This window comes from Scyliorhinus canicula, chromosome 4 (assembly GCF_902713615.1).
Source record: "Scyliorhinus canicula chromosome 4, sScyCan1.1, whole genome shotgun sequence".
NCBI lineage: Eukaryota > Metazoa > Chordata > Chondrichthyes > Carcharhiniformes > Scyliorhinidae > Scyliorhinus > Scyliorhinus canicula.
In genome coordinates, this window is record NC_052149.1 from 163,976,643 (window position 1) to 164,265,000 (window position 288,358).

The 288,358-nt window shown below is 44.9% G+C and overlaps 1 protein-coding gene across 2 annotated transcripts; it reads right to left on the bottom strand.

Annotated features, from left to right (window-relative positions):
* Positions 1 to 24,601: 24,601 nt before the first annotated feature.
* cpeb4b (cytoplasmic polyadenylation element binding protein 4b) lies at positions 24,602 to 171,970 on the bottom strand. 2 transcript variants are annotated; one of them, XM_038795472.1, is made up of 10 exons: positions 170,786 to 171,970; positions 126,098 to 126,188; positions 110,816 to 110,866; positions 97,129 to 97,152; positions 62,670 to 62,843; positions 55,523 to 55,612; positions 43,628 to 43,746; positions 42,921 to 43,035; positions 31,995 to 32,176; positions 24,602 to 28,887 (listed from the first exon to the last, which is right to left on the bottom strand). In XM_038795472.1, exons 1-10 carry the CDS (start codon positions 171,929 to 171,931, stop codon positions 28,660 to 28,662), a joined length of 2,220 nt encoding a protein of 739 aa, XP_038651400.1. In that variant the 5' UTR covers positions 171,932 to 171,970; the 3' UTR covers positions 24,602 to 28,659. The 2 variants fall into 2 exon arrangements, with proteins under 2 accessions (XP_038651400.1, XP_038651401.1); XM_038795473.1 differs by lacking the exon at positions 97,129 to 97,152.
* Between the last annotated feature and the right edge of the window lie 116,388 nt (positions 171,971 to 288,358).

The window sequence follows — 288,358 nt, forward strand, 5'->3', positions numbered from 1 at the left end:
AGGATACCCAGGAGGGCAAAGCCTCCAAACAAAGTACATTTTTCCCCAGCCCCCCAGTCCTCAGTTCGAGTCCAAGTTCTCTGCCTGGACAAAAGCCCAGGCCTCCACCGGAGAGTCAAAATAGAGCTGACGGTCCTTGTAAGTGACCCAGAGGCGAGCAGGCTGTAGAAGGCCAAACTTCACCCCCTTCCTATGAAGCACTCCCTTCGCTCGATTGAAGCCAGCCCTTCTCTTCGGCACCTCCGCGCTCCAGTCCTGATAAATCCTAACGTCCCTGTTCTCCCACCTGCTGCTCCTCTCCTTCTTTGCCCATCTCAACACGCACTCCTGGTCGACCAAGCGGTGAAAACAGACCAGTACCGCCCTGTGCGGCTCGTTCGGCCTCGGCTTCCGCTGCAGCACTCGATGGGCGCCCTCCAGCTCCAGGGGACCACAAAACGACCCCGCACCCATCAACGAGTTCAACATTAGGACCACATAGGCCCCCAAATCCGAGCCTTCCAGCCCCTCCAAGAGACCCAAGATCCGTAGATTATTCCGGCGGGAGCGGTTCTCCATCTCCTCCATCCTCGCCAGCCATTTCTTGTGCAATGCCTCGTGCGACTCCACTTTCACTGCCAGGCCCAAAAGCTCATCCTCGTTGTCCGAAGCCTTTTGCCGCAGCTCCCGAATCTCCACGGCCTGGGCCGTCTGAGTCGCCACTAGCTTGTCCAGCGAGGCCTTAAACGGCTCCAAGATCTCAGCTTTGAGCTCCTTGAAGGAGTGCTGAAGCAGCTCCTGCTGCTCCCGCGCCCATTGCTGCCACGCTGCTGCTGCTTCCCCGCCCGCCGCCATCTTGCTTTTTCTGCCTCTCGCCTTCTTCTGTTGTAAAGCCGACTTTTGGACCGCACCACTGCGAGTCCAGTTCATCCACCAGCCACTGGGCACACTGGCTGTGTTTCCCCCCTGGGGAAAAGTTAAAACAGTGCCATTGCGGGCTCTTAATAGTCCGAAAGTCCGAAAAAAGCGGGAGCTGCCGAACGTGCGGCTTAGCTCCGCATCGCCGCCACCGGAAGTCTCCTTTGTAAATATTAAAGCAAAGTAATTAAATGTCCTTGCCAATCACCGCTATCCAATAATAAACCACTCATATCCCCTCCTCTCAGAGGTCTCACCTCACATTTGACGATTCTCTTTTAAATTTGTGGAATCCTTTACTCTTAATTTCAATAATATTCTATCTGCATAAACAGATCAGCACAGCTGAAACTATGTAATCAGAAATGGGGACAGCAATGACGTGACTAAGGGTTTTTGCATTTTTCTTTTTAGATGCTGCCTATTGCCTTTATTTTTCTGTGTGGTGTGGGAGGCTCCAGGAAAACTAATCGAGTGGTGTTTCATTACCCATGACACACACCGTAGTGTGTAAGATACTCTCAAGGGCCCTAACTATGTGAAAAAGCATTTGGCAAAGCTTATTTTTTTAAATTAGGAAGTCAGAAGAGCTATACATCATTTCAATTAGTGAAGGATCATGCACAAACGCTAAGTTTCAAAGACAATTCATGCCAACATGATGCATGTTTGTAAACTCGTGAAACAAGGTCTGCCGAATATTTTTGTTTCAAACCTTGTGACAGTCCTTTCAGTTAATAACTGGGAACTCAATTTTCTTTTTGAAAGTTGCTGGTCTCCCCCGAGTTTGTGACAAAACGCTTTGCAGTATTTTGAATCCATAGACTGAAGCGGTTATGCCAAATTTGCTGAAATTTCAGAGAACAAGATTTCACGGTTACTTAAAAGATTTCTGGTGGCGCGATTTGAGGGGAAGATACGCAAGAGGTGCAAACCAAACTTTTTTCCCGACGCCGCAAGTCTTTAACTTCTCGGAAAAATCCTGAAATTTGGTTGTGTCGATTTCACTCTTCCCTGAGATGCCCAAGGGAGGCAGAGCCAATAAAGAACTGGATTGAAACTCGATGACTGACTCTGAAACCACTCAGAGATCTCCTGGAGGTAAGATGGCAGTATCAGCGACTTCTCCAACCACTCCACTAACCGCCAAAACTCTCACCAAAATTTTGGCGATCGAGCTTGATGATCATCGACAAAACTTGTTGGTGAATCTTAAAAGATCAATTGAAGTGGCTTAGGCCCCTATTCGTTTCATTCTTGAAATCACCAGCAAGTCTCGCAAAGCTCATGGAGCCACAATTGAAGACATGGAAATGGCTTTGTCGGACCATCGTGATGGCCTCATCTCTCTGAAATCTGACCATGCTTCTGTGGTCAAAGTTAGCAAAACATTAAGAACTAAGTTGAATGACATTAACACTTAGTCTCAGAAACAAAGAATTCTGCCCCACGGGCGGCACAGTAGCACAGTGGTTAACTCTGTTGCTTTGCAGCTCCAGGGTCCTCGGTTCGATTCCCTGCTTGTATCACTGTCTGTGCGGAGTCTGCACGTTCTCCCTGTGCCTGGGTGGTTTTACTCCGGATTCCTCCCATAATCCAAAAATGTGCAGGTTAGGTGGATTGGCTAAATTGCCCTTAGTGTCCAAAAAGGTTTTGTGGGGTTGCTGGGTTGCAGGGATGGGGTGGAGGTGTGGGCTTAGGTAGGGTCCTCTCCCCAAGGACCGGTGCAGACTCGATGGGCAGAATGGCCTACTTCTGCTGTCATGTGAATGTCACTTTAAGAATGGTTTGGTCTCTTATCATGTGACTTGTAGCTAGAAAATCTCAGCAGGTCTGGCAGCATCGTAGGGAGAGAAAAGAACTAACGTTACGAGTCCAGATGACCCTTTGTCAAAGCTGTCATTTTGTGGGTGGAGCTGGGCTGTGGCTGTCAAGTGAGAGGGCTTTTGTTTGGTTGCTTTGGACTGCAGAAGGAAGAGGAAGTGTTTTCCTTGTTTTTCTCAGTTTAGATTTATAAAAGCTGTTCTGGTGAAAAAGCAAATTGGGTGTGGCAAACTGCCTTGGTAATTTTAAAGATCAGAGTTATTTTCCGGAAGGAGTTTGAAACTGGATCAGAATCTCAGGGAAAGGACCAGTCCCATTCCACTGACAATACAGTGTGCTGGGCCATGCCCTTGAAACGGGTTTTGGTTTATTGGATTTTGTTATTGAATTGGAACAGCTAAAGGGGAAATTCATTAAGTGTTATATACGTAGATTACTGTAGCTGTTGTGTTGTCTTTATGTTCGTAATTTTTTTTCTTTAAATTTAGAACATCCAATTAATTTTTTCCAATTGAGGGGCAATTTAGCGTAGCCAATCCATCTGGGACCTCAGCGCCATATGGCAACAGTGCGGACCACTGTGCTGATCATTAATTTTCTTTTTTTATATATATATAAATTTAGAGTACCCAATTATATATATATTTTTCCAATTAAAGGGCAATTTAGCATGGCCAATCCACCTAACCTGCACATCTTTGGGTTGTGGGGGTGAAACCCACGCAAACGTGGGGAGAATGTGCAAACTCCACACGGACATTAATCCAGAGCCGGGATCGAACCTGGGACCTCGGTGCTGTGAGGGAGCAGAGCTAACCATTGTGCTGCCCTTTATGTTCGTAATTGATTAAAAAAAACCTTGCTGTGTTTTTATATATAATATATTTATATTTGTTAACTACATTCTTAGAATAAACCTTATTTTGATTAAAGCACCTAGAAAGTCTGATGAATCACATCTGAAACAAAGGCTTTTAGTAGAACAGAACAGCACAGAACAGGCCCTTCGGCCCTCGATGTTGTGCCGAGCCATGATCACCCTACTCAAACCCACGTATCCACCCTATACCCGTAACCCAACAACCCCCCCCTTAACCTTACTTTTTAGGACACTACGGGCAATTTAGCATGGCCAATCCACCTAACTCGCACATCTTTGGACTGTGGGAGGAAACCGGAGCACCCGGAGGAAACCCACGCACACACGGGGAGGACGTGCAGACTCCGCACAGACAGTGACCCAGCCGGGAATCGAACCTGGGACCCTGGAGCTGTGAAGCATTTATGCTAACCACCATGCTACCCTGCTGCCCCTGCTACCGTGCTTCCCCATCCTATTTGTGCTCATCCTAGCCGAATTCAACATAATTCAACATAAAGGTAACAGGTCAGGTGAACTTCATAATACACTTTGGAATTTCTAAGCCCTGGCCCATAACAAATTGGGGGCTCGTCAGATAAAAGTCTATATTTAGTCATTGGGTTGACTAAGTGAACTTATTGACAGTGAGGGGTGAGCATCTTTGTGTTTGCTTTTCAGGTGTTGTATCCCAGCAGTTTAAATAGAGAGTGTGTTGTGGAACATGGCTTTTCAGTGGCTTAGTCGTTTTTGGGGGTGGAGAAGGTCAGGCCCAGTACCTTACAAATGGTGAATAAAACACAGCTTTTAGAATTGGCAAAAACATTGCAGTTAACATTGCCTGGCAAAGTACGTAAAGAAAAGGTAATTGCCAGGTAACTGAGCATTTAAAATTGCCTGAGACACAATCAGAATCATTAGAACTGGCAATAATTCATTTTAAAATGAAACAGTTTGAATATGAAAAAGAATTAAAGCTGCTTGAATTGCAGATCAGGACAGAGGAAAAGGAGAGATAGGAGAAGGAAAGAATAGCCTTAGCAGAACAAAAAGAGAGAGAAAGGGAGGTACAGATCATGGAAAAAGAAAAGGAGAGAGAGGAAAGGGAAAAAGAAAAGGAGCGAGAGAGGAAAGGGAAAAAGACAAAGAGAGAGACTAAGAACTTCGGAAACTGGACATGATAAATGAACGCCAGTTAAAATGGTCGGAGGTAAAGAGAAAAGTACAGTCTGAGGATAGTGATGAGGATAGTGAGAAAGAGCAAGAGCTTTCTAATTGAAGGCTTGGTGGGGATCTATTTAAATATGTCCAAGCATTGCCACGGTTTGATGAGAAGGGGATAGAAGTCTTTTTCATTTCATTTGAGAAGATGGCTAAACAAATGAAATGGCCACAGGACATGTGGGTATTACGGATTCAAACAAAGTTGGTAGGTAGAGCTAGTGAAGTTTTTGCATCACTATCAGAGGTTGTATCTGGGACATTTGAGGAGGTGAAAAAAATCCATCTTAGGTGCATATGAACTAGTGCCTGAAGCCTACAGACAAAGGTTCAGAAATTTAAGGAAAGAACCTGGTCAAACATACATGGAGTTTGAAAGGATCAAACATAGTAATTTTGATAGATGGATAAGGGCTTTGAAAATAGACCAAACCTATGAAGCTCTCAGATGAATGATAATTTTGGAGGAGTTTAAAAATTCAATTCCTGATGTAGTGAGAACTCATGTGGAAGAGCAGAGGGTTAAAACAGCAAGATTAGCAGCAGAAATGGCAGATGGTTATGAATTAGTTCATAAATCATAGTTTGGTTTCCGACATCAGTTTCAGCCTGAGGGATTGAAACTGGGAAAAGAGAAATACTCAGGTGGCAAAGGTAAAGGAGATCTGGTGGGAGATAAGAAAGATAGTATACCTCAGATTAAAATGGAAATCCAGGAGGCTGGAAGAGAAATGAAAAGTTTCAGATGTTTCACTGTGATAAACTAGGCAAAGTAATGTCACAGTGTTGGAGGTTTAAGAAAAGCACTGGAAGGCTGATGTGGCAAAACATGATAAGCCAGTGAGGTTTGTTAATGTGGTAAAGGAAAGCCCAATTGAAGCAAAAGAGATGCAAAATAATGTACAGCCTGATCAAGAGGTGATTGATAAGAAGGTGCCAGTTCTCTTGAAAGAATTTACTTGTGTGGATAAAGTTTAGTCATGTGTACCAGGATAAGTAGGTAAAACAGTCAAAATTTTAAGAGATACAGGAGCTAATCAATATTTGATGGTAAGAGATGAGGAGTTATGTAGTTTAGGTGATAAGGTGATAATATGTTGAATTCTGGGTGGGAAGATGAGTGTTCCATTATATAAGGTAAAGGTTGGAGAGTCCAATGAAGAGTGGTGAAGTGGTAGTAGGAGTAATAGAGAAACTATCTTGTCCAGGAAGACAGTTTATTTTGGGTAATGATAGAGCTGGATCGCAGGTGGGAATGATGCCTACTGTGGTTGATAAGCCAGTGAATAATCAAACAACTAAATTTTTGAGGGACAAATATCCGGGGGGGGGGGGGGGGGGGTGTTTCTGATTGTATAGTAACAAGGTCACGAAGTCACAGGTTAAGACAAGAGGAGAAATCAACGAGTAAAGATGAAGTCAAAGTTCAATGATCAGAAACGATTTTTGATCAGATGGTTGGAAAAGAACAAGAACAGGTGGAGGATGAGGTGGATATTTTTCATTCATTAAAGTTAGCAGTGTTACAACAAAGATATAGAAATAAAACAGATGTATATGAAAGCATACACGGAAGAGGAATCTGAGTGTATACCAAAATGTAAATATGATATCTTAATGAGAAAAATGAGATCTTTACGTATGCAGGCGGATGAAAAGTGGTCAGAAGTTCATCAAGTGGTATTGTCGGTACGGGATAGTAAGTTGTTGTGAGTACTACATGAGGTACCAGTAGGAGGTCATTTGGGAGGAAGGAAAGCTCAAGCTAAAATACAAAAACATTTTTATTGACATGGACGACAAAAAGATGTAGTTAAATTTTGTCGATCATGCCACACACATCATAGAATCATAGACTTTACAGTGCAGAAGGCCATTCAGCCCATCTAGTCTGCTCAGGCCCTTGGAAAGAGTACGCTATTTAAGCCCACGCCTTCACCCCATCATGTAACCCAGTAACCACACCTAACCTTTTTGGACACCAAGGGCAATTTATCATGGCCGGTCCACCTAACCTGCACATCTTTGGAATGTGGGAGGGAACTGGAGCACCTGGAGGAAACACACACTGGGAGAACGTGCAGACTCCGCACAGACAGCGACGCAAGCTGGGAATCGAACATGGGACCCAGGAGCTGTGAAGCAACTGTGCTAACCACTCTGCTACCATGCTGCCCTAAAAATCTCAAGTGATAGGGAAACCTCAAGCAGTGATAAAGCCATCCCCCTTAATACCCATTCCAGCATTTGAGGAACCTTTTCCAAGGGTCTTAATTGATTGCGTAGGACCACTTCCTGAAACAAAAAGTGGGAATCCATATCTTTTGACCATATTAGATGTGTTTACTAGGTTTCCAGAGGCCATTCTATCGTGCAATATTACAGCTGAAAAGATTGTGGAGGAGTTACTTACATTTTTTACTAGATATGGACTACTGTAGCCACCGAGGTTGGCCATTCCCTAAATACAAAATGGAGGAATGCAAAGCATACAGGTTCAAATGGACAATGTTTGCAGCACCAGCAGGCTGCACCAAGCAAATGTGGATTCTGTCTGCTAAGAGAGCAGACAGCACCGAAACGAACATTCCGCATACTACTGAGGCAATCTCCAGGATAGTTAGCATATTAATGGAACGATCCTAGAGACAATTGACACAAATGGGGAAGTAACTGCAACATTGTATAGGATACCAGACACCCCGGCACCAGCGGGGTTCGAAGACAAAGAACCTGAAAGCCCACCCAGTAGCCAAGGAACAGCCTCAGTATTGGGGGGATTCAAACATATCGATTGGGAAGAGACTCAATCGATTTCGAGCAGGTAAAGGAGTCCGCCCAAAGGGGCGCGGATCCCTGGGACCTATAAAAAACAGGTCCCACACTTAGTTTGTTCTTCTTGTCCAGCCCTCCTTTCTCCTTGACCAGGTCTCCTCTGTGGACCAGCACCTCGACCAGCTTTTGCCAAGAAGACCTTGAAGGAGAGAGAGAAAGGTTTGGGACAGCAGCCGCCAGCAAATAAGTGTCTCACAACGATCGCTACCAGAGATAGACACTCCTGACCCCTTTTAACCTATACCAACCTGAAGAGACCTGAAGAGGCCTTGTTCCCTGATCCGGCAGTTCCTTCGAGATAAGTATTAGTTTATTTAGCGGTAGGAATAGTTTAACCACTTAAATTGATTAAGGAGAAATTGGTGAGTGAGCATTCAGAAACTACATTATTGGATTATGTGTCAAATTTTAGGGAATGATTAAATAGAGCAGGTGAATTGGCTGGACAACATTTAAAAGTTGCAGAGCATATGATGAAACAGGAAGTGGACAAGAAAGCCAAAGTTTGTAGTTTTGCTAGTGGAGATAAAGTTTTAATGTTGTGATCAGTGGTAAGTGAACCTATAAAAGCAAGATTTTGTGGAACGTATCAGATTGAAAGGAAATTGGGTGAGGTGAATTATTTGGTAAGAACGCCAGATAGAAGTAAAACTCATTGAGTGTGTCATGTGAATATGCTTAAAAGGTATTTTGAAAGGAAGAAGAGCAACAAGAGGAGGTTTTAGTGATTATAACTCAAAGTGAAGAACCAAATCCAAATGACTCTGAATTTGACATTCCTCAAATTGAATTGAATAACGAGGATGTTCTTAAAAATTGGGATAAATTATTGAGTTACCTTCCAGAGGAAAAGCGAACTGACCCGAAAGAGTTATTAATATCACATGGGTAAGTTTGTGAAAATAAGTTGGAAAGTACTAAAATGGTTATACATGATGTAGATGGGGGAAATGCTGTTCCAAATAAACAACATCCATATAAATCTAACCCTCTAAAATTGGTTCAGGTTCAAAATGAAATTGAAAGTATGCTTGAATATGGCATTATTGAAGTGGGTTGCAGCGAGTGGAACTCACCCATAGTGATGATATCGAAATCAGATGGTGCCCAACGATTGTGTGTGGACTACAGAAAGTTTAATGCAGTTACAAAAACAAACTCTTATCCTATCCCATGGCTGGAGGACTGCATTGGGAAGGTGGGACAATCAGCTGTTATCTCCAAACTGGATTTACTCAAAGGTTAGTGGCAGGTACCTTTATCCGAAAGGGTGGATTTCAGCTTTTGTGACTCCAAATGGTATATACCAATTCAAAGTTATGCCATTTGGCGTGAAAAACACCCCAGCCACATTTCAACGTTTAACTAACAGTCATTTCAGAATTGCCCAATTGTGTTGTGTACATAGACGATCTGGTGATTTTTAGCCAGATGGAGTTATTTGATCGACTTCAGGAGGCAGGTTTCATGGTAAAACTAGCCCAAGTGAATTTGGAAAAGCCCAAGTCACATTCCTTGGCCATGCAATTGGACATGGACAAATGGTCCCACAAGATGTGAAAACAGAAGTTATTGGGGAGTTCCCAATACCTTCAATGTGAAGGGAAACAATGCGATTTCTTGACCCGAGTGGTTTTTACCGTAAATTTGTACCTAATTTTAGCAATATGGTTGCTCCCTTGACGGACTTGCTGAAGAAGTGTAGCATATATAAATGGACGGCGGAGTATCAACAGGCATTTGACGGCCTGAAGGGTGTGGTAACCACTGGTGTTGCCCACCCCAAATTACACAAAACTATTCAAGGTGGCTATCGGTGCGAGTGATGTGGGCGTAGGTGCTGTGCTCTTGCAAGGAGGCAACAAAGGAATAGAATGGCCTATTGGGTATTTTTCCAAAAAATTAAATGATCACCAGAGGAAGTATTTAACAATTGAAAAGGAGACTTTGAGCTTGGTGCTGACTTTTCAACATTTTAACATTGATTTCTTCTGAAACAATTGTATATACTGATCATAATCTGTTGATGTTTTTGGAGAAATTCAGGAATAAAAATGCCAGACTGTTTTGATGGAGTTTATTATTACAGCCATTCAATTTAAAACTTATCCATGTGGCAGGACGTGAAATCGTGATCGCCGATGATTTGTCGCAAATGTGATGGAAGAGAAGCAGGTTCAATGGTGAAAGCAAAGAATGGACAGTATTATTGTAAATGTTCCCCTGTTTTGATGTTTTAAAATGTATGTATGATTATTGTCAAGTGTTAGTAATGGGGAAGCGAAAAGGTGAAAAATGAAATGGCAGAAGGCACTGGACACAGCAAAGACTACGAGCCCTGACAACATCCCGACAATAATACTAAAGACTTCTGCCAGAACAACAATGACACTGGCAATGTAGAAAATTACCCAGGTATGTCATCTCCACAAAAAGCAGGACAAATCTAACCCCACCAATTATGTGCCCCATCAGTCTACTCTTGATCATCAAAAAGGTGATGGAAATGGGAATCAACAGTGCTATAAAACAACACCTATTTAGCAATAACCTGCTCACTTACTCAGTTTTGCATTCTGCCAGGGTGATTCAGTACCTGACCTCATTATAGCCTTCGTCCAAACATGGACAAAAAAGCTGAACTCGAGGGGTCAGGTGAGAGTAACTGCCCTTGTGCAGCAAGCAGTTGGGAAGGCAAATTGTATGTTGTTGGCCTTCATTTCAAGTGGACTGGAGTACAGGAGCAAGGGGGCCTTATGGAAGTTGTGCAGGGCCTTGGTGCAACCACACTTGGAATATTGTGTGCAGTTTTGGCCTCCTTATCTAAGAAAGGATATACTCGTCATAGAGGGAGTTCAGCGAAGGCTCACCGGTCTAAATCCAGGGCTGGTTGGATTGTCGTCTTAGGAGAGATCGTGTCGACTGGGTTAGTATTCACTGAAATTTAGAAGAATGAGAGGGGATCTAATTGGGAAGTATAAAATTCTGACAGGCTGGACACAGGGATGTTGATTCATCTGGCTGGAGGTTCTAGAACAAGGAGTCAGAGTCTCAGAGTGTGAGGTAGGCCATTTTGGACTGAGATGAAGACAAACCTTTTCACTCAGAGGGGGTGAACCTGTGGAATTCTCTACTACAAGAAGGCTGAGACACCAAATCATTGAATATATTTGAGAAGGAAATAGATAAGGTTTCTACTCAAAAGATGTCAAAGGGTATGGGGAGAGCATGGAACTTTGGCGTTGAGATAGAGGATCAGCCATGAGCATGTTGAATGACAGAGCAGGCTCAAAGGGCCAAATGCCTACTCCTACTTTCTAAGCACCAAGGCAGCTTTGGCTGAGTGTGGCAACAAAGAGCCTCAAATTTCTCCACTGGTTGAAGTCATACTTAGCACAAAGATATATATATATATATATAGTCATGGTGGTTGGAGGTCAATCATCTCAATCCCAGGTAGCAGTGGTTAGTACAGTTGCTTTACAGCTCCAGCGTCCTAGGTTTGATTCCCGGCTTGGGTCACTGTCTGTGCGGAGTCTGCACGTTCTCCCCATGCCTGCGTGGGTTTCCTCTGGGTGCTCCAGTTTCCTCCCACTGTCTAAAGATGTGCAGGTTGGCCATGCTAAATTGTCCTTAAGTGTCCAAAAAATGTTGGGTGGGGTTACTGGGTTGTGGGGATAGGGTGGAGATGTGGTTTGGGTCGGGTGCTCTTTCCAAGGGTGGGTGCAGACTGGCTGGGCCAAATGGCCTACTTCTGCACTGTAAATTCTATGATTCTATGATCCCAGGACACTGCTGCAGGAAGGCAGGCTGACTATGGTGAACCTAAATGAAGATACTGCACAAGAGCAGGATGGGATTCCATCCACTTATGTTACCAAGAAAATTCTGTATGATGAAAATCTCCTTCCATCGAAGTAAGAGAGCCCTATACTATACACTCACCAAGGCTTCTTCGGCAGCACCTTCTAAACTCATGAACTCTACTACCTAGGACAAAGGTGGCAGATATATGAGAACACCATCACTTGCAAGCTTCCCTTCAAGCCACACACTTTCCTGACTTGGAACTATATCGTTATAGTGAGAATCAGCTACTTACGGAGAAAGAAAGGAGAATTTACAAAATTGCCATTCATGTACTTGAAAACAATCAATGTGTTTTCTATAGGAGCTTTTACTGGCCTTGTTGCCTGTATTATAGATAGTGTTGTGAAAAATTACATGAAAAGTACAAAGAAATTAAAGAAAGATTTTTCATCAGTGACCTTCTCCCTATCATGGTCAGAAGTGGGATGTTTGTTGGTGATTGTGGGGTGTTTAGTACCATTTACAACTCCTCAGATCCTGAAGCAGTCCATGTGCAGCAAACCTGGATAACATTGCAGCTTGGGCTGATAAGTGGCAAATAACATTTGCATCACAGCAGCGTCGGGGAATGGCCACCTCCAAGATAGAAACAGCAGGAGGGCGGCATTCGGCCCTTCGAGTCTGCTCCACCATTCACTATGATTATTGCTGATTGACAAGTTCAATACCCTGATGCTGCCCCCCCCCCCCCAATCCCTTGTTCTCTTTAGTCCCAAGAGCTATGTTTTCACCTCAACTACTTTTTGTGGTCATGAATTTCACAGATTCACCACTCTTTGGGTGAAGAATTGCTTCTCCCCTCAGCCCTAAAAGATTTACCCCTTATCCCCAAACTATGACCCCTAGTTCTGGACTCCATCAGGAACATTCTTTCTGAATCTACCTTGTCTAATCCTGTTAGAAGTTTATAAGTTTCTTTGAGATCCCCTCTCACTCTTCTGAACTCCAATGAATATAATCCTTACCGATTTAGTCTCTCCTCATTATGACAGTACCGCTATCCCAGGAATCAGCCTGGTAAACCTTAGCTGCACTCCCTCCATAGCAAGAAAATCCTTCCTCAGATAAAGACACCAAAACTGCACACAATACTCCAAGTGTAGCCTCACCAATGCCCGATACAATTATATTAAAACATCCGTATTCCCATACTCAAGTCGTCTTGCTATGAAGGCCAACATACCATTGCCTTCTTTACTGCCTGCTGTACCTGAGCACTAACTTTCAGCGACTGATGCACGGTGAGAGAATCTAACCATCTCCCATTCATATTCAATAGCTTTAGCACCGGAATCCCTACCTTTGACCAGAAACTAAACCAGCCATACTACCCAAAGACTTTTCAGGATTGACAAGGCACAAGATGGACGTGTGAGGGAACACTTCCCACTTGCCTGGCTGAGTGGAGCTTCAACACACTCAGAGGCTCGACCCCATCCAGGACAAAGCACCCCACTTGATTGGCATCCCTTAAACCACATTAAACAGTCACTCCCTCGACCATGACACTGCTGCCACAGTGCATAGAATCATAGAATTTACAGAGCAGGAGACGGCTATTTGGCCCATCGCGTCTGCACCGGCTCTTGGAAAGAGCACCCTACGTCAGCCCACGCTTCCACCCTATACCCGTAACCCCACCTAACCTTTTTGGACACCAAGGGCAATTTATCATGGCCAATCCACCTAACCTGCACATCTTTGGACTGTGGGGGGAAATCGGAGCACCTGGAGGAAACCCACGCAGACATGGTGAGAACGTGCAGACTCCGCACAGTGAGCCAAGCCGGGAATCGAACCTGGGACCCTCTAGCTGTGAAGCACCAGTGTTAACCACTGTGCTGCTCCCAATAGCTGCACGTATGCAGCTACTCACCAAGACTTCTTCGACAGCACCTTCTAAACTTGTGAACTCTCTTATTTAGCAGTAGATGCATGGGAACACCATCACTTCCAAAAGCTCCCCTTCATGCCACACACCTTCCTGACTTGGAACGATAGCCATTCCTTCACTGTTGCCAGATCAAAATCCTAGAATTTGCTTCAAAATAGCACCATGGGTGTACCTACATCACATGGCTTGCAGGGGTTAAGAAGATAACACATCACAACCTTTGAGGGAAATTAGGGATGGAAACAAACTGCCAAGGGCACCCACATCACATGAAATAATTTGAAAAAGGTTTTGCTTGAAACTTCACGTGCAGATCATAATATTGAGTTTCCTTTTACTAACAGTGGACCTTCATGATGTTGAGATGCCGACGTTGGACTGGGGCGAGCACAGTAAGAAGTCTTACAACACCAGGTTAAAGTCCAACAGGTTTGTTTCAAACACTAGCTTTCGGAGCGCAGCCCCCTCCTCAGGTGAATCATCACTTACTGACTTCCCAACATCAGATGTGCGGGGTACTCAAAAGATACGCTGGGGAATCCCTCTCAAAAGTTCCCAGGTAAGGGCTTACATGGCAATTATCCAGAAGGGTTAACTTTGCGCTGTGCTGTGAACCATCCCACAAAGCAATTTAAATTTCTAACTTCAGATTGTTCTGCCAGTGATACGTTAATAGTTACTCTGAAAGAGTGAAATAAAAATACTTCGAACTTCAGCTTCGCCATTTTAAAGGCCTAGAACAGCCCCACACAGGATAGTCTCCACACTCCCGAATCCCAGCGGGGTCCCCCACCCCACAGTACTCCCCAGCCCCACAGATTTCTCCAGTCTCGCACTCCTCCACCCGACCCAGCTACCCTCACACACCCCCCCCCCCCCCCTCCCAAATTCCATCCACTTACCTTCTCCCATGCTACAAATTTGACAACTATCCTAGTGGAAATTTTGCACCAATTAGAGTTGGATTACCACTCCATATCCACTTGCATGCGCTAAAATTCTTAAGTGCCTGTTATTTTTAGACAAGACCATTACTCAAGAATTTTAGCCCATGTAAGTGGATATGGAGATATGGAGTGGTATCCAATGCTAATTGCGGCCACAAGCATGTACAAAGGCAATGTCCAGCATTCGGGAAAGTGTGTTCTAAATGCAAAGGCAAAAATCACTTTGCAAAAACAATGTTTTTTGAATTTAAAAAAATCAGAAATGCAAAAATCAATCAATGTGATTGAAGAGATTAACCTGGAAGACACATTTTATATTGATGCGATATCTAGTGAAAATAAGCATTACAACAGGATGCAAGCCAAAATGTCTTTGAAGCAAATTTGCAGATATAACAATGCAAATACAATTGTTCAAAGAGATAACTGGCCAGTTCCTCTGATGATTAACAAAACATTAGCCAATGTTAAACTCGATACGGGAACGAGGGCCATTCTGATAAGTTTTTTTTTAAATTTAGATTAGCCAATTATTTTTTCTAATTAAGGGGCAATTTAGTGTGGCCAATCCACCTACTCTGCACATTTTTGGGTTGTGGGGGCGAAACCCACGCAGACACGGGGAGAATGTGCAAACTCCACACAGACAGTGACCCAGAGCCGGGATCGAACCTGGGACCTCAGGGCCGTGAGGTGGTTGTGCTAACCACTAGGCCACCGTGCTGCCCCCATTCTGATAAGTTTATCGGATATGCAAGAAATGAAAATTAAACTGCACGTTTTGAATAAAACGGTTCTTTTGAAGGATTGTAAGAATTGTCAAAAGAATTCACACTCCAGGGGCGAAATTCTCCAACCCCACACAGGGTCGGAGAATCGCCTGGGGGCGCCTAAAATCCCGCCCCCGCCGTGGCAGAGATTCTCCGCCACCCGGGAAGTGGCGGGGGCAGGAATCTCACCCCGCCAATCGGAGAGGCCCCTGCGGCGATTCTCCGGCCCGGATGGGCCGAAGTCCCGCCGCTGGGAGGCCTCTCCCGCCGCCAAGGTTTAAACCACCTCTGGAACGGCGGGCTCAGCGGCGCGAGCAGGCCCCCGGGGTCCTGGGGGGGGGCGGGGGGGCGATCGAACCCCGGGGGGTGCCCCCACAGTGGCCTGGCCCACGATCGGGGCCCCCCGCTCAGACTGCGGGCCAATGCCCTGGCTGCGCGCTTTCTCCTTCCGCGCCGCCAAGGCCTCCGCCATGGCGGAAGCGTAAGAGAACCCCACATCACGCATGCGCCGGCAGTGACGTCAGCGGCCAGCTGCCGCTGACGTCACTGCCGGCGCATGCGCGGACCGGCGAAAGCCTTTCGGCCAGCCCCGCACCGGGGCCGCCGGTTTTTTGCGCCAGTCTTCTGGTGCTAACCGCTCCGGCGCGGGGCTGGCCCCCAAAGGTGGGGAGAATTCCCCACCTTTGGGGAGGTGCGACCCCTGAGTGGTTGGCGCCACTCCCCTACTCCAGGACCCCCCGTCACGCCGGGTAGGGGAGAATGCCGCCCCAGTAGTGTGAGAACTAGAGGTCAGTGTATTGAATAAAATGCATAAAGTGAAGTTTTCCATTGTAGAGGCTGCGCATGAATTACTACTGGGAGTGGAAGCCTGTGAAGCACCCAAATTGGAAAAAAGAGTACACAGTGCCGATTGTGCTGTAACCATGCAAAGTACATCAGTGGATTCAATCCTTAAAGCGTGTCCAGAAATATTTCAAGGATTCAGAGTTTTGCCATTCACGTATCGGATCCAATTGAAAGAGAATGCGCAACCAGTCATACATGCACCAAGGCGAGTACCAGCTCCATTAAAGGACTGACTAAAAAATGAACTGGACAGGATTACAAATCTGAGGGTGATTAAACAAATTGAAGAACCAACGGATTGGGTGAACTCCACAGTCAGCGTGAAGAAACAAAATAATGACCTGAGAATCTGCATGGATCCCAAGGATCTCAATTTAAATATAAAGCGAGAACATTGTACAATTCTGAAAAGAGAAATGTCAGGAGTGACATGCTTTAGCAAGCTAGATGCATCGCAGGGTTTTTAGCAACTAAAGTTGGATGAGGAAAGCACAAAGCTGTGCACCATTAATAGTCTGTTCGGGAATTGGGGGGGGGGGGGGGGGGGGGGGTTCCGTAGGTACATTTCTAGTTTGGTGGGGAGGGTGAAAGCTGATCTGTCAAGATGGGATGGTCTCCCTCTGTCACTGGCGGGTCGGGTACAGGAAGGTAAAATGAATGTGCTGCCGCGATTCCAGTTTATTTTTCAATGCCTGCCGATTTTCCTGCCAAAGGCATTTTTTTTTTTTTAAAGAGAGATTGAAGGGGTGATTACCTCGTTCATATGGGGAGAGAAGGTGGCCAGAATTAAAAAGGTGCTATTACAGAGAAGGCAGGCAGGCAGGGGGTTTGGGTCTTCCGAACCTGATGTATTATTACTGGGCGGCGAATGTTGAGAAGGTAGAGAGCTGGGTCAGAGGGGTTGACTCCCAATGGGTCAGAATGGAGGAGAGTTTGGGTAGGGGATCGGGATTGAAAGCGCTAGTGACAGCGCCGCTCCCGACGGTCCCGGGGAGATACTCAGGGAGTCCGGTAGTAATAGCTTCATTGAGAATTTGGAGGCAGTCTCAACAGCACTTCAGGTTAGGGGCAGGGTCAAGGGAAATGCCGACTCAGGGAAACCATAGATTTGAGTCAGGGAAGTGGGATGGAAAACTTCAGAGATGGGAGGAGATAGGAATGAGGACACTAAAAGATTTTTCTTGGGGGTCGTTTTGTGGGATTGAAGGAGCTGGAAGCGAAGTATGGGCTGGAGCAGGGGGAAATATTTAGATACATGCAAGTTTGAGACTTTGCCAGAAAGGAGATACAGAGCTTCCCAGTAGAGCCGGCTTCCACATTGCTGAAGGAAGTGCTGACGACAGGGAAACTGGAGAAAGGAGTAGTATCGGTGGTTTACAGGGCTATTTTGGAGGAGGAGAAGGAGCCACTCGAAGGGATCAAGGCAAAGTGGGAGGAAGAGTTGGGAGAGGGTACGGAGGAGGGGTTCTGGTGTGAGGTGCTCCGGAGGGTGAACGCCTCCACCTTGTGTGAGGTTGGGGATGATACAGCTGAAGGTGCTGTATAGAACGTACCTTACAAGGGCGAGGATGAGCTAGTTGAGGGGGTAGATGTATGTGAATGTTGCGGGGGGTGGGGATCTGCCTTCAGGCGATCAACGAGGCGAAGACTACATCATCTGCCTCCCTGCCTGTTTCCAACCCCGGCTGGTCTGACACCCCGAATATGGCCTCCCAAGGGCCTGGGTGCAGTTTGACGTGCACCACTTTAGAGATTACCCTAAACACCTCCTTCCAGTAATCCTCCAGTTTTGGAGGCCCTTAAGTGGCCAGCTAAGAACCTCAACATGTCTGAAGGCCATTCTCGACTCTTCCAGGAAGGCCAAAATAAGTAGAAAAAATACTTGGAGCCCTTTAATACTGGACCTAATTTTATTTAAAATGAATAGTGTGGTAGATAAATATAATTTTCAATTGAGTAAAGAAATTAACTATGACGGAAACAAATTCTAACAGATGAAAAATATAAATTTTGTAGAAAACGGGTTATGTAGTTGGCAGCATTGGGCGCGATTCTCCGTAAAGATTTCTAAGTGTTGTAGTGAGTGGGAATTGCCGCGAGCTTCCCAGTGAGGCTGGTAATACAATTCAACGTTAATTGGTCCACTTAACGAGGCCTCACTGGCTTCTCGCCGCAAATGTAGGTTCGCCAGCTGATTTGACGGGACTGCGCTCGCCACCCCCCCCTCCGCTAACAAGGCTGAGCAGCACTTATGCTCAGCCAACTCGCAACGATGGTGCCGAGGTGACCAGCCCCAAGATTCAGGGATGCAGATCTGGGGGGGCTGCTAGACACCGTGGAGGCCAAGCGGGATGTCTTGTTCCCCAAGGGTCTGCCATAGGGAAGTCTGTGCTGCCTGGGATGAGGTGGCGGCAGCTGAGAGCTTGGGGAGTGTTACCAATACTGAAAAAAGTTGAAGGACCTACACCGGGCAGCATGGGTGAGTAGCCATCAACGCCGCTCCCCCTCCCCCAAGAGAGCATCCATCCCTACTTCCCATGCGATCCTGAACCCTCCCTCCACCCCCTTCCCCTTCAGCCCTCCCACCATTGTGAACTACGCCAATGGCTAACGATGCCCTCTGTGCCTCCTCAGGAAAAGCTCTACAATAATCGTTGGGAGAGGACCCAGACTGGCAGAGAGGTGCCGGACTTAAGAATCCTATCTCCTTTGAGGAGCGTGCCCTGGAGGTTACCGGGGTGGCTGAGGACAGATTAGTAACCCATGGGAGGTTGGCGGTCACCGCACCACCCGTCTCCACCCAGAGGACCTGCCAAATGTGAGTTTGTTATTGCCTTACTGACTGACCCATCTCTCCCACTGACTACACGTCCATTCTCCTGCACGTCGTCCAGCCAGCGGCGCTGGCCTATCTTGGGCGGCACCCTCTCCAGCCTCCCACAAGACCACTTCAGAGGAGAGCTCCGAGGATGCAACCGTTGTAGTCGAGACACAGCTGTCATCCCCACCCTCCACCAGCGCAGATACACACACCTTAGTGGGACATGTTAATGGACAGGCTTTGGAAGCACAATCTGGTGACCAGCACACTGCTGATGATGCACATCAGTTGGAAGCAGGAACTCCCAGGCATGATAGCAGTCGGAGGGCTGCTGGAGCCCAGGACCCTGCTGGGTCGCAGCCTGATGTTGAGCCTGTGGCACAGAGGTACACGCAGCTGATTGAGACAATAGGGTGCAGTCGGGATATTCAGCGGCACACTAGCAGGTCAATAGCTGGTTGGAGGAGTCCCAGAGGCTATGGGCATGGGAGTATCACCAGCAATGCTTGGCACCGAGGCCAACACTCCTAGGGCCGTGGCCATAGTAGAAAGCCTGATGCACAACTTCAGCACCATTAACGAAGGTGTCCATGTCGGGCAGTCGGTGACAGCATGGCTGTGGGTCTCGGCAGAATGTCTGACTCGCTGGGGGATGTGACCCGGTACAAGGCTGACCTTGATGAGGTTCTGCGGGACATGTCCCGCTCTCAGATGGGCAAGGCCGAGGCACTGCAAAGCATGGCCCAGTCACTCAGGAGCATAGCGAGGGCGTCGACACAATGGTGTTGACCATGGGGAACCGCCAGGGCTGGCAGAGCCAGATGATGAAGGGGCAGCCAGGGCTCAAACCATAGTACGAGGTAGGCAGCTGGCTGCCTACACCTCTGATGTGTATCCTGGGGAGACACCTAGACATAGTGGTAAAGCTAGGAGGGCTAAACACGTTGAGGATCACGGAGGGCAGTGGGGGAGCGGCGGCACCATCAGGAGAGTGGGGTATTGTAAAACATATTAAACACCTTTTTGCATAACCATTATGACACCTATGTCACTTTCTTCTGCAATGCGGGCTGACCTCGGACTCCATGGCCCCTTTCTCCAGGTATCTCCCCCTCCCGGTGGCACCCACCCACTCTCTGGCAGTGAACATGTCCCTGGAGCTGTGTCCCATCCCCTTGGTGCTCGGATTTTGGCTGCTGTTTGTGGTGTTTCCTTCCAGAGTGCTCAAGCAGTGTCCAGGTATCAAGGGATTGATGATTGGGATGCTAGGCAATGACACCCACATGCTACATGACCGGCCAACCCACAGGAATCCACGTGGAATGCTCACATAACCAGGATTAACCATGATTGTCAATTCCCCATTAGCAATAGCCTTCAGCTGCATGGCCAGAAACCTCGGCTGTTGGTGGGGCAGATGGGCAGGAGCAAGGGATGTCCTGGAACAGGGATAGGATTCTGAGGTTGGCATGGTGGTGCTGTAAGCGGTTGCCCTCCCCAGCACCACCACCTGCCCATCTATGGCGGCCCACCTCTGCAGAGGGTTCCCACAACCCCCACCGAGCACTGGGGTGGCAGGCCCAGCACCCCCGGGCTCTTGTGAGCACCGACCTCAGCTCCCCACACAAGCCCCTCAGTCAGGTTCACGTTTTTCAAAAGGATTACTAATCGGCGCCAGCGTGAGCACTTGCTGGGCAGGCCGCTAAACCCCAGGAGGCCATTGGATATGGGGTGGCTCTTGTTAATTGTATGGAAATTGGGCTTAAGTGGTGATAATTAGTTTTTCGCCACGGTATGGCGAGATCCCGATTTCGCCTACATGAGCGGGTCGGTTGCATTGTAACTTTTTTGAGCGTGGCGCGGTTCTCGTTCTTGGCCTCTCTTGCAATTTGCTAGCTTTTTCATAAATTTTACAGTGCAGAAGGAGGCCATTAGGCCCATCGAGTCCGCACCGGCTCTTGGAAAGAGCACCCTACCCAATTCCACACTTCCACCCTATCCCCTTAACCCCACCCAACAGGAAGGGCAATTTTGGACACTAAGGGCAATTTAGCATGGCCAATCCACCTAACCTGCACGTCTTTGGACTGTGGGAGGAAACCGGAGCACCCCGAGGAAACCCACGCAGACACGTGGGGGGAACGTGGAGACTCCGCACAGAGAGTGACCCAAGCCGGAATCGAACCTGGGACCCTGGAGCTGTGAAGCAATTGTGCTAACCACTATGCTACCGTGCTACCCCTGCTTCGTTTTGCTTGAAGCCTGAGAATCGCCGCCATTCTCATCCCGATGTACCAACTCAACATCTCTTATTGAGCATGTTCCCACTTCTTGAAGTTGTTTTGCTAATGAGGCTTAGTTTAAACATAAACAAGAAATAGGTTTAGTTTCCAGCCTGCAATTGAACAATTAGAAAAAAGTCATTTCTACAGTTTAAAATCCTATTCAATAATTTATTAAAATTAAAAAGTTAAGACAGGAGCCACAAATGCAAAGGAGAAACAGATGAACAAATACCAAGGTATGGTGCTATGGGAGGGAGGGATTTGGGTTTACTGTCATGTTTCTTGAGTTTCAGATTTCAGTTGGATTGGAGAAATGTTGACCAAGGAAAAAAAAACTCAAAGTAAAAAAATACAGTGAGCAAAATCAGTTTTCCCTTACTCTTTTGTACTTCTAATTTGTTGGCTGCAGTACCAGGTATCTTCCTGCTGTGGATGCGTTTATCGGAATGAGGCTAAAAGTAATTAATATGTATTATGTATCTTAAAACTGTTCTTTTCCAATTTCATCCATGAAAAAAATAACTATGGTAAATCAAAACTTCTCACATGAAGCTGACATCTCCAATCTATATGAAGTTATATTTTGTAATTTCTGAAAAAAGATCAATTTACAATTGACCTATTAACAGTTCTCTTACCATCTGGGGCATTCCTTGTTTTATAATCAAGTATAAAACATGCCATGTCTAAGTAATTTAGGGTCTACAGATTGCCTAAAAACAATCACTCTTGAAAGCTGGGGTCATTACATTTCACCATTTTCTTTTAATGAACAAACATATGTTTGCCACTAATGTCTCCTTCAGAGCCTGAACCAGCACAGAACACTTCATTCATCATTTTACTATAAGTTAACTTAAATGAGATCAATTACCTCTGTAAATAACCAATTTACACAGCATATTCAGTTACTTTGAAAGACTGGAAGCATTTTCGTCAATAGTTGAACTGACAGTACCTACTACCCTGGTGACATCTGTATTGACAGAAAGCAAAGTGCAGAGTATGGTCTTCAAATACTCCTAAATTTAATTATCTTAGATATGAAAGAACTACGTGAATCATTTAAAAGTCAAATGAATTGGGAAACAGCTCTGTGCTATAATACAATTGCCATGTATTTAAATGAACGTTTCATCTTGTCTTCTCTGATGTGCTGCAAATTTGAACATTTAGCGATGACAAGAAGTGATAAAAGGTTCTTGGCCTACATGCTTATCTACCACCCTGCAAAAGTGATTAATTAATATTAAAACCTACAAGAACTCAATAAACCACAATCAAGATGAACTTGAAGTTCCAGATTTATGAAAGATCTTGGAGGAAGAGTTGAATAGCAATTAAAAGAATTTTATTTAGCCTTAAGGTAGTATGTGCACACCAGTTTACAAATAGAATGACAATGTTCTCATTTACAGAGAACTAGCATAATTTAAATTATAAACTTTACTACTGCATGTACTTTTACATAAATATATTTGGATCAGGTTTTATATAATTGCTTTATTTAAAAAGTAATGCCAAAAAGAATTAATGAGTAGATGAGAAAAATAAATTCACCACTACAGGGCATGGTTTAAAAGTGGAAGTCTGCGACAAATTATTCTCGTAATTTAAGGGAATGGATAATTAAATGAGAAATCAAATAATATGGGAACAGCAAGAGAGTGGATAGGACTAGGTTGTCATATGGAAAACAACTACTGAGTGCTGATGTGGCAAATGTTTTATTGCTGTAACACTCCACAGGGAAGCAATGGCATAGTGGTATTGTCACTGGAGTGACCCGGGTAATACACTTATGGTGAAATTCAAATTAAATAAAAATTGGGGTTAAATGTTTAATGATGATTAGGAAACCATTGTTAAAAAAACCTCACCTGGTTCATTAATATTCCTTTCTTAGGGAAGGAAATCTGTAGTCCTTACCTGGTCAGGCATAAATGTGACTAGATCCACAGCAATATGTGGCGGCACGGTAGCAGTTGTTTCACAGCTCCATGGTCCCAGGTTCGATTCCCGGCTTGGGTCACCGTTTATGCAGAGTCTGCACATTCTCCCCGTGCCTGCGTGGGTTTCCTCAGTGTGCTCTGGTTTCCTCCCACCGTCCAAATATGTGCAGGTTAGGTGGATTGGCCATGCTAAATTGCCCTTAGGTGTCCAAAAAGGTTGGGTGGGGTTACTGGATTACGGGGATAGGGTGGCGGTGTGGACTTGGGTAGGGTGCTCTTTACAAGGGCTGGTGCAGACTCGATGGACCAAATGGCTTCCTTCTGCACTGTAAATTCTATGAATATGGTTGACTCTTAAGTGCCCTCAGGGATAGACAATAAATGCTGGCCCACATCTCATGAATGAGAAAAATATTCATTCAACCTGAACAGTATTAATAGATTCCAAATGTAATTTTGTGAAATGGACCTAATGCAGACAGTTTTAGTTCTTGAAATTGGTGTCCAACATATATCTTGTGTATTTTCAAAAGCTCTTCATTACTACAAAAAAAAGAGTTGATTTTAAAAGAACATTACAACCAAGATTTATTCTACATTGAACGCCACGCAAAGTACTAGCCCAAATCTTCCGGTTGTCAGATCGGCACGACCCTCTGCAAATGCCTCCGACTCGGGTAGGAGTCGGAGACTTCAGACAGTTGCTATGTGCTTACCTGAATAGTTACCCAGCAAATTGTAAGACTGATTAAAACCTAGCCTTACCTCTGGGTCACGACACACTGGACTTGACAACCGCCCCCTCCCACCCGATGACGCCCTCAACCACCCACCCAAACCAAGTAATCCCGACCAGACCACCCGCCCCACCGACCCGACCAGCTGCCACAATACCCACCTGCCACCTTAACCCGCTACCCCCAACCCACCTCCCCATTTACCCCATCACCCTACCCATTTAGTTCACCCACTCAATCAAACTGGGCATTTCAATTTGCCATATGGCAGCCAGTGATGTAAAAAGGCGATATGCTCTTATTGGTCCTCCCCCCACCCCATGATTCTACTCTGCCTCAACAGAGCTCTCAAGAGGGACACTGCTCTGCATTTCTGGAAAAGTTGGGCTCGGAAGTCCCAGAAGAAATGTGGAGCAACGTAGAGTTTTCAAGCCGAGCAGCAATCCAATGATGAATCCTGCACCTCAGAAAATCCAGGCCATTATTTGGTGCTAAGACACTACATACATCTCCATTTGGCAGTTCTCGAATTCTACTTTTATACTTGGGCTGAAACCTAGTTATTTTTGAAGTGCAAAGAAATGTGCTACAATTAAGGGCTTGTCAAGCCCCTTCTGTTGCAATAATTCATATTAAACTTGTCGCTAAGACCAATCTTAAAGATAAGAGAGTCAGGCAGGAACACTAAGACGACCTTCAATAAAAACAAGAATACTGTATTGGGTACATTTCAAGATGCAGTACACAGGAGCAGTATAGGCAATGGTTAGCTATCTATTCAAAGCAAATAAATAAGTGAGTGAAAAATAAGTTGCAGACCAATGTTAGTATAAAGCTCAGGCATTTACAGTACATTGAAACACTTTAATCATTCAACATTTCACATTACAAATATTTTAAAATTATTGAGCGTTATAAATAGTTGGCATAAAACGTTAACAACATTATGTTTTACTACCACTTCAACAAACAAGCTGTAGAAAGGGGCATTTTTGTATCAAATAATTTAATAGAGGGGTACATAAAATATCAACTCAAAAAAGTGAACAAATGTTAATAAAAATGAGTATCCTTTATTTAAAATTGTTAATCATCACTACAACCTCCCCAAACACAGTGAAAAGCACAAAGAATTCAGCCACAGAGACACACCACTGATGGCTGACTTCCACAAATAACTATTTTTTCTTTATGAATATTTGCCATACAGTGTTGAATACATAAGCTTTCAATAAAAACTAGACATTTTAAAATATTAAAAAAGCTGCACATTCAAAAAATATTACAACATAAAAAATCTGAATGGTCAAAATGATAAAAAACTAATTATACATTTCAATTTAAAATACCAAAAAATAAAATGCTGGACAGGATATTGACCCAATTATTATAATGCTGCTGAGAAAAGTAGTCTATGCTACTTTTTAAAGTAAGGTAACAAAAATAAGCAAACAAGCACATTTTTCCTTTAGTCCATATCTAAAAATAACTTCAATTATTTATATTAGTACAAAGATCATATTCTGAATTTACAAATATCAGTAAGATAAAAGGGAATATAATAACAGTAGAAAATGACATTGTGGACAACATATTAATCTGAATGTTTGCAATTAAAAAAAAAATCGCATTAAAGGTTTACACTGTAAAGTTTTTTCAGAAGTTAGAAAAAAAGTATTGCACATAACAATATGACATTAACTTTCCACAATTTACCACATTCAAGTCTTCTGTAACTTTGTAAGAAATTCTTAAAATCCAGACACAAAGAATAAATTATCAAGTCCTTCCAATGGCATTCATAAAATCCTTTCCTTCTTGAACCACAAGATCAGATTTAAAATCATGCATTCTGCAGAGGTCTGTGTATGAGGATATATCTGCCATGCTATGGGCAAGTGAGAAATGAAATTTAACCTTTGTAAACAACTTTACAACACACAATAAACAAGTAAGTTTTGAAGTTTACATATTTTGTTTTTTTTTTTGTTTACATGCATGCTTTTATTTTCTTAATCATTTCAACCTTGCACACTGTTATTATCTAGAATTGAGGTAACTCGATGGCAGTTCAACCTGGTTTTGTCCATTAAAAACAGGTAAACCTTTTTTAAAAACCATCAAACACCTAAGAATCCATATGTCAAAGTTTACTGCTAATTGTTCTGTGTGCGTTTTGTATTGTAATTGTGCCAGGTCAGCTACTGTACCATAGATACAGGAACTGCGAGAAAAAGTCTATGAATATTTTCAAAGAATATTCGCTGAAAATACAGTGCACTATTGGAAGAAACTAGAATCCACATTGAAACAATGAGGATTGGGCTGAGATTGCAACCAGGTTCTAATATCTACTGTATCATTACTTCAGACTTATGAACATCAACAACACCTGGAGCTGGGAGGGTTAGACTTTCTATGACTATAGGTTTTTCTGACTCTGCAGTTTTAACAGCATTGCTGATCCCTAACATTCATGATATTCAAAGTTCTCTTTGCCTTCAAATGTTAAAGGAAAAAACAGAAAAGAAAATGAAAACAAAACTGATTGCTTCAACTCATTTCTTTGCACAATTAAGTTAACTATATGTGCAAATCTTTGAACAAACATAGAAAAACTATTCATCTCTCTTTAGATTATGAAAAATCGAGGTATTGCAAAAGAGATGTCATCAGTGAAAAAGTGATCTTAAAAACATTAACTGTTGGAAAAAACAAGATATACAAAAGTAGTGCATAACAAATGTTGATATATGTATATAAAAAGAAAAGGGGAACTAAAAAGCCAGCTAGAGAAACAACATACCAAAAAGTTCAAAGGCAGATTATGCTATGTAAAAAGGGAGTTAACTAGTAGAAAAGTTATCTTTCAGTGTCAAATTTCAAAAATGTTAATTCACTACACCTACAAACATTAGAATTGGGCAGGAATGGCACAACAGCACACCAGTACACCAAGAAAGGATGATAACCAACACTTTCTATAGCTTAAAGATTGCCACTAAGAATTACATATTCTTTACTTAACAGTAAATCCCTGACGAGCTAAAAGGTAAGCACCCTCACAACTCTCTGCTGCTGTTAGTTTGTCACCACTGTGGTCAAAACATAGATCAAATTTAAACTCTTTAAACTTGATCATTTAACAGCAAATGTCTCCATTTTGACTAGGGTTAATTCTTTAAACCCTCTTACTTCAAAGGAATAGTTACACTGCTATTATCAGTGTGTTACTTGTGGGTCACAAGTCAGCAGTTAGCAGTGAATAATCCAGTCTTTGGTTTGCAGGAGTTTGAAGATGCTATGCACGGTATCAGAAAAAAATAGCAAGAGTAAGAAGCAATAACCTTTCACATATATAATTTTTTAAAAACGCACACGAATGCATAACCACCTTTGGCTGAATCACGCAATAATCACAAGGAGAAAATTCCTTCAATGCAGTCCAGCACCTACATCGCCATTGCAAGGGCAGTACCACTTAAAGCCAACCTGCATAGTATACACTTATAGTGTTGTGACACCACATGCTAACCTACTGTAACACAGAAACATGCACCTTGGCACTCTCAAAAACACATTTCAGTGTTTTGTTTGTTCCATGCCATTTACATTTTCAAAATGTAACTTTTCAAGAAATCTATAGGCAGAATACAAGTACTGCAGATAATGGAAAAATGTATGAATATATAGTGCATGCAAAACAGGTGTACAAGTAAACATTCAATCATTCATACTATTCCACATAAAAAATAAAATAAAAAAATCTTAGGCAGCTGAAGCCATAGCCTGTGCTACATCTAGTTGTGTTGCATTGTAGCCTTTTTCTTTGTTATTTTTAATTCCCATTTTACTGGAAAAGAAATGGCATTTTATCATACCATCTAAACAGCAGCAAGGCTCCTATTGTCTCTTGCAATTAAATAGCATCACTAAAAATAAAAAAATATAAATCAAGGCTACAATTGAGGTATTACTTTTTGTGTGTCAAAATGGAGAGCAAAAGCTGACACATGACAATATATTAGTAGATCAAGTCGACTTTGTAAATAGCAACATCAAAAAAATAAAGGTATAAAATCTCTTCCAGCAAGGAAAATGCCTCTCTACAATTAGATTTGTGTCAATCTCAACAACTTTGGTAAACTTTTAGGGGCAGTAGATCTTCGAATTGTGGTTTTTCCATTTCTGAAATAAGTGCACACTTCAACCATAGCAGCAATCTAAACCCCCACTATCTTATATTGTTTATTTTGGGGTGGTGGTAAACAAATGGGGAAGCACCAAAAGCATTTACCCCCACATACTTGTTAGTAAAGCCTGTAGTGTGTTAGAAACTACTTTTTAAAACCACACTGACACAGTTTTGAAACAAAAAACATTTGGGTTTCATATTGTTTGAGGGCAAATCCAAGTTTTCTTACTTCATACAGTGCTATTCCCCTACTTTAGATATAATTTAATTGAAAACCCAAACACAGAAGGGCTTGCAGTATAACTTCACATTAATTTTAGATTCTGTCTATACAACTACTAATGGTGCTTAAACTGGTTCCCTATCACACAATTTCCTCAACATGACATTTTTCATCAAGTACGGCACCAAGCTGTGCAAGTACATGACCCAGAAATATCAATCATGTACACTGACTGAATCTGTATTATTCCATTAAGATAAGGATCAAATATCCAGTGTTATCACAAGTCAGCCGATGTTTACAGAAAACATTGAAACTAGAATTTAGCTCAACCAAATTGTTTTGAAGTGAAGTTTTGAGACATACATTTTGAAATCTGGGATGAGGCAGTAGAAGAATGCACTTATTTATTTTTCTTAGCTAGTCTGGTGTCTGCAGCCCTAGAACACTCATCATGCCACTAGAATTATGTTTAATTATCTCTTAGTTCCAGCGAAAGGGAACCTGGCGTGGACGGTCTCCTCCTTCTTTCACGAGTGGCTTGTGGAACTCTCTCCCAGCACGAGAATGTATGGCAGCCCAGCAGTATTCACAGTAATACTGCAAACATGTGACATTGGCACAGAAGAATGGTGCAAATTTCCCACCACAACGGGTACCCTGGCATTCATCACACAACTGATCATCAAGGACATATGGCTTCACTTCCACCTAAAAATTAACACAAGACTTCCATTATTCATTGGAGATAAATGGTACACAAGCAAAAACATAACAAGCTTTCTAGGCTGTTACATGTAATCTTTGAAACTGTTTCCAGATCTGCACAACATTCTGCTGACAAGAAATAAAAGGTTGCATCATATCCTGTTGTTTTCATCAATTAAAATGAGGAAGGAAAATAACTAAAAGTTCTTATATTTACATAATCAGAAAGTGCAGGTCTCAAAAGTGATTTATAAGCAACATTATTTTTCTGAATAAAAACAGAAAATGCTGTAAACACTCGGCAGGTTGGGCAGCCATTGGTGGAGAGGGAAATAGAATTAATGGGCTGGATTTTCAGACTCAGCCTAGACACAGGATCAGAGGAGGGTGGGGGTTGAAAATAAAGTCACTGGCCACGAGCTGGTTTCCCATTGCTGTTCCTACCATTTAGAAGTGGTGGGATCAGGTTCAGCATGGCCGTCTGCCTCCATGTAGCAGATAGCCGATTAGGCTCCTTAAGGGTCTTGCTGTCCAACTAAAGCAGGTCAATTGAAAATTTCTGGATAGCCTTTAGAATCCTGCACTAGTGGGGGCACTTTAACTGCTCGGAGGGCATCTGGCAGGCACCAGAGCCAGCATTCTGGGCAGGTATGTGAACCCCCTGTCCTTCTGTGTGTGACAGCAGCCACATGTCTCCCCAAACAAGGCTTCTTCCCATACATCACCAGCCCCAAACCACTGCACAGCAGTAGCCTTGCAGAAAGAACCATTTTTAAAATTAAGGTGTGAAACAAAAGGTGCTTCCAACCATGGTTATTCAGCTACCATCACAGCCAATTCCTCTCGAGCTGTAAGGCTTGTCCTTCCAGCTCTGTCAGCCTGCCTAATGCCTTTAATTGTCTCCATGGAAATGGGGAAAACAAAACAATGAGTGACTGGTTCATTCAGATTGCTGCTTCAGGCCCTGACTTCTGTTTTCTACTTCCAGTGAAAATACAACCCAATGATTCAGGTCGATGGCGTTTTACCAGGGGTAGTACTGATGCAAGGTCATTGACCTGAAACGATGGAAATAATTTAGCCACCTCGCTGGGTGTGATCCGGATGACATTTAAATGAGCCATTATGCTCATTTAAATACCCAGATATACGCATCCAGGAGTTAACAGTCGTGCCTGCGAGATCTCAGCCAGTCGCAGTTTAGCACGGGTTTCCATCAACAGGGACCAGGCATGACGTCACCTCGGGGTGTGTGTGTGTGTGTGTGTGTGTGTGTGTGTGTATATATATATATAAAATCGCAGACCATTGGAGCTCCCCCTCGTCTTAAGTGGTCAGGGACGTGTCAGGTCGGCACCGCCAGGGGTCAGGCCTGGGGGGCCTTGTCCATGAGGAGGGGGGTGGGTTGAGGGGACAAAAACAAAAGGATGGGGATGTGAAGTCCTGAAAGCAGGTGGGTGGTCTTGTATTATGTTTATTTATGTAGACAAATATTACTGCAGATGTTCAGAGCAAAATCACAGAAACAGAAAGGAAATGACCAACAATCTGTTTTCGGTTGTCTTGATTAAGGGAAGAATAACACCTATGAGCACTTGGAACAAAAGGTAGAAATTGAAACAGATGAAATTTCAGCAATTATTCAAGTTCCACTATTATATTTCAATATTTACTGTAATCTTAATGGTGTGAAGTGTGAAAGTTTCAAAATATTTTCAAAGACAAATAATGACAGTCTAGGACCAAAATATAGGTAGCAACACCAACATTTTTCCCACAGCTAAAAAACGGACTAAGAATTTTCTAGCAGAAATAACAGATCAAATTTTAGATTTTTATTTAAAAGCATAAAAGCAAGCAAATCCTAAATTTTGTGTGACAGCATAAACAAGGCAATAACAAGCCAGCAGCCCATTTTATAATCCATTTCCATTGTAGCACAATGGCGAGCCCGGGTGGTGGACGTTGAGTACCTGCCAATAATGGTGTTGGATCATGCTCCGCACTGGGTGGACATATGGGTGAGTAAGGAGGGGGGGCCAGCGCCTGCACTGGAGGTTAGACGTAGGAGGAGGTGTGCGTGCGGGTGAGGGAGGCCGTTCGTAGGTATGTGGAGATAAATGATATAGGGGAGGTCTCGGCAGCCACAGTATGGGAGGCGTTGAAGGCAGTGGTGAGAGGGGAGTTTATCTCGATACAGGCACACAGGGAGCGGGCGGAGATGGATAGATTAGTGAGGGAGATCCTCCAGATAGACAGGAGGTACTCAAGAGGGTGGGGTTGGGGTTTGTTGAAGGAGCGGCAGAAGCTGCAGATGGAATTTGGGTTGCTATCTACAGGGAAGGCGGTGGGGCAGTTGAGAAAGGCGAGGGTGTATGAATACGGGGAGAAGGCTAGCAGGATGCTAGCACACCAGCTAAGGAAACGGGAAGCAGTGAGGGAGATTGGGAAAGTGAAGGAAAGAGGGAGGAATACAATCTTGGACCCAGTGGGGGTTAACAGTGTGTTTAGGGACTTTTACAGCAGGTTATACAAGTCGGAACCCCAGCCGGGATGGAGGGGATGAGGCGGTTTTTGGAGGGACTGGAGTTTCCGAGGGTGGAGGAAGAGTTGGTGGAGGGCAAAGGGGCCCCAATTGGGCTGTTTGAAGTGGTGGAAGGGCTCGAGGTGATGCAGCCGGGCAAGTGGAGTTTTATAAAACGTTTTAAGGAGTGCTGGGGCCCCTGCTGGTGAGGGCATTCAATAATGCTATGGAGCAAGGGGTGCTCCCCCCAACGATGTCACAGGCCTCAATTTCACTCAGCCTGAAGCGGGATAAGGACCCTGAACAATGCAGGTTGTACAGGCCAATCTCTCTTCTAAATGTGGACCCGTGGGGAACCGTGTACATAAGCCACGATGGCTGGGTTTGGTTGTTGATTGGGTGGGTGTTATTTGTTCTGTTGTTTTTTTCCCCCTCTTGAAAATTGTTGTTAAAAACTATATACGCCTTAATAAATATTTTTTCAAAATAAAATAAATAATAATAATAATCTTTATTGTGACACTAATAAAGGTCATTAATTATTCTTCGAACGTGTATATAAAAATATGCATTGATCAACACTTACCCGTTTATCAATGTCTCCATGTTGTAACTGGACAAAGCGAGCACTGATAGCAGCAATATAGCTTTGTTGGTTTGAAAAAGCCACACGCCCTGCACCTTTTGGGTACTTCAGCTCAGGATCTGTGTCAATGCCAGCATAGCATACTCCACCATACAGCCTATCCATGATCATCGCCAGCTCCACTGCATACAAAATTTGTGATAAGTAAGCTAAACAGTTACAAATGTTAGTGTACCAGTGCTTCCCACTAGTTACAAGGATAATATTGAGATCCTGGAACTGGCTTAGTGACAGCTAAGAGGTTGTTTATATTGTGTACAAGAGAATGAATTTAAAATTAAAATTATTATGCCAATCTTAATTTGTGACCTGAATTTTTTACGAGGGGTATCTTTTAAGCCAATATCAGCTATGGATCAATTTAGTGAAATCGGTCTTTGGGGGTGGGGGAGAAATAGGATTCTTCATGTAGGGCCCTGTATGGTAAGTGTACCTAGGGTATTCAACTCTGAACATTTATCACAACGCAACCTGATTTTATCCTCCTTAGACACCCACACAGGCATGCTTTTGTGTACAAGTTAACTGATATCAAACAGACACAAGAATTCTTGCATATTTTTCCCCAGCCTCAGGTCACTCAGGGTAATCACAGCATCTTGCCTGATAAATTAACATAACAGTAATACTGACAGCAATATAAAGAGCATCCTATCCCGGTTAGTGAACACAAAACTAGATCTATGAATTACAACTTACCAGTACTGCAGTGTTGAATACAGAAACAGATTTTGTAGTTAATTGACAGATGTGGAATTCTGTAAAGTGAGATTCTGCAGAAACTTAGCATTTGCAACACAGAAGGAAACATCCAGTCCCATCTTTACAGTGGTGGTCCTTTCCCCAAAATAATGGCAGCTTGTTTTTTTTCTCCCCATATCTTTCGCTCCTTCAAATATTTATCCACTTCTTGTATTCTAAAGAAAAGCACTCCTTGCTTTAATTTAATAAATCTGTGCAAATAAATTTCTTCTAAACTCTTTTCTCAATCCAGTCGTGGATATTTTAAATTGCCGAATACTCATACTGACTCCCCTCCTCACCAGAAGGAACAACCTTTCCCTGTTCGCTTAACCTGACCAAAATCCTTCATAATAATCTAAAAAACACAACATAAACAACCTCTTAGCTGTCTCTAAGCCAGTTCCAGGATCTCAATATTATCCTTGTAACTAGTGGGAAGCAGCCCAGAGAGGGTTTACTGAACTACGCCTGGAATGGGCAGGTTGACTTGAGGAAAGATTGGGCAGACTATGCTTGTATCTGCTGGTGTTTAGAAAAGTAGGCAGGCAACCTGATTGAAACATACAAGATCCTGAGGGGTGTTGACAGGGAGAACGTGGAAAGGATGCTTCCCCTTGTGGAGAATCTAGAACCAGGCGTCACTGTTTAAAAATAAGGAGCCACCTATTTAGGACAGATCAAAAAACAGTGGGAACAGAGTTGTCAAATATTATTAAAGCAGAGTGAGATAGATTCTTGATAAGGAAGGTGGCGAAGGACTATCAGGGATGGAAAGGAATGTGAAGTTGAGGTGATAAGCAGATCATCCATGATCTTACTGAATGGTGGAGCAGGCGCGAGGGGCCTACTCTTGTTCCTAGATTGTATGTCAGTACCCCACCTCTGGCACCATCCAAGGAAGATGATGGAAGGCTAGACTTGGGAGTCCAAGGGGAGGGCAGGATGGATTTGCAGGTGGGAGATGCTCTCTGTTGAACGCAGGGGGCCCCCACCCTGTTCTCCAACAGATCCCTCAGGGTAACTTGCTGGACTGCAGACTCTTGGGTTGGGCCTCTCCTGCTGCTGGTTAATTTCCAACATCGGCAGGAGGCCTCAAGTGGGCATTAATTGCTTTCTCAAGAATCTCAATTGGACCACTTGAGGGAGGGCAAGCCACCAACACCACCTCCATTGTTGATATTACTGTGCAGGGGCAGAAGTGGATGGGAAGGCAGCAGATAAGCCTCCTGGTGAATTTACAACCCCCTGCACTACCTTAAGCGTCAAGTCCAGCCCCATGTGTGGCCTAACTATCGACTTGCACAAATCTCATTTGACCCAACTTGTTTATAATCTACGAGTTCCCTACAACTCCATCCATCTCATTCAACCTTTCAGAAATCTTTTCTATTCCTATTTCCCTTTTGTGCGCATCTAGGTTCCTTTGAAAGCTGCTGGGCTATTAGTAGTTAGAATGTGGAACTTGCTACTATAGGAAGTGGTTGAGACAGAGTAAAGAAATTTCTTCTCATTTCTGTATTAGATTTATTACAAGCTACTTTGTATTTATGGCCATTGAGTTGTGCTTCTTCACTGCTAGCCACACTTTGTTGCCCAGGCCCCAAGCACTGGAATATCCTCCCCACACCTCTGCAACTCGCTTTCCTCTTTTAAGATAGTCCTTAAAATGTACTACTTTGATCAAGTTTGTGGTCATCTGACCAAATGTCTCATATGGCTTAATAAATATACATTTTTGTGTATGTTAAAAATCTATTAGATCTCCTTCAAGACTTTGCTAAAAAATGTTCCGAGCTGTTCAACGTTAGCTGTAATTTCTCCGTCCTAGGACCATCCTTGCAAATCTTTTTAGCATTTTCTCAATTGCTCCTCTGCATTATTTCTAGTGTGGAAACTAAAATTGTGCTCAATACTCTTAAGTGAGGCCTGGCCAAGCTCTTAAATACCTTTAATATCACTCCACTACTTGTAAATTCTATACCCCTAGAAATGAATTTGTGTTTTGTTAGCATTTTTGATTTCTTTGTTGACCTATGGCACAGTTTTTTATTATTTGTTTAGCCGAACCCCTAGATCCCTTTGCTCTCGAACCTGTATAGCCTGGTGTAGGAGAGGTTTGTTTTTCTTACCAAGTCCGTCACTTCACCTTAAACTATTTTAATGTTCAGTTGCCACTTAACTGCTCAGCCTGTAAATGTTCTCATGTTGTGACTGTAACTTTTCAAGGAGCTATGTATTTGAATACTTTCACCTCTATATTTATCCATAAATAGTTTTCTATGAAACTACACACATTCTTTGTTTTCCTGTGGGAATGCCATATTATTGGGAATATGGCATCCTTAAAAAGTACAGCCCCTCTGACATTTATGCATCAAAAAGCCAAGGTGCATCCCGGCTTTGGGTCACTGTCCGTGTGGAGTTTGTACATTTTCCCAATGTTTACGTGGGTTTCGCCCCCACAACTCAAAGATGTGCAGGCTAGGTGGATTGGCCACGCTAAATTGCCCCTTAATTGGAAAAAATGAATTGGGTACTCTAAAATATTTTTTAAAAGATGAAATTGGAATTATTTCACTGTGTTTGGTAGTCAAGTACATTAAATGGTGATGATAAATATAATGCACAAAAATTGTAATCAGTTAAACAATGTGCCTTTTATTATAATAATAAACAAGGGACATAAAGGATTCTCCAGCCACGTTGTCATTATATTGCTCTGCACAGACAGCTGCATAATTATTTGATACAGGATAGAAGAGTTATGGGTGTCGCTTTGATGTCAGGTGTAACATTAGAGCACCAAGTGTTCTTGTGACCTCTTGGTTATCATTTTAATTACTTCTGGTTACTTTCGAGTGGAGGAAACTGAATGAGAACAAAGTGTGCAGGCAACAATTTGGTTTATACAGAACCTTTAACACAAAAAATGAGCCAAGATACTTCACTGAGAAATCAGACAAAATTGGATGCTGACCAAAGTAAAGATTAAGGGTTTATAAAAAACATGCTTTTTTCCCCAAAGGGCAAAGTAACACCCTGAAGTGGGAGATGGAGAGGAAGACAGGTGGAAGTAGTTTTGAAGGAGAATTGCAGTTTAGGGTTAGTACACACCAGCCAATGGTGGGCAGAGGGATAGGAGATGGTCTTCCCTCTCAATCCGTTTGCTGCTAAAATCCTTATCCAACATTTGTCACCTACATATTCGAAAATTCAAATGCTTATTAGCCAATCTCCCGTCCTCTTTTTACAGAAAGTGCTGACGATGCACTATCACACGTTACATTCTACGTCCTTACTGACCAACATTGGCCTCAAATTGAACATTTTGATTCTCATGTTTAAATCTAGTCATGTCCTTCAGGCCTCCCAGACATCATCTTCAGACTCTGGCCTCTCACTTTCCTCTCAGCATGGGTGGTTATGCTTGGATCTTCTAAGCCCTCTGTTCTGGAATTCTCTCTCTAAACCTCTCCACTTCTCTCAATTGAAACCCTCCTTAAAATTCATCTTATTGATCAAGCTTTTAATCATTTCTTCTCATTTCTCCTTTGGTCAGATATTTTTTCAGTAATCATCATCTGCGAAGCATCTTGATAGGTTTCTGTATTTCAAATATTGTGTACAAGTGTAAGTTGTTGCTCAAAGCTCTTATCTGTCATTACCATTTAATTTTTGTTTTCCAAATTAAGGGGCAATTTAGTGTGGGCAATCCACCTACCCTGCACATCTTTGGGCTGTAGGGGCTGAGACCCACAGGAGAGAATGTGCAAACTCCACATGGACAGTGACCTGCCAGGATCGAATCAGGGTCCTTGGTGCCATGAGGCATCTTCTACGATTCATATCACATATTGCTATAGCAGTAATTATGTAGCAGAAACTGGTTTTAAACCTTTGACTCCAGGTTCAATTTTCTTATCATCTGCTGTCACCTGAGCTGTGTGACAGGAGCTCACAATTTTCCATTTATTTACATTAATGAACGGACGATGTGGTGGAACACCCAACAATTGCTAAATGTGTACTTGACAGACAGTTCCACAGAAATCAGCATTTACCAACTATGTTTTCGCATTTGATAATTTTAATAAAAGTAAAAGATGTGATCAAGAACACTGCAAAACACTTTGTGGCATTCAAGAATCCTTAAGCTCAAAAATCAATTAAATAAAAGTAACAGAATCCAATAGGGACAGATGCTTTTTAATGATTAAGATCTTGCTTATCAGTAATTATAAACTCAAACAACATTCGATAGCCCCAATCAAATTGAAAGGTAATTATTTTACTTCAGAATAGTAAGTCTGATATCAGTTAATTTAACTGAGCAGCATATATGGTTTTCTTCTGATAAGATACCACAGGGTCACAGGCAAAAGAGAACAGCAAGTGGAAGGAGGAGAGAATAAGATCAGTTACTTGGGCATTGTTTGGGGGAGGGGACACTACAAGAGAAAGCTCCGGGTCACCAGGGAGGCTATGGCCGAGTTCTGCAATTTTTGGTCTGCAGGAATAACAGGCATTCAGCATCTGCAATGCATTACCAGGAGTATTGAAGGTCACGACTACTCGCAGCTTTTCCACCACTGAGCCCATATAGGAATGCACAGCGGACGTCTCTCCAAACACTTCATTTTTCATTTGAAGGATAAAAAGACAAAGAACAAAGAAAAGTACAGCACAGGAACAGGCCCTTCGGCCCTCCAAGCCTGTGCCGACCATGCTGCCCGTCTAAACTAAAATCTTCTACACTTCCTGGGTCCGTATCCCTCTATTACCATCCTATTCATGTATTTGTCAAGGTGCCCCTTAAATGTCATTATCGTCCCTGCTTCCACCACCTCCTCCAGCAACAAGTTCCAGGCACCCACTACCCTCCGTGTAAAAAAACTTGCCTCGTACATCTCCTCTAAACCTTGCCCCTCGCACGTTAAACCTATGCCCCCTAGTAATTGACCCCTCTACCCTGGGAAAAAGCCTCTGACGATAAGGTTTTCTTTTCTGCACAATTAAATAACCACAAACTGCAAGTTATAGCAAAAGTGAATATGTTTTATTCAAGTAGGTCACGTGTTTTGCAGGTCCATTTGCCTTGATTGTATCACAAGCATCTCTGTATTGTTTGTGCAACAGCCTTACAAAGCAGTCTCCTACTTCAAGGAGGTATTACTGGTGAGCTACACACCTCTAACATTACACAATGACAGAATTTCACAGAATAGTTAATAGTTAGTGTCAACCAAACTCTTCTGTATCACTCAAGAAACTTCACTGCTGACAGCCAACTTCCAATAACGCATAGAACAGTGGGTATCAATGATTCCTGAAATCTAGTCTTGTGGTTGCCTGTATCCATTCCTTAATAATGGAGCTGAAGTGAATGCAACTCAGTACGTGCGGCATAGGACTTTCAGTTTCAGTGGGAACATTCATATTAGGAACCTCGCTGGGCTATGTGGATGACTTCACTATAATTGCTACTGCTGTGGTCGACAGTAGTAAAGACAAATACCGGTGATATGTATCTGGGGCAAGCCAGGGCATATCTGGGTGTTGGTTACAATCATCTCCAACAAGGGAGTCCAAACCCATGACATTCAATGGCATCACCATCACTAAATGATCATTTTATCAATATCTTGGTGTTGCCATTGACCTGAAATTCAATCAGGCCAGACACATGAATGCACCGCTTACTAGAACATGTCAGAGATAGGACATTATGTGGGAAATGTCTCACCTCCTGATCTAACCAAATCAGCTCTGCCACCTACAAAGTACAAGCCAGAAGTGTGATGAAATATTTTCCACTTGCCTGGAAGAGAACAAATACAACAACTCTCAAGAATCTTGACACGTCAGGACAAAGCAGTCCACTTGGTCAGTGGCCCAACCAGCATCTCAAACATCTATTTCCTCCACCATTGTCATATTGAGGCTTTGTAGGGTGCAGTGCAGCAACTAGCCAAAGCTTGTTTGATAACTGCTCTCAACTCACAAGCTCTGCCCTCATGAAAGAAAAGACGGTAAGCTCATGGGAACACCATCACTTCAGGTTCTTCTCCAAGTCTCCTAGGGGCTGATTTAGCAGTGGGCTAAGACAGCTGTCTTGTAATGCAGAACAAAACCAGCAGTGCGGGTTCAATTCCCGTTCCAGCATCCCCGAACAGGTGCCAGAATGGGGCGACTAGGGGCTTTCACAGTAACTTCATTGAAGCCTACTTGTGACATTAAGTGATTATTATTATTAGAAGTCTTGGCATGGATATATATTGCCATTCCTTCATCCCACCAGGGCAAAGTCTTTGAACTCCCTACACAATAGCATTGTGGGAATAACTTCATACGGACTGCAGCTGTTCAATAAAAAGGCTCAGCACTACCTTTTCAAGGACAACTAGGGATGAATAATAAGCCGCTGGCCTCATCAGGGATACTCATCCTGGGAATGAATTATTAAAAAACACCCCAGCACAACCATACAATATAATCGGCCAGAATTTCGCAAAGTGGCAATCATCATCTGGGGTGGGGAAGAAAGAGAAAACATGCCCCTTTTTACAATACTATCTTCTCTATGGCAAGTTTTAATGTCCAGTGTCAATATTAGTAAATGGATGAATGTTGTGGATGGATGGGGCAGAGACAGGTTGGGTCAGGAGGGGTAGTCAGGGTAGGGGCTAGTCAAATCATGTCAGGCAGGAATAGACAGGTGGTTAAGGCTGGTTTAGCTCACTGGGCTAAATCACTGGCTTTTAAAGCAGACCAAGCAGGCCAGCAGCACGGTTCGATTCCCGTACCAGCCTCCCCAGACAGGCGCCAGAATGTGGCGACTAGGGGCTTTTCATAGTAACTTCATTGAAGCCTACTTGTGACAATAAGCGATTTTCATTTCATTAATTTTTTTTTTTTTATAAATTTAGATTACCCAATTATTTTTTCCAATTAAGGGGCAATTTAGCGTGGCCAATCCACCTATTCTGCTCATTTTTGGGTTGTGGGGGAGAAACCCACGCAGACACGGGGAGAATGTGCAAACTCCACACGGACAGTGACCCAGAGCCGGGATCGAACCTGGGACCTCAGCGCCGTGAGGCGGTTGTGCTAACCACTAGGCCACCGTGCTGCCCCTTTTCATTTAATTAATGACGTAGTTGGATCAGGAGAGGTGGAGTCAACATGAGTGATCAGAGGTCAACTCCATACTTAACCAGGATTTAGACAAGGATTTTTCAGTCTTACATTTTGAGTAAATATTCAGCTAAGTCCCGCTGAACTGTCTAAAATCTCTGACTCAGAGACATTCGTGAATGGTCAAGGGAGCAGGGGAATTTCCCGTTGGAAATTCAAACTTCTTGGGCACCTTGAATGAAAATCGCTTATTGTCACAAGTAGGCTTCAGTGAAGTTACTGTGAAAAATCCCTAGTCACTACATTCTGGCGCCTGTTCGGGGAGGCTGGTACAGGAATTGAACCGTGCTGCTGGCCTGCCTTGGTCTGTTTTAAAAGCCAGCTATTTAGCCCAGTGTGCTAAACCAGCCCCAACTTCAATGGAAGTCAGCACATTAGGACTTCTGCAAGGACTAGGTGCGTATCTTGGGTCATATTTTTTTTTTTTTTTATAAATTTAGATTACCCAATTATTTTTTCCAATTAAGGGGCAATTTAGCGTGGCCAATCCACCTACCCTGCACATTTTTGGGTTGTGGGGGCGAAACCCATGCAGACACGGGGAGAATGTGCAAACTCCACACGGACAGTGACCCAGAGCCGGGATCGAACCTGGGACCTCAGCGCCGTGAGGCGGTTGTGCTAACCACTAGGCCACCATGCTGCCCTATCTTGGGTCATATGACAGTCTGCAACGATCCAGAGCCCCGAAGGTCTGAGCTAATATGCAAGGGGGTAGATAAGCAATTGCTCAATAGTCCCAACCAGCCAAGCATGGAAAGCAAAGCTAAAATTGCACCCCTGCAAAAGTCTGGACAACCAGTCAGTAAAAAGTCAGGATTTCTGCTCTGTACCTGTTGGTTCATCTTTGACCACTAAATAGGACTTCCTCATCAACCTCAGAATGGATTTTCCTTGCCATATGTTTATTTGTGCTTCAAATTGGGCTAAAGTTTGCATCACTGGTGAACTGAAGTATAAATGTCCCCATCTGAGAACTTTCATCCTCTCCCTCATGGCCTCCAGCATGACCCTCCCGTGTGCATCTGAAAATCAAGGGTCACCATCCCGGATCAAGCAGGGGTGGATGGACATCGTTGACACTGTCAGCGAAGTATGGCCAGAAGCCCAATCCAGTATAAGGAAAGGTTCCAAGACCAGATACATTTTGGCCAAGTGAGTGCTACCTCCAACCTCAGGCCAGGTCTCTGGGTGTTCACCCTCCAGCAGACACACATGAGGATGAGCATCAAGGCACTCGCTTCTCCTGAACATGAGAGAAATGTGTGCACCGACATTTCTGGTTCATCCCGTGGCCGGTTTCATTCGGGTGCTCCGGTTTCCTCCCATATGCGGGTTACGTAGATTGGCTATGCTAAATTGCCCCTTAGTATCCAAAAAGTTAGGTGGGATTACAGGGATAGGGTGGAGGCATGGGCTTAAGTAGGGTGCTCTTTTCAACAGCCGGTGCAGACTCCATAGGCCTAATAGCCTCCTTCTGCATTGTAGGGATTCTATGACTGGCCTCGCCCCGTCAACATGACGGAGTGAGATATGCCTCCAGCATTTTTATTTAAACTATGTGTTGCAAAGTATGGAGAGAAAAGATGGCTATGTAGATGCTGAGCTGCACAGTAGTTTTCTCACTTCGTCCAGTACTTAAGAAGAAAAGGAATATTTCATCCATAGTAACTTGCTTATAAGGGATGAGCTGTATAATATCTAGGTGAAATCCATCCCCTATTCTAGGCTGCCATCTCAGATTATATGCAAATGCTTAAACATAAGCGAACAGTAGAGATTGTGGCAATGTGATTGGGTCTGTAGAAATTTCTTCCTGCAATACATTCATGTTCCCATGATGGTATTATTTGCATAACTTTAATTTCTCACTTCTGTTTCCTTAGTTTGTATATCCTTGCTATAATGTCCCTGTTAATGCAGTATTAATTTTACATAGAAATTGAATTAACAACTTCCTTTATGATCAGTACAGTTAATTTACATTAATATTTAGGCCTTACTTTTGTGCCCATCACAACTTCTTGAGGACATTCTATGAGGTGTTCAGAGTTGTTGACTCAACATCAAAATTCAGTCATATACTGATATGTTTATTGCACCATTTACATATCTGGGGAGTGTTCTATCTCATTAGAATGTGCTCAAGTTTATCCAGAACAAAATTTAATACTCAAGGTTTTAGCTGTTAAATTGGGCTTTTTCTAGAATCCATTGAGCCATTTTAATTTCAAATTGCACATTCCACAGTTAAATTAACAAACATTTCTAAATGTATAACAATTAAATATCTCATTAGTTCCTTGAAAATATTAAAGCATTATTAAAGCAAATGGCTGTTATTTTTCTAATGAAATTACATTCTCAGGAAAGGCCCATTCTGTCGTTCAAGTACAAAGAAAGTGGACACTTGTTATTTTATGAACACAGGGAAATGCTACCCTCAGTTTTTGTATATTGCATTCACATCCAACATGCCAACCTCATCCTTCAAAGTAGCCCCGTGACAAATTCCAAAAATATATCTTTGGAGCGGAGAGTATGATAGTTGTGGGAATGAGGGAATAGCATAATCCCATTTTGGTCCTCAGAACTAAACTACACAAGTGGGGTTGAACAAAATTATTTTACATCTTCTATGTAGCCATGTTTATATCTGTAATACATTAAAGTCTGAAATTTTTTTGCACTTTCTCTCATTTTCATTACAAATTCTGGCCACATTAATAACAAACTGTCCATATCATGTTGTAATAAGACCCTTCACTTTAAAATACAAATGAAATAGATCTGTACACCATGGTCCAATTGTCCTCAATTCTCTAATTCAATTCCACATGCAGAATGCTATGGGAGATTGACAAGTTCTAAATAATAATGCAGAACACATTTTATAAAATGGGGGTATTCTATGATCTTTTGACTTACCGGCTCTCAGAGGCCTGGGGACACCACCTACAAAAATAGTCTTCCTTGGATCGAGTGGCTGAGAACCATCCATTACAAAATCACTATCATTGAGATTCCATGGTCGTATTTGAACCTGTGTTTAAAAATACGTAAATTTAGAATTCCTGAATGATAAAGCTGATTCAATGGTTTATTCATTAATTTCAGATGACATGAAATATACTTTTGTTCTCATTAATGGGGTTTTCACTGCTACTGGATTTTTGACCTGAATGCCGCTCTGTTGAAAAATCCAAATAATCCACTGAAGTGCTGGAGTTTGAGCAAAATCTTCAAATGGCAGTCCAATACTATAGCTGAAGTTCAGCCATTTCATATTTTTAATGAAATGATTGCATTAACTACAGCTTGTAATTTTGCTTTGTTTACACTCCTCTGTACTTAACAATTTTTATGCAATGCTATTATTAAAGAACTAAAACAAATAGGTGGTTGAGTTTTATGGTTCAGGAATACCAGTTTCTAACCAAGGAAAAAGAAAATTCACCCAAAAGTTCAATTGAAAAAATAAGGTGTTATCCAAGAGGCTCAAATCTGCATTTGTACAGCAATAAAGCCACAGTTCCTGGCATACCAGAACCACCAAAAAATGCCATCTGAGTTTCTGCATAATTGCTATCAACTATATTACACTTTGACTTATTAGGAAATGTGTATCTACTCACTGGTTTATCCTTGATGGTTGGACTTGACACACAGAGGTAAAGCTTTCCATCCTCTTCAATGCAAGCATCAATTAAAGCTTGCACAGAACCTTCCTCCTGAAACAGCAGAAATGCATAGCCTACAAAATAAGGCACAAAAGTTAATTAAGTCAACTAGTTTTGTCCATCTCTCTAGCGTCTTATCTTTACAATTATTGGAACAAGTTACTGTACAAATAAAGCTATAAATTTAGAATTTGGAGCACTGCTGCATTAATACTAAACTAATAAAATATACTACAGCATGAATTTCATTATCTTTCCCAATACATTTCCCACAGTAATTTGCTTTTATCCTCTGCTGTTCTCTCTTCCTTATTATATTTTTTTCATACTTCAGCTTTAATTTTATTCCAGCCTTTTACCAACGTATAATCCTATCCTATCTTTTTCCTGCACCTTGTTTAAAAATTTGAATTTATCTTGTTCCTCATGCCTCCTTAATGTCATTGTCATAAATTGGATTCAAAGACCAGCAAAATGATCATGGCACTATAAATATGTGAAAACAGAAATTCTGAAAGAAAGTTTTGATAAAATCTTCAACGTACATCTTTTAAATATCATGGTAGATGATAGTTAAATTAAAATGTTACTTGCGATATGAAATTCTGGAACTATTAACTGGAAATAAAACTGCAATATATTTCCAAGTCAGGATGGTACGTGACTTGGAGGAGAACGCGAAGTGGTGGTGGTCCTAAACCATGGCTTCTCTTGTCTTTATATGTGGCAGAGGTTACAGGTTTGGGAGGTGCCATCAAAGAAGTCTTGGCAAGCTGCTGCAGTGCATTTTGTTGATGGTATACACCCCAGCGACGGAAGGAATGAATTAATGTTTAAGTTGGTGAATAGGGTCCGAATCATGTGGGTTTCTTTGTCCTGGATGGTGAACTCCTTCAATGTTGTTGGAGTTGCACTCAACCAGGCAAGTGGAGAGCATTCTATTACATTTGTGACTTATACCTTCCAGATGGTGGAAGGCTTTCTGGAATCAGGGGGAACGTTACTCACTGCAGAATATCATATCTCTGACCTGCTCTTGTAGCCACAGCATTTGTCTAGTTCAGTCAAGTTTTCGAACAATGGTGACCCCAGAATTCTGATTTTGGAGGATTTAGTGGGATAACTAAACTATTGAACATCAAAGGAAGGTTGATTAGACTCTCTCTGCTTGCAACAGTTCATTGCCTGACCATTGGATAGTGCAAATTAATGACAAATATATGAGCTTGTGGCAGTGAATGAAAGTGATAGCTTTAGTCTTCGTGAAATTTAACTGTAGATTATGGCTTATCCAGGATGAGAGTTGGACAACGATAGAGTCATAGATATTTACAGCAAGGAAACAGGCCCTTCAGCCCAGCTTGTCCATGCCGCCCAGTTTCTATCACTAAGCTAGTCCCACTTGCCCGCATTTGGCCCATATCCCTCTATACCCACCCTGTCAAACTGCTTTTTAAAGGATAAAATTGTACCCGCCTCTACCACTGCCTCTGGCAGTCCGTTCCAGATGCTCATCATCCTGAGTGTGAAGAAACTTCCCCTCTGGTCTCTTTCGTATCTCTCTCCTCTCACCTTAAACCGATGTCCTCTAGTTCTAGACTCCTCTATCCTTGGCAAAAGATGTTGACTTATCTATGCTCCTCATTATTTTATGGACCTCGCTCCAGGGAAAAATAGTTCCAGCTTATCCAGCCTCTCCTTATAACACAGACCATCAAGTCCTGGTAGCATCCTCGTAAATCTCTTCTGCACTCTTTCTAGTTTAACAATATCCTTCCTATAATAGGGTGACCAGAACTGAACACAGTATTCCATGTGTGGTCTTACCAATGTCTTGCATAACTTCAACGAGATGTCCTAACTCCTGCATTCAATATTCTGACCAATAAAACCTAGCATGCTGAATGCCTTCTTCACCACACTGTCCACCTACAACTCCACCTTCAAGGAGCTATGAACCTGTACTTCTAGATCTCTGTTCTGTAACTCTCCCCAACTCCCTATCATTAACTGAGTAGTTTGATCAACCAAAATACATCACCCCACATTTACCAAATTAAACCCCATCTGCCCACTGGCCCAATTGGTCAAGACTCTGTTGCAATCTTATATAACCTTCTTCACTATCCACTATGCCACCAATCTTGGTGTGTATACCCCAAGGTACACCGCTGGTTATATGCCTCCAGTTTGAAAAACAACCCTCCACAACCACCCTTTGGCTTCGGTCGTCAAGCCAAATTTGTATCCAATTGGCTACCTCGTCCTGGATTCTGTGAGATTTAACCTTTTGCAACAACCTACCATGTGTTATGTTGTCAAAGGCCTTGCTAAAGTCCATGTTGACAACGTCGACCACAATGCCTTCATCTACCTTCTTAGTTACCCCATCAAAAAACTCAATCAAATTTGAGAGACATGACTTTTTCCTTACAAGCCATGCTAACTTTCGCTGATTAACCCTTGCCTATCTAAATGCCTGTAGATCCTGTCCCTCAGAATACCTTCTAACAACTTACCCACTACAGATGTAGTGTTCACTGGTCTGTAGTTCCCAGGCTTATCCCTACAGCCCCTCTTAAACAAGGGCACAGCATTTGCTACCCTCCAAACTTCAGGCACCTCTCCTGTGGTTGTCAATGATTCAAGTATCTCAGCCAAGGGTCTGGCAATTTCCCCCTAGCCTCCCACAACGTCCTGGGATACATTTAATCAGATCCCGGGGATTTATCTATCTTGATGCGCTTTAATACCTCCGGCACCTCCTTCTCTTTAATATGTGCATTCCTCAAGACATCACTTTTTATTTCCCCAATTTCCCTAACATTCGTGTCTTTCTCAACAGTAAACACAGACTAGAAATATTCATTAAATACCTCTCCGCACATAGATGACCTTGTTTATCCTTAAGAGGCCCTACCCTCTCCCGAGTCACTCTTTTGCCCTTTATGTATCTAAAAGCTCTTTGGATTTTAATTAGTTTAAACCTTCCCTTTCAGAGGGCAGCATGGTGGCGCAGTGGGTTAGCCCTGCTGCCTCATGGCGCCGAGGTCCCAGGTTCGATCTCGGCTCTGGGTCACTGTCCTTGTGGAGTTTGCACATTCTCCCTGTGTTTGCGTCGGTTTCGCCCCCACAACCCAAAAGATGTGCAGGCTAGGTGGGTTGGCCACGCTAAATTGCCCCTTAATTGGAAAAAAGAATTGGATACTCTAAATTTATAAAAGAATTAAAAAAAACCTTCCCTTACAGCGCTGGCAAACAACCCCCTGGGACATTGGTTCCAGTCCTTCCCAGGTGTAGACCGTCCGATTGTGAGGGTCCCACCTCTTCCAGAACTGGTTCCAATGTCTCAAAAATCGGAATCCCGCACTCCTGCACCATCTCTCAAGCCACGCATTCATCCTGTCTATCCGGTCATTCCTACTCTGACTAGCACATGGCATTGGTAGCAATCCCGAGATTACTACCTTTGAGGTCCTACTTTTTAGATTAGCTCCTAACTCCCTAAATTCAGCATGTAGGGGCACATCCCATTTTTTACCTAGATCGTTGGTGCCAAAATGCACCACGACAGCTGGCTGTTCACCCTCCCCCTTTAGAATGTCCTGCTGCTGCTCTGAGACCTCCAGGACGCTTGCATCCGGGAGGCAATATTCCAACCTGGAGTCTCGTTTGCGTCAGCAGAATTGCCTGTCTACTCCCCTTACAATCGAATCCCCTATCACTACAGATAGACCACTCTTTTTCCTGCCCTCCTGCGCAGCAGAGCCAGCCTTGGTACCATGAAGCTGGCTAATGCTGCCGTCCCCTGGTGAGCCATCTCCCCCAACAACATCCAAAATGGTATACCTGTTTTGGAGGGAGATGACCGCAGGGGACTCCTGCATTGCCTTTCTACTCTTCCTCTGCCTGTTGGTCACCCATTCCCTGGGCGAAATTCTCCCCCCCCCACGACGGGTGGGAGAATAGCTGGAGGGCCTTCCCGACTTTTTTGACGCCCTCCCGCTATTCTCCCCCCCCCCCGCCGAAATCCCGACACGAATCGCTGCCGCCGTTTTTTTACGGCCGGCAGCGATTCACAGCTGTTAGAAGGGCCGAAGTCCCAGCCCTTTACGACCTTTTTACGAATGGCAAACACACCTGGTCCTGCCATTCGTAAAAACGTCGTGACCACCTGGAAAAAAATAACCATGGCACCGATTGGCACGGCAGTACCACGGCCGTGCCAAGGGTGCCATGGGCCCGCGATCGGTGCCCACCGATCGCGGGCAGCGGGCCCGATGCCCGCGCACTATTTGTCCTTCCGCCGCCCCGCAGTATCAATACGCGGGGCGGCTGAGGGGCAACCCGGACCGCGCATGCGCGGGTTTCGCGCAAAAACGCGATGACGTCACCCGCGCATGCGCGGGTGGAGTCTTCCCACCTGCGCATGCGCGGCTGACGTCATATGACGCGTCAGCCGGCGCTAAGTCCGACAAGCGGGCTTAACGATTTTCGTTAAGCCCGACTTGTCGGGGCCTCCGACGTCGGGCTGCTAGCCCCGACGGGGGACCAGAATCGGTCCCCCGTCGGGAAGGGGCGCGATGCCGTAAAACCCGCCCGGGTTTTACGGCAGTTTGACGATTTCTCCCGTTTTGGGAGAATTTCGCCCCCTATCTCCCTCAGTACTCTTTATCTACAGTATGACCAACTCGCTAAACGTGCTATCCATTACTTCCTCAGCATTGCGGATGCTCCAAAGTGAGTACATCCACAGCTGGACACACTTCTTGCACATGAAGGAGCCAGGGACAGTGGACGTGTCCCTGAACTTCAACATTGCTGAAGAGGAGCATGACATAGGTCTGAAAAAAAAACCCAGCAATTTGATAATGTAGCAATAGAGGATGAAAAAGATGGTAAAGATGTGGAGCTGTTATGTTGTTGTACATGTGCAATTGTATATGGCCCATTGTCACACCTCCAGAGAGCAGGTCCATTTCAACAGGTTGAATTTTAGGTCGCATTCCTCGATGGTAGTGGCATTCAGTTAAGTCCTCAAAGGCGGGCAGCATGGTGGTGCAGTGGTTAGCACTGCTACCTCACAGCGCTGAGGTCCCAGGTTCGATCCCGGCCCTGGGTCACTGTCTGTGGGGAGTTTGCACATTCTCCCCGTGTTTGCATGGGTTTCACCCCCACAATCCAAATATATGAAGGGCAGGTGGGTTGGCCACGATAAATTCCCCCTTAATTGGAAAAAAATGGATTGGGTTCTCTAAATTTTTAAACAGAAAAAAAATGTCTTCAAAGGACTGATCGGGTGGCACAGTAGTTAGCACTGCTGCCTCACTGCTCTGAGGACCCGGGTTCGATCCCAGGTCACTGTGTGGAGTTTACACATTCTCCCCATGACTGCGTGGGTTTCAACTGCACAACCCAAAGATATGCAGGGTAGGTGGATTGGCCACGTTAAATTGCCCCTTAATTGGGAAAAAAGAATTGGGCACTTTAAATTTGTACAAAAAAAAATATTAAAATTTTCACTGCGTCCTCTAGACGTATTGTGAAGCTGGGAGGAACACTGGCGTCATCATGAGCATCAAAATTGAAGTTGAAAATGTTTGGAAAATATAGGTAGCTTATCAAGGATTTATATTTGTATTGGTAAACATTATAAATAAGGTTATAGTTTAAAGTGGGTTTAATTTAATGCTTCTATGCCTGAAAGGGTAAACCCTGTAGTTAGATTCATGCTGGACAAAGGCATTTGTATGTGTGGGAGTTGGATCAACAATGTTTCTATTATGCTTAGAGAGGGCTACGGCATGAAGAATAAAGAAATAAACCAGCAGTGGTTGCTTAGCAACTGGGGACTTGCAAGGTAGAGAAGCTTTTAACTTTTAGTTCAGTTAACTTGATTGCAGTTAAGGTAGGTAGTGAGAGAGAAGACAACTCGCACAGCTCTGCGAGGAGGAGTTGGTTTAGAAGGCTAGAGAAGGAACATCTCTCTCAGCTTTGCCAGAAGAAAAGCCATATTATGGAATAATAGTTAAGAAAGCAGATGCCGGATATCTAAGGTGCAGCTCGTTAAAGAACTAGGGAAATGTAGCAAAGTGGCTAAGTAGTCTGAAGTTAAGTGAACAGAGGCCAAGGTATTGTTCAGAAGAATTCAAGGCAGAGTAAGCAGTATTCTGAGTCAAAGAGATAATTGCAGTAACCAGAATTAAAGTTCAAAGGATGTAATTTTAATACAATTTGGAATTTTTAAAGAAAATATTTTATTGAGGCATTTGTAATTTTCACAGTTTAACACATTAACATTTCTTAAATAACCGCATGGGCCAACACACGCAAAAAACCTAAAAAGCATTGTCCCCTACTGCCCACGCCCTATTCCCTAATTACCCGTATACCGAGTTCCCCGTCCTTATCTAATACTGCCATGCCTCCTATTTTCTTCCTCCCCCTCCCCTTATTGCTGACGTTCAATTTTCTTTGAAGACGATGAACGGTTGCCATCTTTGGGCGAACCAGAGTTCATCCTTTCAAGGCGAACTTGATTTTTTTTCCAGGCTGAGAAACCCTGTCATATCACTGTCCCACACACCTCACTTCGGGGCTCCGAGTCCCTCCATCCCAGCAAAATCCGTCTCTGGGCCACCAAGGAGGAGAAGGCCAGGACATCGGTCTCCCTCCCCCCCATGGTCCCCGGATGATCCAATACCCCAAATATTGCAGTTCTGGACTCGGAGTTACCTTCCCTTCCAGGACTTCTGACAATGTCCGCAAATCCCTGTCAGAATACCCTCAACTTCAGACATGCCCAGAACATAGGTACATGGTTAGCTGGGCTACCCCCACACTGCCTTGGGACAAAAATCGGAAGGCATTGAAAAAAGAAAAGCAGTCTTGGGAGGACGGTCACCTTCACCGTCTGGACCCTTCCCGCTAGCGTCAGCGGGAGCATGTTCCATCTGTGGAAATCCCTTTTCATTTGGTCGACTGCTTTGCCCAGATTTAACTTGTGGAGCTGCCCCCACTCTTTAGACACTTGAATCTCTAAATATCTAAAACTCCCCGCCACCATTTTAAAATGTAACTCCCAGGGCAGCACGGTGGTGCAGTGGTAGCACGGCTGTCTCACAGCACCGAGGTCCCAGGTTCGATCCCAGCTCTGGGTTACTGTCCGTGTGGAGTTTGCACATTCTCCCCGTGTTTGCGTGTTTCGCTCACACAACCCAAAGATGTGCAAGGTAGGTGGATTGAACATGCTAAATTGCCCTTTAATTGGAAAAATTAATTGGGTACTCTAAATTTATATATAAAAATAAATAAATAAATAAATAAATAAATGGTAAGTCCCTGTCTCCTTTCCTGCCCCTGCCTGGATCACAAACATCTCACTCTTTCTCATATTCAACTTGTAGCCTGAAAATCGCCCAAATTCTCCTGGTACCTCCATGATTTCGGTCATTCTCCCCACCAGTCTGTAACATAAAGCAGCAAGTCATCCGCATAGAGAGAAACCCAGTGCTCCACATCCCCCCTCACTATCCCCCGCCATGCACCCGATGCTCTAAGGGCCATTGCTAAAGGCTCTATGGCCAGGGCAAACAGTGATGGGGAGAGCGGGCATCCCTGCCTTATCCCTCTCCCGCGATTAAAATATTCTGACGGTGTTCGGTTGGTTCTCACATTTGCCACCGGGGCCTGATATAACAGCCGGACGCAGTCCACAAATCCCTGCCCAAACATAAACCTGCCTAAAATGTCCCATAAGTATGGGCACTCCACCCAGTCGAAAGCCTTCTCCGCGTCCATGGCTACTACCACCTCAGCCTCCCGCCCCTCAGCTGGCATCATTGTAGCATTAAGAAGCCATCTAATATTGGACGTCAGGTGCCCATCTTTCACAAATCCCGTTTGATCCTCGCCTATTCCCTCCGGGACACAGTCCTCTATTCTGGTGGCCAAGATCTTTGCCAATAATTTAGTGTCTACATTTAAAAAGGAAATTGGTCTGTATGATCCACAGCTCTCCAGGTCCTTGTCTCGCTTCAGGATGAGAGAGATTGATGCCTGTGATAGCTTGGGGGAAGCACTCCCAAGTCCTTGGATTCATTGAAAGCCTTAACTAACAGTGGTCCCACTAGCCCTGAAAACTTTTTATAAAATTCCACTGGGAATCCGTCAGGTCCCGGGCCATACCTGATTGCATTGCCCCAATCCGTCTATCATTTCACCGAGCCCAATTGGGCCCCCCAAGACTTCCACTGGCTCCTCATCTATCTTGGGAACTCTAGCCTCTCCAGGAATTGGTTCATTCCTTCCTCCCCCGCGGGGGGTTCTGACTCATATAAACCACTATAGAATTCACGAAACACGTTGTTAACCACCCCCGGGTCCCTCACTACTTTCTCCTCATCATTAAATTTTTCCTATTTCTCTCGCCGCCTCCTGCTTCCTCAGCTGATGCGCCAACATCTTGCTAGCTTTCTCCCCATATTCATATACTGCCCCTTTTACCTTCCTCAACTGTCCCTCCGCCTTGCCTGTGGAAAGCAGCCCAAAATCAATTTGAATTGTCTGGCGCTCCTTCAGGAGCTCCTCATTTGGAGACTCTGCATATCTCCTACCCACATGTGAGATTTCTCCCACTAGCCTCTCCAGCTTTGCGCATTCAGCCCTTTCCCGATTGGCCCGAATCGAAATATATTCCCCTCTGATCACCGCTTTCAAAGCCTCCCACACTACCCCAGCCACGATCTCTCCCGTGTCATTGGTTTTTATAAAGCCCCGAATGGCCTCTCTCACATATCTTGTCGTCTGCTAACAGCCCGGCATCTAGCCTCCACTGTGGGCGCCGAGAATTTCCTGTGTTTACCTGTAGGTCCAGCCAATGAGGCGAATGGTCCGATACTATGATTGCTGAATACTCTGTGTCCACATCCCCCGCTAACAAGGTTTTGTCCAGTATGTAAAAAAAAAAAATCGATCCTGGAGTACACCTTGTGCACAAGAGAGTAGAATAAATATTCCTTGCTCCTTGGCCTCTCAAATCTCCACGGATCAACACCCCCCATGTGCTTGATGATCCCCAGCAGCTCTTTTGCCATTGCCGATACTTTCCCCGACCGGTCCATCCTAGGATTCAATACCGTTAAAATCACCCCCCATAACCAACTGGTGCGAGTCAAGGTCTTGGATTTTTCCAAGCATCTTCCTAACAAACTCGATGTCATCCCAGTTTGGGGCATATATATTTATCAACACTGCCATTCCCTCCAGTTTCCCGCTAACCATAATAAATCTGCCTCCCGGGTTGTCTCCATTTTCCCCACCTCAAATGCCACCCTTTTGTTAATCAGGATGCCACCCCCATTGTTTTAAAGTCCAATCCTGAATGGAACACTCTGTCCGACCCAGCCCCTTTTCAGTCTAAATTGATCCCCCAGCTTCAAGTGTGTCACCTGTAACATGGCCACATCTGCCTTTAACTGTCTCAAGCGTGCGAACACACGGGCCCTCTTGATCGGCCCATTCAGGCCATGAACATTCCACGTAACCAATCTGGTCGGGGGAGCTTTTCCCCCCCTCCCTGCCGATCAGCCATGACCTTTCCTAGGCCAGCCATTAGCCCATGGTCCGCACCTCCCCAGATCCGCCCCTCAGCAGCAAGCGCCATCTAGTCTCCATCTCCAGCCTCCTGGAATCTTCAGCAATCAGCCCCCCACCCCCACCCCACTCAGTCACTTTTCAGCTCACCCCCCACTTCACTCCCGTGAACTAGCCTTACCAGTTAGACTAGCAGGTCACGCACCTGGTTCTAGGATTCTACCAACTGCTGGAACTTTATCCCCCAACTTTTAACACAAGTTTTCAAAACAATAGCACCAAGCACAGAAAGCAAACAAACCATCCGCTTAGGGGTCCAGGCTTAATGGCCCATTCCCCCCCCTTTACAACATCTCATCCATCCCATCACCCTCAAACAGAGCCCCAAACAATAGAAGTGAAAACAAGCAGGATAAATGGAAAGACAGGAAAAATTATGCATGCAAAAACTCAGGCGGATATCTTTCCTTCCTAGAACATCGCAATTTGAGAATTTTTCTTCACCCCTGCTCAATTTCTTTTCTTTTCTATTTTTTTTTACAATCACACAAAATAGGAAGAAACTGTACCTTGGTACATACACTAAAAGGTCAAAGTTAGATAGCTCAGAGAAATCCTTCTCTTCCCGGTCATCATAACTCAAGTTACAGTGCACCACAGAACCTTTTGATTTAAATCGCTACCGACCAGTTTTTTCCTTTTTTTTTTTTAAAAGTCATTATGGGTCCCCCAGGTTGTTGTCTTTCATAAAGACTGCCACTTCTTCCGGCGAGCCAAAATATAGTTCCCGGTCCTCGTAGGTTACCCAAAGATGGGTCGGGTAGAGCAGTCCAAATTTTATTCCCTTCGCATACAGGGCCGCTTTAACTTTATTAAAACTCGCCCTCCTCTGAGCAACTCTGCTCCCAAGTCTTGGTAAACCCGGATCTCGGCTTCTTCCCAGACGAACCGTTTTGTCTGCTGAGCCCATCTCATGATGCGCTCTTTGTCCAGGAATCGATGCAGCCTCACCACCATCACCCTCAGAGGCTCACGATCCTGGGGCTTGCACATAAGTGCCCTGTGAGCCTGGCCCGCCTCCAACGGCCTGTCGAACGCCTCTGCCCCCATCATTTTCTTAAACATCTTCACAACGTATGCACCCGGCATCCGATCCTTCCTTTCCCTCTGGCAGACCAACGATCCAAATGTTCTGCCTGCGGGAACAATTCTCCAGGTCTTACACCTTTTCCAGCAGCCGCTTTTGCCGATCCTGTAAAATGCCAATTTGTAGTGCCATCCCAGTGGACTGCTCCTCTTGTTCCGTCGCCTGCTCCTGTAGCTTTTGGATCGACTGTCCCTGGGCTGTTACGGTCACCTCCATCCGCCGACAGCCTCCTTAAATCGAGGCTACCACCTTGGTCAGGTCCTCCGTACATTCCTTACAGTGCTGGGCAAACTTCTCATCCAGGTATGTAACCAACTGATCCATCGACCATTGAGCCGGCGGGGCCGGACCTCGCTTCTCTGCCATTGCAGCCACCAAGCTCAGATCCTCACTTCCAACCAGCTTTTGATTCCTTCTTTTGCGATTACTTTCTAAGCGCAGTTCCATAGGATAGGGGTCCCCTTCTCCTCCTCTCACTTTTATCCACTTATGTTAGAAAAAATTTCAACGAAAATCCAGTTTAAAAGCCGTTAAAAAAAAACACCAAGAGCGGCAGCTGCTAAATGTGCGACTGTTCACAGCATAGTCGCCACCGGAAGTCTACAGTTTGGAATTTGAGAGTTAAAGCAGTTGTGAACAGTTTGCAAAGCAGTTCTTTGGGAATCAACCTACATCACCGATTCTTAACCCCATCATCCACACAGCCTTCACCTCAATCAAGTGCTGATTCTCGCTTTTAATCTTGGGAGCTAGCCCCAATAAACATACAGCCTGCCACATCCTCAGCCTGCAAGCAATATTTTACATAAATATTCTTTCAAGTTGAAACTACTGACTTAAAGCAGAATGTTAACATAGTTCTTAGTGTTACTTTAATTACTCATGTAATTTTAGCAAGATTTAAACATCAAAACTGACTCAAGTATCCTTGATATTTATTTTGGTAATCATCAACTCCTTACCATTATGCACAATAAAGGTTAAAATAAAAATGTACTGTGCATTTTTAAAGACAATGAAGCTGAAGACAGTACAGTTTAAATGTGACCTATCCCCCCTCTACCAACACACCAAAAGTAATATCAGATTCTAGATCTAATTTGGCTTACCCTTTGGTGGAAAGTATGACTTGCTTTCTGCTTTATGAGGCCAGTCAACAACCAGAGAACCAAAACGACGAAAGCTTGCTGTGATTTCATCTGTTTGAACAAAAATATGCTTAGTGTCTCCTGGCTACATGGATCACTTTTCTGCAAGGCACATATAAAATACATTCCACATCTGTGGCCCTGGAAGAGAATAAATTGCAACAAAGACAGACTAAGATTTCTTGACCCAGAGACCACTACTTGATGTTGATAGACATAATACTCCTTGCACTTCATTGTGCAATATAACACATCTTGAGGAATTATGGGCTTTGCAGATGATCAGTTGAATGTTACTTGATTTAACGTTGAATAAAGTTGGTGTGCCCAAATATTAACTTTTTAAAAAAATATTTTTTATTCTCCTCCTTTTTCACATTTTCTCCCAAATTTACACACCAACAATAAACAATAATCAGTAATAAATATGTCAATCCCCATATCAATAACAACGATCCCATCCTCCCACCAAACCCCAAACATTAGCCTGCATGTTCACATAAACAAATAACAAAAAGGAATCAGGAATCACTCATAGTCACCATTAACACACCGGCCCCCTCCCCCCAACCCTCCCACCCATCCCCCCCAACTAATGTTCGATGTTATCCAGTTCTTGAAAGTGCATAATGAATAATGCCCATGAACCCCTCCATCCTTCCCCTCAGTTCAAACTTAACCTTCTCAAGAGTCAAGAATTCGAACAGGTCTCCCAGCCACGCCAGGGCACAGGGTGGAGAGGTTGCTCTCCAACCCATCAGGATCCACCTTCAGGCGATCAAAGAGGCGAAGGTTACAACATCTGCCTCCGCACCCGTTTCCAATCCTGGCTGGTCCGCCACCCCGAATATGGCCTCCCGGGGGACCGTGTCCAGTTTCACATGCACCACTGTAGAAATTACCCTAAAAACTTCCTTCCAGTAATCCTCTAGCTTTGAACAGGACCAAAACATATGGACGTGATTAGCCCCCCCACCCCGCGCAACGTTCACACACCTTCTACTCCATCAAGGAATTGGCTCATCCTCGCCCTCGTGAGGTGTGCTCTGTATACCACCTTCAGCTGTATCAGTCCCAACCTCACGCACAAGGTGGAGGCATTCACTCTACGGAGCACCTCACACCAGAACTCCTCCTCCATATCCTCTATCAACTCTTCCTCCCTGTTTGCTTTGATCCCTTCCAGTGGTGCCTTCTCCCCTTCCAAAATAGCCCCGTAAACCGCTGACACTACCCCCTTCTCCAGTCCCCCGGTCGTCAGCACTTCCTCCAGCAATGTGGAGGTCGGCTCCACCGGGAAGCCCTGTATCCCCTTTATGGCAAAATCTCGAATCTACATGTATCTAAACATTTAAGGGCAGCACGGAAGCATTGTGGATAGCACAATTGCTTCACAGCTCCAGGGTCCCAGGTTCGATTCCGGCTTGGGTCACTGCTGTGCGGAGTCTGCACATCCTCCCCGTGTGTGCGTGGGTTTCCTCCGGGTGCTCCAGTTTCCTCCCACAGTCCAAAGATGTGTAGGTTAGGTGGATTGGCCATGATAAATTGCCCAGTGTCCAAAATTGCCCTTGGTGTTGGGTGGGGTTACTGGGTTATGGGGATAGGGTGGAGGTGTTGACCTTGGTAGGGTGCTCTTTCCAAGAGCCGGTGCAGACTCAATGGGCCAAATGGCCTCCTTCTGCACTGTAAATTCTATAAATTCTATGATTTCCCCTTGCTCCAGCCCATACCTCTCTTACAGCTCCTTCAGTCCTGCAAACCGACTGCCAAGAAATAAATCTTTTAGTGTCTTAACCCCCTTCTCCTCCCATTTCCGAAAATTTCCATCCCACCTCCCTGGCTCAAATCTGTGGTTCCCCCGAATCGGCATTTCTCTTGAACCTGCCCCCAACCTGAAGTGTTGGCGAAACAGCCTCCAAATTCTCAATGAAGCTATTATTACCGGACTCCCTGAGTATTTCCCAGGGGATATCGGGAGCAGCGATGTTGCTAGTGCTTTCAATCCCTACCCCCTGCACAAACTCTCCTCCATTCTGACCCACTGGAAATCAACCCCTCTGACCCAGCTCCGCACCTTCTCCACATTCGCCGCCCAGTAGTAATACATCAGGTTCGGAAGACCCAAACCCCCTGCCTGCCCGCCTTCCCCTCTGTAACAGCACCTTTCTAACTCTGGCCACCTTCCCTCCAAATATGAATGACGTAATCCTTCCCTCAATCTCTCTGAAAAAAGCCTTTGGCAGGAAAATCGGCAGGCATTGAAAAACAGAAATCGCGGCAACACGTTCATTTTAACCGCCTGTACCTGACCCACCAGTGACAGAGGGAGACCATCCAAAATATCTCGAGCTGATGTTGTTTGTGCGGACACTCACCCTCGATCCTTATATAGTAGCTTTACCCAGTTCACAAATCTTGGTCCAATCCCAAACCGCTCCAGAACTGCCATCAAGTACCCCCATTCTACCCGGTCAAACGCCTTCTCAACATCCAATGCCACAACCACCTCTTTCCTTCCCCCTCCCTACCGGTGCCATAATGACGTTCAGCGCCCTTCTAACGTTTGAAAAGAGCTGCCTTCCTTTCACAAACCCAGTCTGATCCTCACCTATCACCTTCGGGAGGTACTCCTCCAGCCTACCCACCAATATCTTCGCCAATACTTTTGCGTCCACCTTCAGAAGCGATATGGGCTTATACGACCCACACTCTGTCGGATCCTTATCTTTTTTTTAGCAACAGGGAGATCGGTGCCGACCCCAAGGTTGTGGCAACACCCCCTTCTCTATCGCCTCTTCAAACATCCCCACCAGCAGGGGTGCCAGCTTATCCTTGAATTTTTTATAATATTCCACCGGAAACCCATCTGGTCCTGCCACCTTCCCCTACTGCATCCTCCCAATCGCATCTTTTATCTCCTGCTCCACTATCGCTCCTTCTAATGTAGCCCTGTCACCCTCCCCTAACCTCGGGTACTCCAACCCATCTAGAAATTCCTGCATCTCACGGTCTCCCCCAGGTGGCTCTGACCTGTACAATCTCTCATAAAATTCCTCAAAAAGCGCGTTAATCAGATCCAGAGACACCACCATCTTTCCTGCCCTATCCCTCACCTGCACAATTTCCCTTGCCGCTGCTTCTCTCCGGAGCTGACCTGCTAACTCCATGTTCATAAATTGCACCCCTTGTTCGTCTCAGTTGGCGCACCACCTTCCTGGTAGATAGTCGGTCAAAGTTCGCCTGTAGTTCCTTCCTCTTTTCCAGCTTTGTTGGGTCCCCATCTTCTGCATAACTCCTATCTACCTCCAACATCTCATCTATTACCCTCTGCCGCTCCAACCTCTCCTCTTTGTCCACCCTGGCCTTAAACAAAATCACCTCCCCCCTGACCACCGCATTTAGAGCCTCCCAGACAACTGCCTTTGACACCTCACCCGTATAGTTGAAACCTACATATTCCTTAATTACCTTTTCAATGTTGTCACAGAACACTTGGTCCCCCAAAAGTCCTACATCTAATTTCCACCCCAGCCTCTGCGCTACCCCCTTCTCCAGCACCATATCCACCCAATGCGGAGCATGATCTGACACTGCAATTGCCGAGTATCCCGACCCCTTAACCCCAGCCAGCAAAGCCTTCCCGCCACAAAAAAGTCGATCCGCGAGTATACCTTATGGACTACTGAGAAAACGAGAACTCCCGTTCCCTCTGGTGCAGAAACCTCCAAGGGTCCACCCCTCCAATTTCCACCATTAGCCCAGCCAATGCCTTCGCCCCCGATGGGACCAGCGAGCGCGGCTGTGACCTGTCCAACCTTGGCTCCTGCATCAAGTTCCAGTCCCCCCCCCACTATCAGTTCGTGTGTGTCCAAGTCGGGGATGGCCCCAAACACCTTCTTTGCAAATCCCACATCGTCCCAATTGGGGCCGTATACACTTAATAGCGCCACTAACCTCCACTCCAGCGCCCCTGTCACAATCACATATCTACCCCCTGATCTGCCACCACCATCTCCTTCTCCAAGCGTACTCTTTTGCTGACCATTACCGCTATCCCTTGAGCCCTTCCGTCAAATCCAGAGTGAAACACCCGACTAACCCAGCCCTTTTCAAGTCTCACCTGGTCCTTCACCCTCAAGTGAGTCTCCTGCAGCATTGCTACATCGACTTTCAAACTTTTAAGATGCGCAAGCACCCTTGACCGGACCTCCTAACACCCTCACGTTCCAGGTGATTATCCTAACTGGGGGATCTCTCACCACCCCCAGCCTTCTTATCCGCCATCATCATACCAGCGGGCCCTGCCCCACCCCTATCCATTATTAACATCTAGCCCCTCCCCCCCTGCATTTCCTCTTGAAAAAACATCTCCCAGCATCAATCCCTTCCCCCCCCCCCCCCCCACCCCCCCTTTGCTTGCCTCGTAGGCCCATCGAAACCTGCTAACCAGGCTCCAATGCCCGCAGCCCTCCTCTCACCTCCGTTCACTAGCCGACTTTAGTTAGCTAGCGCGGGTGGCTTCCCCTGCCAAGATGTACCGTGCCCTCCCACTCCCAGTCCCAGAGAAAGAAAAAACAAAAACAATGCAACCCATACAATTCATTAAACTAAGATGTAACCGTTGCAACACAGAATGCCAATCAACCCAACCAATAACTTGAACTCTGTAACAGTGTGAAGAGAAGTAAATTACAATACACGTCAGTAAAAAGAAAGTTATAGCATTTATACATTTTCCAGCTCCCCAATCACAGTGTACAGTCTCTCTTCCAGCTCCACTTCTCACGTCTGTCCCAAGCCTTCTGCCCTCACGAACGCCTCAGCAGCCTCCGCTGTCTCGAAATAAAAATCTTTGGCATCATTCGTCACCCTCAGCTTCGCCGGGTATACCATACCAAATCGCACCCCCTTTTTGTACAGTGCCGCCTTCACTCGCCCAAACGCCGCTCGTCTTTTTGCCAATTCCACCGTCAAGTCCTGGTAGATCCGAACTCCAGCACTATCCCACTGCACCTAGGGGCTGATTTAGCTCACTGGTCTAAATCGCTGGCTTTTAAAGCAGACCACGCAGCACGGTCCGATTCCCGTAACAGCCTCCCCGGACAGGCGCCGGAATGTGGCGACTAGGAGCTTTTCACAGTAACTTCATTGAAGCCTACTCGTGACAATAAGCGATTTTCATTTCATTTCATTTCACCTCGCGTTTCTGCTTTGCCCAGCTTAACACCTTCTACTTCATGCAGTACTTACGGAAGCAGATAATTACTGCTCTTGGCGGCTCATTCACTTTGGGCTTCGGCCTTAATGACCGATGAGCTCGGTCCAGCCCGCACCGGGAGGGGTTCTCACCCTCCCCCATCAGCTCCGCCAACTTCTTAGCGAAGTACTCTGTTGGCCTTGGACCCTCTGTCCCTTCGGGCAAGCCCACAATTCTCAGATTGTACCTCCTCGAGCGGTTCACAAGTCCTCGAGCTTTGCTCGGAGTCTTCTGTAGACCTCCACCACCCTCTGCAGCTCATCCCCCATCGAGGTGAACTGGTCGCTGTGCTGCGACATGGCCTCCTCCATTTCCTTCTTTTTCTTGCCCTGCTCTCACCTTGGCCGATGTTTTTGCCACAGCTACACTCAGCGGGGCGATTGCCTCCTCCACCAATGACTTCAATGCGACCGCTGTCTCGTTCCTCAAAGCCTCCATGTGCCTCGCAAACTGCTTTTCCAGCTACACCGCCATCACCTCGGTCATCTTCTCCACTATTAGTGCAACCCCACCATTCGGTCCGGCATCTGCCATCTTAGAACATAGAACAGTACAGCACAGAACAGGCCCTTCGGCCCTCAATGTTGTGTCGAGCAATGATCACCCTACTCAAACCCACGTATCCACCCTACACCCGTAACCCAACAACCCCCCCCCTTAACCTTACTTTTTAGGACACTACGGGCAATTTAGCATGGCCAATCCACCTAACCCGCACATCTTTGGACTGTGGGAGGAAACCGGAGCACCCGGAGGAAACCCACGCACACACAGGGAGGACGTGCAGACTCCACACAGACAGTGACCCAGCCGGGAATCGAACCTGGGACCCTGGAGCTGTGAAGCATTTATGCTAACCACCATGCTACCGTGCTGCCCTTCACTTTTTGTCAGCACTTTTGCTCGTCCTCTCATTCAACGGCGAGCCCACGTTTCCTCCCTTCCCTTTCTCTTTTTTTTTTAAACAAACAATTTTATTGAGGTATTTTTTGGCATTGTAAACAGTTACAGATAACAGAAATATTCAAACAACAACAGAAAACCAATACTTCAATCAAACCATAATGCACATACCCTCTCCTCTCCCATAGGCACTACCCGCTTATTTATCCCTCCTATTCTACTCTATTCTCCTGTTTCCTCCCTTTCTCGACTCTGCTTTTCGCATCCTTAAATAGCTTATTATTTTTCCTTTTCTTTTTTTCACCCTTCTTCAATCTCTTTTTAAAAATTAGAACAAAAATCTTTTTTCCTTCCTTCAAACAAAAAAGGGGGAAAAAAACTCTTCTTTTTGTATTCTTCCAGAATTTCCCTGGAACCGGGCTTCAGTCTTCTTATCACATTCTAGGCAGGAGCCATCCGATGTGGGATCTCACCTACATCGCGCCCTAGCTTCGGGCCTGCCGCCTCGGCCTCCATTTGGCTCCGCCGCCGCTGCTCCTTTCAAATTTTCAGGAGAGAGAAAAAACAAAATTCTCTCCGTGCTCTTTGAGCCCTCCGGCTTTCAGGTTGTTTCTTAGGGAACAAAGTCGCGATCCCCGTTCCTCCTCCACGTGCAGTTGCTCCGCCGAACCCACCAGGACCAGTCTCTCCTCTCCCACCCTTCCAACCCTCCGGCTCCGTGAAACTGAGCTTTGACGCTTTAACAGGGCAAGGGAGGCAGGGCCGACCATGGAGAAGTTTCATTTTTTTTTAAAAAACCAGCGGGGAACCCCCCGAAAAAGCTTCTCCTAACGCGGCCGCTCCGCTCGCGAACGCCACTGGAAGCCCCCCAAATATAAACTTGTCCTATTTATAGATTTTAAAAATATTTTGGAACAAACTAATTTTTTTTTAGAAAAGCACCACTACCTTCATCAATATCAGGTGGTAGGCCACCAACAAATACTTTACGGGAATATCGTTCCACTCGTTCGCCATTTTGATGAGGAAAACAATGAGGAGAACTTAAGCCGCCATGAAGACTTTGATCACCACGTCCATCATCAAGGAAACCATCTTCAACAGGAAAAAGTGATGAATGACCTAGAAGAAACACAAATATTAAGCTATTAAACACTTGTTTCTTTTAAGGAAGCCGTTTCCAGAATATTTTTCTTACCAGTTACCCTTCTAAAATGGATGCATAATCAATGGCTCTTTTTAATATAACAAGTTTGCAATATCATCTCTTTTTGTGCATAGCATATCAAAACTTGCAATTTTCTTTGCACTTGGTTCACACTGAATCTTGCATAGATTTGCAAGCACAAGTGAAGGCAACAGAAGTATTATAAAATAAAAATAGAAAATGTTGACTACTATCACAGGTGTCTCTGCATCTAAATTATAAAAATAAAATAGGTTAATGTTTCTAGGAAAAATTTGCCAGAACCCATATTTTCTTTTTACAGAGAACAAAGAAAAATTACAGCACAGGAACAGGCCCTTCAGCCCTCAAAGCCTGCGCTGATCCAGATCTTCTATCTAAAACTGTCGCCTATTTTCTAAGGATCTGTATATCCCTGCTCCCTGCCCATTCATGTATCTGTCTAGATACATCTTAAATGATGCTATCGTTCCCCCCCATACCACCTCCGCCAGCAATGCGTTCCAGGCACCCACCACCCTCTGCGTGAAGAACTTTCCACGCATATCTCCTTTAAACTTTTCCACTCTCATCTTGAACTCGTGACCCCTAATAATAGAGTCCACCACTCTGGGGAAAAAGCTTCTTGCTATCCACCCTGTCTATACCTCTCATGATTTTGTAGACCTCAATGAGGTCGCCCCTCAACCTCCGTCTTTCTAATGAAAATAATCCTAATCTACTCAACCTCTCTGCAAACCACCGCCCTCCATACCAGTTTTGAGTTTGTCAAGTCAAATAGATAAGTTATTAACCACTTGGTGTACAACTTAACTGTGCAGGTTAAGCATATTTAGAATAGACTTGGAATAGTTGATAATATGGTAAAGAATAAGATACAAGGTACAAGCAAACATAAAAAATACTAAACTGAAGGAGGGCCAGCTTCAGCAAGTTGAAAAAGGGTCTGACCTAGGTGGGCTGCAAACATTCCAACAGTAAAAACAATAATTCAACAATGAGAAATCTTTAAAGAGCACACAGTTCAGTAGAGAGTAGATGCATTCCATGAAGGACAAGGGAAAGAAAGGCACCCAAAGCCAAATCCCTCTGCATGACTGAAATGATGGAGGTTAAAATGAAACTGAAATAGACTGTTTTTGACAATTGTAACGTTCATAACACAGTAGAAAACAAAGGTGACTATAAAAAGTACAGTGAAAATCTATTAAGAAAAAAGTGGGGGAAGAGAAAGCATTAGAATAGACTAACAGCTCATATGAAATGGAACCCAAAAGTCTTTTAAGGTAAAGGGACCAAACATAAATTACTTGTGTAAGGCAGAGGATATGGCGGAGGTACTAAATTAATACTCTGTATCTATCTTCATTAAAGATGCTGCCAATGTGGCTGTAAAAGAGACAGTAGTAATTTTGGATATAATAACAAAATAAAAAGGATGTAGTTAAAAGGTTGGCAGTCGTTAAAAGTAAAAAGATCACAAACTCTACGGGGTGCTTTCTAGTTAACTGAAAGAAATGAGGATGGAACTTGTGGAGGTTCTCGCCACAATCTTTCAATTCTGCTTGGAAATGAGGGTGGAGCTAGAGAACTGGAGGATTGCAAATGTTACACATCTGTTTAAAAAGGAGGAAAGAGATCAACCCAACAATTACAGGCCAGTCAGCCCAACGTCGGCGATGGAGAAACTTTTAGATCAATTAGTTGGTATTTGGAAGAGTATGGACAAATAAATGAAAGGCAGCACATATCTTTTAAATGCTAATGGTGCTTGACTAACTTGATAAGAGCACGTTGATGAAATAAGATAGGTTGATGAGGATAGAATAATTGATGTTACATATATGGATTTCAAAAGGCATTTTACACAATAATACTTATTAGAAAGATTAAAGTCCATGAGATTAAATAGACAGTGAGAGCATGGATACCAAATTGGCCAAGAAACAGAAAACAAAGGGCAGCAATTATTGGTTGCTTTTCAGATTGAAGGGAAAAAACATAGAATCATTCAATTTACAGTGCAGAAGGAGGCCATTCGGCCCAGAGTGCGTACCAGCCCTTGGAAAGAGCACCTTACTTAATCCCACACCTCTATCCTATCCCTGTAAATCCAGTAACCTCACCTAACCTTTTGGACACAAAGGGGAAATTGATCACTGCCAATCCACCTAACCTGCACATCTTTGGACTGTGGAGAAAACCAGAGCACCCGGAGGAAACCCATGCAAACACGGGGAGAAAGTGCAAACTCCACACAGTCACCCGAGGCCAGAATTTAACCAGGGTCTCTGGAGCTGTGAAGCAGCAGTGCTAACCACTGTGCCACCCCAGAGATTGATATTAGGACGACTGATCTTTTTGAGATATATTAATCACCTGCATTTGGGTATTCAAGACACAAGTTTTCAGATGATATGAAACATGGAAATGTAAAGAAAATGAAGAGAATATCAGTTGCTCCCAAGATCGTTGAAATGGGACCATACACAACAAATTTAGTGCAAGGAAGTGTTAGAATAAACAAGTAGAAGCAATGTAAATTAAATGGTACAATTTTAAAAGGAGTGCACACAGATGGGGGTTTACATACATACATTTTTGAATGATGGGAAGGCTACAGAAACAGCTCAAGCTATTCTTGGCTTTTTAAATCGAGGAAGAGAGTGTTAATGCAAGGAAGTTATGCAAACTCTTTAGAAAACACTGGTTAGGCCTCAGCTAGAGTACGTTTTTAATTCCAGCAACCATAGTTTAGGAAGAATGTCAAGGCTTCGGAGAAAGTGAAAAGATTTACTAGAATGGTACCAGGGATGAGGAACTTCACTTGTGCAGAGACTGGAGAAGCTGGGTTCGTTCTGCTTAGAGCAGATTCATTTAAGATAGGATTTAATACAGGTGTTCAAAATCATGAAATATTTTTGATAAGAGTAAATAAGTAGAAACTGTTTGCAGCAATAGAAGAATCAGTAACCAGGGGACACGGACTAAAGGTGGCTGGCAAATGAATCAGAAGTGACGCAAGGAGAGATTTTTGGAACAGTATTATTGTGACCTAGAATACAATGCTTGAAAATGTTGTAGAAGCAGGCACAATACTAACATTCAAAACAGTTGGATAAATAATGTAAGAGAAAAGCTACCCAGAGCTATAGGGAAAGAGCAGGGATGTGGGAAAAATTGGATAAGCTATACCAAAGAGACAGCACAGGCTTGATGAGCCAAATGGCCTCCATCTATTTTTCATCATTCTGTCGTTCTATGTTGCAAACATTTTCTTGGCGATGCGGGTGAGTTCTGTTTGAGGAAGCAGAACATTGATTTTTAAATAAACTAATGGACTTTCCTAATGCCGGGGAAAAGTTAAATGTAGGCAATCCATTTGAAAATATTTAGGTTATACTATGGAACATGGATGGAGGCCATCGTAGGCTCGCAAAATATGGATGACCCGAAATACTCAAAAGGTTTTAATCAACATATTTACCACTTTCTACAATTCTATGCTGAACAGATTACATTTACCTGTCTTGAGCAATCGAGTTCAATACAGATAAGTGTGGGGTGTTGCATTTTGGGAAGTCAAATCAAGGTAGGACTTTCACTGTGAATGGTAGGACCTTAGGGAGTATCATGGAACAGAGGGACCTTGGAGTTCAGGTGCACGGTTCTATAAAGGTGGAGTCAAGGGTAGATAGGGCAGTGAAGAAGGCTTTTGGCATGCCGGCCTTCATCAGTCAGGGCATTGAGTATAGATGTTGCAGTTGTACAGGACGTTGGTGAGGCCGCACCTGGAGTAATGTGTTCAGTTTTGGTCATCTTGCTATGGGAAAGATGTTATGAAACTGGAGTGCGTGCAGAAGAGATTTACAAGGATGTTGCCAGGACTAAAATAACTGAGTTATAGGTAGAGAATGGACATGCTAGGACCTTTTGTTTTTTTTTGGAGCGTAGGAGGCTGAGGAGTGATTTTATGGAGATGTACAAGATCATGAGGCATGGAGAGGGTGAATACACCCAATCTTTTTCCAGGGTTGGGCAATTGAGAACTAGAGAGCATTGGTTTAAGTTAAGAGGGGATGGAATTAATGGTAATCTGAGGAGCAACTTTCTTTTTCAAACACAGAGGTATGTGGAATGAGCTGCCGCTGAGGCAGCGACATTGACAACCTTTAAAATGCACTTGGACAGATACATGGATAGGAAAGATTTAGGGGGATATGGGCCAAATGTAGGCAAATGGGGTTAGCTTAGATGGGCTTTTTGGTTGGCATGGACCAGTTTGGGCCGAAGAGCCTGTCTCCATGCCGTAGATTCTATGATTCTATTCTATGAGAAGGTGGCGGTGAGGTTTCCTGTATTTATTGTGGTGAGAATTTGCACTAGGGCTTTTGGGTTGATATTAAGTATCATTGGGCAATTTTGTCGCAGAGTGGCTAGTGTCCTTGTCTCAGAACCAGAGGTTCTGGGTTCAAGTTCTGCTCCAGGACTTGATGGCCACAGGAGGTGATCATCAACCTGTAACGCTTTCAGTAAGCTTATAGCAGGCAAACAGGAAGAGCTGGAGAATTTTCTGGCCAACCATTTTAGATGTGGAATGATGCTCCTCAAGCTATGGCCTCTGGCAACAGGCTAGTGACCTGTTCCAGGCAAAACTAGCTACGTAAACAGACATCAGCATGTGATTTTTCTGCCTCATGCAAATATGTGGGAAGAGAATAAGTAGGAATTAAGTATCACAATGCAACACTGCAAATTACTTGTGATAGTATTTAGTGATTGACAGACTAATCATCGACAGGTCGTTTCCCTGACTGGTGAATCTAGAACATAAAGGTACAGCATCAGGATAAGGACCGAGATGAGGAGCAATTTCTTCACTCAACCATGCTGGATGCATTGTGAAACTTTGGAACTCTCTACTCAGAAGATATCGACGCTCCATTGTGGAATATATTTGAGGTTGAGACAGACAGACTTTTGGGGTCTTAGGGAATTAAGCGATATGGGAAGCAGGTGGTAAAGTGGAGTTGAGGCAGAGGATTACCCACAATAGAATTAATAGAAGGGTAGGTTCACAGGGCCACTTGGTCCACTCCTGCTATTTTAAAAATTAATTCATGAATGTGGGCTTCTCCGGCTCGGTCAGGATTTATTACCCACTCCTAATTGCCCTCGAGGTGGTGGTGGTGAGCTGTCTTCTGGAACTGCTGCGGACCTTGTGGTGTAGGTACACCCATAGTGCTGTTAGGGAGGGAGCTCCAGGATTTTGCCCAGCAACAGCGAAGGAATATCAATATATTTCCAAGTCAGGATGGTGAGTGGCTTGGAGGGGAACTTCCAGGTGGTGATGTTTCCATGTATCTGCTGCCCTTTCCCTCCAAGATGGTAGTGGTCACGGGTTCGGAAAATGGTCTTAGGAGCCTTGGTGAGTTCGTGTAATGTATCTTGTTGAGGGTACACACTGCTGCTGTGCGTCAAGGTGGCGAGAGTGCATGTTTGTGGAAAGGATGTCAATCAAGTGGGTTACTTTATCTTAGTGTTGTTGGAGGTGCATTCATCCAGGTAAGTGGGGAGTATTCCATCATACTCCTGACTGGTGCTTTGTAGAACGTGGCCAGGTTTTGGGGAGTAAGGTGGCGAATTATTTACCGCAGGACTTCTAGCATCTGACCTGCTCTTGTAGCCACATCAGTGATATGGTTAGTTCAATGAGTTTTGGGACAATGACAACCTCTAAGATATTGATAATGGGAGGGATTCAGTATTGGTAATGCCTCGGAATGTCAAGGGGTGATGCCAAGATTCCCTCTTGTTGGAGATATTCCCCCCCCGCCCCGGATTCCCATTGACTACATTTTGCTCGGGCTCCTTGCTGCTATACTGTGTCAAATTCTGCCATGATGCAGTCACTTTCACCTCATCTCTGGAATTCATCTCTTTTGTCTATGTTTGAACAAAGGCTGTAATCAGGTCAGGGTGATCTTCGTGGAACCCAAACTGCGCATCACTGAGCTGATTATTGCTAAGCAAGCGCCGCTTGATAGCACTCTCGATGATTCCGTCCATCATTTTACTGATGATCGAGGGTAGACTGATAGGGCAGTAATTGTCCTGTTTTTTGTGCACAGGGCATACCTGGGCAATTTTCCATATTACCAGGTAGATGCCAGTGTTATAGCTGTACTGGAACAGCTTGGTTGGGGACCCAAGTCTTCAGTACTATTGCCAGAACATTATCAGGGCCCATTGCCTTTGCATTACCCAACGCCTTTAAAAGTTTCTGATATCATGTGGAGTGAATCGAATTGGCTGAAGTCTGGCATCTGTGATCCTGGGGGCCGCCGGAGGAGGCAGAGATCATCCACTCGGCACTTCCAGCTGAAGGTCGTTGCAAGTGCCTCATGTTTTTCACTGGTGTGCTGGGCTCACCCATCATTGAAGATGGGATTATATGTGGAGCATTCTCCCCCATTATTTAATTGTTCCCATAAACCTAATACCCCTTTCTTCAAACATATATCCTAAATATTAGCAATTGCTGCTTCACGTACCAACCGCTGTGGGTGTATTCCATCTTTAAACTCCCTATAAAAGCCCTCCATCCGAAATATTTCATCTAATCCTTTGTGACTTTTCATTTTAGACATCTCATCTAGTGAAAGCAGTCTGTTTCTATATACTCCATCCCATCTCTGTTATTTTATACATCTCAATCAAACCACCTAATAATGCACTAGTTCAAATAAAAACAACCCTTGTGAAAACATTTGCTCTCAACTCCCCATCCTCTTTTGACCAAACATTTGTTTGTTGTTTCAAATCTCTTTATTATTGGTTCATTGTCTGTTACTCTGCTGAGAAGCATCATGCAACAATTTTGTGCATTAATGCTTCTATATGAAAGTTATTCTTATGAAATTACTTTCTGAAAAAAATTTAAATAGGAATCTCACTTTGCAATGTTAATGATTTAAAATAAGTGGTTTACAGCCTTCAAGAACAGAACATAATATTAACAGCCATAGCTGCTGAATAAAGGAGCAATGATTTTGATCTAGGAGAAAATTAAAAGCTGGGAATTCACGTCTATTGAGGGACTGTCTGTTTATAGTTCAAATCCTTGTGGGATACAGAGAACTGGTTCATACATGAACATATTTGCTTAAAATTATGTATGGCATTGTCTGCCTGGCCAAATTTGACTGAGATTTGTAAAAACATTCATTCCAGGAATAAAATCCCTACAGTGCAGACGGCCATTCAGCCCACTGAGTCTGCACTGACCCTCCGAAAGAGCACCCAACCTATTCCCATGTCCCCACCCCAACCACTCTTTTGGACACCAAGGGCAATTTAGCATGGACAATCCACCTAACCTGCACATCTTTGGATCGTGGGAGGAAACCTAGACACCCGGAGGAAATCCATGCAGACACGGGAGAATGCCACCAGAGGTCGGAATTGAACCTGGGTCCCTGGTACAGTGAGACAGCAGTGCTAACCACTGTGCCACCCACTGAGCATTGCTGCCACAACCATCGTGATTGCCCTCAAGAAGGTGGTAATAAGTAGTTTTCTTGAACTGCTGAAGTCCATGCTCCACCACAGTGTTGTAAGGAAGGGGAGTTCCTGTTTTTTGACCCAGTGACCGTGAAGGAAATTTTAAGTCAGGATGGTGTTTGGCTTGGAAAGAAATTGTAGATGATGGTGTTTCCTCATGACTGCTGCCCTTGTGTTTCTAGATGGTAGTGGTCACAGGTTTAAGTGCTGTCAAAGGAGCTATCGTGAGTTACTGTAGTGCATCAGGCCTTTAATCGCTGCTCCTTTGTCCTGGTAGGAAATGTGGTAGTCAGGGAGGCTATCAAGTAGGTCATCCTTTCCTGGAGCAATTCCAACTTCTTGACTGTAATTGGAGCTACACTTATGCAAACAACTTGAGTCTTGCAGATGGCGGACAGGCATTTGGAAGTCAGGAGATTATAATAATCTTAATTAGTGTCCAAGTAGACTTACATTAACACTGCAATGAAGTTACTGTGAAAATCCCCTCGTCGCCACATTCCAGAGCCTGTTCGGGTATACTGAGGGAGAATTCAGAATGTCCAATTCACCTAATACACACATCTTTTGGGACTTGTGGGAGGAAACCGGAGCACCCGGATAAATTCCACGCAGACACTGGGAGAACGTGCAGACTATAGACAGTGACCCAAGCCGGGAAACAAGTCTAGGACCCTGCCTTATATTCACTGCAGTACAGAAGATTAAGACGGAATCAAAGTAAGGTCTTTTAAATAATTGAGGGATTCAAAAGGGCATATGGAGATAAACCATTTCCTCGGGTGGGAGAATTCAGAAAAGGGAGCATCAATACTAAAATTGGACAAACAGAAAATGGGAAAAACTGAGGGGGGCAGGGATGGTGTGAAGATTACTTTCTCTCACCACTTCCTCCTGGTCTGTTGCATTCCTCAAATTATAACTTTCTCTCACCATTTCCTCCTGGTCCATTGCATTCCTCAAATTATAACATGTTTGATTACATGCATTGTAGATTTCTAAACTGTGATATGGATCTGAGCCTATAAATATATGCTCCAGAAATTAAGTGGGGGAGGGGGGTAGAATAGAGATTATATTTCGCTGGGGAAAAAAGATTTGCATCTCAGCTTGAAAAAAAAAGATAGTGGATTCTGATGAGAAGCAAAGCATTACCCTCATGGTAGAATGAGGTGGCAATACAACCTTTTAAGTTATGCCACTTTGGATATTCTTTTATAAATAGAATTCAAGTTTCCAACAGAAGTTGTATGTATAAATACATTTCGTAACATAATAAACATAAATACGTATGAAAGTTATTTATTCTCCTGGCCCTACAGGCACAAGACCATGTGGCCTTTCAAGCACGCTCTGCATTCAATACGGTCTTGGTCTTTAACTCTGCCCATTCCTCATATTCCTGTAATCCCAGAGACCAAACTCTATCCCTGCCTTAAATGTATTCAATGATGGAGCGCCCACAACCCTCTGGGCTCACAACCCTTTGAATGAAGCAATTTCCTCTCATCCCCATCCTAAATGATTGGTCCCTTATCCTGTGACTGTGCCCCATATTTTAGATTCCCTAACCAGTAGAAATGAAATCTCAGCCTCTACTCTATCAGCAGAACCTTGTACGTTTCAATTAGATCACCTCTCATTCTTCTAAACGGCAATGTAAATGGATCAAATTTGCCTTAGGTCAACCCCCTCATCCCAGAGACCAATTTACTGAACTGTTGCCATACCACCTCCAATGCAACCTTTTCTTAAATGAGGATGCCAGAACGGCACAGCATTCCAGATGTGGTTTCACCAAAGTCCTGCACAGCTCAGCAAGATTTCTTTATTCCTGTAATCCAATCCCCTTGCATAAAGGCCAATATTCCATTTGCCATTCTAATTGCTTGCTGTACCAGTATGTTAATTCCAAGCGTTCCCTGAGTGCACTCAAGTCTCTCTGAACATGTATACGTGCAAATTTCTCACCTTAAAAAAAAATTAGTTCTTCTATTCTTTCAAAGTGATTAACTTCACATTTCCCGATATTATAATCTATCTGCTATCTTGTTGCCCATTCACTTAACTGGTCTTCGCAGCCTCTGTCTTCCCCATGGTTTACTTTCCACCCAGTTTTGTATTATCAGTAAACTTAAATACATTACTGCTGTCTCTTCATCCAAGTCATTAATATAGATTGTGAATAGTTGAGGCCCCAGCACTGACCCTTGTGGTATCCCACCACTCAATTCCAATTTACACACACACACTGTTTCCTATCTGTTAACCAATACTCTATCCATGCTAACATATTACCTCCAACTCCATGCACACTTACTTGCCTATTTTGCAATACCTTACCAAAAATTTAGTTACATTACAAGTTACATACTCAAAAAACTTCAGCAGATTTGTAAATGGGATTTCCCTTTGGTAACACCATGTTGACTGGCTCATACTATGCTTTTCTAACATTGCACTATTTACACTGTTAAGAGACAAAGGTAGTTTTAAGGGATTCATATTTGCATTGGTAAACCTTAGAAATAAACTATAGTTTTAAGTGGGTTTAACTTAATTTTTCTGTACCTGAAGGGTAAAACCTATAGCTTGATTCATGCTCGACAAAGGTGTTTGTATGCGTGTGGGTTGGTTCAGTTCCAACGGTGTTTCTATCGTACTTCGAGAGGATTATGACTTGAAGAGTAAATAATTGGGCCAGCAGAGGTATGTGGTGTTGCTTCACAACTGGGGCCTTGTACGGTAGAGAAGCTTTTAAGTTTTAGTTGAATTTGTGGACAGTTGGGAGTGAACATCTCTCAACTCTGCCAGAAGAATGACTGGACAGGACAGGATCTGCAAAGAGGCAGGCTTCCTGAAGTACAAGTTACAGGCCAGAGAATTGAGGCAGAGTGTTGATGACTGGAGTTAAAGAGAGCAGAGACCAAGGTATGGCTCAGAAAAATTCAAGGTAGAGTAAAGAAAGTATTTTGAGTTGAAGAGATAATCACAGTAACTAGGTTTAAAGTGGGACTGCAGACTTCAGAGGTAGGTAAAACATCTGATGTCAGTTTAATAGTTTGGGAATCAAGTGTTAAAGCATTTGTGTGCAGTTTGCACAACAGACAAGACAAAGAAATTCTAAAGAGGTTGGTGTAAAATTCTGGACTGGATTCACTGTTAGAAGTGTCATTTGGAAAACCTGGTCTGGATTTCGGAAAGCAAACTGCGAAGATAAAGCATATTTATGCGAGAAGATCTTAAAGCAAGTTTTTAGGAGTGGAGTTTGGAAACCCTCATGTGACAATCATTGGGAGTGGGGGGGGGGGGGGAGAAATCTGAGGGGACATCCAAAAACATTCACTTTGGGTTCAGAGAGGAGAGTGTATTTGCCCAGTCATCTTGTGTGCTTAAAGGGGGCTGTGTCATTGAAACACCATTGTAGAATAAGATGTACTTTGTAATATGTGTAATTGTTATACTAGTGGGCCGGGGGGGGGGGGGGGGGGGGGGGGGGGAAAGAGGCATATTGTGTTACAAGTCAATTTTTTCATGTTTAATAAATACTTTTGTCATACTGTTATAACTAATTAGGGGTCCCTCGAGTCTGTTCCTCCAGATTTTATTTTGAAAAAGTTAACATTATGGTCTTTTGAGAGTGCCATTTTGGGATCTTCCCATCCAGGTCTGTAAACTGGGATCGTAACAATACTTCCTTAATAGGTTACAGCATTTGCCCAACAACTGATGTTAAGCTGACTGGTCTATAGTTCCCTTTTAGGTTCTCCCTCATTTCTTGAAAAGTGGAGCAATATTTGCCAACTTCCAATCTAATGGGACCATTCCTGAATCTAACAAATTCTGAAAAATCACAGCTTTCTCCTTTAGAATACTAATATGCAGGCCATTAGGTCTCTGGGATTTGATATAATTTAGTTCCTTACCTTTTTCTCCATTGATATTAATTTTCCCAATTTCCTCCCTCATTATTGCCTCCAGTTTACTATTATTTTTGGAATGAAGCTTGTGTCTTCGACTGAAGACAGACAAAATAGGTGTTCAATGCCTCCGCCACCTCCTCACTCTCCCATGATAATTTCCCCTGTCTCTGATCCTAACTGACCAAAGTTATCGCTTCCCTTTTATACACTTATAAAAGCTCTTGCAACCTGTTTTTATATTACTGGCTGGTTTAGTCTAATTTTTGTTTCCCTATATCAACTATTTGGTTGCTCTTTGCTGGTTTCGAAAACATTCCCAATCCTCAAACATTTTGTTTTTTTTGCAACATTGCAAACCTCTTATTTTAACCTAATACTATCACTAACTTCCTGAGTGAACCACAGATTGGTCTTTCTCACCTTGTTTTCCGCAGAATGTATTTTGGTTTAACATTTTGACCTGATCCCTTCCCTCAAAAGTCCTCATGTCATCCTTTACTAGCAGGTTTACAATTCCTCCTCTGCCATTTCACCTGTCTTTCCAAAATATCGTGCTCTCTGGAATATTTATTTCTCAACTTTGGTTATCTTGTAACTATGTCTGAGTAATGATGCTTATATCAAAATCATTTACCTCTTTTGTGGCACCAGTTTATGTATTTTATTACAGGTGCACTTAGATCAAAAACTTTTAATTTCAATTCTATTCACTCAATGACCTCATTCATTGATGTTTATTAAATTTTAAGTCATAATGAATAGTCTGAAAAATAGCTTAAGAGCCCAGCAATAATTTAATAAACTTGCATTTGGTAAAGAAAGAAAGGAAAGGACAAGGAAGTTTTTTTTTTTTAGCTATGAACATACAAACTAGTAGAAGTAGACCATTCGGCCTCTTGAGCCTTCTCAACTATTCAATAAGATTGTGGCTGATCTGCTTGTATGGAGTTCCACATTCTCCATCGACCCCAATAAAAATATTCAGTCATCATGCTTCCTTCTAAGGCAGAGAATTCCAAAGTCACACAATTCTCAAAATAATTCTCTCCATCTTAGTCCTATAAGGGTGACCCCCAAGTTTAAAACAGTGCCCCCTAGTCTGGACTCACCCACAGGAGGAAACATCCTTTCAAAGTCCATCTTGTCAATATTATTCAGGATCTTGTACACTTCAATCAAGTCACACTTCACTCTTCTAAACTCAGTGGAAACAAGCCCAGCCGTTTCAACTCGTCAGAAGACAACCTGCTCATTCCTGAAAATAGTCTAGGAAAGGCTGCCAAACTATATAAAAATCCATCAGTGCAGCCTCTTAAAGTGTACTTAATTTTCTCTTCAGCATAAGATCGCATATCCAATTGGTAAAAGAGGGCAGGGCAGACTGCTTCCAATTTAATAGAATAATGCACCTAGCCAATAATGTTGAAAAGACGAGTGCATCAGTCAGAATTTTGGTAAGAGAGATGCCATGTGGTTTGACTGTGACCCTGATTGGCTGGTATGAAATCTGTTAAATTTGAAAATAAATAAATAATTAAAACTAATTAATTAACTAGGTAGAGGAGTAAGTAAACCCGAGGGCAGAGATTAGTATTTAGCATTTAACTTTAGAGTAAAAATCTAGCGCCAGGGCTATATAGTTAATTGTAACTTAATCTAATAACAATTTAATTTGTTTTAAATCAATTAACTAATGCTTAAATGTCACTCAGTGGGGTGCAGTGCTCTAACTGTGAGACGTGGCAGATCTGTGACGTTTACAGCGTTCTGGTCGACTACATCTGCAGCAAGTGTAACCAATGGCAGCTCCTCACGGACTGAGTGGTTCGATTGGAGCAGCAGTTGGATGCACTTAGGATCATGCAGGTGGCGGAAAGCATCATAGATAGGAGTTAGCAGACAGATGGGTGACCGCTACAAAAGGACAGAAAGTCAGTGCAGGAATCCCCTGTGGCTGTCCCCTTCTCTAACAGGTGTACCGTTTTGGATACAGTTGGGGCGGGGGGAAAGCCTTTCAGGGGAAAACAACAGCAGCCAGAACAGTGGCACCACAACTGTCTCTATTGTTCAGCAGGGGAGGGCAAAGTGCAGAAGAGCGATAGTTTATAGGGGACTCTATAGTAAAGGGCACAGATAGCGCTTCTGTGGACGTGAAGGAGACTCCAGGATGATATGTTGCCTCTGTGGTTCCAGGGTCAAGGAAGTCTCTGAACGAACACAGGACATCCTGAAGGGGGAAGATGAATAGCCAGAAGTCGTAGGACACATAGGTACTAACGACATTGGCAGGAAGAGTGTTGAGGTCCTGCAGAAGTAGTCCAGGGAGTTAGGCAGTAAGCTAAAAAGCAGGACCTCTAGGGTTGTAATCTCAGGATTACTCCCTGTGCCACGTGCCAGTGAGGCTAGAAACAATAGTACAGTGCAGCTAAACACGTGGCTAAACTAGTGGTATAAGAGGGAGGGTTTCAGATTTTTGGATCATTGGGATCTCTTCTGGGGCAGGTGGGACCTGTAAAAGAAGGATGGGCTGCATCTAAACTGGAGGGGCACCGATATCCTGGCTGGGCTTTCCAGCGTTACTTGGGAGGATTTAAACTAGTATGGCGGGGGGTGGGAACCAGAATGTTAGTTTAGAAAATGTAATAACTGAAGGGGAAATAGAGAACCAAAATAAGAGAACAACATCACCCTCAGGCAGAGCAAAAAAGGTGTCAAGTGTGAGAAGGGAAACGGTCAATGCAGGACTGAGGGTGTTGACCCTAAATGCGCGTAGTATACGGAAGGTAAATGAGCTTGTTGCGCACATTGAAATCGGCCAATACGATGTTGTGGGCATCACAAAACGTGGCTGCAAGGGGATCAGGTCTGGGATCTAAATATCCAAGGATATATGTGTCCTATCGAAAGGACAGGCAGATGGGCAAAGTGGGTGGGGGTTGCATTGTTAGTAAGGAATGAAGTTAAATCGATAGCACGGATCAATAAAGGGTCAGAAGGTATAGAATCTCCATGGGTAGAGTTGAGGAATTGCAAAGGTCAAAAGACTCTGATGGGAGTTATGTACAGCCCCCCTAGCAGTAGTCAGGGTGTGGGGCAGAAAATATACTAGGAAATAGAAAAGGTTTGTATAAAAGGCAATAATTACGGGGGACTTCAATATGCAGCTGGACTGGGAAAATCAGGTTGATAGTGGATCCCCAGAAAAAGAACTTGTGGAAGGTCTAAGAGGTGGTTTTTGGAGCAGCTTTTGAAAGAACCTACTATTTAAAAACTTATCTTGCAGGAGAAGCGGCCTTGTTAGTACATGTATATAAGTTGGGTGGTTGCTAAACCCGAGACACTACACTTGTAGTGTCCCCCACCCTTCCACCTCCTCTAACCTAAGGGGTTGAGTGAATATCAGGTAAGCTCTTCCTTTCTTTTTCTTGTTTTATCCAGAGGGGATGGCAGGCAAGGCAGTGCAATATTCCTCCTGCAGAATGTTTGAGGTGAGGCACGCCGCCAGTGTCCCTGCTGATTTCACATGTGGGAAGTGCACCCATCTCCAGCTCCTCAGAAACCGTGTTAGGGAACTGGAGCTAGAGTTGGATGAACTTCGGATCATTCGGGAGACAGAGGTGATCATAGACAGAAGCTTCAGGGATGTAGTTACTGCTGGGAATGAAGCTAGATGGGTGACGGTGAGAAGGGCTGGGAGGAAGCAGTCAGTACAAGGATCCCCTGTGGTCGTTCCCCTTAGTAACAATTATACCGCTTTGGATACTGGTGGGGGGGATGACTTACCAGGGTTAAACCATGGGGTACAGGTCTCTGGCACAGTCTGTCCCTGTTGCTCGGAAGGGGGGGGGGGGGGGAAGAGGAGTACAGCATTAGTCATTGGAGACTCCATAGTTAGGGGGATAGATAGGAGATGCTGTGGGAACGAGAGAGACTCGAGGTTGGTGTGTTGCCTCCCAGGTGCCAGGGTCCTCGATGTCTCGGATCGTGTTTTCGGGATCCTTAAGGGGGAGGGGGAGCAGCCTCAAGTCGTGGTCCACATTGGCACCAACAACATAGGTAGGAAAAGGGATAGGGATGTAAGGCAGGAATTCAGGGGGCTCGGGTGGAAACTTAGATTGAGAACAAACAGAGTTATTATCTCTGGGTTGTTACCCGTGCCACGTGTTAGCGAGACGAGGAATAGGGAGAGAGAGCAGTTGAACACGTGGCTACAGGGATGGTGCAGGAGGGAGGGTTTCAGATACCTGGATAATTGGGGTTCATTCTGGGGTAGGTGGGACCTCTACAAACGGGATGGTCTACACCTGGACCAGAGGGGTACCAATATCCTGGGGGGGGGAATTTGCTAATGCTCTTCAGGAGGGTTTAAACTAATTCAGCAGGGGTTGGGAACCTGAATTGTAGCTCCAGTATACAGGAGGTTGAGAGTAGTGAGGTCATGAGTAAGGTTTCAAAGTTGCAGCAGTGTACCAGCAGGCAGCAAGATGGTTTAAAGTGTGTCTATTTTAACGCCAGGAGCATCCGGAATATGGTGGGTGAACTTGCTGCATGGGTTGGTACCTGGGACTTTGATGTTCTGGCCATTTCGGAGACATGGATAGAGCAGGGACAGGAATGGTTGTTGCAGGTTCCAGGGTTCAGATATTTCAGTAAGCTCAGGGAAGGTGGTAAAAGAGGGGGATGGGTGGCATTGTTAGTCAAGGACAGTATTACGGTGGCAGAAAGGACGTTTGATGAGGACTCGTCTACTGAGGTAGTATGGGCTGAGGTTAGAAACAGGAAAGGAGAGGTCACCCTGTAGGGAGTTTTTGATAGGCCTCCAAAAAGTTCCAGAGGTGTAGAGGAAAGGATTGCAAAGATGATTCTGGATAGGAGCGAAAGTAACCGGGTAGTTGTTATGGGGGACTTTAACTTTCCAAATATTGACTGGAAACGCTATAGTTCGAGTACTTTAGATGGGTCCGTTTTTGTCCAATGTGTGCATGGGAGTTTCCTGACACAGTATGTAGATAGGCCAACGAGAGGCAAGGCCACATTGGATTTGGTACTGGATAATGAACCAGGACAGGTGATAGATTTGGAGGTAGGTGAGCACTTTGGTGATAGTGACCACAATTCGGTTACGTTCACTTTAGTGATGGAAAGAGATAGGTATATACCGCAGGGCAAGAGTTGTAGCTGGGGGAAAGGCAATTATGATGCGATGAGGTAAGACTTGGGATGCATAGGATGGGAAGGGAAACTGCAGGGGATGGGCACAATTGAAATTTGGAGCTTGTTCAAGGAACAACGTGTCCTTGATAAGTATGTACCTGTCAGGCAGGGACGAAGTGGTCGAGCGAGGGAAACGTGGTTTACTAAAGTAGTTGAATTACTTGTCAAGAGGAAGAACATGGAACATAGAACAGTACAGCACAGAACAGGCCCTTCAGCCCTCGATGTTGTGCCGAGCAATGATCACCCTACTCAAACCCACGTATCCACCCTATACCCGTAACCCAACAACCCCCCCCCCCCCCCTTAACCTTACTTTTTAGGACACTATGGGCAATTTAGCATGGCCAATCCACCTAACGCGCACATCTTTGGACTGTGGGAGGAAACCGGAGCACCCGGAGGAAACCCACGCACACACGGGGAGGACGTGCAGACTCCGCACAGACAGTGACCCAGCCAGGAACTGAACCTGGGTCCCTGGAGCTGTGAAGCATTTATGCTAACCACCATGCTACCGTGCTGCCCCTTTCTTTCTTTCTTTTTTTTTCTCCCCTTAGGAGGCTTATGTAAAGATGAGACGTGAAGATTCAGTTAGGGCGCTCGAGAGTTACAAGTTAGCTAAGAAGGACCTAAAGAGAGAGCTAAGAGGAGCCAGGAGGGGACATGAGAAGTCTTTGGCAGGTAGGATCAAGGATAACCCTAAAGCTTTCTATAGGTATGTCAGGAATAAAAGAATGATGAGGATAAGAATAGGGCCAGTCAAGGACAGTAGTGGGAAGTTGTGCATGGAGTCAGAGGAGATAGAAGAGGTGCTAAGTGAATATTTTTCGTCAGTATTCACACAGGAAAAAGACAATATTGTTGAGGAGAATGCGGAGATTGGCTACTAGACTAGAAGGGCTTGAGGTTCATAAGGAGGAGGTGTTAGCAATTCTGGAAAGTGTGAAAATAGATAAGTCTCCTGGGCCAGATGAGATTTATCCGAGGATTCTCTGGGAAGCTAGGGAAGAGATTGCTGAGCCTTGGGCTTTGATCTTTATGTCATCATTGTCGACAGGAATAGTGCCAGAAGACTGGAGGATAGCAAATGTTGTCCCCTTGTTCAAGAAGGGGAGAAGAGACAACACCAGTAACTATAGACCAGTGAGCCTTACTTCAGTTGTGGGCAAAGTCTTGGAAAGGTTTATAAGAGATAGGATTTATAATCATCTGGAAAGGAATAATCTGATTAGCAATAGTCAACATGGTTTTGTGAAGGGTAGGTCGTGCCTCACAAACCTTATTGAGTTCTTTGAGAAGGTGACCAAACAGGTGGACGAGGGTAAAGCAGTTGATGTGGTGTATATGGATTTCAGTAAAACGTTTGATAAGGTTCCCATGGTAGGCTATTGAAGAAAATAGAGGCATGGGATTCAGGGTGATTTAGCAACTTGGATCAGAAATTGGCTAGCTGGAAGAAGACAAAGGGTGGTGGTTGATAGGAAATGTTAAGCCTGGAGTTCAGTTACTAGTGGTGTACCACAAGGATCTGTTTTGGGGCGCAGAAGGACGGGTTAGTAAATTTGCAGATGACACTAAAGTCGGTGGAGTTGTAGACAGTGTGGAAGGATGTTGCAAGTTACAGAGGGACATAGATAAGCAGCAGAGCTGGGCTGAGAGGGGGCAAATGGAGTTTAATGCAGAAAAGTGTGAGGTGATTCATTTTGGAAGGAATAACAGGAAGGCAGAGTACTGGGCTAATGGTAGTGTAGATGAGCAGAGAGATCTCGGTGTCCATGTCCATAGATCCCAGAAAGTTGCCACCCAGGTTGATAGGGTTGTTAAGAAGGCATACGGTGTGTTAGCTTTTATCGGTAGAGGGATTGAGTTTCGGAGCCACGAGGTCATGTTGCAGCTGTACAAAACTCTGGTGCGGCCGCATTTGGAGTATTGCGTGCAGTTCTGGTCGCCGCATGTGGATGTGGAAGTATTGGAAAGGGTGCAGAGGAGATTTACCAGGATGTTGCCTGGTATGGAGGGAAGATCCTTTGAGGGAAGGCTGTGGGACTTAAGGCTGTTTTCGTTAGAAAGAAGAAGGTTAAGAGTTGACTTAATTGAGGCATACAAGATGATCAGAGGATTAGATAGGGTGGACAGTGAGAGTCTTTTTCCTCGGATGGTGATGTCTAGCACAAGGGGACATAGCTTTAAATTGAGGGGAGATAGATATAGGACAGATGTCAGAGGTAGGTTCTTTACTCAGAGAGTAGTAAGGGCGTGGAATGCCCTGCCTGCAACAGTAGTGGACTCGCCAACATTAAGGGCATTTAAATGGTCATTGGATAAACATATGGATGATAAGGGAATAGTGTAGATGGACTTTTGAGTGGTTTCACAGGTCGGCGCAACATCGAGGGCCAAAGGGCCTGAACTGCGCTGTAATGTTCGATGTTCTATATTCTAGGGAGCAGGCAATTCGGTATTTGGTGATTAGGAAATTGAAGGAACCCTTAGGGAGCAGTGACCACAATATGACAGAATTTACCCTGCAGTTTGAGGGGGAGAAGCTGCAATCAGATGTAACGGTATTACAATTAAATAAGGGTAACTACAAAGACATGACGGAGGAGCTGGCCAGAGTTGATTGGAGAAAGAGCGTAGCAGGGAAGACACTGGAACAGCAATGGCAGGAGTTTTTGGGGGTTATTCAGGAGGCACAACAGAAATTCCCAAGGAGGAGAAAACATGCTAAGGGGAGGACATGGCTGACGAGGCAAGTCAAGCACAGTATAAAAGCAAAAGAAAAAGCAGACAAAGTAGCGAGGATTAGTGGGCAGTCAGAGGATTGGGAAGCCTTTAAAAGCGAACAAAGGACTACTAAAAAAGCAATAAAGGGGGAGAAGACAAAATGTGTGCAAGGGAGCGAGTAATATGAAGGAAGATAGGAAGAGTTAATATATAAAAGGTAAAGAGGCTAAAATAGATATTGGAGCACTGGGAAATGTGGCTGGAGAAGTAATAATAGGAAATAAAGAAATGGCAGAGGGACTGAATAGTTATTTTGCATCAGTCTTCTCAGGGAAGACACCAGTGGGATGCCAGAGCTCCAGGAGAATCAGGGGGCAGAGGCGAGTGCAGTGACCATCACTAAGGAAAAGGTTCTGGGAAACAGAACGGTCTGAAGGTGGATAAATCACCTGACCAGATGGACTAGACCCCAGAGTTCCAAAAGAGATAGCCGAGGAGATTGTGGAGGCATTGCTGGTGATCTTTCAGGAATCACTGGAGGAAGGAAGGGTCACAGAGGACTGGAAAGTGGCTAATGTAACACCGCTGTTTATGAAGGGAGGGGGGCAGAAGGCAGGAAATTATAGGCTGGTTAGCCTGACTTCAGTCATTGGCAAGATTTTAGAGTCCATTGTTAAAGATGAAATCGCAGAGTACTTGGAAGTGCATGATAAAATTAGGACAGAGTCAGCAAGGGGGCTGATTTAGCTCACTGGGCTAAATCGCTGGCTTTTCAAGCAGGCCAGCAGCACAGTTCGATTCCCGTATCAGCCTCCCCGGACAGGCGCCGGAATGTGGCGACTAGGGGCTTTTCACAGTAACTTAATTGAAGCCTACTCGTGACAATAAGCGATTTTCATTTTTTTTTTCTTTTTTTCATTTCAAGGCTTCGTCAAGGGGAGGTCATGTCTGACAAATAGTTCTTTGAGGAAGTAACAAGGAAGTTAGACAAAGGAGAACCAGTGGGCATGATTTATTTAGATTTCCAGAAGGCCTTTGCCAAGGTGCCACATTGTAGATTCTTAAATGTTAAGAGCCCATGGTGTTAAGGGCAAGATCCTGGCATGGATAGAGGATGATTGGCAGAAGGCAGAGAGTGGGGATAAAGCAGTCTTTTTCAGAATGGCAGCCAGTGACTAGTGGTGTGCCTCAGGGTTCGGTGCTGGACCACAGCTTTTCACAATCTACATTAATGATCTGGAACAAGGTATTGTTACTAGGTTTGCAGATGATACAAAGATCTGTAGAGGATCAGGTAGTATTGAGGAAGCAGGGGAGCAGCAGAAGGACATAGACAAGCTAGGAGAGTGGGCAAAGAAGTGGCAGATGGAATACAATGTGGAAAAGTGTGAGGTTATGCACTTTGGAAGGAGAAATGGAGGCATAGACTATTTTTTAAAATGGGAAAATGCTTAGGAAATCAGAAGCACAAAGGGACTTGGGAGTCCTCGTTCATGGTTCCCTTAAGGTTAACGTGCAGGTTCAGTTGGCAGTTAGGAAGGCAAATGCAATGTTAGCATTCATGTCGTGAGGGCTTGAATACAAGACCAGGGATGTACTTCTGAGGCTGTACAAGTCTCTGGCCAGACCACATTTGCAGTACTGTGAGCAGTTTTGGGCCCCGTATCTAAGGAAGGATGTACTGGCGTTGGAAAGGATCCAGTGGAGGTTCACAACAATGATCCCAGGAATGAAGAGCTTGTCGTACGAGGAACAGTTGAAGACTCTGGGTCTATACTCATTGGAGTTTAGGAGGATGAGGGGGGAACTTATTGAAACTACAGGATACTGTGAGGCCTGGATAGCGTGGTCGTGGAGAGGATGTTTCCACTTGTAGGAAAAACTAGAAACAGAGGACAAAATCTCAGACTAAAGGGAAGATCCTTTAAAACAGAAATGAGGAGGAATTTCTTCAGCCAGAGGGTGGTGAATCTGTGGAACTCTTTGCTGCAGAAGACTGTGTCTTTAAGACAGAGATAGATAGGTTTTTGAGTAATAAGGGGATCAGGGGTTGTGGGGAGAAGGCAGGAGAATGGGGATGAGAAAAATATCAGCCATGATTGAATGGCGGAGCAGAACCGATGGGCCGAGTGGCCTAATTCTGCTCTGCTCCCATGTCTTATGGACTGAAAGGAGATGGTTCAATGTTACTACTAAAAATATGTAAGTGATGTAAAGATTTTTGTCCACAACCAAGGCAATTTAGGATATAGCCAGGACATAGGAATTAGAGGGACTGGGGTAATATGGCATTTATCACAGGTTGGATCAAAATTTGGATAAATTTTAGGTAAGTTAACTTTGGATAAATAGATACGAAGTAAGATTTTAAATTGTAACAATCCATTTCTTACACATACAGAATAGGAATATACACGAGAGAACAGACTTCCAGCTACCTTCTGATAAATCTGAAGCACAATCTTGCTCCAGATTGGAGGTAGAAAGCAAAGGGTAATTTAGTTAAAAGATTAGAGAATATAATTTGGAAATGAACCCCCTAATTTAGTTCTAATATATTTATTGCTGACTTGGGGGAAATAAAGAAAACTACTTGCAGGGCAGATCATATTTCAGCGAGAAAGAATGCACAAGTGAAAGAGTGAGAGAGCGCACGAGCAGTAAAGAAAACGAGTGAGCGCAAGCAAGCGAGAAAGAAAGAGCGTGAGTGAAAGAAAGAGGGCTAAGGCTTCAAATAGTATCTTGACATTCACATTTAGAAGGGAAAATAGCCAGCATGAATTGCAATGCAGAGGATCCTTATCCATTTTTAAAAGAGACAATAACGAAGAAGGTGGTGATAAGAATTTATTTCCTAAAATTCCATTGGAAATCCATCAGGCCCTGGTGACTCATTACTTTGCGTGAATTTAATTTCCTTTAGTAATTAAAATTTGTAATGGACAAAGAAATAGACAAGTTGCAAAAGGAGGTTGTGTTTGAGGGAAAACGAGTAGATTTTAACAAAATAAGGCAGGATCTGGCCAAGGTAGACTGGAAAGACTTACTTGTGGGGAAATCTACAGAAGAGCAGTGGGGGGCGTTCAAAGATGAAATGGGGAGGGTACAGGTCAATATGTTCCCTCTAGGGTAATAGGAAGGTGTAACAAACCCACAGAACCACGGATGACCAGAGACATTCAGGATCCAATGAGAAGGAGAAGAGAGGCTTTTAACAAGTATAAGGGGAGAAGGTCTGCCGAGGCATTAGTGGAGTACAGAACGTGCAGGATAGAGCTTACGAAATCAATTAGGAGATCAAAGAGGGGATATGAGAAAGCTCTGGCTGGTGTCATGTGAAAATACCTTTAAGAAATGTACCTTTAAGAAATGAGTGTTTATCAGTGATGTCAGAGTGTGAGTGGAGCTGCGCTGTTGATCAGCATTTTACTTTTGTTTTAGGCTGTTTGCTGCAGGGTGTGTTTTAGTTTCGTTTTCAGAGCTGGATAGCTGCAGTCACAGACAGGTGTATTAGTCTTTCTCTCTGTAATCTAAAGACTGTAAATCGATCCTTTGGTGATTTACAACTAATAACTGCTCTCAGTAGTAACTTTAACCTGATATGCTTCTGTTTAAAGTTTTTTTAAATTTTAAAGTATTATGGATGTTAAAAGGACAGCTTAAGGACTACTTAGTGTTGTATTTTTTGGGGGATGTATTTGAGTTAATGGTTGCTAAAATGTTCACTGTATGTTTTAAAAAGGTGAACTTGAGTTCATAGAACAAACATTGTTTTGCATTAAAAAATACTTTTCCATTTCTGCTGTAACACACCTGTAGAGTGGGCCATGTGCTCCCCATACCGCAATCTATTAAAAGTTATGGGTCAAGTGAACTCCATGATACACTTTGGGGTTCTCTAAACCCTGGCCCATAACACTGGTAAAAGTAGGTAAAATTCCAAGTTATTCTGTAAGTACATCAATGGGAAGAGTATAACCAGGGAAAGGGTAGGGCCCATTAAGGACCAAGGGGGAAATCTGTGGGTGGAACCAGAGGACATTGATACGGTGCTGAACGAATATTTCATATCTGTCTTCACCCAAGAGAATGAGGAGGTAGTTATGGAACTCGGGGAGAGAGATTGTGAGGTTCTTGAGCAAATTGTCATAAGGAGTGACAAGTGCCTTGGGTTACAGGAAGATATAGACAGGAAAGTAGCAGATGGAATTTAACCCTGAAAAGTGTGAGGTGATGCACTTTAAGGAATAATTTGACAAGGAAGTATGCTATGAAATGTCTGACACTGGGACGTTCCGAAAAACAAAGAGACCTTGGCGTGTTTGTCTACAGATCTCTGAAGGCAGAAGGACAGTTTAATAGGGTGGTGAAGAAGGCTTCACAGGACGGCGCAACAGGAGGCCGAAGGGCCTGTACTGCGCTGTAATGTTCTATGATCTATGTGAGAGTACCTTTAAGAAATGGATGTTTAAGCAATGTACCTTTAAGAAATGGAGCAGCTCATATTACCGAAGTGATGTCAGAGTGTGGGTGGAACTGGGTTTTTAGCTCAGCCATTTTGCAGTGTTTAGGGTTTCAGTTTTGAGGAAAAGAGCTTGGGTGTGTCTGTGTTTGCTGTGAGCTGGATCTGCGGTGATCTCTGCCAGGAAAGATTATCTCCAAATTATTTGGGTGATTTAAACTCATAATAGTAATGTCTTTAACCTGGTGTGTTTCTGTTGTTAAAGGTGTTAAGTCTTTTGGTGGTTTGAAGGAACATTTTGAGGGATTATTTAGTGTTGTATTATTTTCGGGGTTATCTTTGGAGTAAGGGGTGGTAAATGATCCAATGTTTATTTAAAAAGGTTAAGTTGAATTCATGGAATAAACATTGTTTTGTGTTTAAAAACCCATGTGTCCATAATTGTAATACCACACCTGGAGACCAAGCCGTGTGCTTCAAAAGCAACAATACATTAAAGGGAGAGATTGGTTGAATTCCATGATACATTTTGGGGTTCTGAAAACGCCGCTCCCATAACAATAGGACACTTGCTTTTATCAATCAGGGCATAGATTACGAAAGCAGGGAGGTTATGATGGAGCTGTGGTGAGGCCACAGCTGGAGTACTATGTGCAATTCTGGTCACCACTTTATAGGAAGGATGCAATTGCACTGGAGGGGGTGCAGAGAAGATTCACCAGAACGTTGCCTGGGATGGAACATTGAAGTTATAAAGATAGGTTGGATAGACTTTTGTTTTCTCTGGAGCAGAGAAGACTGAGGGGTGACCTGATTGAGGTGTACAAGATTATGAGGGGCATGGACAGAGTGAATAGGTAGCAGCTGTTCCCCTTAGTTGAAGAGTCAATTACGAGGGGATACAAGTTCAAAGTGAGGGTGATTTGAGGAAAACGTTTTTACCCAGAGAGTTGTGACTGTCTGGAATGACTGCCTGGGAGGGTGGAGGCGGGATGCCTCGCATCCTTTAAAAAGTACTTGGTGTGGGTTCTGTTGGATGTTATTGTTGAAAAATGTTAAAATTAGAAATGCCTCAATAAAATATTTACTAAACAAAAGTACTTGGATGAGTAATTGACACGCCATAACATTCAAGGCTATGGGCCAAGTGCTGGCAAGTGGGATTAGGTGGGCAGGTCAGGGCCTTTCATAAACAGTGCAGGCTCGATGGGCTGAAGGGCCTCTTCTGCACTGCAGTATTCTGTGATTGTGATTTAAATTTGGTAATGGGGCATTTCTAACAGATATTGTGAAGTAAACCTGGATCTGAAAGGGAATCAGAGATATAAAGAGAGGAATAAAAAACAAGTTTCAATTGATCTCCCGTAATCAGCAGTGTTGGGAGTGGCGATTTCAGTAATTAAAAAAAAACATTTTGTTAAGGCATTTATGGTTTTATAGCAATAAACGATACAAATACAAATGTAAACATAGTTCAGTGTGCAACACATCCCTCCATCTCCCACTGTTCCCGCCTACTCTAGACACAAAATAGCCTAACTCCACCCTACCCGCCATCCTTATTGAATCTGCTGACAGTTTATGTTTTGTTCGGAGGTGGCAGCTGTTTATCAACTTCTTCGGAGAAAACTAATGTTGATCCTCTCAGGGCGAACTTAATTTTCTCAAGTCTAAGAAACCCAGCCATGTTGTGAACCCAAACCCTTGATTTTGGGGGCTTCGAGTCCCTCTACGCTAACAATATCCGTCTCCAGGTTACCAAGGAGACAAAGGGCAAAATGTCAGCCTCTAACGCTTCCTCGACTCCCGGATCTTCCGACACTCCAAAAATCGCCACCTCTGGACTCGGCGCTACACTCGTTTTTTAGCACTGTGGACATGACATCCGCAAATCCCTGCCAGTATCACCCAAGCTTCGGGCATGCCCAAAATATGTGGACATGGTTTGCGGGCCCTCCCGCGCACCTCACACACCTGTCCTCCACCCCCAAAAACTTGCTCATTCGGGCCACCGTCATGTGAGCCCGGTGAACCATCTTGAATTGTATCAGGCCGAGCCTGGCACATGATGAGGACGTGTTGACTCTACTCAGCGCAACCTCCCACAAACCAGCCTCTACCTCTCCTCCCAGCTCATCTTCCCATTTACGCTTTAGCTCACCTATCTGGGTTTCCTCCCACTCCTTAAGTTCTTTATAGATTTCCGAAACCTTCCCCTCCCCCACCTCCGTTCCAGAAACTACCTTGTTCTGTAACCCCTGTGGCAGTAGAAGCTGAAAGATCGAAACCTGCCTTCGCACAAAATCCCATATCTGCAGATATCAGAACCCATTCCTTCCCGGTAATTCGAACTCCTCCTCCAAATCCTCCAAACGTGTAAAGCTCCAATCAATAAATAGATCCGCCAGCCTCTCAATCCCTTCTCTCTGCCACCTCCGAAACCCACCATCGAGCCTCCTTGGGACAAACCGGTGGTTGCCACAAATTGGAGCCCATGCCGACGCTCCCTCCACTCCCATATGCTTCCACCACTGCCCCTAAACTCAGAGCCGCCACTATCACTGGGCTTCTGGAGTGCTGGGACGGTGAGAACGGCAGAGGAGCCGTTACCAACGCCCCCAAACTTGTGACCTTGCATGATGCTGCCTCTACCTGCTCCCACACCGACCCCTCCCCCACTACCAACTTCCTAATCATGGCTATATTTGCAGCCCAGTAGTAGTTACTAAAGTTCGGCAGCGCCAGCCCCCCCCCCCCCCCCCCCCAACGTGGTTCCGCTCTAACAGCACTTTCTTTACCCGCGGGTTTTACCCAGCCACACAAACACAGATATCACCCTATTCACCCGCTTAAAAAAGGCTCTTGGTATAAAAATAGGGTGGCACTGGAAAACAAACAGAAATCTCGGAAGGACCGTCATTTTTACGGTCTGTACCTTCCCTGCCAGTGACAATGGGAGCATGTCCCATCTCCGAAAGTCCTCCTTCATTTGTTCAACTAACCAGGTCAAATTTAATTTATGTAACTGCTCCGTGCCACCCGAATTCCCAAGTAATGAAAACTCCCTCCCACCACTTTAAACGGCAGCTCCCCCAAACCATCCAAGGACCTCCCACAAATAATTCCATTCCACCTGTTCGAAGGCCTTTTCCACATCCATAGCGACCACTAACTCTGCCTCCCTCCCTTCGGAGGGGATCATGGTCATATTTAGGAGCATTCTAACATTAGCAATTAGCTCTCTGCCTTTAACAAATCCAGTCTGGTCTTCCCCCATCACCCTCGAAACACAATCCTTTATCGTGGAGGCCAAGATTTTGGCCAGCAATTTGGCATCGACATTCAGTAAGGAGATTGGTCTGTCTGATCCACATTACTCTAGCTCCTTCTCTCACTTCAGGATCAATGAGGTCGAAGCCTGCGACATTGTTGGGGGAAGGACACATCACTCACTTGCCTCATTAAATGCCCTCATCAGCAGCAGGCCCAGCATCCCAGAAAACTTGTTGTAAAATTCCACAGGGTAGCTGTCCTGTCCCTTGCCTGACTGCATGGGCTCCAATCCCGCTATTACTTCTACAATCGGGGCTCCCAACCCCTCCACTAACCCGTCTTCCACCTTCGGAAACTCCAACCCTTCCAAAAACTGCCTCATTCCCTCCACCCCAGTTGGGGGTTCCGACTCATACAGCCAACTATAAAACTCCTTGAATACCCCATTCACTCCTGCTGGGTCCAAGACCGTGTTCCCCCTCTGTACTTCACTCTTCCTATCTCATGGGTGCCTCCCTCTTCCTTTGCTGGTGTGCTAGCATCCTACTGGCCTTCTCCCCATACTCATATACCACCCACCCTCACCTTCCCCACCACCTTCCCTGTGGATAACGCACCAAACTCCACCGGCAGCTTCTTCTGCTCCTTCAACAATCCCGCCTCTGGGGATTCAGCATTCCTTCTGTCCACCTAGAATACTTACCCATCCAGTCTATCCATCTCTATCCGCTCCACTATCTCCCTATGACCACTGCCTTCAGCGCTTCCCATACCGTTGCGGTCAAAACATCCCCCGTATCATTTATCTCCAAATAGCTCTGGATGGCCTTCCTCACCCGCCCGCACACCCCCCATCCACTAACAGTCCTACTTCCAATCCTCATTGCGGGCGCTGCCCCCCCCCCCCTCCCCCCCCTCCCCCTCCCTCCTTGCTCACACATAAATCCACCCAGTGTGGGGTATGGTCCGGCACAACAATCGCTGAATACTCGGTATCCTCCACCCCCACCAGTAAAGCCCTGTTCAAAATGAACAAAATCAATCCAGGAGTACACGGGGAGGAAAAAAGAAAACTCCTCAGCTCTTGGCCGTCCGACCCTCCATGGGTCTAGCACCCCCCCCCCCCCCCCCATCTGTTCCATAAACCCCTTTAGCTCCTTTGTGCGGCTGTCACCCTCCCTCTCCTTGAACACCCCCCCCCCCCCCCTCCATGATCAGCTTATGAGAGTCCAGGTCCGGAATCTTCCCCAACACTCGCCTCAAACTCCACGTCGTCCCAATTTAGCGCATAAATATTCACTAGTACCAATACCACCGGCATCCTCTCCAGCTTCCCACTCACCATGATATACCCCCACCGCGAGTCCGCTACTATATTCCCTACCTCAAATGACACCCGCTTACTGATCAAGATCGCAACCCCCCTAGTTTTAGAGTCTAGCCCCGAGCGAAATACCTGACTGACCCACCCCTTCCTCAGCCTAGTATGATCCACTACCCTCAGGTGTGTCTCTTGTAACATTGTCACCTAGGCCTTCAATCTCCTCAAACCCGCGAGACCTCTTGAAAGGCGTATTCAGCCCTCTCACATTCCATGTGGTCAGCCTGGTCGCCACCCCCCCCATGTCATCAGCCTGGTCGCCACCCCCCCCCCCCCCCCCCCCCCCATGTGATCAGCCTGGTCCCTCCCCTGTCAGCATAAAACAATTCCCCCACCAACAAAACAACAACCCCAACCCCCATATCAAACTAGTCACCTGCTCGCCCCCACTGCGCTATCGTGAGCTAGCCCGCCCAGCTAGCCCCTGCCCATGGCACCAAGCATCCTATCCCCTATTGTTCTCACTCCCCACCCCCCCCGCTCAAACACATATGCAAAATATCACAATCTCCAGCAAACACAAAGAAGAAAATTCCACCCACCATCCCCCCACAAGAAGTTAACCCGCATACAAAACTGAGCAGCTGCCCAAAAGTTGGTACAAAAACACTACATACACAGCCCATAAAGAAAATAAATTTTAGCAGCATTGGCACAGAATTACTCGTCCCCAAGTACAATGTCCTCCATCAGCTGCCAGTCCCCTGACCTTAACAAAGTTCATCGCCATCCGGCGATCCAAAATAAAGTTCTTGACCCTCGTAAGGGGTACAACATGCCGTACTTCACCCGCTTCTTGAAGAGAGCCGATTTAACTTTGTTAAAGCTCGCCCTTCTTTTGGCCTGTTCCGCACCTGGTAAATGCGCAACTCGTTATTTTCCGATTTACAGCTCATCTGCCTGGCCCACCTCAAGATCTGTTCCTTATTCAGGAACCTATGCATTCGTACCACCAACGCCCTCAGCGGCTCATTAATCCTCGGCTTCCTCGCAAGCGCTCTATGCGCCCTGTCCACTTTCAAGGGTTAGGCAAAGGCACCTTTGCCCAGCAGCTTCTCGAACTTACACACCACGGATGCCTCTGCGTCCGATCTCTCTATGCCCTCCAGGAGGCCAATGATCAGCCATGAGACGGATCACTGCCAGCCTCCCAGACGGTCTCGATCCACTGCAGTTTGCCCATCATCGCAACTGGTCCACAGCAGACGCTATCTCTCTGGATCTACAATCAAGACCTCAACAACAAGGACACCTATGCAAGACTGCTGTTCATCGACTACAGCTCCACCTTCAACACCATTATCCCGAAAAGACTAATAACCGAACTCTGCAATCCTGGACTTGACCCCTCCCTGTGCAGCTGGATCCTTGACTTCCTCACCAATAGACCACAATCTGTCAGGACAGGCAACAGCACCGCCTCCACAAGAGTCCTCAACACTGGGGCCCAGCAAGGACGTGTGCTCAGTCCTCTACTGTACTCCCTATACACACATGACTGTGTGGCAAGATTTAACTCCAGCTCAATCTATAAATTTGCAGATGATATGACTGTGGTGGACAGTATCTCAAACAACGACAAATCAGACTTCAGGAGGGAGATAAATGACTTGGTTGCATGGTGTACCGAAAACAACCTCTCTCTAAATGTCGGAAAGACCAAGGTAGTTTCACGACACCCTATGCTGCTCTAGCTCATGTATGTCCTTTGTTTGGCCCCTTGTTCTGCACTTTAACCAATCACTGTTTGTCAATGTACCATTTGTCAATGCTCTCTGTTGATTATTATTTTTGTCTATTATGTACATGCTGTACGTTCCCTCGGCCGCAGAAACACACTTTTCACTGTACTTCAGTACATGTGACAATAAATCAAATCAAATCAAACCCTCAAGTTCTGCCTGCGCGACCTGTTCTCCAGATCCTCCACCTACTCCTGAAGCCTTTTCTGGTAGTCCCTCCATCTCAGATCCATTTCCACTGCCATCACGGTTAGCTGGTCCTCATGCTCAGCCACCTTCTCTTCCACCTTTTGGATCGCCAGTCCCTGGGCTTCCAATTTCGCTCCAACCGATCAGTCCCCGTCTTAAATCGGGTCCAGGTACTTGCTTGGCAAAGCTCTCCTGAAAGAATTTCACCAGCTGCTCCGTTGACCACTGGGCCAGCAATCCCAGCTCCTGAGTCTCCGCCATGTTTTCCTGTGCTGCAGACTCCACTCTCTTTGCCCAACAATCTCTTCTTTGCAGACCACTTCTGGTCCACGACTCCATAAACTAGTGGGGGATTCCTCTTTACCTCACCAGTCTCCTAATTTACCGATCAAATCTCCCATAAGTCAAGGGAAAATGTTCCAAAAGTCCACCACGAGCGGGAGCTATCAAATAAGCGACCTCTCACTCCATGGCTGCCACCGGAAGTCGTGGCGATTTCAGGAATAAGCAGAGGAAGCAGACAGTCGAAGCTTGTGAACCAGGAGTCGAGCAGTTCTTTTGCCATGCTCGCAGAATGAATGATGTAAAATATTTGTTTCCTTTGTCCCTTTCTGTTCCATCCACATCGCTGCACACCCAGATGCCTCAAGCTTTCCCTTTGGATTTCTAAATCTCCTTTTACCTGAATCCTACTCCCCCCACCTCTAGAAATTCCTGTCCACAAACATGGTTATACTGTTGGCCAGCCTAGCTCAAGTGTAGTCCATCACAATTCATAATTGAGTAGCTCACTCTTCCCAGAGTACTGATACCATGGAAGAGCAAGCTATTCCATTGGGATGGGCAGAGAAATACATATTTATACACCTACATTTCAGGATACAAGGTACTGCAATAATAGCAGTGAGATTGTGATCCTGGGTTGGATTCTCAGGTTCCCCTGCCACGTGTTTCTTGGCAGCATGCCATCCGCCGCAGGATTCTCCACTCCCGCCGCTTCTCAAAGGGACTTCCCATTAAAGCCACCCCACGGCTCTGAGAAACATACAGGCTGGACTGCCAGCGGAATCAGGGAATCACAACAACCGTAGAATTCCAAGTCCTATTTCAAAAGTTTTTAAAATGACAGATATGTCAGTGAATTATAAAGGCTATTGGATACCATAGATTAATCATTTCCAAATCAAAGTATTCCTTATTTCCTTTTTTCTTTTTATAAATAGAATCATAGTTTGACTTTCTTTGTAACATCATTCCAAGAGTGAAAGGTTTGGTGCAAGCTAGACATTAAAACTAAGAAATGAAAATGAAAGCCCTCCAATATGTCTTTGGAGTTATTTTTAAGAGCATTTAATGAAGACTAATTTTATACTTTTGGCAGCAGTTATTGACAAAAAGTGGACACTGGACTTTCTTGATGGATGGCAATGGACGGAGGAATTATGGCATTCACTAAATTTTAATCAAGAAAATTATAACTGATTAAATGTATGCTCCTGATTTTCTAGCAATGGCCAACACAAACTCCCCTAGAGTTCAAGATTAACTTCTTGAATTCACCTAGAGTATATTGCACTAGAATTGTTTGAAAAATTAATTTGCCAATGAAATTTCTTTTTATAATGGCATTAATAGATTAATTGCTGGCACAAATTATTCATGTTCTTGTTTTTCACTTCAATTATTTCACACAGGTTAAAAAAAAGTGCTTTCATTGGCAATTATATGGGTGGCATGGTGGCTAGCACTGTTGCCTCACAGCTCCAGGGACTCGGATTCAATTCTGGCCTCAGGTCACTGTGTGGAGTTTACACTTTCTCCCAGTGTCTGCGTGGGTTTTCTCCGGGTGCTCGGTTTCCTCCTACAGTCCAAAGATGTGCAGGTTAGATGGATTGGCCACGCTAAATTGCCGTTTAGTCCAAGAGGTTAGGTGGTGTTACTGGGTTAGGGTGGAGGCATGGACTTCAGTAGGGTGCTCAAAGGGCCCATGCAGATTCAATGGGCTGAATGGGCTACTTCTGCACTGTAAGTTTATAATTCTATGATATTCATGTTAATGAGTGGCTTCTCCTTTAAAGAAAATATCATGTTATGTAGGAGATCAGCTTGAACAGCAAATTAGAGGACACATAACATATTTACAAAGTTACAAAACTAAAATCTGCAATTCTAATTGGTTTACATTTTCCTTAAACTGTTGAAGAAGCTTTCTATGCTTTGTGTGAAGTGGTAAAACGTGAGATTGTGATAGATCATACACTTGCAGAGCATAAAGGCTTTGTTTTTATGATAATTGCACACAAAAGTAACAACGGCAATTTGCTTTGTGAAATGAGCCTCAGCAAAAGTGGTGAAGAAAGTTACTATCTAAGCAGAGCTATTTTAAGGAATAGCAACTTGAAAAGCCAGCCACAAAAGATGATGGGCGGGATTCTTGGGTCAGCAATCAGCTGCAGAATCAACTGGCCCAAAATCGGGGGCGGCGTCGCTTTCATGATGCTCCTCCCCCTCCAAAGCTACGTACTCTAGGGAGTACGCTGCACTCTGTATCGATGGCCTCAGGACATTGTCTGACGCCCTCTCCCGACCGGCCGAGTTCCGGTGGCGAGTGTCACTCATGCTATTATTTGTCAGGAACTCGTCGTGGTGGTTGTGGACTTAGTCTGCAGGGATCCCGAGCCGGCCAAAGGCGGGGCACTATTTGGCAGGCCGGGTCAACGTACAGCCGGCGCGGCCGCTGCAGGCCACTGTTGTGCACATGTGCGGCCACGGACCAGGCAATCAGGCAATTCTCCGGCTGTATCGGCAGCTAGAGCCGTGTGCTCTACACTGCCTGTCTGCTCTTCTTCCCCCCACCCCCCCCCCCCCCACACACACCACCAAACGGAGGATCGGTGGCCGTTTTGCGCCAAATTTTCTGTCGTAAAATGCGAGGGTAGGACATCGGAAAATCCAGTCCGAAGTGTTTTGGAGGCATGTTTTCATGCACAGATGAACAAGTTTCCCCCCCTCATATTGGTCCTGGTGCACATGCCGCTTGGACGCTTGTGAAATATTAACTAGGACAATCTACCTGCAAAATAATCACTGAAAACGATTGAAAATAATAATACACAGAACATAATAAATTTTCTTTAAGTAGCGAACAGTTTATTGGAATTTTAAACAAAGTAAAAGCCATCTATTATACTTGTTTAATTAAACATGTCACATAGGGTTCCAACATTTTTAAAACACACCATCCAGACTCACACCGAACTAAAAATGTCAAGCTTTCATTGGCAATAGCTCCAGAAGCATATTAAGCAAACCAAGGTGAAACTGGGTAGCAAGGGTTACTGTTTATCAAAGTGCTCCAGTGTCTTTGCTGTATTATCAAGCAGAATTCTAACCCAACATTTATTAAATATCATTCTGTAGTAAATAGGCCAGAGGAAATTGAGGCCAGCTTTACTCATCTTAAAAAAGTTATATGGAGGCAGAGAATGAAATATTATGAATGCATAATGAAAGCATTCAAACAACTGAATTCAACATCAAAATAAAATTCTGAATATGCTTGCAGTTATGTCACACATTTCCCACTGAAGCTTCTCAAAGACTTTCACGCAAGGAGTTATTTTGTGTTTTGAAATATTGTGACTTGTGTATTAAAAAAATGTAATGACTAAGTTACCGGTCCAGTCACTGTGCTGAAGCACTATACTATGAATACATTGTAGTAATTTAGTTTCATAGTTTTACCTCGCCTTCGCCCAAATGTCCTTGCTGCATGTAAACAGAAAGAAAACACTTTTCAATCATAGATAAATTTATTTCTTCCATCACACCCATGTAGAAAAAGCACTGCAGAAACATAGTTATAGCATGGTTTAAATTAGTTTCATTCTCTGCCTTCATAGAGCAAAGGAATGGGTGCAACTTAATGGATGTCGCTTTAGCAAAAAAGGACCTAATATTAATACAGAAAACCCGAACATCAGCCATCTATTGTTGTGCTGACAAGGATGTAATAGCAAGTTACCAATAACTTCATCACACATCCAGTTACTAGATAACCATTCTATTTCAAGAGGGAGGTAAAAGGAAAAAGAGATAAATTGTACAGTTGATTAAATAGGGATGACTAATGTGCAATTACTTATAGCAAATCTCTCCTTTTGTTTTAGACTCGCTGTGCAAAACAGTAAATTAGAATGATAGCTGTAAAAATGTAAAACTCATTCATACTGGTCACCCAAAGTAAACTAATGTACAAGTTTCAGCCTGATCTAGCAAATCTAAAGAAAATGACATGAATCAGCCACTTATTTGCTGAATTGTACAGTAAAATACTCGAGGATATGGACATTGTTAGTTTCCTAGGATGGTGATGGAGATGCTCCCTCAATATTGTTAGTTTTGTTATTTAGGGAGTTCCAGGATTTTAATCTAATGATGATGGGACAGTTTAATAAGGATGTCAATGACTTGGAGGAAAAATTGCAGATTTAGGAGGTGCTGAAGAAGTCCTTGTCAGTTGCTGCAGTGCATGTAGGTAATAAAAAACTGCAACCACAGTAAGCTAGTGGCAGATGGGAGCACATTTTTAAGTCAGTGGTTGGGACGCCGATCAAATGGACTGCTTTATCCTGAATAGTGCCAAATTTAACAGCACCCATTCAGATAAATGGAGGATACAGTAATTCATCACATCACCTACCTTATGCCTTGTAGGATGTGGGGAAGGGGAAATCAGGCGAGATAAATCACCACAGAACACCTACAATCTGATCTGCTCTACTAGCCACAGTTTGGCTGCAAATCACAGAGCATGTCTGATTCATGCTGTACATTATTCTATTTTAAACAGTGACCTGAAAATCTCAAAAACAGCCAATCGATCCTACAATCAAACTTGAACATGTTAATGTCCTTGAACGTGCACACTGTACAGTAGTATTGTATCTAATCTCAGCTACCTCTATGTTCATACAGGAGATCTCAATTAATCTCCCAAGGATTTAAAAGCAGTAAAAATGTTATACCAGACCATCAATTAGAGGATGTCATGAAACTAAATTTTAATTCTTGGACGTAAAACTATTGCCTTAAAAGAAAACATGGCGTAATGAGAAGAAAGTTTAAAAATATACAAAGCTGTACAAGCAAAGCTGGTATAAAATGAATGGGTATTTGTGGCCTCAAACTGGTTTGATGGAATAATTCAATTTAATGCTAATACTGTCCTGCAATGATTACGAATGGTTAAATAAACATTTAAATTAGTACATCTTTGTTATCCTTGCAGGCTTATTTGTAAGTTGCAAGATGGAGTAGACAACTTTCAATTTACAAAGGTTTTCAGGAGGTCATCATATAATTCAAATACCAACAAAATAAATACATTTTCTTTGCAATCCATTCTCCATTAAAAGTGTGGATTTGTCCGCTACATAACTTTATATTCAAGAGCAGATTGGAGAGATGGGGGTTATGTTATTGGACTAGTGATCCAGATGTTGGGACACAGGTTCAAATCCCACCAAAGATGCTACAAAAATCAATTAATAAAATATGGAACTGAAGCTAGTCTCGACAATGGTGACCATGAAACTATCATCGATTACTGTAAAAATACAACTGGCTCACTAATGTCCTTTGATATTCGACAATCTGCAGTTCTTACCCCTGGCCTACATGCGACTCCACATCCACAGCAATGTGGTTGACTACTAAATGTCCTCGGAAATGGTTTAGCAAGCCACTCAGTTCTAGGACAACAAGGGGTTGCTAACCCTACTGCCTCAGTGCGAGGGACTCGGGTTCAATTCCAGCCTTGGGGAATTATCTGTGTAGGTTTGCTGCGGGTACGCTGGTTTTCCCCCTCAGTCCAAAGATGTGCAGGTTAGGAAGATTGGCCATGCTAAATTACCCCTTAGCGTCCAAAGATGTGCAGGTTAGGTGGGGTTTTGGGGATAGGGTGGGAGCGGGAATTGGACCTAAACAGGCTGCAGACTCGATGGGCTGAATGGCCTCCTTCTGCACTGTAGGGATTCTATGGTTCTCCGCACGTACAACAACAGGCCTTGCCACCAACACCCACACATCCCATGAATAAATGCAAGAATTTTTATCAGTCAAACTTTGGAACAATTGATGAAAAAAGATCCTCCTATTCCATGTGGGAATAGAGTAGACACAGTTTAGTAAAATAATTGACTGTTTGGGAAACTAATGAGTATGAGAAAAACATTCCCACCAGTAAATCACAATAATGAGAAAGCTCCAATAATCAAGAAAAATAAAGGATAAAGGCTCCTAGAAAGAGATTAAAAATATTTTACAGAATTAGAGATTTACACCTCAATTATTTAATTAATGGTTTCTATATTGGCTATCTGCTGGAGCAATCTAAAACAATAGCAAATCTCCTATCGGTATACAATAGTGAACGGGTGGCAAAAGGAGGAGTGGAGCCTGATGTGTTAGGCAGGCTGGGTCGACGTGGACTGCACTTGATGCAGTGTAGCGAGAGACAGACCTCCCAACACTTGATAAGATGCAACACGATTTTATTTAACGTCTTAACTACTATACATGTTCAACTGTGGGTTGACACTATACTGACTTGACTGGAGACCTAGTACTAGCCTGACCAGACTTACTAGCTGCCGCATGGTGTTTGCACTGGCTAGCTCACAAACTCTGACTGTCTCAGTGGCTGGGTCCAGAGAGAGCGGGAAACCTAGTGCCCTCTGGCTTTATAGTGGCAGTCCTGTCTGGTGACTGGCTGCTCTGTTCTGTGTGCTTACTGGTCATCCTGTGTGTCAATCACTGCATTATATACATAGATGTATATTATAACGTATATTATAACATCTCTCCCCCTTTGTTTTAGATAATAAATATTAAGGTGCGTGTGCGTGTGGATGTGTATATGTGCGTGACTATATACAGAATGTGCTAAAATGAACTTGTATACATAGGAAGGTGTCACTAATGCAGATATAGGGCAGATGAAACGGTAAAACGATATTTACAGAGGTCAAAACGATGAGATAACAAGATGTACAAAATTTCAGTCTATAAATTTAGTCTTTGTGGTGGGCGACAAATTCTGGTTGATCGGCGCAAGGGTGGATCAGGGGCCGCCTGCACTTGGATAGGTGGGACCGCTGCCAATGCAGTGGTCGCAGGATTGCTGGTAGATCAGTGGCCTCGTGATAGGGCACGTCTGGAGGAAGCATTGTGGGTGGCGGGGCATTTCGGTCAGGTGGCGGATGTGCAACTCTACGCAGTGCCCGTCTGCTGCGTCGTAGCAAGAAGCCATCAGCCATGCGGACGAGGAACGCTCTAGGGGCCACTTGCTTGACCACCACAGCTGTGGCTGACCAGCCGCCGTTAGGCAACTGTACACTAACACGATCAATTGGGACCAGCTCGGGTAGATTCGTGGCATGAGCGTCACATGCTGATTTCTGTTGGGCCCGAGACTGCTGCATTTTTTGTACGACCGTGAGGTGGTCAAGGTCTGGAACATGGATGGCTGGAACCGTGGTTCGCAGAGTGCGATTCATGAGCATCTGCTCTGGAGACAACCCAGTGGACAGCGCGGTTACCCTGTATGCCAGCAGCACCAGGTTGAAGTCTGAGCCAGAGTCTGCAGCCTTGCACAGCAACCTCTTAACAATATGGACCCCTTTTTCGGCCTTCCCGTTTGCAGGTAGCGGGGGCTGGAGGTTACGTGACGGAAGTTGAATAACTGTGCAAAATCAGACCATTCCTGGCTGTAAAAACAGGGACCGTTGTCACTCATCACCGTGAGCGGTATCCCATGCTGGCGAACGTTTCTTTGCAGGCTTTAATCACTGCCTTCGACGTGAGGTCGGACAGTTTCACCACTTCTGGGTAACTGGAGAAGTAGTGGACCAGGAGGACATAGTCATGCCCCTTGGCGTGGAAAAGGTCGACACTGACTTTGGACCATAGGAAGGTCACGATCTCATGTTGCTGCAAAGTTTCTTTGGGTTGAGCTGGCTGAAATTTCTGACATGTGGGACAGTTGAGGACCGTGTTGGCAACGTCCTGGCTGATGCCCGGCCAATAGACTGCCTCCCGAGCTCTGCGTCGGCATTTCCCGACCCCCAGGTGACCCTCATGGAGTTGGCCGAGCACCATAGCTCGCATGCTCCGAGGAATCACGATCCCGTCGAGCTTCATGAGGATGCCGTCCACCACTGTCAGGTCGTCCTTGACGTTGCAGAACTGGGGGCATCGTCCCTTCTGCCAGTCATTTGTAAGGTGCTGTATCAGAGGATCCTTGGCCGTTTCCTCACAAATTTGGATGACCCTCTCATCAGAGGCCGGAAGGTTGGTGGCACACAATTGCACCTGCGCGATGTGGCAGATGAAGTCAGTTTGTTCACACGGTGTGGTAATGGATTTGGAAAGGGCATCTGCAACAATGAGTTATTTGCCTGGCGTGTAGACAAGTTCAAAGTCATAGCGGTGTAGCTTGAGAAGGATTTGTTGTAAACGAGGCGCCATGTCATTTAAATCCTTCTGGATTATGTGGACTAGTGGCCTGTGGTCCGTCTCTACCGTGAATTTTGGCAGGCCATAAACATAGTCGTGAAACTTGTCGTTTTCTGTTAGGAGGCCCAGGCATTCCTTCTCAATCTGACGCCATATTGGGAATGTATTTCCCAAGGAAGTTGACCATCCATAGAAAGCGGAGGACCGCCTTCTTGTCTTCTGGGGTCTTCATGGCGTTGATCGCCGAAACCTTGTCATCATCTGGCCGCATGGCTTGCTGCGAGATGTGGTCACCAAGGAATTTGATGTCTGATTGACCGAACGAGCACTTGGCCCTGTTGAGCTGGAGACCATGCTGATGGATTCTCTGGAACACCTGCTTGAGGCGAGCGATGTGTTCTTGGGGAGTTGTGGACCAGATTATGACATCGCCAACATACACTCGCACCCCCTCGATCCCCTCCATCATCTGTTCAATAATGCGGTGAAATACCTCGGAGGCAGAGATGATGCCAAAAAGCATCCGGTTGCAGCAGTAGTGACCGAACGGGGTATTGAATGTGCACAGCTTGCGACTGGATGCGTCCAGCTGTATTTGCTAGAACCCCTTGGAGGCGTCCAGCTTCGTAAAGAATTTGGCATGAGCCATCTCGCTGGTCAACTCTTCCCGTTTTGGTATCGGGTAAAACTCCCGCATGAAGTTGCGATTTAGATCCTTGGGGTCGGTGCAGATCCGAAGCTCCCCTGACGGCTTCTTGATGCAGATCATGGAGCTGACCCAGTCTGTGGGTTCTGTCACCTTTGATATGATGCCCTGGTCCTGAAGGTCCTGTAATTGCTGCTTGAGGCAATCCTTGAGGGGTGCCGGCACCCGACGTGGTGCATGAATTACAGGGGTGGCATTCGGTTTGAGCAGGATTTTATATCGGTATGGGAGCGTGCCCATTCCGTCGAACATGTCATCAATCGATGTCATCAATATCAGCCTGGAAGTTATCAGGTGAGGCCGTTGCCTGTGACGATGACATGGCGGTGACTCGCTGAACCAGATTCAGGTGCTTGCAGGCCCGAGCACCAAGCAGGGATGCTCTGTCAGGTCCTACGATCTCAAACCGCAGCGTCGCTTTAATTGACTGATTGGACACTCCGAGTTGGCATGGGCCACTGGCAGCTATGGCAATGCCATTGTAGTCAAGGAGCTGGAAGGCCGGCGGGAGAATACTTGGTCTGACGTGGATGGTGTAGAGATTGGATTTCGAGATGAGGTTCGCCGATGCGCCGGTGTCCAGTTTGAACCGGATGAGAGCCTTGTTAACTGTGAGGACAGCACACCACTCGTCGTCGGGATCCACGCTGAGGATCGAGAGGTGCTTCACTATCTTGGAGAAAGGCAGCTCATGCTTTGTAATGATGCGCACCCGGTATGGGGATTTGAGGCACTCAGCATCAGGATCTGTTGGGATCGGAATATGGCATGCATTGCTGTATTGAACGGCCACTTCTGCGCCGTGGCTGGTATCGCTGGCTGCTGGGCAGTGGAGCAGATCTGCAAAGGGCTGCGTAGTGGTCAGCTTGCCACACTGTAGACACCATCGTGATTTTGCCGGACATTGCCGCTTTAAATGGGCGGAGCCACAATTCGGACATGTCATGACACCAACATCTGCACGTTCCATGCGCCATCACATATGTGCAGCGCGGTCGAACGACATACGCACCTGCGCAGTCTGGTCGTCTGTCGCGTCGTCCCCTCGATCGTGGCGCGCATGCGCAGGGGCCCAGGAAAAGCGCGCAAAATGGCCACTCTCGTCGATACTTAGGCCCTGCATTTGTGCGATAGCCTGCACCCGTTCCGCCTTTTGGGAGGCTAGCTTTGCATTCTCTCCCGCCCTGATGAGGGAGTACCGATTGTTAACATGTTCGTTGACAACGCACGTTTCGATGGCAATGGTGAGGGTGAGCTGCTGGCGAAGGGAATCAGAGTGGACCCCGAAAACGATCTGATCCCGGATCATGGAATCAGCTGTCGAGTCATAGTTACATGACTGCGCGAGGATGCGGTGATGGGTCAAAAAGGACTGAAAAGGTTCATCCTTACCCTGAAGCCTCTGCTGGAAAACGTACCATTCAAAGCTCTCATTCTCCTCAATGTCGCAGTGGCTGTCGAACTTCAGCAGGACTGTTTTAAATTTCGTCTTGTCTTCGCCTTCAGCGAATGTAAGGGAGTTGTGGATGTGGATGGCGTGGTCCCCGGCTGTGGAGAGGAATAGTGCGATCCTCCTGGCATCCGATGCGGCCTCAAGTACGGTGGCTTCGATATATAGTTGGAACTTTTGTTTGAAGATCTTCCAATTTGCACCGAGGTTGCCGGCGATGCGGAGCTGCAGAGTAGGGTGGACGTTTTCCATGTCACCGGATGGCTGTTTGCTGGTCAACGCTGATTCACTCAAGGTAGGTCCGTCAAATTGCAGTATCACTCACTGGTACCATGATGTGTTAGGCAGGTTGGGTCGACGTGGACTGCACTTGATGCAGTGTAGTGAGAGACAGATCCCCAACACTTGATAAGATGCAACACAATTTTATTTAACCTCTTAACTACTATACATGTTCAACTGTGGGTTGACACTTTACTGACTTGACTTGAGACCTAGTACTAGCCTGACCAGACTTACTAGCTACTGCATGGTGTTTGCACTGGCTAGCTCACGAACTCTGACTGTCTCAGTGGCTGGGTTCAGAGAGAGCGGGAAACCTAGTGCCCTCTGGCTTTATAGTGGCAGTCCTGTCTGGTGATTGGCTGCTGGTGTGCGCGCTTACTGGTCATCCTGTGTGTCAATCACTGCCTGTCTGCACTCCATTATATACATAGATGCATATCATGACACTGGTCAGAGTAGATAGGGGAAACATGTTCCATTGGTAAAAGAATCGAGAACAGGAAGGAACAGATTTAAGGTAATTAGTAAAAGCAGCAATGATCATAGAGTAATAGATGTTTGCAGCATAGAAACAGGCCCATCGGCCCAGTTGGTCACATGAGGAAAAGCTCTCATACAGTGAGTGGTTAGGATCTGGAATGCGTTGCCTGAATGAGAGGTCGAGGCAGGTTCAATTGAGGCATTCAAGAGAGAATTGAGCAGTTATCTGAAAAGGACAAATGTGCAGGGCTACAGGGAGAAGGCGAGAGAGTGGCACAGTTTGCTCCTATGGAGACCCAGCACAGACAAACACTAAATGGTCCCCTTCTGTGCTATATAACATTCTGGTGATTCTGCAATTCCACTAACCTACATTCTCCCTGTTGCCCTCTGTTCAAATACTGATCCAAGTGTTCCCCTAATAGATAGTGGTCTCCCTCGATTATTTCCTGTGGCAAAGCACTTGATGCCCCAGAAGTCACTGCATGAAAATTTTCTGAGAATCTCTCTTCTCACAAATTTAAATTGATGGTTCCTGGTCAATAACTTCTGAAATTGAGGAAATAGTCTTTCCTCATTGACTGTCAAAACATTTAGAAATCTCATTTTTCCTTGCAACTATAAATTACCATTTTTTGGCATCATCCTGATAAATCTACAATGTTAACGGAGTGCACTATAAAGACAGTGGGAGGTTATAATTTGGACAGAGTATGAACGTAATGGGGGAAGTCAGTGCTTCTTTTAAGAAATGCAGTGGTTTGTGTAAAATTAAGACAGCAGCAGAGCACATCAGGACAACAGAGCAGCAGATACCAGACAAACAAAAAAGTTAAAAACTCAGGTGATGTCGGGGGGGAGTGGGGGGAAAGAAAGGAGGAGGAGGAAGAGGAGAAGGAGTGTCCTGAACTAGGGGTCATAGATTGAGGAGAAGGGTAAACCTTTTAGGATTGAGGTGAGTAGAAATTTCTTCACCCAAAGAGTGGTGAATCTGTGGAATTCACTACCACAGAAAAGTAGTTGAGGCCAAAATATTGTGTAAGTATAAGGAGTTAGATATAGCTCTTGCGGTTAAAAAGATCAAGGAATATGGGGGAGGAAGGCTAGATCAGGGTACTGAACTTGATGATCATAATGAATGGTGGAAGAGCCAAATGGCCTCCTCCTCCTTCTATTTTCTATGCTTTTTTCTATGTATAGTCTTTATGTAATAGATTATATATAGTTATGAATACCCTAACTAAATGTGATCAAACCATTCCCTCGTGTCTCATTGCTATTTTTTTTTGTTTGTCCTCTCTGTTCTCATTTCTAAAACTCAACGGCAATTCAGTTTTTAACGACTTTTTAAAATCTGCACGCATTTAACAACAAGTTGCATATTTAAACCCCTTGGTCTCCGTTTACCGATAGCTTTTAATATCTTTCCAAAGTGTAAACTCACTTTGCATATTACTCAAAATTTAATACCACTTGCTTCCCTACATTTAACTAGTATCTTTGCCTAATCAGGATATTTTGCTCATTTATGTCTACTTCAATGTTTTTTTTTACAGTCCTCATTATTTGTCAAACCCCCCTACTTCTACATGGTCAAATTTGCAAATTGTGCTCCTACACCAAAATCTAAATACATGCATCAAGACAAGTGGAGACAGTAATAATTCTCATTTAAAACAAAGAATTGCAGAATACAAAAGACTCCAAATATCACTGCCATACACCGAGCAGATTGACAGACTAGTTACAAGGATTATAGTGCCAGAATACATAAACACTTACATTGAAACCATCAACCAGGCCGGGGCAGATGAGGTTTAATGCCATTAATGAAGTGGAACACAGAATATTTTAAAAATTCTATTTAAGTTTACAATTCTGGATGCTGGATAGCACTTCATTATGAAACCCCAAAATTAATAACTCACTCCTTTCAATAGGCAACCCAACTTCAATAAGGTTCCATTCAGGTCATAACATGAAATGACAAAAAAAACCCATAATGATGCCACCTTCTGCTGTGGAAATAGATGATGCACATCCATCAAAAGCAATTTCATGCGGATTATGACCTTTAATCTGCAAATTTAAAAATGAGCTGGAGCATGATTGAGCGACTGAGTTTTGATTAACTAGGCATCTTAGGTTTAGTGTAAATGTCTCGTCTCTGATGAAAATTCATTGAAAATTTCATGATAATTTGATTACGCAAATGCATATTATTTTAGGATAACTGAGGTCATGTGATTATCCAAATTGAAGGCGGGAGCAGAGTTTTCTGATGATCATACTGCAAAAAGATTAACTCAATAACAGGAGAATTATGAATTTGTGTAAATCGATTTACATTTCTTATAACGACTCGTACTTAATTAATTAATCTGCAGCACCATTGCTTACCCTACTTTAGATCGTTTGTGAACACTTCCATTGCAAGCACCTACCACCAATCATCAATTCTTTATTTTCTTCTACAGAGCCACACTATTTGTTGCATTCAGCAAACCCCTGAAAATGTTTTCCACTTCATAGCATGTTTTAACCTTCCATCTTCTAGAGTTCTGAAGAGAAGTCATATATGAAGAAAATTCGGTTTCTCTCTCCACAGGTATGCCAGACCTGCTAGAGTATTTCTCGCATTTTTAATTTACTTTCCAACCATTAAGCAGTCTGCACAGCACAATAGGCATTTTAAAAACAAAATCAGACCAGATTAGCAACATATGAAGCTAGAAATAGGAATTATGGGTGCGTAATGTGCCTACATATTTCATGCTTGAAGATTCAGAGCCTGAATGCATCAGACATCCATCTGACCAAATAAATGTGGTTAACTTGTGTCAATACCTCAGTTGTGTATCAACAGAATCCTATATGTATTACGCTATCCAGTAAATTCAGTAAGAAGTCTTACAACACCAGGTTAAAGTCCAACAGATTTGTTTCAAACACTAGCTTTCGGAGCACTGCACCTTCCTCAGGTGAATGAAGAGGTATGTTCCAGAAACATGTATATAGACAAATTCAGAGAGGCCAGACAATGCTTAGAATGCAAGCATTTGCAGGTAATTAAGTCTTTACAGATCCAGAGATAGGGATAACTCCAGGTTAAAGAGGTGTGAATTGTCTCAAGCCAGGACAGTTGGTAGGATTTTGCAAGCCCAGGCCAGATGGTGGGGGGTGAATGTAATGTGACATGAATCCGAGGTCCCGGTTGAGGCCCCACTCGTGTGCCGAACTTGGCTATACATTTCTGCTCGGCGATTCTGCATTGTCGCGCGTCCTGAAGGCTGCCTTGGAGAACGCTTACCCAGAAATCAGAGGCTGAATGCCCTTGACTGCTAAATGTTCCCCGACTGGATGGAAACATTCCTGCCTGGTGATTGTCGCGCGATGTCCATTCATTCATTGTCGCAGCGTCTGCATGGTCTCGCCAATGTACCACGCTTCGGGACATCCTTTCCTGCAGTGTATGAGGTAGACAACGTTGGCCGAGTTGCACAAGTATGTACCGCGTACCTGGTGGGTGGTGTTCTCACGTGTAATGGTGGTATCCATGTCGATAATCTGGCATGTCTTGCGGAGATTGCCATGGCAGGGTTGTGTGGTGTCGGGGTCGCTGTTCTGGTGATTCTGTTTCAGTGATTCTTCGCCGTGGGTCCAAACGACATCTTCTTTGCAGACTTCAACAAGTCATCGATGAAAATGAACATCTTGCCAAGGTCATCCCCACACCCCCGCTACTTGCCTTCAAACAACCACGCAACCTCAAACAAACCATTGTTTGCAGCAAACTACCCAGCCTTCAGAACAGCGACCACGACACCACACAACCCTGCCATGGCAATCTCTGCAAGACATGCCAGATCATCGACATGGATGCCACCATTACACGCGAGAACACCACCAACCAGGTACACGGTACATACTCGTGCGAGTCGGCCAATGCTGTCTACCTCATACGCTGCAGGAAAGGATGTCCCAAAGCGTGGTACATTGGCAAGACCATGCAGACGCTGCGACAAAAATGAACGGACATCGCGCGACAATCTCCAGGCAGGAATGTTCCCTTCCAGTCGGGGAACACTTCAGCAGTCAAGGGCATTCAGCCTCTGAACTCTGGTGATACGTTCTCCAAGGCGGCCTTCGGGACGTGCGACAATGCAGAATCACCGAGCAGAAACTTATACCCACGTTCCGCACACATGAGTGCTGCCTCAACTGGGACCCGAGATTCATGTCGCTTGCGAAATCCTACCAACTGTCCTGGCTTGAGACAATTCACACCTCTTTAACCTGGGGTTATCTCTATCTCTGGATCTGTAAAAACTTAATTACCTGCAAATGCTCGCATTCTAAGCATTGTCTGGCCTCTTTGAATTTGCCTATATACATGTTTCTGGAACATACCTCTTCATTCACCTGAGGAAGGAGCAGTGCTCCGAAAGCTAGTGTTTGAAACAAACATGCAAGACTTCTTACTGTGCTTACCCCAGTCCAACGCCGGCATCTCCACATCAGTAAATTAAAAATGGAGAGTTTATTCCCATAGGTGCTTTGACAGCCGGTTCTATTCTGCATACTGTACCCATGGACACCCTCAACCAGAAAGTTTCTTTTCAAATGCTACTTTTAGTGAATGGTGTTTTACATTTCTTTGTGCAGCTGCCATTCATCACAGAATGAGGTCTGCTTGGTACCTTCCAAGCCATTGCATCATGCACACTAACGCAGTTTAGTGGGAACATTACAACCCCTCCATCTTCAAAAAGACATTTGTGACGTGACAACAAAAATTAGGAAAATAACTTCAGCTGTCAGGAAAAGTTTTGTCAATTCTGTCTTTGTGATATAAAGCTATTAATTTGAAAGCTATTAATGGGGCATTCTGAATTTTAAGAAATATTTGGCTGTCCTGCCAAAGGAAATTTAAATCATGGATTCTATTACATCCAACATATAAAATATTATAACTAATATTTGGCACTCAACTACAAACTACTAAAGAGATTAATTGAAGGAAATGAATGCATCATGAATGTTTTATATAATCTTATGAACTGAGAAATTGATTTATAGCCTTACCCATCAAACTAATTTGCTGTACCATGTATTTTATGGGTTTTTTTCATTTCATCTTGCACTGAATAAAAAAAAGAATCAGCTACCTTGACAGGCTAGAGAAACTGGACCTGAACTTAGGAGAGGACAAGAAATTTGATAGAGGTGTTCAAATCATGAAGGGTTCATGGGCTGAAGGGTTACAGATGAGATGTAGGATGTGGAAGTAGATTAAGTACAGTAGATTAATTACAATGGAATTGAATATATGCTGGGAAGGGGAGATATTTGCCAGACTGTAGGGAATGTGCAGAGGAGTGGAACTAATTTGATGGCTCTTACCAAATGGCTTGTGTCCCACATCATTACGTTTCTATTCCAGAATAAGAAACGGCCAGCCAAAAAATGGTTGGTTAATCATTTCTCTCATAGTACATTTTAAGAATGAGTTATAGTTCAAACACTGATAAGGATTTTAGAAACTTATTTTATAATAATTTAATTATCCAATTTTTATGTATGCAGGTCCTGCTACACTATACACTTCATGTGCAATTTATACCTAGTTGGCAGTATGCAAGGCTACAACTGTCAAACTTGTTCTCTGTTTACAATAAGTTTCCAATTATTCAGATGCGTGCTGCAACGGATCCGTAAGGTTATAAAATTTTACTTTATAGATGTTACATAAATAAAAAGGATTATTAGTTGTTCTGTTGGCACAGATCTTGTATGAATGCCTACAGAAAGTGAAGGGTGGCATTCCGACTTATGCCCAGAACAGAAACCTACTGGGCTGAGATATTCACTGCTTAGAATTCTAGTGTATTGCGCCATAGTGATACGATGCTGGTTGGGCCTGTAATTCGTCAACTGCCGTGTTCACAATTTCAGCATTAGGAAATGATTGTGTATTTATGACAAATACTTACCATTAATAGGAAGAGGACTGTCCGATCCAGGATGTGCGTAGTTTAGACGACCTATATGAAAATAAAACAACGTTATAGGAAGTTATGAATGGACAAGCCAGTTTTGGGTCACCCTTTCTAGAAAGCATCTTAGATTATGAACACAGATTTTGTTCTGAACTGCTGGTGCACTCCCTGGAGATTTACTAGTGCACAATAATTTGCCAATTGTTTACAGCATATTAAAATCTGAAAAGACCATTTCTTTTGTAAGGTTGTCATCAGTATCGCCTTAGAATTAAGCCCTTTATAAAGTATTTGATCTATTTAGATTATAAATTGCTCTTCCCATTATGTTGCATATTGTTATCCAATACATTTACAGTTATTGTGCTGGATTTGATTTAAATTTCTAACTTTTGATCTTCTAACTTTTGATCAACCTTTTGCTAAAGTATTCCTGTCCAGCTAGCACTACCCTCTATAAATATATATATATATATTTTCTGGACTAAGAACATACTGCACAAATAACTGTCATGTTCGTTCAGATAAGAAATAGTATGTATAACTTTTTCCATTCACAAGATCTGGGTGTCGCTGGCTATGCTCCAAGGTGGTGATGATGAGCCCTCTTAATTTGCTGCAGCTGATGCAGTGCAGGTACTACTACAGTACTATTGAGTAGGGAGCAATGTTCCCTTGAAACTTACAGCAACCCAAAACATGGTGCGTCAGAGAAGAAGAGTAGATTTTAAGATGCTGGTTGGGTCCGAAATCCTAAATGCTATGAAGCTCGGAGTGTTGTTGGAACTGAAAACAAGTGAAGGGTTTTCCATCACACTCATTATTTGTGCCTTTTGGACAGTATAGTGTCTTTGGGGAGTCAGGACGCATTTCAGCTACCACAGATTGCCCTTACTCTGATCCGCTCTTGTAGCTACGGTATGAGGGGGGTTGGTCCAGTTAAGTTTCTGGTCAACGGTGACCAAAGAAGTTGATGGTGAGGGAATTGATGATGGGAATACGATTGAAAGCAGAGAATAGAGGATGGTCATTGCTTGGCACAAAATATTTGTCATTTATCTGCCCAAGACTGAATGCATATGGTTTGATGCATGCAGTCACTGATTGCTTCATTATCCAGGAACTGCGAAAGGGACAGAACACAAAAAAATGAATCACCCCTCCAGGCTCCAATGTTTATTGCCCCTGTGGTGAAATCTGCGGTCAAAGTCTGCAGTTGAGACAGAGCTTAATTGAAAGGGTTACCATGATAAGGAGATATTAGAAATTTGGGTTCAGAAATGGGGACAATCTAAAGGTTTAAACAGATTGAAGGAAAAAGCTACTCGCTCGAACACGAAGGGAGATGTCCATACCTGGTTGAGTCACATGCTCCCATTCAGACTTAAACTTGTTAGGAATGCATAATGTGATTCACCAAACATTATCATTCGGGACATTCCTGCAAAACCAGCCATTATCCATTAACAGAGTCTGATGACCTAATGATCTATCAATGGAAAGTAATTGCATATGAATGGCCGTGCTCTGGCCTTTTGTATAAACGGGAATTGGCTATCAGCCAAATAACGAGAATAGATTCAAGTTTGACTACCTCGAGAAGAAGCTTTGTTTGAAGGGCTGGGCGGAGCTTAGGAACAGGTCCTGGAAACTGCAGAGAGAGAGAAAGATTTGAAAAAGGTATCTGAAAGAGATGCCCTAACAGAAGAAAGATTGCTTCCTAAATGTAAGTGTTGCCTTTGCCTGGATGTGTAAGTGGAACAAGGGCTATATTTTAATACCAAGTGTTGTTTAATGGGGCATCCTATGTTAAAGTAAAGAAACGGTATATAATCTGTTAGTGTTAGAACTGTGAAGTTTGAATATTTAAATATTCTATTCTTCTGTTTTAATAAAGTTCTGTTAATAAAATAACAAAGCCCTATTTCATATATTATCACTCCTGGAACAAATCTATCTTTTCTGCACAGTCTTAAAACCTAAAAACATTCCACAGCTGGCGCAGTATCTTAATCTTTGTTGACAGCTGACCAGATGCCCGTAACAAGGAAAACTAAAAAGAGAAAGTGAATAAAGGAAACTGACTAGCCCAGTTTCTAGCGAAACAAAGACTGAAATTGAGATTGGAAACCAAAATCTCTGGGGAAACTAGACCTGGTTGAAAGCTATAAAAGGACTCAACCATCCTAGCTCAATAGAAGTAGAGAAATGCACTGATGCAGTACAGGCAAGCTGAAAAGTCAGAGGCTAGATCCAGAAGCTGAGAATAAGCAAATATCTAGTTTCTGCAGTTATTTCTGTTATATAAAGATAACACTGTTATCCAAACCAAGTTTAAAAAGTTCTGCAGAACATGCTACGTTTGATGAAGACCGTGCCCATGGAATTCGGGTTGGTTGTGCGTTGCTGTCAGGTGGGGAATCAGGCCAAGCCCTAGAAGAGGAGCTGAAAATCATCATGAGGAAGACAGAATTGTGAAGGACTTTGCCACTGAGATTGACAACAAAAGGCTCAGTGGATTGCTGAGCCAATTCAGAAGATTGATTCTTGTATGTATCTGCTATGGAATGTGTAATTTAGTTTACAATCAACCAGCATTTGCCTCTCAATTCGACTTATGTTGATTCTGGGTTTCAGCGTATTGGAGATTTTACAAGATAATATCATGTTTGCTTTGTTTGACTCTTGTATAGCAAAAAAAAACATCTCATTTAAACCACCGAAACTTGTGGTTTCATTCTTTGCATATCTGGGACTTCAGATTTCTTTTGAAAGAAGTTACTGGTTTCGGCCAAGATGGCAAAAAAATTGGTCATCACAACACCCCTAGACTAGGATGTAATCATCTACTAAATTTTGGTTCAGTCTAGCAGTGGATGGGCTCAGTCTATAAAATGTACAGGAACAATCAGCCAATATTCGACTCCCCTAATATTAAAATACAATTCTTCATACATTTTGGGATGCTGAACAATATTCTGATTATAGACCACCTACCAAGAACTGGTGAAAAGCATTCCTTCATATCATAATAAAAGTCAAAATGTTGGGTATGTCAATAGTTCAGAGGCAAGATCTCTGAAGAATGATCCCAGATTTAATTGTTGACCATTAGGGTAGCAATCAAGATGGCATAATTAACCACAGTTTGGGAGACAAGAGTTTGTGATGACTTTTCCAGTCACGCCAGCTAGTAAGGCATATTCATGGCTTCAGATGATAATAGAATATAACTGGGATGTGATGCCCACCCAACTAGCCTTACAGATAGTAAACAACATGGCTCAGGGACAGCACGGTGGCCTAGTGGTTAGCACAGCTGCCTCGCGGCGCTGAGGTCCTCAGTTCGATCCCGGTTCTGGGTCACTGTCAGTGTGGAGTTTGCACATTCTCCGTGACTGCGTGGGTTTCGCCCCCACAACCCAAAAAAATGTGCAGAGTAGGTGGATTGGCCACATTAAACTGCCCCTTAATTGGAAAAAATAATTGGGTAATTTAAATTTATTTTTTAAAAACTACATGGCTCACAAATTCCCCATAGGCACTTGGGCAAAGTACACCAGAGAGTGACTGCAGTCTGTGGAATCACATCCTACTGACTAAATCAGCAATTTTGGAAAAGGAGAGGGAAAAAGTGAAGACAGTCTAAAATTCAAAGACAGAATAGATCTGTGATGCAAAGTTATTTAGGAATATTTATTTCTCTTCTGGCCGCTGCCCACTCCTTCCACCTCATGTTTACATATCAACTCTCAAGAAGAATAACCCATTATGCTTAAACAAATATTCAGCAACATATATGTTTTTAGTTCACATCATTACGCACTAAAATGCTGTTAATTGGAAATAGAGGAAAAGCAAATAAAAAAACTTCAATTTTGGTCAACTCATACAATAAGCTTAAGTTACCAAGTTTACTAGATTTGTCTTGAAGTAAGACTGCAGAGAAAAAAAGTTTAGTTATTCTCTCCAGAAGTTGTATGTTTGAAATCATATCATTAGACCACTTCAAGTCCAAACAAGTGTAAAAACTCAGCTGATTCAACTCATTGAAGCAAAACTCTGAATAAAACATTCATTAGTTATTTCAAACCATCCCAGGTTATTTCAACAAAGCATGCTGGCATGACACTGATCTCAAATCAATGATCTATTCATATAAAGAACAGTTTCAATAGTAGAGTGATCTATTTCTTCTTTTCATTTTAACAGTAAAGTTTTGTCTACTCGAAATATTCAGAAGCATTATTTTTCCTCCCTGGATGGCCTCACGGTAGCATGGTGGTTAGCATCAATGCTTCACAGCTCCAGGGTCCCAGGTTCGATTCCCGGCTGGGTCACTGTCTGTGTGGAGTCTGCACGTCCTCCCAGTGTGTGCGTGGATTTCCTCCGGGTGCTCCGGTTTCCTCCCACAGTCCAAAGATGTGCGGGTTAGGTGGATTGGCCATGCTCAATTGCCCGTAGTGTAAAGGTTAATGGGGGGGATTGTTGGGTTAGGGGTATATGGGTTTAAGTGGGGTGATCATTGCTCGGCACAACATCGAGGGCCGAAGGGCCTGTTCTGTGCTGTACTGTTCTATGTTCTATGTTCTATTTGTCCCTACTGATTTTTTTTCAACCTTTCCTGAAGGTGCTGGCTCATATTAATATACAAGTTCCAATCACTGTGCATAGTCCAAGAGCGCATTCTCAATTCATGAGCCCAGCCAGGAAGCTGCATTTGTCCATGGGGAATATCACAGTAGATTCTGATCGAGGCTTCACCTGATATTCATACACATGAATTTTCCAGCATGGCATCAATGGATGTATTAAACATCATAAAACAAAGTTGAATGATCGGTAAAATTTTCTTCAATGTGATAGTTTATTTAATGTGACAGTGTAAATCAACTTACATAATAAGCTAATCAATTACAAATACAATGTCATGAAACATGGGGTGGCTTGGTGGCTAGCACTGCAGCCTCATAGCACCAGGGTTAGATTCTGGCCTTGGGTTACTGTGTGGAGTTTGCATGTTCTCTAGTGTCTGCGTGGGTTCCCTCCAGGTACTCTGGTTTCCTCCCACAGTCCAAACATATGCAGGTTAGGAAGAGTTACGGTGGACAGGGTGGGGAAGTGGACTTAGGTTGGGTGCTCTTTCTGAGGTCAGTGCAGACCCGATGGGTTGAATGGCCTCCTTCTCTACTGTAGGAATTCTATGGAAACTCAATGACCAGGAGATCAATTTAACCTGGCTGCCCTTGCTTTTCAAATTTACTCTAATCCCATTCCCTGCTTAGATTTTTATTCTTTCAAACATGATCTCACCCTTTTAGGACGGTCTGCCTCAATATTAACTTGTGGCAAAACATTTCCTAGTCTAATAACCTTTTGGTAAGTAAAATATCTCACCAGCCCCTGCTTGTGATAATCTCAAGGCTACAGGCTCACTTTTTTTCCTTTTGTTCTTGGGATGTGATCCACCGGAGAAGCTAGCTAATTCCCCTAAAGGTGGTGGTGAGCCACATTCTTGAATCACTGCAGTTAGTGTCATGTAGTGGAATGGCCTTCCAGGATTTTGGCCCTGTACTAGTGAAGGAACAATTATATAGTTTATGCCAGGATGATATATGGTTTTGAAGGGAACAGTTGGAGGTGTTCCCACCCTCTTCTGCCCTTGTCCTTCTAGTGGTAGAGGTCTTGGGTTTGGAAGGTGGAAAACTTATGCAGTGCATCTTGTAGATGGTACACACTGTTGCCACTGTATGCTGGTGATGAGGGAGTGAATGTTTAATGTTGCAGATGGGGTGCCAAGCAGACTACTTTGCCCTGAATGGTTTCATGCCTCGTGTTGTTGGAGCTGCACTCATCAGGCATGTGAAGAGTAAAGGAATATACCGTTTTTAGGATTTATGTTCCTGAAAACCACAACTTAAGTATGTTTTCCCAGTCACATGTATGTATCAGGAGGTACATGACCAGCCTTAGATTTTCAACCTTAATATGCAACACAAATATGAAATGCACCTTATTTAGAAGTCAAAAATAAACAAGTCATAAAACAATTAACACTCACCATCAAGATGGGAAGGAGTTAATTGAGATTGAAGGAGGGGTTTTCTTCTGTTTCACTTGTTGGCACCTGTACACCTTGAACAGCTTGGTGAATTGCAGGTTTGAAGAATGCTCAAATGGATTGTTGTACTTTATGCTTTTGCTTTGTACAATTTCCTGTAGCAGTGGATGACCCTCTTAATCTCTGATCTTCAGATTTCTATAAGAAGGATCATTATCTTTGAAAATTTTTAGTCCTCCTTCGATGAGGTTGAAAGCTTCAGACAACTGTTGCAATATTAGTTGCTCGATGATGCTTCTTCCTCATGACTTTGCACCTTTGTCCAATGATTTTGCCTCCTCCAAAGCATTAGCAATGTTAGTTGCATATAATCAGATTTCCTCTTGGTGAGCTGTGTAAAAGTGCCAAGTAGATAGCAAACCTTGAATGTGGCAATAACACCTTAATCTATGGGTTGGATCAAGGATGTCACATCTTCAGGGAGGTATTCTAACAGACATCTTTGGAGAGCACTGTAAATTCTATGATAATTCTATGAGAGGGAGTTGAGGTTCAAAGAATGTTCTGGGACATTGTTACTTGTCCAAAAGTAACAAAAGCTTAATGAGGGATGTTTTCTGGGCACAATATTTCTTGGCAGCTGAATAAAAATGCACTGAAAACCACTTGAAACACAAGTTCATTGGTACCCAGGGTTTCTTATTCGACAGCCAAATTATTGCAAGATGTCCCCTGCCGTAACTCTTCTTTGCTCTTGGACTTTGAGTGGTCACCACAAACAAAGGTTGAGCCGAGCCACCTTCTGCGTTGTCATTCAATAACAAAGTCAATCAATCTTAGGTTGGCTTGAATCCTGGTGCCATTTTCTCAAAATTTAAATAAATGTCCTGCTGGGCATTTTCTTCCAAAAGAAAAAAAAGGGCCCAACTAATTCACTGAAGATTTGCTGTGGTGTGCAGCCTCCCCTAGTGATGGCCTTCAATCCAGCAAGGTAATTAATGGGCACTATGTTGTCCGCACTCTCCGCTGAAACGCTCATCCTGATTTGCGCACAGCATGCCATCCCCTCAATGTGTTAAACCAACCACAGCTTGCAATGCAAATTCTGATAGTAGTGTAACTCTGACCTTCTGGCTATTTCAGGCTAATTAAACCCAACCTATCCTTGCATCATCAGCCTGTTGGCAGGCATGTTCCATGATCCACACCCTCGATCATTCTATATTTACGAATATGCTGCATCCAGTACAGATAATCTTCGTGGCTATAAGAACAAGAGCACTTTGGGCCACTAGCCTTTACCTTATCTTTATTCTTCTTGTTGATATGCGCAGTTATTAGTGGAAGCTCAAGTGAACTCGCTTGTCATCATGTCACAGCACTTTTACTTTTGTTCCAAAGTAATAATATGCCTCTTTGTTTTTAGAGGAGGGAGTCTTGATCGCTTAGTGCACCTTTATTAGCCATCTTGCAGGCTTTTTCCACATATTGTAGGGTAAAATAATGAAGCAAATTAAAGCAACACCCACTAACATACCAGATTACGTACCTTGGACAATTTGCACATTTTCAGAATTTTACGGATTCAGTGACAGTAACAAAGTTGAACAAAGTCATTCTCACTGCAACAGGTTTGGTAGACATGCAATCTGGTGTTATTGGTCAGGTTACTGCTGTTCTACACACACTTGCTCAGCTTGGACATAACAGCTATAGCTTTTGCTCAGGACAAGTTGCTTTTAGCATCATGGAACAGATTGCTGGCGATTCTAGGGACTAAATACGTGATGCTTCAGCGTCACATTGTCAATGTTGGTGGATGGCTATTTGGCAACATCCTGAGCCATAAAATTGGTCTACCCAATGCTGGAACAAGCACTTTTAGAGGGAGAGAGTCCATCCATTTACTGCCGAAGATGTTCCTCTACACAGAATGCTGGTGCAGCATGATCGATGTTGAGCCACACTTTGAAGATTTTACACACTTTCGCCTTGGATCGCCAATGGACAAGGCTGAACAGCTTTACGTTGGCTATGTAGGCACCTTTTGTAAATGAACTGAAGGCATGTGACAGCAAAGAAAAGGATATGCCCAAGAATTCTGGCACCAGAGCGCAACCCTGTTGTTTGATCCCACTGCGGATCTTAAAAGGTTCCGATATTCCTTGCATAAAAGACTAAATTTGTAGTGAAGAGTGTATGGAATATAATATTTGATGGGAATGATGTACACAGTTTCCCAGAAATTTAAAAACTCGGATATTTAAAATATAATCCATTGGGCAACTGGATGAACACCTGGATGACAAGCAAGCAGAACAAGGTATGCACAGCTGCATATTTGAGCCAGTTGGAATTAAGGAGATTAGGAAGCCAGTGAGAAGGACAAGACAAAGAATCTGCTGATCTAGTTCATCTAAAATAGGCCCTTTTCATCCCAATAAAGATAGTTAAATTGTGGCCCAACTGCTTCATAATGTACTTTTCTTCCATTTTGTCTTATTCTGTGAACCTCTAGGCATTACAAGCCGGACAGATTGCACCCGAGTCGAGCAGGGACCAAGTTCCTTGTGAGGAACTTTGCTGGTGCTGTCAGGAGGACTTTAACATTACTCAGAGGTGTGGGAACCAAGAGGAAACAATAGAGAGGAATATCAGGATGCACAGGTTGGAAGGGACAGAAAGCAATAGTACAGTAAGTTAATAGGTAAAGTCAGAGTAAGAAAGGAAGTAATGATACCCAAGTCAAGTGGACTTTCAGAGAGTATTTGATACGGTGCAACAAGACAGGTTTGAAAACACGGGTACAGCTCATGGAATAAACTGGACAGTAGCAATGTAGATGCAAAACTACGATGTGCATTAATGATCTAAATTTTGGTGTGCCGGGGACAATTTCAAAGTTTGCAGATGACACAAAACTTGGATATATTGTAAACTGTGAAGAGAACAATATAAAACTTCAAAAGGACATACAGTTGGTAGTTTGGGCAGAGATATGGAAGATGACGTTCAATGCGGAGAAGTGGGGGGTGATGCATTTTGGTAGGAAGAACATGGGGAGACAATATAAAATAAGGGGTACAATAGCATAGATCATTGAAAGTGGCAGAAGAGGTGGAGAGAGCAGTTAATAAAGCATATAGTATTCTGGGATTTATTAATAGGAGCAAGGAGGTTATGCTGAGCTTATAGAAGATGCTAGTTAGAACTCAGCTGGAACAGTGGGTATAGTTCTGGGTACCACACTATAGGAAGGATGTGAACATATTGGAAAGAGTGCACAAGTGGTTCATACAAATGTTTCCAAGGTTGAGAAACTTCAGTTATCAGAGGGCTAAGACAGCTGGCTTGTAATGCAGAAGAAGACCAGCAGTGCGGGTTCAATTCCTGTTCCAGCCTCCCCGAACAGGCGCCAGAATGTGGCGACTAGGGGCTTTTCACAGTAACTTCACTGAAGCCTACTTGTGACAATAAGCGATTATTATTATTATGAGGCTAGATTGGAGAGGTTGGGACTATTCTCCTTGGCGAAAAGAAGGCTACGAGGAGATTTGACAGATGTTCAAAATCATGAGGGGGCTGGGCAGACTGGATAGGGAGAAACGGTTTTCGCTCATAAAAGGATCAAGAACAGATGACATATTTAAAGCAATTTTCAAAGTAGCAAATGTGATGCGAAAAAAAATCTTTTCACACGAGTGGTTAGGGTCTGCAATGCATTGCCTGGAAGAGTGGTGGAGGCAGGTTCAATCAAGGCATTCACGAACACACAAGGCGATGCCTTGAATAAAAACAATGCGGGTGTACAGCGGAATGGGAATGGCACTAAGTCCTGATGCTCGTTTGGACAGCCAGTGCGGACATAATGGGCCGAATGGCCTTCTTCTGCACCATGACAATTCTGTGAGTCTAATCCCTCAAGATACTCACCTAGGTAACAAACTTGCCTGCTTCTATTACCCAGAAAAATATTCTGCACTCTCTTTGCTGGTCATGCAACATACTAATTAAGAAAACAATATGCAATGCATTTTGAGCACTTCCCACATTTTGTATTCCAGTCCAATAATCCTCCTTCCCATTTTTGATAATTACAACTTTTACCATTGGAAACTTCACCAACACTTTGATCCTGGAGCTTTGTGTGAAGGGCAATCTGTGGTGCTCTCTTAAGGAACATTTATATTTTTTAAATGATTGAAATAGATAGGGGGGGGGGGGGGGGGGGGGGGAGACAGTAAGCCAGCAAGTGTAGAGACTGGGGATAAGCATGGTACCAGGGTCAGGTTGGGATAAGCATGGTGCCAGGGTCAGGTTGGCTAAGAGGAAGGGTAGGCTGGGGAGGTCAAACTCAGTGGGCCTGGAGGTCTGGAGTGTATCTGCTTCAGTGCATGGAGTGTACTGTAACAGGCAAGACAGATGAACTTAAAGCCTTGATTCACGCGCAGAACTTGGATGTGGTTGCTGTAACGGAGACTTGGTTAAAAAAGGGACAGGACTGGCAGCTAACTATTCCAGGATATAGGTATTTTAGGTGAGACAGTGGGGAAGTTAAAAAAGAGGTGGGGGAGTTGCAATGATGGTTAGGGAACATATTACAGCTGGACAGAGGGAGGACATCATGGAAGAATCAAGTAACGAGGCACTGTGGGTAGAAGTCAGAAACAGGAAGGGGGCAGTCACTATGATGGGGGTGTACTACAGGCCTCCCAACAGCCCACAGGAAGTTGAAGAACAGATATATAAGCAGATTCTGGATAGATGTAGAAATAATAAGGTTTTTGTAGTGGGGGACTTTAATTTTCCTCATATTGACTGGAAATCCCTTAGGGCTAGGGGTCTGGATGGTGAGGAATTTGTTCAGTGTGTCCAAGAGGGTTTTTTGGAACAATATGTGGATAGTCTGACTAGAGGGGTCTATATTGGACCTAGTACTAGGAACTGAGCCCGGCCAGGTCATCAAAGTTGCCGTGGGAGAACATGTGGCGAACAGTGACCACAATTCCGTAAGCTTTTGGATATTCATGGAAGAGGACGAATGTTGTCCTAGGGTTAAGGTGCCAAACAAATTAGGCAGCATTTGGAGGCTGGTGTTTGGGAGAGGCTGTTTGAGGATAAATCCACATTTGGCATGTGGGAGACACAAGCTCACATAATGTCCTTGGCAGACAGGATTAAGGAGAATCCCAAGGCATTTTTTACATATATCAGGAACAAGAGGGTAGCTAGAGAAAGAATTGGTCCACTCAGGGACAAAGGAGGGAAATGTAGAATCAGAGGAAGTAGATGAGGTTCTTAATGAGTATTTTGCATCGGTAGTCACAAAGGAGAGGGACACGTTGATTGGTGGTGTCTCAGAGGGGTGTGTAAACACTTTAGAACAGGTTGTTATTATGAGGAAGTGTTAGGTGTGTTAAAAAGCATTAAGGTAGACAAATCCCCAGGGCCAGATGGTATCTATCTCAGATTACTGAGGGAGGCAAGAGATGAAATCGCTGGGCAGAAATCTTAGTGTCCTCACTGGCCACAGGCAAGATCCCAGAGGACTGGACGATATCCAATGTTGTACCGTTATTTAAGAAGGGTTGCAAGAATAATCCAGGTAATTATAGGCCAGTGAGCTTGACGTCAGTGATAGTGAAATTGTTGGAAAAGATTCTCAGAGCTAGGATCTATGCACATTTGGAAGTGAATGGTATTATTAGCGACAGACAGCATTGTTTTGTATAAGGGAGGTCATGTCTCACTAATTTGACTGAATTTTTTGAGGTTGTCTACATGGACTTTAGTAAAGCATTTGATAAGGTCCCTCATGGCAGGCTGATGCAAAAGATTAGATCACATGAGGTCAAGGGTGAACTAGCTGGATGGATCCAGAACTGGTTTGACATAGAAGATAGAGGGTAGCAGTGGAAGGGTGTTTTTCCAAACGGAGATCTGTAACTAGTGGTGTTCCTCAGGGATCAGTTCTGGACCGAGATATAAATATAAATATATTTATTTATATATAAAATAAATGACTTGGAAGACACCGTCTGATTAGTGGATTGTGGATTATGCCAAGATTGAAAAATAGTGAAGAAGATTGTCAGAGAATACAACAGAATATAGATAGGCTGCAAAATTGGGCAGAGAAATGGCAGATGGAATTTAACCCGGACAAATGCAGGGTAATGCGTTTGGTAGATCCAATTCAGGTGGGAGCTATAAAATAAATGGCACAACCATCAGGAGCATAGATACACAGAGACCTGGGCGTGCAGGTCCACAGATCCTTAAAATTGGCAGCACAGGTGGAAATGGTGGTAAAGAAAGCATATGGCATGCTTGCCTTCATAGGACGGGGTATTGAGTATGAAAGCTCAGCAATTATGCTACAATTATATAAAACGTTGGTTAGGCCACTTTTGGAATATGGTGTCCAATTCTGGTCACTGCACTATCAGAAGGACACAGAGGCTTTGGAGAGAGTACAGAAAAGGTTTACCAGGATGTTGCCTGGTAAGGAGGGTATTAGCTATGAGGAGAGATTGAATAAACTGGGATTGTTCTCCTCGAGAGACAGAGGCTGAGGGGCGACTCGATAGATGTTTATAAAATTATTAAAGGTATAGATAGGGTGAACATTTGGGAGGCTTTCCCCCAGAAATGACAATTACAAGGGGGCACAAGTTCAAGGTGAGGGGGGAAAGGTTCAGTGAAGATGTGTGGGGGAAGTTTTTTTGGGGGGTTTTAAAAAAAAATTTTTTTTTTTTTTTTTTTAAACACAGGGGGTGGCCTGGAATGCACTGCCAAATGAGGTGGTTGAGGCAGATACGTTAGCGACCTTTAAGACATCTGGATAGGCACATGAACAGACGGGGTATAGAAGAATACAGGCGGTTGATCTAGATAGGACACGTGATCGGCACAGGCTTGGAGGGCCGAAGGGCCAGTTCCAATGCTGTATTGTTGTTTGTTCTCTTTATATCTGACTATTTAGATCATGCTCGGGATGTCCTTCAACTGACTCTACTAACACCAACACAAGTTACCACTGAGTTCTGCAGGACATTTCAGAACAAATGTATTTTTTGCAGTTGTAACACGTTTTAATTTCTACCATCATTTGTAAAAACTGCAATTGTTTACTCAGCACCGTCATTATAGATACATTATTCACACTTGGGCTCTTTCCTTCATCCCTAGATATTTATTGCCCATCCCTAATTACCCTCAAATGATGTTGATGAGTTACCTTCTTGAAGCATTACAGTCCAATTCTACTCTTTCACTGATGGAAAAATGACATGATCAGTAATTTCTCCCAACGGTTTCCCTTATCTTGTGTTATTTGACCTGCTTCATTTCCCAGAAACAAATCAAGCAATGCTTGGATGGATGCTAAAAAGCACTTCCTTTTGTAACCTTGTGTTACATTTATTGAGGCCCAGTTAAAATCACCCAATAGTTTTGCTCCACTGTTCTTGCATAATTTATTTGAATTGTCCAAGTTCACCACCTGTGTTCACCCTCGGAAAATCTACCGGAATTCTTCCAGAATGTAACTAGTAGAGTTAACGAGGGGAGCCAGTGGTTGTGGTATATTCGACTTTCAGAAGGTATTTGTCAAAGTCTTGCATAAAAGATTAGCGTGTAAAATTAAAGTGCATGGGATTAGTGGTAGTGTATTGAGATGGATAGAAAACTGGTTGACAGACAGGAAAGAGTAGGAATTAACAAGTCTTTTTCATATTGACTAGTGGGGTATCGCGAGGGATTGGTGCTTGGACCCCAGCTAGTCACAATATAGACTATTGATTTAGTTGAGGAAACAAAATATAATACCTCTAAACTTGCAGATGGCACCAACATGGGTGGGAGGGTGAACTCTAAGAAGGATGCAGAGATCCTTCAGTGTGATTTGGACAAGTTGAGTGAGTGGACAAATGAATAGCAGATGCAGTATAATTTGGATAAAAGCAAAATTATCCACTTTGGTAGCAAAAACAAGACGACAGACTATTATTTGAATGGCCATAAATTAATCATTCGGCCCATCGAGTCTGCACCGGCCCTTACAAAGAGCACCCTACTCAAGCCCTCGTATCTACCCTATCCCCGTAATTGCCATGGGGATGTTTGTGTTCTGGGCAATTTCAGTACAAACCTGACCTGGGAACCTCTGAAGAGGATTCCCCCCTCCCCCCCCAATCTGCCCGTACCATAGGTTATTTTATCAGCTTGACATTAGAATAATGAAAATTGAATTTGAAAATTAGCAACCTGCTCTGATACCTGCATTGGTTTCAACAGAAATAAGTAAACAAGGAGCTGATCTGCCACACTAACACACTAGTCTTGTGCCTGGGCAGCAAGTTGAAATTCTACCTCCACATATCTGTGTCAGTGTTGCTTATATAATATATGATTATACACAATTCTTCTTAATCTCCCTATATTATTTTGAAGATTCACATATGGACCATTCAACCCATCTAAAAATCTAAATCATTGTTACATACCACAACCCAATTAAGTTTTCACCCAAATTAAAACCTGCCAATTCAAATGTTAATTACTTAACTAAACAGTCATCAAGGGATTCACTGACACAAAACATTGAAAGTCTTACTTCAGCTGTGTCACCATGGGCATGTGCCAAGTATTTTCCAACAGGAAGGGGGGGCAATAGGAGGGGGGAAAAAAGGGGGAAATATTACTTCAGACTGCCATTGTCAATTTCACATCAGTAAACCACGAGTGAAATAATGTGTAGCATATCAAGGAAAGGTAGAAAAACTTGAAAGTTTACTCACAGAAGGACACCCAATCAAACCTTCAAACTAAAAAATACTTTTTTGTAAACTTTAGCATTGTTATGCTTAATGGAAAAGCATATTATTCTGGAGTCCTTTCATGTTTGTGGAAGTCTTACAACACCAGATTAAAGTCCAACAGGTTTGTTTCAAACACGAGCTTTCGGAGCACGGCTCCTTCTTCAGGTGAATTAGGTGAATCATTCTTCAGGCTCCGAAAGCTCGTGTTTGAAACAAACCTGTTGGACTTTAACCTGGTGTTGTAAGACTTCTTACTGTGCTCACCCCAGTCCAACGCCGGCATCTCCACATCATGTTTGTGGAAGATAGTCTTCTGTAACCATCGAACCGTAATTTATTAAAGCAGAATGCCTATTGTAAAAGTTTCACAACTTCTTTGAAGTTTTCATTTACCTTTTAGTGGGTCCTGTTCAGCTCTCATGATGTCAATCAATGAACTCTCCAGTGAATGCATGTTTAAAGTGTCATATAATCTAGTTCGATCCTGGAAAAGGAACAGAATTTATCTTTGTTTGCTGACCGCTTTATTACTGCAGACAAATTATGGCAAACAGTAAAGTTACCAGAGGTTTACTTAAAAAGACAGGCAGACATTTTTTTTTTTTTTAAATTGTAATTACATTTGGAACTTGCATGAATAATGAATTTTGTACATGATACAACTAACTTTTGAAAGACGGAAGTTAGTTGTGGCATTCTCAATTAGTGTGATTCCAGTGAAGTACTAATCCTGCATTATGCAAAAATGCCAAATTAGAAATTATTTATTGACCACACACTATTGAAAAAAATCAAACAATTGCTATAATTTTAAAATGTTTAAATCAACTTGGCTACAGCCTTAAAGTCCAAAATACAATATTAAATATTTACTGAGAAAATGTACGTCATAGATATTCACTGACTAAATTGCAGTTAAAGATACTGCTCAATGTGTGCAATTAGAAAATTACAAACTTATACAATGCAAACACGGTAGCATGGTGGTTAGCATAAATGCTTCACAGCTCCTGGGTCCCAGGTTCGGTTCCCGACTGGGTCACTGTCTGTGTGGAGTCTGCACGTCCTCCCCGTGTGTGCGTGGGTTTCCTCCGGGTGCTCCGGTTTCCTCCCACAGTCCAAAGATGTGCGGGTTAGGTAGATTGGCCATGCTAAATTGCCCGTAGTGTCCTAAAAAGTAAGGTTAAGGGGGGGTTGTGGGTTACGGGTATAGGGTGGATACATGGGTTTGAGTAGGGTGATCATTGCTCGGCACAACATCGAGGGCCGAAGGGCCTGTTCTGTGCTGTACTGTTCTATGTTCTATGTTCTAAACTGCCCATTACTTCCCAAATTGCATATTTCAGATGATTTCTGAGATAGAATGCAAAATTATTCCAAATCAAAAACCAAAACTAAGGACAGTCCTAAAAGATATTCATAAAGGAAGTTGAAGTGCGAAAGCATCCTTAAAGAGTAAACTGTATCAAGGACAAGTTCAGCAAATTTATACAGCAAGATCCAAATTAGTTGAAACCTAGGGGGTTCCACGCACAAATTAAAGTTAAGCAAAACTCCATGAAAGCAGAGGATGTCCCATTCCCCCACTAATGTATGCCTATGTATGAATTAATGATATGGACTGTCAGAAACAAGATTTAAATGTTAAATTTAAACACAGTAAAGCAGAATTTGTGGAAAATGTCTTGATTCTATTTTTCTCACACCTTACAATGGCTTGATCTCGCAGAAGATTTTTCATTGCCAGAGTTAACTCCATAACCTACTTCTACATACCGTGTGATCTTCCAATGTGCGCCAATACAACTAAACACATTTTCATGCTTGTGTGAAATCCCGGAACATCTCCACAGTTTTTGTGGCATCAGATAGGGAAACAGGCGGGTTAGCATCCAGTAGACTCTTCAGGGTTATTGGTCACCTTAGTTGAAACATACTGCCAGTTCCGTTGTGCAGCATATGGCATTGTCCACTCTGCACAAGTTTCCATGGTTGGCTCTTCTGCATCCCGTAAGCGAGTGAATCGTGTTGGGTTGACCTCACTCTGGCTCTCCTCTTTCAACATCTTGTGCAGCAATGCGAGTGATTGCCCTTGACATCAAGGCAGCATTTGACCAAGTATAACATCAAGAACTGGCAAAGAGTCAACGGGAGTAAGGAAAGGGGGGAACTCTCTACTGTTTGGAGTCATACCTAGCACAAGCCATCTTCCGCTGCTTCTGAACTTTCCTCCAATAGGTCATCAGAAGTGGAGATGTTCACTGACGATGAATGGTGCACAATATTCAGCACCATTCACAACTCCTCAAATACTGAAGCAGTCATACCCATAAGCAACTAGACATGAGCAACATTAAGGCTTGGGCTGACAAGTGGCAAGTAACATTCATAGCACACAAGTGCCAGACAATGACCTTCTCCAACAAGAGAGAATCCAACCATCCCCTCTTGACATTCAATGAAATTACCACCACTGAATCCTCCACGAACATCCTGGAGGTTGCCATTGACCAGAAACTGGACTAGCTATGTAAATACCATGGCTACAAGAGCAGGTCAGAACCTGGGAATTCTGCAGCAAGTAACTCACCTCCTGACTCCCCAAAGCCTGGCCACCATCTACAAGTCATTCAGCAAGAGTGTGATGGAATACTCTCCACTTGCTTGGATAAATGCTCTCCAACAACCCTCGAGCAGCTCAACACCATCCAGCTTGATTGGCATCCCATCCACCACCACCATTCACTCCTTCCACCACTGACACAGGGCAGCAGTGTGTACCATCAACAAAAAGCAATACAGCAACTAACCAAGGTCCTTATGATAGCAGCTTCCTTATCAGTTAGAAGGACAAAGACAGCAAATGCATGGTTACACTGGCTGCAAGTTCTCCTCCAAGCCACAGCATCCTGACTTAGAACTATATCACTGCTCCTTCACTGTCTCTGGGTCAAAATCGTGGAATTTTCTTCCTAACAGCATGGCAGGTACACCTACACCACATGGATTGCAGTAGTTCAAAGCAGTGTCTCACTAGCACCTCCTCAAGGGCAGGACAGTGGGAGAGCATAGTGGTAATATCACTGGACTGGTAATTCAGAGGCCCAGGCTAATGCCTAAGAGACACTGGTTCGAATCCCACCAAATTCAATTAATAAACTCTGAAATTAAAGCATGTCTCAGTAATGGTCATCATGGAAATATTGATTGTTGTAAAAACCCATCTAGTTCACTCATGTCCTTTTGAGAAGTAAATCTGCCATCCTTAACCTGGTCCAGCCTACACGTGACTCTAGATCCAAAATGTGGTTGATTTCTAGCTGCCCTCTGAAATGGCCCAGCCAACACTCAGTTCAAGGGCATTTATAGAATCACTGCACTGCAGGAGGCCATTTGACCAATCGGGCCTGCACTGACCCTCTCTCAAAAAACACCCTACCTAGACCCACATCCCACCCTATCCCTGTAACCCAATAACCCCACCTAACCTTTTGAACACTAAGTGATAATTTATCATGGCCAATGCACCTAATCTGCACATTTTTGGGCTGTGGGAGGAAACCGAGCACCCTGAGGAAACCCAAGCAGACACGGGGAGAACACACAAACTCCACACAGACGGTCACCCAAGGCGGGAATTGAACCTGGGTTCCTGGCCCTGTGAGGCAGCAGTGTGCACCACTGTGCCACCGTGCTGCCACTAGGGGTGTGCAACAAATGCTGGCCTTGCCAGTGACACCCACATTCCATGAAAGAATAAAAGACATGGGCAAGATCATTTTGGAGCTATTCTTCCATTGCTGCCGCAACAACGACTCACCATGTGGATGACAATGCAATTCTGCTGGCAGGAATGGTTGATGATTTTGACCGACTCATTGCGATTTTAATGTAAATGGGAAAGACCAAAGGGAAGCAGGGGGCTCCCACGCTCAAATTCAAAGGAAGAATTAGGACGAGATACTCAAATTAGTTGACCTCAATACAGAGCCAAATAGAAAGAAAGGTGTGACAAAGTGACTAGATGATACCATATGACCACAACTCCAGAGAAGAAATGAAAGTTGAGAAACAGTGAACCTTGTATTATTTGAGAGAAGTTTTTAAACTCTTCAACATGGGATGAATGACAATCGAGTTTATTAGAACATAGAACAGGCCTTAACCTTACTTTATTAGGACACTACGGGCAATTTAGCATGGCCAATCCACCTAACCTGCACATCTTTGGACTGTGGGAGGAAACCGGAGCACCCGGAGGAAACCCACGCAAACAGGGGGAGGACGTGCAGACTCCACACAGACAGTGACCCAGCCGGGAATCGAACCTGGGACTCTGGAGCTGTGAAGCATTTATGCTAACCACCATGCTACCCTGCTGCAAATTGGAGCAAACTTTAGCAATGGAGATGTATGGGTATTATTCAATGGTTAGGGGACATATTAAGGCAAAGATCATAGAGACACGAAGCAGCATTCAAGTTAGATTTGTAATCAAGATTTTTTTTTTTTTAAATTGCCCTATTGATGGATATTTAGGAGATATAGATGCAATGATTCAGTCATTGCACATCAGTAGGATTGAGATTGCAAGTACAGTTTGCACAATGGGCAAGGTCACTGATACAAAGAAGCACTGTAATAGTACAAGCAGACAGAACCTTGGGAAATCCATAGGCTAACAGGCCAAAAGGATGAACCATGAATTCCAGCAATGATAAAAGTAAAGTCGCCATAGTCCCAGCCGCCATAGGCTGCTTTCCCCATTGAGCTTTCCCCATTGAGAGGGAGAGTTAACTGGTGGTGATTTAATCAGAGGATCACCACATCTCAGGCACGAGGCAAGGTTGAGAAGGCAGGCCGTCAGGAATAACCTCAGCCGGTACAGGCTGTTGGCCTCACTCTGCATCACGAACCAACCATCCAGCCAACTGAGCTAAATTGACCCCAGCAGCGATACCCCAGTTTTGGTCAGGGACCTTATGACAAACAAAGGAAAACAGCACCAGGTTGTCAAAGGTGTTAGGGAAGTCCAAGACAAACAACATGATTCATTAAAGCCAACCGCAGGGAACTCCTGAACTAATAGAGGGGAGGCAGTGGCGTAGTGGTATTATCCCTGGACTGGTAAATGAGAGATGCAGGGTAATTCTCTGGGGACCCAGGTTCAAATCCCACCACTGCAGGTGGTGAAATTTATTATGGGCAGCACAGTAGCATTGTGGATAGCACAATTGCTTCACAGCTCCAGGGTCCCAGGTTCGATTCCTGGCTTGGGTCACTGTTTGTGCGGAGTCTGCACATCCTCCCCATGTGTGCGTGGGTTTCCTCCGGGTGCTCCGATTTCCTCCCACAGTCCAAAGATGTGCAGGTTAGGTGGATTGGCCATGATAAATTGCCCAGTGTCCAAAATTGCCCTTGGTGTTGGGTGGGGTTACTGGGTTATGGGGATAGGGTGGAGGTGTTGACCTTGGGTAGGGTGCTCATTCCAAGAGCCGGTGCAGACTCGATGGGCTGCACTGCAGCTTTACTGTAAATTCTATGTAATATTCTCCTGCCATGAACTACAAATGCATGGTACGAGTAGAATTTCAAGTTATTAGCAGTAGAATTACAAGGGCATATGGTGTTAACCTTTAATACTGAAGTTATTCTCAGCAGGCAGCTGCAATTACTGACAGACTGAGTAAACGAATGTGACCAGCTCGTCGTTAGTACCGCTGATTTAAAAAAAAAGACTTGTGCTCTCATTTATGCAGAGACACAAATACCAGACAGCAGTTCTAAAGAAAAAAAAAAATGTTCTCCTGGATAACCAAATGGTTATCGTTATTGCTCTCTGTCCAGCTGTTTGATAATAAGCAGTTTCAATCTTGAACTGAGGCACTACTATGGCTTCACAAGAGTACAGTAATTAATACATTTGGAATACTTCCCTGAAAAGTGACTTGTAAAGTATATGGATAACCAAAAAGAAAATGCTGGAAAGACTCACCAGGTCGCGCAGCATCTGTAGGGAAAGAAACGAGCTAACATTTTGAGTCCAGATGACCCTTTGCTAAAGCTAAAAGACAGAGAAAGTGGGAAATATTTATACTGTGGAGTGAGAATGAAAGATGAGTCATAGCCACAGAAACTAAGGGGAAAGAGTGCTAATGGCAGTCCCCAGAGAGAAAAGGTGAGAGAGAGAGAGAGAGAGAGAGAGAGAAAGAAAGAAAGACAGAAAGAAAGAAAGAGAAAGAGAGAGAGAGAGAGACAGACAGAAAGGGTAAAAGACAGTTAAAATGAAATGGGATGAAAACAAATGGGCCGAGGTGAGGTGGAATCATCTGAATTTGTTGAATTCGATGTTCAGACCAGAAGGTTGCAGCATGCCTAACTGGAAGACGAGATGTTGTTCCTCCAGTTTGCGTTGAGCTTCACTGGAACATTGCAGCAGGCCAAGGACAGATATGTGGGCATGGGAGCACGGTCTTGTGTTAAAATGGCAAGCAACAGGAAGGTCAGGGTCCTGAATGCACACAGACGAAGGTGCTCAGCAAAGCAATCACCCAGTCTGCGTTTGGACTCTCAGATATAGAGGAGACCACATTGGGAACAGCGAATGCAGCAGACCAGATTGAAAGAGGTGCAAGTGAAATGCTACTTAACCTGGAATGAGTGTTTTGGGCCTGGGATGTTAAACATGGAAGATGTAAAGGGGCAGGTGTCACACCTTCTGCGATTGCATGGGAGATGGCTGATGGGAGAGGTGTTGGGTATGATGGAGGAGTGGGCTACATTATCTCAGAGGGAACAGTCTCTGCGGAATGCTGACAGAGGGAGTGAAGGGAAGATGTGTTTGGTGCTGGCACCACGCTGGAGTCAGCGAAAATGGCGGAGGATTATGCTTTCCACACACAGGCTGGTGGGGTGAAATGTGAGAGGGACTCTATCCTAGTTCTGGGAGGGAGAGGAGGGGGCGAGGGTAGTTGCCCGGGAGATGTCCCGCACGTTGATGAGGGCCCTGTCAACAACTGTAGATAGGAAACACGGTTGAGGAAGAAGGAACACATTCGAAGCACCATTTTGGAAAGTGACATCATCGGAACAATGCGACGGAGGCGAAGGAGCTGAGAAAAAGGGATGGAGTCCTTACAGGGTATAGGGTGCGAAGAGCTGTAGTCCAGATAGCTGTCGGAGTCAGTGGGCTTGTTGTGGATATTAGTAGATAGACTATTGCCAGAAATGGAGACAGAAAGATCAAGGAAGGGAAGTGTCTGAGATGGACCAGGTGAAAGTGATGGAGGGGTGGAAACTGGAAGCGAAGTGGATGAATTTTTCCAGGTCCGGACAAGAGCATGAAGCGGCACCAAAATCATAGATCATAGAATTTACAGTGTAGGAGGCCATTCAGCCCATCGAGTCTGCACCGGCTCTTGGCAAGAGCACCATACACCTCCACCTTATCCCCATAACCCAGTAACCCCACCCAACACGAAGGGCAATTTGGACACTAAGGGCAATTTATCATGGCCAATCCACCTAACCTGCACATCTTTGGACTGTGGGAGGAAACCGGAGCACCCGGAGGAAACCCACGCACACACGGGGAGGATGTGCCGACTCCGCACAGACAGTGATCCAAGCCGAATCGAACCTGGGACCCTGGAGCTGTGAAGCAATTGTGCTATCCACAATGCTACCGTGCTGCCCATGTTTTGCTAGTACCACTGCCATTAGTACCAATATAAAAAGCAGGATGGCACAGATTTGGATGGCCGCATTGACTTGTTGTGCACTCCATCAGGCCAGTAAATCAATTGTAGGGTCACTGACATGTATGGGTTCCCACAACCTGGGGGCCGGTTTAGCTCACTTGACGAGACAGCTGCTTCACGATGCAGAGCAAGGCCGGCAGCGCTGGTTCAATTCCCGTAGCGGCCGAGGTTATTCATGAAGGCCCGCCTTCTCAACCTTGCCCCTCGCCCGAGGTGTGGTGATCCTCAGGTTAAATCATCACCAGTCAGCTCTCCCCCTCAAAGGGGAAAGCAGCCTACGGTCATCTGGGACTTTGGCGACTATACTTTAACCCACAATCACTTCTACCCACAAGTCCATCAATAACCAGTTAGGTAAAATAAGTAGGTAAAAGCGGGCTGACCGGGGTTGGGAGACTATGAGGTTGGAAGCCGTTGGGGGAAGGCGTTCGGAGGAAATGAGTTCACAAACAGTGTTGGAAATAATGGCTTGATGTTCAGTGGTTTAGTCATGGTCCAGGGAGAGGTAGGAGGAAGTATCTGAGAGTTGGCGCTCAGCCTTTGCAAGATAGAGGTCAATACACCAGACGACAACAGCAAATCCTTTGTTGGCAGGTTTGATGACAAAGTCGGGGTTAGACCTGACGGAGTGAAGAGCAGAAAGTTCAGAAGGGGAGGGGTTGGAATGGGTGAGGGGGGCAGAAAAATTAAGACGGCCAATATCCCCTTGACAGTTCTCAATGAAAAGATCGAGGACAGATAGTTGTCCCTGCGGGGGCAGAATGTTGGAGGCATATGAAAGGATCAGTGGAACAAGGGGAGTACTCTTGCCCAAAGAAGTGGGCACGGAGACGAAGGCAACAAAAGAAGAGTTCAACATCATGTCGAGCCATAAATTAATTGAGTGGAAACATAAGGATACAAAGCGAAGTCCTTTGCTGAGAACAGCACGCTCATCCTCAGAGAGGGGAAGGTCAGAGGATATGGTGAACAAGAGCTGGGAGAAATGGGGTACGAGGGATTGGGATTTGGTGGAAGGCAGAGGATGGGCGGTGGTGTTCATAAGTTCATGGATAACTTGCATTTGTTAACCAGTATTATGAGAAAGGAAATTGAGTGGTTCAACAGACCCTCTTCATCAGAGCTTTCACTAATCATAGGGAAGAATGCTAACTTAATGGATAACTCTACAACCATCAAGAACTGGAATATGTTGAAGTGAAGGTCAGTGTCAATTAATGTTTTAATGAGGACAATTGCAGGCCAACTCAAAGTTTCCACCAAAAAAATTAGATTTCCATAACCGAGCACCTCAATGGCCTAATGGGTAAAGGGGCAGCAGACCACAGCATTAAACCACAGAGGTAAAAAAAGAACCAGGTTAAATGTCTTGTTGCAGTTATCCGCAATGCAAGTCTCCATATTCCCCAAGGACCAGAGGCTGAGCACTGACTGATGGCGATTTAACCGGAACTCAGGCAAGGAGCAAGGTTGAGAAGCGGGGCCTTCAAGAATAACCTCAGCCAGTACGGGAATTGAACCCGCATTGTTGGTGTCACTCTGCATCACAACCAGTTGTCCAGCCAACTGAACTAACCAACAGGGTTGAGACCATACCTGTGCAGTTTTGTTTACTTATCTGAAGAAAGGTACTCTTGCCATGGAAGGGATGTAGCAAAGTCAATTATGATAGCTGTTTGAGAAAGGTACTGGAAGGTGACCAGCATACTTTGCTAGAAGCTACGGACTTCAAAGGAAGCTACGGTCTTCAAAGGAAGCAATGTCTTTAAGTGAGGAAGAGACGAGGAAAGATGATATATGGAATTTAAAAGTTTATAATGACTGTTTAAATAAATTTTATATAACAGATTAAACAGAAACAATTTTATTATGGATTTCAGGTGAATTCTATTAGCAAAAAGATAAATTCTATGAGCTAAAATTCAGGTGTGTTCTGCAAACTTGAGATAAAGTTCCGATAAATCTATTTACTATCAAAATAACATTCAAATATTGAAGTGGCTCAAATGTGAAGCGACCAACTATATAACTAACAAATACAAACCAACAGTAAAGTTATGATTTTATACTTCTAACAATTCTTAATCCTGTTTCACAACTCAGTTAAATTTCCAAACCAAAATCAATATCAAAATAAGTTTAGAAGCTTGCAAAACATTACTCTAAACCACCAATAAACAAAATTGTTCAGCTCTAGTACTATTAAAACATAAGATACACAAGTATGGATTTTGCAATTAATGGCAAAGTGATGGCACCTTCTGACCTTGTGCCAAACTGCCCACAAATATCTGATGATCTGTGTTGCATGGCTTTACCCTTTCCAAAGGTTAGTTTGAATCTGGTGCCAATTCAAGGGATTCTAAAGGCATTAAATAATGTGATCATCAAGCAGGATAAGTTGCCAATCACATTCAATGATTTTCAGACACCAAACCAGGAAGTAAAAATGCACTGATCATCCTTTACTTTCATTTCTCTGTAAATTTTAATTAAATGATTGGGACATAATTGGGACATTGTGGATAGCAACAAGCTTTTTCCAAGATTGGGGGTGTCAATTACAAGGGGTCATGATTTCAAAGTGAGAGGGGGAAAGTTTAAGGGAGATGTGCGTGGAAAGTTTTTTTACGCAGAGGGTGGTGGGTGCCTGGAACGCTTTGCCAGCGGAGGTGGTAGGGCGGGCACGATAGCATAATTTAAGATGCATCTAGACAGATATATGAACGGGCAGGGAACAGAGGGAAGTACACCTTGGAAAATAGTGGACAGGTTTAGATAAAGGGTCTGGATCGGTGCAGGCTGGGAGGGCCGAAGGGCCTGTTCCTGTGCTGTAATTTTCTTTGTTCTTTGTATAATCAAGGGATTAAGGCATATGAATTATCAAGCAAACTTTATTAAAAAATTAAAATGTGGATTTTTAAAATATACATTTGACATGCCATAAATATAAACACCAAGGTCAGGGGAGTTTGTTTTTCAGCAGGAATTATGAAGTTAGTGCATCATTAAAAACCAAGTTACACCACATTCAGCACAGTGCAACTTTTTCAAAGGATTTTAGGGTGAGACTCTCAGTGTTAAGGGCAAGGCCTTACCAGTTCTGTCATTTCTATTTGATCAGTCTGTGGGAGTTTCAACAGCACATCCTATGGGAATGCATTCAATCACTCACAGCAACTTCTGGATTCCACATTATTCTGCACGTGTGAAAACTGCCCCTTCACCAGAAAAGTACCTACTTATCAAATGTGGCTTTTTGCATTCCACATGCCATCTAACTTGCTGAAATAAATTAGTGTTAGTGTTAAAGTAGGAACTGCTTTTTGCTGTGGCCCATGCACACCAGGAATTAACAAGAGGCTGCTCACTTCACAGGAACTTTCACATCCAAACTCTTTTGTCCATCAGATTAAGCTTGTTTGAACTAGAGTCCCAGAAACGATGGTTCAATGTGTTCGGCACTGGCCTATCAAGTTGCGTGCAGCTTTAGATTTGATGTTGTACTGTATTGGTAACACAAGATATAGGTTGGGTGTATTGTGGATATGCCTTACATCATAATTAAGCATATGGCACTTGCTACAAATTATTAGGCTCTTCCACATGTCCTCCATCATTGGACAGAATTGAAGCAACCTGAAGATGTTATGAAGGTTTGAAGCACTGCTCATCTCAAGTAGATCTACACTTTGTACATTAAATACATCATTACAAGATTGTTTGCCTATATTTCAACAATGTGAACACTTTGAAAATACTTCACTGGTTTTGGACATTCTGGGACTTCCCAAGGACATGAAAACTACCATTTATTGTCAAGTGCAGTTTCACTACAGCAGCAAAAGTATATCTCCCATTATTGCTTGCTAGGCTTCACAGGTTTGTCTCCCACCATCATTTGCCTTTCTCAGCTTTTAAGGGGAAAAACAACTTGACCAACAAACCTCCAGATAAATGTTTCTCATACCATTTTGGTCAGAATGAATCAAAGCTAAAAAGTAAATCATTCAAGTTTCAAATCTATTTGTTGCAGCACAAGTTTAAACACCTCCAGGAAAATCAATTTTAATTTCTTCCTCTTCCAGCAATCTTTTTTCACTTTATTTACTTCACCGTTGCAAAAGTTCCTTGTCAAATTGCTATTAATGTTTCACTATAAGCCCAATACTGAACAGGAATGTCTGATCAGCAGAAGGAATCATAAACCAGTCAGTGGACTCCATTAGTTTTGGAATTTAAGGAAATTTTAGTGAACTCCAAATAACATTTTTAAGCAGAACATTGAAGTGCTATAGAACCTCAAAGAAGATTCATAGATGGCTCATAATTTTGTCGAGTGAAATAGGGTTGCTATGCTTGATACATTTGCTTTTGAGTTTCATAAATTGTAGTTTTAAACTCATGTAACAATGTTGTAACATCAGATAAAATCAATTCTAGTTTTCAATTGAAGGTTCGGCGAGAGTAATTTTTGCTCAATATAAATAACAAAATAACAGCACAGGAAGCCATTTGGACCATTGTGCAGGTGTCAACATTTTGAAAGATTTCCCCAATAACAAGTCCCTCACTTACCCGTAGTCCTGCTTATCATTTTCCTTCAAGTATTTATCTAACTTTGATTATTACTACCGAATCTGTTTCCACCACTCTTTCAGGAAGTGCATTGCCAATCATGCAAAATCCTCACATCATTGCTGGTTCTTTTGTCAATCATTTTAAATCAGTGTCCTCTGGTTACAGACCCTTTTTGCCACTGAAAGCAGTTTATCCTTATTTACACTATCAAAACCACTTTGAGCAAATCTGCTCTAAACCGTCTCTGCTTTAAGGAGAACATCTAGAGCCGCTCCACAGAAGTTCCTCTTTCCTGATACTATTCCAGTAAATCTTTTCTGCATTCTTTCCAATATCTTTTCATCCTTCCGAAAGTGTAGTGTCCAAATGTTCCATCCAAGGCATAATCACAATTTTCTAAAAAGGATTATAATGTCTTTGCTTGTGCTCTCTATTCTTCTATCATTAAAGCCAATTATCCTATATGCTTGTTTCAAGGATCCTTCTCAATTTTTCTTTCCACACAAACATTGAAAAACTGAAAATAATTTCCATATTGAGTAGTTCAGTAACTGTTTTTGTCAGGTTGACTGGATCTGATGAATTATCAAATGAATCTGGAGCTCGAAATGCTCACATGGATTAGATTTAACATGAGAGATTTAGGAGAGCGTAGAAATGGTTGAAAGAATATGTATTTTTTTTTAAAGTTTACATTTGGTGACAAGTCCCAGCCAGAATGGACAGGATTGGGTAATTCTCCCTAATCGTGCTTGGAACAGCACTTCTGCAAGTAATCCAGATTGATTTTATGCACATAATTTGTATGCAACTATCAAGAGTACCCAATTCTTTCCCCCCCCCCCCCAAATTAAAGGGCAATTTGGCACGGCCAATCCACTAACCCTGCACATCTTTCGGTCATGGGGTGAGACCCACGCAGACACAGGGAGAATGTGCGAACTCCACATGGACAGTGACCCAGGACTGGGATCGAACCCAGGACCTCGGCCCCGTGAGGCAGCAGTGCTAACCACTGCGCCTAAGTGCCACCCTGAATGTAATTATCATGTACACACTGCGTTTCACTGAAGAAATAATCAGGCTCAGGAGACTGCTAAAATTTCAGCCACAAGCCCAGTGACACCAAATTAAAACATGCCCCATTGCACCTCCAGATCATTGGTTAACAATGTACTATGGTGGTATCAATATTCACACTTTTCAATCCATTTTTGGGATGTGGATTACTGGAGGCCAACATAGATTGTCCAATACTAGTTGCCCAGTGAAATGTTTAACAAGGGCGGCAGTGTCTAGCACTGCTATCTCACAGCGCCAGGGGCCTCAGTTCGATTCAGAGCTTGGGTGTCTGTGTGAAGTTTGCACGTTCTCCGCGTGTGTGAGTGTTTCCTCAAGGTGCACCGGTTTCCTCCCACGGTCCAAAGATGTGCAGGTTAGGTGCATTGGCCACACTAAGTTGCCTGTAACTGTCCAAAGATGTGGAGGTTGGGTTATGGTGGGGGAGTGGGCCTAAGTAGAGTGCTCTTTCAGAGGGTGAGTGCAGACTCGATGGTCTGAATGACTTCCGTCTGCATTGTAGGGATTCTATGAATGTAGGGGCTTGCGATACTACTTTAGAGAGCAGTTAAGAATCAACCACTTATTTATTCATAGTATAGGCACGTCGTTGCACAAAGAAAAAGCCACCAATTGGCCTGGGGCCTGAAACCTATGTACTTTCTAAATCGACAAACTGATTAATTGTTAAATAAACATAGGCTTGAATCAGAGTTTATGACTTCAAAGAGACCTCCACGAGAGCCAAAAAAGACCTTCATACAGAACCTTGTCCTGGTGAAACATGTGTGACTTGTGTTAATATACAATGTTATAGGAAATCTACCAATATGCATAATTATGCATACAAAAGTATATTCTGGGAGATAATTAACTGACCAAGATGCTCAAGTCACTGGCTGAGCTAATCAAGTCCTGAAAGACATGGTGGCCAAACTGGGCTTGCAATAAGCAGTGGGAGAACTAAGAGGGGGAACCTTATTTGACCTATCCTCAACAACATTCCCGTTGCAGATGACGGTAGTGGTATGAGTCACCACCACAGCAGTCTTTATGGAGAGTAAGTCCGGTCTTCAAAATGAGGACACCATCCATTGTAACATGTGGTACTATCACCATGCTAAAATGGGATAAATTAACAGACCTAGGAGCTCAAAATTGGGCATCCATAAGGGAATGTCACCCATCAGCAGTAACAGATTAGCATTCAAACACAATCCAACCTCAAGGCCCAGATAATTACCAACATCGCCAAGCCAGGCAGCCAATCCTGGTTCAATAAGGATTGTAGAAAACATTCTAGGAATAACACCGGATGTCACAAAAGAAATATGGTTTCAACTAGTTGAAGCTACAACACGGCAATGCCACGTAAAAAACAGTAGTAGCATGCCAGAGGCCGAGCCAAGAAATCCCACAAACAATGAACTTGATCAAAGCTCTAGAGTCCTGTCACACTATTGGTGACGGACAATTAAACAACAGGCAGATGCTTCATGAACATGCCCATCCTCAACAACAGTGGAACCCAGCACGAGTGCATGACAAGGCGGTTACAACCAATCTTCAGCACAGTTGTTGAGGATGATCCATCCTCGGCATCACTGATGTCAATCTTGAGCCAATTCAATTCACTTCATACAACATCAAGAAATGGCACAGTGTACTAATACACCAAAGCATCCAGGACCCAACAGCATCCCAGCAGTAATGAAGACCTGTACTCAAACTAGCTGTGCCTTCAGTTGAGCAGTTGTTTAAGTACAGTTGTTAAACACTGGCATTTGGATTGTCACAACAGCCTGGGCTAATGCCCGGTCAATTCCAGCCGCACTTGTCCCAGAGTTACCACACAGGCAAAATTAGATTTTATTTAAAATACCCAAGGTCCCTGTTTGAGCCCAATAAACTACAGTCACCAGGTTTGTAACTTCAAAACATAAGTAAACTTTTATTACGCACATCGTTATAATTAAACTAACAGAAAATGTAACTTGCTATCTAACACCCTTTCCCAACCACCTCTTCCTAACTATCCCCACACATAAACAACACAGCGGGGAAGGGAAATAGGAATAAAATAAAAGGATAAAGATCTTTGATATATTGGACCGACTTCCAGTTAAAGCCTTTCTGAAGTTCAGGCTTTCTTTTTGGTGGTATTTCCTTCTAGGCTTGAGATGATTTTCTGCAAGTGGAGAGAGTGGAGAGAAATACTTTCACTTCCAAGGTCTAAACACTTCTGCTAAGTTCTCTTAGAAAGCATCACGCAGGAACCAATCACTGACCGTTGTTAGGCAGAACACTGCCCCTGGCCAACCAACCAGTTGCCAGTTAAGCAATGGAACAGAGTCCCTCCAAAGCTGGTTCCTAAGATCCACTCAGCACCAAAGAGTCTGGCTTCTCCTTTACAAAATACAAAATCTGCGAAAAGTGTCCTGGCAAGCAGGCTGTTTTAACTGAATCTTAAGACACATCCCAATTATAGGTCCACAGACCAAAAAATAATCAAAATAAATGGGTACAAAGGAAATACACAGGAAGGACTCTTGCAGGACAAAATGGAAAATTACCCTTTCTACAAAAAGGTGGATAATTTCAATCTAGTCACTGATTCAGTCTACTTTCAATCAGCATCGTGATGGAAGTATTGTTGACAGTGCAATCATGTGACACTGCTCACCAATACATAGTTTAGGCTCCACTAATCTTCATCTCTGGATAAGACATTGAAATTCAAACAAACTTTCGAGACATTTGAGAAATTATCAAAATGCAACAGACCTTTCATATGGTTAATGACTGCTCTCATCCAAATAATTAAATAAACTGGTTAACAATGCTTCTTGTACTTTCAACTTTGGAGTAGAATTCCTGTGAAAAAAACTCTTTTCTATCACAATAGTAAGTGAATGGTAAAATTTGGACTCCATTGTTGCCGACTACATCCTCACAAATGGTTCATAACTTGACAAATGAAACACAGGTACTCTGGTCACATGACAAGAACTAGGATTCTTGAGGACATTTAATAAGGCACATTTTTGGAGCAGCAAGAGGAGAAAGATCCAGACCAGTGAAGGAACAGGATCCTGCCTCAGAACCATCAACATGCGGAAAAAAGTTGGCCTTTACCTAGCTGTTTGATAAACCGAACCAGGTTTTCACTGCAGGGGCATGACTGCATCTCAATTGGAGTAAAGTGGCCAAAAGCACTGGGAAATCAGAAGATTGGGAAGGCTACAAAAACAAACAGAGGTTAACAAAGAGACAAATAAGGAAGGAGAGGATCAAATATGAAGGCAGGCTAGCCAGTAATATAAGAAATGATAGTAAAAGTTTCTTTCAATACATAAGAAACAAACGACATGCCAAAGTAGACATTGGGCCAATTCAAACTGATTCTGGAAGGCTAGTGATGGGAGACGAGGAAATGGCTGGAGAACTTAATAAGTACTTTGCGTCTGTCTTCACAGTGGAAGACATGAGTAATATCCCAAAAATTATAAAGGGTCAGGGGGCTGAGTTGAGTATGGTTGCCATTACAAAAGAGATGGTGCTAAAAAAGCTAAAAGGTCTTAAAATTGACAAATCTCCTGGCCCCGATGGGCTACATCCTAGAGTTCTGAGGGAGGTGGCTGAAGAAATAGCGGAAGCGTTGGTTGAGATCTTTCAAAAATCACTGGAGTCAGGGAAAGTCCCGGACGATTGGAAGATCGCTGTTGTAACCCCCTTGTTCAAGAAAGGATCAAGACAAAAGATGGAAAATTATAGGCCAATTAGCCTAACCTCGGTTGTTGGTAAAATTCTAGAATCGATCGTTAAGGATGAGATTTCTAAATTCTTGGAAGAGCAGGGTCGGATTAGAGCAAGTCAACATGGATTTAGTAAGGGGAGGTCGTGCCTGACGAACCTGTTAGAATTCTTTGAGGAGGTGACAAGTAGGTTAGACCAGGGAAACCCAGTGGATGTGGTCTATCTGGATTTCCAAAAGGCCTTTGATAAGGTGCCACACAGGAGGCTGCTGAGTAAGGTGAGGGCCCATGGTGTTCGAGGTGAGCTACTGGCATGGGTTGAGGATTGGCTGTCTGACAGAAGGCAGAGAGTTGGGATAAAATGTTCTTTTTCGGAATGGCAGCCGGTGACCAGCGGTGTTCCACAGGGTTCAGTGTTGGGGCCGCAGCTGTTCACCATATATATTAATGATCTGGATGAAGGGACTGGGGGCATTCTAGCGAAGTTTGCCGATGATACAAAGTTAGGTGGTCAGGCAGGTAGTGCTGAGGAAGTGGGGAGGCTGCAGAAGGATCTAGACAGTTTGGGAGAGTGGTGCAGGAAATGGCTGATGCAATTCAACGTGAGAAAATGTGAGGTCTTGCACTTTGGAAAAAAGAATCCAAGCATAGACTACTTTCTAAACGGTGAGAAAATTCATAATGCCAAAGTACAAAGGGATCTGGGAGTGCTAGTCGAGGATTCCCTAAAGGTAAACATGCAGGTTGAATCCGTGATTAAGAAAGCAAATACAATGTTGTCATTTATCTCAAGAGGGTTGGAATATAAAAGCAGCAATGTGCTACTGAGCCTTTATAAGGCTCTGGTTAGGCCCCATTTGGAGTACTGTGTCCAGTTTTGGGCCCCACATCTCAGGAAGGACATACTGGCACTGGAGCGTGTCCAGCGGAGATTCACACGGATGATCCCTGGAATGGCGGGTCTAACATATGAGGAACGGCTGAGGATCCTGGGATTGTATTCATTGGAGTTTAGAAGGTTAAGGGGAGATCTAATAGAAACTTACAAGATAATACATGGCTTAGAAAGGGTGGACGCAAAGAACCTGTTTCCGTTAGGCGAGGAGACGAGGACCCGTGGGCACAGCCTTAGAATTAGAGGGGGTAAATTCAGAACAGAAATGCGGAGACATTTCTTCAGCCAGAGAGTGGTGGGCCTGTGGAATTCATTGCCGCGGAGTGCAGTGGAGGCCGGGACGCTAAATGGCTTCAAGGCAGAGATAGATAAATTCTTGATGTCGCGAGGAATTAAGGGCTACGGGGAGAATGCTGGTAGGTGGAGTTGAAATACCCATCAGCCATGATTGAATGGCGGAGTGGACTTGATGGGCCGAATGGCGTTACTTCCACTCCTATGTCTTATGGTCTTATGGAGTGAAGTAGGAGAAACCGGCTATCTCAAGATAGAGCAGAGCGAGTATCTTATTAAACTCTGGATAAAAGCAAATTACTGCAGATGCTGGAATCTGAAACCAAAAATAAAATGCTGGAAAATTTCAGCAGGTCTGGCAGCATCTGTAGGGAGAGAAAAGAGCTAACGTTTCGAGTCCAGATGACCCTTTGTCAAAGCTAAAAGGCAGAGAAAGTAGGAAATATTTATACTGTTTATGTGCTACAAGACCTGCTGAGATTTTCCAGCATTTTCTTTTTGGTAGCTTATTAAACTTCCAGACTCCATTCTCAGTGACCCACAAAGTGAACTACAAGTGGAACGTTAAGACTTCATCTCAGGAGAAGTGAGTGAATGTGAGAATATTTTTTAAACGTACGACAAAAACCTGCCATTTGTTCTTAACCTTTACAGCATTCATGGGGGTTAAAACAAGTTTTCTGTCATTTGAGTGGTGAAGAAAGGGGGAATCATCCTACCGTCTCTCTCCAGCTCTAGGGGCTGGTTTAGCACAGTGGGTGAAATAGCTGGCTTGTAATGCAGAACAAGGCCAGCAGCATGGGTTCAATTCCCGTACCGGCCTCCCTGAACAGGCGCCGGAATGTGGCAACTAGAGGCTTTTCACAGTAACTTCATTGAAGCCTACTTGTGACAATCAGCTATTATTATTATGGGGGCTGATTTAGCACAGGGCTAAATAGCTGGCTTTTAAAGCAGACCAAGGGAGGCCAGCAGCGCGGGTTCAATTCCCATATCAGCCTCCCCAAACAGGCGTCGGAATGTGGCAACTAGAGGTTTTTCCACAGTAACTTAATTTAAAGCCTACTTGTGACAATAAGCCATTTTCATTTAATTTTTCATTTTATTTCCTGTCCATAATGCAACATGAGTACGTAAGAAATAGGAACAGGACTAGACCATCTGGCCTCTGGAGACTGCTTCACCTTTCAATATCATGGCTGATCTGAAATTGACCGAACTCCACACCTCCTTAGAAGACCAAAATATAATTCAGCTGTGGATGATCCAGTCTCTGGTCCGAGGTACAGAATTCCAACATCAAATTCATTCTCATCTCCATCTTAAATGGAAGACCCCATAATTTGAAACTCTTCCTTAACTCTTAGATTCGCCCATGAGGCGAAACATTCAGCATCTGTCAAGCCTCCCCAGAATCTTGTTCCAAACTCCAATGAATAAGTCCAAGCTGCTCAACCTTTCCAGATATGACAACTCCCTTCCTCCCATAACAATACAGTTATACAGAAAGATACTCCACAAGTTGATCTTATTCCAGCTGTTAAGATATAATAGCACAGAACCATATAACAATTTACAAGATAGGAAACTCTCAGGATTGACTGGAAGTTCAGTAAATGTTGAAGAACTCTCATTTCTGTAGTGTCTCTCACAGCATTAGGCTGTCACATGGCACTGTGCAGCAAACATGCACTTGAAGTGTAATGGCTGTTGTACAGAAACCCACAGCCAATTGTGCATGCAGCAAGATCCCACAGAAATGTGATGATGACCAGATAAACTAATTTATTTTTTTTGAGATGTTGCTAAAGGAATAAATATTGGCCAGGACACTGGGCAGAAACCACCTAATTTTCTTCAGAGCATACAAGGGGGGCTAAATGGTCCATTGGTTATATTTCTTATCTAGATCATAACAGCACAATATCTTTTAAATACCACCTGAAATAAACCAAGGCCCTGCCGCCCCCAAAGCCTGACGCAGAAGGTGGCATTTAAGAGTGCAGTGCTCTCTCAGAACTGTAATGCTGTAGACTGGCAACCTAAATTTTGTGCTCAAGTCTCCAGAGTGGAACTTGATCCCATGACCTTCTGACTCAGTGGTAAGAATGCTACTACAACGGCCAAGGCTGGCAAATGCAATAAAAGGAAAACTTGACAATAATTCTTCAAGTCGAAACAAAACTAGGTGGTGCAAATGACAACATGTGCACCTACAGAATTCATTACTCAGCCTATAAAAAGTAAATGACACATTAACTTGTTGATACAAGACATCACATGATTAGTGTGATATACATCACACTAGGTATATTTGACAACTCATGTTATGTTCTGGGGAATATTTTGTTTCTTCCACTTTGACAACACTGGACTCAACAGATTCTCTCAATCCACCTCAGCTTTGATGGACATGGACCTGACCAACCACTAATGTTTGTTGCACTACTACCTAATGATCATAGCAATTATTACATGATGATATAAATGGACACCATTGAGGCAGTCATTTCTGTGAGTGCAACCTCTTCAAATGGCACTATTTTCATCCCATTTCTCTTTCCTGTATTCTCTTCATTTTCCCTTTTCAAATACTTATCCAAATTCCATCAAAATTAGATCATAATGTGTTTCAAGGCACTCCACATCTAATAACCGGCTGGAAAAAATTCCACACTTTCCCTTATATGCCCAATTTATCAATTCACCAACCAATGGGGAAAATCTGGTGTGACTTATTCCCCAAAGCTTTTCAAACCTTCTTTTAGTCAAAAGAAAAATAGTAAATTTTTGAGTTTCATAATTATAACCTCATTTCTGGTATAGTTCCAGTGAACCTTCATGGCAATTTTTCCACAGCTTTAATATTATTTGTACTTTGAAGTGCACAGTCCAACATGCAAACGCAAAACAATAGTCAGTTCTGCAGAAGAATCATTTAGATCCAAAATGTTTCTCTCCAGAGATGCTGCCAGACCTGCTATTCATCCAGCTTTAATTTCAGATTTCCAGCATCCACAGTATTTTGGTTTTATATGATAGTCTAGTAGTCCAAAAAATATCAGTATTAAATCAATGACCATACATACAAAATTCAGTCACTTTATGTGTGGTCTTTTCCATCTCCAAAGATCCAAGTATTGACTTCATCACGACTTCCACACAATGCTAAAATTTAGAAGAGACATCCTCTAACTGATGGTTTCCCCTCCCCGATTAAAAATACTTTCAAACTTTGATGCATAGAAGTGCATCTGTCACTTACCTCCTGACTGCACTAACCCCAGCTTCCTTATGACATTCTTTTCTCAGTTTGCACCAATTTCAATACCAGCAAACTTCATTGATATTCTTTGTGTGTCTATATCCAAACCATTTACAATTAAATGGAGAAGAGAAATATCCCCAGCCTCGATAGAGAAGCACAATAATCTGAAAAATATCCACTTATGACGACACTTCGCTGTTAGTCCCATAACCATCTGGCCATACACTTCTCTTAATACATGAAACAAGTCTCCTCTCAACATCGCCAGTATTCCTCATATAATATGAGCCACATCCTCTTTATTTCAAAAATTCAAAGGCCTGCGAAGCACAAACTGCTCCTTAAAAATTAAATGTTCACTGGCCATGATGCTATCTAATACAAAATGAAATGAGTTAATGTACCATGACTTGGGAAGCTAATCACCAAGGCAAAACTAGCAACTGGCTCACAATTTTTCTGATTTATCCTAAATCTTTATTGAACAGGGAGGTGATGCAACACTGTCAATCCTTTGACATAATTCATAGCTCTCACAAATTGAGAACGTGGGCAAATGTCTCATCCCAACTTCAGTAATCTGGGATAACCATTATCTTGGCCCAACAACACTTCCATTTTTAGCCCTATTAAATCAAATACAATTTCCAGTTATATAACAGCCAGTCTTTGCATTCTGAAGTTTCTCACTTGTAAATGCAACAAAACTGCAAGATTCCCAAGATCATGGTTTTATAGAATAATGTGCTGGTTAATGATGTTGAACATGACCATGCAAGGCCAAGAAAATCCTAGCCTCAAGCCCTGATGTATGTTAAGATCCATCTCAGCAGTGGGTTACTACAATTGATATCAGAATTCCTAAGTTTTTTTTGGTGGGTGGGGGAAAGAGATGAGCCAGGAAAAAGCATCTCAAGCAGGAGTTCCCACTTATGACTGCCATCTAACATCATCTCAAATACAAGGCAAGGACAGGGTCAGGTGCATATGTGATGTTTTGAGCTGCACTGAAATATGCAGTTGCAGATGCTCCTTTCATTTTCTCCAAAAGTTGCAAATAGCCACCCAAATTTAGAATAGGACTTCAAAAAATGTCCAAATCCAAGTAATTTAACTTTCATCAACTATTGTATCTGATAGAATGCTGCACTACATCTGCCTTTTATCTCCACAGGATAGTCCATTATTGGATAATCCCAAGATTCACTACTATACTTCAAAATTACCTCACAAATTGGCTGCTGCAACAGTGACCACACTTGGAAAATACTTCAAAGGACTGAATCACTGAGATATCTATAAGTCATGAAAAGTGCTACAGGACTGCTGCAGTATTACAGGTGACGGCTCCTCTACCATGGCTCCACTGGGGAATTTTCAAATCTTTAATTTTTAAAAATGTTTTATTCAGATTATTCATTTTATAATAATATTATAATAATCTTTATTAGTGTCACAAGTAGGCTTACATTAACACTGCAATGAAATAACTGAAAATCCCCTAGTCGCCACACTCCAGCACCTATTTGGGTACATTGGGGGAAGAATTCAGAATGTCCAATTCACCTAACCAGGTACACTGGGGGAGAATTCACAATGTCAAATTCACCTAACAAGCACATCTTTCGGGAGTTTAAAAAAAAAAATTGGAGTACCCAATAATTTTTTTCCAATTAAGGGGCAATTTAGTATGGCCACTCCACCTACCCTGCACATAGAACATAGAACATAGAACAGTACAGCACAGAACAGGCCCTTCGGCCCTCGATGTTGTGCCGAGCAATGATCACCCTACTTAAACCCACGTAACCCGTATACCCGTAACCCAACAATCCCCCCATTAACCTTACACTACGGGCAATTTTAGCATGGCCAATCCACCTAACCCGCACATCTTTGGACATCTTTGGGTTATGGGGGCGAAACCCACGCAAACACGGGGAGAATGTGCAAACTCCACATGGACATTAACCCAGGGCCGGGATCGAACCTGGGACCTTGGTGCCGTGAGGCAGTAGTGCTAACCACTGTGCCGTGCTGCCATGTCTTTTGGGACTTGTGGGAGGAAACCACAGCACCCGGAGGAAACCCATGAAGCCACGGGGAGAATGTGCAAACTCTGCACAGACAGTGGCACAAGCTGGAAATCGAGCGCGGGACCGTGGCGCTGTAAAGCAGCAGTGTTAACCATTGTGCTACCTTGCCGCCCATACAACACAAAATAAACAAGTCTTTGTAGACTAGATACAATTTACAGAAGCCAAACAAACATTGGAGATAACCCCCAGGACCCCCCCCCCCCCCCCCCCCCCCCCCGGTCCTTTTTTTTATTTTACTTTAAAATATTGTTGTTGCATTTTTATATCTGTACACTGTACAATAGGTGAGCAAGACGGTTCGTATGTACGCTTTTGTTACTGTTGCCCCTATGGTTTTTTTTGGGTGGGGGGGGGGGGGGGGCTCTGGCTCCCTCCTCTGTTTTATCCCATGTCCCCTCCTGATGTTTTCCTGGGTTTTCCCCTTGCTGCCCCCTCCCTCTCTCTTTCCTTCCTATTTGTTCTGTGTGGCCCTATCTGGCCTCCCCCATCCCTCTCCCTTCCTGTGAACTATTGGTCTTAAACAGGTCTTGGCTGATGAATAGCCCCCACACTTTGTGGAAGCCCTCATCCGACCCTCAGATGGTGTATTTGGATTTTCTCCAGGTGGAGAAATTCCGACAGGTCTGCCAGTCAGTCCACAGCTGTGGGTGGTGCTGCTTAACGCCAGCCGAGCAGAATTCCCCAGCATGCGATTAGGGAAGGAAAAGCCAGGGCATCGGCCCTCTTTCCCATATGAAGTTCTGACTGGTCCAATACACTGAAGACTGACACTCTCAAGCATGGCTCCACCCTTACCCCCACAACCTTGGACAGCACTTCGAAGGCAGATGTCCAGAACTCGACAAGTCTGGGGCAGGCCCTGAACAGGTGGGCGTGGTCCTTGTCCTCCAGAAAGAACCTGTTCTTCCGGGTTCTGATTAGGTGCGCTCTGTGTACCACTTTGAACTGCACAAGGAGCTGGCCCTGCTCAGTGCTTCGCTCCAGAGTCCCCACCCTACCTCCATCCTTGGTTCATTCTCCCACTTCTGTCTTGCTCTGTCTCGTGGCGTCCTCACCCTTTCCAACAGTCGCCCGCAATTGTTCCCACAGTTCTCCTTCTCCACATCTCCGCCTCCAGTTATTCCTTTAGCATTTTCTCTCTCAAGGCCCTAGTGTACCTCGTTGTTGCCTTGCGGAGAAAGATTTTGATCTGTTAAGTGTCAGAGATCCTGTCTGTTCAGTAACTCCAGACTTTCCATCAGCTCAGGGTTGCAATTCCGTCCCCCATGTAGAAGTCCCCCAATCGCTAGCGTCTCCCCGTCCTGTCTCCACTTCTTAAAAGTGGCGTCTAGCATGGCTGGTGGGAATTTGTGGTTACCACAGATGGGGGCATAGTGGACACCTCGGTTAAGCCGAAGTGCTGACTCATCTGGTTCCAAGTTTGTCACATCACTGCCATCACCGGTTGATGGGGTGGGGACAGCTGCCATGGCTAGGGTTCGGAGGGTCATTCCTGTGCAGGAGGACTCCTCCCCATTTGTTGCTCGGATCCCTTACCCATCCCCTCACTCTTTCGGCTATTGCTGCCCAGTGGTAGTGCTGAAGGTTCGGGACGGTCAGGCCACCCATGTTCTTCTCCTCTGCAGTGTATTTTTGGGGATCCTGGAGTGTGTTTACACCCTCTCTGCCAGGGAGAGAGGAAGTGCATCCCATCTCTATGTCCTTTTTAACTTCCTCCACCAGACTGGTCAGATCCCATTTGTGAATCCCCAGGTAGCAGAATGTGTTTTGGGCTAGTTTGAATGGTAGACTCTCCAGCTCCTACCCTCACTGTTTGGGTTCACCAGGAATACGTTGCTCTTAACCAGGTTGCGTTCGTAGCCTGGGAAGGCCCCAAACTCTTCCAGGAGCCTCTAATTTCCTTCAAGCCATTCCACAGGTCCGGAGATGTAGGGGGGGGGGGGGGGGGAGATCATTCGCATAGAGTGTGACTCTGTGCTCTCTGCCCCCTCTTCGGATACCATTCTTGCCTTTTGCATAGCGATCACCAGGGGTTCAATTGCCAGTGTGAACAGTGACAGCGTGCATCCCTGCCTGGTGCCTCTGTGCAACTATTCAGAGCTGGTGGTGTTGGTCTGAACGCTCGCCTTGGGGGCGTTGTACAGGAGTTTCACCCACGACGTGAACCCCGTCCCCAGCCCAAACCACTCCAGTACCTCTACTAGATACCCCAGCCCAAACCACTCCAGTACCTCTACCAGATACTTCCATTCAACTCTGTCAAAGGCATTTTCTACATCCAGGAAGATGATCACCTCTGGTGTTCTCCCTGCCCCCCCCCCCCCCCCCCCCCCCCCCCCCCGGATAGGGTTAGTATCACATTGAGCAGCCGTCTGATGTTAGCAGTTGGTTGTCTACCCTCGACAAAGCTCGTCTGGTCCTCTGCGACCACTTCTGGTACACAAGTCTTGGCCGGGACTTTCGCAAGTATTTTTGCATCAACATTAAAGCAGCGAGATGGGTCTATATGATTCACATTCCGTCGTGTCTTTGCCTTTCTTGGGTATCAGCAATATGGTGGCCTACATTAGCGTATTTGGCAGGGAACCCGCTGCAGGCAAGTCTGTGAACATCTCCCATAGGTGCGGGGTCAGTGCTGGTGCGAAGCTTTTAATACAAGTCTACTGGGAACCCATCGGGTTGGGGCGCCTTCCCCACCTGCATGGAGTTGATGCTCTCCATGTCCTCTCCGAGTCTTATTGGTGCGTCCCGCTCCCTCCGCCTATCGTCCCCCACAACTAGCATGTCCAGTCCTTGAGGAACAGTTTCATTCCAGAGTCCCACTCGGGGGGCTAGGAGGCGTACAGTCCCCGGTAGAAGGCCTAAAATGCTTGGTTGACCGTTTTTGGTTCAGCTACCAGTCCACCTCTGCTGTCCTTTGCCTGGGCTATGTCCCTCATGACTGCCTGCCTTCTCAGCTGGTAAGCCAGAAGGTGGCTAGCCTTCTCGCAGTGTTCATAGAAGATCCCCATTGTCTGGCAGAGTTGGTGCATTGCCTTCCTGGTGGCTAGCAGGTTAAAGTCCATTTGTATTTTTTCCCTTTCCACCAGTAGCTCTACGGTCGGGGCCTCAAGAGTTCCTTCTGTTGATCTTCAGGATGGAGTCAATTAGTTGTTGCCTAGCCGTCCTCTCTTTCCCTATCTCTCCGAGCCTTGTAGGCTATAATCTCTCCCAAATCACCACCTTCAGTGCCTCCCAGAACGTTGAAGACGAGACTTCCCCATTCTGGTCGTTAAAAGATGTACTACGGCCTGTGATGTTTTCTGGGAGAAGACCTTGTTGGCCTTAAGATCCATGTCGAACCTCCATGCGGGGCATTGGGAAGGGCCCATCTCCAACCTCACATCCAAGTAATGTGGAGCATTGTCGGAGATGACTATCGCAGAGTATTCCACTCTTACTATGTTTGGAAGTACCGATTTCCCCACTACAAAAAAAATCAATATGGGTGCATACCTTGAGCACCGGTATGAGTACTGGTAAAAGAACAAGAATTCCTTTTCATCAGGGTGTAGGAGCCCCATGGATCCACTGTCTGTCCCCATCGGTTCCATGAATGTTCCCAATTCCCTGGCCATGCTGTCTTTTCCCCGTCCTGGGGTTTGATCGGTGTGTCAATGGATCCTATAAACAGTTAAAGTTGTCCCCACCCCCACAATCAGTTGGTGCGTGTCAATGTCGAGGATTTTTGCTATGGTCTTCTTTATGAAATCAGTGTTGTCCCAGCTGGGCACATACACATTTACCAGGTCTACCGGTTTCCGCTGACAATGATGTACCATTCCCCCCGGGTCCGTGATCATCCTCTTACTAATCAGTATGGCTACCCCCTCGTCCTCGTTCACATAACATGAATGATACTTTTGTCCCACTCAGCCCCTTCTTACCAGCAGTCGGTCCTTCTCCATTAGGTGTGTCTCTTGAAGAAAGACAGTCAGCTTCCAAACTTCTCAAATGGGTGAAGACCTGGGATCTTTTAAGTTAAGTCTAACATTCCTGATAACTATCATGGTGGGGGATTTCTGTTCCCCCCTTCCTGCGGGATCAATCATACTTACCTGGTGGACACACACCTGCATTCTGAGGTTTCCCTTTGTTAGGGGGCCGTCCAAGATGGCCGTTCGCACCATAAGGCCGGGTCCCGGCACTTTAGTTTTCCCTTTTTCTAGGGGGCACCCAACATGACCACCAACTGTTTATACACCACATGGGTGCGCCCCTGCACTCCGGGGTGTCCCTTTGTTTAGGGCCCTACAAATTGGCTGCTTGCGGCGCCATCTTGTTCCTTCAACCTACACCTTACCTGCTGAAGTCAATTGAGACTCATCCCTTTATTTTCCTTGTCCTCACTCTCCCGTCACCCCGCCCCATCTCCCCCCTTACGTTCCCATCCCTGCCTCCGTGCTTTCATACTTCCTGCTCTAGCTTTCCCTTATAACGTGGTTCCCCCCCCCCCCCCCACTCAGAACTGATCTTATGCCTTTTCCATGCCCGCTTGATATCTGTTCCCTGACTTCCAGTGATGATTATGTGCAAAGCGCACCCACATCAGATAGTTCTCCTCCAAACCAGGACAAAAAGAGACATTTTTAATTCAATTTTGTCCAAATTTCAAATGAAAAAAATCCCTCAACAACTAAAAGAGGGTAACCAAGAAAAGATGCCAGAGAACGGGAGCTAGAGGGGCCGAAGAGATAGCAAGAGCAGCAGAAAGTGCCACGACCAGCAGGCAGACGAGACGGCAGACCCTCGAGGCGAAAGGGCCCCGGTCACCCAGGAGGGAGGGTGGTCAACGACCCGAGCATTAACCTCCTCCCCAACACATGGAGATGGATGGAAGAGCTTCCTGATGAAGGAAGCAATCAGGATAGAGAACCAGGTGTTGGGAGCAGATGCGCTAGCCACCTTACAGAAGGCAATCGACGGGCTGGGGAAAAAGGTGGCAAGGCCTTGACGGACCTCAGCGGCTGAATCATCGCCCTGGAGCCGGAGATAAAAAGGTTGGTGGCGGCCCAGGGGAACCCAAGGTGAAAAGTCGAAGATCACGAGAACAGGTCCCGCAACAAAACATCAGGATCGTGGGCCTGCCGGAAGGCATTGAGAGCAAAGGCCTTACAGACTACGTCACCCAAATGCTGGGCAACTTAGTCGGGAGAGACAGCTTCCCCAAACCCCCAGAGTTCGACAGAGCACACAGGTTGCTCAGACCGAAACCAAAGGCTGATCTCATGGCGAGAACAGTAACCGTATCCATTTTGGACGATCCCCTTACAAAGGGATACCGCGAAATGCAGAGGCACACCCATCAGGTAAGTATGGTTGATCCCGCAGAAGCTGGGGGACAAAAGCCCCCACTAGGATTATCATCTGGAATGTCAGGGGACTTAACAGCCCAGTGAAAAGATCCATCTGCGAAGCCTGAAAGCTGACATTCCTGCAGGAAACACAGCTAAGGGGAAAAGACCGACTTAGTGTAAAAAAGGGCTTGGTAGGACAGATGTACCATTCAAGCTACGGGATGAGGGCTAGGGGAGTAGCCATATTGATCAGCAAGAGGCCGAGGTTCACGGCGATAAGGACGGTTACGGACCAAGGGGGACAATACATGAACGGTGTCCTAGATGGGGCACCGTAGTCCTGGTTAATGTGTACGTGCCCAACTGGGACGACGCTGGCTTCATAGAAAAGACCATGGCGGAAATCCCAGACATTGACACGCACCGACTGATTATTGGGGGGTGATTTCAACTGTGTACAGGACCCATTGACTGACAGACCGATCAAACCCCTGATCGGAGAAAAGGACGGGCATGGTCAGGGAGCTGGCAACATTCACGGAGCAGATGAGGGTGGTGGACCCATGGCGGCTCCCTCACCCCACTGAGAAGGAATTCTCGTTCTTTTCGCCGGTCCACAAAGCATACGCGAGAATAGACTTCTTTGCAGTGAGGAAAGCGATACTTCCAGCAATAGGAAGAGCGGAAAATTCCGTGGTAGTTATAGCTGACCACGCTCCACATTACATGGATGTGAGGTTGGAGACAGAACGTGCCCAGAGCTCACATGGAGGTTGGGCACGGCCAATAAGGGGCTGGATTCTACGCAGCCCCGCACCAAAATCGCATTCGGTGCAGGGGAGGAGAACCTCGTTTACGTGGAAATCGTAGCCGCCGCCGCTCCCGCGATTATCTGGTCCCTGGAGAATCACTGGCACACAGATTACGCGGCGTAGCTGAGGGGCCATTGACAGAGGACCCCCGCACCCCCCACAATTCCGCGGACAAAACTGGCCGAGTTCCCAACGGCGTGGTTCTATGGTTCCAACTACGTATTGGACGTCGGGAACCTCGGGTGGCGGCTGCGGACTCAGCCCCTGACCGCCCTGGTGGGGGGGCGGGGGGGAATGAGCACCCAGGGCCGGGCCCGGGGGGGGCTAGGGCAGCGATGGGGCGGCTCGGATCCGCAGGCGTAATCTCAGGGGGGTGGGGGGCTACATTATCGATGCAGGCCACCGCCGTGCGCGTACGTGGACTCGCAACCGGAAGTGCGGGGGCCCATAGCTGCAGCTGAAACTGCGAAGAGCACTCCAGGGCCCTGCAAGGTAGAATAGCTGTAGATATTTCTAAGGAAAGTCAAGAGTGAAACTCCAGCTTTATTACGCTGGCAAGGGGACACAGCCCCATTTTTCGAGAATCCAGCCCAAGGTCTTCCGCCATAAAAAAAATTTCACAAGCCATTAGAGAGTATGTTGCGAATAACCGGAACGGGGAAGTCTCACCTTCCACGTTCTCGGAGGCACTGAAGGCAGTAATCAGGGGAGAGATTATAGCCTACAAGTCACGAAGAGAAAGGAAGGAGGGAGGGGGTGGCCAGGCAACAACTGATCAACCTCCAGGATGGGAGTGAACAGGAAAATTCTCACGAGCTCCCGACCGCAGAGCTTCTGGCGGAAAGGAAAAAGCTACAAATGAACTTTAACGTGCTATCCACCAGGAAAGCAATGCACCAACTCTGCCAGACACTGAGAACCTTTGATGAGCATTGGGAAAAAGACTGTCCGCCTACCGGCCCACCAGCTGAGAATGCAGGCAGTTACGAGGGAGATAGCGCAAGTGAAGGATAGCAGAGGCAGGCTGGTTAACCGAGCAAAAAAAGAGTTCAACCGAATGTTTGAGACCTTCTTCCGAGGGATGTACACCTCCAAACCCCAGACCAGGATGCGGAGATGAAATGGGTCATCGATGGACTGGACAGGCCAGTTGTGGAGGACGATAGGCAGGGGGAGTTGGAAGCACCAATAGGATTGGGAGAGATCATGAAGAGTATCAGCTCCATGCAGGCGGGGAAGTTGCTAGGACCCAACGGGTTCCCAGAAGACTTTCTTATAGAAAAACAAGGACCCGGACAGAATGTGGATCATATAGACCCGTTTCACTGCAGAACGCAGACGCGAAGATACTCGTGAACGTCCTGGCCAAGAGACTGGAGAACTGCATACCAGAGGTGGTCGCAGAGGCCAGACGGGCTTCATCAAGGATAGGCAGCTAACTGCGAAGATCAGGCAGTTGCTGAATGTAATAATGACAGTTCTCGGGGGAGAGAACACCAGAGGCAATCGTCTCCCTGGACGCCCAAAAAGCCTTTCACTAAGTCAAATGGAAGTACCTCATCGTGATGCTGGAGCAGTTTGGACTGGAGTCAGGATTCACCTCATGGTGAAACTCTTGTACAACTCCCCGATGGCGAGCGTTCGGACCAACTCCACCAGCTCCGAATACTTCCAGCTCCACAGATTACAAGGCAGAGGTGCCCACTGTCCCCGCTCCTGTTCGCCCTGGTAACTGAACCACTGCTGATCGTTCTGAAAGATGCGAAAAGCTGGAAGGGTATACAAAGGGGGGCAGAGCACACAGAGTGTCACGCTATGTGGATGACTTGCTCCTCTACGTCTCAGACCCACAGAACAACCTGAAAGCAATCATGCAGCTTGAGAGAGAGTTCGGAGCCTTCTCACAACCTGGGCAAGAGCGAGGCATTCCCGATGAACCCGAACAGGGGAGGGAGCTGGAGGGACTCCCATTCAAACTAGCCCAAAGCAAATTCCGCTACCTGGAGATCCAGATAGCCCATGACTGGACACAGATCCATATGTGGAACCTGGCCAGTCTGGCAGAGGAATTAGAAAAGGAGATGGGATGCAGTCCTGCTTTCCCTGGTCGGGAGGGTGCGGACGATCAAAATGAACGCATTGAAGGTTCCTGTTCCTGTTGAGATCCAAACCGATCTTCATCCCCAAGGCCTACTTCCACAAGGTAGACAAAATTATTATGCCGTGTGTGTGCGCGAGTGTGCATGGGCATGTGGCTAAGAACCAGAGGATCCCTAAGTCGACACCGCAAAGCATGAAAATCATGGGCAGTCTAGCCCTGCCAAATCTACAGTACTACCACTGGGCAGCCACAGCCGAAAGCGGGAGAGGATGGATATGAGAGCCAAACAAGGAATGGGTGAGGCTGGAGGAGTCCTCCTGCAAGGGAACGACCCTCTTGAGCATTTGCCACGACAGCACTCCCATCGCCGCCGCCGTCCCCCCCAGCACGCATCCAACCCAGTGGTGGTAGCCACATTGAAGGCGTGGAATCAAGTGAGGCAACATTTCGGTTCAACAGAGATGTCCTCCATGGCCCCCATCTGTGGCTACCACAGATTCCCACCAGCCACGCTAAACACCACCTTTAAAAAAAATGGAGACAAGACGGGGAGATGCTACCAGTTAGGGACCTCTACATGGAGGACAGACTCGCGACCTTAGACGAACTGATGGAAATCCTGGACCTACTGACTGGACAGGAGTTCAGGCACCTCTGAATCAGACACATTCTCCATAAGGAGACGTTAAGGTATACCAGGGACCCGAGAGACACTCTCCGAGAGGAGCTAATCAACACGAACAGTGGGAACATACACAACGATTGCTAACTAGGGCAAGACTATCAATGGACAAACTAGACGGAAATGAGAGGACGAATTGGGGCAAAGCACTCAGCAGGGGCAACTCCACCTCCTCCTGCACTAAGCTGAGCCTTATGAAGTTTAAAGTGGTGCACAGAACCCTTCTGACTAGAACCCGAATGAGCAGGTTGTTCCCAAAGGTGGAGGGCAAATGTAAATGATGCCAGGGAGGCTGGCCAACCACGCCCACATGTTCTGGGCCTGCCCAGACTTGTCAGGTTCTGGACAGTCTTCTTTGAGGCGATGTCCAAGGCTCTGGGGACGAGGGTGGAGACGTGCCCGAGAGTGGCAGTCTTTGGGGTATCGGAGCAGCCAGACCTTCACAAGGGGAAAAGAGGGCGACACCCTGGATTTTGCATCCCTAATCTCACGCCGGAGAATCCAGTTTGTCTGGCGATCGGCAGCACCACCCACAGCTGCAGACTGGCTGGCAGCCATGTCGGAATTTCTCCACCTGGTACACCATCCGAGGGTCAGATGAGGGCGACATTCATCAGCCTGTTCCAAAATCTGTTTGAGGCTCTTTCCTCCTCAGCGTTACCTTGCCTGCCCCTTGTCCAAGCAGTTTGTCCGAACAAACTCATCCGCCTCTGCTGGGGTGTTGAAATAATGCTCATTTTGGAACGTGACCAAAGCCTGGCTGGGAACAGCATTCCAAATCTCACTCTGCTCCTCCACAGGGCCAATTTCGCCTCGTTGAACTCGGCCTTGCGCTTTGCCAGGTCTTCCCCAATATTCTGGTAGACCCGGATTCTATGTCCTTTCCAGCTGCTCGCCTACGTTTGCCTTACCCACCGCAAGATCCTCTCACGATCCTGATCCTGATGCAGTTTCGCAATTATCGCCCTTGGTTGTTCTCCCGCTTTGGGCTTCGGCCGGAGCAATCTGTGCGCCCTGTCAATCTGTCCCTCCCGACTAGGTTGCCCAGCATTTGGACCACATCGCCAGTCGGGTCCCTGCCCTCGATCCCTTCTGGCAGGCCCACGGTCTGGATATGCTGGTGTCGGGCATATTCTCCTGGTCCCCGACATTCCCCTTCGAGCTCCCTAAGTCGCCGCCAACCTTTTGATCTCGGCCTCCAGAGCAACAATCCTCTCTCATCGCCATCAGTTCCTTCGGCTGGCACGTTTCCCATCCATCTCCAGCCCAGGGGTTTTGGTGGGGGGGGGGGGGGGGGGGGATGGGGGGGGGGATGTTGTTTGGGTCGTCGGTCTCCCTCTCCCTCTCGAGGGTGGCCGGGGACCTCTCGCCTCGTGGGTCCACCAACTTGTGATTCTGTCCTTTAACTTTCTTAATTGTGGGTGAGATATAACCGAATATTCAGGCAAATTTCAACTAAAAGTGCCTATTTGGCTATGTTCTGGAGGATAGCCACCTGATGTGTGTCTGCTCAGCACGTCACCGTCACTGGAAGTTGGGAATTATAAAATTTTTGATATTAAAATGCATACTTCTCTGGACATGTTCATAAGTTTCATCATCTTATTCTCACTTCTTATTTTCAGGCTGCATTCTGTTTCCTCTCGTTCTTTTTGTAACACTTATCAATTTCATACTGTACAGCACGGCTTCCCAAACTGAGAGTTGCAGCCCCTATTGGGGGCAAATGATTAGATTTTGGGGTCAAGAACTGCGGGGCAGCAATAATAGCTGCAGTGGAGCTCGAACAGAGTGCTAACAGCTGCAAGGTCCCTTTAAAATCTCACTTTTTCTATTGGCCTACTGGACAGATTTTCAGGGCCAGACTTTGGCTATAAAAACACCCCTGAAAAGGTAGATGTTCAAAACAAAGCCTGCAGTTTAAACAATTCTCACCACATCCACATCTCGTGCCCCCCTTTCCCCCACTCTCTTAAGAGCTCTCCCACCATCACTCTTTCAAATCTGCCTCACTCCTCCATTCTCACAGCTCTACTCACCCACACTGCTCTCACTCTGGGGTCACAGCAGTTTGAGCTTCAAAACGGGGGTCACAAAATAGGAAAATATTTGAGAAGCACTGGCCTACAGAATCCAACCGAGAAGAGAAGGTAGTTTATAAATTATAGATGGTGCGGAAAGCAGTCATTGCTTTATAATACCTCAATAGACAAATTGTATAAAATGCCCACTGCATACCAGATGCTTGCATGTGATTTGACTGTCATGTATCAACCATGTACTTCAAAGGACAGTAAACAGCCCAATAACATGTGCTGTAACCATAATTGGGGATTTACAGCACAGGACAAAAACTTGAAAAATTGGGGTAAAAACCCAAACATGCAAAAATACAACTGTTTTACAAATTTCTGCTTAGCAATGGTTAAATTGTTGCATAGTTTACAGTGATCAAGAGTACTTTCCCACTTCAGCATAAACCACTACAACTTAATAAAGAAAACCCTAACTTGTCGCAATCATCTTAAAATCCAGCTTTATGATTCACTGAGATTCACCAGAACTCAAATATTTCACACTGCAGGATCAGCAATGTTTCTAGCTTCATGATACGCAGAACTGAAGTATGAAGTAGATCCCTATTTTCTACTTCTCACTGGCAGCCTATTAGTCTCAATAAGTAATGGAGTGAACATCTTTAACCCAGGTGCGGCAAAATTAAATATTTTAGACTAAGACTTAGGAACCAAAGCAGGCCATTCAGGCCTTATGCTTATTTTGGAACGGAATTAGACTGAGGCTGATCAAAACCGGAATTCCATTTATTTGCCTTTGCTCCATAATCCTTAACCTTTCAAAAATCTATTGATCTTGGGTTTTAAGTTTCAATAACATACATACCCTTTTGGGGAACTAGTTTAGATGTCTGCTAAACTTTTTTTTTTTAAAAAGTGTTCCATGACTTTACTTCTAAATGAACAACAGCTAATATTAAGATTATGCCTTCAGGTTGTGGATTCTCGCACAACAGAAAATAGTTACTGTGTACCCTCAAGTATCTTAATGAATTTAAATAGTTTGATTAGATCACCACTATCTCTTATACACAAGGAAATACAAGTAAGGTTTCTGCAACCTGCATGCATATTTTAACCCATTGAGCCTTGGTATTATTTCAGTCAATCCACACTGTTCTTCCTCCAAGGCCAATATCTATTTCCAGAAGTTTGGTATCCAGAAAAGTGAATGCAGAATGGAATCCAACCATTGTTTCCTACCTTGCTCTCAATTGCAAATTTAGGATATAGAACTCTCCATTTCTTCAGTCAAGTCATTAATCGTGTTAATCTACACCGAGAAAAGTTGTGGCCTCAAAAACAGGTTGCTGTGGAATGCCAAGTTACATCAGCTAGAGACCAAATTCTTTATCCCAACCCTCCACCCTCCTGCCTCCCAACCAATAGCAACCTGTCATAGGTTACCTCCAGTTTCATGCACTAATTTTTGCTAACATTGCTTGTGAAGAATCTTAATAGAATGCCTTCCAGCAGACAATATTCATAGACACTCCCCTAATCTAACATGCTGGCAACCACTTTGCAAATCAATGCCAATTAACTATCAACTATACTGTCCAAGTCTCAGTCTATCTTGTTACTGATGGGTTATCGGTTATGGGAAGTTACAGGAACCCGACAAGTCTGTAAATGGCTGGTTTCTCTCCGCCTACCCCCTCCCTTCTTAAATAATGGAGCTACACTTGCAATTTTCCAATGCAAAAGGCAATAAGGTGTTACACAAAAATTAAATATTTGAGCTAAGGGCTCCTCCCCCTTTTCTTTTACTGCTCTATGGTGGAGACCATCAGGCTCTCGGGATTTGGTTAATTTGAGTATTATTTTCTCAACTACAATATCTTTAAAAATGTATTTTATCCTCCCTTGACCCATTTGTAGAATTCCTTGTACATCTGATATTTTATTACTCACAACCACTGTGAAAACAGATAGAAACATTAGTAGGTTTGCTGCAGTGTCTCATTATATTGCGCCCATTCTTAAAAGGCGCACATTCCCCTTTACCATATTTAAGAAATATTTTTTATTGTTAACTTGGATATTTTCTTGCAAATGTTTCTCCCATATATATTCTCTTCATGCATCTATTTTTTCTTTGCATCATTTGTTGCTTTATATAGCTTCCCCATCCATCAGATAGCCACTTTTCCTTGCCTACATAGTGGAACATTTTTGGGAGGTCTTGGGATTCGATGGGTGGAAGATGATGGCATAGCAGTAATGTCATTGGGCTAGCAATCCAGAGCCTGTTCAGAGTCTAATGCTCGGGGGACACAAGTTCAAATCCCACCATGGCAGCTGGGAAATTTAAATTCAATTAATAAATCTGGAATTATAAGGTGGTCTCATAATGGTGACCATGGAACCATTGTTAAAAACCCATCTGGTTCAGTAATCTCTTTTAGGAAAGCAAATCCACTGTCCTCATCTGGTCTGTTGTTCTTGAGACTTCAAACCCACTTGAATGAGACTGACTCATAACTGCCCTCCGAAATGGCTTAGCAAGCCACTCAGTTGTATCAAACTGCTACAGAAGAGTCACATTAAATCAAATGAAACAGCACCAGCACATCAAGCTAACACTCCAAAATATGAATCATACATTACAAGAGTAGACTCCCAGATCCAAGATGCCATCATCATTTCCAATTATGGCCTGTCCCACTGGCAGGAAAGACCCACCAGGGATAGTGGGGAATGGAGAGAATTGTCCCCAGACATAATGAAATATCATGGCCTCAGGTAAAACATAGGCAAGGAAACCTCCTGCTGATTGCCATCTATCACATCACCCTCAGCTGATGAATCAGTACTCCTATGCAGAACACCATTGGAAGAAACACGGAGGGTAGCAAGGGCACAGAATGTACCACGGTGGAGGACTTCATAGTCAACCACAAGAGTGACTCGGTAGTATTACTACTCACCGAGCTGGTTGGATTCCAAAGAGCGCAGCACCTAAATTGGGTCTGTAGCAGATGGTGAAGAAACTAAGAAGGAAAAACCTACTTGATCTCATCCTCAGCAATCTACCCATCACTGACGCATCCGTCCATGAGTGACCAGCACACAGTCCCTATAGAGACAAAGTCTCACTTTCACATTGAGGATACCCTCCACTGTGTTGTGTGGCACTATCACCATCATAAGGTCAGATGTTTGCTGCTGACTGCACAATGTTCAGCACTGCTCATGGCTCCTCAGATACAGAAGCAGCCAACGCCCAAATGCAGCAAAACTTGCAAACAATATCAAGGCTTTGGCAGACAATGACCATTCCAAAAGAAAGTGTAGTATGACCTGTAGAAGTTCAAAGCAGCGGCTCACCACCATCTTTTCAAGGGCAATAAATGCTGGCCCAGTCAGCAATGTCTATGCCCCATGAAAAAGAATAAAAGTCCCACCGCAGGACATGGCCACGGATGATGCGGTGAAACAAGATCTGTCAACCTGCAAATCCTTCCAACACACAATGAATGGCAGGCATTAAAGAATGCAAAAGATGCCTGGCTTGCTGTGTGATGGAAAGAATGTTGGAGCCTCAACCATCACTATCCATAGCTCCAGACTACAATACAAAGTAAAAAAAGTGCATGTTGCCATAACAACTCTTGACTCAGAACGAACTGTAATATACAGCCAACACAGGATTGGAATCATAACAAATACATCCTGAATAATTCTCAATGTTGGTAAGTTTATCAATAGTTCAGAGGTTAAAGCAGTCAATTCATTTTTCATCCTATTGAAGTTGGTCTTACTTAAATTCAAAAGTCCTGTTTGTGTCTCTCCTCCCTCACAAACTTAATATCATATTCAATCATATTATAGTCAGTATTCGCAAGATGCTTGCTCACTGCAGTTAACTAATTCAGTGTATTCCTCCTCAATAAATCCAGCGTGGAATGTTCCCTTGTCAGTTCTAAAGCACATGGTTCAAGAAGTTGATATCTATTACTCAAGCTGTTCTGCTTTTTCCAGTCTATTTGAAAATTAAAATCTCCCACTGCAACCAACACTTTGTTTTTGCTACATGTTTCCTTGATTGCCATATTTATATATTGTTCCACTACATCACTATCAGAGATCTGTAGACAACCCTAATGGGAGTGTTCATCCTTTGCTGTTTCTAACTTTACCCAACTGATCAATCTTACCAAAATCATATTATATATTTTAACAAAATTGCTGCAACCCCTTCTTTCTAGGGTCACATAGGAATAATTAGCTTGCAAGCATGCTTAGGTTGTAATAACAGCTCTGGAATAGCAAATTCATCATGTCCTCTAAAGTGAATTCATGCTTTCAACTCATTTGTTTCTTACGTCTGTGCATTTGTGTACTTACCTGGGTAACTGTCACCACCCTACCCAATGCTCTGCTGGTCTTTGTCCTCATACTTAACATAATGGGATTTCCCCCTCCCACACTGGTTTAAAATGTGACTACAGCTTTCTAGAAACCAATTCACAATTACAGTTAGAATGATGAGCTTGACAGTTAGAACACAAAAGCAGATTTGGATGATGAGGAACTGATGGTAAAATTAGGGTAATTTTATCCTATAATCTTACATTTCAGGAAAAATACTTTTGGTGCACCGCCAGTTCTGTAATTGTTACAAATTACTTTTTGAATAATAATAATCTTTATTATTGTCACAAGTAGGCTTACATTAGCACTGCAATGAAGTTACTGTGAAAATCCCATGGTCGTCACCGTCCGGCGCCTGTTCAGGTACACAAGAGGGAGAATTCAAAATGTTCAATTAACCTAACAAACACGTCTTTCGGGACTTGTAGGAGGAAACCGGAGCACCCGGAGGAAATCCACGCAGATACGGGGAGAATGTGCAGACTCCGCACAGAGTGACCCATATGGGAATTGAACCTGGGACCCTGATGCTGTGAAGCAACTATGCTAACCATTGTGCTACCATGCCACCCAGACGAATGTAGTATTGAAAGCTTCATGGCTATACTGAATGCAGCACATAAAGTTAAGACTTTTGACGCTAGAACCCACTATTTGGCTGAATCCCCAATAATGTTTTAATGCAAAAACACTTTTAATGTATTAGTTGGTGCATGTTACATGCTCCTGAAGCTTCGGCTTGAATAGGTCTATTAATATCTTCATTTTCACTTCAGAGAATCACAATGGCACTCATTCAACTCTATTTTCCACATTCCATTAACCATTCTTTTATCATCTACACATTTCCATTTACAATATACATTTATATGTATATTAAAACACATTGCAATTCTACTCAAGTCCAGATTTGAATGTTACTTAACTCACTTACTTGTTACAGTAAGCTCTATGGCCATGTAATCAGCAAGTATATTACAAGTATTCTCTTCCATATTCTTAATGAATAGCAGAGTATCAAGGGAGTCAGAATAGAACTCATCTAGTTACTGTACTTACAAAGCCTTTTCATTTATTATGTCTTCCTGCATTTATTCTTAGCCAATTTCCAATCAAACTACTTAAAACATAACGGAATATATGAGCGCCAACATTCCTTAAAAGTCCACAGATGGAACTTTATCAATTTTTTTGAAACATAGATAATTCTGAGCTCAAAATAATTCCAGTGATTTGCAAGGCACAATCTTTGTGAAGGTGTGAAGGAAAATGTTGATTACCTTATGGTCTCAGAACAGAAACAACATTCTGTAAAATTTTGGCCGATGTCACTTACCAGTGACTGGGTTAACTGCCTATTATTGCCAGGTTCATACCTTACAACTTTTAGTATCTGGAAAAGACTTGCTTTCTTCTATCGCCATACCAAAACCTGGAAAAGACCCCATACTTGCAGCTGGATACCATCCAATCTCTCTCCCGTCGGTCCCAGATAAAATCCTCGAATGCCTCATCCTTCAGTGCATATCGCCCAGCGTAGAAGTCCTTAACCTTGAAAAAGCTGGTTTCCGCAAGGACCGCAGCACAGGGGAACAGGTACTGGCCATTACCACTATATTGAAAACGGCTTTCAGAAAAACTTGAAGACAAGTGCTGTATCGCTCAACCTCACAGCTGCCAAGACACTGTTAAGCACAGGGGCCTCATGAAGCTGTCAACCACCGCGCCCCCACACATGACTAAAAGCATCAGAATATTGTTGAACAATCAATGGTTTGGGTTCAGAGTTCACCTTAAACAGGCATCAAAAAGTGTGGGGAAAAGACAAACCAATGGACCCCCACCCCCCGCACTCCCCCACTCAAAGGTTCGGTATTGGCTCCAATCCTGTTCAACTTGTACATAAATGATCTTCCAAAAACTACCCCCGAAAATTCATATATGTCGATGACATCTGTCTCGCAACTCAGGTTCATGACTTTGGCACCTTGCACTGGACCCTAACCGGAGGACTTTTCAAAACTTCAGTAACCAGCTTATTCTACAATGCAAAAGCCACAAAAGAGCTTAACATCCAAATGAATGGCTCAAAGTTAAAGCACCACCCAATTCCAACATACCTTAAAGTGAGTTTAGGTGGGAGGACATTGACCTTCCAGCTGCAGCAAAGGTACAGCCGGGTGGCAATTGGTTCAATTCCAACTTTGGGTGACTATGTGAAGTTTGCACATTCTTCCCGTGTCTGCGTGGGTTTCCTCCTGGTGCTCCGGTTTCCTCCCACAATCCAATGATGTGCAGGTTAGGTGGACTATGTTAAAATGCATCTAGGTGGGGTTACGGGGTTAGGGCCTAGGTAGGCTGCTCTTTCAGAGGATCAGTGCAGACTCGATGGGCCGAATGGTCTCCTTCTGCACGGTAGGGATTCTATAAAAGGTCTGGTCCAGAAACAACCTGTTTGGTCCACACACATCATTACTATCCTCAACATCAATCTCTTGCCTCCCTCCTTGAAAATAGCACTGCACCACATATCCTCCAATTTGCAATAGCAATAACCAACAAAATAATGGGAAAAGTTCACGATGGGCCCACCGACCACTCTATGCTAATCTATTCAGCCCAGCCAAGGTACGACTCCCATCAAGAAGGCCGATCTGGAAAAGCTCTCCCACACAGGACTTCAAAGCAAATTCCACCTGGACATACGAATGGGAATTCATTGGATTATGACAACAAGTACCTGGTCTCAAACCCAAGCCAACAACTGCCTGGTTTTAACCTTCCAAGTAAAGAGTTGTCTACCCTCAACTAGTTCAGACCAGCCACATCCCCTGCTTGGCCAACCTCCACAGATAAGGCATTAGTGTCAGCCACCTACGTGCTCATGGGAGAGAGCAAACTATGCACATCACAGAAGAATGTCCAATCCACAGACTCATCGGACGCCTCTGCGCACTCAACATAGCAAGACCAGAAGGAACTGCTTGGTTTCGGGACTTTGCATTTGGAAAATAAACATACAATATTTCCTCACTTGACAAGTCCCCATTCATATCCTTGAAGATTGTACGGTGCACTTTATAGGTTGTAAATGCCCAATGGACACTTATTCCCAGGAGTATCCTTGAAGACATACTTTACTGATGTCTACATGCTACATTAATCAACAAGGCTGTGTTGACATGCACATTGAAAGCACAAACACTTCTTGGGATTAAGCAACTGCCTTTTTTGGTCCATCAGTGAATACTTCGGGTTTACGGCCGTACAATGTCAGCAGCTGACCATTGTAAATACTGCATTTTGTGTTCCATCTGTCCTGAATCTTGTATTCATCTTGAATGTTACAATGAAACTGTTGCAAACCATCAATAAAAAAATGGCACGAACAGCCCAAATTTTAGGAAGTCTACTGCACAATATCCAAGTCAATTAAGAGAAAGTTTCAGGAGACTAAATCTCGGAATCAACTTTATTGCTCGTTTTTGTTCCTGCAAATTACCTAGAAATAGGCCTCTTAATTCAAACTGTCCCTTGGAAACCAATTGCCCAACTGGACATGTTGATTTTTTTCATGTGCAATCTTGTTCCTTGAAGCACATCTAACCCCAACGATATGCTAGTGCTTTCTGTTTACCAACATCATCATTTTTGGCATTTAAAATTATGCGAACAAAATAGTGAGATGTGTTCTCCATGTAAATTTCTTCCTGCCACAAAATACGGGTCAAAAGAAATTCTTACCACTATGTCATACAGACAATACTAGACTCAATTCTTGGTCTGTGACAAGTTGACGGATTTCAATTAGGCCAACAAAAATACACTTGGGATCAATGCTCTCTTCTCAGGAGATGATCTTTGTATATTTTTTTAAATAAGCCATCATTCCCATTTCCTGACATTACTATCTAGGATCATTTAAGTATCGGACTTCCATCTGTGACACCTCCATGAACAAATTGCCTGCTGAGTCATCATGACTGATCTGTTGGATAAAATACTGGATCCCAGCAAGAGCCAAAACCATCAGAAGAGGAGATGAATACTGATTTTTTTATATATTAGTGCTTCAATGGGAGAATGAGTGCCAACAAGGAAAACCACCCGAGCCAGGAAATTTGAATACTCATTCAATATACCTGATCAATACTTGAAGCTTCCAATTGTGGAAACTTTTCAATCAATATCCAGAATGCAAAAACAAACTGATAAATACTACTGTATTGCCTATGAAATTGCTCACTGTAACATCCAGAGACTCTTCCCACAGTGGAGTTCAGAAATAACAAATAAAAGGATGAAAGTCAGTACACCTCCTAAACGTGTCAGGACTTGGGGGGGGGGGGGGGGGATCTGTATATTGTAAGTGTTTCTAATAAATACACACTTACCTATTTCCTTAAATGATCAAATATGCCAACATACCAGCAATGGAAATAACAAAAATAAAATCAATCCAACATAAGTGTTACAAGTGCATTCAGGAAAAAAAAAGACTAAAGAATTTATAATAATGCATCACTTTTCACTTCTGCCAATGAACACTAAAAATTCAGATACATGAAATTCTGAAACAAATGAAGCAACAGGCAAAAGGTCAACCTGCAGCTACTGTTCCAATGCTAACACACTATTCATCTCTGATTAACAGTGCATTATTTTGTAATAGCTTACCATGTCATCAAGCCCTTGTACTGTTAATTCTGACCAATGGATGGCAGAGAATATTGCAACTATATATTGAAGACATGGATCAACTATGCTCATGATTGCTGGGAACTCCCCTTTAACTGCAAAGGAGCTGAAATTAAAGTGTTTTTCATGTTTTGCTTACTACAAACCAAAATGAAGCCAGCAAGAGCTAATTACCTCCTGAAAGGGAACAAGGGTGTAATCAATTTTGCTACACCAAGTCAAAATTGCTACAGGATACTCCATTTCCCTTATTAATATAGGTTTCAAAACAAACACAATTCCACAATCAGCAACTGAAAAGTCACTGGTCCAAATTTTGGAAAATACGCATTTTCTGGAATTACAGGTACAAGACTATTATCTGGTTATACTTTATGCAGAACTGCAAGTAGTTGCTGAAATTAGTTTGTAAAGCTCAAAGAACCATTGTGCTTGCTCTCAAGTGCAAGCCCATGCACTGTGTGTACATTAGGCCAAACATGCCTTCTCGCACACACATTGCTGAATTTACTGACCTCGGGTAGAACCATCTTAACTTCTGAGCTGTATCATCAATAATTAGAATCTACATGTCTGCAAATGCATACGCAAAATATATTTTAATTATCCAAATTTAAATAGTCCACGATTGTAAAAAGTTGCATACGGGTGTTAAATATTTTTATTTCTCAATGTCAAGAAGCAAAATTGCATATTAACTTCCAGGAAATGTAACAGTATCTATTTTTTTGAATAAGTTATGAAAAGCAGTGAATCAAGACTTTCCTTACTTACATCATTAATATCTACACCCTGAGCACTTGAAATAGCCTTTTTTCTGACAGAATTAGAGTTCTAATGTTTATCCGCACAGAAAAATAATTTAAAAGGTTTCAAGAAGCTAAACTGAACTGGTCTTTCGTTTTAAGTTAAAATTATTTCAAGAGAACTGTACTCTCCGAAAAGGGTCGTTTCCAATAGTGAATTTGATAAAGATCAGGGTGTCTGATCTCAATTTCCAAGTCTTATCGGAAGTTGGAATCTGGATTCGGGAAGATAAAAGACTGGTAAGAATAAAGGAGATTGGAAGTACGATTGTTGGAGTAATTTTAAGATCGGTATTTTAGTCATTTATAATATAAAAAGTGAAACGTTAGGAATTCATGCTGAAGCATTCATGACGGCAGCCCTTTGTATTTGAAACCTACGTGTACAGTATAGGCCATTTGACATCTCCACCTCGACGCGTTTATCATTTTAAGAAATTGCAGCTTAACCCTAACAGGCGTCAGGCTGCAATAATCGCTCACCTGAAATGGTAAAATATTGTCATTCCTCAGCATACTATCTTCCATCCACGACTTTGGTGGGAAAGCCGAGCTGGATCTCGAGTACTTGTGCGCCGGGATGTGGCTGCCGGGGAAGGGCTTCTTCATCGGGGAGATGGAGTTGAGGCCTGCCATTCCGCCAGTCATTCCTCGGCGGTGATCTCTGCCTTGGGATCCACCCCAGACGCCCACCCCGCCGCCGCCGGAGCTCCAAGAGGACGAAGAGGAGGACGAAGGCGACGGACTTTGGTAGCTGTTCCACGGGGAGGGCGGCTTGCTGATACTGTTGGCCAAGTGGGGCAGCTGGTTGAAAGCGTTTCGGTGCGGAAACGGGGCGGGATGCGGGCTGGCCGGGGATCTCCTCTGCTGTTGCTGGTGATGGTGAGGCGGCGGCGGGTGAGGATGGTGATGGTGGTGGGGATGGTGATGCTGGGAGAGGGCCATCTGGGGCGAGAAGCTGCCCCCGAAGCCGGGGCTGACGTGGTGAGGGAAATTCTGGAAGAGCATGGCACCGTTGGCGGAGGGGACCCCCTGGTGAAAGAAATTGTCCTCGCCGACGGTAGGAGGAGTCATCGCTGCTGACCAGTTGCTGAAACCGGTCAAGGAGGATGTGGAGGAGGAGGTGAGGGACGCCGTGCCGGTCGTACCCGCTCCGCCGAGCCCCGACGAGTTGTTGTTGCTGTTGGAGGAGGAAGAGGAGGAAGGTGGCGGCGGCGGAGGCGGCGCTGGTTCGTGATAATCGAAAGCCGGCAGGATGGGCGACTCCATCCTCAGCTTCTCCTTGTTGCAGCTGCCGCCGCCGCCCGGATTCTCCTCCTCGGATTTGGGCGAGTCGGAGAGGAGGACTAGTTCAGGAACAGCTTGATCGAGTCTGGGAGAGAGCTGCTGATGATGATGTTGTTGTTGTTGTTGCTGCTGCTGCTGCTGGGATTTGGATTTCTCTGACAGCAGCAGCTCATCCTGCATGGTCTGGGGAGCCGAAGCAGGAAAAAGCCAAGCCGAGCCAGTGGCAGCGTTCTGTTGTTGTTGGTGATGATGGTGGTGGTGGTGGTGATATCTGACTGGAAAAGCGACCTTACTGTTGGTACTATTGGTCTGAACTAATAAACCGAACCCGTAATCCCCCATCGAGCGTGAGTGACGGCCGCACGATTCAAATCCCCCTCCCACCCCCCCCCCCCCCAAAAACCCTTTTGGTTCCTGCCCCCCTTAAATATATATATTTATATTACAAAAAAGGGGCTAAATGTCGAGTTCCGCTCTTTCGGCACCACTTTTTCTTTTGCCTCAGAAATCCAATTAACTGTTTCGAAACCAACAGCTATTCCCCCCTCCCTCCCACCCACCCACCCCCCGTCCTCTTCGACTGGTTTCTCTCTCACATGTCGGGTTATTACATTATGTTTATATATCCACCTCCTGTCTCTCCGTAAAAAGAATGACAGAAGGGAGGAAAAATAACTTGTCCTTTTTTTTTTCCCCCACCCCCTCCTGCTGTTCCTTTTTCCCACCCACCCCCCGGCGGTTCTCTCGCTCTTCGCCTGCCCGCCTGCACCAACAGACTGAGCGCAATGACAGAGTCGCGAGCTTCTTCCTGTTGGACGGTTTTCAGGCCCCTCCCCCACCACCGCCCCATTCGCGCTTCGGTCTGACAAGAAGACGCCGGCTTTCTCTTCCGGTTCGGCAGTTTCAAGGTCTCCCCTCTCTCGCCCGGCAAGGCTCCTTTGCACATTCATCTCACGTCACAAACGGGAAATCCGCACGTGGAGGCACGCGCGGATTTTAAATGAGAAGGTTCCAACTGACCAGCGGTCCCGGAAGGGCACCTGGAGCTTGACAGTGCTTTTTGTTTGATAATATTTTATTAATATTGTTTTGCTCATTAGGTTAATCAGGCTTTCTTAGTGTGGGAATGCTACACTACTGATGACAAAATATTTGATCTCATATATTGTAGTAAAATTAGAAGTGGGAAAATATTTTTCAATACATCAGTTCCCTGATGAGTGGCACAAAATGCAAGGTTACAGTTTTCTCTTCCCATCCTCCAGTAGCCCATTGACTGAAGAGGTTCAGTCTTTGCTTGCCTTCTTTACCCCCAATACTGACATGACCGAGACCTGATTATGCTGCAAAACATCCAATTATATTACTTTTGTGTGCAAAATGACCAAACATCTTGTCCTTTCCACAGCCATGAAGAAAATGTAGATGTGGCAAAAAGTACTTTCAGCTTCCTAATGTAAAAAATTGAAATAAAGGTCTAGAACAAAATATCCTTTTTTGACTGTTAAGCACCATGCACCTTCCACCTTTGAAGTATCATTTTGTTCTCAAGTTACTTCAGTTATTTTATGTATATCTTGCAGTTTGTTTACATTGACTAATCTAAGAACCAATTTTGGGGGTTGGTTTGGATGCGGGTCACGGTGGATTAAATTGGAAACAGCCATTATTACCATTGCCGATCAGTATTTATCCATAGTCTTATAGGAGATGGGGGTTCCAAAGTTGCAAGTTAAGACTTTCAACTTCAGCATCTAATAAATGTTTCCTAACATACAATGGGCTTCATGAGTTCCTTCTGTACTGTAACATTCTCTGAATACAATGATATGTGACTGAATGGAGCCCTAATTTTGGTACAACCAAGCTTAACAGTTGCTGTTCAGCCTCCTATCTCCTTTAAAAGGGTGTCACCACTAAATGATCAGGTAAGGGTGGCTCAGCCCAACTCATATGATCCAAAGCAAATAAAAGTAATGAAAATAGCAAAATTCAATCAAGATCCAGTGAATTAAAACAAAAGTCTGCGATTGCCCACCAGACAGTTACCTGGTAGGTATTTGGGAATAATGCAGCTGTAAAATATTACATCAAACATAAACGTTTACTTGGAACATTCTGCACAGTAATCCTGTATCCTTCATAGACCTCTTTGATGCCTGGTGTCATCTTTCAGTATCACAAGATATTGCCTATGCTGTTTCACTTTAACTAACTAAAGTATGAAGTAAATAAAGGCCGCAAGTGCTTTCACAAGTGAAATGGAAAACTAAAGGATGTAAATGATGCCACGGCACTGTTACAAAGAAGTACTTGGAAGTTCTCCCCAGCGTCTGAGCCAATATTTATTCCTCAGACAGCATCATTAAAACAGGTTATTTGGTTATTACTTCACGCAGTTTGTGGAACTTGGTGGTGCTAAATTGGCTTTTCTACAACAGTAACTATTCTAAGTTAGCTGTAAAGCACTTTGGAACATCCTGAGAATGTGAAAGATGCTATGCAAATGCAAGACTCTTCTTTCAAGATTTATATCTGAATAACTTTTCAATTCACAAGCAGTAAAGATGAGTGATTTTTGTAGGACCTGTAAAGTTAAATCAGTATATTATACTTAAGGATAATAGTTTTATGGAAAAATGAAAGGAATTGTGAAATTTGATCCACCGCCACAGTAAACTCTGAATTGTATATGATAAAAATGTAATGATGATTTATTCAGTCACAATAAACCAATACCCCTAAATGTAAACAGAATTATGGAAATTGATGCTTAAAACACAAGTAAAAATGAAGAAATCCAATGTAATGAACACAGAATAAGAGTTTACAATCAAAAATAGTGCCCCTGGTCATATTTTTAATTTTTGATTCTCTTTTTTAGATTTCCCACCATGTAAACCATCATCTAAGCAAAGGTAACCAAGTTTGTGGAGACTCTGCCATCCTATGATCAACCTATAGAAGATACTTAAGATCCAGGGTCAAAATACTTTTTTGTTGCATGTTTCTTTCTATTAGAAGTTTGTCTCAGATTTCTATTAGTCATTTATACGAGGTTCATTTTTTATAAAAAAAATAATTCCATTGGAAATATAAGCACTTAAGATCCATTTCTTTTGAGGCAGGCTTTTTGGAGCAGCTAGTTTTTTTCTGTCGATCAATTTTGTAAGCAAATGTAGCATCCCAACCTAGAGATAATGTACAGTCTACATAGCTGAATGCATGTAGAATCATAGAATAGTACCATGGAGTGTGAGGCCATTCTTTCCATCAGGTCTGTGCCAGCACTTTAGAAGTTTCACTTTCCAACTCTTTTTCAATGGTCCTGCAAATTATTTCACTTTCAAACCTTTATCCCATCCCGTTTTGAAAGCTACAACTGAATGTTTTCACTACCCTCTTAGGTAATGCATTCCAAATCCATTTTATAAAAAATTGTTCCCTCATGTCACCTACACCTGAAAAAGGACTCACCACAGCTTTAATACTGAGATTGGAAAGCGGTCTTTGTGACAATAACATTTCTGGAATCTAACAGTAGGTTGCAGTGAAAAGATTCACAGGTTGATTAATAGTCTGGTCGGCTATGATGTGAATGCTTCCTTCAAGGGAGGCCTTAACCATTTTTATTGCAGCCGTAAGGGTGGTGAGTCCCATACAACAGGGTGATTTTATGGGCCCAGCAAACCAGACCAAATATCCTGATGGACGCCAAGTCAGAATATACAGCAGTAGTCTTGGCCTCCATTTGCTGGCATTGTCTTGAACAGATTTTGAATTCTGTGCCTTTTGGCTCAGAGGTAGGAATGCTAGCACTATGCCAAAGGCTCACTCCAAAACAGGTTGCAACAGACATGGACTTGCAGAACAGAAGATTTTTAACACAACCTTTGCAAATGAAACATCGCTTGTAACAATGTATATCCAAGGAAGTGACAAGCTCCATCTCTGGAATGCAACAACTGTGGTTGGTATCAAATCTGAAATATGCTAGCTGTAAATATTTTGTTCAACCATCAGAAAAAGTTAGCAATAAAACTGGGATTTTGTTTTACCAAGAAGCATGTTAGACTGAAGGTAATGAACAAGGCATGGTGACAAATCCAGTTAAAATAGTAGGAAGAGTACAGCTGAAATACTGTGTTCAGTTTATGGCTTCATATCATCGGGAAAGCATTGACTAAATGAAGAGAATACAGTGGCAATTCAATCGAATGCTGCCTGATATGAGGAAATACAAATATGAAGTAAGCCTTGAGGAAAGATATATTGTTTTTGATAGATCAGAGGGGATTAAGGGGTGATTTGATAAAGGTGTTAAAATTATTACAGGGAAAGGGATAGACTCGATAGAAACATAAGGGCGAGTTCTCCATTTGAGACGCCGGGACTGAATCGCAAGTGTTCTACATGGATGAAAGTGGTGCCAGTCCAGGAGCAATTCAGGTCCCATTAATGGGCTAGCAAAATTCCAATGCATGCTGATCCTCATCCCAGCCAAGGTAATGGCACTGGAGCATGGGCACCCTGTTGATGGTTGGCTGGGGACAGAGGGTACCTAGGGGGTTGGCCTGGAGAGGCACCCATATGACCCGTAGCGCTAAGTTCCCAGTGGGCAGTCAGCGGCGCGTGCAGCCGCAAGGCCGCCTTACAGGCCACAGCAATGGTGGTCTGTGCCCGGCCACCCCAACCCTATGGCTCACCTCCTAACCCCACCCCCCCCCCTCCACTCCCCCTGGCCTTGACAGATGCCCCTCGACCAGAGCACAACCGGCAGCACACTAGAGCGATATTAGACACGGTTTGTACCCTCCCCCCGCACCCTTAGCTGCCACAGTGCCTGTTTTCCTATTTGAAATACCACAAATGAACCTCACCATCGGTAATTCCTCCTGGCAGAGCTGGAGCATCACAGGAGGCCCGGAAAATGCCGGATCCGGCGTGCGGCATAGAACGCGTTCATGCTGCTGTCCAGGAAGCATGGCATTCCATTTGGCACGGTGTGCCCAATCGTGTTTCCCGATTCTGGTGTCTGCAGACAGATAATCCCACCCAAGATTTCCAATGATTACTGGGACGCGAATTGACATAGATATGATTAAATGTCAAGAGATTTGGGATAGAGAGCAGGACATTTTTGTTTTATTACACACATTGTAAAAATTGTGAAATGCACTAAAGGAGTTATAGACTGAAGTAGATAACTTACCACCATTTTAGTTAGTTATCCAGGTTGATAAGTAAAGGGACTGAAAGCAATAAAGGAAGTAACACATATGATTCGGATTACTGGTTGTGCGGAGCATAATGCCAACACACACTGGTTAGGCTGAGCAGCTTGTTTTTAATTTGTGATTTCTCTCAGGTCAAAACTGAACCCAATTTAAAGCCAAGTTTCTGATAGCCTAGGGACAAAGGCCAAGGTCATGGCAAAACTCAAAGACAAGGAAAATGAATTTATGACTTCAATGTACATGATGTACGAACAAGCTCTTCACCTATTGTTACATGTTTGATGTGCATCTTATCTCTCCCGATAAAGATAATCAAACATTTATCCATAATTAGCATTTAAAGACTACTGGGCAATAACATTCTGATGTGGAAAAAGTATGCAAAATATTTTCACAACAACTTGACCTTATAATCTAGGTGCAATCTTCTTTATTCGCTAGTGGTGAGCTTGGAGGCAAGAAGGGCATTTACAGGCAAGCTCATGGTGTACTGTGACCTCATCGCCTTCCCACCTCCACCAGAAATATGTTCTATGTGGGAATGCCTATTGTTGACCTTCCTGCCCTGCTTCCAGTTAAGGCCCTTAAGAAGCTAATTAATAATCACTTAAGGGCAATATCCCACGTTGGGATTAACCCAACGAAAAGTGTCTCTGTCGCCATGCATCATGCATGATCGGCTAAACTCTGCAAGCCACTTGTCACCTCCGTGCCTGATCAAGGGACTGCACGTGGGGAAGGTTGGGAGGGAGGGTTACCTCAGAGAGCCACCCCCCTGCCCATGCTTTTGCCCCCCTTCCCTCCTTACCCTTGACCCCCATGATGCAAACTCCCTGCCCATTACTTACTTGTAGCCTGGGTCTGCCACTGTCCTAGAACTGTATGGTGTCCTTCAGGAAACAGCCATAGCCTCCTCAGTGGTGCTGCTGAGCACAACAGCTGCCCGCCTCTGATTGGCTGGCAGCACTTACTAGGTGTGACTTCCATCCCCTGGGTCTTGAACCAAGGGGATGTCCTGCCAGTGGCCTCACCACTGCCTGACTGGCATGCGGTTTAATGGGCCTTCCTGAATAGAGGCACCATGGGTCTCATGCCAGTTCTCCAGCTGGCATGCAAAAACCCCAATGCCACAACAAAGCTCTGCCCTCTGAGAAAAATATGAGTACTACTACTCCATCAAGGTGGTCCTGGAATGTACGATACCAGTTCAACTATAAGTTCATCTGATAGTAGAGTGCATTTCTAAAGTGATGAACTGAGCAGTACAGCTGGGTGGTGGCAAGAACGGTACAATTAAATTCAGGACCACAAGGTTAGGAACCTCACTTCTGTTCAGTATCCAGCCAAGTTTGGTGAAATTGTGTGTGTGATGACTGGATTGGGCTTGACTTTGAAACCCAGTGAATGAATCGACTACTGATCTACCAACACTATATGACTCACATATAAATAATTACCACTCAGGTTAGGTACTTGGAGGGTGTCTAACCTCTGTAGAAATATAACAAGCCGAAAATCAACACCATTACAAAAAAGGGAGAGAAGCAAAATTGGTGAAAGGAAAGAAATATCAAACTGTTTTATATTAAGTGTGATCAAGAATGTTTGCTCTTCCTAAGCATAACAGACAAGTGAATCTCCCTATTCAAGTACACAATCAGAGATATTGGGCTGAATTTTGCCAAAAAGGGCAGGAATCCAATGGCAGGGTCATTTCTCGGTCATGAACTTTCTTGACGTGACATGTGCGCCTTCTAGCTGAATTTTATAGTAGACAGCAAATTAGTATGCCGTCTCCATATTTACTGTACATTAGGGCAGATGGGTGGGTTCTGCAGGTGGAAGCTTCAGACAACGTGGCCCATTGCAAGGGAGATCAGCAGCCCTGACTCTGTCATCAAAGGGAATGCGACTATGGCCCAAGCAACAGGAACGGCAGGAGCATTTGTGTTGCCATCACTGTCAGAGGAGCATCTGAGACCTCAAGGCCATGACAATCGGAGTTATCCTTTGAGGGAATTTCAGCCTCAATGGCAAGGCTGTGCATTAGAAGGCCAATATCTGTAGTGATCTGTACATCTGTACATACATCTGCACATACACCTTGGATTGCAGCACAGATGTAACAGCCACAGCAGCACTAGAGGGCAGCATCAGAGATGGGTATAAAGGGTCATGCCCAAGGCAGGATCCGCCTCTTTGAGAAGCACAGAGCTAGTGAGCGGCAGCACACAGAGACAGCTCAGCATAGGCAGCTTACCTTAGTTTCACTGGTGATACCTGTTGACTGTTTTACATCTAGTTGAGCTCTGGAAGCAGAACGAACCCTTTGAATTAAATGTGTTAACTGTAAGTCTACAGTCTTCATTCAGACTTAGAGAATGACATAATGTCAGCTGAAAATATTTCAATCTGCAATGCAGCCTTAACCTCCTGCTGCACAATTACTTCCTCAGGGTGTGGACAGAGCTGGGGTTGGTGGGTGAAGGAGCCCGGGAGCACCAACAAAATTGCTGGGCTGCTGCAATAATTGCCATGAAGTGGCTGCCTAATTAGCTTGATTACATTCCCGCTTCTGTTGGGAGGATTATCATCGCTTCTGTGGTCTGTCCACCTCTGAGGAAAGTGCAACGAGGAGGGAGTACGTTGGGAAACTAATCTGATGCATTTTCATGCAATTTCCCTGGTCTCTCTCCACTCAACCTCAAAGCCCGGGAATATTCTGTCCATCGAGACACCAACTTACAACGAAGAGTGTGCTTTAATGCTGATTTTTTTTAAAAATCAAGTGAGCCAGATTCAGGCTATTTTAAAAATCACCCTTGAATGAAATGGCCTAAAAACCCACCATAGAATATGTATCCTACATATGAGGACAAGGCAATGGTGTCTTTTCAATAGTAGTGAGAGTTCAAGAATTTCACAGTGATTTTTATCTCAATTTAGTTGGTTCTGGTGAGTCTAGCAAGGTTTGTAGATGTGTGTATGCTTTGTACTGTGATGATGATGTTGGCCAAAAGCTACAGGACAGGAAATATCAAAATACAGAAGAAAACTGCCTGTTGAAAGCAATTGGAATGAAGGACAACGTTGCCAAATGCTTTAATATTTAGTAGCTGTTCCTCTGCTTCACTAGTATGGGCCAGCATCTGTGGAAACATTTTTCACATTTCTACAATTGCTATAATATGACAGCATCATGCTAAAGTTTGTAACACTTTACGAACCTTAATATAGTCCCTGACTAAAGCTATATGTTTTTTACAAACAAGAAGAGTCTAAGTCAGAGTAAAGGAAATACTCAATATAATTTCACCATTAAATATGTATGTTTGTTCCACGTCTATCTAATTTCCATAAAGCCAGCTCTGCTGCTGAATATTTATAAAGCTGGCTGTAATTCACTCGTGACCTTGTTGTTCATGAGTTGCCGAGGCAGTCTCTCCAAGAAAGTAAAAATGTATTTCACAAGGATAGTCTTCAGTTTCTCTATCTATTTTTGAATGAATTACATAGACCTCTCTCACTGGGGAAGGTGAACTACATTATAAATAAATATTTTTGTCTTTCCCCAAAATTGAAATATGGCATTCCTGGCATTGCATTAATCTGACAGCTTTCCAAATTGTTCGTTGTTGGAAGCAGTGACCTCATCTATTTCTGGTTTTACTGAATAATCTCAAATTGATGCTCATGTCATTCAAAACGCTGATTTTAAAATCGCAGAAAACCAGAGTCAAGCAGCTATAATGCAATTTTCAATCTACTCCTGAATAAACATGACTAAGGATAATTTTGAACGAGTTCCCAGATCATGGAATTTCATTTGGGTATCAAGCAGGAAGGTTCTTTGTTATCCCAAGGAGGCTGTCTTCCCAAAGTAAGGGGAGAACCATGAAATAAAGGACCATGCCAGTGGTGGGCAACCTGCGACCCAGGGGCCACATGCGTTCTGAGTGCTGCCCACAAGACATTCTGTTGGCCATTGCCCAGGAGCAGGGTTGCCACATTCCGCTCATTTTCATCCACATTTTTTTTTCCCTACTGGTGTGATTGAAGTGATACGCACATAAAACAAGGGCAAGTGAAGTGAGGTGAATACTGCTTGCATCAACCATTGACTGAGAGAGCCTTCTGTGTTCTAAGTGTAAATATTATTTTGTTTTTAACCATTTGAATTTGATAGTTTTATTAATGTAGAAATTATGTAGCATTTTCTATAACTCATTGTGAAATAATTCGCATGCATGAAATGTATTTAATCTTAATTGTGAGGTCATGGTCGGTGAACATGCCCAATTTCAATCTTACAGCCCAAGGAGATGAAGGACGGCCACTGACCAGCCTGAGTTTCCCATCGCTAGACTAGGTTGATCTGAAATGTCAAATCCAAGGGAGCTATGTATATGCCAATTAAAATATAATTATTTTAAAAGATCCTGGTTGTGTAATGATTCACAGTGAATTATTTGGAAGATAGCAATAGAAATTAATTGTTGTGCATTTTATAAGATTAGGTTCTTGCAATATTATGTGTGGAAAACAGAACAGTGATATGTAAATAAAATAACGTGGATCAATTAAACTGATTTACCAAAGTTATACTGTCAATCTGGACACAGCAATATTAAATTTAGATAGACTCTGTAAAGCATCCCCATTTATGCTGCACGCTCTCAATGTAGCAAGGTTGCAGATCAGCTCAGGTGTCTGTACTGTATATTATTTGGAAAATTGTTAGCATAGCAAGCTGATTGGTCTAAATACCAATGTGGCTGGTTTCAAAGAACCATGCATTATTGTTGGTCATGTAGTTAGCATCGGCCAATCCGATACAAGATCCCCAAAGGAGGTGTTCACATTTACATCCACCAACTCACAGATCTCAGGTTGACTTTGGACTCAGCCTCTCAATGCATTTCACTCTTCACTCTTGTGGCTTCTTACTGCATCTCATCTACTCCAGCTCTTCCCTAAAGGTTGCTTTGATGAGCCAATTTTATATCTGATCCAACACACCTTGGAATAGACTACTGAAAATAAATTGCACACAATACCATTTCAGGTATAAATAAAGAATACTGCGTTGACAGTGTATGCTTGTAGCTGTGTGCCTCACAGCCATGCTCAAGGAAGTTGATTTATGAAGATGGTTCAGCTGCATGGACAAAAAATTTAAAACATACATTTGCTGTACCACAAATCTTTATTCATTTTCAAATAAATGGAGAATATTAACTCCTTACCTCCCCAAACTTATACTCAATTAATTTACGATCTTATATTTTTTTGCCCAGAAGTATCAACTAAAACTACGTCACAATGTTTTTTTGTCACAGTGGTGTAATCTCTTGTTTTGCTCACTTGGCTATCAAGGTCACTGAACAATATTTAGCATGGGCCAAATCAAACAATTTTATTCAATCTTATTATTCCCATTAATCATAGCGCTGCTCAAAGCCAGTCCTCTGGTTACCATGTACCAAAAAGCTTTCACAATATAAACTGAAGTCTGCTGAATCCCTGGATTATATTTAGCTGCAAGTCCAAAACATTGAATATCAAAAATGGGGGGAAAAATCAGTACACACTGATCTGTAGCCAATGAAATTTATAGAAAAGGTCGAACTAACTATGATTGTTTTTGCAAATGGATTGCTCAGAAGTGATAAATGTTTGGAATGTTCTCATGAGTTATTTTTGTCAGTAAACTGGTTCAAAGATGATTACCTTTCTATAAAATGGCAACTCAATCCATATAATCCCATTATGATCATGATTGGTTGATTTTCACATTATGCACATTGCTGTGCATTTGGATGTACTAGACTGCACAATTATTTATGTTATATCACAGGTTGCACAGTGGATCCCAAAGCAGGCCAAAGGTTGAACATACCTCCAGGCTCCCCAAAGCTTCTTTGTTATCGACAAGGTTCAAGCCAGGAGTGTGTTGGAAAACTCCCCACTTGCCTGGACGTATTGTAAGGAACTTCTCTTATATCCTTGCCTAACCTTTGAGTCCTTTGTTTTTGTAAATTCAAAGGACCCAATTATTTTTGTTTTCCAATTAAGAGGCAATTTAGTGTGGCCAATAAACCTACCCTGCACATCTTTGGGGGTGGGACCCATGCAGACAAGGGAAGAATGTGCAAACTCCATACAGACAGTGATCCGGAGCCGGGATTAAACCTGGGTCGCCAGCAGTGCTAACCTTTTCACCACCGTGCTGCCCCTCTGTGTCCTTTGTAATCCCTATCATGTTGGTTGCTTTTTGCTGGCTGCTGTTAAACTACAGACTTTTACCTCCCCCCCCCCCCAACTCCACTTCAAGCTGCTACTTGAACTGGCTCAAGGGGATTATCCTCTGTACAATGTGCTTTGTGGCATAGTTCTGTGATGTAATTTTGATGGACTTGGCTAGCAGCCAATTGGCTCTTCTGGGATTCGGGACATACTCTATTCTTGATTGTGATTAGTGGAGCACCCCAGATGTTTCTGGGGAGGAAAATTACTGTTACTGTTGCACCTTAAGAAGAACAGATTCTCTGAGCTGAGGGTGGCAAGGTTTGAAGCACTCTCTCTATCTAGTCAAGCCTGAGAAGGTTTAACTCCTGATTTAAATGGTTCAAAGATTCTCTGCCAAGCCAGGCCGGTGAAGTTTAATCTCTGAACAAAAGGCTACAAGCAGACTCCAGCCATGTCTGTGAAAGCTAACCCCTGTTTGGAAGGCTGGGGAAGGCAGAGTGCTGATAGTTCTCCCCTAAGATATCTAGAGGTCTTGAAGAAAGGGCCTTTTACTTTCTCTTCACTACATTTAATCGTGATCTGCTGAAAGAGCAGACAATCATTCAGAGGCAGAGTGGACGGAAAACCCTCTTTTAAACCCTCATGCAGAGGATTCTAATGCTGTCTCAGTGAGACTGAGAATCAAGTTGGTGGATATCAGGCAAGTGAAATTGGCTCTTCATAAGAATTCCTGCAGCTTATGAGGTCTTATTGAAGGTAGATCATAAAATATCCAAACCAATAATTTCAAGATCACCATCTACAAAGACTACAACTTCAGCAGCAAGAATTAGTCTCACACTCTTTTAATCCCTGTTACTTTCAATCATTTCCCTATCCTCTCTGTGTATCTGTCTTGTGCGTGTCTGGGTGGAGGGTGGGACGGGTTTTGGGGAATCATTAGATTAGCAGACCGTTATTCTATTATTACCATTACATGTTTATCTCTTCTCATGTTTTAAATAAACAGTTCTTAAATGATTTACTTACAGATATTGTGCCTGTAAGTCATTTGAGCAGTTGAGGGTCAAAGATTTCAGGAAAACATACAAATTATTGGCTAATTCACTTATGTTGGGATTCCGGGGCCCGTGGGGCTGGAATTGACTGCACACTAGCCCAGGGTGTTGTAACAATGTGCAACTCCAATAACATTCAAGAAGCACAACACCATCCTGGACAAAGCCACCAGTTTGATTGGCACAATATCCACCTCTTTAAACATTCACTCCCTCCACCACTGGATTGCAGTGTATAGTGTTATGTTCTGGTTAGGTACCAGTAACGTCTGTTATAAGATAGACAATAATTGAATTCCCAGGTATTTACTGAGATAAAAATATTCCTTTGCTTTTAACAAGCCAAATAAATTTTACTAGACAAGAGTCAACAAAACAATTAGTCAATACTATCTACCTTACACTGTAATATCTGGAATTCACATGAGGTAAACATGAATTAACAGGCAAACTGTGTTCAATCACACCAAAAAATGCATATTAAATGGCAGACACTAACAGGACAGATTCCAGAAAGCTTCTCAGCAACCCACCCAGATGTCAGTGACCACTGCAAGTTACCCAAGTTCTTTAAAACTCTGTCTTTCCCATGAGCTGGTTCAGTTCCTCTTCTGCCAGCATATAGCTTTTGATTTCCCTCAACAGTCACCCCACTCCACCCTGGAATCCTTCTTGCTTCACATGATGAATGTAGGAATTTCAGATGTATTGTATAATAGGTACTTGGTGCAGTAAGGGTTACAATCCTGGGTTAGTGAGTGAGTGACTGCTGCAATCATTCTTTAAAAGACATCCTAGTTTGAAAGACAAGTATATTTTTGGATCCAGGGGCGCAATTAAACCATTGTAAAAAGGTTGGGCAAATAGAATTCTGTTTTGATTACGGGGATTTCCTGTGGAGTTAATTACATTTCTGCTTGCTTGGTAAGGTGATGTTGTTGCTGGTTGGAACTAAGGCATCTGGCATTCTGAGCTGAATTAAGCTACATCCAGAAATGAAGCAGTTTTCTCTCACTGCAGTTCAGTTAAAATAAATGAACACTCTTTAAAGTCGTGCAGACTTGTCTGAGAACAAGGGGAAGCTGAAACAAGTTGAGAAGCAGCTTCCAAAGAAATACAGCCCAACGTTTTGCATGGGTCTGACAGGAGTCAGACACTTTCTTTAAAGCAGTATCAAGAGAACTCTCTTTCTCCAAGAAAATCTCCGGAAAGCAAGTACCCCTGAGGGTCAATGCTATTTAATAATGGATTAAGAGCTGAGATGGTTTTTCCCTTTTTGTTTAAGTGGGAATAGAGACAGCAGTTAAGGGTATTGTATTCACCGTATTGAGTAGCATTGCTTAAGAGGTTATTGTACATTATTTTCTGGTGTGGAGTTAAAGATTGTAATACTACATTGGGAATAAAGTTTGTTTAAAATACCATACCCCTATTCCTTCGTGTAGCAAAGTATACTTTCCTCATAGTCTTACACGATTAAAATCAAATATTAGGATTTCTGTCCAGTATCTAGTCATTTAATACTTCATCAACCTGCAATGAGTTGTCAGGCAGCTGAAATTGAGCTCAAATTGCCCCATGACCACTCATTTCCCAGCTATTCAATCCCTTTTCCGAGACTGCATCCCATTGGGTTGGCCAGGCTGCAGCCCAACATCTAACCACCTGAACAATCACTGCTTCCTGGCTGTGCTGAGCAGACAACCACAGCTCACCATGGGCTTCTCTTTGGGCTTCTCTTTGCCCCAACTGCTGGTTTCACAGAGCAGACTACTTTCAGCTTCACTGAGCTGCCAATTGCTCCAGGACGTCGTTGAGCCACAACACCTCAGCAGCGCAGAGCTAACTTCTCCAGGGCTTCACTGAGCTCCAGCTGCATGGGGCTAGTCACCTTTTGCTGCCTGTTCAGCTCCACAATAACCTTGTCCATTGGGTTCATCTTTTGTGTTCCCCCAGCTCCCATGGTCAGGTAGCCAGGCCAAAATACTGGTTACCTAGTCATTTTTATTCAAGCCATCTCTTCAACTGTCAAAGAGAAACTGTCACGGCAACTCGGCAAAGCTTCTTTGATAGCACCTTTCAAACCTAGAAGGCCAAGGGCAACAGATGCATAGGAACACAACTGCCTGCAAGTTTCCCTCCAATCCACACACCGTGACTTAGAACTATATTGTGGTTCCTTCACTGACACTGGGTCAAAATCCAGGACCCAAACAGTAGTTTGAAACAGAGGCTCAGCACTGTTTTTGGTCGGCAATTAGCATGTAATAAATGTTGGGAATGCCAGGAATGCCCACATCCCATAAACAAATAAAAAATATGTAAAATATTAAGTAATATTTGATACCACAGCAAGAAAGGAATTCAAGATAAAGTTTGAAAAGTTAAATAGTCTTTGGTAATTTCAAATAAAACAAAATTTGACATTTTTCAAGAAAACTGTTGATAAGGGTCAACCGTTTTCTTGTGCAGTAGAAATATTCATACCGGCACAATAGAAATAAACCTTTGAGTTAGTTTTCGATTTCCCCTCACTGACACTCTCAACATGATGAGCACAACAACTCATTGAAGGTTCAGGTAATATCTAAAAAGCTGGAGCCAGACAAGTAAGCTGATAGTTACACCAACGGAATGAGGCTTATTTTGTTAGTCAGCAATGTCATGGGACCAACTGATTCATCCAACAATAAGTTACAACATAGTAATGCATTAAAAGGATTTTAGTAATGGTGCAACAATTTGCTTTTTGCCTGTGATGTCTGAGCTAGATTATATTTTTCTTAAAATAATTTTTATTGAAAAATTTTGTATTTATACAACAACATCGAACCATAATAAAATACCAACAATAACAATAATGATAGCAATCATAAACATTCACCCCTCCTCAATGAACAACACAACATATTAACAACAACTTTAATTAACACAATGTTAAGTTACATGACCATAGAGAAAAAAAAATAGAAACTATAATAGCTGCTGCTATTGACCAAGATACCTATCTTTGAGCCAAGAAGTCCAGAAAAGGCTGACACCATTTATAGAACCCTTTCATAGCCGGAAGCCAAAGCTACCCTCTATTTAACCGTAGTTTTAAATGTCCATTAATTATTCATGCATGGCAGGGGTTGAGGAAGAATCATTGACCACAATCTTAAACCTTTTATGCCACTGTAAGAATATGAGATTCCATTTACTTAGATGGGGATGTTGAAGGAGGTTACCCAAGGACGGTACTGAGAAGAGTCTTGTGCTCACACAATGGCTTGTAACTCTGGTTGATCGGTGGGATGAACCACCACCTCGTCCACCACTTCTATCCAAACATATTTCAGATTTAAAGCAAGCGGAAGAGAGCTCTAGCCTTCTACCACTCTATTTTCACCCCTCAAACACAAAAGGCTAAAATATTTCCAAATAAGTAGCAAGAAGAAATTGTCTGCGTTTTTAAAAAGGTCTGAACCGCCTAACTTTGAATAGCCTAGTTATAGAAGCTAGCGGGTTCATAAATTGGGTGGTACGGTAGCAAAGTGGTTAGCAGTGTTGTTTCACAGTGCCAGGGTTCCCAGGTTTGATTCCAGGCTTGGGTCACTGTCTGTGTGGAGTCTGCATGTCCTCCCTGTGTCTGCGTGGGTTTCCTCCGGGTGCTCCGGTTTCCTCCCACAAGTCCCGAAAGACGTGCTGTTAGGTAATTTGGACATTCCGAATTCTCCCTCAGTGTACCTGAAAAGGCGGCAGAATGTGGCGACTCGGGGCTTTTCACAGGAACTTCATTACAGTGTTAATTGTAAGCCTACTTGTGACAATAAAGATGATTATTATTAAGTTGCATGTTTACTATTTTCCATATCTGAGGAGTGTAGGAAATTGACAGTTCTCACTGAAAATTGTATACTGTCTATACACTTCATGGTTGGCTTGATGCCTGGGCTGTCTCAGCAGGATGCTTTTCAGTCTATCTTCAGGAAAGAGAAGAAAATGCATGATATATGCATGAAAATGCAGAAAATACTAGATATTAACAGTAAAAGATGTACTGAAAATCATAAGGACATGAGGTTCTCGCGTAGGATTGAATGATTCCTCATAACAAAAATTGTGACAATCGTAAACCACAAGAGCTTGTGAACCCCACTGCTGTGTAACTGCATTGGGATGCACTCCAAATGTGTTACTGATGTGCAATATAAATTTACAGGGCTGATTTTAACTCATTAAGCCTCGTGGAAACAAACGGGTCAGGCAGTTAAAATTGCTTCAGGCTTATTGCAGCATTTCCACCAACTGCCATTTAAATGTGCAAGTTCTGCAAATCAGCTCAGGCACCCAACAATGCTGGGCAGTCGTCTCATGAGTACATTAAAATCTGAATCAATGATGTCATGAAGCGATTTTAATGTGATATAACAAAGGTCCACCTTGCGTCCAACCTGCCAATGAAAGCTGGTAAAAGTGATCTTTTGAGAGCCACTGAAACAATATCTAAAGGGGAATAGTTATTCATGAAGGCTTACCTTCTCAACTTTGCCCCTTGCCTGAGGTGTGCTGATCCTCATGTTAAATCACCACCACTCAGCTCTCCCCCTCAAAGGGCAAAGTAGCCTATGGTCATCTGGGACTATGGTGACTTTACCGTACCTAATTAAAGGGACAGTCAGCTGTATGGAATTGTAGCACAGGATCAGTCTGCATTGTGCTATTTGAATTACCAGAAGGGTTTCTAGCTTCCATGTTGCGTCTTTCTGATACTTACCTAAGTGAGTGCGAAGTGCTTATGGGTGCCGTTATTGCCAGTTTGATTTTGTATGAAGTTGGACAAGAAAAATCAGCTGTAGAAAACAGAGGCAAAAATGTTAGGCTACTGGCAGAAAGCCATACCCAGCACACAAGATACATCGGCCAAGGGTCTACAGCATTGCTGTAGCTGGCGACATACTCTAAAGTAGACTGAAGCGAGCTGCTGCAATGTGAGATAACACCACAGAGACTGCAAGTGGGTTCCGACATGCCTTTAGCCATTATGCTGCAACTCCTTGGCAGGCTTTCCAATACTATATATGCCTTGTTTGAAGAAAGCAATATCCTTTTGATAGCTGGACCCTTAGTGTCCTCATCTCCAGTCTGTTCATCAGAGCTAGAAGAGGACTTGCTGTTAGATTATCTGTTTCCTGTGTTGTCTTTGCTGCAAGTCCTTGCTGCTGCTTGTTCATGGAAAGTGTTTCTCTGCATGCAAACCCCTCTAGCTCAGTGTCTAACCCATGCAGTGCGCCATTTCTGTGCTTGTGCTTGGGATGGATGGAGCATGAGGCCGTGCATCCTCATGAGGATTGCCTTTTTAAAACAATCATTCATGGGATGTGAGTGTAGCTGGCAAGGCCAGAATTTGTTGACCATTCCTAATTGCACTTGAGAAGGTGGTAGTGAGCCATCTTCTTGAACTGCTGCAGTCTATCTAATGTAGATACACCCACAGTGCTGTTACGATGGGAGTTCCAGGATTTTGACCCAGTGACAGTGAAGGCCAATATACTTCCAAGTCAGGATGGTGAGTGACTTGGAAGGGAACTTGCAGGTGGTGACGTCCCCATGCATCTGCCACTATTTTTCTTCTAGGTGGTAGATGCCAAGGATTTGGAACATGCTACTGAAGAAGCTTGACCTGATGCCATGAGACTTCATGGGAGCCTGAGTCAACATTTGGGACTTCCCGGGTCAATCCCTGCCCACTGTATATTATTGCATTACTACCCTGGTGTTTCTGCCCTGTCAGTGGGACACGACTTAACCTGGGTTGGCGATGGAGGAATTTGGGACATCAGTCTTAAGCATATGGTTTGGTGAGCATGACTATGTCAGGCTCTTGCTTCCTCAAAGATGACTTGTTAAACAGAACCCAGGTGTTGAGCAACAACTGGAGGAAAAAGAAAAGTAATGAGAATTAGTGTGGCACTGCTAGGCTGGGTATCAGCAGTTGATTGTCTTCAGAATGCATCCTTTAAATCATCAAGTCATCTGTATGTGATATTTTCTGAGGTGATTAGAGCACTATAAATAATATGGGGATGCCATTCCTGCTCTGATACTCATAGCTTTAGATGGCCACCAGTGCTCCATTTAAGTGAGGGCTATATTGTCAAGTATTTCTTCCATGTACGATCATCATGTGTGATACTTTGTTCAGAAGAAAGAGAGGCCACGAGCGAAAGAGTGACTTTTGAAAAGAAAAGCTGAGATAATACAACTGCTGAGCACTCGAGAAGAAGCAAGATAGAATCAACATAGGAAGATAATGAAAGGAAAATCAAACTCTGGAATGTGAAGTGCAAAGGAATACAGGGGGAGGTTGCTGGTTCTGAATTGCTACAGCGTGTGAGTAAAGAATGATGTTAGTTATGGTGTGAAGATATGAAAAGAAGAAGAAATGTTTGCAATGAGAAAGAAAAGTGATGTAATGTGCATCCTTGTGACTGGATGCTGAAGAATGCATTGGAGAGGATGGAATTGTCAAAATGGAGGGAGTGACTGTTGAGAGAGATGAAGTGCTATACTCTTCTGTGCTGCTCTCATTTGGACATTGAACCTCGTTTTACATTGATCCCAGGTCCTGGTGTTGACGTTTCTGACACCGAAACTCAGCAATCTCTATCCAGGTTTGCTGGATATTCACCTAGGGATTCCAAGGGATGCATTGCCTCTCTCCTTACATTGCCCCCATGAAGATCACTGCCTCTCTCCTTAGCCTGCCCCCCATGAGGAACGCCAGTGAAACATCAGAACGTTTTGGGCAACCTTGTGATTCGTTGCCCCACTTTCTTCCAGCAAGCAAAGTAGGCAGAAGGGAATGCAAACTTGCTTTAAGAGATGCATTCCTGCTTTAAATGAGCTGGGTTATCTGAAATTACACTGTGTGAATGGTCTGTTTTTTGATGCAATCAAGTGGGCAGCCGATCAGTCACTAAAATGAGACCCAGGCTTTAAGATTGGCAGGATCTTTCATGCTGGTGATGTTCTAAGGGTTTGCCGCTTACCTGGCCCAATACTTATACAATTCTTGCTCCAGTTTAAAAATTGAAAACTCTATCTTAATTTTGTAACTCCATTAGAGAGAAATCGGCAGTGGAGATTCAAATTGCTGTTGCGCTTCTACAAGTGCAGAACATGAATCATACTGCAGTGTTTTGCTGTGTGACTCACACTGTAGTTATATGCAATTTCTATTTCACTAAGCATTGCAGTGCAGTAGGCTACACACGTTACATAACACATTCTATTTTTCTAGCCAGTAAAAGACTTTCAGATTTTCCATGATGTTGTGGACAGAGAAGATACACTTTCCTTATAGAAATTGCAGAAGAGAGCTAAAGGACCAAAATTATGCACAATGCAGTATGAGAATAGAGATGGAAGATGACATGTTATGAATAACAGTTGAATCTCTGGCCAGACTACATTCCATTCTAGCATTTCATGAAGAAAAAAAATCATTTGTCAGATCAGGCCTGGAAAATTAGCTGAATGGCTCAGACTTAAACAATAAGCCCTGTGGATCAGTAAGGCAAATCCTTGCTAGTTGCAATGGTTGAAAGAGCAACTTCATCTCACGGAAATAGCACAGCAGCAAGGGACAACAATAGATATTGTGACTTAAATTTACACAATAGTTAGCCTAAATTCAGTAACATACGTCACTGAAAGGATTATTTGATCATTATCTTACAACCACAAATAAAAGATTCAATTACTATCAGCGGTAGCAACGTGAAGATGGTTGAGGGAAAATTCAATTATTTTATAAGTGAGAAATAAACAGATATAAGCAGTTAGCAAGTACAATTGTTATAATTTAGTATATAATATCAGCAACACCCTAACAGTATTAACAACTAAAAATTTGCACATATAGCAATATGGTAAAACACCCTGCAATGATTCACAGGAAAAAAAATTGGAAATAAATCATTGCTAAACCAGAGAAAGATATTTTGGAGGGCTGATCAAAAAGCAATGTTAACGGGTAGGGTTTAAAGGAGAGTCTTAAAGGAAGATAAGGAGATGAAAAGGCAAAGGTGTTTAGGTAATAAATTACAGAGCTTGGGGCCTGGGCAGCTGAAAGTATGATTGCCAATGGTGGGGCAAAAGCAAATTCACATTAGGGCAGAGTTGGAGGAACAGAGAATTCGGGGATTGGGGCCATTGCTTTTAGGGCTACAGAGTTAAGGCGGGCCAAGGTTGAATATTCACAAAAATATCAAGAATTCTCCCTCCCTAGGTTACTGATGCCATTAAACTGCTACTCTGGGTCAGATGGCTCAGGATGCATATGGATGAGAAGACTGGGGCAAACAAGCAAATGGCTACTTCAGGGGTATTTCTACCTTTCTTCAGGCACACAGATAATGCCGACATTAAATTAGGTCAGGTGGTTACTGCATGTGTTGGCATGGTGCCCATTTTATGTTTTTGCCTCCGAGCTCCAAATTCAGTTAAGTTTTTTTAAGGACACTCTCAGTGGTCCCTATAATGATAATAATCATTTATTGTCACAAGTAGGCTTCAATGAAGTTACTGTGAAAAGCCCCTAGTCGCCACATTCCAGCACCTGTTCAGGGAGGCTGGTATGGGAATTGAACCCCTGCTGCAGTCTTGTTCTGCATTACAAGCCAGCTGTTTAACACACTGTGCTAACCCACTCCCTAATTACCCATGGTTAGGCTGCATATTGGCCAGGTGATCCTCAACACAGCAGACATGAGCCTGTTCAGATGCTGGAGGTTAGCCAATTAAATTGGACCAATTGGGTCTCGTTTTCCACCATGAGGGCGCAATTTCACCCCACAGTATACAATTTACATCATAAAAGATTAGGCGAACGATCTACCGGCCATGTCACGCCCTCCTTCGGGCGAACGGGGGCGCAGTGCGTCTGGTAGATGCTGAGAGATCCCTCTTCTGTGATCTATCCAGCTCACCACACCCCGTGAGGACGTTGTGATGTGAATCCAGTCCATTGTGGGCGTGATCACTTTCTGGCGTATCTGCATATTACAGTGAGACAGCTAGTTTCACACTAATATGTGTCGGCTGATCTACCGAGGTCCTGGAATCTAACTCCTTTGCCTTGGAGAACTCAGGCAAGTGCTGTTCAGTGCTAGTCCCCACAGGGGCTAGATGGAACGACACTTAGGAGGTTTCCCAGGGGATCGGAGGCCCCCAAGTGGTTGCCCTCTGGGGATTGTCGCACCCTGGCACTGCTGGTGCCACCCAGGCACTCTGACACCGTCAGCCTGGTCCCTGGAAGTGCCACCTGGTGTCAGCCTGGGATTGGCATCCCGATCTCCTGAACCGAGGAGTTCTGGCGAGCAGAGATTCTCAATGCAGGAAATGGACCATGTGCGGCCAATGCTGAGGCCCCAGATTGAACAAAGTCCCATTAGATAGCATGGTCTTTCTCGGTGCTGTGAGAGCCGGGAAACACCCGGCTAAACATGCTCAACACCGAACTCTGTTGCAGTTCAGTTAAATCGTGCCCTAGAGCTTCACATTTCTGCCTTTGGACTTTTTCACTTATGTATCCTTTTGTGTAAAAATAATAGTTCCATTTAATCCTTCTATGCGAATAAACAGAAAATAGGCACAGTGCCACATATGAAGTGGCCTCCAGAACTAATTAATTCTGGCATTTTCTAAATGCCTGAAGAAATGAAAGGACAGTGTAACAACAATTTGCCGTTAAATGGTTCCTTCCAAAATGGTTTTGCATCCATCACAAAAGGAGATATAGATACCAGAAAGCAGACTTAGCTGGCTGCACAAATGTTTCTGACTTTGTCCCATAGCTCACAAGTAGATTGGTAACTGATTTATTGAACATCACACTTCACCTATTCATACAGGCAGTCGATTACTTTATTCTTAGAATGAAATGTTAGGCTGAATTTCACGGCCCTGTCACAGAGGGGTGGAGCTGGAAAAAGCGATAAGCCATTTAAAAGACCGCTGTCTTCGGTGGGAGCAGAAAATCACGCTGGTGGAAAATTCCACCCATTGGGCTGAATTTTCTTTCCTATCCACGGTGTGATCTGCCGTGATGGAGGGTGGCTCACCAGTAGTGGTCAGATCCTGCCGTTGTCAACAGAGTTTCCCCTTGAACGCACCCCTTGCCTCCCCTAAACTCACGCCGGGGTGGGGTGCTGTTGGTGGGACCATAAGATCCCGCCCATTGTGTTTGAAGAAAATGGGTCCTAGTGCAGTGAATATAAACAGATGTAATATCCTTTGCATGACTGGGATGTGTGCTGTGCTTGTTATTCATAGCAAAATATTAGCAAACAATATAGAGATGGATTTATGTTTTGTCAACAACTAATGACTCTAGGATTATGGTAGCAACGGGAAAATACTTGGTATTTGTAGAGGCCTCTAGTTTAAATGTTGTGCCGGAATAAAATAATAATCATTAAACTGCCGTGCATTTATTTCTTTAAAAAGTCATTCATTGTCTTGAACAGTAATATTTGCAGAAAAGCTCTGTATATTAAAGCGAGGAAAAAAAACAAGATCTTCCATCACAAAGCTCCGTATTAAGCTGTGTGTATATCTGTATACTTGTGGACCTATTCCTGTGATGTTTCAATTAGATTATTTACTGGAGAAGCTGAGCTACAAAGATCAGAGCCATCACAGGATTGATCCTTAGTCTGCGTTGAGTTAGCTGATCTCAGCTGGGTTGACAGTGGGGTACCATAATTAATTAGCCTCAGTGCCCCTGTGTTAGAAAGAGGAAAAATTGGACCAGTCTCCTGTTCCTGATTGCTATCTAGTGGCCTGCGTTGAAATTGTTTTTGCTTGAGCATCGGTTGAGGACAGATTTGGGCTCAGCTGTGGCGCACTTAGCGGTCAAATGCCACACCAATACTTATTATCAAAACTCCGGCATGAATAATGGACACACGGGTAGAGACTGGAGAGCACCTGGTGCTTGTGGAGCTGTATCTGCGTAGAGTCAACGCTTTCAAGATAAAAGCCAGCAAGGGAATATAACTCGGGGACCGTGCCATTTAATGTTCGCAGATTCCGTACTGCCACATTGAAGTTATCAAAAGCTCGATGCAATTAAAAAACCTATTTAAAATGGTGGCATTTTTGGAAGCCTATTCAATACCTTTGTATCTATTAAGGTCGTGAGTAACCCAGTTTGTGACCTCCTCAAAGGGGATGCGCAACTATAGGTTCCGCCTCGTCTTATTTTGATACATAAATTCCAAGCTGCTGGGATTAAATTGCAACATTTTCCCTGTGGTGCAATTACTTCAGTGGCAAAATGACACATATGGCCTTCAACTGCACCAAATGTGTCACAGTAATGCCATTTACATAGCTCTTCTGGTCAAACCATAACAGCTTGTGAGTTAATGCAACACAGAAAACTGTTAAGAATTTGTTTTTGGAGAAATTTATCTAAACAACATTTGGTATCAATGCAGACTGTACACACTTAGGGCATAAATACTTTTGAGGATAGATTCTATACAGTTCAACATACCTATATCTAACTTGAACATTCAGATGCTCATATGTTTTTCACAGTGAAAAGCCTTTTTTAAAAAATGTAGAGTGCCCAATCATTTGTTTTTCCAATTGATGCACCGTCAATTACCACAAGACGAGAATGGTGGAACAATCGAGGCTTTATTGAACAAGATGTTGTGCCTCCTGTGGCTGGAACCAGAATGGCTGCAGCGCAGGAGAGCACACTCTTTTATACGGTGGAGGCAGCAGGCAGGGATTTACTTTTGTACCTCTAATATACGGGCAGTGACATAATACATATAATATACCACTAGTGGTGTTCATCACATTCATCCCCTGTCGAAAAAAAGTGTCTGGCGGGGTGCTGCAAACATTACAAATTAAGTCTGTCGGGGGCCTTGACCCTCCTCTGCCATCTCCTCAGTCCTGGTGGTAATGTGGGCGCCAACCTGGTCACCTGCGACTCCGGGAGCGTTTTGTCCTCGTCTTCGTCACTCCTGAGTGGATCCAGTGGGAGGACGGATTCTGCTGGGGTGCGGGCTGCGGTGTGGTTCGCTGGAGGGAGGGTGAATGAGGCAACCGGGGGGGGAGGGCGGTGTCAGGTTAGGGGTCGTGGGTGGGGATCCAGCGGGTGCCAGGTCCCGGAGGGAGACTGTGTTTGGCGCCCGTTGGGGCGTGCCACGTAGGCATACTGCGGATTTTCATGTAAGAGGTGGACTTTTTCGACCAAGGGGACCGACTTATGAGTCCGCACATGCTTCCGGACGAGGACGGGTCCAGGAACTGTCAGCCATGTTAGGAGCGAGACCCCGGAGGTGGACTTCCTGGGGAAGGCAAACACACGTTCGTAAGGAGACTCATTAGTCGCGGTGCAGAGGAGCGATCGGATGGAGTGGAGCGCATCGGGGAGGACCTACTGCCAGCGGGAGACCAGGAGATTTTTAGACCGCAGGGCCAGCAGGACGGCCTTCCAGACCGTCCCGTTCTCCCTCTCCACCTGCCCGTTTCCCCGGGGGTTGTAGCTGGTCGTCCTGCTCGAGGCGATGCCGTTGCTGAGTAGGAACTGACGCAGCTCATCGCTCATGAAAGAGGATCCCCGATTGCTGCGGGTATAGGTGGGGAAACCAAACAGAGTGAAGATGCTGTGCAGGGCTTTGATTACCGTGGCATATTGGGGCATGGGATGGTGAAAGGGAACTGGGAGTACTTGTCAATCACGTTCAGGAAGTGCGTGTTGCAGTCAGTGGAAGGGAGGGGCCCTTTGAAGTCCACGCTGAGGCGTTCAAAGGGGCGGGAGGCTTTCACCAGGTGCGCTCGATCTGGCCGGTAGAAGTGCGACTTGCACTCTGCGCAGACTTGGCAGTCTCTGGTGACGGTCCTGACCTCCTCAATGGAGTAGGGCAGGTTGCGGGCCTTGATAAAATGGAAGAACCGGATGACCCCCGGGTGGTAGAGGTCATAGTGGAGAGCCCAGAGTCGGTCCACTTGTGCGCTGGCACATGTACCGCGGGATAGGGCATCGGGGGCTGGTTGAGCTTCCCCGGGCAATACAAGATCTCATAGTTACAGGTGGAGAGCTCGACCCTCCACCTCAAGATCTTGTCATTTTTGATCTTGGCCCACTGTGTATTATTAAACATAAAGGCAAACGACCGTTGGTCAGTGAGGAGAGTGAATCTCCTGCTGGCCAGGTAATGCCTCCAATGTCGCACAGCTTCCACAATGGCTTGGGCCTCCTTTTCGACACAGGAGTGCCGCATTTCGGAGGCATGGAGGGTGCGGGAAAAGAAGGCCACGGGCTTGCCCGCCTGGTTGAGGGTGGCGACCAGAGCTACGTCCGATGCATCGCTCTCCACCTGAAGGGGGAGGGACTCATCGACCGCGTGCATCGTGGCCTTGGCGATGTCCGCTTTGGCGGTTGAAGGCTTGGCGGGCCTCAGCTATCAGGGGAAAAACTGTGGACTGAATGAGTGGGCGGGTCTTGTCCGCATAATAGGAACCCACTGGGCATAATAGGAGAAAAACCCCAGGCATCGTTTCAGGGCCTTGGGGCAGTGGGGGAGAGGGAGTTCCAGGAGGGGGCGCATGCGGTCGGGGGCGGGCCCTGGGACTCTATTTTCCACTACATAGCCAAGGATGGCTAAGCAGTTGGTGCGGAACACGCATTTCTCCTTATTGTGTGTGAGATTAAGGAGTTTGGCAGGATGGAGGAATTTTTGAAGGTTTGAGTCGTGGTCCTGCTGATTGTGGCCGCAGATGGTGACGTTATCTAGGTACGGGAAGGTGGCCCTCAGTCCGTACCGATCAACCATTCGGTCCATCTCTCGCTGGAAGACCGAGACCCCATTAGTGACGCCGAAAGGAACCCTAAGGAAGTGTTGGGGTGGCCATCTGCTTCGAACGCAGTGTATTGGCGGTCCTCCGGGCGGATGGGGAGCTGGTGATAGGCGGACCTCAAGTCTACTGTGGAAAAGACTCGATACTGCGCAATCTGATTGACGTGGGAGTGGGTACGCATCGGGCTGCGTGTACCGGTTGATGTTCTGACTGTAGTCAATTACCATCCTGTGCTTCTCCCCAGTATTCAATACCACTACTTGAGCTCTCCAGGGGCTGTTGCTGGCCTCAATGACCCCTTCCCGCAGAAGCCGTTGGACCTCTGACCTGATGAAAGTCCTGTCCTGGGCACTGTACCCTCTGCTCCTAGTGGCGACGGGTTTGCCGTCCGAGGTGAGGTTCACAAACTGGAAATGTGGATTGACCTTAAGGGTCGTAAGGCCACAGACGGTGAGGGGGGTAGGGGTCCGCCAAATTTTAAAGTCAGGCTTTGAGATGGCACTGAAAATCCAGGCTGAGTAACAGGGCAGCGCAGAGGTGAGGGAGGACGTAGAGCCGGAAGTTGCTGAACACTATGCCTTGGAGGGTGAGGGTTGCTATACAGTACCCACGGATTTCAACGGAATGGGATCCAGAGGCCAGGGAGATTTTCTGGGTGACGGGGTGTACCGGGAGGGAGCAGTGCCTTACCGTAGTCGGGTGGATGAAGCTCTCTGTGCTCCCGGAGCCAAAGAGGCAGGTTGTCTCGTGCCCATTTATCTTCACATTCGTTGTCGCAGTAGTGAGGTTGCGGGGCTGGGACTGATCCAGGGTGATAGAGGCAATCTGCGGAAGATGCAGGGAGGCCCCGGGCTGGTCAGCGGTGGCAGAGGTAGCGGTAGATGATGAACGGCCAGCAGAGCAGAGGTCCTGAGGCGCGGTCCAAAATGGCACCAAAGATGGCTGCGCCCATGGGCTGCATGTGGCTTGCGGTGAGGAAGATGGTGGTGCCCATGGTCTGCACATGGCTTGCGAAGGGGAAGATGGCGGCGCCCCTAGGTCGCACGTAGTCTCACCGCTAACAAGGAGGAGCTGCTTTTAAATTCTCCCTTACCACTCATTCCAGTCAACACACTAACATGGCAACCCACAGACCTGCTCTTCGCTTTGGCGATGCCGAATTGGCCAGGCTTCTCGATACTGTGGATGCGAGAAGGGACATCCTATTCCCCCAAGGGGGTTAGAGGAACAGCAGCAGGGTTACCAATAGCACCTGGGAGGGATTGGCAGCAGCTGTCAGTGCGGGCAGCATGAGCAGGAGGACAACCGTCCAATGTAGGAAGAAGATCAACGACTTGCACCGAGCTGCAAGGCTAAGTTATGACCCCTCTCCTGGCATAAATTTTGCCTGCCACCCCTCAAATTCCCAAACCCCTCCCCCCATAAATCACTGGCTGACACCTCGCACGCTTCCCACATCCGATCTTTGTGCTTTCTCCTCAGCATCCCTGGCACCCACCAGCACAACCCCATCATGTGCAGGTGCGGTGCCCATGCATGCTACTTGTCATATAACCCCTGATCCATCAAGCACGAGGCTCACATTGCGGCCCTCTCTCTTTGTCCACACAGGAGAAGATAGCCGATAAAAAGGGGGAAAGGGTCAAGATGGGGCAGCGTATCAGAGTTCTAAGTCATCACCCCCTATGAGAAACGGGCCCTGGAGATCGTGGTGTTGACCGAGGAGAGAGCAGTCACTGACAGCGAGCTTGGCCTGCACCACAGAGATGAGGATCCACTGCCCCTTCACCCAGATGACCTGTCTCAAATGAGTTGTTCATGTCAGACAAAATGATCCTTCCGTCTCACTGACCAAATGTAATAATAATAATCTTTATTGTCACAAGTAGGCTTACATTAACATTGCAATGAACTGACTGAAAATCCCCTTATCCACACACTTACCCGATGGTCGCTGGGATACCCCCAGTGCTGAAGCCCAACTCTTGAGTGTTTGATTGTTTGCTGCTGGCTCAATGGTGCTGATGCCTCTCGAGTTCAGGCAAAGTGCTAATGTTTGCAAGTTTGATTGAAACGCAATGCAATAATCACCGTCTGAGACATAGCACGTGTACCCACGAGAAGCCACTTGAGAGTTGCGAAGTGCTCTAACAACTACCAATGCCAATTATTTTTCAGCAACAGTCTTCAGTTGTGAAGCTTGAGGCTGCTCACAGTCAAAGGGAGTTAAAGTGACCTTCAGCATAAAACCAAGAGCAGGGCTCTGTCCTGGAAATGTTTTGTAGGACAGGCAGGCAGCAGCTGTAGTTGCCTCTGTTATGGGTCTGCACAATTTAACGATGGCTTTAATGAGCGAAAAAGCCCTCCGCTTCCCCTCCGACCCAGAATGCTTTAGCCCCCCCCCCCCGCCACCACCCCGACCAAGGCCAATACCCTTGAAGGGTCTCCCCACCTCCAACTCCCTACAGCACTGGGGCAGCAGCTCCAGTGCCCTTGAGTTGCATGCCCAAAAATGGAAATGGCTACTCACCTCCTCAGTTCCCCTCAGCAGCCATTGGGCCAGCTTCAAGCTTTTAAAAAGAGGTACTAAATGACGCTTGTGTGATTTCTCGCTGGAGAACCGGTTAATTCCTCGGCGGTCATTCCTTTTGACTTCAATGTTGCAAATGAGATGGAAATCAATGCAAATTGTGGTTAACAATAAGCTCACTATATTGGGGCGTGATCTGGAACACGCCATCGTGACCTGGCCAGTTAGATAGCAAACTGATTTGCACCCAGCCCGAATCTTGATTTTGGTCTTTTCCGCTATTTAACTGGCCTGTCCAAATCTGCTCCGGGCACAACCGTGCTGGTTAAATCGCACCCAATGTGTTTTGGTACAAAAATGTTCAGACTACAACACAGGGTAGATTTTTTGGTGAAACCAACTGTAGGGAGGGAAGTAGATGCATTTAATGGAACAAGCAATGTGCTCATTCGTCACATTTTAGGAAATGGAAACAATCTCATCACCAGTGAGGCCGCAAATTGGTGGGTCATGGAGCAAGGAGAGCAGCTTGTGCTGAACAGCTGGGGCACGCGCCAGAAATCTCATTAAAGTAAGCTGGTTCTATTTTTGTCTGGTAATAGAGCTTTAGAGCTTGATTATTTTCACTAAGGGCAGGTCACTACAAATGTAGAGCTTTCCAACTTGTGTATTAATCTGTCCAGAAATATTCCCCAAAAAATATAGTGGGGCTGATATATCGGCAAACAAAGAGACACACACATACCACACACATGCACATATATAATTGTTGTTAATACTTAACACAAAACATATCCCTTTCTGTTGCAGTTGTGCCAAACCACTGTCGAGCATTACTGATGTGAATGCCTATGATGTACCCTGTTATCTGTGTAAAAAAAAATGTAATTAGGTGCTTCAAAGCAGTCTGCACTCAAACATTCATGTCCTGAGATATTCAAATGCTTCAGCAGCAGTAGACAGCCCTTTGTAAAGATGTTGACTGTGTTATGTTGGATAAACTGTTTTACAATGATACCTGGAGGAATTTTGTTGAATTTTCTGCGGGTAAAATCTGCAGCATTTGCAAACTTTGAAAATTTAAAACGGAGTCACCGACATGGAACAAACATTTCAAAGTGGTGACATTAAGCAATTGGACTGATATTTCTTGTTGCCCAGAAACTAGGGACATATCTCAAAACCAAAACATTAAATTTTTTAACTAATGCTAACGAATTTGAATATAGATGCCTGTACAAAGAAAAGGGCAATAAACAGCACAAACACTGAAAGACAGAGAGGGGAATCCTAAAAAAAGATAGAGTAGAAGATAGTGATCATTACAGGGAGGGAAACACTTTTTCTGGTGCAGTAAGCAATGATAAGCAAAGTATACCATGATGTTGTATACACAGTATTCAAAAGATAGTCTTATATTTAGAGAGAACCTTCCTCTCAGAAATATTTCGAAGTGCTTCGCATACAATGAAATATGCTGAAGTGAATGGGCTGTTGTTATCGAGGAACTGCAACAGCTAGCTTGTGTACAGCACAGAGAACATTTGGATGAACTGCAATTAATATTTTCGCAAGGTGTTGGCTGAGAAGGAATGTTGAACAGGATACCAAGAAAATATCATCCTCTTTGACTCGGACCCCAAGGAATTGCTCATTCCTTTTTTAAAAAATCTTCTTATTGGCATTTCTCATATTTATAAACAATTGTATATATTTTTCTTACCCGTGCTAATTTACTTTATTGTACAGAGACGTTTATGTTGTCCTTTGTTTAATTGACCCTATATACATTTCGCCGCTTCAGGATCGATCTATAGTTCCTCCCCCCTCCCTGTTGCCGCCCCCTTCCCTTCCTCGCCCCCCCCCCCCCCCCCCCCCCCCCCCCCGCCTTTGGCTTCAGCTGTGTTTTGCATTTATTTTCAGGGAAAGGGGGGGTTTCCCCCCCTCCTTCCTCTTCTCTTGTGATTTCCCCACCTTCCTTCTGTCTCCCCGCATTCCTATTCACCCCGCATTCCTTTTGAATATGTGGAGCTGGATGCTTCTACCCCACCCGCCGCAGGATCGCCACTGGCGGGATGAGGACCATGTAAAGGAGAAAATCGCCTTTAATGTTCACCTGGTCGCAAGTTCAATCACTCTCCTTCAAATTCAAGTCCCCACCACAAGGTGTTACTACTCGTAGGGGAGACCAGAACTAAAGTACCAAGAAAACCACAAGGGAATTCAGGAGGACTTTATCTCGAGATTGGTTAGGAAGCAGAACTTGCTAACACAAGGGCCGGGATTCTCCGAAATCCCAGTCAAGTGTTGACGCCGGGGTAAACACCAGAGTGGTGCATGCTGGCATCAATGGGCCTCCTGGCCCAGCGCTTCAGCGGCCCTCAGGGGTCCAGCATGCAGCGGAGTGCTGCACGCTGCTCTGGCACCGAAAGGCGGACCTGCACTGCCGGCGTGTGTCCACGCATGCGCACGAAGGCCGTCTCCGTACCGGTGCATGTGCGTGGTGGCCGTCACCGCGCCAACGCCGGAGCAATATAGCGGAGCCCTACAGTGGGCGTCCGCGGAAGGTGGTAGGCCCCCTCCAGATCGCGGGCGCCCGCCGATCGGTAGCCTCCGATCGCAGGCCTGGATGCCGTGGGGGACCCCCTGGAGTCTGAGCCCCCTGGCCCCCCACCAGGACGGCCACCGCGGCCGTGGGTCCGAGCTCCCGCCGGGTGGTACCAGGTTGGAACCACTTTGGTGGGACTCGACGGAACTTGGTGGGAATTCAGCCAGTCGACCGTGGAGATTTGACCTGGGGGTCTCTTTCAGCAGCCCCCGACCGGCGCCGCGTCAACCACATGGGGGCGATTGGTGTCGATTCTCCGGTCGCTGGAGAATCGCAACCTGGTGTTGGAGCGGCGTGGCGGGAATTTCAGACCGGCGTGGTTTCGGAGAATCCAGGCCAAGTAGTTTAGATCAGTGTTTTTCAAACTATTTTTCCTGGGACCCACTTTTACCAACAGGCTGACTTTGAGGATCCACGCCGACCCGCCTACGCGACCCCCACCAGCCGACCTTTGCGAACCACGCTGGTCGACTTTCACAACCCACGCAGCCGACTTTTGTGTTACCTCTAACTCGACAGGGGTGAGCCTGCATGGTCCTCCCAATCTCACTTGCTTTGTCATTCAATGTTAGATTTCTGCTAGTGACTTCAGCTCATGATTTAAGTTCTCGCTGCATTCTTTGAAAAAAATCAAGAGGTTTATCCTTGAACTCGCCATGCTTACGTCTTCAAATGCCTTTGAAGTATTGAGGGTTTTAAACTCTCATTTGCCAGTACTTCCTGGCATATAACACACATGGGCTTTGTGTCCTGATTTGCATTGCCACAACTAACAAAGCCAAAAGCCATACCTCAAGAAACAATATTTATACTGCTTTGTTCCCAATTTCAGTTTTTTCTTTCTTGGCTGCTCATCAGAGGCCCTGGAGCTCTGTACAGAGCTAACACTAGCATTGTTTTGTCCCTGGCCAGGAGATACACTGCCTGTTTGTGTCTCCAGCCCTCTCTTCCTTATAACAAAATGATCCATCTTCAGTTCTTCCCAGTTCCCTGTCTTACCAGCCTGCAGCTAGAAAATGTTTCAATCCCTCCTCTGTGATTTTGCACCTAAATCATGGACATATGTAACGTAATAGCGACCCAGGGCCGGGATTCAAACGGTGGCACAGTGGTTAGCATTGCTGCCTCACGGCGGCGAGGTCCCAGGTTCGATCCCGGCTCTGGGTCACTGTCCATATGGAGTTGGCACATTCTCCCCGTGTTTGCATGTGTTTCTTCCCCACAACCCAAAGATGTGCAGGATAGGTGGATTGGCCGCACTAAATTGCCCCTTAATTGGAAAAAAATGAATTGGGTACTATAAATTTATAGAAAAAAAAATGAGAGTGAGGAAAACTGTTGCTTTCAAGCCTGAGACAGGATAATATTTACTAACAAAGGGTATCAAAGAATATGGAACAAATGAGATAAAATGGAGTTGATCAGCCATGATCTAATTGAATAGTGGGGCAGACACACGGAGTTAAATAGCCTACCCTTTTTCCTAATGTTCCTATCTGAACCACAGAAATAGACAGATGGAATCTAGATTTAAATATCAGTGTCTGAGGATGGTGTCAATGGTATTCCAGTACTTCCTTAGTACTGTAATGTTTTTTTTAAATGGTTTTATCAAGGATGTTTTATGTTATACAGAATAAAGGTAGTTGTGAACGTACATCGAAAACAAAAATATATGTATATCAGCTGTTTTTTGTTATTTACAACGGTTGCAGCTTCTTGTTTTGCATTCTCTAGTGGGCACTTCCTTCTAGCCGGGTCCCCAACATTCCTCTCCCCCTTTTCTTCTGACCCCCCTCCCTTTCTAATTGTCTGGCTTGTCCTCTTCCCTCTTCAGCTCTTATATCTTGTTCCTGTTTGGTTGGGGTGATGCCATGTATTTTGTTATTGGCTGAGCATGGTTGGGTTCCACGCTTCTTGTTCCCTACCCCTCTCCCCTCCTCCTTTCCCCCACAACCCCTCCTTTTGTTTGCGTTCATTGTGGTGCCATGGCTTTCAACTCCCTTTGGCTTACTGGCTGTTGGCTGCAAACAGGTCTTGAAACTATTGGATGAATAGCTCTTGCGTTTTCTGGAAACCTTTTCCCGACCTCCGGATGACGAATTTAATTTTCTCCATCTGGAGAAACTCCAATAGGTGGGACGACCAGTCTGCAGCTTTGGGTAGTGCTGCTGATTGCCAGCCGAACGGGATTCTCTGGCAGGTGATTAGGGAGGCAAAGGCAAGGGTGTCGGCCCTCCTCCCCGTGAAGAGATCTGGCTGTTCTGATACCCTTCTGAAAAGGCCCTGGGAAGTATATCGGTATGGATCTGAACAGGTAGAGGAACCTGGGCAGTGTGTTCCTTTTATATTGTCTGTACTCCTCCTGCCAGGGAGAGTGGGCGCGTGTCCCACCTCTGCAGGTTTTTTTTACTTCCTGCACCAGACTGGTCAGGTTCCATTTGTGGATCCGTGTCCAGTCATGGGCGATTTGAATCCCCAGTTAGCGGAATATGTGTAGGGCTTGTGTAAAAAGCAGTCACTCCAGCTCTGCCCCTCCCCCTTCCCAGTTCACCGGGAAGATCTCACTTTTGCTCAGATTGAGTCTGTCGCCCGAGAACGCTCCAAACATTTTAAAGAACACCATGATTTCTGCCATTCTACTTTGTGAGTCTGAGATGTAGAGGAGCAGGTCATCTGCATATAGAGAGACTCTGCTCTCTGTCTCCTCTCCGGATCCCCTCTTAATTCGTTGCCGCCCTGAGCGCGATCACTAGTGGTTTGATCGCTAGGGTGAATAGCAGCGGGGACAGTGGGCATCCCTGCCTGGTGCCTCTGTGCAGCTGGAAGTACAAGAGCTGGTGGTATATTTCTGTACGCTCTCTGTGGGAACGCTAAACAGGAGTTTCACCCAGGTGGTTAACCCTGCTCCAAGCCTGAATTGCTCCAGGACCTCTATGAGGTATTTCCATTCAACTTTATCAAAGACCTTTTCTGCGTCCAGGGAGACAATCACCTCATGTGTTCTCTCCCTTGATAGGGTTATGATCACATTCAGCAGGTGCCTGATGTTCGATATTAGTTGTCTACCCCTGACAAAACTCGTTTGGTCTTCCGCTATCACCTCTTGTACGCAATTCTCCAGTCTCCTGGCCAGGATCTTAGCCAGTATTTCCGCATTCGCGTTTAGCAGCAAAACAGGTCTGTAGGACCCGCATTCTGTTGGGTCTTTGTCTTTCTTGGCTAGTGTAGGTGGCAGCGTGTCCTTGCTAGTGAGTCTGTGAACATCTCTGTCAGGTGTGGGGCTAGTGCCATCACAAATGTTTGTAGAAATCCACCTGGAATACGTCTGGTCCTGGCACCTTCCCTGCCTGCATAGAGTTAATACTCTCCATGACTACTTCCAGTTCTAATTGTGCTTCCAGCCCCTGTTTTCTATCTTCCCCAACAACTGGCATACTTGTCCAGTCCATCAAGGAACTGTTTCATCCCAAAGTCCCCTCTGGGGGGGCTCAGAGATGTACAGCCCCCGGTAGAAGGTCTTAAATGCCTCGTTAACCTGTTCCTGCTCCGCCACTAGTTTGTCTCTACTATTTCTGATCTGAGCTTTTTCCATCGTGGCTGCCTGCTTTCTCAGCTGGTGGGCCAGCAGGCAGCTGGCCTTGTCTCCTTGTTCCTAGAGAGTCCCCTGTGCCTGGTGGAGTTGATGCACTGCTTTCCTCATGTAGAGCAGGTCGAAGTCTGTTTGTAGCTTTTTCCCCTCCGCCAGGAGTTCTACGGTCGGGGCCTTGGAAGATTGATGGTCCACTTCCAGTATGGAGTTGACAAGCTGTAGCTTAGCCGCCCTCTCTTCCTTATCTCTAAGTGCCTTGTAGCCCATAATTTCACCCCTGATCACAACCTTCAGTGCCACCCAGAACATGGAGGGTGAGACCTCCCCATTACAGTTATTAGTAATAAAATCGTCTATGGTCTGTGATATTTTCTCACAGAAAGCCATATCAGCCAGGAGGGCCATGCACAACCTCACATCCATATAATGTGGAACTTGGTCGGAGGTTACGATCGCGGAACATTCCGCTCTTACTAGCCCTGGAAGCACTGATTTCCCCACTACAAAGAAATCGACCTGTGTATATACATTGTGAACCCGGGAGAAGAAGGGGAACTCCTTCACCTCTGGGTGGGTGAACCGCCATGGGTCCACTACCCCAATTGCTCCATGAATATGCCGAGTTCTTTCGCCATGTCGGAGGTCTTTCCTGTTTTGGGGTCCTGTCTGTCGGTCCTGGGATTGTGTCCCCCTCCATGATTTGGTCGTGTATGTCAATGTCAGGGATTTCCACAATGAACTTTTTTATAAATTCCATGTCGTCCCAGTTGGGAGCGTACACACTGACCAGGACTACCGGTGCCCCGTCTAGGAACTGCTGACCATGACGTAGCGTTCCCCTGTCGCAATAAATACCGTCCTTTTATTTAACAGTGTGGCTACCTCCCCTGACTCTCGTACCATAACAGGAATGGTAGGTCTGTCCCACCAAGCCCTTCCTTATCCACAGTTGGTCCATCTCCCTCAGATGCATCTCTTGGAGGAAGACCATGTTGGCTTTCATACTTTTCAGGTGGGCGAAGATTCTGGATCTTTTCACTGGGCCTTTAAGTCTGCTGACATTCCAGGTGACTATTCTGATGGGATTTTTTTTGTCTCCACCCCGCCCCCCCCCCCCCCCCCCCCCCCCCCCCCGCCCCATCCAGTGGGTTCAACCATACTTACCTGGTGGACACGCCCCTGCACTGCGAGGTTTCCCTTTGTTAGGGGGCCATCCAAATGGCCACTGTCATGGTTCTCCCTATGAGGCCGGGCCCTTGTGCTCTGGGGTTTACCTTTGTTCAGGGACCCTCCAAAGCGATTGCTTGCGGTGCCTTTGTGTTCCAAGTAGCCAGTTGTAGCCAGCCTAATGCCCTGACTATCTTTGCTCATATGTTCCCCCTATGGTATTTTCTTCCCTGCCTCTGTCCTCCCCCCACCTCCCCCCCTCTCCCCTGGAGCTCCCCCGCCCCCTTCCCTCTGTTTCTTCCCCTAGTCGTCCCCCTGTTGCTGATGCTACCCCGCCTTTGCCAGGCGCTCTCTCCCTTGCATGAGATGCACCGTGGCCCTTTTTCACTCATGCCTCCCGGTGCTAGCATCCCTGCTATTATGGTGGCTCACCTCCCGGGGTTGGTTATGTATCCACCCATCGCCAGCTTTCTGTTCTCACTACCTGTTGTTCTTCTCACCCTTTCCTGTGCTCTGCTGCCTCACTCTTTCCTTCCTCTGCTGCACCTCCCATCCTCAGAATGAGGCAGCGCAGTCCTGCGCAAAGTGTTCATCAAGTTGGTTAATTAATTCAGTAAATAAAGTCTCTTTAGTTGGTCTTTTCATCGCTGTCCCTGCTGCCGTTTCTCCAGCCCGTTCTCCATGAAAAGTTTGTCTACGTCCGCAAGGGCTGTGAAGAAACGCTACCTTCCCTGGAACGTGACCCATAGTTTAGCTGGGTACAGAATCCAAAATTTTATGCTGCTTTTGTAAAGGCTGCTTTCACCTTGTAGAACTCAGCCTGGCACTTGGCCAGGGCAGCCCCAATGTCGTGCTCCGGTGACCTTTCCAGTTACAGTTTTTCGTTTGCCTTGCCCAGTATAGGATTCTTTCCGGTCTTGATACGCATTTTAGCGATTATAACCCTCTGTTGTTTTCCAGCTTTGGGCTTTGGACGAAGGGACCTGTCTATTCTGGTGGGTTGGGGAAGCTATTCCCACCAGATTGCCCAGCATTTGGGCCTATAGTCTGTGTGATTCCTGCTTTCGATTCCCTCCGGCAGGCCCACAAGCCGTAGGTTATGGCACCTTGATCGGTTTTCCTGATCCTCAATCTTTCCTCTTAGACTGCCCTGCATTGTGACCAACCTTTCCAGGGCAGCGATCCGATCACTCTGGTCTGCTGAGGCTTTTTCTAGCTCCTTTATGGTGCTTTCCTGGGCTTCCGATCGCCTCTTTGCCTTGTCAAGGGCCACTTGCATGTTCACCAGAGCTCCGCGACTGCCACCCTGACATCAGACTGGATATCAGTTTTTGTCTCTGCCCCAGTGCTCGGCGGGGTTGGGGGACCCTCGGCTGTGGGGGCGGGGGGTGGCCACCCTCCGCAGGGCTGGGCCGCCTTGTGAAAGGGGTGGGAGGAGCTGGGTGGGCAACCATGCATGGCACCTGCATGCCAGCCCCTGGATCATGTGTACCCATTCCGGGGGCAACCCTTGCCCCTGCCCGTCTGCCCCACTGACCACCCATAGCCCTCACTGTCTACCGATGCATCTGGCCATGCGGCTGAAGGCTATTGCTAATAGGGATTTGCCAATCATGATTAAGTGAGCATCCACAACCCAAGTGGATTTCCGTAGGTGGTTGGGCTGTGTAGCATGTGGGAGTCATTGCCTAGCAACCCCAGCCCAATGCCTGGACATTGTGCCCGAACATTGCGGAGGCAACACCACACACGCAGCAGCATCCAAAAATCCAGGGTATGGGACACAGCTCAGGGACATATCCATGGCTGGAGGGTAGGTGAGTGCAATGGGGAGGGAGAGATGCCTCGAGAGTTGGGCCAAGGGTTCGGAGGTCAGGCCGTATTGTGGAAGAAAGTGACAGAGCATCATACTGCCTGTGGTCAAGGGTTTTTAACGTGACACAGGAGTCCAACAATACCCACCCTCCCTACACTCTCCCTACCACCACCTCACACCACCTCACCCCCTACCTACCACAGGCATCACTCCTGGCCTCCACCGCATTGAGGAGCCTCCCCAGGTCTGCATCCCTGAATCTTGGGGCTGGTCGTATCGGTGCCACGGCTGCGAGCTGAGTGAGGTTGGCTGTGCAAAAGCTTTTTAAGTGCTCCTCGACCTTGTTAGCGGGGGGCTGCAGAGCTCAGTCCCGGCAAATCAGCTGGCAAGCCTTCATTTGCAGCGAGAAGCCAGTGGAAGCTCGTTAAGTGGACCAATTAAAATGAATAGCGTTCCTACCCTTATCAGGCCGGGCGCTTAGAAGCTCGCGGCAGTTCCCGCTACCATACAGAAACATCTTTCCAGAGAATCGTGCCCTTTGACTTGTAACTCTTGTAATTGAGGAAACAACTATAAATTAGGCTTGAAATGTATTTTAGATCTCATGATCAAGGTGAGCCAAGCCCCAGCCTGTGAGTCAAAAGGCCATGGGTTCATAACTGAGGAAGTGCTGCATTGCTGGAAACCTGTCTCTGGGTTGAGATACCTCATCTACTTGTTTACTTTGATGTTAAAAATAAACCCTTGTGTGCAGTTTGAAAAAAAGGAGTTCTACTGGTGTCTTAACAAATCAAAGCCTACAAAAATAATTAACTGATTATTTGTCTCATTTGTGGTTTGTGTGGTCTTACTGTGTACATTTGGCAGTGATGTTAGCTAAATTATGACTGCATTTCATGAAATAATCCATTTGTTGTAAAGCATTTGAACACCTTGAGGATGTCAAAGATCATCATGTAAAGTTCAAGCCCATGCCTAGTTGGAAGTAATTTTAACCGGCTGCGGTGCACTATGGCAGTTTGCATTCTGACATTGAATATTTGGGGTTTTACAAATGAACAAAATGATATTTGATAAATATATTCCTGTTGCAATAGGACAGAGCATCTATATTTTGCCTCCCATTTTCACCGTCTTTTAGAATAAATGTTGATGGAGAGGAGAGAAAATGGTATCTAAGCTTCTTCCAGCAAAAAGATGTGTTGTGACTAAACCTGTGAAATAATTTTCAGAGAGAAAAGAAAACGTGGCTAGCATATTTATGAAATAGCCTGAGTGCTCCCGTTTGCTTAGTCATGCTGTCCATTTGCATATACCTTCTGGCATGCGTAAATTAAAATGAGAAGGCCTGTAATGCAGCACAGCACACAAGTAATATGAATTTGATGATATCGTCTTAGGAAGCTTTCAAACCTTGGTCTTGAAAAAATGATTAACCGTATGTGCGCTGACATGACTGGTTCTAGAAATGAGGGGGAAATATTATTCCGCTTACTGACAATGCAAAGTTTCATCAAGCTATCCTTTTGGATTGTTGGATGGAAGCATTAAAAAACACACCCCATGGCATGTCTCTCAGAGGTGAGAGGCGGCCTGTCGTTAGCCGGTGGCGGGATCTTCCCAATGAATCCACCTCCTGCTGCTGGAAAACCGAAAGCAGGGGTTCGACATTGGTGGGACTGGGAAGTCCCGCTGGTGAGAATTGCTCCTCCTTTTCCCTCTCCACATTATGCCGTCCGCCTGCTCCTCCTACCACCCCCTCCCCACCCAGGCCTCTCCACTCTGCACGTCACCCTCTCCTCTCAGTAAAAATCTGCTTCGGCTGAAAGGTGCTATTTCATTTTGGATCCGAATAGGAATATGTCAAATGAGCATTTCAGAGAAAATTACAAAATCAATATTTCAACTGTGAAGTAAGCTCTCTGCAACTCGGTAAAATTCAGCTGTATTTCTTTTATCAGGGTGTTCAGTTACAGGAATAAATATACACTATACTTAACTGAGTTGGAGCGATATCCTGATACTGTTCCTGTCACTGTCAGGCTCCTTGACAAGACAGTGATGAGTTCAAAATTGTTGCTTGAAGTAAAATAAAATGTTTGCTCCTCCAGGAGACCCTGGGCCACGGATTGTGCAGTAACAATAAGGAGAGATACTCGAATGAGGCAAACATCTTTTTTTAGGTGTTTATGTTTTATGAGAGATTTTTTTTTCTTTAACCTTTCGGAGGTTTTAACATCTGTGTCTGACAAATGTGATGAAAATAATGACAATGCATGTGTACAGGAGATTTTGTCTGAGAAATGATAATCGACAGGAAATGACAAGTTGTGACATAAAAACAGCGGCATCTGTTTAAAAGCTCAGATGGTGAAATATGCAAGGGATAAAATCTGATAGCCCCCAAAACCAGGTGTGGAGATTGAAATGAACGATTATCCTGCACCCATTGACAACAAAGCAAGTTCAGCAATGTACTTGGTGCTGTCTGTTGTTTCAAATGATTTCAACATTCATCCAGTGCTAGCTGTGCTGATGATTGGCTGAATGTATTGGTAGAGGGGCCAGTATTGTGAGTGCCTCGTGTCAATTAAAGCTAACCTACACCTTTTCAATGGGCAGTGCAATAAGGCTGGAGCAGTCTTATGGGAGCTGAATCTGACCCGTGAAAGAATGAAGAATAGCTCAAGATGGGAGAGGGTAGGCTCTAACTTTTTTAGATGCTACACTGGAGGCTTTGATGCTGGAGGGGGAGAAAGGAGGAAAGATGATCTAAATCTGGAAGGGGGGGTCATGAAGCTCTCCCCCATCACCCCCAATAGCCGGCAATTAACAAGGCCTCAGGGGCTTCTCACCGCAAATGAAGGCTCACCAGCTGATTCGCTGGGACCGCGCCCGCCAGCCTCCCGTTAACTTAAGCTGCACTTGCTCAGCCAACCCCAGCCAGCTCTCAACAATGGAGCTGAGAAGACCAGCCCCAAGATTCGGCGATGCAGGTCTGGGGAGACTACTAGACTCCATGGACAACAGCAAGGATGTTCTGTTTGCCCAAGGATCCCGGTGAGTGAGCCTGGATGAGGTGGCGGCAGCTGTGAGCTCCGGGAGTGTGACCAGGAGGACTGGCCTTCAGCGCCAAAGAAAGGTCAACGATCTATACACCAGGCAGCATGAGTGAGTAGTCACCAAAGCCCCCTCATCCCCCCCCCCAAGAGATCACCCACCCCTCAACAGCCCATGTGATCCTAATTCTCCCTTCACCCCCCACCTCCTGCTTCAGCCTCCACCCCCGCCCCCCACCACTGTGAACCACGTGTGTGGATAACGATGCCCTCTCTGAATCTGCTCAGGAAAAGCTCTCCCATAATCGTCGGGGGAGGGCCCGGACTGATGAGGCCATGCCTTGAGGTCAGCACACAGGACAGGGTGGCACGGTTATGTATGTGCCGCTGAAGAGTGAGTCAGAGCCCTCCGGCCTCAGAGAAGACCTACCAGGGGCATTGAACGCCCCTTGGATGTGGCAAGCGACTGCCTGCCTCCACCTCTGATGTGCATCCTGGGGACACACCTAGACGTACTGGTGGAGCTAGGAAGGCCAAGCACATTGAGGATCACTTAGAGTACCGGGGTAGGGGAAAGGAGGTGGGGGGAGAGGGGGTTTAGGTAGAGGATGGGGGGTGGGGGGTGGGGGGAGGGGGTGGCACCATCGTGAGAGTGGGGAATTATAAAACACATTAAACATCTTTCTGCACAACCATTATAAAGCCTCTGTCACTTTGTTCCGCAATGCGGGTGACCTCCAAACCCTTGGCCCATCTCTCCAGGCATCTCCCCCTCCCCATGGCACCCACCCACCCTCCGGCCGTGGAAATGTCCATGGAGCTGTGCGCCATTCCCTGGGTATTCGGATGTTGGCTGCTGCGTGTGTGGTGTTGCCTCCGGCAGTGTTCAATTCAAGCACAGTGTCCAGACATCAAGGTCTGATTGGGATGATGGGCAATGACTCCCACATATGCTACATGTCATATGGCCCGTCACCCATGGGTATCCGCTCGGGATGTGTGAAGTACTCACTGCACCACAATTGCCAATTACCTATTAGCAATAGCCTTCGGCTGCATGGCCAGAGGTCTTGGCAGTCGGCTGGGGTTATGGGTAGTAATTGGGGCAGACGGGCGGGGACTATGGTTGCCCCCGGAAGGCATAAACAATTCTGGGTTTTGCATGGTGGTGCCACGATCGGTTGCCCCCTGGTTGCCCCTGAGTACCTCCCCCCCACTATCCCAAGGCGGCCTACCCGTGCGGGGTTCCCCCGACCCCAACCAAGGGTCTCTCACCCCCTACTGAGCACTAAGATAGCAAGCCCAGCATCCCCGGGCTCTTTGCCTGTGAGCAAAGATGGCTACTCACCCCCTTGGCTCCCCACGGAAGCCCTTCCGCTAGGTTCACCTTTTTCAAAAGGAGTACTAATCGGCACCAGCGTGACCACTTGCTGTGGAGGCTACTGAATGACAGGAGGCTGTTGGATATGGGGTGGCTCTCGTTAATTGTATGGAAATTGGGCTTCAGTGGTGATGTTTGATATCTAGTCACACTACGGCGAGATCCTGATTTCGCCTACGGGAGCGGGCGGTTGCATCGCAAACTGTTTGGCACCTGTCGCAGTTCTCGTTTTTGGCTTCTCTCGCTATTTCGCTTGAGTGAGAGCATATCGAGGCTTGAGAATTGCGTCCTATAAATTAAAGTTAAGCTAAATGCTAATCTTCACTAGATTTTCGAGTGTGATCAACATTTAAACACTCAGAATTCTGTCACCAATCAAAACCTTGAATTAAGTACTTTGTTGAGTCTGGTCTTCTAGCTGGCCTCCATGCTTCTGCCATTGGCTGTGAAATACTTTGGGATGTTCTGAGCTTGTGAAAGGCACCACTGAAATCCACGTCTTTACTTTTCAAAAAAGAAATAAATATCTAACATCAAACATGGGACAACATAATAGCAAAAATTACCAACAATATTGTGCATGCCCAATCGTACAACTCAAATAATAGATTTAGAGAACATGAAGAAGGACAATTCTGTGCACTGTTAATAAATACAGAAATGTTTGTAAGGCAAACTTTTTATTTTGGACAATTACTTTCACTGTCAACTAAAATTCTTTTCACCTCTTTTCACCTCTCCTAAAGAATCTATTCCTTACTGGAGTTCAGTTCCACATGCAGTAGGTTTCCTTGGGCAGCTTAACTACAAGATATTATTTATGCATGAGTTGACAGTGATCTTCAACATGCTGTGCAGCAATAGAAGGAATCATAGCTGGGCCTGACCCTAACCTTGACCTCAGCTAACGTCCACATCAGCACACATTCCTATTATCATGGTTAGCTGAAATAATAATCAGAGTATATGTCATGACTAAAATTATTTTTCTTCCTCTAACTCAGCAGAGTTTTGGATGACTTCAAGTTTACAGAGGGTGAGGGCAGCACGGTGGCGCAGTGGGTTAGCCCTGCTGCCTCATGGCGCCGAGGTCCCAGGTTCGATCCCGGCTCTGGGTCACTGTCCGTGTGGAGTTTGCACATTCTCCCCGTGTTTGCGTGTTTCGCCCCCACAACCCAAAGATGTGCAGGGTAGGTCAATTGGCCACATTAAATTGCCCCTTAATTGGAGAAAATGAATTGGGTATTCTAAATTTATTTTTAAAAAGTTTACAGAGGGTGTGTGAGACCAGCGGTAGTGCATTGGAATTGTCAAACCGAGAGGTGGTAAAGGCATGGATGAGGGTTTCAGCAGCAAATGAGCTGAGATGGGTAAAGTTGAAAGATGTTTTTATTTTTACTTTTATTGTCACAAGTAGACTTACATTAACACTGCAATCAAGTTAACTGTGAAAAGCCCCTCGTCGCCATATTCTGGCGCCTGTTCGAGAGGAAAATTCAGCATTCTCTGCTGGTACAGGAATTGAACCTGTGCTGCTGGCCGCCTTCTGCATTACAAACCAGCTGTCTAGCCCACTGAGCTGAAGGTAATCTTCGAGGTGTTATGAATATGAAATTGGAAACTCACCTCAGGATCAAATGTGACATCAAGGTTGCAAACAGACTGGCTTAATCTCATCCTGATGCCAGCGAGAGAGGTGGAGTAAGCGTTCAAGAATAAAGTTTGGAGCAGGGACTGAAAACAATGGTTTCAGCCACCCCTGTGTCTTGTCCAGTGATAACTTCTGGATCTCATATCAGCCTCATTCACTTTTGCAGTTCTCAGTCTTGGTGACTTTGTAACCCGTGTCTCAGACGTAGCTACCATATCATACCCATTTATTTCCATTTCTACTATCAATTGGTAAATTTAACCATTAATTTAATTGGAAGAAATTTCTGCTCATCCAGTATTGGATGTTGGATTAGCAGTCTGATAATTTAGCAACAGTGGGGAGGGCGGTCGAGGGGGGGGCGGTCGAGACTGTGGGTGGTGAGGTGGAGCTGGGTGAAGGCAGGGTCATTATGGAAATGGATGAAGTCGCTGGGGCAACACGGAGACGATAAATATGAGGGGGCCAAGGATAGATCCTTGATCACACCAGAGGTACTGGTGCGGGAGCAGGAAGAGGAGCCATAAGTGACTCTCTGGCTACAATTAGACAAAAACAGAACCACATGAGAGCAGTCCCACCCAGAGAACAGAGGAGAGGTTCTGCACAATTGTGTAGATGGGTTGAGAAGGATGAGGGGATAAGTTGTCAATGCTGACCTTCCACTTTCCAAAATATTGCCACTATTTTGGTTGCTAAGGTCCGTAAAAAGGAAAGTTAATTTAGATTTAAGATTATGACATTGTGCTTTGAAAATATGCGCAGTCTTCAGATCTAATCAGTGTTTGCTTTAATGAACTGTAGTGCATGGCGTAATAATTAGGTTATTATACTCCTATACTTTTATAGTTATTAGGCGGAATTTTCTGGTTGCTCACGCTGACTGGATAATCCGGTTCCACGCTGGCACACGGGCTTTCCGGCGATGAAGAGTGCAGTCACCGGGAAATCCCGTTGACAACGGTGGTCACCACCGCTGCCGGAAAACACTTGATGGTTGGTCTGTAAATTCCACCCATTATATTTGTGCATTTAAAATTCATTTTCAACACCTACCTGGCTATCTGTCACGGTTCATTGAATGGGAACAGAGTAGATCATTCAGCTCATTGATCATATTTCGACATTCAATTAGATTGTGGCTGAACTATACATTAACTCTATCTATCTGTCTGGTTTTTCAGCTCTTAATAATCTGTCCTAACAATCTATCAAGGTCATTTTGGAAATTTTTCAATTGATCAACTTCTTTTTTGGTGGAACGAATTCCAGACTTCCACCATGCTTTGTATGAAGACATGTTTCCTGACATCAACCTTTAATGGCCTTGGTCTTGTTGTGTGGTTATACCTTCTGATTCGCCATCAATTGTACGACAGACGAGTTGCTTTACAAAAGTTAGGCTTTAATAAACTAGAACTTTAGCCCTGCGGTCGTCTACAATAAAATGGACGACCGCCGGACGTTTGACTATTTATACCTCGGCAAGGAGGCGCGGTTATCTCAGCCTCTCGACCAATCGGTTGAGAGGCACGTGACCGACCAAGGCCAATGGTAAGCCGGTGTTCTGCCCCAATGGCAGACAGGTATGCAAATCATATCACCACACCTTCTTCGAAAGAGAATATGCTGGAAAATCTCAGCAGGTCTTGCAGCATCTGTAGGGAGAAAAAAGAGCTAACATTTTGAGTCCGATGACTCTTTGTCAAAGCAAACAGACAGAGAAAGTGGGAAATATTTATACTGTGGAGTAGTTGGGTGGGACTGCTCTCATATAGTTCTGTTTTTGTCTAATTGTAGCCAGCGAATCACTTATGGCTCCTCTTTCTGCTCACGCACCAGTACCTCCTCTTTGCTTCCCCTTTCCCCTCCCCCCACATCTACAGTTCATCCTCTGATGTTAGTTTCCCTGCTGTTTGACCTTTCACATCTTTTGTTCTCTCTGGGGACTGCCATTAGCACTCTTTCCCCTTGGTTTCTGTGGCCATTAGCACCTGGTTTCCCTGGGTTTCTGTGGCTATGACTCATATTTCATTCTCACTCCACAGTATAAATACCTGCTGAGAATTTCCAGCATTTTTTCTTTCGTTTCAGATTCCAGCATCCGCAGCAATTTGCTTTTATCCAGGTTATATCATCTTGTTTTGGACACACTCCAATAAGCAATAGTTTCTCCCAGCTACACTCTCAATTCCTTTAATCATCCTACATACATCAATTAGATGACTGCTTTTTCACCTCCCATATGCAAAGAAACAGAAGCATAGCCTATTGTTACGATCCCAGTGGACGGGAAGATCCCAGAATTGAACCCTGGCTCAAAAGACCGTAATTTTTAATTTTTTATCAAATGTGGAGGAACAGAGTCACAGGACCACTAGTTAGTTTTTACAACAAGAAATAAAACACTTATTAAACATGAAAAGATGGATTATAAAACAATACTCCATTACTCCCCCCCCCCCCCAGGTTAACAAGTACACACAGATTTTAAGATTGACACGGATGGCACAGCTGTGGTCAGACACATACGTTGGGAAGATAGTTATGGAGAACAAGGAAATGGCACAGCAGTTAAACAGATATTTGGCATTAGTCTTTATGGTGAGAGATACTTCGAACATCCTATTAATAGTAAAGGATACGGGGTAAGAATTAAATATCTTTACCATCACTGGAGAAGTAGTATTAGACAAACTAATGGGGATCAAGGCAGATAAGTCCCCTGGCCCTGTTGGCTTTAGGATCCCAAAAGAAACAGCTGCAGAGATAGTGGGTGCATTGTTTGTAATTTTTTTTTAAATCCTAGGATTCAGGTGAAATACCAGAGAATTGGAAAACTGTCAATGTGACACCCCTATTCAAGAAGGGTGGGAGGCAAAAAGTAGGTAACTATAGGCTGATTAGCCTAACATCTATTGTTGGAAAAACTTTGGAATCAATTATTAAGGAAGTAATAACAGCACACTTGGAAAATCATTATCTAATCAAGCAGAGTCAGCATGGCTTCATGAAAGGGAAATCGGGTCTGACTAATTTATTAGAGTTTTTTGGAGGAAGTCTGGATAGAGGGGAACCAGTTGATGTGTTGTATATTGACTTCCAGAAGGCATTCGACCAGGTACCTCACAAAAGGTTAAGTCATAAGATAAGAGCCCATGATATTGTAGGTAGAATATTGGCATGGTTTGAGAATTGACTAATGGGCAGGAAATAGGGAATGGAGATAAGGGTTTATTTTTCAGGTTGGCAACTTGTTACCAATGGGGTTCCACAGGAATTAGTGTTGGGACTGCAACTGTTTACAATATATATTAATGGCTTGGAGGAAGTAAGCGAAGGCATTGTAGCCAAATTTGCAGATGAAGCAATAATCCATAGAATTCCAACAGCGCAGAAGGCGGGCATTCAGCCCATCGAATCTGCACCGCCCCCACAAAAGCACAGCCTTCCTAGGCCCACTCCCCCACCGAGCCCGCGCCGGGTCGGAGAATCGGCGGTGACGCGGGAAATTCCTGCCGCGCCGCTCCAACACCAGATCGCGATTCTCCAGCAACCAGAGTATCAGCACCAAACACACTCGTGCGGTCGACATGGCGCTGGCCGGGGGCCGCTGAAAGAGGCTCCTGTGGCAATCGTCCGCTGTCAGCCCGCTGAATTCCCGTCAAGTTCCGCCGTGTCCTGCCGGCATGGTTCCAACCTGGTACCACCTGGCGGGAGCTTGGACCCGCGGCTACAGTGGCCATACTGGTGGGGGGGGGGGGGGGGGGGAATCAGACTCCAGGGGGGGCCTCCATAGCGTCCAGGCTCACGATCGGGGGCTACCAATTGGCGGGCGCCCTCGATCTGGAGGGGTCCTACCTCCTTCCGCATAGGCCCGCTGTAGGGCTCCACCATGTTGCACAGCTCTGATGTGGAAACAGCCACCACGCGCATGGCCAGTGCCGAGATGGCAGTCGTGCACATGCGCGGACCCGTGCCGGCAGTGCAGGGCCGCGTATCAGCGCCGGAGCTGCGTGGAGCACTCTGCTGCCATGCTGATCCCTGAGGGCCACTGAATCACTGAGCCAGGAGTCCCGTTGATGTCGGCGTGCACCACTCCATGTTTACGCCGGTGTCAACACTTGGCCGGGATTTCGGAGAATCCCGGCCGCCAAGTTGTACATTTTAGAAGGGAGAACAAAAGAACAGAGTATTATTTAAATGGAGAAAAACTGCAGAAAGCTGTAACATAAAGGCACTTGGGGGACCTTGTGCATGATACACAGAAGCTAGTACACCTGTGCAGCAGGTAATCAGGAAGGTGAATGGAATGTTGAAAATGAAAATTGCTTATTGTCACGAGTAGGCTTCAATGAAGTTACTGTGAAAAGCCCCTAGTCGCCACATTCCGGCGCCTGTCCGGGGAGGCTGGTACGGGAATCGAACCATGCTTCTGGCCTGCTTGGTCTGCTTTAAAAGCCAGCGATTTAGCTCAGTGAGCTAAACCAGCCCCTCTGGCCCTTATTTCAAGAGGATTGCAGTTTAAGAATAGGAAAGTCTTGTTGCAGCAGTAGAATGTGCTGGTAAGACCACAACTGGAGCCCTATGAGCAGTTTTGGTCTCCTTATTTCAAGAAATATATTATTTCATTGCCGATGGTTCACAGAAGGTTCACAAGGATGATCCAGGTATGGAAGGATTGTCTTTTGAGCAAATGTTAAACAGGTTGGGGCTCCATTCATTGGAATTTAAAAGAATGAGAGGTGATGTCATTGAAACATACAGGATTCCCAAGGGGTTTGACAGGATAAATGCTGAGAGGATGTTTACCCTCATGGGAGAGTCTAGGACCAGAGGGCATGGTCTCAGAATAAATGGGTGCCAATTTAAGACTAAGTAGTTGATAGGGTATTGATTTATTGCTTTATAGCTTATTTATTCATATTTTAGGTGCAAATTGAATGAATGCACGTAGCAGAGAGGTAAAAATTATTAAAAGTGACTTGCCATAAAATCTGGAGGGAAGTCAGGGGTGGAGTGCCTGCCACCTTCCCAACACTGTGCCATTATCTCAGTAACGCTGCCCTGGACCCAGGTGGGGCTGGGGCTGCAGGGGCCAGTAGGCCAAGCCCTGGCAAACTGAGGGGGGCTCATTGATGAGGGCAGAGGGGAGGGCTTTCTGCAGGGGTGATCCCTGCTGCCAGAGGTTGGGGGATCCCCGTGAGTCACAGGGTGTCCAATCAAGTGTCCAATCACCACCCTGAGCCCACAGGAATGCTGCCAGGTTTTACTGACCAATCTCCCCATATGGCAGTGGGAAGTGGCCTTTACTTGGCCACTTAAGGGCCTCAAGTGGCCTCTAGGTGGGAAGGTTGTCCTCCACCTAGGCAGTCACTGAGATAATAGGCAGAATGAATGGTTACAACAAAATAATTTAAAAAGACAAATGGAATGGTGCAGCCCCAGCAGTGACCAGCACTCCCAGAGCAGCTCTAGAGGTTGGTGGGTCTCCTGCCTTAAAGGGATGAGAGACCTAATTCCAGGCAGTTAATTGTCCGATGAACATAGGATCAAATCGGGGCTCCCAGAAATAGCTGAGGAGGGGCAGTCCTGGGCTTTTAGGCCCGCCTTCAGGGCCACTGCACCCATACTAAGTTCAGTCCTTAATGAAATGAAATGAAAATCGCTTATTGTCACAAGTAGGCTTGAGATGAAGTTACTGTGAAAAGCCCCTAGTCGCCACATTCCAGATTCATCAGTGTCCCGTTGGAACTTTTGACTCTGACCTACACTGTCCATAGATACTCCCTCATCTACCACATTAGTTAGCTCCCCAAAATATTAAATTAGATTTGTTACAATTACATTATGTTGCATATATTTTAATAATATAATTATATATAATTGCCTGCACTGGCTTTTTAGCACCTACTTAAAATAAGCATATGCTTATTTTTGTAAATAATCTTTTTAAAGATTGAATAAGATCAATAGAATACATTCGTTCGCACTTGTCATCTGTATTTTGGATCAGAATGTAAAACCCCTCACATCACCATTTTTGTTTCCAGTCCACGAGAGCAATGTATACTTTTGCTGACTCAGAAACTAGGATTTAGCTATCAAGTACGGTTGCCAACGGTAGTGACATTAATTATTTAGAGGTTATTCCAAAGCTACACAGTACCCAAGAGAGACTCATCCTTTCATTTTGTTTCCTACTCACTCTTTTGAAATGCTATCTTGATGGAAACTACTTACACTGGGCTTGAATTTGAATTAAAATATGAAAGGAGACTTTATAAATGGAATTACATTCATGTCTACAAGGAATAAAATGCAATCTCCAGCATAACCAGAAAAAGTAACAATGTGTACATTTGATAAAATGGCTTTTTTTGTTTGTAGATTAGTGCAATGTGCCTTGGACAAGTAATATACAGGTTCTCCGCTGTAAACCTGGTGAGATGGGTTCTTGACTTAGCAAACAATGGGATACACTAAGAGAAAAGAAAAGCACTTTACCATGCTGATGGAGTACGTTTTCCATTCACTGTTTAATAAACAAGAGAGGTACAAAGCACAGATCATCTGTCCAACCCTCTCAGTCAGGATAATATGGGTCACATGAAGAAACAAAAAGAATCAGAAAAATATCCATATTACTGATAAGCAGAAATAATTTGCATTTATTTAATGCCTTTGACAAAAAAAAATGTCTCAAAGAATTTTGCAATCATAATAATACAAATGACTGGGTCAAAGAGATGAATATTAAAGAGGGTTTTAAAAGGCAAGTGGGACTTGGACAGACATTTTAGATGTGGAGATGTCGGCGTTGGATTGGGGTGGGCAAAGTAAGAAGTCTTACAACACCAGGTTAAAGTCCAACAGGTTTGTTTTGAATCACCAGCTTTCGGAGCGCAGCTCCTTCATCAGGTGAGTGAAGAGGTGGGTTACACAACCACATATATAGACAAAGTCAAAGATGGAAGATGTTACTCTGAGCACGAGTCTTTGCAGGTAATTAAGCCTTTACAGATCTAGATGGAGCGACTGGAGAGAGGGATAATCACAGGTTAAAGAGACATTTTAGAGGCAGCATTCCAAAGTGTGGGGTCTGAGCGACTGAATGTACCGCTACCAAGAGTGGGCTGAAGAGGAGCAGAAAACATAAGAGCTCAGAACCAGAGGAATGGAGAGAGTTGGTGGGGTGGAGGGGGGGGGGGGGGGGGGGGGGGGTGAGGGTGTGTGGCAGATGAGAAAATGAGAGGTATTGTAAGGGCTGGAGGTTGCAGAGTTGATGGGCGAATGTGAGTGGACGAAAATTTTCAAGTTGACCCATTCAGAGACGAAGAGCTAATGGTTGAAATGGGACTTGCTGCAAGATAAGGAATGGGTATCAGAGTTTTAGATGAGGTAATGTTTACAGAAGATAGAGTTTTTGAGGTCAGCCAGGGAGCATTAGAATAATCAGCCCTAGATATATCAAAGGCACGGATGAGGGCTTGTTGGCATCTAGTCTAAAGTAAGAGTGGGGGTGGGAGAAATTACAGAGATGGAAGTAGGCAGTCTCTGTGATGCAGGGGATAGTGGGCCAGTTACAATGCTGTAGTTGTGAACAGTCTGGCTCAGCCTAAGTCAATGACCTTGGAGAGGGATGGAGTAAATTGCAATAGTCCTGAGTTTGTGGGGAGGGCCCAAGACATGGCTTCAGAATTCCACCCATTCACCAGGTTTATTATTTAATAGTCTTGTGATTAAAAATTCGCTGAATGAAAAAAATTAATTGAAAGCTTATCTTACTCAGTATGAATTGAATGTTATAACTGGCTAATTTCAATTAGAAGAGTATCTATTCATGTCAAAGCTAAATTTACCTCTTAAAATTGTCGTACATCGTAAAATTATTCACTGACAAGGTAACTTTTTTAAAATATATTTTTATTAAATTTTTAAATTTCTGACAAATGACACAACTAAAAAACATTGTCAATACAAAACAGATACAATGCAGAACAAGAATTGTTGCAATAAAGGAATAAATAAGACAGGATTACTTTAGAATAACAGACTTTATGGAGCAGTGACTCCAGCTTTAATACCAGATCAATCAGAAAAAATAATTTGGGGGAGAAAAAGGATAAGGCCTTATAAATAGGATTGGGTAACATCACAGGCTGTGCACTTTTAGGTATGGCGAGATCAAAAATTACATTATGGATCAAAGGAAACCCAACAGGAGTAGATCAGATAAGGCAGAGCCTATGAACTTGAGATATGCATCACACACTTTATGGAATGCATCAGACTTAGATTGGATCACAGACATTAGGAATTCCATAGGAATATATTCCATGAGTAATCTATGCAAATCCTGAGTTGAAAGGTACTTGTCACTGATTCAGGAGCAGAGGATATTTTTACGAGCTTCAAAAGTTCGGATATTGTCCAGCCTTTTTCATTAACGTCAGTAATTCTCCCATCTGGAAGACCCAGAATTAGGGACAAATGACAAAGCTCTAATGGTCTGTCAAATATCCTCTCAAGCTCCCTAACTACATCAGACCAATAGAATTGAATAGAATGGTTGGTGTATAGGTGGCACAATGGTGCAGTGGTTAACACTGCTGCCAGGCACCCAGGTTCGATTCCGGCTTCAGGTGACTGCATGGAGTTTGCATATTCTTCCCATGCGGGTGTGCGTTTCGTCTGGATGCATTGGTTTCCTCCCACAGTACAAAGATATGCAGATTAGGTGGGTTGGCCATGCTAAATTGCCCCTTAGTGTCCAAAGGTTAGGTGGGGTTACAGGGATAGGATGTGGGATTGGGCCTAGGTATGGTGCTCTTTCAGAGTGTCAGTGCAGACTCAATTGGCCAAATGGCCTCCTTCTGTACTGTAGGGATTCTATGATTAACACAGGTCGTGCACAGTGTATATAATCACCTTCGGATACCAGGCACTTTGGGCACATCAGGGATAGAGTACGATCAAACCTCTGTCTCAGACTAAGCGTGATATAAAGATGGTACCGTAACTTAAACTGAGTCGCTTTTATTCTACTGCAAACCAAAATGTTATTGGCATAATTCCATATACTACCGCAAGTCTCCTTATCAATATTAATTGCCAAGTCATTTTCCCAAGTCTGCAAGGTACCCAATGTACTAACACAGCATCTAGAACACAAGGGGCATGATTTAACCACCACACTGTGCCCGGTGCGGATCTGAGCATGCCGGTTACATAGTGAGAAAAGCCAAAATTGAGGTTCGCACCGGGGACAAATCAGTGAGAAATCTGACCGGCTTGCTCCCAATGGCCAATTCCAGATATCTCCCAAATATGGTGAACAATAACCATTGACTTTCATTTGCATTCCTTTCCATCTCATTACCAAGATTGAAGGTAATGGACTCCCGGGAATTAACCGAATCATCGGTGAGAAGTCACATGGGTGTCATTTAGTACTCCTTTGTCAAAATGTGAAGTTGGTGCAATGGTTACTGAGCAGAATTAAGGAGGTGAATTGCCATTTTCATTTTCCAGCACGCAGCTCAAGGGATGTGGGGTGGGGGGGCATCCCTTAGGAGACTTGGGCTCTTTCAGGGGGAGCTGAAGTGTTGCTGGTTGGTGGGGGGGGGGGGGGTGCTTTGCATCTGCGCAACCTTTAAGCCATCTTTTTAAAATTATCCCAAAAGAAATCCCAATTAAGGGGCAATTTAGTGTGGCCAGTCCACCTAACCTGCACATCTTGTGGGTTTGGGGGTGAGCCCCATGCAGAAATTGTAGAATGTGCAAACTCCACATGGACAGTGGCCTGGGACTGGGATAAAACCCGGGTCCTCAGCAGAATGAGGCAGCAGTGTGAACCACTTCAAGCCATCTTTAAATATTATGGAGACCAATAACAGATGCAACTATAGCCGTTGCCTGTCTGTCCTAACAAACTCTTCCGGACAAAGCCCTGCTCTTGGTTCTATGTTCACTTTAACTCCCTTTGACTGTCAGCAGCCTCTAGCTTCACAGTTGAAGACTGTTGTTGATGAGGATTGGCCTTGACATTTGTGAGAGCACTTCACAGCTGAAGGTTGTGTTTGCTGCTTGCTCCTGCTGGTGGCTGAAAATGCCTGGAGGCTGCTGTTTCTTTCTTTTTCTGTAGCCAGAAGGAATGACTCGGGGTGCGGGGGTGGGGGGCGTATGAGTCCAAAAGGCACACCGGTTTGAAGCAAGAAGACGCTGTGGGACCTGGTGTGTGACATTTATCCAAATGGGCCACCTGATGACGCAGTTGAAGCGATGCTGTTGCAGATTGTTTATGTTTCTGTTGCTGGTGTGATGAGTGCTGCATGTAACTGCATTGTTACTGCGGGTTAAACATATTGGAAGATAAGGATGTTTAACAGCACCTTGAGCGCCAGTGGAATATGTGTAGGCCTGGATTTAGTTCCAGTGAGATTGGGCTGTGTGAGAGGGAATGCATAACTGCTGCTCCTGGACAGAGAATGGCACTGATATGTGGAAAAAATAACATCTTGATGGACAGATCATTTCTACAACAAATTTCTGGACATAATAGCACATTCTCAGGCTTATCCTCTAAGATCAACACTCAGTGCCTCAGCGGGCGCCGGGTCGAGAAATCAAGTCACCATACTGAAAAGGTGGCTCCACCCCCCCCCCCCCCCCCCCCCCATATCCTACTGCGCCCTTTTATTTTTGAATTTATTTGCATTTTTCAGCATTTCTCTCCAATATTTATCCAAAAGTCTTCCAGGGACATATTGCCAAATATTAACTTTCAGATTAGGTGAGCATGTGCTGGGCAAACAGGATAAAATACAAATTATAAAGCGAGTGGTGCCAGAGCCTGTGCAGAAGCTGCTATTCCCACACCTGTATCACATGGTTTCCTCCCATCGCTCGCTTTTTAATGTGAAGTTGTCGAGTTATACCACTGGGTCTAGCAGCTTTTTACCTGTATAATAAGGTATTTGCAAGCTCAATGATAAAAATCCACGTACAGGAAGCTTTCTTTATCGTTGCTGATCACTTGACAGCATAGGAGCAACAGATCTGTACTTCATGGAATATGGAATATGAAAAAATAAGGCAAATTTATTGACCCCTCTGGGTTGATGAAGGCAAAATGTAAAATGTTTATTTTTTGTGGTGAGAAAAATCAATCCATTAATGATATGCACTGTTATTAGAACTGCAGTATCTTGGATCACGTTTTATTCCAACTACGTGATTAATTCAATAGTTGCAAAGTTTTTTTTAATATAACCCTAATGCTTGATTATAAATTATAAATACTACCCCGATATATGTTTTGAAAATATGTGGTCAAGCATTGACTTATTGCCCCTGTCGGTAAGATATCGTTTAATGTCTCCTGGGTTTCTCCTCAAAGAGGCCACATAGCAGTTCCTGACCATTCCAATAGATCTAGATATATAATTTCTGTATTCTGTAGCTTGTTGATAGTTTGAAAGCATGCATTCTTGAGTGAACTCATAAACAACGTGGTCGTATCTGTCCCAGGTACTATTTTACCCTGCTGTTCGTTAGTTTCTGGGAAATTGCTGTCCATCCAGTCACTGTAGCCTATTGTTCTTGCTAAATCTGGTGGTTTCCCCCCAGCAGCAGAAATACAACAAGCTTTGATTTTCCTGTTGTGACGCAAAAGTCCCATTTAGTAATGGAAACTGGTAGCTGGCCAGTTCAGGGACTCCAACATCCCAGCATTCAAACAAACACCTGTCCAACATCTTTTATGGACTGGGCAGTCTGAGCTACAATCATGGCAATAATGCTTGGTCCCTTCTTTTTGCCTATGGCAGCAGGCTACAAAATTATACTAATACAAGTCATAAAAATTCTAGTCGTTTATCTGTCCTCTTAATTTGAGTTGGAGTATATATCTGGGAAATGGTAAAGGATTTAGAATAAGGCCAAAGAGAGAAAAAGCAGATAAGCTGCAATGTGGCATGAAGGAAAAGAAGACCATCAGGTCTATTTTAGCCATATAGAACAAAACCAACAAATTGAATGCCTGGCTCAAAGTCTGCGTGTTTAGCCTTTTTTTTAACCTCAACATAATTTTTAGACACCTCCTCTGACAGGGAAGCATAAACTTCCTGTGCCCACCCCTTTAATTTACTTTGCGTAGGTAATGTCCAATTTTCTTTTGGCCACCCATTTGGGTTGCTATTTTCTCAAAAGCCCTAAAAAAGGTTTCTACCGCATTCTCTTCGAATTTTAGGAGGGCCTGTAAAGTTAAACATATCGCAACTGGGTTGTGTTCTATGGTTAAGCTTACCTCTAATTCCTGGTGGCCCCCGTCTAATTTCCACTGCCTTAAGCTGTAACCCTCTCTCTTTTGGTTTTTCCTCTCTCTCTAATTCCAACCTCTTCATTTCCACCACCATTTCTTTTCCTTTTTGTTGCATCTCTAAATTGTTTCATTTGTAACTGGATTTTAGCTAAGTCTACTGATGGTTGCCATGTCGCAGGCTGTGATTCTGGCATGTATTTCAAATTTAAATGTTGAGCAATTGCTTCAGTTATCTCTATCTTCCTATCTTTTGCTGGTACCACTATTTTTGTTTCGACTAGCTTGTCATTTCAAAGCCCTTTTAAATAAACCAGAAACAAGTCGTCCACCTGAAGGAAAATCCTAGCAGCTTCCAGATCCATCCTGTTATGTTGCTACAAATCTGGTGTCTCTTTTTAATTTATACAGTAACCCAAATGTCACCGTCTATCATTTTAAAGATCTCAGGCGAGCCACTAAATTATATGATGACAACCTGGGCCAGTACACAGTCAATTCCAGTCCCACTTGACCCAGAGTTGAAACACAATTGAATTACCCAATAATTCTTAGAAAAATATCTGAAGTCTTTGGCCCAATACTGCCCAAGTAATTACCGTCACCAGGTTTGTAAATTTAAAACAATTACCTTTTATTTATAACAAGCACTACAATGAAAAAGACAGCAAATACAACTAGTTAACTTATCTAATTCCTAATCCCCCACTTTAACTTTCCCCCATCCTCTATGCACACACACACACACACACAAGCCAGATAAACACAGAGGGCAGAGGAGGGGTGACAATAATAAGTAAAAGGAAAAAGAGTTTTTGTTTCAGATGGTTGTCTTTAAGCAGACCTTCCTTCAAAGTAAGGTTTCAGATCTAGGTCTCTGTTTGCAGCCTGTATTTGGCTCACAGTAGATTAATTCAGGTCTCTGCAATTTCAGAAATACAGCAACATAACCTTTCTGAAGTGAGAGGGAGAGAACGTACCTTCCCCTGAATGTCCAGGATTCAAACTGACCTCCCTGGGTCTCTGAAAATCATGCCCCTCGAGTAGGACCCAATCACCACCTGTTAACGGGCAGAATATGGCCTTTTCACCAATTCATTGGCCGCCAGTCAATCAATTGAACCAAGTCCCACCCCATCTCTGGGATGCTGAGAAGTCTGGATCTTGCTGTCCAAAGCTAGCAGCACTAGATACCATGTTGCAACTTCTTGAATTCCTCATCCTCTCTGCTGCTTGACTTAAAGATACAGGCCCATTAAGCATCCATGGATCAAAAATGGTAACAGCAAAATAAAGAAAGAGAAAATAAGGGAAGTATCAGGAAAGACCCTTACAAAGGGTGAGAGGAGATTTGGAAACTTGAAGAAGGACAAGGCAACAGTGCAGGTTAGCAATATGGGTAATGATAAGTAGGATACGAGATGAAGGGACAAAGCGTACACACATACAAGTGTACCACCTAATAAAGTCGTAGAGAAACTGGTAAAAGACAGAATTAAAGGCTTTGTATTTGATGCCTGCAATATTCATAGTCAGATGGATGAATTAGCATCACACTAACATCCTTTCGGGAAGGAAATCTGTCATCCTTACCTGATCTGGCCTACATGTGACTCCAGACCCACAGCAACGTGGTTGACTCTTAAATACCTTCAGGGGTGGGAAATAAATACTGGCCCAGCCAGCGACGCCCATATCCCATGGATGAATAAAAAAACAAATGGAAATAAATGAATATGATATGATAGCCATGGCAGATAAACGGCTGAAATGGGAGCTGAATATTCCAGGGTATCTGGCATTTTAGAAGGATAGATAGAAAGGAAAAGGAGGTGGGATAGCCATTATAATAATGGATGACATCAGTACAGTAGTGACAACTGACCTTGGTTTGGAGGATCAAAATGTACTATCAGCTTGGGAGGAAATACCAAATCGCAAAAGAAAGAAGTCACTGGCAGGGGTTAGTTTTGACCCTTGACAGGGTAGAAAGAGTCTGCGATGAGACACAGAAAGGTTCAGCGAGTATGCAAAAACATGGCAGATGGAGTACAATGTGGGTAAATTTGAGGTTGTTCATTTTGACACAAATGGGATGGAGTGTTCATCTTATGAGGAAAGATTGGGCAGGTTGAGTCTATACTCATTGGAGTTTAGAAGAATGGGAGATCATCTTATTGAAACATGTAAGATTCTGAAGCTTGACAGGGTGTACGTTGAAAGGATGTTTCCCCTTTTGGGGGAATCTAGAGCTAAGATATACCGTTTAAAAATAAAAGGTCTCCCATTTAAGATGGAGATGAAGACAAATTTCTTCTCTCATAGGGTTGATAACCTGTTAAACTTCCTTTCACAGAGAGCAATGGAGGCTGAGTAACAGGAGAGAACTTTATAGTCCCCACACCAGGGGTTTCTGTAGCAGGGGCATTGTGGGGGGAGTGTAAAATTGCATGGATGGGATTCCCTCTGGGTTCCTGCCGCCCTGATCTGGTAACAGTTTTACGCAGGGGTGGGCAGGGCCTTGGAAGTGAAGCCCATGCTTGCCCCAATTAAGACCTTTAAGTGGAACTTAATGGCCACTTAAGGGCCTTTTTTTGCCCAGTCTCAATATTTAGGCTGGAGAGTGGGTGGCAGCCCAGGAGGGGAAACACATGAATAAACAGAGATGGATCTCAGGCAATAATAGGAATAATAATAATCTTTATTGTCACAAGTAGAGGTTGGGTGTCTCCATCAGAAGTCTCCTTCTGACTGGAATTGCCCTCCCTTTCAGGCTCAGTGAGCTCTGGACTCCCTTTCTCTCCAGGCCCATCGCCCAAGACCCCGATTGTGCCCAGGCGTTCTCTATCCTCTACGACCTGGGACCCCTGCCACTTACCTGTCCTGCAGCTCCAGGGACCTAGTGACAGATTGGTCAGCAGTTCTCCAAGGCAGAACTTCCTCCTGAGTAAGGGTCAGAAATCCTGCCTTATGCCAGTCAATGCTCGCTAATGTGGCATTGGGGCTGCTGGAGTCAGCAGGGATGTGCCCCTGACACCCTGAGAATTCAGGCTATTAAACATACCCAAGGCTAAGCTGGATGGATATTTGATCTACAGAGGATCAAGGATGATATGATGGGTGGGCAGGAGGAGTTACTGGCACAATCTGATCAGCCATGATTTATTGACTGGCAAACCAGCTCAGGGGCCAAATCGTCTACAAATGCCCTTATTTCTAATGATTTTATATAATCTGCTCCATGAATTCTGATGACTGTAAAATATTTTGCAGGTGCAAATTTAAGATGTGCAAAATAATATAAGTAACATTAGAAATTAAAGCTTTGTAACCATATACATTTGACCACAGAAAATCTCCAGTTGGTTCAAAGTTAACTAATCTGAATAATGGATTAATGCTAATACTGTAAATGACTTGAAATCAGTTTAACATAATCCTTCAAATTAGATTCACTTTTTTTAATAAGTTATTAAAATATTGGAACAGCAAGATTTCGATTTGAGAACAATATGGATCTGTATGAAACATCTTTAATTACAGATAATGGTAATTGGAGATTCATTTGTTTTATTTAATGTACAATTTATTCAATAAATGATAGTCCATTTGAATTTAAATCAACCGAATTGCAACACGTTAACATCAATTTGCATTTAGCTGATGGGTTATTTGACAAGTACTCACAGGATTTAAAATTTCTTATTGTGTTTTATTATTTACAACCTGTGTCTACCTCTAATCCTTCCACTCTTTCTACCTAACAGTAAAGAAGATGATCTTCAAATACCCTTACCAGTAACTCGAAACCAAATTAATTCCCCATGGTTTTCCAACTGTACCAAAATCAACATCTCAATTGTTCACCAACTACCTTGACACCCATTCAATGCCCTCATCACAAAAGCTCTCAGGGCGCGATCTAGTGACCGTGTTGTGCCCAAACGGCAGTAGCACCTGGCTGGTAGAGTCCTTCTCTGGGACCTACCCAGCTCGCCACATCTCACGAGATCTAACGCAATGTGATTCCCCCCCATTAAGCGCTATTTCCATACAATTAACGGGAGCCACCCCATATCCAACGGCCTTCCACGATCCAGTGGTCTCCCCCAGCAACTGGTCATGCTGGCGCCCATTAGAACGTCTTTTGAGAAACGTGAACCTGGAGGATGGGTGGCTCCGAGGAGGTGAGCAGCCATCTTTGCTCACAGGCAATGAGCCCGGAGGCATGAGACATGCTGCCTCTGTGCTTGGGGGGGGGGGGGGGGAAGGTGCGACTGGGGGTTCGAGCACCGAGGGAGGGGGCCGCCATATGGGGGCAGGGGGTCTCATATCTAGTGGGGGGTTCTGCTGGAGGGGGGCGCCAATGGGGGAAGGGGTTGACTATGCGTGGGTCCTCCATGCTAACACCTGGACCTTGTGTTCCCATTCCGGGGCAACCCCTATCCCTGCCTGTTTGCCCAACAGTCACCCATAACTCCCACTGACCACAGAGGCCTATGGCTGTGTGGCTGACGGCTATTGCAAATAGGGAATTGCGAATCATGGTTAGTGAGCACTTCACAAATCCCTACAGGGCCATGGCCATGCCCAACTGAGAGTGGGACATGTCCCTCAGCGCCTCATCAAGGTCAGCATGGTACTGGGTAACATCCCCCAGTGAGTCGGACATTCTGCCCAGGCCCTCAGCCATGGCCGTCACCGACTGAATCATGTCTTGAACACCTCCACTAATGCTGCTGATGTCGTTCACCAAGCTCTCCACTGCGGTCGCCACTCTAGCTGTGTTGGCCTCAGTGCCACACATTGCCGGCGACATCACCTGTGCCTGTAGTCTCTGGGGCTCCTCCATTTGGCTATGGACCGAGTGACATTGACATCTGCCTCTGGATGTCCTGGCTACTCCCTAATGTCTCCATCAGCTCTGGGTATACATGTTCCAAAGGCTCAGTATCTGGCTGGGACCCAGCTGGGTCCTGGGATCCAGCAGCCCTCTGACAGCTGTCTCACCTGGGCGTTCCTGCCTCCACCTGATTTGCATTAATGACGGTGTGGTGCTCACCAGATTGTGCCCCAGAAGGCTGACCACTAACATTGCCCACCGACGTTGTGTGTCTCTGCACTGGTAGAGGGTGGGGCTGACAGCTGTGACGCATCGACTGTGGCATCCTAGAAGCTCTCTTCCGAGGTTGTCTCATGGGAGGCTACCCGGGATAAGCCGGCGCTGTCGGCTGGAGGACCTGCAGGAGAATGAACACATGATCAGTAGGAGGGATGGGTCAGTCTGTATGTAAGTAACAACTCATGTTTGACTGGTTGTCCAGGTGTGCCCAGTGGTTCCTCACCTCTGCGCCATGTGCCAACCTCTGCTTCGGTGAACGTTCTATCCTCGGCCATCCCATAACCTCCAGGGTCTATTCCTCGAATGTAGTGAAGATTCTTAGGTCCGTCACCCCTCCGCCAGTCTGGGGCCTCTGCCGGTGATTGTGGGACAGCGTCCCCTGCAGAGCCAGAGGGCATCATTAGCTGCAAGTGGGGTTCACAGTGGTGGAGCTGATGGTGTGAAGGAAGGTTTAGGGAGGGTGAAGGGGGAAGCGTGAAGGAAGGGTTGGGGTGAAGGGAGGGTTGGGGTGAAGGGAGGGGGAAGGGTGGGTTAGGGGGCAAATGGTGGGTGTGTGGGGGCTGGTCATGTAGGTATGGAGAGGCTTCGGTGAGGGGGGTTTCAACTCACTCCTGCAGTCCAGTGTAGGTCGTTGACCTTCTTGCGGCACTGGAGGCCAGTTCTCCTGGTCACGCTTCCCAAGTTGACGGCCATTGCCACTTAATCCCAGGCGGCACCGGCTGCCCTATGGCTCACCCTCTGAGACCCTCGGGGGAACAGGAGATCCCTCCTGGCTTCAATCGCATCTAGGATCCTCCCCGTCCTCGTCTCCAAATCTTGGGGCCGGTCATCTGTGAGCTGACTGGTGTTGGTTGTTCAAGTGCTGTTTAAGTGCTTCTCGACCTTGTTAGCAGGGAACTGGCGAACGCAATCCCGGCGAATCGGCTGGCGAACCTTCATTTTGCGGCATGAAACCCATTGGGCCTCCTTAAAGGGACCAATTAACATTGTGTTACATTGCTGGCCTCACCTGGCCTAGTGCCGGGATGCTCGCAGCAGTTCCCGCTTGCTACCACACTTAGAAATGTTTTCGGAGAATTACGCCAAAGGTCTCGGGGGAACGTCGGTGCTCGTCTCCACAAATGGGAACCAGATGGAGCGGCATTCATGGGGGTTTCCTCGGGGATCGGAGGCCCCCAACTGCTTTCCCTCTGGGTAGGGTGACACCCTGGCAGTGATTGTGCCATCTGGGCACCTTGGCAGTGCCAGCCTGCCACCCTGGCAGTGCCACCTGGATGCCGGCCTGACGCTGCCAATGTGCCCAGGTGACACTGTCAGTTGGCAGAGTCACTACCACGCTACCGGTGCCAAGCTGGCAATTTCCCCTATGCTGCAGATTGGGCCTGGGGATGCCCTGCCTGGGTGCAGGGGGTGTGAAGTGGCACCATGGAATAGACCATAGAATTCCTACAGTGCAGAAGGAGGCCATTCAGCCCATCAAATTTGCACAGACCCTTTGAAAGAGGGACCCTCTCTGGGTCCACTCCCATCTCCTATCCCCAAAACCTAAACCATACATCCCTGGACACTAAGGGGCAACTTAGCAGGGTCAATCCACCTACCCTGTACATCTTTGGACTGTGGGAGGAATATAGAACATCCAGAGGAAACCTTCGCAGACGCGGGGGAATGTACAAAGTCTGCACAGTCACCCAAGGCCAGAATTAAAGCCGTGTCCCTGGCACTGTGAAGCAATAGTGCTAACCACTGTGCCATCCTGGCCCTGTCATTTCCTCCCACAGTCCAAAGCTATGTAGGTTAGGTGGATTGGCCTTGCTAAATTACCCTTTGTGTCCAAAGTTTAGGTGGGGTTATGGGGATATGGTGTGGGCATGGACCTGGGTAGGGTGTTCTTTTGGAGTGTCAGTGCAGACTTTATGGGCCAAATGGCTTTCTTCTGCACTGCAGTGATTCCATTAAAACTAATGTTAAAAAAAACAGGAGCTGGATTCTCCGAGCCTCCACGCCGAAATCGCGTTTGCCCTCGGGGACGGAGAATGGGCGTTCGCACGGAAATTGTGCCCGCGCCGCTGAAGCAATTCTCCGGTCGCTCGGAAGTCGCGCGCGCGATCTACGCGACACGGGTTGGGGGCCATTGACAGAGGCCAGCCCTGCGATTCTCCGCACGCAACTGCCCGAGTTCCTGACGGCATGGATCTAACCACGTATCGGCTATCGGGAACCACGGTGGCAGCTGCGGAGCCAGTCCACTGCCGCCCTGGTAGGGGTGGGGGATCAAGTACCGGGGGCCTGATGGGCGGACGGTGGGGGGGCGATCGGGAGGTAATATGGAGAGGTGTGGGGCCGATTGTTGGGACCTTCTTTCCTAGTCCAGGTCCACCGGCTAAGTCCTCCATGTCGCATGGGGCGGACTCCCGACCGGAAATGTGGGGCCCCATATCTGCAGCTAGAGCTGCAAGAAGTGCTCCGGGGCCCTGCCAACCCCCTGTAGATTGGAGAATCACTCAGCCCCATTATCGGAGAATCCAGCCCCAGATGTTTCAGGACTGTAATAGTAAAAAGCCCTGGGGTGCTTTTAAAATCTTATGACCATATTCTAAATTAAAACATACAAACATTTTTAAGAATGCTACACATCAAATTATATAATAATATCGTGCATATTTAAATAATTTCACAGATTTCAAACAAATAATCAAACCCATGTACACTTATAAATGATCACCTTTAATCATAAAAAAAATTACTTTAAAGGAATCAAAAACAATAATAATGCCGGTTTAAAAGAAAGAGCAAAATAAACTTTTTTTTAAAAGTCTACATACCTTTAAAACACTTGTTAAAATAGTTGCCTGTTGTTTTCTACCTAAATACACTGTTTAAATGCCTGCCCTTAATGGGCGTTCCCAAGCTGGCTACATCATAAGGGGACGGGGCAGCACTTCCTCCGCACCCCTTCCTCCGCACCCCACTGAAGCCTGCGCTGCCCGGGGCGCTGGAGGCCTCATGCTACCGAAGAGAAAGGAAGATTGGATGCATCTTCGGAGCATAGGTAAGTGGGCACATTTCACTTTTAAAATCGGTGACCTGTTGCTTCTCGCTGCTAGGAGGAAGTTATGGGCCATTGTAACATCAGACAGTGAACCTGGTTTTATGAAAGAGGAATCATGTTTGATAAATTTATTAGAGTTCTATGAGGATGTAACAAGCCCGAGTGGATAAAGGTGAACCAGTAGATGTATTGTATTTGGACTTCCCAAAGGAACTTTATAAGGTGCTACATAAAAGGTTACTATACCAGATAAAATAATAGTGTGGGGAGTGATATAATAGCTGGTATTGAGGATTGACTAGCTAACTGGAAACAGAGGATTAAGATGAATAGAAAATGTTTTGGTTGGCAAACTAGTGGAGTGACACAGGGACCAGTGCTCGGGCCTTAATTATTTGCAATCTATGTTAATGATTAGAATGAAGGGATCAACTGTACTGCAGCCAGATATGCCGATGATACAAAGATAGGTTGGAAAGCAAGTTGTGAGGAGGATACAAAGAGTCTGCAAGGGGATACAGATAAGTAAGTAAGTGGGTAAAAATGTGGCAGATGGAGTATAATGTAGGAAAATGTTGTCCACTTTGACAACAAGAATAGAAAAGCTGACAATTGTTTAGATGGAGAGAGACTGCAGAATGATGGAGTACAGAGGAATCTGGGTATCCTTGTACATGAATCACAAACAAATTATCATACAGACACAGCACGTAATTATGAAGGCAAATAGAATGATGGCCTTTATTGCAAGTGGGGTAGTGTATAAAAGTAGGAGAGTCTTACTACAACTGTACAGGCATTGGTGAGCCTGCACCTTGAGTACTGTGTAAAATATTGGACTCCTTGCTTAAGGAGAGTTGTACTTGTATTGGAAATAGTTCAGGGAAGGTTCACCAGACTGATTCCTGGGATGAGGGAGTTGTCTTGTAAGGAAAGATTGAGGAAGTTTAGCCTATTTCTTTGATGTTTAGAAGGATGAGAGATGGTTTTATTCAAGCATGTTAGATTCTGGGAGAGCTTGACAGAGCTGAGAAGATGTTTCCCCTCTTGGGGAAGTCTAGAACTGGGGAGCACAGTTTAAAAATAAGGGCTCCTCCATTTAAGGTATAAATTAAGAGGAATTTATTCTCTCAGGGGGTTGTTAGTTTTCAGAATTCTCTTTAACAGAGGGCAATGGAGGCTGCGTCATTGAATATATTCCAGGCTGGATGAGACAGATTTTGTGATCTACAAGGGTGTGAAGAGTTATCTGGGAGTGCGAGTGGAGAGCAGGCTGAAAAATGGAGTTAAGGCCACAATCAGAACAGCCATTGAATGGTGGAGCAGGTTTGATGGGCGAAATGGCCTACACTTACTCCTATTTCTTGTGATTGTCTATTGTTCAGCTCTCACTAGCAGGATGATATAAGCAGACTAGCGAAATGGACAGACATATAGGATGCAATTTAATGATGTAATTTCTTCTATCTTCATCTGAGCTTTTCTCAGCAACCCAGAATGCATATCATCAGGACCAGATAACTACCAATCCAGTGAACACCCGTTTTCTATCTATTTTATCCTCTCCAAATTCTTGTCCTCACCAAAGATATTTCCCCACTCCTCATCCTTTAAGCTAACAGTTATTCTTTATAAAAGGCTGTTAAGGCAAATGCTATCTTAAAACAATGCCACCTTGCCATGGTCATTCTGGCATCTTGTTACGGTTGCACCTTATCGAGGAAACAATGCTCTCAAAAGCTTAAGGCTCACGTATTGTCCCTTTCTCTCCTCCATTCTAGATAACTGTCCAAATGTTAAAAGCACTCTCCACTCAGTAAAGAACTGAATGGAACTTGAGATGACATCACTTACAGAAACAAATTAACAAAATAATTCTCAATAAGACATAATGCCAAAAATGATTTGGCTACTTTGTAGGTTCTGGTGACTTTTTTTGACTAGAATAATCTTTCAAAGGAATGAAATCCATACACAGAGACATGTTTTTTTTTAGGGCCATTTATTATCAAATTAATTTAGCTAAATTTAGGCTGGGATTTTTGGTCCATTTTGCTGGTCGGATCTTCCAGTCCTGCTGTTGGAGGAAGCCAATCATGGGTTTCCCAGCGGCGAGTGATGCATTCAACGGGATACACCGTTGACAACGGCGGGACCAAAAGGTCCATCCCTTGGATAATGGCGGGGCCGCCTCCGCCTCCACAGAATACCCAGCGGGTTGTGTGGAAAATCCCATTCAAAATGTCTGAAAATAATCAAGTATACAATGAGATGTGTAAACTGAATTTTTAGTTAAATAATGTAATACTATTTTTTTTTATATTAATTTAAATTGGATCACTATTACAAACATAAACTCACTGCAGGAAGCTTCTATGCCCAACTACCTCAATGGCTTGTTTCCTTAAATGGATTTGAAGAGGACTTGAGACATTTTAAAATTGGAATCCATAATTTGTCAATTTAATCAATTCCTCGTTTAGATTTATTGGAATATCAGTGCTGATATCCATCAGCTGGTCGTGTGTGACATCTCTGTGGACTCTATCTAACCCTTAGACTGCCTGATGGCCTTATTGAGAGTGTGAGTTTGGAGTAGGTAGAGGTTTCACTTACCCTGGCAGAGCGCATCAGATTATTCATTCTTTTCGTGCACTGTAGGACAGTCCTTATTTGAGTGGTACGGGCACTGACCTCCCTGGTGATCTCATCGTAGGCCTGCATGGCCAGGTGGGATGACTTTCAGCTCCCATTCCACAGAAAGAGGACTTCTGCCCTTTCATGGATGGCCTGGAGGAGAAACCACAGGAAGACCTCACTGAACCATGGAGCCGAGGTGTTGTTGCATTTGGTAGTAGGTAATGCAAATGTTCAGCCCTCGCCTGCTCTGCAATGAGCGAATGTTTGTGTAGGTGCCATTTAAATATAGTGCCAGGATCTTTGACCCCATGAGGTAACAGCGGGCCAGATGAATCACTGCCTGCCCTGCCACAAGATGCAATGAGCTCCTCATTCATGTATAATTAATTTGCTGAAAAGCAGAAAATCAGGCTCAAAAATCTGCCCCGCCGCCCAATGAGAATCATGCCGACTTTGCCGTCTGTTACTGTACTTAAATTTCCAGAATGGAAAACTGCTCATTGTCTGTTCCAATGAGGTATGAAGTAACACATTTTTCAAAGAGGTTAAATTAGGAGTATAAGGCCTTGATTACTGAGGTTGCTGATCACTGCTCTTTGACCTTGAGTCCCTGAGCTGGTCCCTAAAGCCAAGCAGTAAACAATGCAATCCTGTGACATGAGTACAGCAAAAACTTAAATATTTACATTCTGGATAATGCTTATTGTGTTTTGTGAAATTGGCTACTTTATTTTCCATGCGCACATTCGAAAACTTTAATTAGAATTAACTTGTAAGTTGCCTTAACTTATTTAATTTGTTATTGTGCCATAAAGCAGACTATGAAATGTTGTTTGAAGCAGTGGGGTAAAGCTATATTTTCACAGAAAATTATTCAACTGCAAAAGATGATAAATGAACCAATATGGGTATTCAATGAACAAATGTTGCAAGGTGTATCTTTGGCATAGTGTAACAATAGATAAGATTGAATCCTGGTGTGCAAGTATAGAAGCTGTGGCCTGTACGAGTATATCAGGTTGCCTTTTATCATGTCGTCGGCCTGTGCTATATTCCAGTGGGTAATGGGGAACATCCTGCGAGAGTTAACGCATTAGACAATATGTTGTTCGCCAGAACAACTGAACAGGAGCATTTGGCAGATGTTCTCTGGCGTTTTTCGGAGTATGACATCCGTCTCCGAAGGGCAAGTGTGTTTTTCATGCCAAAAAGCTGCTGTATTTGGGCTATTGGACGAACTGCGAAGGCTAACACCTGGTCACAGAGAAGGTGCGCGCCATTCAGCAGGCTGCTGCCCTAATGAGCGCCACAGATCTTCGACCCTTTTTCGGGTTAGCGAACTATTATGGAAAGTTCAACCCAAGCCTCGTTCCGATGTTGGCCCCTCTGCATCTACTTTTGAAGAAAGACCAAGATTTGGCGTGACCAGGAAATGGCTTGCAAACAGGTGAAGAAACAACTTTCATCTTCCGCGTTGTTGGCTCACTATGATCCCACCAAGCCTCTCATCCTCACGTACGACAGCTCACCATACGGCATCGGGGCAGTTCTCTCTCACAGGATGGCAGAGTGCAGCCGATTGCTTTCGCCTCCTGGATGATGGCCGTGACCGAATGCAAATATACGCACAGAGAGGAAAGGAGGTCCTGGCGGTGGTTTTCAGAGTCAGGAAATTCCACCAATGTGTGTACGGGGGCCATTTCACCCTCATCATTGATCACAAACATCACTTGATTTGTTCAAGGAGTACAGAGCCATCACTTCCATGAGGCTCCAGGGGTGGACCCTTTTATTGGTTGCCTAAGAATACTCATTCGAACATAGGCCGACTGTTCAAATTGCGCACGCTAACGTGTTGAGCTGGCTGCCCTTGCCGACTAGTCCCCTGTCTCCTCCCTCCCAGGGTGGATGAAATTGGCGCCACCCTGAACTTCATGGGCTCGTTGCTTGCCACTGTGTCCAGGATCCGTGAGTGGTCCCAAACTGGCCTTCTTCTTTCCAAAATTTGACATCTTGTATTATATGGTGGACAGCATCGACAACTCCCAGGTGAATTACGGTCCGAATTTAGTGTGGAGGATGGTGTCCTGCTTTGAAGTATGTGTGTCATCATCCTGGAGAAGGGCCACAGTTTGATCCTGCAAGACCTGCTCAAGGGATCCCGGGGGTGTCAAAACTGAAAATGTTAGCGCATCTACGTCTGATGGCCAGGCCTGGATGCTGATATTGAAAGATTGGCCCAACAGTGTTCTATTTGTCAGGAGTACCAGAAGCTCCTGCTGGCTGCGCCCCTCCACCCTTGCGAATGGTCAGGGCTTCCATGGACATGGTTGCATGTTGATTTCGCTGGGCCGTTTCAGAGTTTAGTGTTCCTTCTCTTAGATCATAGAATTTACAGTGCAGAAGGAGGCCATTCAGCCCATCGAGTCTGCACCAGCTCTTGGAAAGAGCACCCTACCCAAGGTCAACACCTCCACCCTATCCCAATAGCCCAGCAACCCCACCCAACACTAAGGGCAATTTTGTACACTAAGGGCAATTTATCATGGCCAATCCACCTAACCTGCATATCTTTGGACTGTGGGAGGAAACCGGAGCACCCGGAGGAAACCCACGCACACACGGGGAGGATGTGCAGACTCCGCACAGACAGTGACCCAAGCCGGAATCGAACCTGGGACCCTGGAGCTGTGAAGCCATTGTACTATCCACAATGCTACCGTGCTGCTCTTAATTGATGCCCATTCCAAATAGCTGGAGGTCCACAAGATGGGGGCAACTACCTCCAGGGCTACGATCATAAAGCTGCGTTTGTCTTCTTGTACGCATGGCATGCCTGAGGTGTTAGTCACGGACAATGGCACACCTTTTACAAGCGAAAAGTTCCGGGGTTTCTGAAGGTTGGGTGGTACGACACATTCGGACTGTCCCGTACCACCCAACTTCGAATGGGCTAACGGAGAGGACAGTGCAGACATTCAAATGTGGATTATGAAAACTGTCTTCGGGTCAGTGGAGACAAGGCTGGCCCGGTTCCTGTTTCGTTACAAGACCACCCCGCATGCTGTGATTGGAGTGGCCATGGCTGAGATGCTGATGGGATGGATACTTCCCTGCCATTGATGGGAAGGTGAACCAGACGTAAGACCTGCAAGGGTGTTGCCCCGTTCGACATTGACCGTCTTGGCTCTTTGTACCAGGTGACGCAGTGTATGTCTGAAATTTTGCAGACAGCACCCAGTGAATCTCTGGGACCAGAATCCACCAGACAGGGCCGTCTTCCATCTAAGTACAAATCCAGGGTTGGGTTTTGCATAAGTACATGTAACACATCAGCTCCAAGTGACCAATTCTTCGTGAAGTTCCTTGTGAACAAAAAGTTATTGTCCAGCTGAAGCTGATGCCTGAACAGGCCAGATCAGAACCCCAAGGGGGTCAAGATGCTGATATGAGAGCGGTCACTGACTTAGATCCAGAGATCGAGACCCAACCATTGGTGGTCTCTGATGGAGAGCTCACAGTGCTTCAGCTTCCAGCAGAGATTCTGATTTGGCATTCCAGTCGGAAGCATGATTCACCTTCCCGGTACACACCGCTCGATGCTGCACTGTGGGTGCAAAGCCAGAGATGAAGCGAGTCCAGCACTCTCCATCGCCACAGTCATCAGAGGATTCTTCAGACTTTTGGGGGCAGGGGTGTCATAACCCGCACGGGACTTAGGAAGTGGCAATGCTAAATTCTCACGAGCCTCGCTGAATACGAGCTCCCCTGTTAAATGAGGTGGGGAGCCCTGATCCATGTATAGTTAAACTTCTATATAAGGTCAGTCAGTTTGGATATCGACATACAGGAGAGACCTAACTGGGATATTTCGTGCCATATAAATAATAGTTATTGTGATAAAACTTTATTTCTTTCGACAACTAAGTGTCGACTCCCTTTGTGGTCTACTAAAGCCCCTTAGTATTTGTTTTCACATTTTGTCATGTTCTGCATGAATTCAATTTCACAAGCAGGTTACAAGCCGGCTGTATAACTTATCCCTTACGTTGCAAAATCCATTGTCTCATACAAGCACTTACAAAAGCAAACCTCATCCACTACCCTACCAAATGATAAATTTTTGAAATTCTTTCTGGCACCACTTGATGTTTTATGCATAATTGGCAGGGTCATGAACCTTGACTTGCATGAGATTGAATTTTCAAAGCAGGCAGAAGATATTGACTGGCTTATATCATAATCTATTGTTATGTAGTTGCACAACCAAAATCTGGACCTAAAACCGGATAATAGTTTATACATATTCTGTCATACTGCTGATTTTACAGCAATGAGAATTCTTTGATTTTGGGGAGACGTAAATGTTTTTACTGGTGGTTACTCCCAAAACATACATATTAATGAAAACAGCACTTCAGCATTGCTCATTTGCCACTCAGAATCAGACTGACAGGCCATGCCAAACTAGGAAAGGTTGTTGAATCTGCAGTGGCAGCTCAGGAATGACATAATCTGCAACTAAGCAGATAAACGGCAGTTGAAATCTAATGGAGACATGTGTAAAAACTGCATATGAAGTAGAAAAAGGAGAACAAAGATATGGCATAGCTGATATGAAATAGATAAAGGTAACATTATAAGGGCCTTGTTCAATATCGCCAATCAGATGTACAGTCAACAATGCAAATAGGTTGCTGAACTGAATAGTCAAAATAAAGTTGGAGGAAATCTTGCTCAACCTGTCATTCTCTGGGCAAAGCATATTGTATTGGCCTTTGATCACAAGGCAGGAAATTCAAAGAAGTGTGATCTGAGCAATCTCGAAAGTCAGAGGCTGTGTAAAAGGAATGCTACAGGAACATGAACTGTTCAAAAGTTCTGACTAGTAATAGTCAAAGGGCTAATGTCCAGACCATGCCATTTACCACCTTCAACATTTCTTTTCAACACTGACGCACAGTGGCAGAGGAAGGACGTGGAAGCTTTGGAACGGGTGCAGAGGAGATTTACCAGGATGTTGCCTGGTATGGAGGGAAAATCTTATGAGGAAAGGCTGATGGACTTGAGGTTGTTTTCATTAGAGAGAAGAAGGTTAAGAGGTGACTTAATAGAGGCATACAAAATGATCAGAGGGTTAGATAGGGTGGACAGCGAGAGCCTTCTCCCGCGGATGGAGGTGGCTAGCACGAGGGGACATAGCCTTAAATTGAGGGGTAATAAATATAGGACAGAGGTCAGAGGTGGGTTTTTTACGCAAAGAGTGGTGAGGCCGTGGAATGCCCTACCTGCGACAGTAGTGAACACGCCAACATTGAGGGCATTAAAAAATTTATTGGATAAGCATATGGATGATAAGGGCATAGTGTAGGTTAGGTGGCCTTTAGATTTTTTTCCATGTCCGTGCAACATTGAGGGCCGAAGGGCCTGTACTGCGCTGTATCATTCTATGTTCTATGTTCTATGTGTGTACCACCTACAATAGGCACCTCAGCAACTTACCAAGGTTCCCCTGATTGCACCTTTCGAACCCGCGACCTCTCCCACTTGGAGGGACAAGGGCAGCAGAAGCATGGGAACACTGCTACTTGCAAGTTCCCCTCCAAGCCATACAACATCGTGACCTGGAATCATATTGCCTTTTCTTCACTGTTGCTAGGTCAAAACCTTGGAACTCCCTCCCTAATGTCACTGTGGATGTACCTGCACCACATGGATTGCAGCGGTTCAAGAAGGCAGCTCACTGTTACCTCCTCAAAGATAATTAGGATGGGCAATAAATACTAGCTAAGCCTGCAACGTCCAAATCCCATGAAAGGGCAGCACAGTAGCATTGTGGATAGCACAATTGCTTCACAGCTCCAGGGTCCTAGGTTCGATTCCGGCTTGGGTCACTGTCTGTGCGGAGTCTGCACATCCTCCCCGTGTGTGCGTGGGTTTCCTCCTGGTGCTCCGGTTTCCTCCCACAGTCCAAAGATGTGCAGGTTAGGTGGATAGGCCATGATAAATTGCCCTTAGTGTCCAAAACTGCCCTTAGTGTTGGGTGGGGTTGCTGGGTTGTGGGGATAGAACATAGAACAGTACAGCACAGAACAGGCCCTTCGGCCCTCGATGTTGTGCCGAGCCATGATCACCCTACTCAAACCCACGTATCCACCCTATACCCGTAACCCAACAACCCCCCCCCCCCCCCTAACCTTACTTTTTAGGACACTACGGGCAATTTAGCATGGCCAATCCACCTAACCCGCACATCTTTGGACTGTGGGAGGAAACCGGAGCACCCGGAGGAAACCCACGCACACACGGGGAGGACGTGCAGACTCCGCACAGACAGTGACCCAGCCGGGAATCGAACCTGGGACCCTGGAGCTGTGAAGCATTTATGCTAACCACCATGCTATGGTGCTGCCCCGTGCTGGATAGGATGGAGGTGTTGACCTTGGGTGGGGTGCTCTTTCCAAGAGCCGGTGCAGACTCGATGTGCCGAATGGCCTCCTTCTGCACTGTAAGTTCTATGAAAACTTCATTGTATACTTTTCTGATAGAATAGTGAAGGTAGAAACCCTGAGATGATATAAGAACCAATTGACTCTCATTATGGAGTCTTACTCAATGGAAGAGTTAAAATGGGTTAAATGGTCTTCCTCATCTGTACCTATCTTTTAATTAGTGCACTTTTTGTAATGTGCTAGATATGGCCAAAATTATACTGCATCATCTGCAATTAGCCACCCTTTGTAACCTCAACATTTGTGTGTTTTTTTGCAATCATTTGTTTTTATCCTTGTTAATCTGAGGCTTTTGTTTATGTCAGTGACTGTGCTGTGTGGGTGAATAGATCAGCTATTTCACCTTTTGCTTACATTGGTCATATATTATTAAATCTAGGGTGAACATTTTAGCTGAGCTGGTGCTCTGAGATTAGCCAATACTTTGTTAGTTTTTTTGTGATTTCTGCTGTTAATGTATTGTAGTTTGATCATTCAGGGGAAAAATACACAATAAACAACTTAGTAATCAAAATGACACAAAATGCTTGTACTGACTAAATTGTCTGTGTGGCAGAAGGCAGTTAAATATTAGAAAGAACTTCAATGTAGTTTAAAGAACTCTGGTGGCAATGAAACCAAAGGCAAAGCACAGATTATATCTTGATGAAAAAGTTCATGCAGCAGTACCTAAGGTACAAAGATTTGTTTCAGGTATCAAAAACAGAAGGTTACCTGTAGGCATAGTGCCAAAGTGTACATTGCATGAATAACATTACTAAAGTCCAGTATGGTGCAATGAACTGCTTAAAGTGAGTGAATGATTGAAACATGTTCTGATGTTTAAAAGCATCTGATGTTTAAAAGCATGTTACTTCTACATCTATAAGTACAAAATGAAATGGAAATGAGCAAAAGCAAAATTGTCAAGTCACCACATTTTGGACAATGCCTCTTCATGTTCTGTTAAGTGATTTTGTAATAATTTAAGAAGGTGGGAAAAGTAGTAAGCAATGTTCCTGTTATGGGTACGCAAAGAAAACTTAAGGTACCACATAATTATAGGCTATGTGCGACAAGAAATAGAGGTGATGTGGAGTTGCCGGCGTTGGACTGGGGTGAGCACAGTAAGTAGTCTTACAACACCAGGTTAAAGTCCAACAGGTTTGTTTCGAATCACTAGCTTTCAGAGCATTGCTCCTTCCTCAGGTGAATGAAGAGGTAGATTCCAGAAAAAAATATATATACAAAGTCAAAACTGCAAGACAATACTTTGAATGCGAGTCTTTACAGGTAATTAAGTCTTTACAGGTCCAGATGGCGCAGGTTAAAGAGGTATGAATTGTCTCAAGCCAGGACAGATGGTAGGATTTTGCAAATAGAAATAGAGGGACATTGATATTTGACCATTCATCTTTTCAAACCTGCTGTGCCATTTAATTCGATTATATCTGTATTTTAAGTAGCTTTATCCACCTTGGCTCCCTAACTCTTTATAGTCTTATCTAACAATATATAAATGTAAACTTTCTGACCAGAATGTCAGGAGTCTCTCATGTCATGTAACATGATCTAAAACTGTTCACCATGTTGTGCTCGTACGGAATCTTGCTGCCGACTGAGCATAATGTTGTCTAGAAGGAACCACTGTTGGACACCATGTCATGCGTGTTTCAATGATATGAAGGCACCAATCGCTCACATAGGGTTGTGAAAACATGTTTTGGTTTCATTTGCTAATTCTAAGCACATGTAGTCATGTATACATGGACCAGGGCAGCACGGTGGCCTAGTGGTTAGCACAACCGCCTCATGGCGCTGAGGTCCCAGGTTCGATCCCGGCTCTGGGTCACTGTCCGTGTGGAGTTTGCACATTCTCCCCGTGTCTGCGTGGGTTTCGCCTCCACAACCCAAAAATGTGCAGAGTAGGTGGATTGGCCACGCTAAATTGCCCCTTAATTGGAAAAAATAATTGGGTAATCTATAATTTTAAAAAACAAAACAAAAAAAAAAAAATGTACACATGGACCAAAATCTTGAACGCATAAGAGCTGTGCCTGTGTTCTGCTCCAGACTTAAGTGAAACTGAGCCTGGATCACATGACACATTTCCCATAAAGTGATGACTTGTTGCTATCCCATAAATGCATATTTCATCATTTAATCTCATCAACATTCTGGCAGAGAGAGTTCCAGGTTTTCATTAAACATTGTGAGAAGAAGTTCTGACTGACACCACTCTGTCTGGCCAAGTACTAATTTTCAAATAATGTCCTCATGTTTTGGACTCCTCCAATTTGCTCATAAACAAGAAACACAGTAATTTGCATAATCTCATTTAAAGTGTCCTCAATAATGGTAAAATCTTCCAGTTGTGTGCTAATGCAGGCAGAGATTATCTACATTACTGTACAAAATGAAACTACTCCAGATTGTTTACTGGTTCCAATGCATAAATTGCATTTAGACAAGGTCAACTTGCCTTTTAAAAGCAAATATTTCCAGGAAAGTAATCATGATATATTAAATAAATGGGTGGTTAATAGAAGATAGAGTAGATTTAATTACAGACAATGGTAAAAGGTTCTCTTGCCTTAAGTAAGTTACTATCAGATGAAGTTAGTGCATTCATCTGAGATAATGTAATGACCTCTAGTTTCTGTCTACTGCAGCTCAGTTGAATTTTAATATCATAATGTTTAATTTACCTTGTTATGTTGCGATCGCTCATCTTTTATGGTGCAACACTCCAAAAATCCTGTTAGAAATTATGGAAATTGCTGTACATTTCGGCAGTCTTCGTTTCCAATCAGCATGGTCTTTTTCTGCCCATGAAAGTGAAAATCTATACAACACAAATCAACTAACAAATAAAAGCAACATGGATAATTTTCCTGAGCTGTACCTGCCTCAGCAAATGCAACTGACAACGACTCATTTTACTTGGGCCTGAATAACACAAAGGGCAAAGTTTGGGCACAATTAATGGTTTGGATGCAAATTGTATATTTGTTTTAAGAAGGTTTTTTTGCTCAAGATTCCATGCAAACTAATTTGCATATTGTTGAAAATCTTTCATGAACCAACATAATTGAACAATGATTTAAAGAGAATATATTTTGGTAAATTGCATTAAAGGTATTCCTATTTAAAAATGGTCGCCTTGTGCAGTTATATTTAAACAGCCGAAAAAGGGCTTATCGTCAAAACAATAAATCGTTTTAATCAGCATCTAGTCTACCATGAGTGAATAACCCGATTTTAAATAAAGGATGTTTTTTTCATGGTGTGTGGGCATCACTCGCAAAGCCTGTCCCTAATTGGTCTTGAGAAGGTAGTGCTGGACTGCTTTCTTTCGCAAAAATCAGTGTAAGCATTCCTATAATACTGTTAGTTTGGGAGTTTGAGTATTTTGACCCAGCAATGAATGAACATGGTTAGATTTCCAAGTCAGGATTGTGTGTGACTTGCAGAAGAGCTTGAAGGTGGTGGTGTTCCCATGCACCAGCAGTCCTTGTACTTCTAGGTTCAAAGGTCATGTGTTTAGGAGGGCCGGCCGGGAAATCTGGGTAAGTTGCTGAGTGAAACTTGTATATGGTGCACATTGCTGCCATTGTGCACCAATGGTGAAAAGAGTGAATGTTTCAGGTGGTGGATGAGGCACCAATCAAGCAGGTTGCATTGCAATGGATGGTGCTAAGCTTCTGGATCATTTTTGGGAGCATTCTCAGCATAAGTAGAAAATCTTCCATCATACTCCTGACTTATGGCTTATAGATGGAAAGACTTTCGGAATAAGGAGGTTGGCCAGTATTTATGCATCTGGCCAATGGTAACTCTCAGGCGGTTGATCGTGGGAGATTTGATAATGGCAATCACATTGATTGTCAAAATTAATTTCCAAAAAGGTATGGATATCTCAGATATGACCACATTCATGTTGTAACTTGATTGAATTTAATATACTAGCATGCCTTGAGAAACAGAGTCATTTTGCTGGAGCAACTTCAAAAGATGTTGGCCATAATTCAGCCGAGTGTGACGGGTGAATTCGTTGCATGATGTGGGCCACACACGTGATCAAGATAATTATATGGCTCATTTAAATATGCCGCACCGCATTCACCTGGTGCCCGGGAGTCACCGGCCGCACTGGCGAGGCCTCGACCGGACACAATTACTACTGGTGCCCATAAGCAGAGACCAGTCGTGATGGCCACTCAGGGGTCTTTAAGGCCGTTGGATTCTCCTGGGTAGTCTGAGACAGGGTATGGGCGTATCCTGGCACTCCCCTAGCACCCAGGCACCCAGGCGCGATGTGACGGTCTGGATCCTGCCCAGTTTTTTGACAAATATATATATTAGAGTGAGTAGCTAGTTTCACTCTAATATGCCGCTTGCCTGAACTATCCTAAGCATTGGAATCTAACCCCTTCACCTTGGCGACCTTAGGCACGCGCCGTTCAGTTCTGGGGACCAGGCGGAACGGCACTTAGGTGGTCTCCTTGGAGATTAGAGGCCCCCAGGTGGTTGGCCTCCAGGCACGGGTGACACCTGGCATCCAGCATGGCACTGCCAAGGTATCCAGGTGCCTCTGCCAGAGTGTCAGCCTGGCAATGCCAACATGCCAGGCTGGCATTGTGCCAGGGATTGGACCTGTGGATGCCCTGCCCATGTGAAGTGGGTGTGGGGGAGTCCCAAGGAAGCCCTTATCAAGTGAGCTGGGTCCAGGGGTTGCGCTTTGGTGGTCATGACATTGGGGCAGCATTTTAAAAATGTCCTCTTAACCTCCTCCTGTTCTGATGAGTTTGGGCGAATGGAGCACCTCAGTGCAGGAGATGGGACTAGGTGCAGCCTCGGCGGGTGTTCCCCACTGAGGCCCCAGATTGTTACAGAATCCCGTTAGATAGGGTCATTTTTCTCAGTGCTGCAAGTGCTGGGAAATACCTGGCTAAACGCGTTCGATATGGGACTCTGTTGAAATTCAGTTAGATCGTGCCCTAAGTGTGGGCTGGACTGGGGACAAACTCCCCAAGGCCCAAAAACAATAAGTGTGGGTGAATACTGGTCTGGGTGTCACCCAAAAAGCTGGTGGGAAACACCCCACCAAACCCGCCCAAAATGAGACTTAGAAATGTTTTGGTTGAATTGTGCTGCAGTTTCTGGCTATTTTTGTTTACTAATCTAAACAGTTTGTGTGATTGAAATGTTCAAACTGTATGAGCAGCACAATTGTTTGTGGCAAATTATACAGCTAAGTTGATTAGAACTAGACAATGGAATTAGTCTAGTGTCATGTGAGGGAGAATTCAGGAAATTGGATCCAGAAATGATATCGAAGATACAGCAGGCAATTAAGGGTTAAACTGACTGAGGGAAAATACTGCTAGCACAGATTCGCATATGTCCACATCTGGGCAAGTTACTGGTCCCAGTCAGACTTAAATTTGTTAGTGGGGATAGACAGGTTGCCCCAGATCCATTGTAATTTGGGACATTCCTGTCTGGCCAGCCATTAGCCCATTACAGAGTCTGATGGTCTATTTGGATGTTAATGCAAGGTTAGTTGCATATCAATAGCATAGTCTGTTCTTTTGTATAAACAAGAGTGGGCAATCAAACAATCAGGATAACGATGAAAGGTTCAAGTCTGGTAGCCTCAATGACATTCATTTGAGGGGGCTTGGTGAAGCTTAGAGAGATAGAGAAAATAATTCTCTTTTGAACAGATTAGGAGAAGGCTTTAGAAATCGACCGAGAGAGGTTATGAAATTTTCCATCAAAGGCAGGCATTGGTAAAGGGTTCTGAATGAATGTCCGAAACAGAAGAAACATTACTTTGTGAATGCAAGTATTGTCTTTGTCTGTTGAATTTTGAAATTTTGTCTGTGTGGAGTCTGCACGTCCTCCCCGTGTGTGCGTGGGTTTCCTTTGGGTGCTCTGGTTTCCTCCCACAGTCCAAAGATGTGCGGGTTAGGTGGATTGGCCATGCTAAATTGCCCGTAGTGTAAGGTTAATGGGGGGATTGTTGGGTTACGGGTATACGGGTTACGTGTGTTTAAGTGGGGTGATCATTGCTCGGCACAACATCGAGGGCCGAAGGGCCTGTTCTGTGCTGTACTGTTCTATCTATCTATCTATCTATTGTTTTCTTTTCTTTTGTTTTCATAAAGTTTATTCATAAAATAGCTAAGCCTTATTTCTTATATTATCACCCCTGGAATGAACTGATCTTTCCAACCCGTCTTCAAACTCTTAAAACGTTATGTCTCTGGTCCAGCCTCTTAGCCACTGTTGAGAGCTGACCACAGAAAACCACAAGGCTACAGTTGGGACATTTCCATCTCAGATAAGAGAGCAGATTTGGTGAATTTTTCAAGACAAACCTTGTTGCAAATTGAGGAATATCTGAATTCCCTGTCGAGATGGCATTGAGGACTCACTGGCTACAGATAAGAACAAGATATCTATGATGGGCAATCATTAACTAGGTCAATGACATTACATATTGGGAGGTCAGCCAAATTTAGGCATTTAAAAAAAGCAGTCTGCTGGCTCTCATGGCTGCTGCAGAGATTGGGCAACAGGATTGATTACACAGAAAGAAGAACACACTAGTCACTGCCCAACTGATCACTTGTTGGTGACGATATGCAAATATGTATGCTGATACTTGATTGTAATCATTTTTGATTTTAAGAAAATAAACAGTTACCCTGAATTCTTTGCCCTTGAGTTGATTTGCCATGGTTCCAAACTCTTATGTACTGCTATACTGAAGTAAAAGTTTAAAATAAGTAGTTATGAGCTTTAAGTTGTTGAAGATAATTACTGCCTGGTACTTATTTAAATAATTTTTATTGGAATTTTTTGAAAAATATATATCAACAGAACAATAATAACAATAACAATAACAAACACTCCCCGGCACCCGTAACAACGCATATAACAAACCCCCCCACCCCACCCAAACCCAATAAACAACAAAATAAATTAACAATAAGCAAATTAACTTAAACACTATCCCCGTAAAACCCCGCCCCCCCCCCTTCCCCCCCTCCTTCCCCCCCTCCCCCCCGGGTTGCTGCTGCTGCTGACCTAGTTCCTTATCGTTGAGCCAGAAAGTCGAGGAAAGGCTGCCACCTCCTAAAGAACCCTTGTACCGACCCCCTCAGGGCGAATTTGACCCTCTCCAGCTGAATGAATCCCGCCATGTCATTAATCCAGGTCTCCACGCTCGGAGGTCTCGCACCTTTCCACTGCAGCAAGATCCTCCGCCGGGCTACTAGGGACGCAAAGGCCAAAACATCGGCCTCTTTCGCCTCCTGCACTCCCGGCTCCACTCCAACCCCAAAAATCGCGAGTCCCCAGCCTGGCTCGACCCTGGATCCTACCACCCTCGACACCGTCCTCGCCACCCCCTTCCAGAACTCCTCCAGTGCCGGGCATGCCCAGAACATATGGGCATGGTTCGCTGGACTCCCCGAACACCTGACACACCTGTCTTCGCCCCCAAAGAACCTACTCATCCTAGACCCGGACATGTGGGCCTGGTGCAGCACCTTGAACTGGATGAGACTAAGCCTCGCATATGAAGAGGAGGAGTTCACCCTCTCCAGGGCGTCCGCCCATGTCCCCTCCTCAATCTGCTCCCCCAGCTCCACCTCCCACTTAGCCTTCAGCTCCTCTACCGACGCCTCCCCCACCTCTTGCCTCCTGGTAGATGTCAGACACCTTCCCATCCCCGACCCACACCCCCGAAAGCACCCTATCCCTTACCCCCCACGGGGGCAGCAGAGGGAACCCCTCCACCTGCCGCCTAGCAAACGCCTTGACCTGAAGGTACCTGAACATATTCCCCGGGGGGAGCTCAAACTTCTCCTCCAGTTCACCAAGGCTCACAAATCTCCCGTCAATGAACAGGTCTCCCAACTTCCTAATGCCCGACCTGTGCCACCCCAGGAACCCGCCATCTATAGAACATAGAACATAGAACAGTACAGCACAGAACAGGCCCTTCGGCCCTCGATGTTGTGCCGAGCAATGATCACCCTACTTGGATTGGATTGGATTGGATTGGATTTGTTTATTGTCATGTGTACCGAGGTACAGTGAAAAGTATTTTTCTGCAAGCAGCTCAACAGATCATTCAGTACATTGGAAGAAAGGGAATTGAACAGAATTCAACAAAGTACATGAGAATACATAATAGGGCTACACAATATATACAATGTAACTACATAAGCATTGGCATCGGATGAAGCAGACAGGGTGTAGTATTAATGAGGACAGTCCATAAAAGGGTCGTTTAGGAGTCTGGTGACAGTGGGGAAGAAGCTGTTTTTGAGTCTGTTCGTCCGTGTTCTCAGACTTCTGAATCTCCTGCCCGATGGAAGAAGTTGGAAAAGTGAGTAAGCCGGGTGGGAGGGATCCTTGATTATGCTGCCTGCTTTCCCCCGGCAGCGGGAGGTGTAGATGGAATCGATGGATGGGAGGCAGGTTCGTGTGATGGACTGGGCGGTATTCACGACTCTCTGAAGTTCCTTGCGGTCCTGGGCCGAGCAGTTGCCATACCAGGCTGTGATGCAGCCCGAGAGGATGCTCTCTATAGTGCATCTGTAAAAGTTGGTAAGGGTTAATGTGGACATGCCAAATTTCCTTAGTTTCCTGAGGAAGTAAAGGCGCTGTTGTGCTTTCTTGGTGATAGCGTCGACATGAGTGGACCAGGATAGATTTTTGGTGATGTGCACCCCTAGGAATTTGAAGCTGCTCACCATCTCTACCTCAGATCCGTTGATGCTGACAGGGGTGTGTACAGTACTATGCTTCCTGAAGTCGATGACCAGCTCTTTAGTTTTGCTGGCATTAAGGGAGAGATTGTTGTCATTGCACCACTCCACTAGGTTCTCTATCTCCCTCCTGTATTCAGACTCGTCGTTGTTCGAGATCCGGCCCACTATGGTCGTATCGTCAGCAAACTTGTAGATGGAGTATGAACCAAGTTTTGCCATGCAGTCGTGTGTGTACAGGGAGTAGAGTAGGGGGCTAAGTACGCAGCCTTGCGGGGCACCGGTGTTGAGGACTATTGTGGAGGAGGTGTTGGTGTTCATTCTTACTGACTGTGGTCTGTTGGTCAGAAAGTCAAGGATCCAGTTGCAGAGTGGAGAGTCAAGTCCTAAGTTTTGGAGCTTTGATATGAGCTTGGCTGGGATTATGGTGTTGAAGGCGGAGCTGTAGTCAATAAATAGCAGTCTGATGTAGGAGTCCTTGTTTTCGAGATGCTCTAGGGATGAGTGTAAGGCCAGGGAAATGGCATCTGATGTGGACCGGTTGCGACGGTATGCGAATTGAAGTGGGTCAAGGCATTCCGGGAGTATGGAGGTGATGCGCTTCATGATCAGCCTCTCAAAGCACTTCATTACAACTGACGTCAGGGCCACCGGGCGGTAGTCATTGAGGCACGTTGCCTGGTTCTTCTTTGGTACCGGTATGATGGTGGTCTTCTTGAAGCAGGTGGGGACCTCGGAGTGGAGTAGGGATAGGTTAAAGATGTCTGTGAAAACCTCACGTAACCCGTATACCCGTAACCCAACAATCCCCCCATTAACCTTACACTACGGGCAATTTAGCATGGCCAATCCACCTAACCCGCACATCCAGCAGAGTGCAGCAGAGCAGAGCTACTGATCAGCTGTTCTGGGGGAATTTGCATACGTGCAGTGCGGTCAGCCTAAGTTGAAGGGGAACCGGCGAAGGAGACCCAAGGAGTTTGAGTGAAGACAAGCATCCAGCAGAGGGCAGCAGAGCAGAGCTACTGATCAGCTGTTCTGGGGGAATTTGCATACGTGCAGTGCGGTCAGCCTAAGTTGAAGGGGAACCGGCGAAGGAGACCCAAGGAGTTTGAGTGAAGACAAGCATCCAGCAGAGGGCAGCAGAGCAGAGCTACTGATCAGCTGTTCTGGGGGAATTTGCATACGTGCAGTGCGGTCAGCCTAAGTTGAAGGGGAACCGGCGAAGGAGACCCAAGGAGTTTGAGTGAAGACAAGCATCCAGCAGAGGGCAGCAGAGCAGAGCTACTGATCAGCTGTTCTGGGGGAATTTGCATACGTGCAGTGCGGTCAGCCTAAGTTGAAGGTGGTTTGTGGAAGGGCTGTTGGCAAGTGACAGTTAAACCCGAAACACTTCGTGAGTGTTTCCCACCCTACCTCCTCCTCTAACCAACCCCCCCACCCCACGGTGGTTGGGAAGCGGGAGCAGGGGCCTGTCGTCAAGGTGAGTGAGTGCCTTTAAATTTGCTTAACATTCAGCGGGAGCAGGGTTTGAGGTAATATCAGGTAAGCTCTTCCTTTCTTTTTCTTTTTCTTGTTTTTTTTTTAAATCCAGAGGTGATGTCAGGGAAGGCAGTACAATGCTCCTCCTGCAGAATGTTTGAGGTGAGGGACGCCGTCAGTGTCCCTGCTGATTTCATCTGTGGGAAGTGCACCCAACTCCAGCTCCTCAAAAACCGTGTTAGGGACCTGGAGCTTGAGCTGGATGAACTTCGGATCATTCGGGAGGCAGAGGGGGGTCATAGATAGGAGCTTCAGGGAATTAGTTACACCAAAGACTGGAGATAGATGGGTAACTGTAAGAGGGACTGGGAAGAAGCAGTCAGTGCAGGGACCCCCTGCGGTCGTTCCCCTGAGTAACAAGTATACCGTTTTGGATACTTGTGGGGGGGACGACTTACCAGGGGTAAGCCATGGGGTACGGGCCACTGGCACGGAGTCTGTCCCTGTTGCTCAGAAGGGAAGGGGGCAAAGGAGTAGAACATTAGTAATTGGGACTCAATAGTCAGGGGCACAGATAGGAGATTTTGTGGGAGCGAGAGAGACTCACGTTTGGTATGTTGCCTCCCAGGTGCAAGGGTAAGTGATGTCTCGGATCGTGTTTTCCGGGTCCTTAAGGGGGAGGGGGAGCAGCCCCAAGTCGTAGTCCACATTGGCACTAACGACATAGGTAGGAAAGGGGACAAGGATGTCAGGCAGGCCTTTAGGGAGCTAGGATGGAAGCTCAGAGCAAGAACAAACAGAGTTGTTATCTCTGGGTTGTTGCCCGTGCCACGTGATAGTGAGATGAGGAATAGGGAGAGAGAGCAATTAAACACGTGGCTACAGGGATGGTGCAGGCGGGAGGGATTCAGATTTCTGGATAACTGGGGCTCTTTCTGGGGAAGGTGGGACCTCTATAGACAGGATGGTCTACATCTGAACCTGAGGGGCACCAATATCCTGGGGGGGAGATTTGTTAGTGCTCTATGGGGGGGTTTAAACTAATTCAGCAGGGGCATGGGAACCTGGATTGTAGTTTTGGGGTACGGGAGATTGAGAGTATAGAGGTCAGGAGCACAGATTTGACTTCGCAGGAGGGTGCCAGTGTTCAGGTAGGTGGTTTGAAGTGTGTCTACTTCAATGCCAGGAGTATACGAAATAAGGTTGGGGAACTGGCAGCATGGGTTGGTACCTGGGACTTCGACGTTGTGGCCATTTCAGAGACATGGATAGAGCAGGGACAGGAATGGTTGTTGCAGGTTCCGGGGTTTAGGTGTTTTAGTAAGCTCAGAGAAGGGGGCAAAAGAGGGGGAGGTGTGGCGCTGCTCGTCAAGGACAGTATTACGGTGGCGGAAAGGATGCAAGATGGGGACTCTTCTTCTGAGGTAGTATGGGCTGAGGTTAGAAACAGGAAAGGAGAGGTCACCCTGTTGGGAGTTTTCTATAGGCCACCTAATAGTTCTAGGGATGTAGAGGAAAGGATGGCGAAGATGATTCTGGAAAAGAGCGAAAGTAACAGGGTAGTTGTTATGGGAGACTTTAACTTTCCAAATATTGACTGGAAAAGATATAGTTCGAGTACATTAGATGGGTCGTTCTTTGTACAATGTGTGCAGGAGGGTTTCCTGACACAATATGTTGACAGGCCAACAAGAGGCGAGGCCACATTGGATTTGGTTTTGGGTAATGAACCAGGACAGGTGTTAGATTTGGAGGTAGGTGAGCACTTTGGAAACAGTGACCACAATTCGGTGACCTTTACATTAGTGATGGAAAGGGATAAGTATACCCCGCAGGGCAAGAGTTATAGCTGGGGGAAGGGCAATTATGATGCCATTAGACATGACTTAGGATGTGTTGGTTGGAGAAGTAGGCTGCAAGGGTTGGGCACACTGGATATGTGGAGCTTGTTCAAGGAACAGCTATTGCGTGTTCTTGATAAGTACGTACCAGTCAGGCAGGGAGGAAGGGGTCGAGCGAGGGAACCGTGGTTTACCAAAGAAGTGGAATCTCTTGTTAAGAGGAAGAAGGAGGCCTATGTGAAGATGAGGCACGAAGTTTCAGTTGGGGCGCTTGATAGTTACAAGGAAGCGAGGAAGGATCTAAAGAGAGAGCTGAGACGAGCAAGGAGGGGACATGAGAAGTCTTTGGCAGGTAGGATCAAGGAAAACCCAAAAGCTTTCTATAGGTATGTCAGGAATAAAAGAATGACTAGGGTAAGAGTAGGGCCAGTCAAGGACAGTGGTAGGAAGTTGTGTGTGGAGGCTGAGGAGATAAGCGAGATACTAAATGAATACTTTTCGTCAGTATTCACTCAAGAAAAAGATAATATTGTGGAGGAGAATGCTGAGACCCAGGCTATTAGAATAGATGGCATTGAGGTGCGTAGGGAAGAAGTGTTAGCAATTCTGGACAAGGTGAAAATAGATAAGTCCCCGGGGCCGGATGGGATGTATCCTAGGATTCTCTGGGAAGCCAGGGAAGAGATTGCTGAGCCTTTGGCTTTGATTTTTAGGTCATCATTGGCTACAGGAATAGTGCCAGAGGACTGGAGGATAGCCAATGTGGTCCCTTTGTTCAAGAAGGGGAGTAGAGATAACCCCGGTAACTATAGGCCGGTGAGCCTAACGTCTGTGGTGGGTAAGGTCTTGGAGAGGATTATAAAAGATACGATTTATAATCATCTAGATAGGAATAATATGATTAGGGATAGTCAGCATGGTTTTGTGAAGGGTAGGTCATGCCTCACAAACCTTATCGAGTTCTTTGAGAAGGTGACTGAACAGGTAGACGAGGGTAGAGCAGTTGATGTGGTGTATATGGATTTCAGTAAAGCGTTTGATAAGGTTCCCCACGGTCGGCTATTGCAGAAAATACGGAGGCTGGGGATTGAGGGTGATTTAGAGATGTGGATCAGAAATTGGCTAGTTGAAAGAAGACAGAGAATGGTAGTTGATGGGAAATGTTCAGAATGGAGTTCAGTTACGAGTGGCGTACCACAAGGATCTGTTCTGGGGCCGTTGCTGTTTGTCATTTTTATAAATGACCTAGAGGAGGGCGCAGAAGGATGGGTGAGTAAATTTGCAGACGACACTAAAGTCGGTGGAGTTGTAGACAGTGCGGAAGGATGTTGCAGGTTACAGAGGGACATAGATAAGCTGCAGAGCTGGGCTGAGAGGTGGCAAATGGAGTTTAATGTGGAGAAGTGTGAGGTGATTCACTTTGGAAAGAATAACAGGAATGCGGAATATTTGGCTAATGGTAAAATTCTTGGTAGTGTGGATGAGCAGAGGGATCTCAGTGTCCATGTACATAGATCCCTGAAAGTTGCCACCCAGGTTGATAGGGTTGTGAAGAAGGCCTATGGTGTGTTGGCCTTTATTGGTAGAGGGATTGAGTTCCGGAGCCATGAGGTCATGTTGCAGTTGTACAAAACTCTAGTACGGCCGCATTTGGAGTATTGCGTACAGTTCTGGTTGCCTCATTATAGGAAGGACGTGGAAGCTTTGGAACGGGTGCAGAGGAGATTTACCAGGATGTTGCCTGGTATGGAGGGAAAATCTTATGAGGAAAGGCTGATGGACTTGAGGTTGTTTTCGTTAGAGAGAAGAAGGTTAAGAGGTGACTTAATAGAGGCATACAAAATGATCAGAGGGTTAGATAGGGTGGACAGCGAGAGCCTTCTCCCGCGGATGGAGGTGGCTAGCACGAGGGGACATAGCCTTAAATTGAGGGGTAATAGATATAGGACAGAGGTCAGAGGTGGGTTTTTTACGCAAAGAGTGGTGAGGCCGTGGAATGCCCTACCTGCAACAGTAGTGAACTCGCCAACATTGAGGGCATTTAAAAATTTATTGGATAAGCATATGGATGATAAGGGCATAGTGTAGGTTAGATGGCCTTCAGTTTTTTTTTTCCATGTCGGTGCAACATCGAGGGCCGAAGGGCCTGTACTGCGCTGTATCGTTCTATCTTTGGACTGTAGGAGGAAACCGGAGCACCCGGAGGAAACCCAAGCACACACGGGGAGGACGTGCAGACTCCACACAGACAGTGACCCAGCCGGGAATCGAACCTGGGACCCTGGAGCTGTGAAGCATTGATGCTAACCACCATGCTACCGTGAGGCCCATGATCCATGTTCCCTGGGACAAACCGGTTGTTCCCCCGCAGCGGGGCATCCACCGAGCCCCCCACTTCCCCCCTGTGTCGCCTCCACTGCCCCCAAATTTTGAGGGTAGCCGCCACCACCGGGCTCGTAGTGTATCTCGTTGGAGGGAGCGGCAGCGGCGCCGTTACCAGTGCCTTCAGGCTCGTGCCTCCACAGGACGCCATCTCCATCCATTTCCATGCTGCCCCCTCCCCATCCATTACCCATTTCGTACCATCGCGACGTTAGCCGCCCAATAGTACCCAGCTGCCTGGTACTTATGTGTCACAAATGTTACGTGTTGTTTATCAACTCAAGCCTGAGAATTGTCCAGATTTTCTGTATGTGGGCATGGACTTCTTCAATATCTGAGGTGCTGTAAATTGAAGTGGAAAGTGCAATCATCAGCAAACATAACCACTTTCTGAGCTGCTGATGATAGAAGGCCATTGATGAAGAAGCTGAAGGTTGCCGGCTATAGGACATTGCCTTTGAAGAACCCCTACAGCAATGTCTTGGCTTCCAACAACCACACTATCTTCCTTTGTGCAAGATATGACTCCAGTCAGTGGAGAGTTTGATCTGATTCAATTGACTTTAATTTTATTAAGAATTTTTGAGGTGAATTTTACAGCCCTTCTGCCAGTGTATTTAAAAGCAGGGCTCCGAAAAGCAAACAGGTGGCCTGTCTGCCACCTTCCCTCCCACCCCTAACCTGCCTCCCATATTATGATGGGCAAGCAAGGCATTCAGCTGCCTACCTGCACTTAAACCTTTTGAGGCCCTTAGGTAGCCAATAAATGTTCACTTAAGGACCTCATTCTGCCTCCACTACAATTTTCAATCCGGCTGGGGAAGGTGGGGGCTTGAAGAGCAGCCCAACACCCTTCACTGTGCGTGCTGCCATCAGGCAGGAAGGGGAATGATGTATCTTCTTCATTGTGGAGGGGGCACTGTGACAAAAGGGGGCTCTTCCTCAAGATCATACCTTGCTAAGTTGTGCATATATAGTTCAATTCTTCACCCTAAGCTCAGGGTTAGAGCCATTCTGGGAGGCTTCCAGGCAGAAGGGAATCAGCCCATCAGAACTTTAAACTTTCCGGGTAATTCCCACGTATGTCCGCATGTCAGGGCTTCAACGGGATGCTAACGTGCATCTACCAACCAATGCATGGTAACCTACCTACCTCTCCAAAGATCTGGAGACAGGAAGATTTGGTGGGCCCTGTTTTTTTTTTTTGTTAAGACATAGCTGGACAATCTATCATGTTGTGTGGTGGATGCCAGTGCTGTAACTCTAGTGGAACAGCTTGTGAGAGGTACAGCTAGTTCTGGAGCACAAGTACTACAACTAGGATGTTGATGAGACCCATGGCTTTCTCTGCTGCAGACCTGATTCTGTTATGCTGGGGCCCTCGAGAGGAAGTCAAGATGAATATCCACTTGATACTTTGAGCTGAAGATGATTGCAAACTCATCAGTCTTGTCTTTTACACACACTGCTAGGTTCTTCAATCACTGAGATTGGGGATGTTTATGGATCCTCCTCCTGTTGACTGGATGCAGTAGGACTGCAGTGCTTTGATCTGATCTTTTAGTTATGTGGTTTCTTAGCTTTGTCCATTGCATGCTACTTTTACTGTTTAGCATCCATGTAGTCCTGTGACACTGCCTCACAAGATTAGCACCACGTTTTTAGGCATGTTTGGTGCTGCTCTTGGTATAGTGTCCTGCACCCATTGTTGTGCCAGTGTTGGTCCCTATTTGATGATAACTGATATGTCAGGTTGTGGGCTAGTCCACACCCTCTGATATGTCAGGTCGCGGGCTAGTCCACACCCTCTGATATGTCAGGGAGGGTGTGGCCTAGCACTTCAAATGAGCTCCCACGAGGAGACAGCCATTGACGCGGGGAGCTGCTGACCCATGAAAAATAAATATCAATGGAAAAACTATGCCACGAGTGTCTAGGCAGCACAATCATGCACAGACTTCAACCCCCAGACTTTTAGTCCAGGCTTCTCATCCCACCCTAGATCAAAGTTGCAGCTGAAACATAAAGGCTGCCTTACCAATCTGCCCCTCTACCAACCGTAAAGGCAGACAGGACAACGTAAAATTCTGGTCAATTGATATTTAATCAACTTAAATTAGTTTCTTGATTGTCGGCGTGCATGCTTCCAGCTCTCCTGCTTGCCTGCCGACCAAAATACCACACGCGTGTGCAAAGACACAAGCCCAACATCATGTTGTGTGATTTCACACGCTTCTGGGTCAGGCACACGCCTGAACTTTGCATGTAAATTCTGGCCATGATGTTACAGATTGTGCTGGAATATAATTGCTGCTGCTGATGACCCATACAATTTCATGGTTCACTAGTTTTGAGCCACCGGATCTGTTCTGAATCTTTCTCACATTGTGCAGGATCAAGACCCGGAAATGATTCTGACATCGGACTTTGATCCCAAAAACAAAAATCCTGCCCACTGTGTGTGTGATGGTTTTGTGGTTGTTTGTTTGCCTTTGTGGGGATTAATGAGAAGTAATAAGACATAAAAGCTGAATTGTGTTCGATCTGAGCTTGGGCTGCTGTTCATTTTGCTCAACTCACTAAACCGGAAAATCAATGGCGGCCTTTTCTGAGACAATCTCGGGCTTTAAGTTTAGTCCCCTTTGTTCAGTCCTGACCTGTGCCCTTGAATTGTATTGTGTGTGCAAACAAGTAGCCTTGAGATCTATAATTGAAGGACAGCAAGTAGAACGACAGGCATGTCTCTAAGCTGTAGCTAACACAATTATTGATAAGTGACAAGTTTGTTACAACAAATTGAAACATAAAACTCAATTAAAATATCAAGTTGGCAAGGCTTACATAGGATTACATAGGATTACATATGATACACATCTTCTCCATGGCCTCTCCAGTGCCCCTATATCAATTTTATAATATGGTGACCAGGATTGAATGCAGTAATCACAGAATGGTCTAAATTCAATGCTAGTTTAGCATAACCTCTCTACTTTTCAATTCCAACCCTATAGCAGTAAAGCTAAACCAACCTGTGGTGCAACTTTTAGTGATTGATGTATTTGTACTCTGAGATCCCTTTATCCTGGACGCACCTAGACTTGAACCTTCCAAGTAATAAACCACCCTGTTCTTCCTACTAAAATGTACTAACTCTCATTTATCTGATTCAAACATATGTAATTTGTAATTTATTTGTGTGCCCTGCTAAGATCTAAGTATGTGTGAGATGCAGCAATAGAACTGTAAGGTAATGTGACCAGTAATTATAGAAGAGATTGACACATGACACTTTTTTGGAGTAAAGTCTTGACCCATCTGTCATACATGGTACACTTCTTTCAAGTGTGCCATGTCACATCCATATGAATACAGACTCTTCCTTTCTTTTCACATTTGTACACATGTTGTGCTAGTGCTATGTACAATGACAAACCTGACAGCTACTTCCTGCAGGCATACCATCCTGTGAATAAAAACCACTTTGGGGTCTCAGCCCACGTTCCACCAGCACTGTGGTGGCTGTCCTCCACGTGAGAAGCCACCCAGTAAAGGCTGGCAGCCTCTGTGCAGGTGTGGAGGAGGTCCTCCTGATCAGGCACTCAGTAGTTCACAGACATCCCTCCCACCCCCGATGGTGGTTGAGTGGGGTGCCCCCACTCAACCACCCCCCAATAGCCCTCAGCGGTGACCTCCCCCCCTCTCCCATGGCGACTGACTGGCCCTGGCATGCCTGAATCACTTAGCTCCACTCTTGGTCTCCACTGTTTTTACTGAGTCGGCTGCAGTTACAACAGTGGCTACCAATCCCAGGGTGCTACTGGGACAGATCAGATGCTGCCCCTTCTATTGGTGAGCAGCTCCTGGAGGTGCGATCTTCACTCTGAAAGGAACGGTAGCCAAGATGCCAGGCAGTTAACTGCCTGATTGATGTTGAATTGTGCCGAGTCTCCTAGAACCAACAGTAGTGGGGTTGTTCCCAGCTTTCTGGCACACTATTGGGGCCATTGCAATGGCTGTTAAATTCAACCCTAACATTGCACTGTTTCAGCCTATAGATTCCATTTTGTGTCTACATTTTGCAATTTTAGCTTTTTACTCTTGTCTGTTACCTTTAATCTTCATACAACATTTGATTCTAATTTTTAAAAATCTACTCTGAGATATCATATTACTGCACATGCTGTTATTAATAGAGTCATAGATGTTTACAGCATGGAAACAGGCCCTTCAGCCCAGCTTGTCCATGCCGCCCAGTTTCTATCACTAAGCTAGTCCCACTTGCCCGCATTTGGCCCAGATCCCTCGGTGCCCACCTTAAAGGAAAGAATTGTACCTGTCTCTACCACTGCCTCCGGCAGTCCATTCCAAATGCTCATCACCCTTTGTGTGAAGAAATTTCCCCTCTGGTATCTTTTGTATCTCTCCCCTCTCACCTTAAACCCGTGCCATCTAGTTCTAGACTCCTCTACCTTTGGGAAAAGATGTTGACTATCTACCTTATCTATGCCCCTCATTATTTTATAATCTTGTTTATCCTTAAGAAGCCCTATCCTCTCCCTAGTCACTCTTATACCCTTTATGTATCTGTAAAAGCTCTTTTGATTTTCCTTTGCCTTATCTGCCAAGACAATCCCAGGTCCCCTTTTTGCCCTCCAGATTTCTTTCTTAATTCTACTCCGACAAGCCCTATACTCTTCAAGGGATCAATTTGATCCCAGTTGCCTGTGCATGTCATATGCCTCCTTCTTCCTTTTGACCATGGCCTCAATATCCCCAGTCATCCAGGGTACCCTCCTTCTACGAGCCTTACCCTTCATTCTCAGAGAAATGTGCTCACCTTGAATCTTAGTTAACACCTTTTTGAAAAATTCCCACTTATCAGCTGTCCCCTTGCCTGCAAATAGGCACCCCCAATCAACTTTTGAAAGTTCCCTCCTAATACCCTTGAAATTGGCCTTGCCGCAATTTAAAATTTTAACTTTTGGGCCAAAACTATCATTCTCCATCGCTATCTTAAAACTAATGGAATTATGGTCACTGGTCCCAAAGTGATCCTTACTAACACTACCGTCACCTGCCCTTCCTTATTCCCCTAGAGGAGGTCAGGTTTTGCCCCACCCCAGGTCGGGCCATCCACATACTGAATGAGAAATTCCTCCTGAATACACTCAACAAATTTCTCTCCATCCAAACCCCTAGTGCTATGGCTATCCCAGTTAATGTTGGAAAAGTTAAAGTCCCCAACTATCACCAGCCCATTTTTCTAGCAGCAATCTGTAATCTCTTTACATATTTGTTCCTCAATATCCCGCTGACTATTTGGGGGCCTATTGTACAGTCCTATCAAAGTGATCGCACCCTTCTTATTTTCCAGTTCTACCCATATAGACTCAGTGGGCGAACCCTCGGGTATATCCTCTCTCTGTACTGCCATGATATTCTCCCTAATCAAAAACGCAACTCCCCCTCCTCTCTTACCTCCTATTCTATCTTTCCTATGACACCTGTACTCCGGACCATTGAGCTGCCAGTCCTGCCCTCCTTTAGCCAAGTTTTAGTAATAGCTATAATATTCCATGGCAGCCCACAACAGCCGGGGCTGTCTTCCCCAACCTCCCCGCCAGCCGAGGGTGCCCCCACCCCCCGCCCCGCCCGCCAAGCACAGGGGCAACAACCCAGCACCCCCGGGCTCTTTGTGAGCAACCATGGCTACTGAGCTGCCCACAGTTTTTGAAAAGGAGTACTACTCGGCGCCAGTGTGACTACTTGCTGGGGAGGCCGCTGAATGACCGGAGGCCGTTAGATATGGGGTGGCTCTCGTCAATTGTATGGAAATGGGGCTTAAGTGGTGATAATTGGTTTCTCGCCATGGTACAACGAGATCCCGATTTCGCCTATGGGAGCGGACCGGCTGCATTGCAAACTGTTTGGCGCCTGGCACGGTTCTCACATTCGGCCTCTCCCACTATTCACCAGTCTTGTTTTGCCTGAGTGAGAGCATAACAAGGCCGGAGAATTGCGGCCAGAGTTTATTTTAGTGCGATTCATGAGCCAGGCACACTGGGCTGGACTCTACATCCCGCCGTGCCGGATTTCTGGTTCAGCACGCCAGCAGAATTCTCCGTTTCGCTGGCTGCTCAGTGGGGTTTCCCATTGTGGGGAAACCCCCGGGCTGCTGGCTAAACAGAACATCCCGACGGTGGAGAATCCAGCCCACTGTATCCTTTAATGCTTTATTGTTCTGGTGGGCACAGTGACCTAGCACTTTTTTGCTGGGATTGCAAAATTGACAGTTGGTGCTATCTATCTTATAGTTATAAACAGTAGCAACATGAATAACTTTTTACAAGTTTTAAAATATTTATCAAAAAAACTAAAATATTCCAAATGGGATTGAAGTGCATGCTGATGGGAATAAAACATCCATGCAAGTTTCCTGAAGCTGTTTACACTGGAAGTAAACAACTTGCTACCATTACCATTGACAAACAAAGAAAATTATAGTTACAAATGCAGCAGCTTAATGCAAGTCAGCATGACTTCGGATATGGTTTCACTTCTGCTGCTGAAAATCCTGAAATTTACATGAGGAAGGAGCTGCGCTCCGAAAGCTAGTGATTTGAAACAAACCTGTTGGACTTTAACCTGGTGTTGTAAGATTTCTTGCTGAAAATCCAGGTATGACAGGTGTTGAACTGCAGGTTTTACTACAGAGTGCTGATGTAGATAAAATGTGTGTGTAACTGCGAAGGAGTGGACATGACAGACAGCTGAACAAATTCTTACTTTATTTATAATTACTTTGTAGTTATTTGGTTTGAAGTGCTGAATTAATTGGGAACGGAACTTGCATTTATATGGCGCCTTTGATGACCTCAGGGCATTCCAGAGCCAATCAAACACTTTTGATGTAGAGTCACTGTTGTTCATGTCGGGAAACATACCAGATAATTTGCATAAGAACTAGTCACACAAACAACAATGAGGTACTGGACCAGACAATTTGTTTGAGTAATAGCTATTGGCAAGGTCATTGACAGAAGTCACATCGGCATGAAAATATCTTCAAGTGACTGAGCTGCAGCCTCTGGTTAGTTCACATTTAGCCCAAGACGCCATCTTGGTGAAGAAGATCAAACATTCCTTGAGAATGATGAGATCAGGGTTTTTCAAATTGCTGCTCGCGACTTATGGGTGCATCGTGGGCGGGCGTCGAAAATGTCACAAGGCTAAGGGTCGCGGTGTTCCTGAAAGAAGAATTTCTTCTCAGTGTGACCATCAGCCGCTAACGGCATTTCAAATAAGAGCCGCTGATAATCTCCCGTGCAGCCTTCCGACCATTAGAGGCAACAGTGAGTGGGTCAGCCCTGCATGTTCATATCCTGTACGTATGTGCTTTTTGAAGTGTTGGGCACTGTGGACTTGTGAAGCAGATAGATGCCACCAACACTGAAGAAGGTTCAACACTATTTTGTTAACTCTTATAAAATAATAGACATACTATAACTGTGGGTTTACACAATGCTAGTTTAACTAGAGACCTGTGCCTGTCCGAACCAGTTGAATCTCTCAGCACGTGGTGTGAGTCTGTAATATACTTTTAAAAATAAATTTAGAGTACCCAATTATTTTTTCCAATTAAGGGGCAATTTAGCGTGGCCAATCCGCCTACCCTGCACATCTTTGGGTTGTGGGGGTGAAACCCACGCAGACATGGGGAGAATGTGCAAACTCCACACGGACAGTGACCAAGGGCCGGGATTCGTACCCAGGTCCTCTGCGCCGTAGGCAGCAATGCTAACCACTGTGCCACCGTGCTGTCCTTAGTCTGTACTATACTTGATGAGCACTTGTGCTTCTGAGAGGCAGCATCCAGAATGAACGGGAAAAGTGATGCCCTCTGCCTTTATAGTGTGTGTGTTCTAACTGGTGATTGGCTGCGGTGTTTGTGCATGTTGATTGGTCCTAGTGTATGTCCATCATTATGTGTCTGCACCATGATATACTGGTATATATTGTGACACTTTTGCCGCAAAATCAATTGGAGGCAAACTTCTTTCACTTTCAAGCAAGGTAAGAGGACTATAAACATGGATCATTTTGTTACAAGAAAGAGATAGCCAGAGACACAGAGGCAGTATACCTACTGGCCAGGATCTTACATCGGAATCTGCTGGAGAGATCTGCCCTGGAAAGTCCACAGCAGGATACAGCAGTTCTAGTGTTAGCTCTGATCGCCAATTCTATCACTGCCCTGTCACCAGAATTATTCTTAATCCAGAGCAAAATAAACAATAAAAACATTGGAACAACTAACAGCACTTACAAACATTGAACTATTAACACTGATATTTATCCTTAGTGTCTATTCTGCAGCTGCTCTTGCATAATCTGATGCTTCTATGAAATGCTATCAGAGTAGAGCAGCAAGCAAGGTTAATGACTGCTGAGAATCTGAAGAGGGCAGTTCACATATTCTCCAGGGATGCTCTGGTGAGGCTGTGGGCTGTGATAGCCTTGTCTCAGATTGCAACATCACAGCATGAGCTTTAACAGTCTGAGCTGCCTGGTTGACAGGCAACTGCAATGGTGATAGTCGAGTGGTAGAGATGGAGCAGGAATGTTTCCATTCAGAGGGACGCCAGTTAGTTCCTGCTCCATGATTAACCAGGCTACGAGCTCGATCGGGCTGGAGGACAGATCTTTGGGCATCCAAGACATTGTGAACAAGTTCCTTCCAAACGAGGAGCCCAGAGCCCCATTGGCAGCTGCCTGGGCTTCCACTGTAGCATTTTGCTGATCCATGGAAAATGTAAGGAGTTCAATCAAAGCAATTTGGTCTCCTGCTGCAGCTTCTCTGGAAGCTGTTGCGACTGCAGTGCAAGTTGTGACCTGAGTCATCATACACTGCGTGATGCCTGATACAGCACTGGCTGGAATTGACCAGTCTCCACACACTTCACAGGATGAGTATCAAGCTCTGCATTAAGCAACTGGCCAAGCTAGAGCAGACTCCTCCATTCCCCGCTCGATCCAATACAGGGCTGTAAAGAATTACAGCCTGTGTATGTGTACCAATGTGAAAGTGTGTGCATGTGCGTCTGTGTAAGAGGGTGTGTGTGTGTGTGTGTGTATGTGTGTGTGTATGTATGGCTATGTGTTGTATGTGTGCAGTTTTTGTGGTGCCTTGCATGGTTGAATAGCTGTAACAGGTGTCAAAGTGCATGCATTGCCCATGAAAGATCCAATAGTGTGGGTTGCGTAAATTTCAACATGGAAGAAGTGTGTTGAAATGGTGCTGCTGGTAGTGATACAATTTTTTAGTTCACGCAAGTGAAGGGTGGCATGGTAACACAGTGGTTAGCAACGCTGCCTCACAGCGTCGGGGACCCAAGATCAATATTGCTTGCCCATCCCTAATTGCCCTTGAGAAGATGGTGGCAAGCTGCCTTATCGAACTCATGCAGTCCACAGTTACTGAAAAGAATGTTGCAGCAATCATATCGTGACTTGATCACTTACCAAGTTAGTAAGTTTCTTGTAGCACTGGAGCCATATTCTGTGAGCAGTGCTCCTGGCCATGGTCTCCTTGGTAAACTCCTCCACATTTCTCTCTATGTAGGCTTGCAATTCATAAATTATGGGACAGTTTGGGGAAAAGAAAGTCTGTTTTCATATACAATATTAACAACCATGTGCCCTGAAAGCAACATATTGAAGGGAACACTCTCTATTCTGTCAGATATGAGTTCCAGTATTTACCAGTTTAAAAATGATCTTTTCAATATTTAACATATTTTTCTGAATGTTAGCTGCAGCTATCTATCAGATTATTGAAAATGACATTGCTCTGGAGATTACTGAGCTTGACAAAGCATCTGACACACCTACTGTTCCTGGCAAAATAACAGCTTGGGGCTGAAAATCAGAACTAACATTTCATATAAGCATTTAGTGGTTGAATGAACAGTTCCATGAAATATCTAGCATTATGCAGAAAAGCTACATTCAATGATAAGATGACAGTCCTATATGTATTGACTTAAAGAGACATATAAATTATATTCTATTGTAATGTTTCCCAACATTCTCAGATGTCAATAAGAAAGAAAATCAATCAAATAATCTAAAGTTTCAGATTATGTCACTTTTGCATTCATTTTCACACTTTGCTTTTCTTAAAAAAGCTATTTATTTATAGATGTGAATTATAATAATAATGTTCAGATATCTACTTGTTCATTTAAGTTAATTTAGAGGGAAATGTGAGTCGAAATATCCCCCTATTTTATAGCAAAAATTATAAACAGGAAAAGATAATGAACTCATGAAAATCTGTTTTGGCCTTTCTGTACAACTCAAGTTAAATGGACCTTTTTTAAAATGAAGAAGCATTCTGAATGAAAATTACTCCCCACAGACATGTCTTTCACGCAAATGTGAAGTGCCATGATTTAGATCAAGGAGATATTATTGATTTTTGTTTGTATAATACACTTAAATGAATCATCTTCGCTCAACTAGAAACACTCTCACCTCTTAATCAGAAGGCTGTGGGTTGAAGAGTGTATAATCTAGATTTGGCATTCAATATAATACTGGGGGTGTGCTACATTGTCAGAATTGTCATTTTTTGGGTATTGATGCTCACCGGTGAGGAGGCATGTAAAAGTTGAATCAGAAAACTTGAAGAACGAGGAGTTCTCCTGATCTCTTGATTTTGAGGTTAATGCTCCTCTTTCAATCAACACCACCAAAACATATAAAACGGAATTCTCCCAAAAAATGATGAAGGGCTTGGGCCGGGATTCTCTGATCCTGAGTGTTGACGTCGTCGGAAATGCCCTACAGGGGGCCAGCATGGCACTGGAGCGGCCCACGCCGCTCCAGCTGCTGATCCTGGTGTGAACTGGGCGCCGCGGGGTCTGTGCATGCCAGCCCCGACGCAACATGGCACAGGACTACAGGGGCCGGTGCGGAAGAAAGGAGGCCCCCAGCCAGAGAGGCCAGCCCGTCGATCGGTGGGCCCCAATCACGGTCCAGGCCACATTGGAGGTCCCCCCCAGGATCGGACCCCACCTCCCCCCTCACAGGCTCCCCAACCCTTCCACGCAGAGTTCCCGCTGACTGAGAGCAGGTGTGGATTGCGATGGCGGTACTTGGGTTTCTTGACACGGCCGTTCGGCCCATCCCGGGCCGTGAATCGCGGGGGGGTAGAGCGGCTCCTGGCCGGCGACGCGCCAATCACGGCTGCGCCAATGACGCCGATTCTCCGCTCAGTGCGGAGAATTGCATCGCAGCATCGGGGTGGCGTGGCGCTATTCGCGACAGTCGCAGAGATTCTCTGGCCCGGCACCAGGCTGAGAAAATCCCACCCTGGATTCTTCTGTCTTGCCCACCGCAAGATCGCCATGAACGGGACATAGACCATGTAAAGGTCCATTGACTTCGGGCGGGAATTTCCAGCTGCTGGACAGGCGCGGCCAGGGAATCCCACCCTAAGTGTCATTTTGGGCGGGAAAACTGGTGAGAATCCTGCCATTTGTCCCAGTGCGATTCCCATCACAATCCACCCTCACTTCTTCATTTTCTTTGGAGCTTGGGGAAATTCCCGCTGGGAAAAAGATGTACAGGATCTAAAGACGCCAATCAAGTTGGCTCCTTGGGGATCGGGACTCAATTTTCAAAAAGTGATTTTCAGACAACCCGACAGCTACCACCCCCCCCATAGTCACCGGTAGAAACTGCTCCCTCCACTCACAAGCATCAGGCTCACCCCCCCCCCCTCCCCCACCACTATTGATGGTACCAGCGCTCCACCCCACCTCAAGAGACTAACACCCTGCTATGGGATCTCTGAAGGCTCCCCATTTTTAAGGTTCCTCCCCCCCCAACTTTAAGGTCTTCCCTCCATGCCCCTCCTCTTCATGTTCCCCCTTACATCCCCGCTTCAGGCCACTTTCTATGAACCCCCCCCCCCCCCAATCCCCCACTTCATGACCATGCCCTCTCTCAGGTAATGCCCCTTGGCACCCTGGAAGTGCCTTATGGCATATTTAAATTAGTGTAATACCCATTCCAGTATTCGAGTCTGGTTCATGCCCAGTGAGATCATTAACAGATTGCATCAGGTGCTGCAGTGCAGGAGCATCCTTCACCGTTCTGCACCCGGTACGAACCCTGTTTAGGGGCTCTCCCATTATTCTCCGGGAATAGCAGGGGGTGCACCAGTCGGAGCGTGGGGGAAGAGTAGCCCCTATTATCTGGTCATCATGTGTTATGTGTTAATTTGCTGCCGTGTTTGCCTACATAGCACGCGTGACAATATTTTAAAAAGCGACACAAGGATAAATTTGCTTTATTTTTCCATTTAAGGCGCAATTTAGTGTCACCATTTCACCTAGCCGGCACATCTTTGGGTTGTGGGGGGGGGTGAGACCCACGCAGATACGGGGAGAAAGCGCAAACTCCACACAGACAGTATCCCGGGACTGGGATCAAACCAGGAATCTCGGTGCCATAAGGCAGCAATGCTAACCACTGTGCCGCCCGATATATTGGCTTTTTTACACTTGAGTCAAAAACTTTTAGTTCACATTCCACACCATAGATTTGTGATTTTAACCCAAGTGGGCATACCACTGGAGTGGAGGAGTGCGGCACGGCTGATGGTGTCATTTCCTGGGTGTGATATTACAGCGACACTCCTCCTGCCCTCTCAGATAGACAAAAGGAGTGAAATGGTCAACACCCGTAGCACATAACAAGCTGAATTGAGAATCGGCCACCCAATTTACACTGGATACAATTTTCTTCTTGCTTCTTTCTTGGGCAGTGTAAAGCAAACTGGCGATTCACTATCAGCCTGGTTTACACTCGTGACTGTGTTGTTCCTCGTGTCTTAATAAAGCTCGTAGTCTCAAAGGTGGAGAAGATGCTTTATTGTGAATTTGTTCTGTCTTCAGAGCTTAACTTACGGCTACCTCAAATGCTGCCTGCCTGTGTGTCTGTGTCCTGCTCCCAGTTCTGCCTTCCGTGAAGTGTGTCCTCACTTCCTGTCCCGGTGTATTTATAGCTCTCCCGTGCTCCCTCTAGTGCTTGCTCAGTTGTATCGCATCTACTCAGATCTACAATCACCACAGTGACATTGACCAATTTTCATACCCAAAATATCTCAAGGTTCTACTCAAAGAGCAGTAGGGATTTCTTCTGATGTCCTGGTTGCTTCTAAAAACCAGATGATCCAGTCATTTATTTAATTATCGTCCATGGGGTCATGCCCCTGGATATATTAGTTGCTGTATTTCTCTATAGTACAATAGTGGCTAGAATTTATTGACTGTACTTTGGGATGTGATGATGAAAAGTGCTACATAGATACTTCTTTCTTTGATAAACTGAACCTGAAACACTTTATCGCATCCTTAAGATGTTTCAATGTGCTATATAAATGCAAACTCTTTCTCGGTGATTGGCATTTTCCAGACTGTCTGAATGAGAATAAGACTGATGTTTCCATTTGAGTGGGTGGGGGAGGGTGGGCCGGGGGAGGAGTCCAAACCTGGGGGTCACCAATATAAGTTAAATCCAATAATGAATTCTTGAGAATTGAATTTTGTATCCAGAGGAGTGTGAGAATGTGGAACATTCAGAATTCATGACATAAATTGTGCAAAGAGTGATAGTGAGTCAGTGGCCTATTGTAGGTTTCACATAATTTCCTTTTTCAATTGAAGTTAAATTTAAAAATAGCGAGAGAGGTGTGAAATGGGGTGGTGACTTGCTATCACCTGTTTTGATCTGTCACGCAACTCAAGGTATTCCTTGATGGACTTTAGAGCAAATTCATTGGTTTTAGTGATTATCAATAAAATAAAATGCAACCGTTTTAGAAGTGGCTATAAACTGAACAGATATAATTTATATCACAATTCACTTAATTAGTAATGCGTGAATAAACATTTCCTCCTGTTTATTCCTCGTCTTTTGGACTGCTGAAGTGTACATAAAAGTGCACTGTGACATGTGATTTCTCCTAAATTCCTTCCAAGCACAGCGCCCCTGACAACAATCAAATTATGGAGATGGCTTTGTTCTTTTTATTAGATTCATATTCTTGTTTCCTGTCATGCTGATTGCTTCTAGGATGATTATAAAAGGAGATTCCTGCCTGCAGAGATTAACCCATTTTTTGGAATGTCCTCTACACATGCACAAGTTACCTGACACATTCCTTCTCATTGTGCTGCCATTCAATGGGAACAACTGAACAACTCAGCTGTAAAGAGTGTCAAAATATCATCACATTAAGTTGTAATTTTCCCAATTCTCTCACACATATGGAGCACTGAAAAAGTCAAGTTATTTGTTGCGGTAATGATTCATTTTTTTTGCAGGCAGGTGACTGAATATCAAAATAATGTCGCAATGCAGCAGGAAAAGGTCATAGAACACATGTTTCTCTAAGGCAAAATATTACGATTTAATGTTGCGTTTCTCTCCTGAGTAGGTGATATAAGGTTACACTTGATTAATATGAAAAATGTTGAAGACCTTGTCTGCTTTGTAGAGTGTGAGCATCTCATTAAAGGAGCTTGAGTGACTGTGTGGAGTCGACACGTTCTCCCCATATCTGCAAGGGTTTCCTCTGGGTGCTCCTGTTTCCTCCCACAGTCCAAAGATATGCAGGTTAGGTGGATTGGCCATGTTAAATTGCCGGATGTATCCAAAAAGATTGGGTAGAGATAGGGCAGGGTCCTGGGTGGGGTAGTCCTTTGGTGCAGATTCAATGGGCTGAAAGGCCTCCTTCTATACTATAGGGATTCTATGATTTCTGTGACTTTCACTTTATTGTAAATAGGTGGGTATTATGATAACTACCTCATTTTTAGACATCACACCAGTACTAAGATCTGTATAGCATTGTCTGATATTTATCGACGTGGAATTATTTGGGGCATTCTTTTCAAACTTAAATAATGAAAAAGCTACAAATAAAGAGGGCAGTGAAGTTCAGAAGGTGAATTCTGAATGGAATAATTCAAAGGCTCCAGATCCAGTGAGCGGCACGGTAGCACAGGGGTTAGCACTGTGGCCTTACAGAGCCAGGGTCCCAGGTTCAATTCCAGTCTTGGGTGACTGTCAGGAGTTTAGACTGTCTCCCCGTGTGTGCGTGGGTTTCCTCCGGGTGCTTCGGTTTCCTCCCACAGTTCAAAGATGTGCAAGTTAGGTGGATTGGCCATGTTAAATTGCCCCTTAGTGTCCAAAAAGATTGGGTGGGGTTACTTGGTTATGGGGAAAGGATTGGGGAGTGGGTATTGTGGTAGGGTTTTTCAGGTGGTCAGTGCAGACTCGATGGGCCGAATGGCCTTCTTCTGCACTGTAGGAATTATATGATTCTGTTATAATGACTTTTGGATGTTTTGATAATTCAATGTCAGAGCGCCAGTCATTGGTTCCTGCTATATATATATTTTGCAATATTGCTTCTTGAGCATTGTTAAGGGCAACATAAGCATGCCTTGAAAGTTACTCAGGCAACTTAATACAATTACAAATCATATTCTTGCAAGTCGCTGAAAACTACAAAGGTGAGGTCGGTGGGTTCCAGGGAGAAGGCAATAATTTATTTTGAAATGCTTTTGACCTTTGCTTTACTGTCAATTCAGATGGCCCCACCATGGGTGTTATGCCAGCTGTACCTAATTTATCTGATTGCCTGATTACTTTCAAGCAATATATTAAATATTTCTTCTCTAAAGCTCCTATACAATGCTCCCATGGCGAGCGTACGGACCAACAATACCAACTCCCAATACTTCCAGCTGCACAGGGGCACCAGACAAGGATGCCCACTGTCCCCGCTGCTGTTCGCACTAGCAATCGAACCGCTAGCAATCGCGCTCAGGGCACCAAAAAAATTGGAGGGGGATCCGAAGGGGAGGCAGAGAGCACAGAGTCTCACTCTATGCAGATGATCTGCTCCTTTACATCTCGGACCCACAAAGCAGCATGGACGGAATCATCGCGCTCCTGAAAAAAAAAACAAAATCCAGGGGGGGGCTAGCCCTCCCGAACCTACAATTCTACCACTGGGCGGCAACAGCCGAGTGAGTAAGGGGATGGATCCAGGAGCCAGAAGCCGAGTGGGTGCGTGCGGAGGAGGCCTCCTGCATGGGGACCTCCCTCCGGGCCCTCGCCATGGCAGCACTCCCATCCCCACCCAAAAAACACTCCAGCAGCCCAGTGGTGACAGCCACCCTCCAATCCTGGAACCAACTGCGGCAGCAATTTGGCCTGACCAAAATGTCGGACAAGGCTCCCATCTGCAACAACCATAGGTTCACACCAGCACTGACTGACGCCACCTTCAAAAGGTGGAGGCAGGACGGAGGGACACTGACAGTCAGGGACCTATACACGGACGGCAGGATCGCAACACTGGACGAACTGACAGAGAAATTTCGGCTAGCCAGGGGGAACGAGCTACGGTACCTGCAGCTCAAAAACGTCTTACGAAAGGAGACAAGGACGTACCCACAACCGCCACGACAGACACTACTGGAAGACCTACTGGACGCAAGTATCCTAGAGAAAGGGAACTGTAGCGACATGTATGACCGACTGGTAGAAAGGGATGACACCGTACTGGACGCAACAAGAATGAAATGGGAGGATGACCTGGAGATTGAGATAGGGTGGGGACTCTGGAGTGAAGCACTGCAAAGGGTCAACTCCACCTCCACGTGTGCAAGGCTCAGCCTGACGCAACTAAAAGTGGTACATAGAGCCCACTTAACAAGAAACCGTATGAGTAGGTTCTTCCCGGAGGTGGAGGACAGATGTGAACGGTACCAAAGAGGCCCGGCCAACCATGCCCACATGTTCTGGTCTTGCCCCAGACTTGTGGAGTACTGGACAGCCTTCTTCGAGGCTATGTCCAAAGTGGTGGGGGTGAGGGTGGAGCCATGCCCGATAGTGGCGGTCTTCGGGGTTTCAGACCAGCCAGATCTATTCCTGGGGAAGAGGGCGGACGCCCTTGCCTTTGCCTCCCTGATTGCCCACCATAGAATCCTGTTTGGCTGGCGGTCAGCAGCACCACCCAGAGCTGCAGACTGGCTGTCCGACCTCTCGGAATCTCTCCAAATGGAGAAAATCAAATTCGCCATCCGAGGGTCAGACGATGGCTTCCACAGAACGTGGGAGCCATTCATGCAATTGTTCCGGGACCTGTTTGTGGCCAACGAACAAGAGGAAGAATAGTCGGGTGGCCAAGAATCAGGGGAAAATGGACGGGAATTGGGGGAAGGTAGCCGGTGGGGGGAGGGCTACGGGTTCGTTATGGGGGTTTGTTCTCATGGTTTTACACTTACTTCTTTCTCTTGTTAATTTATTGTTTTTGTATTGGAGGGGAAGGGTTACTGTTTTTCTCTGTTGTGATAAAATTTGTTGTTGAAAACTTGAATAAAAATTATTCCAAAAAAAAGGACAAAGCCGCAAGCGACAGTCTGATGGTAAGCTAAGGCCCAAAACCAAATTGTAAACAAATGCCTACAAACATGTGCCTCGGCCATATTGGGGAATGTAAAATATGTAAAGGGGGCGGCCACAGTTGTTATTATGAAGATGCTTACCTGTAAATATACATGTTAATTTTTGCGTGTTTTTTTCTAATAATTTGTAATTTGTTGGATATAAAATATGAAAACTCAATAAAAAACATTTCCAAAAAAAAAACTTCTTCTCACTTCAATGCGCCGGAATGTGGCGACTAGGGGCTTTTCACAGTAACTTCATTGAAGCCTACTTGTGACAATAAGAAATTTTCATTTTCATTTCATGTAGGCCTCTATTTCTTTTCCCCTCATGTCCTGTAATTAATATTCAGACACATTTCTACAATGGTTGCAACTCCTCACCACCTTGTCAAAATGATCACTTATTAGCTTAGACAATGAGTGTGCTTAGATTTTTCAACCTCAGAAAGCATGTCATCTTAAAGTGATCCTAACGTTAATTATTTTCCAGTAGTAGTCACAAATTAGCGATTCAGAGTCGGAATACCACTCCTTTTCCTATATCCCATTTAGCCTCGGGACTTTTAGGCCGTATTTAAAAAAAATTAATTTAGAGTACCCAATTATTTTTTTTCCAATTAAGGGGCAATTTAGCATGGCCAATCCTACCTGACACATCTTTTTGGGTTGTGGGGTTGAGACCCATGCACACATGGGGAAATTGAGGCCGCATTTTGACACACCCCAACGTTGCTCTCACAGTCAACTCAGCATAGATCAGGAACTCTATTGGTATAACAACAGCTGGATTATCGTTAACAGTGACTATTAAAGGAACTTGAGATGTTTACATGATGGAGTTATGAGTGAAAGAGATTAGGTAAAAATGTTAGTAAGACCTAATGAATATAAACCTCATAAATATCCCGCTTATCTAACACAATTCTGAGTTGGAGAAAATAGTCTTAAAGTGCATTTCTAGAGCCTTTCCTAGACTCCATGTCTGATTGTCCTGGATATTGTAAAGGTACGTCCAATCTACATAGGTGCACACCGTGTGGGTGGTATTTTGCACTGTGCACAGAGCTCCGGCCGAGGCGAGAAAACCTGTGGGCAGCCGGAGTTTTCTCTTATATTGTTTGGCACTCGATGCACAGGAAATCTGGGGATGTGGTTTTTGCCATCATGCTGGTGGGGCGGGACAAGATAGAGACAGCAACACCGGCTTCACAGCCCTTTCTAAAGGACACCCTAATCTGCACTGAAAAAAATACTCCCCCAGCCCTGTCCTCCATGGACCCAGGAAACCCCCCCCCCCCCCCCGACAGCCAAAAGCAACCGACTTGTCACAAGCACCAAGTAACACCCCCCCTACACACACATGTATGAGGAACCACCAAAATGGAGCTCGCAGAGGGACTACCCTGGCACTGCTTCCTGGCAGTGCTAACCTGGTTGGCACAGCCATGTTAGCACTGCCATATTGACACTTCCAGTTGGCACTGTTGGTGTTTCATTGCCAGGATGGCACTGCTAGGGGTAGTGGTAGGGTTCCAGCGGCTATGGACATACCCCTCTATACTTATCTGTGCGCCCTTGGTAGGTTCCTCTCAACTGCTTCACATTTTCCAGGTGCAATTGTAAGCATTGCCAACTTGATGTCACATTGCCGAGGGGGGAGGGGATTCCTTGGGTGCACATGTGGCATGAAAGTCCTTTTGAGTAGATGTAAATATATTAAAGTACATTTACATAAGGTCTTTTTGTCATAAGCAAGGGTTGGGGAAAATCACAGAATGAGACGTCACCACCGAGTTTCTTGTTTGACTGGTCTCACGAGATTTTCCGCCAAAGTCGCCATTTTCACCCACAGCATATGCCGGAAGAAAATCCACCCCTTTGGGTGGGATTTTACGTACCACCCGTTGCTGGGATCATCCGATCTCATCGAAGGTCAATGCAATTTTGGCTGACCCGCCCGCCGCATCCCCCATGAGTTTACCCCAACCGTAGTGCTGAAACCTGGCTTGTGTTCCAGACAGAGGAGAGATTGTAGGATGGTTCCCCCCTTTCCTCTTGACTGGTCAAAGACAAATGTGCTTTAAAGAGAAAGAAGTGATTTTAACCTCTTGAGTGCTGTAACCCTCAAGAACTGGCAAAAGACAGATTTTCCTGTAAGTTTAAGAAAAAAGGATAAATGTTTATCACCCAATACCCAAGTTTATTTGCAATAGAATGCACATAGATGTGGTGAATGTGATTCACACTATATATAGTTGCCAATATCACTCCATGTATATATGTTCGTTATCTACCCATTGTAAGTGCAGTTGCACTATCCGACCACCAGGGGGAGTCGCTCTGGGAGTACGCGAGAGTTTGTACTGGGCTCCTCCCTTGGCTCCGCCCAGGACTCCTCCCCCCAGGGACCGATGTATAAAGATCAGTGCCTTAGAGCCAGCCTGCCAGTTCACCTGAAGTTCAACGACGAATAGGCTGACTCTATTGTAAGTGTATTAAAGCCTCTGTTCAGATCCAACTACACGTGTTCGCTGAATTGATGGTTCCATCAATAGACACAGACACAAAAGAGGTAGCATGCTCTTAGGTCTTAAGAACCTACAATTTCGATGTCACCCCAAACTCTCTCGAGCTGCAATCTTAAAGCGGTGCAGGCCTGTGATTTTTTTTTTGTTCACTAAAGATATGGAGGTTGGATGTTTATGACTACAGATTTGTTGTGGCTTATTGCTTACAGTAGCAAGCTTGTGGCTTCATTCCAGCCAAGGTGCAGTTGAATCCCGATAGTGAAAGTCTGATCTTCTTCTTCAAATTGGCTGGTAAAAGTTGGTCTCAGTTCTGCCTGCCCATGGCCCGTGGGCAGGTTCCTTACTTTGCTGGTCTGGCGCTGTTATCTCTCTCTCTCTCTCTCTCCGCCTGAGGTTGCTCCAAAAATGTGTCTTAACAAATGTTCCTTATCAAAACATGGTTTCTGTCATGTGACAATAACATTTGTTTTCTTCAGTCAACACAAATGTGAGGGGGGGGATTCTGCGGGAATTGGCGGGGCGGGCAACTCCGGCGCCGAGGAGTGACATAAACCACTCCGGCGTCGGGCCGCCCCAAAGGTGCGGAATCCTCCGCACCTTCAGGGGCTAGGCCGGCGCCAGGGTGATTTGCGCCGCACCGGCCGGCGGGAAAGGGGCTTGGTGCCACGCCAACCGGCGCCGAAGGGCCTCTGTGAGTTGGCGCATGCGCGGGAGCGCCACCGTGTGCTGGTGTCATCCCAGCACATGTGCAGGGGGAGTTCATCTCCGCGTCACCCATGGCGGAGGACCACAGCGCCGATGTGGAAAAATAGAGTTCCCCCATGGCACAGGCCCGCCCGCGGATCAGTGGGCCCCGATCGTGGGCCAGGCCACCTTGGGGGCACCTCCCGGGGCCAGATCCCCCTGCGCCCCCCCCCCCCCCTTCCGAGGACCCCAGAGGCCACCTGCGCAGCTCGGTCCTACCGGTAAGTACCTACTCTAATTTACGCTGGCAGGACCTGCCGAAAACGGATGGCCACTCGGCCCATCGCAGGCCGGAGAATCGCCGGGGGGGGGGATCTGCTGCCAGCAGCCGCCCCGCCAAATCCCCGGTGCCGGAGAATTCGGCAGCCGGCAGGGGCGGGATTCACGCGGCCCCCCGGCGTTTCTCCGACCCAGCGGGGGGTATGAGAATCCCGCATGTGGTCTCTGGCGACTTGGGTATTGCTACACAATGGTGTTTGATTCTCACATATTTGCATCTCCCTGTGATAGAATGTGTTTCTTCACACAACAATCAGCAGAATTCCATTCCATAGGCAAGAAGGCTGAAACTCCATTGTGAACTGATGTACCATCAATTGAACGCGAGACGAGTTGCTGGACAAAAGTATGGCTTTAATCAGCTAGGTGTTAGCCCTGCGGACGATTACAGTATAAGGACGACCGCCGGGAGTACTGGATATTTATACCCCGCCCTGGAGGCGGGGTTAACTCAGCCTCTCGACCAATCGGGGAGCCGTCACATGACTGGTCTCAACCAACCAGTCGAGAGGCACATGACCGACCAGGGCCAATTGTAAGCCGGTGTTCTGCACCAATGGCAGGCAGCTATGCTAATCATACCACCACATAAACTTCACAGAATCCCTACAGTGAAGAAGGAGGCCATTTGGCTCATCGAGTCTTCATCGATTCTTCAAATGAGCACTCAACCCATGCCTACTCCTCTCTATCCCCGTAACCCCAGAATCTGACCTGCACATTCCTGGACACCAAGGGGCAATTTATCATGGCCAATCCACCTAACATGCACATCTGTGGACTTAACCGGAGCACACGGAGGAAACCCACACAGACACGGGAGAACGTATAATCTCCCCACATTCAGTGATTCAAGTCCAGAATTGAACCCTGGGTCCCTGGAGTTGTGAGGCAGCTGTACTAACCACTGTGCCACCTTGCCTCACCTCTGCAGGTATTTTGACAACGGCAGCCATTAAACGACAGGAAAGTTTTGTTTCATTTTAATGCCTTCTCAATAAAATATCCCGAAAGATTGTTTTTATTTGAATATCCTGCCCAGACATGCTGGCTAGCTTGTAGCCGTGTGTAGTTTAATGTATATTGCCAAAAAAGTAAAAAGGTCATCTCACCTCCCAACTCCATTTTGTTTCAAAGCAGAGTGCCCATTTTCCATTTTGTGCTTAGTGTCCATTGTCCATAGATCTATGTGTATACCTGTGTGGACATGACAACTGTACCATCCAGTACCAGCCTCCCCGAACAGGCGCCGGAATGTGGCGACTAGGGACTTTTCACAGTAAATTAATTTGAAGCCTACTTGTGACAATAAACAATTTTCATTTCATTTCATTTCAACTGTCAAAAGAAATTGGGTCAATCTATGGGTGGGTAGGTGGTATCAGGGACCACCTCTACTGTTGTTTAAGTAGATGTGACTGCTAAATGCTAAACTGGATAGTATCAGTAAATTTCCTTCACTTCTCGATGTTTAATGCAAAATAAACAGTATTTATGTAAATATATTCCACATTCAACCTTTCATTAGCAATAAAATCAGTATATGTTTATGCATGATCATATCAATTAGATGTATGCAATTTAGTTTAAAACTATTCAGAAACTCAAAAGCAAAATATTGCAGGTGCTACTAATCTGAAATAAAATGAAAAATGCATTAAATATTCAGTAGGCCAAATCGACTCTGTGGAATGAAAAAGAGAATTAATGGGCGGGGTTCTCTCAGTCCACGCTGGGCCAGAGAATCGGCGGGCCAGGTGTGATTCACGCGATGCCGCCCCGACGTCGGTCCGTCGATTCTCCGGTGAGCGGAGATTCAGCGCCATTGGCGCCGGTGCTGTCGGCGCAGTGCCGGTCGGGGGCCGCTCTACGTGGCCCACTCCGGCGATTCTCCACCTGGGATGGGCCGAGTGGTCACAAAAAATATCCGAGTCCCGCCGCTGCCATCCACGTGGTCTTACCCGGCGGGACCTCAGCATGCATTCTTTCGGGGGCGGCCTGGTGGCGGGGGGAGGGGTTTCTGACCCCGGGGGGGGGGGGGGGGGGGGGGGGGTGCCCTCCGCTGAGGCTTGGCCCGCGATCGGGGCCTACCGATCGGCAAGCCGACCTCTCGGCCTTTGGGCCTCTTTTGTTCCGTGCCGGGCCCATAGCCTTGCGCCACGTTGCGTAGGGGCCGGTGCAGAGAAGGAAGCCAGCGCGCATGCGCGAATTTCCGCATTTGCGTCAGTCGCAGTGCGCATGTGTGGACCCGTGGCGCCCATTTGTTAGCTTGAGCGGGTCGCTCCAATGCCGTGCTGGCCACTGAAGGGCTCAGAATCGCTGCTCCTGGGGGCCTGTTGAAGCCGTCGTAAAACACAACGCCATTTACGACAGCGTCAACACGTAGCCTCAGGATCAGACAATCCCGTCCAATGTTTCAGGCTGATGATCGTCTGTCAGAACTGAAAAAAATTAGGGATGTAACAGGTTTTGAACAAGTACCGAAATAGGGAAAGTGGGACAGGTGGAACGAAGAAAAAAGCAAGTCCTGTGATACGTTCAAGGTGGGAGAGATTCAGTTAAAAAAGATTGATAGTTTAAGGCAAAAGGAGGTGGCAATGGGGCAAGTAAAGAACAAAAAGATGTCTAGAAGATGTGTAAGTGGGATTAGCTACTTTCCAAAAAAATTGTTGAACTCAGTGGTTAGTCTGGAAGGTTATAAAGTATCCAAACAAAAATAAGATATTGTTCTTTAAGCTTGCATTGAGCTTTATTAGAGCAATGTGAGAGGTCAAAGTTAGAGGGGGAGTGGGAGGGAATAGAATTGATGTAGAAATTCAGCCATAACCTTACTGAATAGAGGAGCAAGCTCGAGACCCCATGTGGCTTACTCCTTCTCCTATTTCTCAGGTTCTTAGACAACAAATCCTGGACAAAAGGCTAACATACCATTTGTCTTCCTCGTTGTTTGCTGCACCTGCCTGTTAGCCTTCTGTGATTCCTGTACAAGGCATGAGGGAAGTCAAGAACAGATGAGGAATTCCGTCATACATCTCAATGGACAGCACCAAGGATAAATAATTCATCAAGGGGGTGCTGACATAGATATCCATCAATAATATTTCACCAGCTGTGATTTGTTCTGAACACCATTTAAAAATTCTATTTTTCTTGAGTATACATGAATAAAGTGCAGCCTATGGGTGCAATGTAACAGGATCCATTTAGTGTGGTGTTTCTCAGCAGCTGCAGCACCGACTAAGACCCTGCTATCAAACGGGACTCATTTTGTTTCTAACCTTGGCGAGGAACGCCCTGCCGATGCTGCACTTACCTTAATTTCCTAACGAGCTCAGGAATGCGGCGCCAATCTCTCAGCGGCGCCGATCTCTCAGCTCCCCCCCCCCATATCGCGGCCTCTGAACCCCCCAAAGCCCACTTACATCTTGGGGGTCCTCTAGACCCCCTTACCCCACTCATAAGAGCAGGACACTCCCAGGCTCAATCCACAGCGCAGGTAACCTGCCACCCATGCACTCTGGCAGTGCCAGGTTGGCAGTGCCAATGTGCCCAGTTGGTAGCGAGAGTGCCAGGGTACAACCCGCCCAGAGCCTGACCATTTGGGGGCCTCAGATGGCCTGGGAAACCCCACTAGGTTACACCTGATCTATGTTTGTGTGAAGCAGTGCTAAACGGCGCTATGATGAGGTCTCCCAGGCATGGGCATTAGATCCTAGGCCTTGGGAGAATCCGGTGCAGACATATTTAAGTGAGGCTAAGTGGTACAGTGGTTAGTGCTGCTGCCTCAGGGCGCCAAGGACCCGGGTTTGAACCCAGCCCCGGGTCACTGTCCATGTGGAGATTGCACATTCTCCCCGTTTCTGCGTGGGTTTCACCCCCACAACCCAAAGATGTGCAAGGTAGGTGAATTGGCCACGTTAAATTGCCCCTTCATTGGAAAGAAAAAGAATTGGATACTCTAAATTGAAAAAAAGAGTTCGCGAGGCATCCCTCGGGTTGCAAATCTCGTGAGAGGCCTATTGCGAAATTTAACCGCCTCGTCCTGTCACCGAGTCAGGCCAATTAAGCCGTATGATCGCACTCTAAATCTATTTGGAAGCACAAATGATCAACTCATCAAATGATTGAAGAATGGAATAAAAATCAAGATGTCCAATATTTGTTACCTGGAGTTGATCCATCAGGAAAATTGAATAATTATTCACTCAATAGGCTAAAGATCAATGATTTAAGTTTAAAGTGTCAATCCACAAAGCTTTTGTGGGTTGGTTGAACTGCATCTCCCATTATTTTGGAAGATTTTCACATCGGATTAACTTCAGCTGTCTTTTGTCATTGATTTCGGGAATTATGACTGGGTTTTCTGCTGTGTTATTTTGTTGTATATATTTTACCAAAGCATATTAAATGGTGTGCATCTGTGCATCATTGCATTCTAAATGAAGTATTAATCTATTGGAAATAAGACTTAACCCTTCTCGCTCTTTAACAAAAAATATCCCAATCACTTTTTTTTATAAATGTTTTTATTCAGTTTTCATATTTTATATTGAACAAATTACAAATTGTTAGGAGAGAAAAAAAAAACAAACACGCAAAAATTAACATACATATTTACAGGTAAGCATCTTCGTAGTAGTAACTGCGCCCCCCCCCAACATGTTTATTTAGTTTGGTTTTGGGCCTTAGCTAGCCATCGAACCCCCGTAACGAACCTGTAGCCCCCCCCCCCCCCCCCTCCCGCTACCTTCCCCCGACTATTCTTCCTCTTGTACATTGGCCACAAATAGGTCCCGGAACAGTTGCACGAATGGCTCCCACGTTCTGTGGAAGCCGTCGTCCGACCCTCGGATGGCAAATTTGATTTTCTCCATTTGGAGAGATTCCGAGAGGTCGGACAGCCAGTCCGCAGCTCTGGGCGGTGCTGCTGACCGCCAGCCAAACAGGATTCTACGGCGGGCGATCAGGGAAGCAAAGGCAAGGGCGTCCGCCCTCCTCCCCAGGAATCAATCACTTTTTAATGAAGAAATTGTTGCTAAATCTCTGAAGCACCAGTCTGGTCCATATTTTTGCTGCTGTGTTATGGCCTTTTGAGAGGGATACACATTCTTAAAGGCTCCAGTAACTTTGCACTGTTGCTTCAAGGTAACAGTAACATTACCTCTGTTTATTGGGTAGTTTGAAAGCAAAATAAAAGCTAACAAATAGTTCATATTCAGCAGCAGCTCAGATAGATATAATTCATATGTGAAATGGCCCACAAATAGTCAATCAGGCAGGGTGCTGCCACAAACATTATAAATGATTATTTTATTCATTCTCAGTATATTGCGAACAAGAACGACGTTTAATGTCAATCTCTATTCGTCCTTGAAATTAGTAGTGTCGGGGGGAGGGGCTTCTTCTTGAACTGTTTCAGTCCCACGGGTGACAGTTCTTTAGTTGAGGTGGTCAGTTGGGTTTTCTTGCATTCGGTCTATGATGATAGATTCATCAAGATCGCAAGACTTCTCTGCAGTCTCAGACACAGCAGGCAGGAAATCTTTTTTGGAGAAAGCAAGAGAACAACTCACAGCTTCTTCTCTCAACATCCAAACACATCCTGTTTCCTGAGTCCTCTGAAAACATCCCACCTGGTGTGGTGGTATGATTAGCATAGCTGCCTGCCATTGGTGCAGAACACCGGCTTACCATTGGCCCTGGTCGGTCATGTGCCTCTCGACCGGTTGGTTGAGACCAGTCATGTGACGCGCCGACAAGTCTGCGGGGCCCCGCTGCTATTTCTGTGGGATTGCCAAACACCCCCGCCCGCGCTGCCCAGCCCGTTCCGCCCTTTGTAAGAGCTGCGGGAAGAAGGACCATTTTTCGTCAGTCTGCCAGGCCAAATCGGTCGCTGCTGTGCCGCGCAGCGACCAGGGATCTCCTCCTCCGGGCCCTTCCGGGCCCTTCCAGCGCACCGCGTCAATCTCCACCCCCCGCCCCCAGGCCCCTGCGCCCGGCCTGCGCGCCTCTCTGCCCCCGCTCTCAGCCGCTCCAATCGGCCCGCCGGCACCGCTAACCCCGCCCACAGCAACCACTAGGGTCATGCGGGCGCCGCCATCTTGGGCCCCGGACGCCACGTGCCGGTCCTGGGAGCCGCCATCTTGAGGCCCCAACTCCACGGGCGAGTCCTGGGTGCCGCCATCTTGGGACCCGACCCCACGTGCGGATCCTGGGTGCCGCCATCTTGGGGCCCCGACTCCACGTGCGGGTCCTGGGCACCGCCATCCTGGATTGGCACACAAGGTCCTGCCAGCACCCACTCGGCCGACGATGACGACTATGGATCTTCTCCACGGCTCGCGGCCATTCAGCTCGACCAGTCACGTCCACGCACGCTCACCAAGACGACGACGCAAATCCACCTCAACGGGCATGAGATGGACTGCCTGCTGGACTCCGGGAGCACGGAAAGCTTCGTACACCCTGACACGGTAAGACGCTGCGCGCTCCCTGTCCACCCTGTAAAACACAAAATCGGGTTAGCCTCAGGTTCGCACTCCGTTCGCATCACCGGGTGCTGCATCGCGGACCTCACGGTCCAGGGGAAGGTTTTTTAAAATTATAAACTCCTTATCCTCCCCGACCTTTGCACCGGCACTCCTAGGACTGGACTTCCAGTGCAACCTGCAGAGCTTGACCTTCCAATTCGGCGGCCCTATTACGCCCCTCACTGACTGCAGCCTCGCGTCCCTCAAAGTGGATCCCCCCTCCTTGTTTGCTAATCTCAACCAAAATTGCAAACCCGTCGCGACCCGGAGCAGACGGTACAGCGCCCAGGACCGGACCTTCATCAGGCCCGAGGTCCATAGGTTGCTGAAGGAAGGGGTCATCGAGGCCAGTCCCTGGCGAGCCCAAATGCTGGTGGTCCGGACTGGGGAGAAAAACCGGATGGTCATCGACTATAGCCAGACCATCAACCGGTTTAGGCAACTGGACGCGTATCCTCTCCCCCGTATTTCCGCCATGGTAAACGAGATTGCGAAATACAAAGTCTTCTCCACGGTGGACCTCAAGTCCGCTTATCACCAGCTCCTCATCCGCGCGAGTGACCGCAAGTACACCGCGTTCGAGGCAGATGGGTGCCTCTACCACTTCCTCAGGGTTCCATTCGGTGTCACAAATGGGGTCTCGGTCTTCTAACGGGAGATGGACCGAATGGTCAACAAGTACGGATTACGGGTTACCTTCCCGTATCTCGATAATGTCACAATCTGCGGCCATGACCAGCAGGACCATGACACCAACCTCCGAAAATTCCTCCAAACCGCAAAACTCCTTAACTTAACTTACAATAAGGA

What these genes read in the sequence shown, in the direction of transcription:
- cpeb4b (XM_038795472.1), bottom strand. Translation starts at nt 171,931, where the DNA reads ATGGGGGATTACGGGTTCGGTTTATTAGTTCAGACCAATAGTACCAAC. An exon ending in GACATTTGGGCGAAGGCGAG is followed by an intron (nt 62,844 to 97,128) that starts GTAAAACTATGA and finishes TGTTTCTTCTAG; the next exon opens with GTCATTCATCACTTTTTCCT. An exon ending in ATGGAGACATTGATAAACGG is followed by an intron (nt 28,888 to 31,994) that starts GTAAGTGTTGAT and finishes GTTAATTTTTAG; the next exon opens with GTGGAAGTGAAGCCATATGT.